Source organism: Podarcis pityusensis, assembly GCF_964106645.2.
Source record: "Podarcis pityusensis genome assembly, chromosome: 9".
Classification (NCBI taxonomy): domain Eukaryota; kingdom Metazoa; phylum Chordata; class Lepidosauria; order Squamata; family Lacertidae; genus Podarcis; species Podarcis pityusensis.
Window position 1 is genome coordinate 77,116,072 of NC_138034.1, and position 284,810 is coordinate 77,400,881.

The 284,810-nt window shown below is 50.9% G+C and overlaps 4 protein-coding genes and 1 long non-coding RNA gene across 7 annotated transcripts in view; 2 read left to right on the plus strand and 3 right to left on the minus strand.

The window, feature by feature from the left end:
- Window positions 1-20,942: 20,942 nt before the first annotated feature.
- EMX1 (empty spiracles homeobox 1) lies at window positions 20,943-38,583 on the plus strand. Its single transcript, XM_081021243.1, has 3 exons — window positions 20,943-21,441; window positions 29,492-29,676; window positions 37,867-38,583. The coding sequence occupies exons 1-3, from the start codon at window positions 21,057-21,059 to the stop codon at window positions 38,032-38,034; spliced, it is 738 nt and encodes a 245-aa protein (XP_080877369.1). The 5' UTR covers window positions 20,943-21,056; the 3' UTR covers window positions 38,035-38,583.
- A 5,987-nt stretch (window positions 38,584-44,570) lies between these two features.
- SFXN5 (sideroflexin 5) lies at window positions 44,571-140,465 on the minus strand. 3 transcript variants are annotated; one of them, XR_013990480.1, is made up of 15 exons: window positions 140,361-140,465; window positions 133,350-133,418; window positions 112,216-112,293; window positions 103,224-103,250; window positions 101,384-101,438; window positions 98,953-98,978; window positions 95,318-95,371; window positions 91,177-91,233; window positions 90,071-90,136; window positions 87,591-87,681; window positions 84,945-85,060; window positions 81,398-81,483; window positions 71,948-72,065; window positions 45,023-50,544; window positions 44,571-44,937 (listed from the first exon to the last, which is right to left on the minus strand). XR_013990480.1 is itself a non-coding variant. In XM_081021094.1 (14 exons), the coding sequence occupies exons 1-14, from the start codon at window positions 140,415-140,417 to the stop codon at window positions 50,467-50,469; spliced, it is 978 nt and encodes a 325-aa protein (XP_080877220.1). In that variant the 5' UTR covers window positions 140,418-140,465; the 3' UTR covers window positions 44,571-50,466. The 3 variants fall into 3 exon arrangements, 2 of the variants coding, with proteins under 2 accessions (XP_080877220.1, XP_080877221.1); XM_081021094.1 differs by having other exon boundaries at window positions 44,571-50,544; XM_081021095.1 differs by lacking the exon at window positions 103,224-103,250 and having other exon boundaries at window positions 44,571-50,544.
- LOC308485453 lies at window positions 95,673-98,946 on the plus strand. Its single transcript, XR_013990518.1, has 3 exons — window positions 95,673-95,765; window positions 96,040-96,265; window positions 98,677-98,946. It is a non-coding gene; the product is annotated as an uncharacterized lncRNA (long non-coding RNA).
- A 4,926-nt stretch (window positions 140,466-145,391) lies between the features above and the next one.
- On the minus strand, window positions 145,392-213,515 carry RAB11FIP5 (RAB11 family interacting protein 5). Its single transcript, XM_081020659.1, has 6 exons — window positions 213,014-213,515; window positions 185,545-185,987; window positions 182,035-182,767; window positions 164,087-166,096; window positions 149,049-149,241; window positions 145,392-148,300 (listed from the first exon to the last, which is right to left on the minus strand). Exons 1-6 carry the CDS (start codon window positions 213,394-213,396, stop codon window positions 148,085-148,087), a joined length of 3,978 nt encoding a protein of 1,325 aa, XP_080876785.1. The 5' UTR covers window positions 213,397-213,515; the 3' UTR covers window positions 145,392-148,084.
- A 69,509-nt stretch (window positions 213,516-283,024) lies between these two features.
- Window positions 283,025-284,810, minus strand: part of LOC308485388 (homeobox protein not2-like) — a gene marked incomplete at its 5' end in the record, with an annotated part of 6,353 nt that continues 4,567 nt past the window's right edge. Inside the window, one exon of the mRNA XM_081021251.1 lies at window positions 283,025-284,395. Coding sequence (XP_080877377.1) covers window positions 284,228-284,395 — 168 coding nt within the window. The 3' untranslated portion in view covers window positions 283,025-284,227. The remainder of the gene's footprint in view (window positions 284,396-284,810) is intronic.

Sequence of the window (284,810 nt, forward strand, 5' to 3'; positions counted from 1 at the left end):
GTTGCCGACGAGCCTTTCAGCTGTTTTTTCTCAGTCCTCCTCCTCCTCCTCCTCCCCCCTGTCTCATTCTCAATTCAGTCACTTGCTATAGGTATGTTTTAATCCCCAGCATGGTAGATTTTAATTAGTCTTTGTACAGATGGCCAATTAACATTCATTACTTTTGCCTTGAGCGATTAATTATGAGTTTGGATAGAAAAAGGAGAAGAAGATGGGGGAGGCGAGATGGGCAGGTGAAATTTTCTTTTTAAAAAAAGAGAGAGGATTTAAATCCGAGATGGTGATTGGCTTAGCTCGGGATTTCTGTGGGATACAGGGGGGGGGGTCTCCCCGCTCTCAACCCCAAGGACTCTTATTTGGGGATGTGGGGCGGGGGCTCTTCAAGGGAAGGCCAGCCAAACTTCCTCCGCTGCTGGGAAGGGGCTCCGGGATGTGCTTGCTGCTCTCCACCACTCCATGTTTTACAAAATAATCCCATTTAAATGCTAATTGTCTCCCTGAGTCTAGAGCACGAGGCTCACTCAGACCTGGGAGTGTGTGTGACAGACAGACAGACAGACAGACAGACAGACAAGGTAGCCTGTCCTCTTGCCTGGAGTGAAATGTTCCTTTCCGTTCTGCTTAAGAGGACCACAGCCCTTTCGCAGTGCCCTCAGCCCTCTCCGTCCTAGGAACATCCTAGGAAGCCACCTTACTGTAAACCCAACCCACTGGTCCAGGGGGCTCCAGGGCTCCAGGCCAGGGAGTCTCTCCCAGCCGTACCAGAAGATGCTGGTGGGGATCGAACCCAGGACCTTCAGCCTGCAAGGCAGCTGCTCTGCCACTGAGCCAAGGCCCTCCCGGGTCCAACTCGGCACCAGCTCAGCTCAGAATGGGGAGGCGGGAAATCCCAATCCAGAGAAACAATAAAATGAGCCCCCTCTACATATGGAATTGGGGGTGTGGGGTTTCCAGTCAAAATCACAAATGCATGATTGCCAGACAGACACATGAGGGACTGGCACGCACAGAGTTCCTGAATCAATATAGAAGGAACTGCATGAGGTCACTTTCTTAATGCTTTGGTGGGAATTTCTAACAAAAGAGACTTCCTGTCTGAGCTCTCTCTATCTCTCACTCTCCTTTCAAGCCAGTGGTGTGAGCAGACATACACGCCTGGGCTCTGCTCAGAGCCCAGACTCCATTTCAGAAGCTAATTTTGTATAAGAAGTGTTTTTACCTGCATACTACTTTGATGTATCTGCTGCCTGCATTGAAATGTAAGTAAACTGTTTTTAAAATTCCTAAAACATGTGGTTCATTCTTAGCCATGAGGATAAAGAAGGTCAGCAGACCACAAATAAACTGGGATAAAAAGGTGCAATTTCCTAATTCCTAGCTTCTAGCAAGCTGCAAAAGCACATAAGTGTTTTTATTTTGCTAAAAGAGATTCACAGCCTGTTCACTCTCAGGGGAGTGCAACAGGAGGTTTAAATTTACATTTACAGAGTTAATCCTCAATCCATCTCCATCATAAGGAGACAATGTGTACATCCCCCATGCATGAAAACAGCACATCTCTCATGCCACAGTGACCCAAGTTCAGAAAGCATGGTGCGTTGCAGCTTCCAAACATGTGTGACTTTGGCAAAAGAGAGGTAATCCATGGGGCAGCTGACTGCCCTGGCCAGCTGCAAAACACCCCAAAGTCTACACATTTCACTGTCTGATGCGCCCAGAGGAGCAAAGGCACTCAGGTTTGTTGCTATGTCCAGGACTCGGCTGCTCCTATTTCCTCTCACCCCACAACCTTTTATCCATCTCTGTTGATGATGCCTGCATTCTCCACTGACCAGCCTCAAAATTTCGACTTTAATTTTGTTTCTGTTGTTTTAAAGATTCTTTTATTCTTTTATCTCCTGTTGTTTGCAGCCCCAGGCTCCTTTGAGAGAAAGGGTGGGATATAAATTATAACAAGGACAATTCTTGTTCAGGGGCACTTCTAGTGCTTCTGCCATCTCATCCACTGCAGTCTGGAAGCAGGGACCTTTGTCTTCTACTAGTCTGTAAAACTGTGGTATATTTCACCCTTCTTATTACTAATACTGCAGCAGCAGAAGTTTGAATTCATGGCTGCAGAATTTTGGAATTCCTCTGGAAAGGGCTTTTTGCTACAAGATAAGACAGGGTCTTCAGAAACAGCATTGATAAAGAAGGTAAAGTCCGTTTGGCAGGTTTCCTCAGTGCCCCCTCCCCACCACTGCCTTTGCTTGGGTGCCATTAGCCAGGGCGGCTGGCCGCATTTGTGGCCCCCTGGACCAGAGGGAGGCCCTAGTCCCACATGTCCTACGACTGCACTTCCTACCTATGAAGTATAATGGCAGGATATGGCCCTCGGTGAGTCTCTGCCTTTCAAATGTGCACATTTCCTGAAAGCAATATGGAGTGTCTAAATATATGGAGCAAAAATCTGTTTACCCTAATCAGGGGCTGGGAGGCTGCCATCCATATGACTGCTAGGAATTGTAAATTCAACATAAATTAACTTGTGCGTGAGAGAGGGAGAGAAAGAAGAGAGAGAATTAACAGTGACATATTTTCTTGTATTTTCCACTCTGAGATGAGGATGCATGCAGGGAGCCAGCGAGGGATGGCGCTGGAGGTTCTTGACATTCCCCTGGCAGCCACATGCACAGGCAGGGACGCTTATGCGCACAGGCACACACACACCTGCGTCGGGGCAGGGAGGGACTTGATTGCTGCACAGATCTCTTCCGCTGCTCAATGGCTGGGCCGCTCCAAAGTCTCCATTCTTTGCTCATGGCCTGTGCATCCTGCCTCGGGCACTCCCAGGCTCAGGACAGGGAGATTACAACTCATTCGGTCCTGCAGGATGCAGATGCAGGACAGAAGCAGCTTTTATTGCATCAACTGGTTACCTTAAGATTTGCAAATACTGAAGGCATGGATATGAAGACCTGCCTGATCACTGTGGTCCATCAGCGGGAAACTTCAGGGCTGGATTACTGCAATGCGCTGTATGTGGGGCAGTCCTTGAACCTGGTTTGGAAGGTGCAACTGGTGCAGAATGAGGTGGCCAGAATGTTTATAGGGGTACATAACTGGCAATGTTTTATTTAGCAATTATTCTTCCTCTTTCTCACTTGTGTGAGAATTCAAATATCTATTTCAGCAGAGTTAAAAATGACCATCCATGAGCAGCTTATCTCTAGAAGCTATATGAGGGCAAGGTTGCATAACCTTCTAGAGCAATTATGATACCCAAAGATGCTTTAGGCAGACTTGGATTATCTTCTCCCATTTATGTTTCCCTCTTAACAAAGAAATCACTCTCAGACTGTTAAGTAAATAAGAAAATCCAGTGTTTACTCACATCACAATCTTGCCAGGATTCAACAGATACAGTGATGAAAAATCAGGCAGGCTATAATCCTTAAACAATACAAATATCCATAGTCCAGTTCAAAATGGAGATTACTCTCTGGAGGAGAGCAAAGGAACACCCCCCCCCACACACACAGGTAGGGGAAAGAGTGTGTAGTGACAGGAAGAAGTAGAGATTAAGTTTCTATTGTTCCCCTTCCCACAACAAAAGTTTAGAGGATATTGCATCATAGTCCCCTATTTGTGACTATCTGGCCATCATGCAATCTGTGATTTGGCTGCAGATCCTCCCACAGTTAAAACATCTGCCCAGCTACTAATGAGCCACATTCAAGTTCCTTGTATTCATTTACATTGCCCTCCGCTCCAGAGTACCTTAAAGGTAAAGGTAAAGGGACCCCTGACCATTAGGCCCAGTCGTGGTCGTCTCTGGGGTTGCGGCGCTCATCTCGCTTTACTGGCCGAGGGAGCCGGCGTACAGCTTCCGGGTCATGTGGCCAGCAGGACTAAGCCGCTTCTGGCGAACCAGAGCAGCGCACGGAAACGCCGTTTACCTTCCCGCCGGAGTGGTACCTATTTATCTACTTGCACTTTGACGTGCTTTTGAACTGCTAGGTTGGCAGGAGCAGGGACCGAGCAACAGGAGCTCACCCTGTCGCGAGGATTCGAACTGCCGACCTTCTGATTGGCAAGCCCTAGGCTCTGTGGTTCAACCCAAAGAGCCACCCACGTCCATCCAGAGTACCTTAGAGGTCACCTAAACCCTTCTATCCCAGCTCAGCTACTGAGGTCATCTGCAGGAGCATTGCTGGCGAGGATCACCTGACAGCAACATGAAACTGTGCCTTTAGTGCCACCGCCTCAGTCCTGTGCAATGCTCTGCCCATAGAGATTCAGCAGGCACCTCCTGCCACATCCACCTGAAACTCCAGCAGGTGAGGAGAGCTCTAGTGATTGCATTAGACACGGGAGCAGAAGGAGGATTGCCCTGAATTTTCCACTGTTGGGAGAGAGAGGGCAAAATAATGCTTTGCATTGGTCCAAAGAGTTGTTTTGAATTCTGCCAGCTTTCAACCCTTTGGATAGTTGTCTTCAGGAGCAGCTGAAGATAACTGTCCATATAGACAGCTCCCTCATGTGGACCAGACACTTGCCAAGGCTGGCCCGGAGTGCCCTGATGCCACATACTGTATGTTGCTGTGCGCAAGCCAATATTTCGGAGAATGCTGGAGTAAACTTCCAGGCTCATGTGCAGGACCCTGGGACATCTCTCAGAATGCACCTGCCCAGGGATTGATGGAAGAAGAAGAAGAAGAAGAAGAGGAGGAGGAGGAGGAGTTTGGATTTGATATCCCGCTTGATCACTACCCTAAGGAGTCTCCAAGTGGCTCACAATCTCCTTTCCCTTCCTCCCCCACAACAAACACTCTGTGAGGTGAGTGGGGCTGAGAGACTTCAGAGAAGTGTGACTGGCCCAAGGTCACCCAGCAGCTGCAGGTGGAGGAGCGGGGAAGCGAACCCGGTTCACCAAATTACGAGTCTACCGCTCTTAACCACTACACCACGCTGGCTCTCCTACACCACACTGAGTGGTGTGGGGGACCCTCCCTCCCCCAAAACTAGGAGGTCTGCCTGTATTAGAGAACAAAGGAAGAAGAAGAAGAAGAAGAAGAAGAAGAAGAAGAAGAAGAGGAGGAGGAGGAGGGGGAGGAAGAAGAGGAGTTTGGATTTGATATCCCGCTTTATCACTACCCAAAGGAGTCTCAAAGCAGCTAACATTCTCCTTTCCCTTCCTGCCCCACAACAAACACTCTGTGAGGTGAGTGGGGCTGAGAGACTTCGGAGAAGTGTGACTGGCCCAAGGTCACCCAGCAGCTGCATGTGGAGGAGCAGGGAATCAAACTCGGTTCACCAGATTACGAGTCCACCGCTCTTAACCACTACACCACACTGGCAGTTCCTTGACAGTTGGGCAGACCCTGAATCTTGCCACCACTGTGAATAACCAGCAGGATCAATAACTTATATAATTCAAGGTTTTCATTTTGGGGCAGGCTTGTTGTTTTTAAATTCCACGCAATTTGGAGCGTGCAGGATTTCTCCCTTCCTGGAAAAAAGAGGTGAAGTTGGTGTGCTCGCCCCCAGTCCTAAAATCAGGCTTCACCAACCTGGTGCCCTCCAAACGAACTGCACCTCCCACCAGCTCCAGCCTGTATAAATAAGGCTATTTTATCCAGCACCCTTTCCCAGCCTGCCTTTCAGGCCTAGTGGTTAGAGTTGGGCCAGTCACGGTCTCTCAGTCTAACCTACCCCATAGGGTTATTGTGAGGATACAATAGGGAGGGAGGGAGGGAGAGAACCTCGTATGCCACCCTGAGCTCCTTGTGGGAAATTAGCAACAGAGTTCTGTACTACGCAAAAGCTTGCTAAATTGGACTAGATGACTTTTGAGGTCCCTTCAAACTCAACAATTCTTTGGTTCTCCCTTTCTGACCAGGCAACCAGGAAAAAAGCCAACTCAGAATGAATCCCCCCAGCCTCAGAATCCAAACAGAAAAGCCACAGCTGGCCATTGCCCCGATTTCCCTGGGAAAGCTCACCATCTATCTCCAAAGGCCTATTTTCTACAAAACGTCTCATTTGTTTGATACAACCAGTGAAGGAGACCTGCGAAAGGAAAGAGATCCACGCTGGCTTGAGAGGCGGTGCCCCCAAAGTGGATAGGGGATGAGACCCCTTAAGGTGGCACAAGACGTGAGATAAGAGAAAGAGATGAGAAAGAGATAAATACGGGGGGGAGGGGGGGTCAGTCACCATTTTGGCAAGGCAGACTGTTAACTTGCTCGTGCGAAGGGATGGAAAAAGTTTCCCGGAATTGGCAGCTCCCTCCACATTCATCAAAAATGCTGCAAACTTGGCTCCTGCGCACCTCAGCAACATAATGTTAAATGGCATCAAGACAGTATATCAGCCATTTACATATGTTGCTTATAGACGCCAAACTTATTAACACAATAAAACTGCTGTGAAGATGCTTCCCTGCCTATTTCTCTCATTGTGAATGTCAGCGCTGTAAGCACCTAGCAGGCTCCAATGGAAACACGCCGGGTTTGCCTTTCTTACGGCAAGGCAAGAGCATCAATAGATGAATCACGCTTTTCCCCCGGGCTCCCCGGGCCATTCCCAGGAGATGCTGGAGGGGACGCGCTCCCCTCGGGGGCAGCAGGAAGGGGGCCAGGCGGGGCTCCCCGGCAGAGGAAGAAGCCCCTCCCCGCACCATGGCACTTGCAGCCTGAGTAGAGCCAAACGGGGTGGGGGGAGGGGGCGGCCCTCGGCACATACAGGCCACACCCTCTGAACACAAGCCCCGCCCCTAATTGCAAAGAGAAGGCACTTGGCATACGTTCAGAAACACTCTCTCCTGGGTCGTTGCTTTACATGTCCCAGGGCAGTCAAAATGGGGGGGGGTTGGGCGGGGGGCTTTAATTTTTAGTAAAAGCTGCCTTGGATTGATCCCTGCAAATGTCCACGTGCACAAACCCGTCTCGTTCTTCCTTGGCAGGGCCCTGGACTCTATGAGAGATGTTGTTTACTTTCCAGAAAGATGCCTTATCCCAAATTAGACTATCGGTCCATACAACCCAGTACTGTCTACACTAACTGGCAGCTGCTCTCCGGGGTTTCAGGCACGGATTGAACCCGGAGCCAATGCAGACGCCCTAACCTTGAGCTATGGCGCCCTCTTCCCCAGCCCGTGTGTGCGGTTGTTTTCCTGCTGCCGCATGGGGACTTGGGGGGCTGCCTCGGGCTGAGGTGAGACCAGCTGCCCATCTGGTCCAGGTTGGTCTACTCCGACTGGCAGCGCTTCTCCGGAGTCTCAGGTAGAGACGGGTCTCGCCCATCACTTGGACCCAGATACTTTTCCATGGGAGTCGCCTAAGAGCTTCCATGGTGCCTTTACTTGGTTATTCGCCTGGAGTGGCTCCACGTGGACTCCGAAAGGCTAGGAATCGAGGTCACCTTCGGAAGGGAGCCGCGCCTCCCCCTGAGCCAGTGGCCACGGAGACCTCGGGTCAGGTTCGGCCTGGCTTGGAAGCCCCAAACCCTTCGCCGCCAGCCGGCACCAGGGACAGCTCCACCCCGACACGACCCACAGGAACCAGAAGCTCGCCTGGGATGCTTGGACTTCCGGATCTCCTTCTCCAGCTCCACCGGCTGCTGGAAAAGAGGAAGACCTTCAAGGGAGAGGTCTCCAACTTGGAGCCTCGGACGCCCCGTCGGCTCTCTAGGTGCGCTGCATTTGCGTTGGGTTCCCGGGTCATGGTGTTGTTGAGTCGTTTAGTCGTGGCCGCCTCTTCGTGACCCCCTGGACCAGAGCACGCCAGGCGCTCCTGTCTTCCACTGCCTCCCACAGCTTGATCAAACTCATGCTGGTAGCTTTGAGAACACTGTCACACCATCTCATCCTCGGTGTCCCCTTCTCCTTGTGCCCTCCATCTTTCTCAACATCAGGGTCTTTTCCAGGGAGTCTTCTCTTCTCATGAGGTGGCCAAAGTCTTGGAGCCTCAGCTTCAGGATCTGTCCTTCCAGTGAGCACTCAGGGCTGATTTCCTTCAGAATGGAGAGGTTTGATCTTCTTGCAGTCCATGGGACTCTCAAGAGTCTCCTCCAGCACCAGAATTCAAAAGCATCCATTCTTTGGCGATCAGCCTTCTTGATGGTCCTGCTCTCACTTCCATACATCACTTCTCATGAGGTGGCCAAAATATTGGAGCCTCAGCTTCAGGATCTGTCCTTCCAGTGAATACTCGGGGCTGATTTCCTTCAGAATGGATAGGTTTGATCTTCTTGCAGTCCATGGGACTCTCAAGAGTCTCCTCCAGCACCAGAATTCAAAAGCATCCATTCTTCCGCGATCAGCCTTCCTTATGGTCCAGCTCTCACTTCGGAATCACAGCACTGTAGAGTTCCCAAGGGTCATCTAGTCCGACCCCATGTAAGGCAGGAAGAGAAAGCGTCATCCGAGCCACTCCGCCGCTATTAGAAGGGAACCGCCAGAGGCGTAAGGAGTGCGGTCAGGGGCTGAGAAGGGGCTTCCCAGTGGCGCACCTGGCTGGCCCAGGTGAGGGCAGGACACCAAACGAGCAGCTCTGCCTTCCTTCCTCGGCTTATACTCCGCCTTTCCAAGAGGCGGCGCTTCCCCTTCGGCGCGGGGCTCTGGCAACTCCAAGGCTGAGATTTCAATGGGACTTCAGTGGGGTGGGGGGAGCTTTCTGCGGCTGCGGCGAGCAAGAGAGAAGGCGCGCTGAGCAGCAGGAAGGACGGGCGGCTGTGCTGCCTGGAAAGCGCCGTCCTGCTGCGGAGAGATCCCCGACGGCCTCTGCTTTTCTTCCGAAGCGACGGAGCCGCGGGTCTCAGAGCGCCTGAAAGTAGGAGGACCGAGGAGGAGGCTCTTCTCCGGCGGGGGCTTCCGGCGGGGGCTGCGCCCCGCTTCTCCGCTCCGATGCGGTGCTCACCTCCGTGCTGGAACCGGCCTCCTGGGATCATTTCCTGTCTGGGAGGCGCCAGTCCGTCGGGGTTCCCCTGCCCGGGGGTGCGGCCAAAACCAGTGGGTGCATGGCAGGGCCCAGGAACAGCTCTCGACCCCGGGGGCTGAGATATCGCTCCCCGTTTTGCGTTTTTATCTCTCCCGCTTCTTATGGCCACCCTCCTGTTTTCCTTTGCGCCCCTGTTACGGAAGGGGGGGGGGCATGTCTTCTTCACTACAATATATTTGCTCAATTTCTCTAGGACTCCATCACCCCTCCCCTGTCCTCCATAATCTCTCAAGTAAGGTGTCAAGACCCTAATCTGGTCAAATCGCTCTGCCAAGCCCTTCCTCCGGGCAATGCCAGGTGACAGACTATGCGTACATGGACCATTGTCTTCTCAGGATGTGCTTATCTGCGCATATCTCCAGCTCTCTGCATATTCCCCCCTCCCTCCTCCATATGTTAATCCAGTGTAACCCAACCTTTTCCTAATGTATTCATGATGTAATCTGTGTAACCCAACCTCTTCCTAATGTATTCATGATGTAATCTGTGTAACCCAACCTCTTCTTAATGTATTCATGATGTAACTGGGATGTATTTTGCACTGTATTCTGGGATATGGAGGGAAATTTCAAAAGTTCATGTCACCCCTTTCTCGCTGTTCAATCTCGCCTTGAACCTGTTGCGCAATAAACTTGGATCTTCTGTAGTTTGCTCCTGCGTCCAGCTGAGCTCACTTTCTTCCGCAGGGACCCACGGACTTAGTCCGATGAGCTGGGTGGCAGAGTAACCCCGCACCCAGATTTTAGCCGTAACAGTTGGCAGCCCAACGTGGGGCTTGATGCGGTTCTCCCGCGTTGCTGACCGGGGGCCCCGAAATCTTCAGCCGGCACCGGGCCATTTTGCCTGGGAAGATCCTTTGGACCCCCGGCCATCTTCCGGGCGGTAATCGAAAGCCCCAGGAGTTCAGCCGGGGAGCAAAGAGGGATCCAGCCGGCTTATTCATCGATCCCGGGATCATCATAGAAGGCGCGTGAGTATAAGGAAAAGGAAAAATCCAGTGCACTGGTGGGAAGGGGGTGGAAGTCTCCTGGCAACTGAATTCTCTGCCCTCCTCTCTATCGCTCCTTCTCGCCTGTCTCTTGGTCCAAGTGGTGAGAGAGACCGTGGACCACCGCTCAGCCCGAAAGGGGGGCTCTGAGCTCTATCCCTTTCTCTAAACTCCCCAGCCAGCCGCACCAATTGGGAGTCCGAAGGTAAGACGGAGAGAGCCGACTTGAAAAACAGCCGACTCTCCGCAACGGACATCCTAGTTGAAAGCAAGGGGTTGGAGTTCTTTTCCGAACTTCTTTAGCGCCCGGCAAGGGGGCAGGAAGTGGTCTTGCTTTCTGTATCAATCCCAGCCGCACCGGTCGGATCTACGTACCACGTGTATCGTAAGCCCGCTTCCGAAAGCAAGGGGGATTTTCGATTCAAAATTCTATCCAGGGATCACCCGATCTGGCACCGCATGGCGCGGGCGTCCAGTAGGGCCCCTTTTCCTGAGATGTGACGATAGGTAGGAGGTTGCCAGGAGGGATAACCCATGAGGAATTGGGCAGGACCGGCAGAGTGGAAAGAGACCCCAGGTTAAAGGAAATAAGGAAATAAGGAAATAAGGAAATAGGAAATAAGGAAATAGGAAAGGGAACGCAAGGAACCGGATAGCTAGAGCTCTCTAAAACCCACTAAGGAAGTTGCCAGGCAACTAGAAGTCCCTTCTCTTCGTTACTATACGTCCCTGTACTAAGCATACCAAACCCCTAGACATACCAATCCTTACAGACCCCTTTCTTTCCCCCTTTTCTGTCTAGACACGCGTGAATCATAAAGGGGTACCCAGTCAACCAAGCGTTGTGAGCCCTGCCAGTTTGATTAACTGGTGGTGTGTTTGAAGAGGCAAGGAGGCTCATAAAACCATGTGGGACCTTCCTACTAATTTCACTTAAGGAAGCCAAAGGTAGTGGCCCAACTCCTTGCAATAACCAACTAAAGGATGAGAATATATATGTTTACATGTTGTCTGTTATGTGTGTTGTCTGTTAATACATATATGAGAATATGTATGTTTACATGTTGTCTGTTATGTGTGTTGTCTGTTCCTTCTGTCTCTGGCAGACTGCCTTTCTTAAGTGTGCATAGTTTAAACTGCAAGCTTGCTTCAAATTTCTAAATCTAAGGAAACCATGCTGGACCTTAGCAGTCCTAAATAAGACAAAAATTGAGAATGAAGTGTGCAAATGTTTGTTATTTGAGAGGGGCTCCAAAAGAGAGTTTTCCTCCCAAGTGGTAAAATCCTGTATACTTGTGTTCTGAAAGGAGGATTACCCCACCTCCTTCCTCTAGTTTAAGAGAGGAGGGTGATTTTAAGTCTAATGGTAAATGATGTTGTGTTGTAACTTTTGAGTTTGTGAGTACACCTGTGTTCCAGTCTATCTTGGAATGTGAAGTTAACCTAATGTTTCTGCTGCAAAAGCCTAGTTGAGCCAACTGCTCTCAAGCTAAAATGCAGTGTATGTATTTCATTAAGCATATGCCTATGAAAGTATGGTGTTCCTTCTAAGAAAATTATGTGAGTCCAGTTTTAACTTTGATTTGGTTATTGTGAGAGTTATTGTAAGGCTCCTGATATCAGTCTCTATAAGACGTCCTGGCCTCTTTTCTTAGAAAATGCCCCCCTTGTTTCATTCTGTCTCTTTCAGTTTTTTTTGTCTTGTTTTTTTTCCCTTCTCCTTATTCTGTGCCAGGTAAATTTACTCCCGAGTAAGCTTCCTTTAAAGGAAACTGCAAGGGGGGGGGCATAGATTAGGCTTAGTATTCCTCTGCAAGTTCAGAAAAATTGTTCACTTTTGTATTCCTTTTAAATCAAATCTATGGCTGTTTTAATTATGGGTACTTTTATTTTCCTCTTCCTTAGTACATGATAGGCGCATGGCTTGTGATAGGCGCATGGCTTGTGATCTCTTCCCCAGTTGTGCCTGTGTACATAAGTATGTGTGTGTCTCTCTGGTAGTACAAATCTTGCTATGAACCCTGTATTTTAGGGTTGGACTAGATGACCCCAGGGTCCCTTTCAACTCTCCCAATTTGTGGCTGTGTGGAAGGCCATGTGTCTGCAAGCATTGGAGGGTAATTCTTAAATTCTGGTGAGGTGATGTGTTGAAATTCAGCCCAGATTTGCTCTTTGTTTTTTAAAAGGTGTGAGGTGAAGCCATGATGTTTGAAGCAGAACTGGTGATATCAGGCATTTAAGTGATTACAGTGTTTATCGTTTTGTCTATTATTTACAAAAATCAGACTTAAAAGTCTACTCGAAGTTTAAGCACATACAAATGAATAATCAAGTAGAATTAGCCTTGACCAATCCTGTAAATAAAGGGCAGTAAAATTTGTCTGCAAATGGTAAGGCTGAAATGACTGAGAATGTTAAAAAAAAAAAAAAAAAAAAAAAATTCCTATGAATTCTAACTCTCTGGCCATTTTTACTCATAAATAAGAGAGCGGTTGATTGTTCCGCGAATGACCAGATAAAATGACCAATAATGATAGCCCTTTCCTGTACATAAAGGAAGCACTCCTTTTGCTTGGGCTGAAATTGCTAGCTTTGGTGAATACTTAAATTGCTGAGTTTCTCTTTTTGTTTTAAAATCTAACCCTATTTTTTAAATCTACTCCTTACCCTTCACTTATTCAAATGGTAATTTAGCCAAAAGATTCAAGATTTTCAATAGTATAAAAGGTTTGCTGAGACATGAACTCTGCACATGCACAGAGGCCAGATCAGTAAAAAAAAAAAAAAAAAAAAAAAAAAGAGGGGGGGAAGGGGGGAACTGTAAAGGGGAAAGGAAGCTTGGAGAGCGTGTGCGAGAAACCTATCCAAATTTCCTTATGTAAAACTTGGAACCATTGAGGGAAATCAACCTTAATGTGTCTTTGCTCCAGGGGCTACGTAAGACAAAAGGGTTAAAAAAACTAGCCCATCAAAAGTCAAGAGCTTTCCAGGTTCCAAATCTTAACATGCCAAATTCTTTTCACAGGTAAATATCAAAGCATTCCCCCCTCAATGGGAATTTTAGGAACAGCATTTCCTGACAGGCTTCTCACATGAAATAATTTTCCCTTTAAAACAGGATACGTGAACTCGGACCCACATAAGCAAAATGTTTAATAACTTGCCAATTGTGTTCAAATTAACAAAGGTTTTGTCCCTTCGTTTCTTCCACAGCCAAACTAAGTGAAGGAAAGCAAACAAACTGGGCAGATAATAACAGTAATTATATGAAAATGTGATGATAATAATATTGGAATGAATGAAATGCTTAATCCGCTAAGATTTTTATTATTTGCAGCTTCCCACGTAAATTGAAAGACATCCTTTTTGCCTTTTGCTCCTTACTTTTTCTAACTGTCTTTCAAGCCCCCAAAACCCTGTCCCTTACAGGATATCACTTCTACAGATGTGTTACTACAGATCCAATGAAAAGCTTCGCCACCACAAGACCTGCAACAACAGACACCAAAGTTTTCAAAGTAGCCACAGCTATCTCTTTCAAAGGATATAGACTAATGGGGGAGTGGGGCTGACAAAGGGGGGAGGAGTTGAATTGCAAGGACATTTTCTCACTTTTGAAACTCAAGCCATGTGCTCCAGGATTCAAAAGATACATACGTAAAAGATCACAATTGTGTCAAGAGATGCAACTGATATTTAATTAGTTTGTTTTGTATTATGTGTTATTATGTAAGAATGTTGAAATGTGTCTGACAGTGTGATTTCCACAAAGGGGGGGGGGCAATTTTTTTTGTGTGTAATTGTTTTTATGTTTAATGTCTTATTGCTTACACACCAATGGAGAATTCTCATGCATTTTATACTTTCTAATAGCTCACACTATTGTGTAGTCCAATGTTTAGCTCAATTTATAACCACATTTCATTGTTCCACCTGGCACTCTGCCAACTTTCCCTATCCATTTTAAAATGTGTTAAACCTCGTTTTGCCAAGGACAAGCTTCTGGATCCATAAAACACCAGGTACATGAAGGTGCATATGCTTTGGTTTAGCAGGAATGATCCCTTATAGAGTTAAATTGACTTATTTGGACAAAGTGCCCTTTTAAGAATGGTTTTCTTTTAACAGATTGGTTGGAAAAGTTGAGAACCATGGGGCAAGATAAATTCAAATTGGACTCTGCTGGAATTGGGCACGTGTATCCAGGCTGCAACTAGCTTTTGGTCCTTTAAGAGCAAGTGAGCAACTTTCCATGAGTGCAAGACCAGAGCCTGAAAAAAATAAAACCACCATAGAAAGGCCAAGGCGCAGACGTATCTCTCATGATATGCCCAAGCCTGTGCCAGCTATGGTGAGTGCCAGGCGACATGGTTAAATGAAAGCCCTGAGGGGATTCAACAGGATATGTTACTGTACCACTATGCCGGTGTGAGACCACAGAAGAGCTAGCTTGGCACCTGAGAACACAAAAACGGTGGGCCTAAAAAGCAGACTGCATTTTTTTCAGTCAGTAGTGGACCTTCCTGCTAAATGTAAAGCATACACCATTATTGAAAATGCTTCTCCCAAGAGCTAGAATGCCACAAGTAATTTAGTGACAAAATATAACAGATGTTCTTTTATATAATATCCTATATCCAGCTATACGGTAGATACCAAGTTGCATTGTATTCGTCAGTGTTGCTCCCTCTTTTGCTGCCCTGCTCAACCCACCTCCTTTTCCATTAGAGCCTATTCCCACTCACCAAGATTTAGGGTGCGGAGAAAAGATTTGCAAGTTCTTACAGAACTTTAATGCAAATCTATCTCCGAATGGGGGACTGTTACGGAAGGGGGGGGGGCATGTCTTCTTCACTACAATATATTTGCTCAATTTCTCTAGGACTCCATCACCCCTCCCCTGTCCTCCATAATCTCTCAAGTAAGGTGTCAAGACCCTAATCTGGTCAAATCGCTCTGCCAAGCCCTTCCTCCGGGCAATGCCAGGTGACAGACTATGCGTACATGGACCATTGTCTTCTCAGGATGTGCTTATCTGCGCATATCTCCAGCTCTCTGCATATTCCCCCCTCCCTCCTCCATATGTTAATCCAGTGTAACCCAACCTTTTCCTAATGTATTCATGATGTAATCTGTGTAACCCAACCTCTTCCTAATGTATTCATGATGTAATCTGTGTAACCCAACCTCTTCTTAATGTATTCATGATGTAACTGGGATGTATTTTGCACTGTATTCTGGGATATGGAGGGAAATTTCAAAAGTTCATGTCACCCCTTTCTCGCTGTTCAATCTCGCCTTGAACCTGTTGCGCAATAAACTTGGATCTTCTGTAGTTTGCTCCTGCGTCCAGCTGAGCTCACTTTCTTCCGCAGGGACCCACGGACTTAGTCCGATGAGCTGGGTGGCAGAGTAACCCCGCACCCAGATTTTAGCCGTAACAGCCCCCAAAAGAGGTGATGAAGGCAGCTGCAAGCGTCATTAAAATCCCAAACTTGGAGACATCCTGGAAATCCTTTTGTCTGAAGTCCAGGCCCCGGCCAGAGCCAGTCGCAACGACAGCAACACACGCAAGGCACACGCGGCAACACGTGTCTCCTGAAAGAACAAACGCGGGGGTGGGGGGGGGGTTCAGGGGCGCAGAAAAAATAAGCTCTGAAGCGCAAACTTCTGCAACGCTACTTACAAAGAAGTCCTACTTAGTTCAATAACACTTACGCCCAGGTAAAGCGTTCCTAGGAGCCGGACCTGCCTTCGCTTCCGGATACTCCGAGGCTTGGGCGCATCTTTGGGGTGGGGGTGGAGGCAATCTTCCCTCTTTGCAATTTCCGCCGGGAAAGCCTGGGGCGAAGGGCGAGGCGCCCAGTGCAACGCGCTGCCTCTGCCCCCCCCCCCCCCCGCACGGGGTCGGGGCTCCTCAGGGAGACGCTGCTCCCCAGAGCAAACTGGGCTCCGGAGCCGAGACTGCTCGGTGGTCTTTCCCAGAGCGGAGAAGCCGGCAGAGGCGGAGGGCTCCGAGGGGTGCCTGCTGCAAGCGTGGGGGACAGAGAGAGACCCCCAGAGCAGGCCCGAGTGTCTGTCTGTTTCTCTCAGTCTAGCCTACTTCACAGGTTGTTGCGAGGAGAAACGCAGCCACGCGCCAGTCCCTCATTTCATTTCCACACTTAAAAAATAATAATGTTCGGGTGAAAATTGTTTCTACGGCTGCGGTTGCTTATTTTCCTTTTCACCCGGCAGCGGCGGGTCTGTGCGGCTCCTTGTCGCGCAGTTCAGGGACGTTCTTGCACCGTTCGCGCTGGATTCCTCTTCTCTGAACAGCCCCTCTTCCAGATCCGCTTTGAACTTGTTTGGGAGAATCCGGGGCTAGTCTTGGAGCCAGCTAAAAATTTTTCAAAACGTTCTGCCACTGCGGCACCTTATTTTTCATAACTATTATTGTCGCTAATGCTGCTACTTTTAAAATCATTATCACATTATTTTGCAATTGCGCATTTACCACGGCGGTACGTTTTTTTAATAACGGTTGCTGCTGTTATTATTATTATTATTATTATTATTATTATTATAATATAATTATTATATAATAATAATATTCCATCCTCTTCCCAATTAAGCCTCCTGCGGGTTCCCTCAGATCATGATCCAGGAACCCCCGCCGAGACTCCCGCCACAGCTCGGGTACAAAAATATCCAAGATAATCTCTGCAGCAGCAAAACCGTTTGCTTCGAGTGACTGACAGTTTGGCAGTTTTTAAAGGAAAAGGCAGCCCCTCCCCAGGAAGAACTCACTGAGTCGCGCGTGGGTCAGCTCGGTGGGGCCAAGCTGGCCGCCTCCTGGGCGGGGACCTGAGACCAGCCGCGCGCGCGGCATTTCCACGCCACCCGCAATTGCATTTTGCTCTTCTTTATCCAGACAAGCAAAAAAAGAACGTTGGTTTTCCTTGGACACTAAAAAGATCACTTAAACTGGTTTGCACATTAGACATCAACTATAAGAGGGAAAAGCAGGGTTTTAAAATTAATGAAAAGCATCGCTCCCGTCAATATTTTTTTCGCAAAAAGCACCCTCCCAGATCATCAGCGTAATGGGGGCCAGTAAAAGAGGGAAGCCTCCTCAAAAGCCGGGTGTCGTCAGCACACTGAGAGCGGTACGTGTCAGGCAAGAGTGACGGGCATCGCAATCTTTAAGCCCCATTGAATTCACAAGACCTGTTGAATTTAGGCATTATAATATAGGTATTTCCCGAGTGGTGTAGCAGGAGATGAAGAGCACGCCTCTAATACTAAATAAATAATGGTTTGAAGTATTCGGGATCCCCTTGTCCGCAGAACACATCTCCGGGCGAAAAAGGGATCCTCTTCCGCGGGTTCAGCGCCCCAAATTCCCAAGGTGGATCTTGGCCCCCGAAGCAGCAGCTGGTGCCGGATCATGGCAAAAGCTGCAGAGAAGTCCAGGACTCCGTCCCAGGGCATAGGGGGTCCCCCCCGCCAGGCGCCGCAGAAGAAGGCCGAGCGTCCCCCTGGAGCGTGGAACCAGAAGCCAGGCGGAGCGGGGCCCGGAGACCCCCCCCATCCCTCCCCAAAAACCTCTCCCACCAGCCCGGTCGCCTTTTCTTCGGGATGGAATAGGAAAAGGTCTTGATTTTGCAAACAGATAATTCAGACACTGCACCCCAAATGCGTCGATGGCAACAGGATTTTTTAAAAAAATGTGTTGCCGTATTTTTCTCGAAAAGAATAAATCCGGATTAAATAATGGCGCGGGGTGGGGTGGGGGGGGAATAAGGCTGGTATTCTGACCACAACAACGTCCTGGGGAGGCTGACATAAGGACGCCGTGTGCGTAAAGGACACCAATCCCCGTCTGGAAGGGTCGCTCCTTCTGGACACTCGCCTCTTTCGCCCCCAGCTTCCATTCATTTGTCCTTGGTTTAAATAAAATTATTATTATTATTATTATTATTATTATTATTATTATTATTATTATTATTTCTCCTGTCATCTGTGCTTCCCCGCGGATTCCTGATTTCTCCTTCTCTCTCCGGATAAATTCAACTCTCCTTTGAATATTAAAAGGACCGTTTGCATCGGAGCAACCGCGGACCGCAAATTCGTCGGGCAGGCGGTGCCTGTCAGACCCGAAGCACAGGAGCGGCTCCCCCCGGTTGGGCGTCGCTTCCAGCCCCCAGACCCGTGAACTCCTTTGCGGGGGTTCCCCTTCCAGAAGGAGCCGCCCTGGGAACGTCTTTCCTCGGACTCACCGGGTTTAGACTTCTGGCCTCCCTCTTCGGATGTCCCGGATCCCGGCTGGAGATTTCCACTCCAACGCCGCCGCCCTTCGGGTGCCAACCAGCAGAGAGTCCGGGGCGGAGGGCTTCAAACTGCTCTTCCTCTCCTCTGTCGGCAGGAAGACGCAGCTCCTCTCCTTCTGCCAGAGAAAACCGGAGAAGCGAAACCGAGGAAGAGATTTCCGTCTCCTTTTTCCCGGGGCTGCTTCAGCCGCGCCGCGAAACGCCGAGGAAACCGGCTGCGGGCAAAGCCTGCCCGGCCAGCGCCCTGCCCGCCACCTCGAGGCGGCTGCTTGGCAGTCCTGAAAAGCGAAAGAGACTGGGAAGGACAGAAACGCGAATGGGCAGGATCCGGACGGAGGGGAGAAGTCCCGCTTGGAGAAACAGCTCCTTTAGATCACCTTGTTCATGGGCGCGGGGGGGGGGGTGGTCCCGCTTCCGCAATCCCAAGAGAGGAGCCGGAGGCCTGGATCCCTTCAGGAACAGTCCGAGGAAGGAAGCGGCCGAGACCCGACACAAAGAGAGGCCGGGTTCCCCGTGGGGCGCTTCCCTGCCTCTCCCTCTCCCCCTTCGATGTCTGAATCGGTTCTTGCCATCTAACACCCCCAAAGTGCCCTTCGCCAAGCACCTCGCGACGTTTCGCAAGCCAGACCCTCCCGGCCGCTTCGCTCCCGCTGCCCCTAACTCCCCCCCCCCCCCCAAATATAGCCAAGCTCTTTACTATCCTTCTCTGTGTGTGGCTGCTGGGGAGGGGCAGATATAGTGTCCCTTCCTATTCACCGTAAATGCCGCCGATTCGGTTTCCTTTCTCTCCAGGGGCGAGTCGAGGAGCACCGGACGGCGCCAGGAAGGCCCGGAGCTGGGAAAGAGATCCCCGTCGCGGAAAGAGCGTTTCGGCTGTGGAGAAGTGCCAGCCTGGGACCCCGCAAAAACATATTCCTCGGGGTGAAGGAGAGACCCACTCACACGCGCAAAGTGTCCCTTCCCGGCCCCCTCCGCCTTTGTTCCCGCTGGGCCCTCGCCTTCCCGCCCGGCGCGGATCTTGCCTCGGTCTCCCGAGACCAGCTTTGGGCTAACGGCTTCGGCCGCGTCCTCCACGGCTGGCCGGGCGCGGCTCTCCCGGCTCCGCTCTCCGCCTCGGCACTGCTTCCGCGGGCGTCGGGCGCCTCTCAATTCTGTCTAATAGTCCCCACCTCCGCGGCATCCCTTCGCAAAGGCTCCTTCTTTCTCTCCCCTTCAGAACCCAGAATTCGGGCTCGAGGGACGAAGCTGCCCCACGAATGTCAAGGCTGTCCAAAAGCGCAAGAGCCCGGAGCTGCCGGTCTCTCTCTTCCCGGTACCCCCCTTTCAGAAAAGCACCTGCGGGTCCCTAAAGGGACAGCTCAGCCCGAGGGGGACCCCGAGGGGGCGGGCCGGCCTCACCAATCTCGCGGCAGCCTCGGGATTCCGGGCAAAATGGTGGGGGGCGCGCACTCAGGAAGGGTCCCCACGCAGAGAACGGGATTCCATCGGGGATTCCATCCAACTCAGGGCGCGTCTGCTCCAGGACCAAAGGAGAGGCGTCGGGGGCCGGGAAAGGAAGAACGGCAGAGCCGCCCTGTAGGAGGGCCGCGGAAGGAACGCGTGTCTTCCGCGGGCCGCTGAGGCCCTTTGAGGGAAAGAAAGGGCCGTTCTCGGCATCGGAAAGGCAGGCAGCAGGTTGGTTCGCCGAGAACCCTAAAAAAAGCCACGACTGTGCGCGTAAGTCTGCGTAGGGACCCTCCCGGCTCTCCCGGCGCCCCTTTCAGCTTGGAGAGGAAACGATCCGCGGCGCCCTCCGGGGAAGCTTCCGGGGCTCCCCGGCAGATCCCGGGGAACTTTCCCCGAGCCTCGCAGCGGGAGAGAGGGGCACCAGGGAGCCCCGAAAGGGGACTGAGCAGCCTGAGCAAGGAAGGGGCGCCACACCAGACTTAGGCCCATGCCACCCCCAGCCAAAAATTAAGCCCCAAGCCCACCTGCTTCCTGCCCAACGGGCTTAAGGAAGGGAGAATCCGCGGGTGCCAGCGTCGTCGGGAGAAAGCGCAGGCCCGCGTTTCCAAGCCCCATTTTCGGCTCCCCCCTCCCTTCCTCTGGCGAGGGGGCACCGCCTACCTGCCGCCAGTTCCACGTCGAGAAAGGTTCCTTCCAGGTGCCGATCGGACGGAGGCGGGAAGACGGCGAAAGCGCTCCAGAGGCTTTCTTTCTGTCCCCCCCCTTCTTCTTCCGAGGGGGCTGAGGCAGCGGGGAGGGGGAGCTGAGGGCGGGTCCAGAGCGGCGGCGGCGCAGCCTCCCCGGCGCTCCATTCCGCCTTTTGGCGGCGACCCCGCTCCCTCCTCCCCTCCGCCCTCCCCTTCCCACGTGCCCTCCCCAACCCCGGGGCAGGTGAGGCTGGCCAATCAGAGGGGGCGGCCCGGCAGGTACTCGGCTTATCTGGACGGCTAGCCCAGGAGCGCGCCCACTGCGCACCGGGTGGATGGGGCGGGCGGAGGGAGCGGCGGGGGTGAGCGCGCGTCGTGGGGACAGGCGCGAGTGTCCGTGCCGCTGCCGCTGCCGCTGCCGCCTCCTCCTTCTCCCCGGAGCCGCCCCGCCTGGCCCAGCCCGCCTGGCTCTCGCTGGCAGCCGGGCCGTCGGGAGGCTCCCCCGCCGGCTGCTGCTGCTGCCGCCGCCGCCGCCGCCGCTGGATCCGCCCGTCCGCCCGGCGCGACCGTCGTGGCGCCCTCCTGCACCCGCGCCCGGGGCGCCCCGTGCACACGCGCGCTCGCGCTCGCCCCGTCGAGCGCCATGTTCCAGCCGGGGGCGACGGCGGCCAAGCGCTGCTTCACCATCGAGTCCCTGGTGGGCAAGGACAGCCACCCGCTGGGCGAAGAGCCCCTCCGGCCGGCCGCCGCTGCCTCCCTCGGCTACCCGGCCAGCGCCGCCGTCGAGGCCTTCGCGCACGGCTTCCAGGGCTCGGCAGCCGCCGCCGGGCGCTCTCTCTACAGCAGCCCGGAGCTGCTCTTCCCCGAGGCCGTGAGCCACCCGCCCGCCCTGGCCGTCCACCCGCCCCAGCTGGCCGCCTCGCACCTCCCGCCCTCGCCGCACCCCTTCTTCGGCGCCCAGCCCCGCGACCCGCTCAACTTCTACCCCTGGGTGCTGCGCAACCGCTTCTTCGGGCATCGCTTCCAAGGTAAGGGCCGGTGGGACTGGGAGGGAGGCGGAGGAGGAAGAAAGGGGGGGCGCTGAAGGAGAGGCCTAGGTCTGGGGGCGGCTGGTTCGGGCGTGTTGGGCGCTGGGCAGGAGCCCTCCGACCCCCGCCCCCGCCCACCGACTCTGACCCAATGGCGTCTCCAGGTATGGCTGGGAGAGTCCCAAACCCGAGTGTGAAACGCTGGGGAGCCGCTGCTGAAAGCCCGTGTAGACGTCCCTGAGCCAAACTGGCCAATGGGTTTAACTCCGGATCGGTCAGCTAAGCAGGCGCTCCTGGTCCCATAGGTCTTCGGCCGTGCTGGCGAGGATTCTTCCACGGCTAAGCCCCCTCCCCAAGTCACGGGCCGGTTTCCAGGGTCAGCAGTGTCCTCAAGTCCAGCTCTCCGGACAAGGATGGCCTTTGCTTAATGGGAAGGCAAGACAGACCCGCGGTGGGGGGGGGGGGAGAGAGCAGAAGGGCCTCACTGTGGGGCACAGCAGCAGCCAAGGGGGCTGAGACCAGCCAGGGCCCTTGTGGTCGAGAGGCCAGCCAGAGCGCTTCCAGGCAAGGCCGGCGTTCCCGCGGACGCTGCTGCTGCTGCCGGCGGCCCGTTTACCCAGAAAGTCTCCAGACCCGTAGCTTTCTTCCCGTGGGCTCGCCGTTCTTCCGCAGCCGCCTCGGGCTTCCCTCGATGGGCCTCTCGGCTGCCAGTCCAGCCCGGAAGGGTCCTCCGTCGGACGTGGCCCTGAACCTTCCGCCTCTGTCCGGCAAGGCGGCGTGGAAGTTCCAGAGGAGGTTCGAAGCTCAGGGTCTTTCGCGTCTTGGTTTTAAGAAGGATTTTTCCTCTTATAAACGAAAGTAAATTGAATGGAAAGACCCCCGGCCATTCAACCAGTCCCCCTTTTAGACATTTGCCGACGGGGCGCGGGGTCGGCGGCGCTTCCTCCGCAGCGGAGCCCCGTTCTCTGCCTCGGGCGCGGCTTGAATCTGCTCCGCGTCTCCCCGCTTCTTTCTAGGGGGGCAGAGGCAACACGAACAGAGGGGGGGAGAGTGGGAGCTGTTGCTCCTGCCCCCCACGACTGCACCCTTTGCCTGGATCGGGTAGCTCTAAGTCCTCCAAATATTCCGTCGAACACAATTAAATGCAAGGAAACGGCGAAAGGTGTCTTGGCCTTCGGGAACGGGGTGCGCATGAGTTGCGCGAGGTTGGGGGTGGGGGTCCTATTCCACGTACTTTCTCTCGGAAATAAATTGCTCTGAAAATCGCGCTTTCCCCTCCTTTCTCCAGGGAGTTCTGGATCTGTGTTTCCTGCTTGGCAGGGGGTTGGACTCGATGGCCCTTGTGGTCTCTTCCAACTCTATGATTCTATGATTCTATGGTTGTTAATAAATTATAAAGGCGCAGAAATAATTTCTTGACCCACCCTGAGAATGGCAGAATTCTCTTTTTTTGTTTCGCTATAATACGATTATATTTTCTTCTATTCTCCCCTGGGGTGGGGGACCCTTCTTCCAGGTAAGTGAGGGGAACCAGACCCTTTAATCTTGCGGACTGCCTGGGGGACCCCCCCCCCGTCCACGACCCGGCCTGGATTTCCCGCTCCCAGGGCTGGAGGAACCTATTCGCGGCGACAGGAGCCCCTTTTTGTGGGCGAGAGACTCTCGTGGATGGAGCGGGTGGCTGGGTGTGCGAGGGGGAAATTATACCTGGTTAAGGTGGAAAGAATAACAAAGGGAAAACAATCCGTTTGCCCCGGAATTTTTTCTGAAACCCACAACCCAGTTGGGAATTTTCTTGGCGGTCCCAGATGAAACCTGGAGCCCCGCCGTCGCCAGTTCGAAATTTGACGAAGGCGAAATGTTTGGCACCGAAATCCCCGCCGTCGGCGCAACTTAATTGCTAGATATTTTGTATTTCGGCCGACAATCGGCGATCCTGAAATCAAGGGGCGCTGATTTTTGAGTCTCGGGGCGATAAATTAAGTCCTTTTAAGCTTATCTCGTTTTAAACAGGCTCTGAAATCTCCTAAAGAAATAGACGAGATTCGAAAGTGCAGAATTGTGACGGGATTGTGTCCCCGGTTTTTAATTTTTTTGTGGGGGGAGGGAGGAGGTGGAAAGAGAAAGAAATATCGGAAACGAAGGATCCGCCTAAAGGCGAGCAGCGCGGGGCTTTTCTGCCAGGGAAATGCCCTTTCACGAAAGCCGCGGTTCCACCTCAGGTTCCCCGCAAAGAGGCGGGAGCCGTAGTTTTATTTTGTATCCTTTAAATATCGAAGCAGGAAAACGTGGGACCTCCGCGTCGTGACTCCGGAGTCATCCTGTCCTCGCAGGAAAAAACGATTCTGCAAATCCTTGTTTCTAATAATGAAACCAACGACGCTTGATTGCGGAGTCTCGCGGAAAGGGGCGCCCGACCCGAATCTTGCGCGGAAAGGCGAAGATGGTAGCGCAGGCCTCTCTGGGACCGGAATGGGAGGGGGGCCGATCTGGCCCCAAATCTGGGCAGGTTTCGCGGGGCACAGACAAGCTCCGACGCAGAAGGGCAGGGCTCAGCAAAAGAGGAGGTGGGCTTGAAAGGGTGCTCGCCCCTCCAAGGCGGGAGCAGCGATCCTGCCTCGCGCGGACCAGGCGCTGCGCAGCTTCTGCCTCGACGGCGCGTCCGCCTTCTCCTGGCCTCGCCTGGACGGCTCTTTGGTGCCGTGAGTCGCCCCTCCCTGCCCACGGCCCTTCCTTCGACGGAGAGCGTGAGGCTTTGGCTCTGGCCCGCCCGGGACGGGAGAGCAGCCCGTGCCCGCCCCCCGACGGGTCCTTCCTCAGGCCGACTCTCATTACCACGTTGGAAATGCAAATCCAGCCCGCGTCTCGCTCCCATCCCCGGCCGGCGCGTGAAAGGAGAGCGGCCCATCAAAGGGTCTTTGTTCCGCGCCCAGGAGGGGATTAAGCCCCCGCGGCGCCCCCTCGCACGCCAGCCAGGGAACGAGGCTGCAGCAGGGCCAACGGTTTTCCCTGGACGCGCTCCTGTGTCTCGGAGGGCGCAAATGCATCAGGATCGCGACTGGAAAGAACGCCGCCGCTGCAGGTTGCGTTCTCTCGCCAGCCCCGCAAAAGCATTGCTCGGTTCGCGAAATTGCCGCCGGCCAGACACGCTTCTGGTCCGGGGCGAATTTGGCTGACGGGGATCCGCGCGGGGCCTCCCGTCCCTTGGAAGCCCGGAGCCACTGGCCGGCCAGGCCTCCAGCAGACATGGACGGGGCTCTGAGCTCCCTGGAAGCCGCAGCGGCTCCTGGAGGCCGAGGTCCGATGGCTCCGCCCGGCTCCTATTCGGACCGGGTAGACCCGGGGAACCGAGAGCACCGAAAGTGCTTCCATCATCGGCCAGAAGGAGAAGGAGCCGCCTTGGCGAAGCAGCCCCGCGGCGCTGGACCAACATTTCAGTTTGTTTCATAAAATTTACACGCTGCTTGACAGGGAGAAAACCCTCGAAGCGGTTTACAAAGAGAATACAACAATTATCAGTAGAAACAACTCTTTAAAAGATAAAATCAGCAGTAAACTAAAAGCAGATTAAACCAGGCATCCACATTCATCTGCAGGGACAGCTTCGCGCTGGGTGTCTCTGCCCCCCCCCTTTCTTCCTGGGTTTCCTCAGCACCTGTTGAGCCCTATAAAACCTAGGAAGGTCTTACCAGTGGTTTTTTCCCCCCTCGAGAAAGCCTTCTGGGAATCTTAAAACGTGGGGGGAGGCAGGGGGCGTTGGCTTCCCCCCTCCATTCCTCTCAGCCTGGCAGGTGTGTTCTTCCTCCTCTACCCCCCCACCCCCCCACTCCTGGTCCCAAAATCAAGACCCCACGTTGCAGTGCCCTGTCGGAGGACCCCAGTTGTTTCAGCACATGCTGGCAAAGGGACTCTGACCCTGGGAGGAGGTCACCCCCCCTCACTGGGCAGCCCCTACCCCCCCCCCACAACTGCCCGCCTTGCTCTGTGCCTTCATCCACGTTGCCCTTGCAGCAAATGTTGGGTTTTCCTCCGCGAGCAGCCAGTCGCCAGTGATTAAATTGATCGTTATGCTGTTGGCTTTTTTTCCCTGCTATCGAGTATGGCCCTTGGGTTTCTCTCTTTGAAATTCCAGAAAGACCTGTGTGCGTGTCTGCCTCCGACATATTGGCCTTCATCACCACAGTTGTGTTTTTTTTATGCTTTCTGGGCAGAGACACCGCCCCCCCCTTCTGTCCTGCACTGTTGTTGTGTTGTAAACTATCATCATCCCTGTTAACTAACTATCCTGCAGAAATTAAGCCCGTTTTTAAGTCTCCTTGCTTTTATTAACTTGGGAGTTTAAGTGGACGCTTTAACTGTCCTCTCTGGCAAATGATACGGCTTAGCTTTGGCATGGGATCGATGTGCAAGGCAGTGGATGTGAAATGATGATGGAGCTGGTGGTTTGTCTTCACTTCATTGATTAGCACAAAACTTTTCTCCTGAAATAGGCCTGGAGTCTCTCCTCCCAGGGCTGGTGCAATCTACACTCTTGTTTGCTCCGGCATTGAAAGTGGGTCTTCCCTGAAAGAGACAAGGCATCAGTGGCTGGCAAAGCAGTGGGCATTGCCAGGCTGACTTCGCCATCCTGCCACAGTTTCCTAAAAGTGGCCTTTCCCCAAGCGAATCCCACCTAGTGTCCTCAGGTCTTTGGGGTGTGTGTCTTGGACTGACCAGCACCACCACCTTCGCTGTCGGAAGTGCAGCAGGTGCCTGTAAGATCTCCAACTTTTTCTGTGGCATCACACCAGGGTTGTGGGTTCCATGTCTACAAGACTTTGCTTGGTATTTAGGAAAGCCAGAAGAGACTCTTTTATTTCAGGGAGATTTTAAGATGCATTTTTTATGTTGCAAATTGCCCAATGGATCTTTGAATGAAGGGTGGTATAGAAATTTAATTATCGCTGCTATTATTATTATTATTATTATTATTATTATTACTATTACCAATTATTAATACTATTAAACTGAATAAATCAAGCCTGAGTTTGTGCCATGTGAAATGTTGGGTTTTATAATTGAAGTAATGGTGTTTTCTTCCTGTTTTTATTTTCTTTTTCACTGCGTGCTATTCAGAGACTTAGAGTGAGAGGTTCTGAATTTAGTAAGTGAATAAGAATAAATGAATCCATAGAAGGGTCTTTTTGGAGGTAGAAAATCCAGACTTGGAAATCTGAAAATGAAGTGCTTTAGCTAGTATGCCGCTCATCACGTTTAAGCTTGGGGGGGGGGGATAGCAAGAATTATGGTAACCTGGTTTATTTATTTTTATTTATGTGTTAAATCCGTATACCTCCTTTCATCCGTAGATCTCAGGGTGGTTCACAACATAAAATTACGATAGATTGTCATCATTACACTATGCTCTGTTGATGAGATGATCTCTTAATCTCTAGGGTATATTGGGGGGCAGGACACCCATTAAAACAATACTTGGCAGACTCTGGGGTGAATTCCCCCTCTGCCAGCCCCACCAAGCTGAACAGGGACCACTGCAAAGAGGAGAGGGGTCTTTATCTTCTCCCGCCATCCCCGGGGCCTGTAGAGGAAAGCTTCCCAGTGGACAAACTCTAATTGAGCAGCACTTGAACTGCTTATTCAGCCAAGATGTTCTAGCACCAAGCCTATTTTAAGTTGCTCCCAAAACAAATGCACTTTCAGAAGAAAAACTTGAGTCCTTCCCCCTCCCAGCCCAGCCCAGTGTATTCCCAGACACACAGCAACCATCCTTTCTCGAAACATGTTTTTTCTCCCCTTTAAATTAACCACTTGGGATGGTGGTCCCTGTTTGCACAAAAGGAGTGTGGATCTCAGTGTCGGCAAAGTGTCCTTCAGAAAGGAATGCTTCTATATTTGTTTGTCTGCTGTGAGGACATTTGAGGGTTCTGTGGGCGAAATCGGCAGAACCCTCCTTTTAGTTTCCTAAAGCAAAGCATTTTCTCCCCGATGAATTCACTCAAATTCCTGATGGGAAGTTCGGCTGGAATTCTAGTATATGGTGCTAGAGCATAATTTGTGTATTTGGAATTTATTGCTCTGTAGTGCATCAGGTCATTTCTCTATTATTCATTTAGTATTTAATCCCCCCTTTATTAATAAAACTGATCAACCCATTTTCTAAAGAAAGCAAAGAGGTTTATGAAGTGTAAAAATGGTCAGCAGCGTTCTGAAGAGCCCGTCCTGAGCAGCCACAGATTTTCTGTGCTTAATGGAATTTACGCGGCACCCGGACAATTTCAGGGAACGGGGAGCCACTCTGGGCAGAGGGAGCCCCCAAAGGAAGGCAGGGGCCTGCTCTCTCCCTTTTATTTCTGGAGATTAATGGCATGAGATTTTATTTTGAACGGAGACGCAGAAAGGCCCCTGGGTCACATAGAAACATGGTAGCTGCCTGTTCGTGTTATGATCGTTAATATTTATTAATAACACATGCTTCACCCCAAGGTCCCAGGGCAGGCTACAACATTAAAACACAATAATAAAAAGCAGTTTAAAACAAAAGGGCCAAAGCTGAATATGTTCAGACCCCATTAATTTATGCTGGATAAATAATAATGATCATTTTACAAATAATGAAAGTAAAAACAACTAAATGTGTGTATTTCATAGGGATTAACACAACTGAAATTAATAAAAATTGAAATCTAAATTTTAAAAAAATGTATACAACAGCGGTAGGAAAATGCCACCTCTCTCCCAGGCCACTCAGCCTCTAGATCAGCCGGGCAAAAATTATCTGCATCTCTAAGCAAGAAGACAAAGTAGGCGCCTCATTCTTCCACATGCAGCTTGCAGGGGGGGGGGCATGAACCGCTATCCTAAACCTGAACCAACAAATAATAGTCTTTAGATCCAGGTTGTTCCTTTCAAGCAGAGCAGAATCAACCCTGTGGATATTTGCTCTCTCTTTTGTCCTCTCTTTTACCTTAGGTACGGGAGGGTATTTTCCAGCTTTTCCGTCAACCGCTTTAAAAAGTAATTTGTAACTGGGACTCTGCCTTACTTTTGCATGTGTGCATTTTTGGAGGGTGCGTGTGGAAAGGTTATATTTCATGCCTGCACACAAATGGGCCCCCAGTAGCCCTCCCAGTTGCTGGGCTGTGCATTTGGGCTCCTGGTTTCCCCACTGGCTGAAGACCTGGGAGTTTTAGACTACAGGTGATTTTGGGATCTGGGTCCCATCCTGCCTTTTTTGTTTTCTCTTATATTTTGTTTTCTTGTATTTTATTCTGCTTATTTGATTATTAGTAGCATGAATTATTTTTGTTACATGAATTAATTTTATTTACACTTTTGTACCTTGCTCTGGAATCTGTTGACCAAGGGCAATCAACAAACATTTGAAATGAATTAACTGGATCTGGGCTTTGCGATAGCTTTCCACTCCAGTTGCAAAGAAACCCATCTCTGAATGCTGATTTAGGGGAGAGCACCTTCTCAGGTTCTGGTGAGCTAATTGCTTTGTCCAAAAAGTAGGCCAAAGGCAGGTCTGTGTGTCCACCCCCATTGACCCTCAAAGCGAGGATGACTCAAGCCGTTTTGTCTTTCCTAAAAGGTTTCTGTTGCAGAACTCCCTGCAGAGGCTATGCGGGTGCAACTCTAAGACCACAGCCTGCCTCATTCAAGCCCCACTCACAGAGCAATTGCCGCTGCAATTGAGTTAGAGCAGCTTCCTTTCTGGAAATAAAACAAGGAGGAAATTGGAGTTGATGAGGCCACAAAGGCAGCTCACGCAGGCCTGGTCCCGCCAAGCAGTGTTCTCTCCAATTTCTTCTGCCAGAGGACTACACATGCCAATGCTTATACTTGGGGCAGGAGTAGAAGTGTCTGGGAACGGGTGTCCTGGCCCATCCGGCGACCTCTCATCCACTTGGCCTTCCTCGTTTGTTCTTTGCATCTGTTGGTGGCTTGGCTCCTTGCACAGCTGAGCTCTTGCCTGGTGGAGGCAGGAGGTGGGAGATGGCTTTTGACACTGTGGAGTGGACCCTAATACCCAGCCTTCTCTCCTCAGGCGGCGAAGTGTCCCAGGAGAGCCTGCTCTTACACGGCCCCTTTGCCAGGAAGCCCAAGAGGATCCGCACGGCCTTCTCGCCCTCACAGCTCCTGCGACTGGAGCGGGCCTTTGAGAAGAACCACTATGTGGTGGGGGCAGAACGCAAGCAGCTGGCCAGCAGCCTCAGCCTCTCAGAGACCCAGGTGAGTGCCAGGCATCCCACTCAGCCTCCTGGGAGCGAAGAGGCTTTCTGCAAGAATGGGGCCTGTGCCCCCCCCTTCTCTCCAGGTCTAGGAAGCAGGCAAGCATCTCAAAAATTGCTTGGGATTTCATCAGTATTTTAAAAACCGCCCTGTGGCTTAAATAATGATAATCTACAATATGGTTGACCTTTCTATTAGTATTTTTTGTTTAAAACACTTTCTTTCTTTGCGATAATATTTGGGGATCCCATTTTCTACATTCCTTCTCTCACATATTAGAGGACCAGTCCTGTCCCGAGGCTCCCTTGCAGAACTTGGCTCTCCTCAGACAATGAAGGCTCGGAGGCCAGGAGTTAAAATGCTGCTGGTTTTAGGAAGCAAAGGGCTCCAGGTAAAACCACCTGCTTGCAACATTTTGCCTCCCTCGGACAGCTGTTCCCATCAGGATGGCAGTGGTGGGGATTCCCAGTATTGTAGAAATGCCGGGTGCAGCGGGATATTTATTTATTTACACTTATGCACCGCTTGATTGTTTAAAAAAACCCTCAGAGTGGTTTACATAGAGAACAAAGCAATAACATTCTGAGTAAAAGCAGCTCAAAAGATAATATCAGCAATAAGCTAAAAGCAGATTAAAACCTGCCTCGACATCTGGGTAGGCTTGCCTAACAAAAATGTTTTAAGCCGGTAACGAAAACAGTGCAGTGAGTTCCAAAGTGCCAGTGCTGCCTGCCTCACCCCTTAGTGAGTTAGGAAGAAGACGCTTGGCCTCTGCCCAATGTGGTTGCCGCACGGACCCCATTGGACCCATACTTCACTTTCTGGCTGCACTGGCTTTCCACTTGTGTGTGCACACGTGTCATCGAACCATAGACTTGTGGAGTTGGAAGGGACCCGAGGGCCCCTTCACCCAATTCCCTGGCCCCGCTCCTCTGCATACCTTCCAGCTGGAGCTGGGTGAGCGAGGGCTGTGCCTGCAGTGCAGCATCTCTGGGATTCTCTTTGGACGTGGGTCCTGCGCACGTGGCTGGTGGCGCATGTGCTTTGTACTGGCAGCCCCTCCTTGTCTCCTCTTTCAAACAGTTCCCTTGTCGTGTCCCAGAGGGCGAATGCCTGGCCTCTTGTAATATACGCGGACACCCTGCTGGAGCCCCTTACTCCTGCTGCTGCGGTTTTGTTTGACAGTGGAATCCTGCCCGGAGCATGTGGAATATGCACAGGGAGGGGTCTTGAGCCCCCTCTGAGCCCTGGGCTCACTGACTCGCTTCCAGCCTTGGTTCCTTTCCTGCAAAACGGGAACAATATTCTTCAGACTTGCAGGCCCATGAAGAGGAAATGCAAGAGAAAGTGTCTTTCAAAAAAAAAATCTTGCACAAAGACCGTACACTATTTCCATTATTTCTAGGAACTGTGCAAACTGCCTCTTTGTGATGGAGCTGTGGGATTTCTTTTCTCTTTTTAAAAACATCAATAATCGGAATCCATATTTTAATTCTAAGAAGTCTGGCCTACTGCACACACAACCATTTGTGACCCAACAACCTGCTATGTCAGTGATTCCCAAACTCCCCCCTCCCTCCCCCCGGTTACTTAAAGATCTCTGCGAGTCTGGATGGGCCCCTCAATGATTTTTCTGCCCCTTTAACAATTGCAATATGCTGGGCTAGATGCTCTGTGGTTTGTAATTTGCATTGCTTCTTCTGTTTGTTATATTTTGCATTGCAGTTTGAATTCCACTGAATACAATATAATGAGCAAAGGAAGCCATAACAAGATACAGTTCCAAACCAACAGGGTGCTGGTGATGGGCGAGTTGTCTCCGAGCCTCAGCCACAAATCCACAGACATGCAGGGACCCTGCAGACCCCCAGGGGTCCACGGACCACAGTTTGGGAGCCCCTGTTCTAGTTGATGAAGGCCATCAGTGGCTCCTGGCCATGCTAGCTATGCGCTGACTGTGGGCTTCCCGCCCAGATTTGGTTGAGTACTGCTGGATTCCCAAAGCAAGGGAGCTCTTTCTGTTAGCAATGCACCTCTGGGGCTTCTGGACAGTCAAGCTGTTTGTGCAAAGTGCCTTTCCTCCCCATGTGGCCCTAGTTGTGGTCTTCTGTGGCAGTGGCGTGTTCTGGTGAGAAAGTGCTGTGTTACACCATGTCTTATATGTTCTCATGGAAACGAGGGCAGGGCGCTTGGAGATGCAGTGGCAGCTATTTTCATTTATGCATTTATTTCATAAAATTTATATACAGTAGTACCTCGGGTTAAGTACTTAATTCGTTCCGGAGGTCCGTTCTTAAGCTGAAACTGTTCTTAACCTGAAGCACCACTTTAGCTAATGGGGCCTCCCGCTGCTGCCGGAGTACAATTTCTGTTCTCATCCTGAAGCAAAGTTCTTAACCCGAGGCACTATTTCTGGGTTAGCAGAGTCTGTAACCTGAAGCGTATGTAACCTGAAGTGTATGTAACCCGAGGTACCACTGTACCTCTTGATTGTAGAAAAACCTTCAAGCGGTTTAGCAAAAAGATAAAAAAATTAAAACCATCACTAACAATTTTACAACCGTAATTTGAAGCATGCAGGCAGTTAAAACATACAGAAAGCAATGGAATAGACTAAAACAAATTAAAGCTCATACTTTCTTTTCAAACGTCTGCGTAGGCTTGTCTCAATAAGAATGTTTTTGGCAGATGCTGGAAAGAGCACTGGGAAGGTGCCTGATTGCTATCAATAGGCAGGAGAGAGAGAGAGATAAAACTTTATTCGCATTAGCCAATGGCCATAGCAACAGTAACACATTACAGTATACGCAGAAAAGGAAATTTGATATAAAAGCACAATTTAAAGTCCTGAATCAGCAGTCAGTATCAATAGGTAGGGAGTTCCAACGTGTCTGTGCTGCCACACTAAAATACCAAGTTCTTCCAGATGTGGTGAGGGTATTCTGTGGCACCTGGAAAAGTGCCGAATCTGCAGATTGAAGCGGTCCACTTTTTAATTCCACCCCCTCCCATCAGAGTCAATGAGAGAAAAAATCCTTGCGCCAGAAATGGGGGCTGATGCAAATCTGTGCCAGACTTTTCACAAAGTGGCAAACGTGCTTACTCCTGCCCCGCTTGAAAGATAGATAGACTTAAGAAGGAAGTTGGAAAAAGGACGCTTCTTCCCACTTCCTCTCTCGGCTCTCTGTGCTTTCGGATTGACACTTGAGCAGCTGGACAGAAAGCAGAGAGACTGAGAGAGTCGGGCGGAGAAAGGGGAGCGATATGAAAAAGTGGAATGTGGGGTTGGAGAGAAGCAACAGGAGCAGGAGGGCTGCCCACAACACGATTCAAAATTCCAAATGGTGGTCTTGTTGGTGGACCCAACATGAGGTGAGAATGAGGCTTCCAAGTTTTACTGTTGTTTGGCACAAATGACCATGTGAATGAGGAAAATCATCTAGCAGTGGCTGGGTACTTCTTTCCTTTTATTTGGTAGGATTCCTGCTTCATGCTAGCAGTTTAAACGGCAACCTTTGCAAGATGGTTTACATTTCTAATTAACAGCTACTAAATGCTGCGTTTCAGCCAGGCAGCCAGTGATCTTTGGCTAAAGCTCAGCGTGTTTTACAGGTTGAACCTGTGTGAGGAAAATATGGGAGGACAGCAGTCGTGCTGAACCTACGGTACTCAATTGGCTATTATGTTATGTGCTGCCACGCTGCCTGCATTTTTGGACCCCCCTTGTGGGAGGGGGCTCTCGGGATGAGTTCTGTTGCTTCAAAATTTACTTCAACATCACTGGTTATATATGACATTTATTTCTCTAGATGTGATTGGGTTTGCTGAAGGCTGATGAGCAGGCTGTTTTGACTTGAGGAATTGTACCACTGCCCAAATAGGATGTAATCATGTCTGTAACTTGGAGGAAAACCTGACAACTTTTAGGAGGCAGAATTTATGGGGCCGTAGAGGGCTCTTGTTGAAAACGGCACCACGATCCTTCGGGTCAGTGCAATGCCCGGTGGCATCTCCTTCCATACAATGACGGATGGACCATCTGCACTCCCTGTCTGGGTCAGGATGCTGCCTGCTCAGGGCTGGCAAAGAAGAGAAAAAGAAGAACATTTGGCCAGCTTATCTTGCAGGGGGCTGGACTAGAGATGACCCTTTGGGTCCCTTCCAAGCCTACAATTCTGTGCTCATAAGCTGGCAGTCCAGTATATGTGCCTTAACATTTCATGTTGTCAGAATACCTTAATATGTGTCCTTTCCTGTCTTGACGTCACCTTTTTATTTAATTTAATGCTATTCTGCAAAACCTGTTGCTTTGAAAGCTGCACCACAGTTCGCAAGCACACTCACTCCGAAAATTTGCTCAAAGGTGAGCCAGGCGCGCCAAAGGCTGATCTGCCAGGAAGGGTGAGATAAGAAAAGTCTTTTGAAATGGTTGGTATCTGTGCTTTGAGTTAATGTGCTCAGGATGCAGAGAAGCAGAATGGATTTTATGCACCTGGTGGGTCGCTAAGAGACTTACACTTTGAGCCTGGAAGGATAAATGCTCAGTCTATTGTGCGGTGGAATGAAGACCATTTAAACGCACTTTCTATAAACATCGGCTTGGATACATATTCACTCATTTGGAAGGCATGTACTGATCTGTTTGTGTAAACTGAGATGGATGTGCTGATGCAAAAATGTATTGTTAATGTGAGCTTGGTTTTCTCCTTGCGTCCCCCCCCCCCCCGATTTTTCTTAATGAATTTGCAATTTTAAAACACCAGTAAAAAAGGACATAGGAGTTAAATTACAAAGTGAACTGGTGTCATTTGAAGGTTCTGCTCTGGAGGCTTTTCGGGTGGGGAAGAAACTCCTTTGGCTGCGCTGGCGAAGGAAAACGCATCCTCCATTGCTAGGCAGGTGGCTGGAACTTGGAATAGCAGAGGACAGACAGACTTTGTAGTAACTTGGAGGAAGGACACCACAGGAATTTGAAGTGTTGTGAATTTATATTTAAATATATATATATATATATATCTGCCATATAAGCTTTTTAAATATCAAAACAGCTTACAAAATCCAACTGATTTGCTATATGACTGACATTATTTTAGTCCTGCGTTGCTGAGCACTTGGGTTCTGTGGGGGAGAGTGAGGGCAACGGCCCAGGCCCCCTTCATGAGCCCCAAGCTCAGTTCCCAAACACTGGAAGAAGACTTCTCTGAGCGTGTGCAGAGTGCAGTTCCTGCACAGCCGGGCCACCCTCTCAGTATGTTCTGAGTGCAGGGCTTCCACCCAAATCAGGACTTAGGGCTGTTAGGACTTAGGGCTCATTCAGACCTCTTTATGTCCTGCTGTTTTCCCCCGGGGAAACTGCTCTTTCTCACAATCAGGTTTTCCGTGGATTGATGTTCACTCCAATTCAGCACTAAAGAGCAGGTTTTCCCAGGGGGAAAGCAGCAGGGGAAACAGAAAACCACTTGGACCTGTGCTTTGTAGGACAGGCAGAAGTGTGGGAGATTCCTGGGTGAGAGGGACTGAGGCCAAGAAGCCCCCCATTTCCCCATTGCCATGAACTCAGTAGCCCTTCTTAGGCAATTTGAGTGAATGACGTGTGCAACTGGTTGTGGCGGCAATAAGACTGGCTACTGGATGGGCCCCCTTTGGCCTGATCCAGCACGCTTTCCTTATGTTCTTCAAAGTGATATTAGGTATCTCAATCTGCAGCAAAATTATGAGAATTTGATTAAGCCGTCACGCACAGAATGCCTTGTTAATTTCTTTATTTTTAAAGACCGATAGAGGAAGTGCAATGACACTCTCCAAGATAATCCTGGGTGTAGATCTTGCAAAGTGAGTTGGCTTCTGAAATGTGGGTTCAGTGGGGAGCTTGCATCCTTTGGGCTGCTGGGAACAATATGGCTTGGGACTCTGTGAATGCGCTCAGGTGAGGAGCAAAAGGAAGTGGGGGCATGAGAGGGAACACCCCAGAAATGTCACCCCACATGTGACAAACTGACCATACAAAAACTTGGGTCTTCTTCTGCTAATGAGCTTCTACACCAGCAGTGACGGAGGCTGTACAATGGGTCGTTTTTACAGTTTTTTCCACAGCATGGGAAAACCTGGATTAAATGTAGCAAAAAGTACAGGCTGGCATTTCAGTGACGATGACACCATATTAAGCTTTCATACATGAGCTGCTGGGATGCACACAAAAAATCCCACCTGGAAGCACTCAGGGTTCCGTCTTTCAAAGGGTGCTCAGATTGTTCTCAACAGCAAAAGCAGAGCTGCTGTTTTCATTTATTCTAACATAGAGCATAGAATCATAAAATTGGAAGAGATCCCAAGGGTCATCTAGTCCAACCCCCTGCCATGCAGGAATCCCAGCTAAAGCAGCCATCATCATCATCATCAGACATATGTTTGTGTGTCCCTATTTCTGTATTACATCATTTTGACTGGCTGTCTCTTTGCTCTGTGTTCTCTGACAACCTCCACAATGCAATGGACCACTTTGCCCCCTGAGGGAGGTTTCCTTCTGACCTGGGGGGCTGCTTTCTCCCCAAAGTCAAGTTTTATAAGTTGCTCTGCAACCTTTCTGAGGACAGCTGTTTGCCCGTCCATCTGGCCACCCGCCCTCCATCCTTGTCCAAGCGGAAACAGCCTCTTCGATGCCACAAAATCTGTGCGGGTGGAGTTTTAGTTTGCAATACACAATAGCTGTAAGAAATCCATATTTTAGCATGGCAGCAGCTGCACTGTGGAACTCCCTGCCTCTTGATATGACACAGGCTCCTTCACTGTACTCTTTTCAGCGCCTACTAAAAACATGTCTGTTTGGACAAGCCCAACCAGATGTTTAATCCATCTTTAGCCGATTGCTGGTTTTAGATTCTGAATGTTTTAAAGAGTTGCCTTTACTGTTTTTACTGATAACTTTATTGTTTTCTTCTCATTGTAAATGACTTTCAGGTGATGGGTTCCCACCATCACCAACCAGACGGTGGATAATTTTAATGAAATGAATACATAAATATTCTTACTTGCTTTGATTGTCTAGGGTAGGTTGGAGTAAATATTTTGCATGAATAAATAGGCAGTCAACCGTCCAGCCTCTTGGGCTCAAGTTCAGAGGCAGTGAGGAGTTAAGTGTTTTAATTACTTAAATAAACTAGTAGAAACACTTCTAAAATGCATTGAGACCACCTGGCCTTAATTTCCAGGCTCCATGTCCACATCTTCCTTCCTTCCTTCCTTCCTTGCAGTTTTATCAGTTTTAAGAAATACAAAGATTCAGAAAAATTGTACAATGTAGCTTACAAATCTTAAGAACACACTAAATAATAATATGAATAGCAATATGAAAAGATATAATAAACAAAAGAGTGGTCAGGATCAGTGGGCATGGGGTGAAGAGTACTGTTAGGAGCACATTTAAACATTTCTTACCAACAAACAAAAAATAGAGAACAATGTTTGGGGCTTATATATTGGTGTATTTAGAGAGCCGTATAAGCAGAGAGAGGATTGTCACCTGTATTTCATTATGTCAATCAAAGATTTCTGAATGCTGGATGCAGGTTCAAATTGTGCGATTCCTCCTTTGCATGCTTAATAAAATCATACCATAATGCAAATAATAATAATAATAATAATAATAATAATAATAATAATAAAAGTTCATTTTGTTTTGTCCTCTTGCTACTCTTCATGAACAGGCCATGTTTTTCCAAAAGGGTGACTGCGCACACTTTGCTGTGCCATGCTCAGAGCATAGCCTCCAACTAAATCTTCCCAGTGACTGGCAATGACATACCTGGTGGCCGATAATAGACACCATCTCGCTGCAGTGCGTGGGGACAACTTCAGTTTCAAATAAGTGTACAGTGGTACCTCGGGTTAAGTACTTAATTCATTCTGGAGGTCCGTTCTTAACCTGAAACTGTTCTTAACCTGAAGCACCACTTTAGCTAATGGGGCCTCCCGCTGTTGCTGCATGATTTCTGTTCTCATCCTGAAGCAAAGTTCTTAACCTCAGGTACTATTTCTGGGTTAGCAGAGTCTGTAACCTGAAGCATCTGTAACCTGAAGCGTATGTAACCCGAGGTACCACTGTATAACTGGAGTCACTGTACGGTGAATAATTCTGCCTCTTTCTTGGAAAACTGAGCTCCTCAGCCTCTTCCGCTTTCGTGTCTCCCGCAGGTGAAGGTCTGGTTCCAGAACAGGAGGACCAAATACAAGAGGCAGAAGTTGGAAGAGGAAGGCCCAGAGTCGGACCAGAAGAAGAAAGGCTCCCACCACATCAACCGATGGCGGATCGCCACCAAGCAATCCAACGGAGAAGACATTGACGTCACGTCCAACGACTAGGAGGGAGGTGGGAGGAGGCTGCTGGCAAGACAGTTCGCGGACAGGACCGCGTGGGAAGGGGGGGAACCAACTCTGGAGACTGAGCCAGGACAGGGCAGCCTCCCACTGCCACGCATGGGCTGTCCTCTGTGGGGGAACGCGCTTTGTCTCGGAGCCCCCTCCTCCCTGGGGCTCCCGCCAGCCCTCCAGCCCATGGGGCCACCTGTGGGGATAGGGAATGCACTTGATGGCCGAGGACGGCCGAGGTGGGAGGCTGTATCGGCTCCAGGAAAAGGAAGGGCTTTGCCGCTTGCTCCAGCAAGGAAGTCCCCCGTCAGCCATATGAGCAAATAAACACATCCACCAAGACCCATGCCCTGCACACTCCTCCTGTCTTTGTTGGGCTTCGGTTGGGTTTACTATTATTTTTCTAATGGCAGCAAACCCATTTTCTCTTTAATTTATTCTTCAGTGTCTCTGCGTTTGGTGTGTGCATATCCCCTGTGTCGTAGATAGCAACAGATGTAGTGTGTGTTACTGTGCGGTAATAAAAACAACATGGGTTTGAAACATGTCGCCTTATCGTAGCCAGCTCCCGTGCAGGAGGGGAATCTGTTTGCAGGAACCGGTGGAATCGAGGCTTCGCAGACATCCCAGATGTGCTCCCAAGCCTTTAGGAAAGCGTGGCAAAGATAATTTCCTGAGATAATTTTCCAGGTGGGAATTAAACACTTCTGGTTCTGGGGTATACCGTACCTATAGAAAGGAAGAGCGCCAAGGGTCATTGATGCCAGAATCTGTGATGCCAGAATCACAACTCAAAAATCCCTGACAGGTGGCCATCTGGCCTCTGTTTCTAAACCTCCAAGGAAGGAGAAGCCACCACCTTCTGAGGGAGCCAGTTCAGCTGACAAACAGCTCTTGCACTCAGAAAGTTCTTCCTGACGCTGACCTCCAATCTCCTTTCTTGGCATTTGACTTTTGGTTTGCCAATCTAGAGAGGCTTCTAAGCCTCTCTTATTTTGCACCTCATTCTGGGTGCACAGAGGCTGAGATGGGCAGAACCAGGGTGCAGCAGCTGGGAGAGTCAGAGCTGCTGCAGGCCAGTTAGAGGGCTCTGCGGCTTCACACTGGGCGTCTCAGCTGCCTGCTGGCCAAATGCCCCTTTGAACACCCTCAGCCCTTGCTCAACACAGCTCCTATCAGACCAAGCACCTGCTACGGAGAAGGTGGCCTTGGCACGAGGGCCATTGCGTGGAAGGTGTATTGGCGCAAACTGCCTCTCCCCAGTTCAGCCGCTGGCCATTCATTCAGCCTAGTATTATCTACTCACCCGAGGTAGGCTGCCAGTTGACAGCTGCAGATTTTGGGGACCAAAGGTGGAGGTGGGACTTCTGCCGGCATATCTATCTATCATCTCTCTCTCTCTCTCTCTCTCTCTCTCTCTCTCTCTCTCTCTCTCTCTATCTATCATCTATCTATCATCTATCTATCTATCTATCTATCTATCTATCTATCTATCATCTATTTATCATCTATCTATCTATTTATCTATCTATCTATCTATCTATCTATCTATCTATCTATCTATCATCTATCTATCTATCTATCTCTATCCACTTTTGGGTTTCCTTAGACATCTGGTTGGCCAGGATGCTGGACTAGATAGGACACAAATCTCCTCTCTTCTCCTGCTCTTATATCCAGCTCCCTGGCTATTAAGGGCCAGATGAGCACCATGAATTAGGCTTGGAAGCAATCCTCTAAATTGGCCTTTACCAACCTGGTGCCCTCTAGATGTTCTGGACTACAAGTGGAATGGACAGTTCAGCAGTGGAATGGGCTCCCTTTGGAGGCGGTGGACTCTCCTCCTCAAAAGCTTTTAAGCAGAGGTTGGATGGCCATCTGTCTGGGATGCTTTAGCTGAGATTCCTCCATTGCGGGGGGGGGGGGGTTGGATTAAAGCACCCTCAGGGTATCTTCCAACTCTACTGTTCTACAATTCCTTCAGCCCCAGCCAGCACACTGTTGTAACCCAGAACACCTGGAGGGCACCTAGACCCAGCTGTCAGCATTTCTGAACCAGCGGCAATTCCCAGACTTCTTTCAAGACCAGTCCAAGAGAGCAAGTTGCAGTAGTCTACCCTGAACCATGGCAGCTGAACCATGTCCTTATATGGAAACGTCAAAAGGGAACTTGTTGGTTGTGGTTTTATGTGCCAGTAATGAACCTGACACTGATGGCGCCTGGTGGTGTTAAGAGAGGCAGCAGCCAGAGGAGGAAAGGGTTCGTCTTCATTCCCCTGGATCGTTATTTCCTGATTGCTTCAGCTTGTTGTGTTTCCTCCCTGCCGCAAAGGCTGCCTCTGATGATATTCATGCTTCTCCCAGATCACCCTTCCTCAGCCGGGTGCTCTGCAGATGTTTCGGAGAGCGCCACGTTCCAGCATCCCTACCCATCACGGCTCCGCAGGCTTTGGCTGATGGAGCTGCAGCCCCAAACACCTGGAGGGCTCCAGACTGAGGAAGGCTGTTCCAGAACGCTCAGCACGTCCACCACCAGCCTCCTTGTCTTCACTGGAGGCTGCGTTTTAATTGAGCAACACAGAACGGACTGAAATGCACTGCGTGATTAGTTCTCTGGTGGCCAGAAGGTGGCACTATTGCTTTTCTTGGCTCTGCTGTCAGAAAATGAAGCCCAGAGTGGGAGGGGGGCAGTGGAGGTGAGGAAAGGGGAGGCTGTGGGTATGCATTCCTATTCCTATTATTATTATTATTATTAATTTTATTAATTAACCTGCCCTTCACTCTAAGGTCCCAAGGTAGTTTACACCATTAAAGCACAATATTCAAAACAGTTTCAATCCCAGGAAAAAGGGGAGTCCTAAAAATATGGCAAGTCTTCAAACGTGGGTGGCCACTTTAGCTTCAAACTGCATTTGGGAGACCCTCTCCCTCTCTCCTTCCTTTTGTGCTGTTGAGAACCAGCAGGTGAAGACCCCCATGTCCAGGGGCGTGAGCAGAGCGAGCCTCTTTTCCTGGCAGAAAGGGACGTGTTCCTCTGGCCAGCCCGAGTTTCATGGGGAGGGACCTGGGCTCATGTCCTCCTGGAGGAGCTGAGAATGTGATCCAGGATGGCCTCAGGCCAGGGCAAGGGCCAAGCTCTGGAGAGACCCCAGTGAAGAGCCTGAGGCAGCTTTGGCACTAAGCCTCCCAGGCCAGAAGCCTTGCTTTTTGCAAGGGGCGCATGAAGCGCAGCAGCTTGCAAAGGAACCCCTTTAAACCTGGGTGTTTTTCCTTTTTGCAGGAAATGCCTGGAGACAGTAAATCTCTGGGAGGCGATAGGAGGAGCCGGGCTCCGGTTGCAGAATAAGGCAGCAGGTTCGTGCATCCAGGCCACCCCTGAGACAGCCCGGAGGTCTTGCCAAGGCCCTGGCAGTGGCGCTTGTGCATGAGGCGGCTTTAGGATCTGAGCTTGGGGAGGGGAATCAAAAGCCATCTTCTCTGCTCCCCTGCCAACCCCCCCTCCCTCAGTGAATCACCCCACCCAATTCAGGTGTGGGTGGGCAGAGGGAGCAGAGCCCCTTCCCTCGTGCCTTCTGCAAGGCAGCAGTGAGCTAGTTAAACCATGGAACTCCCTCCCACAGCAGGCCAGGATGGCATCCGTCTGTCTCTGGAGACATTGGAGGAGGGGGCCTTGGGGGGGGTGTGAAGTTGGCAGTTTGCAGCGCCTGCTGTGGCTGTAGAGACCAATACAGGAGAGACAGGTGTTGTTGCAGCCGGGGCAGAGGAAGGCGTCCAGTTGTGCTGCTGTAGATGCAACATGGCGTCTCTTCTCTCTGCGCTCCTCCCAGCGGCCATTTCTCCTCTTCTCACTGCTGTGGATGCAAAACCCGCCTACCTGTCTTCAGGGACTGCGGTCGACCCCAAGGGATTTCCACACGGTGGGGTCGATGTTGCCAGCCACCATGTCTCGTTTGCAGACATAGGCTCCAACCCCCTAGGGACCAAGCTCCCTTTGGCCTCCCAAAAAATATTTGAGGGGGCTAGGCCATTCAAATGGTGAGGGTGCACCCTGCCATGTGATTATGTGGGGCAGGACTTACCAGCCCCCCGTATTTTATTCAAGTTGGCGCCCCTGTTTGCAGACGTCTTTGTGACGCAGTTGGCTGGCCAATGGACCTGGTGGCTGAAGCCAGCTCCCTGTAGACCACACCCTTGGGGACCCTGCCATCTTCCATTCTGTGGACAAGACCAAGCCAGCTTGGTGGAACTGTGGAACTCCCTGCCACAAGAGGCAATGATGGCCACCAGCTTGGTTGGCTTTAAAAGAGGATTGGGCAAATTCATGGATGAGGACAAGAGGGCTATCGACGGCTACTGGCCATGGCGGCTCTGTTCTGCCTCCACAGCCAGAGGCAGCGATGCTTCTGAATACCAGTTGCTGGAAATTGCAGGAGGGGAGAATTGCTCTTGTGCTCGTGTCCTATTTGAGGGTTTCTCATTTGGGCAACTGCTTGGCCACTGTGGGAACGGGGGGCTGGGTTACGTTTCCGAGCACAATTCAAAGTGTTGATGCTGACTTTTAAAGCCCTAGACAGCCTCGGTCCTGTATACCTGAAGGAGCGTCTCCACCCCGGACACCGGGGTCCCTCTCCCAAGGGCCTTCTGGCAGTTCCCTCATTGTGAGAAGCCAAGTTACAGGGAAGCAGGCAGAGGGCCTTCTCGGTGGTGGCACCCGCCCTGTGGAACACCCTCCCACCAGATGTCAAAGAGATAAACTACCTGACGTTTAGAAGACATCTGAAGGCAGCCCTGTTCAGGGAAGTTTTTAATGACTGGTGTTTTAATGTATTTTGAATCTCTGTTGGAAGCCGCCCAGAGTGGCTGGGGCAACGCAGCCAGATGGGTGGGGTACAAATAATAAATATTACTACTACTACTATCAGATGAGCCTGATCCAGCAGGCTCTCCTCACCTTCTTACAAGCTGCAGCAAGCAAGACACTTGGGGAAGGCGCTGAGCTTGCACACCAGGCCCTGGCCCTCTCCTCCTGTTTGAGGCTGGAACTTTGAAGGCGAGGGATCCATTCCCAGAAGAGCGTCAGGGACCTGAGAGGACCCTCTGTGTCTTTCTCCAAAAGCAGGCCTCACACCGCTGAGTGGCAGGGCTCAAGAGGCGGAGGTAGTGGGTGCCACGCGCCCCCACCTCTGACCTCAGGGAAGACGAGCTCCTCCATGGCCCCTCCTCCATTGTGCCTGGACACAGATCCCCCATCATGGAGCAGGGATGACAGCTCTCCCTCCTCCGCTGCTCTGCCTCTTTTCAAGGCCAGGGGTCTAATGCTCCTGCCACTCATCAGGCAGAAGAGAGACCTCCCCCCCCCCACTGAATGCAGGAACAGCTGGCGCTCTGCAGGTATGGCAGGTATGCAGAGGGCTTTCTGGTTGAGGAGGGCTTCACACCTGCGCCAGGGATTGAATGTCCAGGCCGCCTCAAAACACATTTGCCTTCCGCCGTGCCTGGAAGTGCCCCTGGATGACTGATAAAAGGCAGGTGACACTCTGTGCGTGGGCTGGGAATCTGAGCAGAGCCGCTGAGGGGCAGGGACTGGCCTTCACCACAGCCTGAGAGGAGGGAGGGCCCTGCAGGTGAGGCTTGCAGAGGGAGCAGCAGGCCACAGGTGGTCCTGCCGGCAGGTGTGGTAAAATGAATCTCAGAGCATAAAGACAAACCTGCTGGATCAGGCCACGGGGCCCCCAAATCATCCAGCCTCCTCACAGTGGCCACCCAGATGCTTCTTATGAAAAGCCTGTAAGCAAATCTGAGCACCAGAGGCCTCTCCCTTTGGGTGGTTTCCAGCAACTGGCGCTAAGCATAGCCATTCTGCCTAGTGGGCATCGACAGCCGTCTCCTCAGTGAATTTCTCTCATTTGCCTCTTTGAAAAACCATCTAGGTCAGTGGCTGAAGGCATGGGGTGGGGTAGCAGCAATAATAATAATAATAATAATAATAATAATAATAATAATAATTTTTTATTATTTATACCCCGCCCATCTGGCTGGGTTTCACCAGCCACTCTGGGCGGCTCCCAACAGAATATTAAAAGCACAATAAAACTTCAAACATTAAAACCTTCCCTAAACAGGGCTGCCTTCAGATGTCTTCTGAAAGTCAGATAGTGGTTTATTTCCTTGACATCTAGTGGGAGGGCGTTCCAAAGGGCAGGTGCCACCACTGAGAAGGCCCTCTGCCTGGTTCCCTGTAGCTTTGCTTCTTGCAGTGAGGGAACTGCCAGAAGGCCCTCGGCGCTGGACCTCAGTGTCCAGGCTGAATGATGAGGGTGGAGACGCTCTTTCAGATATACTGGACCGAGGCTGCTTAGGGCTTTAAAGGTCAGCACCAACACTTTGAATTGTGCTCGGAAACATACTGGGAGCCAGTGTAGGCTCCACACCCTCCCAGAGGCATCTACCTGGCCACTTTGGCCCAGGTGGGCACATCACACACACAACCTGCGGGCAAAGAGCCACAGACCAACCAGGAGAGCAGCCACTTAGCTGTGTCATTTTTATTCCAGACATTTAGAAGTGTTACATAAAGTGTCACGGTCAATAAATCTATTGAGGAAGTTAAAAGGACACTGTGCACACTTCCAAGTGGATTGGCACTGACAGAGGTATCTGCGCTCAGACAGTCAGGTGATCGTAGTCACTGGAAGACGAAGTGAGTTCAGAGCAGGACAAGGAAGAGCCTTCTCACTCTCCTCCGAGTTACCATTTGCAGTTTGAGAGAGCAATAAGGTGCATTCAAATCTAGGTGCCGAGGACCACCTAAGGCCCCCCAGAAGGAAGCCGGGTGCCGAGGCCCAGGGAGGCTCAGGCCCTGGGCGCAAGTGCTGCCCTGAACTCTGACCACAGCCCCTGCCTGGCCAGCCAAGCCTCTTGGGGAGCTGCAGTCTGGAGCCCAGCCAGGCCCACGATTTGCCCCCTCTGACATAGGTGGGACCTGCCTGGCCACTCCGTTTGATGGCTGGGCTCCTGCAAGAGCCGTGGTCCTCTCCTGCACATGGGCTGCTCCCCAAGGGCTGCCAGCACCCATGCGCCATGTTCCTGAGAACATTGTGGCCAGGAATGGGCAATGCAGGAAAAGGACCACAAGCCAAGGGGGTGGGGGTGTTTGAGATGCCCCCACTCCCAAGCCCTCTGGCATACGGCTTTGTGATGAGCTCCAGGAAAAGAATTCAATGGGCGGGAAACAAAGGAAGAACCTGTCCCTCCCACCCCCCACCCCCAATTCTGGATCCGTGGCTCCTGCGTAACCCTGAGATTAGTGGCCCTTTGGGGGCAGTCAGAACTTACACAGGCATTCAGGGGCTGCCTCTTGGCTCCCCTTTTCAGGCAATCCCATGATAAATGGGTTTTTGTTTCTTTCTTTCAAACAAAAAGGTTACGTTTTGGTTCCGTGCCAAACGGTACCTGAATGGGTCAAGGAAAGGGATTCCTCCAGGAAGGAGGCGAGAGCCGCTGCGTCCAAGGCCCCAGGTGCATATTCACAAGGCGGTCCCCCCTCCGCTGCTGCCCAATACACTGCCATAGCAGAAGGGGCACACATGATGCTCAGCACCATTCCTGCAGGCTGGCCTCCACCCCACCCTTCGGCTCCCCCCAAGATGCCAGGAAGTCAGCTCTGGGGAGCCTGGCCTGGGCCTCGCCCCACGTGGAGGAAGGAGCCCTGGGCAAAGGACCCCCCCCCCCCAGGGGGCAGGCAGGCAGGCAGATATTCTGGCTGGGGAGGGGGCTGGCTTCTCCGCACACATCCTGCCCACGCACAGCCTCCGGAGAGAACTGGCTGAAGGTCAACCTCCCCCCCCCAGTGCCAATGGTGGGGGGCCTTCGTGGGAGGGAGGGTGGGCAAGAGGGGAAGCCTCTCCCCACAGATCTCCGACTGGACGTGGATAATAGAATCAAGGAGCAGTAGAGTTGTGGCGTGTTTGTCGCAAGGGCCATCTAGTCTCCACCGAAGGAGAGTCCACCATCTTCCAAGGCGGGTCTGCTCCACTGTTGAACAGGTTTTACCACCAGAAAGTTATTCCTACTGCTTAGTTGGACCCTCCTTTCATAGAAACATAAGAGTTGAGGGCACCTCAAGGGTCCTCTAGTCCAACTCCCTGCAATGAAGGAATCTCAGCAAAAGCAGCCCTGGCAGGAGGCCCCCCAACCTCTGCTTAAAGAGGCCACCTCCTTCTGAGGGAGTCTGTCCCCCAGTCAAAGAGCTCTTGCCCTCAGAAAGTTCTTCCTGGTGTTTAGTCGGAATCTCCTTCCTTGCAATTTGGCAAATCTAACTCACTTAAGCTGGAATGGCAAAGGTTTTTTGGGACACCCCTGGGACCCTCGCAGGCCTCTCCTCCTCCTCCTCCTCCTCCTTCACCCAACACCCAACCCTTTGCCGCCTTTTCCTGCTGCAATGCCGTCCTCATTATTTCTTAATTAACATACCCAAGAAATCAATTAGCTGCTCGGTTCTAATTAAAAGCTAAGAGGGATGATCATCTCATTATTACGGGCTGTGGAGGTGAGCAACCCACCCTGGCGGGGGCTCCTCCCCCTCCCACGTCTCCCCAATTATGGGAAATGATAAAACACCAAACGCCGCCGACGCCGTCCCAAGATCACAGGCTCCCCTTTGTACCTTTGGGGAGGCGGAAAAATTAATTAGCCTTTAGGCGGACGGCTGCGGGCTTTTGCTCAGGCTTCGCTTGGTGCCCCGGCTGAGGGAAGCGGACGTTTGCTTGCTCTCCAAGAGGGAAGGGGGAGTGAAACAGCCCTTGCTCCCGGCCCATGAACGCAGGCAGGGGGCCAGATGAGGCAGGATCAGGGCCTCCTCTGGCCAAGGGGGCCAGCAGGGGAAAGGGGGCTACTTGATAGCAGAAAACACTCATCAGGATCCCTTCCAACGAGAGCTGTGGAATTCACAGGTGCCCCTTTCAAGAAGCGCCTGAGACGTCACCATTTGGGTGGGTGGGAGACAGGAAGGGACCGCATAGCTCAGCGGCAGAGCCCCTGCCTGGCATGCAGAAGGCCCTGGGTTCAATCCCTCTGCCAGTCAGTGCAGAGCAGGCAACTCTGAGCTCAAGGGACCAACGGCCTCATTCAGTGGAAGGCAGATCCCTCTGATCCTAGGGGAGTTCAAGGCCTCCCTCCTGACAGCCCCCCATGGAGGCAGGCCGGGAGGGCAGGAGGGTTTGCATAGGACAAAAACCTATGTATCTGTGATGCCTGCACTGCAGGGGTTGGACTAGATGTCCCTTGGGGTCCCTTCCAACTCCACCGTTCTAGGACTTCCTGCATTTCAACCCCACGTTGGAACCATGTTGAGATTTCAAAGCATATTAACATCTGGCTCAGGCCTTCCAAAACGGGTGCTCCTACCTCCTGGGGCGCAGTGGGATGCCTGGGCAGGGGGGGGGGGTTGCTAAGAGGTAAGGGGGGGGCAGAATGGGGGCACTGGAGGTGTGAATGATTATGAGGCTTCGAAAAGCTGGCATCACTGGATCAAGTTCATCTGCTTTGCTGAATTAATTAAACTAAGTAGTTTTAATTAGATTTTGAATAAATGTGCAGCTAATTGCAATTGTTTTGACTTTTATGGTGTTACGAAGGAGCCTAAGGAGAACCTGCAGGATCAGGCCAAAGGCCTGCCTCGTCTAGTTCTCACAGTGGCCAAACCCAGAGGCAGGATTCTCAGCTGCCGCAGGCTCACTTCTAAAGTGCTTGGAGGTCTTCAGACCTGCAGACATACAGAGGAAAGGGGAGCTTACTCTCTGTAAAAGTGAGCTATTTTGAGGATCTGTGCGCCATCCTCTGCATGACTCACAGCCCACACCCCTGTTTTGGTCACCTGAGACTGAGGCTCCCTGAAATGGCTGGCATCTCTGACGAAAGGCGGCTGCTTCCCCAGCCCTCCCTGGAAGCCAAGCAATCGGACCCTCTTAATGATTTTGGAACAAGGAATCCAAAAGAGACCCCCGGATTCGTTCCACTCCCAGACTAGCGCCTCGTGGTGCGAGGCACATAGAGAGTCACAGGGTTGCAGAGGGATCCTCAGGGCCACCTGGCCCAACCCCACAGAGGGGCTGTGGGTGCCCCTTCTTCCTTCCTCCTAGGAAGCAGGCATGGGGTTCAAACTTCAAGGAATCTAGGAAGAGCGAGGGAATGGGCTGCACATCAGCAGAGGAGGTCCCTGGCAGGGGTTGGGTGACCTGGCCCCCTCTCCAGCGGTGGGGGGGAGCCCCCCATGCAACCGCTCAGCACACAGTGTGTGTGCACCCACTGAACTCCCATCTCAGGGTCTGTCTGGCTGTGTGCGCTGCCTCTTCCATGGTGCAAAATCTAATACAGTGGTACCTCGGGATGCAAACGGGATCCGTTCCGGAGCCACATTCGCATCCTGAATAGAACGTAAGACATGATGGCGCATCTGCGCGTGCGCGGGTCGCATTTTGCTGCTTCCGCGCATGCATGTAACACCATTTTGAGCATCTGCGCATGTGCAAGCAGCGAAACTGTTGCCGCAGAGTGCAACCCGAAAGCGCTCAACCTGAAGCACATTCAACCCGAGGTATGACTGTACAGTGGTACCTTGGGTTACAGACACTTCAGGTTACAGACTCCACTACCCCAGAAATAGTACCTCGGGTTAAGAACAGCTTCAGGTTAAGAACGGACCTCCAGAACGAATTAACCTCTGGTTAAGACCGGAGGTACCGCTGTATATTCCTCTTCCTCTAATGCAGAGTTCTGAAGGTGAGCAGCAAGAGCATCAGTCCTTCCTTCCTCCCACTTCCTTGCACACAAACGTTTCCTCCCTGCTTCCCAACCCTTTCCAGGGGTCAAAGCAGGCAGCACAGCAGACCCCTCCACCGCTTGCGGGCTGCTTTGGGCCAAACACTGCAGACTGGCACCCCTGTGCCTGGGGTCACAAGGTTCTCTCTGGTGGTGCAAATCTACGGAGCGCTGCCAATGGAAACCCTGGGCTTAGTTCCGCCATATTAGAATAATAGAATTGCAGAGTTGGGAGGGACCTCAAGGCTCATCTAGTCCAACCCCCTGCAACGCAGGAATCTCAGAACCCCTGCTTAAAAACCTCCAAGGAAGGAGCGTCCAAGGGAGTCTGTTCCACTGTTAAATGATGCTCACCTCCAGAAAGTTCTTCACTAGGGTTATTATTCCAGCTGAGTTTGTTTCCTTCTCCATCGGAGAACCGTTTGAAGTTTGCCTCCTCCTCTGGGCTACCCAGCGATCCTCCTTGCTGATGGCTGCTACCTACCCTTCCCACTTGCCTCTGGAAGAACATCTGCCCTGCCTTTCCCCCTGCCTGCCCTCCCTTTATGGCACTGCATGGGGCATCTGGGGCTGAAGCAGGAGGAGAAGCAGGGAGGCCCCCAAGCACCTCCACCGCTGCCAAGTGGGGAAGAAGGCTGGGAGAGCTCATTGTGTAGGCAGCACCCTGCAGGATGGCAGCGCATCAGGCACCCAAGAGGCCGGGCAGGGAGTCGGCAGCCAGCCGGAAAGCTCTCCCCATCCCATGATGCGGAGTGTGCAACCTGCAAACAGTGCTTTTTGCTACCTCCTGCCGGAGGGTGAGAAGAGGCCACGATCCGGAGACCCACCACAGGAGCTCCACACATTCCGACCAACCAAGTGACGGCTGCAATTAGAGCAGGGCAAATTTAACTTGTGAGCTCGCCCACTGGAGAGAGAGAGATATATATGTGGTGGAGTGTGGCAGCAGTCCTCAGGCCAGTGGGGGACGGGTGGGTGGGGGACGTGGGTGCTGCGCGTCGGCTACGACCTTGGCCGCGTTATTTGTTTAGAATCAAAGCGAGTGCTGCGGATCTAAGATTGATTCTGTGCACATCGACTGGTGCAAGAGTGACACTGAATCGAAAGAGTACGATTATCAAGACGCCCTACCTACCTAATTCTTCTAAGTCATGCGCCGGGGGCTGAATGCTGTGCAGAACCGAACGGAGCGGAGGAGGCTGAGCTCCTCAGGCTGGGAGGCGAAAGTGCCGTGGAGAAGAGAGGCCGACGTTCGCACGGGAGCCGAGCGGAGCCACAGAAAGGGGCCACGACAATCCCCTCCGCTGAGGATTCAGGATGTAGGCTCTCAGCTCCTTCCCTCCCTCCCTGGCGCTCCTTCCTTTGTGCTGTTACTGTCGCTAATTTAAAACTTTAAATATTAATCTTTTCGACCGACGTGAGACGCCGGGTCTCTGAAAGTGTTAATTTACGCTCGGCTCTTGGCGGTGGGAAGATGCTACGAGGTTCTCTAGCTCTTTCTTTCTATTGTCTTAGTCATCTTCCCTCCCTCCTCCCCTCCATCCGTAGTCTTCCTCGCTCTCCTTTCCACGCCTCTCCGTCTCCCAGGCCCGGCAGCTCCACTTCCGCTTACAACCCTTTGTTGTAGATCAGGGTCTCGCTGGTGGTGGCCCGGGCGATTTCGGGCTCCAGGCGCGACGTCTCAATCTGCCAAAGGGGGAGAGAGAGAAAACACAGGCAGGTCAGGAGGAGCAGATCAGCTCACAGGAACATGAAGAGAGAGGTTGCTGGATGAGGCCAAGGCCCTCCATCCAGCCCAGCATCCTGTTCGCACAGTGGCCAACAAGAATGCAGAATTGTAGAGTTGTAAGGGCCCCCGAGGGTCATCCAGTCCAACCCCCTGCAAGGCAGAAATCTCAAGTGAAGCATCCGTGACAGATGGACATCCGACCTCTGCTTAAAAACCTCCACGGAAGGAGACTCCCCCACCTCCCCCCCCACTGCTGAAAGGCTCTTAATGTCGGAAAGTTTTTCCTGATGTTGAGTCGGAATCTCCTTCCTTATAACTGGCCACAGGTGCCTATGGGGATCCTGCTGTCGGAATCTGCGTTCGACCAACCAACTCTTCCAGAATTGCCCTCTGACGATAATTAACAACCTGAGCCTTTGATGAGACTCCAAGCACGTTCCCCATTCCGCAGAGTATCCAGCACAGGGAAGAGACGAGAAGTTTGAGCTACATTGCTAGGTTTTATTGCTAACTACGCAGACAGAAAAGAAAATACATCCTCTCTCTGTGAGAGCAGAGAGCAACTGAAAAACAAAGGAACAGGAAACCAGTAACGTCACCTCCGTCTCCTGTCTTCTGTGAGACTTCCAACAGCCTGGAATCTCTGGAATGCAAAACAGAGTCTTGTGACTCCAGCGCTGCACAATGGCAACACACAGAAACCAACACCTGCAACAGGGACCTGATTGCAAGAGCCCTCTCCGTCCCATGGCTTCCAGAAATGGCATTTGGAAGCACACCTGCCTCCAGCCATGGGGCAGAGCAGAGCCACTGTGGAGGAGGGCTGCCAGATGTGGGGCATTTAGTGTTGCCAGTCCCCAGCAGAGACAAGGAAGGAGGGGAGCTGAATACAGTAGGGCTGCCCAGCAACTGTAAATCTGTTGCTGCCTCCACCTCCACCTCCTCCTTCTCAGTGCCTGCCCTGTGTCTGCAGTGCTTTCTGCCTCTTCTTCCTCTCTCTCACTCTAGCCTGTTGCTTGTTCAGCACCCAACCATTCTGCCCTGCTTCCTCCTCTGGCCTGTCCTCCGTGTCCCAGCACCAGCCCCCTGGCTCTGAGCCTTCCTCTTCTGAGGCTTCCCTCGCGGGTTCCCCGGCTGGAACCTCCCAGCATTCCTCCTCATCCGAGAGGCCAGCCCAACATTTAAATGAGTAGATGGAGACAGGCATTTGAGATGCGTGGAAGCCAGGATGTCAAGCAACCCTCAGCCCCTTGGCGAATTCAGGGCAAGCAAGGGAACAACAACTCTCACTCCAAGGTTGGCGGAGGAGACCAGAAGTGGGCACATTAACCCTCAAGCGAGGACCACGAGAGGCAAGCACAACTTAGACATCATTGACTCTGCAGTGAAAAAGGCCCCGCCAGTTGCAGGCAAACTAATTACCCAGTGACTGTCTAGGAGCAGATGGCCCATTTGAACCTCCCATCTGGGACTATCAGCAGGCTTTCCCCGAGACCCGGATTATAGCAGAGCCCCTTGCAAGACAGCAGCTCCTCAGCAAATAACACAAGGAGGCAGCTGCACATGGCTGGGCCTCCTCTGTCACCTCCCCGGATGCCAAAAGGACCCCTTCCCCTGGCCTGGCACCAAACACCACTCTGCACAGACCACTGTCTTGGTTTGGCTGAGTTCTGGGGGGTGACGCGAGAGGTTTGGACAGTGGTGTTTGTCTCAGAGACCCTCCAACAATGGAGCATCGGAAGGGCACAACAGAGGAGGAGGAGGAGCCAAGAGGAGATGATCAAGTGTAGGTAAAACTGGCAGCATTCCAGTTTTTTTTAAAAAAGATCTCCAAAAACAAGGTGTGGAGGGATCTGTAGAACCTCTCAGCTGAGAGCAGGTTGATAAACCACGGGATTAAATTACAAGAAGGTCAAAGCATCAGAGCAGATTAACAATGAATCATCCAGTCAGATAGAGTAGCATTCTTTGTTGAGAGGTGGAGAAAGAAAATTGGGAAAACAACCCCCCTCCAGTGCCTTGCATGGAAATATCTGTTTTTTAAAAATATGTGCATCTCACTCTCTCCACTTTTAAATTTGTCCCCCCACCCCTGGGTGGTGGACACGCCCCGGTTCTCCGTATCCTCCTTTCCAGTCTGTCAGCCATCTCGGCCAAGTCGTACCCAAATGAACCTCAGGGTTCCAAGAGTGCTCTTAATGCGCCTGGGATGCAGTGTATCTGCTAATTTGGTCCTTGGAGACTATGCCCACAGGTGTGTCAGCCAGGTGAAGAAGGGGCATCCCTTTCCTTCCCGTTCGGGTGGGAGGTGGTCTGCAAAAATACCCAGGAAAACAATGCCCTGTATTTGAACTTCTTGGAGAACCGTTCTCAAAAACTGCATCAATGCTGCCTCCACAGCAGGGCGAAGACATCGCAGGGGTCTCTTCCCCAACATGCTCTGAGCGCTCCCTCTCCCCCTCCCTCCCTCCTTCTCTCTCCATCTCTGCAAATTATTCTCTCTCTGTTTTCCAAGTGCTTCTCAAGGATCTATAAAAACGCCACACACCTCTTGTTATCTGGAGGAATCTCACCCTCCTGTCCTGCAGCACGTCACTCAAATAACGATTTGCTTGCACTTTTATCTTGCGACCACACATTTTATGCAGTTTATAAGTTCAATTTAATACATCGGAAGTCCTGTATGTTGGCTCCGGCGCCAAGCCTGACACAATACTAGGAACCTAACATGGGAAAACCTAAATGCTTTTGAAAATGTTTAACCTAGTTAGACAAATTAGCAAAAAATTGTGCAAAACAATTTAGGTATTTAAAATATTCAATGTTTTTAAAAACTGGAAAAACTGTTCTTAGCTTTCAGCTGCAGAAACCCAACAAAATATAACATCCAAGCAGTCTTAACATGAGGTGCAACATAACCCTTCAGCAAAGCTGTTAAACAGTTCCCGGTGCATCCTGGGAAATAGCACTTCATTTATTCAAATGCACATATGTCAGGTTTTTGCACCATATGTCATTCCAAGCTATTTACAGTAATAATTAAATCTTAATCAACGTTTAACCTCTGTAAAATGTTTGAAGGGATCTAATCACCCTTCAGTCTGCACTAATGAAGGAGAAATATATAAACATAAAAAGAAAATGATGCGCACCAGAAAGAAGAGTAATTGCAAAATTGTATTTCTTTTAAATATAATCAGCAAGTTATGTAAAGGAAGCCAACGGGTATTTTAAGTGAAGACATCTTGGGTGTCAGAGGTGTGAGTAGCTAATTTTGTACTGCTATCCATAACAGATGTAGCATGTTTTCTCTTAGAGCCATTATTAGCAACTTCACCATTTCATTTCTTACTGGAACACAAAGCAGAACATGGAAAGATCTTGAGAGGTACAGGGGAGGAACGAGGAGGCAGCTCCAGACGCCGCAGAGATCCCCTCTGCTGGCAGCTGGAAGGTGCAGCTCCTTCTCTAAGCAGCCAGGAAGAAGCTCAGAGGCCAAGTGGCTGGGCTGGGGCTTCTGTGACATTGCCCAGGGACTCTGGGGCGGAGACCTGGCATCCTGGCTGGAAAGACCCACGGGCAGGAGGGGCCAGGGCCAAGGTGGCAGGCAGAGGAAGAGACCCAACTGGCTCCCTTTGACCGGTATTGTCCACACTGACCGGAAGTAGTTCTCCAGGGTGGCCAGGGATGGTGGGAGTGCTTGTCCAAGGACTTCTGGACTCCTTAAGCCCCATCAGAAAGCGGGTTCATCTACCTGCGGGTGTTATCACACGGACACCATCTCCACATGGGTTCAGCAGGGGCCTCTGGGGATGTGGAGGCAAGCAGGGCAGGCTGCGGGAGGAGGAGAAAGAGGCTGTGTTTGGGGTGGCTGCTTTGCCGCGTGCACCCCACGCAAAGGTGGCTAGAGAGGCAGAGAGCGGGCGCTTTGTGCCTGGGCTTGATGCTCCACCTTTGGAGAAAGGCGCAGGTAGGCAGGCAGGTTCTCTGAAGGAGAAGGGACCAGGCTCCCGACCAGCAAGTGAAGGGGGGCAGCAATTCAACAGGGGTGGCTCTGGCTGCAGGGGCCAAGGAGAGAGCCAAGTTCAGGGGAAGTGGGGCGTGGGGAATCCCCCACACTTGTGGTCCAGGAAGGGCCCGACTTGACAGCGGCCGGTCTTCTAGACAAGCTGGCTTTGGGGTCTCTTTCAGCCTCGGCACTCTGTGATGTCTGGGGCTGCCGGAGTCCAGAAGCAACAGCGGGGAGGGAGACTCCACAAGGGGAGGCAGCAAAGCTTCTGAGCACCAGTTGCTGGAAACTGAGTTGCTCTTGTCCTTGAGTCCTGCTTCCGGGTTCCCCAGATGGGGCACTGCGAGAACAGGATGCTGGAAGAAATGGGCCATGCTCCTGTTTGCTCCCTCTCCTGCAACACCTGGCCTTCTGGTCACCATGGGAAAGGAGGCCAGTCGGAGAGGTCCCCCCCTCCTCATCTGCCAGGCTCAGAGATCTTTAAAGGGCAATTACCTGCTCCAGAGGGGACGGGGGCCCCTCATTTCTTCCTGCCTCGGCTTTGATCATCTCCCCGTGTTTGACATTTCGAAGCAGTGAATTTTGGAGGGATGAATGACGTTCCTTAGGAGCTTTCAGCCTCTCCACTTTCCCTCCACAGCATGGATGGCGGGAGCTTCCCCCGTCTCGGTTTGCACAGCTGAGCATGAAAGTCCCACAGGTGCAAGGTGTTAAAAGGAAGGCGCTGGAGGGCTTAGCGGAGAGCCTGCCCTGAGCCACACAGAGCCTCTGCAAAGGGCGCGGCGGGGGCTGCGTCAGCACAACAAAGGCCTCAGGAACCTGGTCCAGATGCCTCCGCGCATCAGCAAGGGCCAGCTGGGGCCGGGCTCACAGGACTTCTGCAAATCCCCAGAAGGGCGGTTTCACAGAACTGCAGAGTTGGAAGGGACTGTGAGGATCATCCAGCCCAAGCTGCTGCAATGCAGGAATCTTTTTGCCCAACCCTGAGATTAATAATAATAAAAATAAATTATTATTTATACCCCATCCATCTGGCTGGGTTTCCCCAGCCACTCTGAGCATCTCCCAACTGAATATTCAAAACACAGTACTGTACAGCATTAAACATTAAAAACTTCCCTAAACAGGGCTGCCTTCAGATGTCTTCTAAAAGTAAGATAGTTGCTTATTGCCTTGACATCTGGTGGGAGGGCGTTCCACAGGGCGGGCGCCACCACCGAGAAGGCCCTCTGCCTGGTTCCCTGTAACCTCACTTCTCACAGTGAGGGAACCCCCAGAAGGCCCTCAGAGCTGGACCTCAGTGTCTCATGACTTGGGATCACTCAAAGAACAGCTTGTGGAACCTCCTCTGTTGCGGATTTTCTGAGCCAAGGCATCTCTTGGTCCTGCTTTGGATAAGAACGTAGGGAAAGCAGGTGCCCAGGTAAAGCCTGGAAGCAGAACCGAGAGCAGGAGCAGAACTCTCCTCCCTTGGGATCCACAGCAACTGGTACCTTGACAGAGGAGGGAGAAAACTAGCCATCGCGACTAGTAGCCACTGATGGCCTGATCCGCCATGACTCTGCCTCATCCTCTTCTAAAGCCATCCAAGTTGGTGGCCACCCCTGTTTAACTCTGCGCTGCATGAAGAAGGACTTTCTTCTGTCTGTCTTGAACATGGGTAGGCAAACTAAGGCCCGGGGATCGGATCCTGCCCAATCACCTTCTCAATCTGGCCCGCCGACAGTCTGGGAATCAGCGTGTTTTTACATGAGTAGAATGTGTGCTTTTCTTTAAAATGCATCTCCGGGTTATTTGTGGGGCATAGGAATTCGTTCATATATTTTTTTCCAAAATATAGTCCGGCCCCCCACAAGGTCTGAGGGACAGTGGACCGGCCCCCTGCTGAAAAAGTTTGCTGACCCCGGTCTTGAACCTTTCAACATTCAGCCTCATTGAATGTCCACGAGTTCTAGTGCTATGAGAGAGGAAGAAAACCTTTTCTTTATCCACTTTTTCCAAACCACACATGATTTTCAATACACCTCTATCATGCTTCTCCTTATCCACCTTTTCTCTAAACGAAAAAGGCCCAAATGCCACAACCTTTCCTCACATGGGAGCTTCTCCACTCCCTCAATCATTTCGGTTGCCCTTTTCCGGACCTTTTCCAGATCTACAATATCCTTTTTGCAGTGAGGTACCCAGAACCGTACACGAAGTTGCACCAAGCGTTTCCATCATGGCATTTGAGCGTTTCTGTTGAGTTCAGGTCCTGCTTATGGGTTTATCATTGCAGCATCTGTTGGCCACTGTGAGAACAGGCTAGATGGGCTAGATGGGCCCCTTTGGCCTCATCCAGCAGAGTTCTTCTTAGGTTCTCAAATGTTTCCCATCTCTGGGGCAGAGGATTCCAAGCTCATGGGATGGCAAGCACTGCACCTGAGACCCCTTCAAGGTCCTTTCCAAAGAGTTTCGCTCAAAGTATCAAAACATAAAATAGTCAGTGGGCAGGTAAAGGGACCCCTGACCATTAGGTCCAGTCGTGGCCGACTCTGGGGTTGCGGCGCTCATCTCACTTTATTGGCCAAGGGAGCCAGCGTACAGCTTCCGGGTCATGTGGCCAGCATGACTAAGCCGCTTCTGGTGAACCAGAGCAGCGCACGGAAACGCCGTTTACCTTCCTGCCGGAGCGGTTCCTATTTATCTACTTGCACTTTGACGTGCTTTCGAACTGCTAGGTGGGCAGGAGCTGGGACTGAGCAACGGGAGCTCACCCCGTCATTGCAGGGATTCAAACCGTCGACCTTCTGATCAGGTTTAACCTACAGCGCCACCCGTGTCCCTTTCAGTGGACAGGTAAGGAAGGTCAAAAGGAATAAATATCTTCCCTTCTGCAGGATTTGGGAAGTGGAACAAATCACTCAAAACAAGCCAGTGCCCCAATGTGCCCACCATATTCTGGCCCAGAAAAAATAAACATTCGAAGGCTTGTCCAAGTACGAGACTGTGGTTACTTTACACACCTTAAGCCAGGCATGTTTACTGCAGCTCAGCGGACGGCTAAGAGGAGGACCAAGCAGATGTAACACTCATTTGCACGCCCCAGGCACAGACTGAATCAGGATGGCACTGCTAACCTCCCCTCGAAAGGTAATCTACTTTGCCAGAGCACTGCTAACAAACCTTAGCCAAGCACAACTCCTTTCCCATAAAGGCCTGGGGCATCCAAGGCTCCTGTGAAACAAGAATGGTTTTCGTTAGCCTCTCTCCACAAACCAGAGGCCCAGCTCCCAGGAAGTGATATCGGCTTGTGCTCCTTGCCATTCTTCCTATTTCCTTTCTCTTTTAAAAATACTGTATATATTTTTACTGACTTTCAAGATAAGAATTTCCCAGCTGCCATCAGAAATGCCATTCTCTTGGCCATCCAAGGCCCCCTCTGTGGCGTCCAGCAAAACGCAGGTATTCCCTCCGTCCTTAGGGAGGAATGTCAGTTTAACAGGGTTAATTACACAAGCGTAGCTGAAGCTTCCCTTGGAGACAAATGAATAACAGTGTTTTCAGAAAGTGCGGTTGTCTCCCAAAGTGTTGAAGGATGCAGGAGGTTGGGGAGGGGCAGAGAGAGTGGGGAGGAATAGCAACTTCCATCACTCACATTTTGCAGCATCACACACACACACACACACACACACACCGGTTGCTGTGGCAGCGAGTGCCACAACCAACCGCGTCTGCAACAGAAATAAGGCAAGTAGCCCCCCCACACACACACCTGGACAGCTCTTGGGAGGGGAATGACGGAAGCCAAGGTGGAGCTGCCTTTCTTAGTTCAAGTCCTCAACCCTCAGGGGCTGAGATGGAGCAAGACTCTCGCAGGCCAGTGAATAAAGAGATTCTCAGGTGAATGACTGGCCAATGCCATTTCAACGAATTGTTCTCCCTCCCCCCCCCTTAATAATAATAATAAATCCTGAATATTTGTCATCAGCATACATGGCCTTTTGCAGAGGAACACAGGCCAAGAAACCAAAAATCCGAGTCCCTGCCCAGAGGTAACTACATCAGGGCAAGAGGAAAGGGATGCTGCCTTGGGCACCTCGGGTGGGGTATAAATGCAAAAAACAAACTATCAGATAAACGAAGAGTGGCTGCTAGAGAGGAATAATAATAATAATAATAATAATAATAATAATAATAATAATAATAATTTCTTATTTATACCCCGCCCATCTCTCAGCGTTTCCCCAGGCACTCTGGGCGGCTTCCAACAAAGTATTAAAATACAGTGGTCTGTTAAACATTAAAAGCTTCCCTAAACAGGGCTGCCTTCAGATGTCTTCTAAAAGTCTGGTAGTTGTTTATCTCTTTGACATCTGGTGGTAGGGTGTTCCACAGGGCGGGCGCCACCACCGAGAAGGCCCTCTGCCTGGTTCCCTGTAACTTGGCTTCTCGCAATGAGGGAACTGCCAGAAGGCCCTCGGAGCTGGACCTCAGTGTTCGGGCGGAACGATGGGGGTGGAAATGCTCCTTTAGGTATACTGGGCCAAGGCCGTTTAAGGCTTTGAAGGTCAACACCAACACTTTGAATTGTGCTTGGAAACGTACTGGGAGCCAATGTAGGTCTTTCAGGACCATTGTTATGTGGTCTTGGCGGCCGCCCCCAGTCACCAGTCTAGCTGCCGCATTCTGGATTAGTTGTAGTTTCCTGGGGGCCAGGTGATGGCAGCCCCGTGGCAAGCTGCCTGTAGGGGACGCACCTACCATCCCTGCTTCTCCCTCCCTGCCTCTTAGGGGGCTCCTACATCCAGGGACCCTGCCAGCCCCACACGGAGCCCAGAAGCAACGACTCCTGCTTCAAGGCCTTACGGGGTGCGTGAAGGACAGGCAGGTCAGGCCCAGGGGTGGGCAAGACAGGGAGAGGCAGCCCCACAGAAGGAGGAGCAGGCCAGACCCAAGCGGCTCTGCGGCAGCAGCGGGTCTTGAGGAGGGAAGCGGCAGATGGGGCTGCCTGGTAGCCAGCCCCACTTCTCCTGCTTCCCCCACCGCCGCTCACTTGCCAAGCCAGCCTGCTGCTCCAACACTGGGCAGGAAGCCGTGTCGAGGAGCCCTGAGCCTCGGATGAGGAGCGAGATGGAGGCCCAGTCTGTGGAGGGTCTTAATTGCTCTGGCTGTCAGGAATCACAGAACCAGTGCTATTCTTCTGGAAAAAGAGGCGCCGGAACGTTCTCTTAGAATGGCAATGGTGCCCGCCTGAGAAGGGCTGGAATGGAGTTCTTGTGAGTTTTGGCTGGAAAAAAAAGCCCTGCACAGAAACACAGAATTCTAGAGTTCGAAGGGTCTTCCAGGGTCATCTAGTCCAACCCCCTGCAATGCAGGAATCTCAGCTGAAGCATCCCTGAGAGACGGCCACCCAACCTCAGCTTAAAAGCCTCCAGAGAAGGAGAGTCCACCACCTTCTGAGGGAGTCCATTCCACCATTGAAGAAGTCTTACCATCAGACAGCTCTCCCGGATGTTTAGTCCAAAATACATTTCTTGTAATCAGTTCAACCCATTGGTTTGAGTCCTACCCTCTGGAGCAGGGGAAAGCAAGCTTGCTCCCTCCTCCATGTGACAGCTCTTTAGATATCTGGTGTTGGTTCTCGTATCTCCTCTTTTCCAGGCTAAACATATCCAGCTCCTCCTAGCGTTCCACCTAAGGCCTGGTCCCCAGACCCTTCGTCCTCTTGGTCTCCCTCCTTTGCACACCTTCCAGCTTGTCAACATCCTTCTTAAATTGCGGTGCCCAGAACAGGACACATCCCTCCAGACGTGGTCTGACCAAGGCAGAGGAGATGTCCCATGACTTGATCTAGACAAACTATGCCTCTTTGATGCTGCCTAGAATTGCATTAGGGGTTTTTTGCTGCTCAGTCAAAGCATGTGCGCAAGGGACGTGGGTGGCGCTGTGGGTTAAACCACAGAGCCTAGGACTTGCCGATCAGAAGGTCGGCGGTTCGAATCCCTGTGACGGGGTGAGCTCCTGTTGCTCGGTCCCTGCTCCTGCCAACCTAGCAGTTCGAAAGCACGTCAAAGTGCAAGTAGATAAATAGGTTCTGCTCCGGCCCGTGCGCTGCTCTGGTTCGCCAGAAGCGGCTTAGTCATGCTGGCCACATGACCCGGAAGCTGTACGCCGGCTCCCTTGGCCAATAAAGCGAGATGAGCACCGCAACCCCAGAGTCGGCCACAACTGGACCTAACGGTCAGGGGTCCCTTTATCTTTTACAAAGCATGTGCAGAGCTCCAATATGCCTTTTGCTCTGGGCCGTGGACCAAGCACAGCACCCGGCAGCAGAGATGACTGCCCAGACCAGATGAGGTGATATTGCCCCTGCCCTTGGGACGTCACTCTGCACATGGGCAGAGGCACAGCCCGCCAACAGCAGTGGGAGAGAGCAAGTGTCTGAGATGGATCCCAGAGAAGTAAGACAATGACTAGGTCTTTTTTCTCTCAGCGGGGCAGGGAGCTGCAAGGCGGGTGGTGCATAAAACACCCACCCCTTGCTCCAAAGTGCCTCCCTCCTGAGAGCAGCTTTCAAGCCTCTACAAGGTTGTTTGTTTTTTGTAGGACTCTTAATGGCTTAGAGGCACTAGGAAGTGAAGGCTCTGTTAAAGAGGAATGTTTTGATGCCCACCAGCACCCCACACACCTGGGGGGCGGTAGGGGCTGGTTAGCAGGGGCTTGCAATGCAGATAGTTTACATACTTGAAGCAAGGAGCTGAGAGAACAGGAGGAGGAGGAAACCGGATCCTGCTCGGATCCGGCTGCTGAACCCTCCTGAGCCACACAAGAGGGTTCCCCCTCCCCTGTCGTGACCCCTTTGGCCTCCAGTTCCTCACCGGACGAGCCTCTCTCTGCTTCAGAAGGGACGCCAACCCTGGGACCAGGCTCAGCGCTTGGGGTGGGGGCTCGGCCTGGACTGAGCCTCTTGCAGAACCTGCTTGCCTTGTTTCAAAGGCCCGTCTCAAGGAGTCCAGAGGCACCGGGAGAAAGAGAGAGAGAGGGAAGTCTTCCCTTGCAGAGTCATAGTCTGGAGGCCATTGCAGGGTCTCCAGGGCTGGGAGGGGGGCTCTCGTTCCTCCCTCACCCCTTTCACTCCCGACTCCACAGATGGAAGGTTCCTTTGGCAACCCAGCGGGCTACAACACTTGCCCTGCCCCAGAGCTTCGCAGGTGGTGGCTGGCGCCTGCCATTCCCCCCTTCCCCTGCCGTGGCCCGTGCCCCACACCATCCTCTGTGGTTCAGGAGGGGCTGCTGCTGCTGGCCAGGGCTCCTCAGGATGGCTGCAGGCAGGCGTGGGATGGGCTGTAATGAGAATGTGATTCCTACATTGCAGCGGATTGCCCTAGATGACCTTTGGGGGTCCCTTCCAACCCTACAATCTTATGAGATGTGGCCACAAGGCTGGCAGAATGCACAGGTCCGAGGAGGGTCCCTGGGGAGACCGGGGGGGGGGGGTGTTGGTTGGTTGGTTGGTTGGGTTGGCTCAGGTCACCGCTAACGTGCAGAGTCCTTAAGATTATGACTCCATGGCACATTATAATAATATAATAATTTATTATTGATACCCCGCCCATCTGGCTGGGTTTCCCCAGCCACTCTGGGCAGCTTCCAACAGAACACGAAAATACAAAATTTCAGGCTGCATAAAGCAAAGGCAAAGGGGAGGTGCCCAAGGAGAGAGGCAGGTCACGCAAGAAGAGACTGCTGCTGGATGAGGCCCATGGCCCACCTAGTCCAGCATCCTGTTTGCACAGGGGCCAACCAGATGCCTGTTGTGGGAAACCCCTAAGCAGGATCCGAGCACAAGAGACCTCATGGAAAGTCACACTCTGAAATACAACATTAAAAACAGTTTTAACTTAATAAGAAACACAAGAATAGAGTGGGTCCATATATGTATATTCTTCTTGTTCCTCTGGGCATCCAGCTGTCTCGAGAGGCAACGGAGTGCGCCTCTGGGGGTGAAAGCAAACCGCTGCGTCAGCAGCACCAAAGTGACCTTCTCGGGGCACAAGCCTGGGCAGTGTGTCTGGAGGTCCTGGGCTGCCCAGACGACAAGACCCCCCTCTTGGCCTGGCTGATGGGGTCCAAAGGAAAGCAGAGCAAGACGTTGGGCACCAGCTTGGCTGCAGGAGTTGCCGAAAGGAGGCGTACGAGGCACCATCCAACTGCCTTAGGGACTCCACTCTGGATTTGTGGAGGGTTTACTCCTGAGCCTGTTGTCTTTGTCCATGGAGTTTTCTTGGCTTGCCGGTTCCTGCTCCAGGTGGATCACGTTTGGTCAAAATGCTCCACTATGACCTGTCCATCTTGGGTGGCCCTGCACAGCATAGCTCATAGCTTCTCTGAGTTATTCAAGCCCCTTCGCCACGGCAAGCCGGTGATCCATGGACTGCAAGAAGATCCAACCTCTCCATTCTTAGGGAAATCAGCCCTGAGTGCTCACTGGAAGGACAGATCCTGAAGCTGAGGCTCCAAGACTTTGGCCACCTCACGAGAAGAGAAGACTCCCTGGAAAAGACCCTGATGTTGGGAAAGATGGAGGGCACAAGGAGAAGGGGACGACCGAGGATGAGATGGTGGGACAGTGTTCTCCAAGCTACCAGAATGAGTTTGACCAAACTGCGGGAGGCAGAGGAAGACAGGAGTGCCTGGCGTGCTCTGGTCCAGGGGGTCACGAAGAGGCGGACACGACTAAACAACAACAACAACAACAACAACAACAACAATTACTCTTGAGCCTTTTATTTTCCCAAAGATGTCCCTCAAGTAGTTTCAGGGTCCAAGACAGAGGGAGTGTGGATGTTTCTCAAGTGTCCAAGACCAGGGCAAAAGCTACTTCAGGAACCCACCTGCTCCAGGAAGAGGGAGCAAGGGAGGGAGGCAGTTCCTGTTTCAGCAGACTTCCCTGCCCTCCGGTGGTCTTTGCAGCAAAGGTATTCTTCTGGATGCTAGGCGAAGGGGTGGTGGGAGCCGAGGGGAGCGTCAAGGCAAAGCCAAGGGGAAGGACAGAGGAAATCCGAAGTCCCCAGCTGGACCCATGAGCTTTGCCTGTGATACAGACAGGGCTGGCGTGCCAGCAGGGTGAGGGGCGAGAAGACTGGGCAGGGGGACTGGCAAGAGAGGGAGGGAGCAGGGTCTTGATTTTGCTTGCTGCTCCTTCCGCCTGTGAGGTGAGAGATTCAGAGATGCTTGCTGGCTTCCCACAGGCATCTGGGTGAGGACAGGATGCTGGCTGAACTCGATGGGCCACTGGCCTGATCCAGCTGAAGCCTCTTCTGATGCGGTTCACTCCTCCCATCAGTCCCAGCCAGCAAGTCTGTGCGCTGCTGACGCTGGCAGGAGTTGCAGCCCAAAGCCTTTGGAGGGCGCCCAGTTGGAGAAGGAGGCTGGCACAAAGCGCGGGCTGAGAAACTGCCTGGCCCAACCCCGGCAGCAACGAGCAGCCAAAGCCCCCCACACCCCTCACTGGATGCTCCCAAGTCAGATGGCGCAAGGCAGGAGAAGGCAATGAGGATGCCCTCCTCCCCAGGAGCGTAGCATGGGTTGCCGGTGCCTGGGGCCACACACAAGGGGTGGACAGGGGGAAACAAAGGGAGGACACATGCGCATTCAACTGCCTAATGGCATCTGCATCACCCAAGAGGTTGCAGCCACAGAGATAAGAAAAAAAGAGCCGTTAAGTTTTCTGGTTTGCATGGAGAAGCCATTATCCATGAAGCTCAGTGACGGAAGGGCGTAACTGTATTGAGGCTGCACTGGGTGTTGAAATTTTGCACCCCTAACAATTTTGTGCCCCGGTGTCCCCCGTCCCCCTGCTATGCCACTGCTCCCCCCCCCCCCCCGAGAAATGAGCCTGGAGCTGGGATGCGCTTCTTAGCTGGCCCAAGCTGGGCTCGTGTGGTTCTGCTGGACTTTGCTGACAAGGCTGGGAGTCTCGCAGCATTGTTCTTTTATTGTTCTCCTGTTCTCTGGCAGAGGCATCCCAGCAGGCGGCAGGAGGGGGGGGGAGAGAGGAGAGGGCAGCGCCTCTCCATCAGCTCTGAGGAAATTCTTGGCGGCTCATCTCCCATTCTTTCCCTTCCAGCTGGTCACTGCAAGAATGCTGTAACTCAGAACCGGTGCCTGGAGTTTGCTCTCTTCCTCCTCTCTCTTGGGCGTGCTTCCTTTTGTGTCATGCCTTTTAGCCTGTCAGCTTGAGAGTGGGGGCTTTGTGCTATTTCTACACCACCCCGGAAGCCTATTTTCAACTGAACAGCATGATTTAAAAATGCTTTGAATCAAAGGATGCTGTGGGTTGGGAGCATCGCTTTTCCTTTTTCATGGGACTGTGGCTCTCAGCCTGAGCAGGGCCAACTTCAGTTTCTTGGTTTTAGATGCGCCTTCAGTCACAGAATAGTAAGAACCGGAAGGGGCTGCCCATGGTCATCTAGTCCAACCCCCTGAAATGCAGGAATCACAGCCAGAGAATCCTTGACAGACGGCCACCCAACCTCTGCTAAGAAACTTCCAACGGGCTGCCCATTCCACTGTTGAACAGCTCTTGCCATCCTGAAGTTCTTCCCGATGTTGATTCGGAATCTCCTTCCTCACACTTTGAATCCCCTGGAGTCCTCAGCTGCCTGCCCCCTTCCCTTTTCGACAAACTGTGTAGCTCTTCTTCCTCCGCCCTCCGCCCCAGCACAAATTCCCCTCTTATTGCTGACTTTTGTCAGATGAATTCACAAACCATTGTTTCGTTGTATTTGTTTTTCCTTAGATTAAGTTGTTTGCCACTCTGGGAGTTGTTGTAGCGAAGGTCAGTTTATAAAGAAAGGTCACTAATTTTCTTTTTTCGCAAAGGGCACCGGCTACAGCACAGCCTTGAGGACCATCGGAAACAACTCCAGACTTCTCAAGCGCAGAGCACCATCGCAATGGGCACAAGGCCAGCGAACTCCAGGGCAGGCAGAGGGTGGCTCTTGAGGAGCCATGGCAGAGGCTGAGGCTTCTTCTGAGGCTTTCGAGAGCAAGACGTCTTCACTTTCCAAAGTGTTTCTGGACCTCATGGCCCCAGGGGCAAGACCGGAAATGTGGTGGCAAAATATTAAAAACAACGAAGATGTATCTATACACACACACAAATGCATGAGAAACAGCCAAAGGCCATCGTGTCCTCTTGAAATGTCCAAGAATTTTTCAGGGGAGTTTATCAAGTCTCCCCCCCCCCCCAACATTGCTAAATGACAGTCAGAGTAAGAACTCTGCAGAATAAAATGCCTGGACTCTAGTCGGGCATCTGACAGGCTTGTGGAACTGTGGTTTGAAAGACTGCTGGAAACAGAAGCATGGGAATTAGAGAACCCAGTTTTTGACACATGTGGCCTCTCTTTGGACACTGAGCTTGACAGACTTTGAGCTGACATCTGGCCACATGAACTCTCACATTTTAAAACATGGCTTTTGTGCCGATCACACTTCTGCCTCCAATGTTCCCCTTGGTATGCCAAACTACTCATTCAGACCCCTCAGCCCCACTGTGCGGCCAACACCACACGGGTCAAGAAGTCAGATCCACGAGAAAAGCCTTGGCAACGCTGCGGCTCCAGTCCACACGCTCTGCCACACTTGAAGGACTCCATCGCCCGGTCCCTTATGAAGAGTTTGCCCATGGGGAGGAGGCAAACTGCCTGAAGATTCACCCCACAACTTACTGGTTTGTCCAATCTACGAGGACTTAAGAGCAGCCTTGCTCAGTGAGTTAAATCCGCCAGCTGGGAGACTGAGTGGGTCTCTAACTTTTCATCAGGGGAGAGGTTCCCCCAACACTTCTGGAAGAGTGGCTTGCTTTGCTTTCGGAGGCAATTTTAAGAAGGAAGGCTTGTGGGGTGAAAAGTTAATCTGACAGAATGCTTGGTTTTAATAATTATTTTAACTGCGTAATGCATTTTATTCTGTTCTATGTATTTTGTTTTTCATAGCTTCAGCTACCCAAATAAATTTGTTGTTGTTGTTTAGTCATTTAGTCGTGTCCGACTCTTCGTGACCCCCTGGAGCAGAGCACCCCAGGCACTCCTGTCTTCCACTGCCTCCCGCAGTTTGGTCAAACTCATGCTGGTCGCTTCGAGAACACTGTCCCACCATCTCGTCCTCTGTCGTCCCCTTCTCCTTGTGCCCTCCATCTTTCCCAACATCAGGGTCTTTTCCAGGGAGTCTTCTCTTCTCATGAGACAGCCAAAGTCTTGGAGCCTCAGCTTCAGGATCTGTCCTTCCAGGGAGCACTCAGGGCTGATTTCCTCCAGAATGGAGAGGTCTGATCTTCTTGCAGTTCATGGGACTCTCAGGAGTCTCCTCCAGCACCAGAATTCAAAAGCATCAATGATTTGGTGATCAGCCTTCTTTCTGGTCCAGCTCTCACTTCCATACATCACTACTGATAAAAACTATATGGACAAGGTGATGTCTCTGCTTTTTAAGATGCTGTCTGGGTTTGTCATAGTATAGAATTGTAGAATTGGAAGGTACCCCAAGGGTCATCTAGTCCAACCCCCTGCAATGCAGACATCTTTTGCCAAGCATGGATTTCAAATCCATGACCCTGAGATTAAGAGTCTCATGCTCTGATTGAGCTACCCACCTACCAGTGGATAGATGCCCATTGTGGATAAATAACCTTTGTGGTCTATAGTCTATAGACCATTGCCTCCCCCCCCCCCCCACAGCTCAGTACTGCTCACTCTGGCCAGCAGCAGTGGCTCTCCAGGGTTTCCAGGAGGAAATCTCATTGGGGATGGAACCAGGGACCTTCAGAATGCAAAGCAGATTCTCCACCACAGAGTCCTCATCCACACACCCACGTGCAAGGATTCACCCTGGTCACTGCTCTCCTGCTCAATGGAAGTGAACTGAAGCTGCACAAGAGCGCCACCACCAGCAGAAGAGAGGCAGTGCAGTCCAGCGATGGGAGTGTTGGACTAGGACTGGGGAAAGGCGGGTTCCAGTCCCGGCTCAGCCATGAAGCTCACTGGGTGGCCTTGAGCCGGCCCGTCTGTCTCTCAACATAATCTCCCTTGCAGGGTTGTTGCGAGGAGAAACAGGGAGAGGGGGAAGACCCAGGCACACCACCCCGAGGTCCTTGAGAAAATGCCTACTCTGCCCTTGGGCAGCTCCAGCAAGGCCTGAGCCACAGATCCACGCCTGGCCTTGCATTCGCAGCCAAAGTCAGAAGAGACTGCTGGATCCGGCCAATGGCCCATCTATGAAATAGTTTTTATTTGATTTTACAAGTGTGGAATTATAACATTACCAAATACATATCCATATTTAGAGATTTCTCCAAATCCCTAGACTTCCCACCTTCCCCTCCGAGGGTCCTAATGTCAACTTTTTCAACTGCATATTATTTCATCATCCAAGTCTCTCCATTTAATGTTTAATAGGTTATTGTATTTTAGTGTTCTGTTGGAAGCCACCCAGTGTGGCTGGGGAAACCCAGCCAGATGGGCAGGGTATTAATAATAATAATAATAATAATAATAATAATAATAATAATAATTTCTACATCGCAAGTGTTATTGCAATCCTGCTAATGCTTTCATGTTTTTGGCCAATGGCCCATCTAGTCCAGCCTCCTGGCCTCACAGTGGCCAGCCAATGCCCCCATGGGAAACCAGCAAGCGAGATCCCAGCTCAAGAGCCCTCTCCCCTCCCGGCGATTCCAGCAACCGGCCTGCAGAAGCATCGCTGCTTGCAGACGTAGCTAGTGGACATCCATAGCCCTCTCCTCCCCCATCAGTGGGTCTCATCTGCCTTTAAAGCCATCCATTGGTGGCCGCTACTGCCTCCTGCAGGAAAGAGTTCCATAGTTTAACCAATGCCCCCCCTCTGGCTTCCTCTCCCACGGGGGCCATCTCTGCCACCCGCCCCAGACAGCGGCCGCTCCCAGAGGATCCTTATCTTCCTGCCTGATTGGGAGATCCTTTTCGGGGACCATGGCAGTGACCTCCGTGCGGCTCTTTTTATCGAGTCCCTTCCCCCCCCTTCCATTAAAAAGCAGCCTTTTAACTGTGGACACATTTCAGCCTCACCAGATCCGCTAATTATTGACAGTTGGTGAAGAGGAGATGTCACTTGCTCCTCCTGTTAAACTGCATCTAATTAGTAATTGCTGGTTCACTGTCATCCTCTCTCCCTGCCGCTGCGGCTGCTGCCACTGCTGCAATCCCACCCCCACTGCCGCAAATTATTAGCTCATTAACCTTTTGCTTTTCCAATGGCGCCCTGCCAGCAAGATGGCGGCTCCAACAGATTGGGGAAGAGGGAGCTATTCCCCCCTCCCTCCCTCCCTCCCTCCCCCCTCCTGGCCTGGAGATCCAGAAGGAAGCCTGTGCAGGGAACAGAATTTCAGCTGGGAGCAAACCCCCACCCGCAGAGACAGCTTGTCTCCCATCCAAACCAGGGGGAGGAGGAGGAGGAGGAGAGAGGCTCTCAGCCTTTCCAGAGCCTCACGCCATCCCTCAAGGCCTCCCTCTTCAGGCCAGAGCCTGACACGAGCCTGGCAGTCAAGGTGAGAGGGCTCTTTCAGCTGGGGCTCAGGACTCTGCTCCAGAATGGGCAGCCTCCAAGCCTTGGCCCCCAAAGGCAGGGGTCCTAGCAGTACGTGAGAATCCTTTCGCAGCCGCCAGCTTGGATGGCTTCCAAAGACGACTGGGGAGCTGCATGGAGGACAAGGCGATGTGTGGCTACAGGCCACAATGACCACTAGCCACAATGGCTCTGCTCCATGGCTGGAGGCAACAAAACTGCGGGAGGGGAGAGTCCTGCTCAGGTCTTGCTTGCTGGTTTCCCCTTGGGGCACCTGGTTAGTCACACCTGGTACCCGCACCTGCCAGGTGGTTCTTCTGAACAACCTCTCTCCCGTCTGCCCCACTGGCACACACTCTGGGCTCACGGTCTCAACTCCCCCTTTCATTTTTTTAGAATTATCATCATCATCATCACCATTTATGTTTGATTAAATCTGCATTCTGCCCATCCGCCCAAAGGTCCCCAGGGTGACCAAAAGCAACAGACGAGAGCTATTCAACGCAAGAACCCTAAAACCAACCATGTAAATCAAATACAGCATATTGTTGTTCCAGTAGGGTCACAGTCACACCAAGCCTTGACTCTGAAGGAGCCATCACCAAAAAGACCTTCATGTCTGCCTTCAGCCTCCTGGGTGGTCTCGCCAACCAGCATGGACCCCTTTCGTGGAACATTCTTCTCTCAAGACGGTCCTCACTGCTGCAGCAGCACAGAAGCCGGTGCGACTGGGCCCCCCCAGGCAGGACAGTGGAGGGGGGCTGCTATGGATCACCTGGACCACCAGGTAGGCAAAGTGACCAGAAACGACCCCGTTCATTACCGGAGAAGCAACCCATGAAGGACTCGCAAAGAGAGGTGGGAGAGAGCAGCCCTGACCCCTCCTGCGGAGAGCTTGGTGGGGATGGAGTTGGGGTTGGAGGACACACGCCCTGTGGGGAGCAGCATCGGGGCCTGATTCCTTCCCCACAGCCTTTCTAGATACTTTCTTCTTTCCAGCACGCCCAAGACCCAGCCTCAGCTTGCGCCTGCTGTGCATTGGAGGCTGGGTCCTGCAATGGTGAGGGAGGGCCTGCGCCACACTTCAGGGATAGGCAAGGAGACACCTTCTGCCATGTTTTTCTGCAAGGCTCCTTCCCACAGCCTCTCCCACATTCAGTCTGCACCTCGCAAACAGAGGAAATCACCACCATCATCCTCAGCATTCCCACATCACTGACTGGGTCTTCCGAGTGTTTCGCGCAGGTCCTTTTGGTAACCCTCTAAAACCCAACGGTCAACTAACATGATGCTCCTGGTTAAAAGAGGGCAGGGGGTCTCCCCAAATAATGGCATTTAGGAGAAGCATGTATCAAAGCTGCCATTGGGGTGGCAGGCACCCCTTCTGTGCCTCCCTTGTTTTGATCACCTATAAGCAAAGTTTGAGTCTGGGATGGGACCCACGAGGCACCCACATCACACAGGTGCAGAGAGGCAGTGGAACCGTGGCAGGAGAGGAAGAGAGAGCGAGAGTTGCCTGCCACACCTTAGGCATCCAAGAGTCCAAGGCCACCAACCTTCTCCGGCCCGTGGGCACATTTGGATTTTGGGGTGGGAGCCATTGGTGACCCCTGCTCTGGTCATTTCTCTCCCCCTTGCCCCAGATCACCCCTACACACAGAGGGAGAGATACAGAAGGAGAGAAAGTGTGTACACACACACACACACACACACACACACACACACCAAGTTGAATTTTCCAAAAGATCAGGGTGTGATGGCCTGGGAATCCGATTCAGAGGCTGAACCGGAGGAACCCCAGCCTGCACAAGAGTCCCCGCCTCCAGGGCCAGCTGAGCTGGGGGGGGGGGGGCTTGGATCTGAAGCGCCTGCACCTGTGCCGGATCCTCAGGAGCAGGCACCAGGTGATTCCACTCTAGCTCTGGAGGTGATTAAGGACACAGAGCCTACAGGTGCACCTCTCCCGGCCCTGCCAGAGGAAGGTGAGTCTCCCCCTGGGTCCAGTAATTCCCCAGCCTCTCCTGAACTGCAAAGGCTTAGGGCAGAGAGGCGGAGGGAACTGGTTTCTCCCAGGAGGAGTGCTCGCCTTAAGGCCAGGAGAGGCGGGTCTCCTGGGGGCCAGGACCGCCCCTGGCCTCAGAGAAGATAAAGGCCAGTCAGCCCGGTCCCAGGTTGTGGGAGCAACGTCGTTGAGTACCTGCTCTTGCCCGGACCCAGACCTGACCTACCAGTGATCCTGTCCCCGCCCGGCTTCCTGCTTCGGACCTCGCCTCGCTCCTTGTGAACTGTTTCCAGACCAGTGACCCAGGACCGGACTTTGACTACGCCAACGGTAACCTTCCCCCCCGGGACCAGCACACAGGGAAAATGTCAGATCCCAACAGTATTAATCTGAACTTTGAAAAGCACAAAGAGCTGAAAGGGGAAGAGGGAAAGGAGTGTCCTCCTTCAGTGCTTTGTGTTTGTCAAGGGAGGAAAAAGGTGGCAGCCATCAGCAACTTATGGCCAAGGGGGCAGGGAGCGGGGCACTCAGAAGTTTCCTGGGTGCCGGGGAAAACATCAAGGGCCCACGGCTGTCGTGCTGTCAACCCCTGCAACAGACCCTTGGCATAGGGCAATGGATCCAGGACACAAAATAATCAGAAAGCACAGGGTCCCCCGGAGCACATGCAGAGTGTCTCCACAGAGCACAGGTCCTTCCACCCCAGCCTGCTCCCTTCCGCCCATCCGTCCATCGCAAGGAGGGAGGCGGTTGTGACACTGACCTCAGACATCTGCGGGAAGAGGCTGATGGCCAGGGGCAGCGCCAGGCCGAAGGCAGCAAGGCACACAAGGCTCTGCACAGGGAGGGCCATCCGGGGCCGCGACCGCAGGAGAGCCGTTCTGCAAGAAGGAGGGGTGTTGTCGTGAGACCAGCAAGCGCAGCAGGGAGATCCCTCCTCGCCCCCCCCAACCACCGCCACCCCCGACTCAGCAACACCTGCCTGCAAAGTGGGATCGACGCAGCTGCACAGAATCTCAGGTATACATTGCAAGGCCTTGTTGGTGCGAAGAGAGGCATGGACTGAACATGAGGGTGCCGGGAGAGCCTTGCGGCTGCAGGTGGGTGGGGCCAAAGGTGGGGTGTGGAGGGCATCTCGTCCAACACCCTGTTCTCAAGGTGGCAGCCAGATGATCCCCAAGCCCACACCTGACCCCCAGCCAAGTGGGGCTCAGAGGCATCTACCTCCTCCAGCAGTGGAAGGAGAGGGTTGCCCTCGTGGCTGGAGGCCTCTGTCAGGCTTTCTTCCTACTGTGTGTCTCCCGGGACTCTGCGCACCTTGCTCCCTGCAATTCCTCCTCCCCAGCTCCCTGGGCCACTGAAGGGCATGTCAGCTGGCCCCACAGAGCTGGAGTCAGATGCAGGTCAGCAAGAAAGAAAGCAGATCTCCGCTGTCAGTGAAGTTAACTCTTGATTCAAGAAACCGAACAGACAACTCGGCCTTGTGGTCTCAGCATGCTTCCCAGCAGGTCTTGTCCCTAGGGAGCAGTTACCAGGACTGAAGGTCCCTGCCTTCCACCCTCTCTAAGGCTCCTCCTCTCCTGGATGTTTCCCAAGCAGTCTCAAACTGTGCCTGCGCACCTCTGGTCTCTCTTCTGCTCTTCTCATTACCCTGTGAGTTCTTGGAGACCAGAGGAGATGGGAGCTGTCAGAGAGGGAGACCCCTTGGATTCTACAGCAGTCTCTGGACCCAGCCTCGGCGTCTGAACCACTCCCTGTCACGGGCTCTTCCTTCTCACTAAACCCTGTTGCCCCTTCAGCATCCGGCACCTCCTCCCTATCTTCTCCCCCTGACCTCTCCTCTGTTTCCCACCAACAGTCCCCTGGCTCTGAGCCGTCTTCCTCCGGGAGTTCCCATGGGGGTTCCCCGGCTGGTGTGCCTTCCACCACTCCTCTTTGCCCAGCCAGTCTGTGACAGCATGTGGGGCTGGGCAGGCAGAGCGTGGCACCTGCTGAAGAGATCCCTGTGACAGCGTCTCTGCTTTGCAGCCCAACCTGCCATCTCCTGGTGGCTAGCTAAACCCAACTTGCATCCACAGTTTGCCTGTGCTTTGAAAAGAGAATCAATGTGGCTGTGTGAATGGCACCAAGCGGACTGGAGTTAACCCCTCTGTTCCTGTTGCACATCTAGAATTTGCCCATCTCCTTGCCCTCCCTGTTCGTTAAGTTAGCTAAGGTGCATCCCCCCCCCCCCCAATTTATAGACCACCTCTTCTCCAGGGAGCTCAAAATTACGTACATAGTTCTCCTCCTCCCCATTTAACCCCCACAACAACCTTGAACCTGACAAAGCCCCAGCTGTTGGTCTTGCCCTTGCCATGGATGACCTTGGCCTTCATAGTTTTGTGAGGGTTATATGAGGAGGAGGCTGGTCAGGCTGAGAGACAGCGACTGGTCCAAGGTTGTGCTTCGTGGCTGAGGGAGAGTTTGAACCCTGGTCTCTTCCAGGTCCTAGTCTGACACTCTAGCCACTAGGTCACACAGGCTCTCTGATAGTGTCCCCCTGAGCAACGTCAAGCATTCCCAAGCAGCACCACAGCAGCTGCGCATCTGGGCCTCCACAATGCGCCAGAGCTGGTGCTTAAAGAACCTAAGAGTTAGCAGGATCAGGCCAGCAGCCCCTCTAGGCCAGCATCCTCTTCCCACAGTGGCTGTGGGAAATCTGCAGCCAGGATTTGAACACAAGAGCCCTCTCCCCGCCAGCGGTTTCCAGCAACTGATAATCAGAAGCATGGCTGCCTGCGACTGTGGAAGCAGAGCATGGCCACTGTGGCTAGTAGCCATCGATGGCCCTCTCCTCCATGAATTTGTCTAATCCTCTTCTGAAGCCACCATTGCTTCCTGCGGCAGGGAGTTCCATAGTTCATGTGCTGTGCAAAGCAGGACTTCCTTGGGCTCAAAGCCTGAAGAAGCACTTTCCATGCGCTCAAGGCATGCTCTGGTGCTGAGAAACTGGCCCGTGCCACCTCGCTGGGAGCCATGGCAGCGCCCGTTCCTCGCTCAGCCCCCTCCTGCTCCCCCCCCAAAGGCTGCACCCTTCTAATTACGGCCCTGCTGGGCTCCTCATAATCACCGCCAGGGAACGAAACCAATTTAGAGTGTTCGCTGGCTGCAGCTCCCAGGTGCGACTTCCGCCATGGGTGTTTTTAAACTCAGACCAGTTCAAATTACAATGGCTATAGCCTCCTAATTAAGAGGAGTTGTGGCCTGATTTAAAGAAAAAGCCTTAATTAACACATGAAGTGCAATGTCTTAATTGGGAACTCAGATTCTACCATTTGTAAAGTTCAGCCTAAATGACTCACAATTAACCGCCAGGGCCGCCCGCTCCCGGCCTTCAGATCTCGGCTCTCCCGGCTGCAGCAAGCCCCAAACGGCCGCCCCAGAGGGGAAGCGGGGCAAGGCTGCGTCCTTCGGGGGAACAGCCTCCCCACACTTGTTGCCTCTGGGATGCGGCCGCTGCCTTGTTAGCAGAGGCACCCCCAGTGAATTTGATGCTTTAAGAGTTAGGTAAAGTCCGGCAGCATGGACGCAGAGCACAGATCTGGGGGCCGTGATTTCTCTGGTGGAAATGCAGGAGAAGTTGCAGAATTGCAAAGGCAGCAACATTCAGGATGGCAAATGGACCAGGTCAGCCTCCTTTGAGACACTGCCTAGATCTGGTAGCGGAGGAGGAGGAGGAGACCCCAGTGTGGCCACCTTGCCCCCAAGGTATGCCCCACATCTCTGTTTCCCCTTTTTTCTTTTTTGAGCCTGTGGCATATCTGACGCTTTGAAAAAGTGTTGTGGGCACTGCCACAAATATGGCTGCCATGGGGAAGCGGCAAGCCACAACTTGACACAAAGTCAAATCCAGTTAAAAAACAACAACAACTGGTCCTCTTGAATGTGCATGGTTTTTATATGGGATCCTCAAAGACTACCACTAAAGTAAAGTTTTAATTTTTCATTGGGTCAGTAAAATAACAGATTCTGAGTTTGGCACACACATAGCTCACCCGATGGCACAACCACATGGATCCAGCACAGATCCTCAAAGATTCCCTGGTTGTGACAATGGATTCCCCTGAAAACTGTAATCAAATCACAGGCCACCTCTGTGTTCACAAAGGCACACTGTGCTTTGTTGTTTTGTTGGCATGTCATTTAAAAACCACAAAGATCCACGAGGATCTTTGGAGCAGTGACAGTGCTGGCAGACCTGTGACTTTGACCATGCATAAAACAGGCACCAGTCTGGAGCTTCTACTCGGTGGAGGTTCCTGGGTGGGCGAATCATGCAGAATCAAGAGGGAGTATTCATGGGGGAGAGGGATGCTCTGCTCTGCCTGCACAGCCGAGAGGCAACAATGCTTCCGAATACCTGGGAAAGGATCCTGCCTGTGGGTTTTCCCATAGGGACATCTGGTTGGCCCCTGTGAGAAGAGGATGCTGGACTGGATGGGCCACTGGCCTGATCCAGAAGGCTATCCTTAGATTCTTAGTTTTCATAAACTCCATCAATGGGTAGAACAAAGAGATGCAATGCCTGGTTGTAAGAACAAAGCAGCAGTGTAAATAATGCTCTTCTTTCTTTTTGTAAATTCACATGGTTATGGTCATATGTCCACCATTGTTTGCGAAATATATGATGTGGGAAACTGGATTTAAATCTCCCCTTTTCCTTGGCTGATTTTAACTGCCTCAGATTAACTCAATCTACCCATCCAGAAACTCTTTGCTGGTGCCTGCGCTGTGCTGGGCACCTGTTTTCTTGCAAGTGCTCCCAGCGGCTAGTGATTCCCACTCTGATCCTCAGCACCGCTGCCTCGAAGGCTTGCTCCTGCCAGGCTTTGGCCCTTGCTGCAGGTCCTGACAAGACCTAAGACTGCTGTGGGTGGCAAGCGAGTCTAAAATCGGAAGGCCTCCTAGTCTCTGCTTCCTCTACGATGACACACATACAAAAAGTTATGCAGACAGTACACCTGCTCCGCAGACACAGCGCATCGCAGATCTTGCAAATACACCTTCATTCAACTTTCAGCACGTCGCCAATTGTGGTTCGCATTTTGCATAATGTGGCAGCTGGCTGCCGGCGTTTTCAGGGGGCTCTGCAAAGTCTTCCATATGGAAGTTGCTCTCGGAACTCCGAAGGAGTTATCGGGTTTCGTGCTCCAGAATGGCACTTGCCTCCGAGAAGGTGTGAGATGCTAAACTAAATATGACAGGAGCTAACCGAAGGCTCCCAAACTGACAGATTCGGGGCGGGGTGGGAAAGTGTCATGTTTATATTCAACAGAGCTGCCACCGATGCCTCGATTCCGAGGCGGGGAGAAGCTGGCAAAGGGGCAGGGTGGGCGAGAGGGCACAGGACACCAGGTGGACCTTCGCCCCAGACCGCTGGCTGGAGAGCCGGCAAAGACCCGTGTGGACAGAAGCAGCTGCTGCAGGGCTGGAATCACAGAATTACTGAGGTGGAAGAGACCCAAGGAGCCATCTAGCTAAAACCGACTGCAGTGCAGGAATCACAGGCTGCTAGCAAGGAGCACAGGAAGTTATCCAGAACACAGAAATGGCACAGGGGTCTAAACCCTGTGGCATCAGGAAGACGTTGGGGTACGCACACATACCCCAAACCACACAGGACTCCTTGGGATTAAATTCCTGGGAGGGGGGCAAGAGAGTTTTTGAGCCCACATTCCCTTCTGGACAACCTTGGGGATGGGTCCATGCCAGTGGTGGGTGGAACGAGAGGCAAAAGTGGGAGGAGCAATGAATTAGGCTTCACCTGCGAAGAATCAGGTAAGCTTCTGTCCTCCATCCTGAGGCCCAAGCAGTGTTCAGGGACACATTCCAGCCAGGCAGAAACACTTGGGGGGTGGCACGGGGAAGGATGTGGCCAGGGGAGAGTGCTGAGGGCCAGACAGAGGGGATGGCAGTCTGGTTTTGGCCTGAGGTTCCCCACCAGAAACTCCTCTTGAGATGGAGGACTGCAGCTAGTGAACAAGCATAGACTTCTTCAAGATGGAAATGCTTCATCTTATTCTTCATTTACTTGCAGTGGAACAGATTCCCTTGGAAGCAGATGGGCTCTCCTTCCTTGGAGGTTTTTAAATGGTGGTTGGGTGGCCAGGGATTCTTCAGCTGTGATCCCCGCCTTGCTGGGGGTTAGACTGGATGACCCTTGGGGTCCCTCTCAACTCTCCTATTCTTTGATCTTGGAACCATCCACAGGGAGATCCATGAGGCCGATTTCCCTGTTCTGGACCTGGACTCCCCACACGTGAAGTGGTGGCTTCCTCAAATAGGAGCCTCCTGATTTCTACACAAGCATCAACGGACGGGGCTTGCGGGGAAGGTTGTAGCCTTGCAGCTTGAGCATCGCCAGGCGCAGTCCTTGCGCCAAGCAGGCAGCTCGAAATAGACGTTGCCTGGCTGGGCTGGGAGCTTCCCTGGAGTGTCCGAACCACAGGAGAGAAGCCCGCCAGTGGGAACAACATGCAGGAGCCTGGAGAACAAGGAACAGCATCTCCGGGAGGAGGAGGGACGCCAAGAAGCCTGGGAGAGCCGGAGGAGGCCATGGGCGCCTCCAGATGGAGAGAGGTAAAGGGAGGGGGCCTGGAAGGAGGGAGGGGCTGCTGGGTCCAAGCAGAGACCCGCCCCCACCTTCACCACTGCAAGGATCATCAGGATCTGTGCTGATCTTAAATCCAGGAAGATCACAGCAACCCCCAACAGCTGAGAAATGGGAGCTGCTCCAGTTGCTGGAAACCCCAGGAGGCGAGAGTTGCTCTTGTGCTTCAGTCCTGCTTGCAGGTTTCCCACTGGGGCATCTGGTCAGCCACTGGGAGAACAGGATCCTGGACTAGACGGGCCATGGCCTGGTCCAGCAGACCCACTTGCAGCAGCTGTGCCTCACAGCAGATTCTCCAAAATTGTTTGTAAGAGTCTGGTTGATTTTCCTTGCATTTTCTTAGGAATGTTCTCTATTATTTATATAACCCACTTTGGGGGGTGGGTGTTTTTTGCAGGGGGTGGGGATTAGACATAAATTTTGTTAAATAACCAATAAAGCGAAACGTGCTTCTTTTTCAGGACAAATCCTAGGACGCCGGGTCTCAGCCCCTGTGCGCGTGAAGAGTACCTCTGGGCATTGTCAAGAGCGCACTTCTCTCTCACTCCACATCTGGAACGTGGGGGGGGGGGCATTTCCAGCTCATCCATTAGGTGTGGTTTCTGCACTGCCTGACTCCTTCCTTCAGAAGCCATCTCCTGGCTCTTTGCCCATTTCAGGTTTCAATCAGTCAGCTAATTAAGGAGGTTTAATTAATACTTGCTTCAAAATGATGGAACTATTTGTAATGATAATTTACTTTCAAAATGCATCACCTTCCAGGAATAGCGCAAGGGGACCTTGGGCCTTCCATGGCTGGCTGGCACAGGCTTGCCGGAGCAAGACGTGGTCGGGCAAAGGAGAGCCCAGAAAGACCCCACTCCAGGCAGAAAGACCCTGGGGAAAGAAGGGCTGGGAGGAGATGGAGCCCCCAGTTTCTGGAGGGCAGCAGGCTGGGAAAGGCCGCTGCAGGACCTAAAAGCTGCCGTGGTTCTGGGTTCACACCCCTTCCCAGTCATTTCCTTCTTGGGGGCCCAAGCGCTTGCTCAGCCTCGGCGGCAGGGAGGCAGGGAGCTTTGATGTCCCTCGGAAGGTGGCTGGGTCTCCATCCTGGGAGGTTCCCAAGAGGTTGGGTGGCCGTCTGTTGGGGCTGTCAAACTCTGATTCCTGCACTGCACGGGGGGTTGGACTAGATGATCCTGAGGGGTCCCTTCCACTTCTACAATTCAATGATCAAAATACTGAAAAGCAAGAACGAAATGGGCTGCTCTGTGGCAGTCTCTGGAAAGGGCTCTGTGGGGCAGCGGCTGCCGCCATCCCGGAGTAAGTTAGGAAAGTGGCAATTCCTGTATTGCAGGGGGTTGGACTAGATGCCCCTTGGGCGACACCAATGGAGAGAGAGAGGTTTCAGAATGAGACAGGTTTAACAGTGGTTAAGAAAGTTAAATACCTGGGGATTAACATGACACCAAAAAATGGGAACTTATTTAAAGATAACTATGAAAAATGTTGGTCCGAAGTGAAAAAAGATTTAGAAATTTGGTCAAATTTGAAGCTTTCACTGCTAGGCCGTATTGCTGCGATAAAAATGAATGTATTGCCTAGAATCTTGTTTTTGTTCCAAACTTTGCAGATTGTTGACAAAATTGATTGTTTCAAGAGGTGGCAGAAAGATATTTCTAAATTTGTCTGGCAGGGCAAGAAGCCCAGAATAAAATTTAAAATTTTAACGGATGCAAAGGAAAGAGGCGGATTTGCCCTGCCAGACCTCAAACTTTACTATGAATCAGCAGCTTTTTGCTGGTTGAAAGAATGGCTACTTCTTGAAAACACTGACATTTTGGATTTGGAAGGTTTCAATAATGTATTTGGATGGCATGCATATCTATGGTATGATAAGGTCAAAGCACATAAAGCATTTAGAAACCACATTGTCAGGAAAGCGCTGTTTAATGTTTGGATAAGATATAAGGATTTGCTAGAAAACAAAACCCCAAGGTGGCTGTCACCAATGGAAGCGAAAGCCTTGAAAAAGGTCAATATGGAGGTCAAATGGCCGAAATATTGGGAAATTTTGGAACAAGAAGGAGATAGACTGAAATTGCAGAGTTTTGAAAAACTAAAAAACAAAGTGCGAGACTGGCTTCATTATTATCAGATAATGGAGGCATTTAAATTGGACAGGAAAATTGGCTTCCAGGTGGAAAGATCAAAATTAGAAACTGAACTGTTAGAACCCAAAACTAAGAATTTGTCAAGAATGTATAACTTGCTGCTGAAATGGAATACTCAGGATGAAACGGTAAAATCGGCTATGATTAAATGGGCACAGGACATTGGACATAACATTATGTTTGCTGACTGGGAACAGTTGTGGACCACAGGTATGAAATTTACGGCATGTAATGCCTTAAGAGAGAATATTATGAAAATGATATACAGGTGGTACATAACCCCAGTCAAGCTTGCAAAAATTTATCACTTGCCCGATAACAAATGTTGGAAATGTAAAGAAACTGAAGGTACATTTTTTCACCTTTGGTGGACGTGCCCAAAGATTAAGGTTTTCTGGGAAATGATATATAATGAATTAAAAAAGGTATTTAAGTATACCTTCCCCAAGAAACCAGAGGCCTTTCTCCTGGGCATAGTGGGCCAAATGGTGTTAAAAAAGGACAGAACTTTCTTTATGTATGCAACAGCAGCAGCAAGAATACTCATCGCAAAGTATTGGAAGACACAAGAACTTCCCACGCTGGAGGAATGGCAGATGAAACTTATGGACTATATGGAACTGGCGGAAATGACTGGCAGAATCCGTGACCAGGGAGAAGAGTCGGTGGAGGAAGATTGGAAGAAATTCAAAGACTATCTTCAGAAACATTGCAAAATTAAAGAATGTTAGAGTGATGTTGGACTGAAAATAAGCGGTTTCCAGCTATACAGGTTAAAGTTAATGATAGACTAAGATTAAGATTAGGATTAAAGATGCTTAAAGAAATGGAAATTTGACAATTAAGAGGGAAAATTTTAAGGTTATATTATACTAAGATTAAAGATCAGGTTTGAAGAAATTGAAGTTATATATTACAATATTATATTAAAGTTAAAGATTGGGATTAAAAAAGTTGAAAAGAAATTGCTGGACAAACAATTTGGATTGGAATACAAAAGAGGGAGGTAAGAGGAAGTCCAGAAAATAAGTAAACTAAAAAAACAGAAATGGAAAAAAGATATTGTTTTTAATTGTTATGTTTTTTGTTTTTTATTGTTGAATTGTGTTTTTTTTTTATGTGTGTTCTTGTTATCTTTTTTTCTTTTTTTGAGATATGTATTGTGTATGTTTTTCTTTCCTTTCTTTGTTGTTTAAAATTTAAATAAAAATTATTTATAAAAAATAATAATAATAATAATAAAAATAGATGTCCCTTGGGCGTCCCTTCGCATGGTTCTAGAGTGCCCTTTGCCCTTAGGGGCAATGCCACCACTCCTCTGATCCCGGCCATGTAGGGGAGGGGAGTTCCTTCCCTCCTTCCTTTCTGAGCATCGCCCCTCGCCCCACCCCAGACGGCCGCCACTTACTTTTCCAGTAGAGACATGATGATGGGAGGTAGAACCAGTATAGGCATTGGCAGGACCACTCTGGTCAGGGCCGTCTCTAGCAGTGCCTGGGGGGGGGGGCGGGAGGGGAGCAGAAGAAAGAGAAACAGGCACTTTGAGCGCAGACTGAAGTAGAATAATAATAATAAAATAATAAAATTTTATTTATATCCCGCCCTCTCCAGCCAAAGCCAGGCTCAGAGCGGCTAACAACAGTAAAATAATACAGCATAATAATACAGAAACTCATCGCACACAATTCTGTATGCAATTCTACAGAACTTCCCAAAGACAAAACAGAAGAACAAGACATTTATATTCCACCAAGTGTTTGTTTCTTTAAATATAGTCTTTACATCATACATACAATACTAAAATCATGTTTTTTGGTTTTGGGCAAGAGACACACTGCCCTGGCGTGTGCTAACGGGGCAGTTTGACTTCACCCCAGGAGGCGAACTCCATTGTCTCTCGAGATAGACAGATGTCAACAGCAATATTATGTGGCACCTGTAACAGAGCCATTTCTGCCTACCAAACAAGACGCCACCAGTGTGGGCACTTGAGCATTGAACCTGCTCAGGCTGCAACCCAAACTCCGTAGAGCCTTTGCCCCAAAGCTTTTCAAGCTGCTACCCTTTGTGGGGGCTTGGCGTGTGTTTTATTGCTCCAGAGGCCAGGGCTGCCAATGGCCACCCTCAGCCCTGGTGGCAGTTCAGTCCTGGTCTCACGCTACAGAAACAGAAGGCTGGGTGAGTGAGGGGGACAGAGCATCCTATCCCGCTTCCACCCGGGTCCGCAGCAGGATTCCCCTCCCTCCTCGCCAAAGTTCAAGAAAGGCAGGACTGAGCAAAAGTGAAACCCACCATGGTGCCTGGCGAGCAGATGGCTTCAGGAAGCACCAGCGAGTGAGCAGTAAACTCCGCATCACACGCAGCAAAGCCCAGCGCTTATAAAAATAAAAAGCAGCCTTGGGAGGCTGCGGTTTGGGGCAAAGGAGCAGCAGGAGGCCTGCGTGGCAGTCATGTGACTTCCTCAAAGCCGGCTAATTGAAAGAGATTGCGTGGATCCTCATTGGACAGGTGTCAGTCCTCTGCTAAGGCAAAAGGGGCCAGAAGAGGATTACTTTGGGCTTGGACCCTGCACCCAACACAATGGCAAATATTATTATTATTATTATTATTATTATTATTATTATTATTATTATGCCACCCATCTGACTATTAATGAGTGGCATATAAATACAGTGGTACCTCTGGATGCGAACGGGATCCGTTCCAGAGCCCCGTTCGCATCCTGAACCGAACATAAGACGCAACTGCACGTCTGCGCATGCGTGGGTCACATCTCGCTGCTTCCATGCATGCACGTGACATCATTTTGAGCATCTGCGCATGCGCGAGGGGTGAAACCCAGAAGTAATGTGCTCCGTTACTGCCGGGTCGCCGCGGAGTGCAACCCGAAAATATTTAAGCTGAAGCGTATTCATCCCGAGGTATGACTGTATATTATTATTATTATTATTATTATTATTATTATTATTATCATCACCCTTGGCAAAGTCAGTCAAAAGCGCCTGTGCTTCCCGTGGGTTTTCTCAGGCACAAGCTTGGGATGCAGAAGCACCAAGGAAAAGAAGGCAGGGAAAGTCCCAGCGCAGTTGTGCGCAGATGGCGGAGTTCAGGAGGCTCCTAAGGAAACCAGCCAGGTGTTGGAGGCAGCCTGGAAACAGCTGGCGCATCTTTCCAGAGGCAGTTGCTAATGAATTTCAGGAAGGCGGGGGTTAAAAAGTCCTCCAGTTTCCTCCCACTCACTTTTTTAAAATTAAAAAAATTAAAAATAAAGCTGTGTGTTTTCTCTGCCAGCCTGGAGGTGTAGTTGAGGTTCTCCTGTTCTTCCTGGGCAACTACAGAGGGGAGCAAAAGGGGCATCTGGAAACACTGAGAGCGGCTGCTCTGCCTCTCCGGAGGCCCCGAATCGTGTTCCCTCTTCCTAAGCGCAGAGACAAGAGCGCTTTGCTCCTCCCTCGCTGCTCTGGCTGCACAGGCCCACCAGAGGGGGCTGCGGGGGCAACGGCGCATGGCTCAGAAAAGACGCTCTTCTTTCTGTCTGGCTAGAATGCGTGGGAATGCAAAAGGAAAGCTCCCGCAGGCTGCCCTTTCGACCTGCCGCCTGACACCCTCTGCAGGCAGGGGGAGCCTCACGTGTAAAAGCTGGCCAGGCCCGTTGGACAGCAACAAAGCATGGAGCCTTGGCCTGTGGAACTCCCTGCCACTAGAGACTCAGCTGGCACCTTCTTTGCAGACTTTTAAACACCAGCTGAAAACTTTCCCATTCTACTAGGCCTATGCAGGTCATGAATACATCCTTCCACAGTGGCTAATTGATGTCTGGTTTTAGTTTATTATGGTTTTTATTGTATGGCTTTATGCCTTACTGTAAATCACTTCAATCTTTATTTATTTATTTATTTATTTATTTATTTATGTAAGTAAGTAAGTAAGTAAGTAAGTAAACCACCCTCCATCTCAGGGCAGTTCACAGCATGAAAATACAAGGAACACCCACCCACCTCAAAATACATAATAAAAACAAGGAAAAAAGCAAACCAATAACCCCCCTCCCACTATGAAATAGTGGTATAGAAATATTTTTTAATAAAGAAATAGAAACCTCCAGCTGCTCGCAGGCCCCTTCTCTGGGAGCGACAGGACCTGCTGATGTTCCCTCACTCTCAGAGGGAATTGTACCAGGCGGCGGGTGGGCAAGAAACATGGCTGCCTGGAGAACGGGGTGTGTGTGTGTGGATTCAAATAAATAATAAATAAAAATAAAACCAGGTGACAGGAAGATTTGCATGCTAAACACTCCCAGGCAGAGAGGCTCGATGATTTTCGGATCCTTCTAAAAGTGTGTGTTGAGAGAGAAACAGTTTTAAGAAGGGCAGAGGCAGCGATTGAGCCCTTGGACCACTGCCTAATAAGTCAACGTCTAGTTCTGTTATTTCCATTGGACCAGAGTCCTCCTGGACAATGGATGTGCAGGGGTCTTTTAACGGACTGAACAGACTGATCGATTTTGAGCTATTGCGGGGGGGAGCGTGATTGTGTGTGCATGCATGTGAACATAATAGCGTTTAGCATATTTTAAAGCTGCTGTTTTGTAAATACTGTTTTATTATGTTTTATTGATTTGTTAATTATACATAATATGATTTATGTTGTACCTGTGATGCTCTATTATGCTATTGTTTTGTAAGCCGTGTTGGGATTTGTCTGACTGGAAAGCGGCATAGAAATCCAATCAATTCATCAATCAATCATGGACATGCAGGACTGCTGATTCTGAAGTGGGGTCCTGGTGTGGCTTGCCTGGATCAGATCAAGTGAGTCTGCTTTGGAATCTGCGTTCTGTGGATTCCTCCTCCTCCTCCATCCTTCTTGGCCTATCCCCCCCCCAACCCTCCCAGTGCATGAATCCATGGGCCAAAGCGATCCTGATTCACCCATGGGAATCCCACGGCACCTACATGTTTGGCAGCAATTCTGGAAGACCCGACCCTGTTCCCATCGCTGTCCAGGACGTCGATCCCCTCCTCAAGCTCCATGTGTCTCATCAGGACCACGTTGCAAATATTGGCACTGGCTGCGAGGGAAAGAAAAGGAGAGCGCAAGCAGCAGTCAGGATCAGGCCGTGCCATGAAGGGAACTCTTTATTCAAAGAAACCAAACAGCTCAGGCCTCGTGAGCACAGCAACTCTTCCCAGTAGACCTTGCCCTGATGAGGCAGACAGGAGGAGGAGGAGACTTAAGGAGCCTTCTCCTCCCCAAGCAATCGGAGACTCTGACACCTTGTCGGTCTTTGCTCCACCCTCTTCATACCGCTTCAGGATCTGGGAGACCAGGGTGGAGGAGAGCTAGTCGCACAGGAGGAGACCCCCCTGGCTTCTTCATCAGCCTGCCTCCACTCTGCCTCTTGACCCTTCTCTGCTTCTGCCTCTTATTCTGGGCTGCTCTCTGCCACAGCCTCTTCCTGCTCACTACCTGCATTTAGCAGCACCAGAATCTTAGAATAATAATAATAATAAAATTATTTATATCCTGCCCTCCCCAGCCGAAGCCAGGCTCAGAGCAGCTAACAACAGTAAAATAATACAGCCTTCTAAAATCAATTCATTATAGAGCATTGCATTGTAGGGTTGGAAGGGGCCCCCAAGGGTAATCCAGTCCAGCCTCCTGCAACACATGAATCTTAGTTGGAGAATTAGCTCTTAGCATCAGTCGGTTCTTCCGACTAAACGTTAGGGAGAACTTTCTGAGAGCGGACCAGACCAGTCCCTCTGACTACCTCTTGACTTGGCCTGGTTCCGCCTAGCCCAGCCTGACTGGCGGGCATTTCAAGCAAATCTTCAAAGCCGATCTTTTCATAACAGAAAGTTTAATTAACTGGTTTGCCCGGGATTCTGATGCAAGAGATTCCGGCCCCCAGAATAACAAAGCGGCAATTAGCAGGAAGATGGCCAGAGTCCTGGCACACAATTAAGCATGTCAGTACACAAATAAAAGAAGCAGAGAACTAATGAAGGGCTGAGCAAATTAAGTGTCGGCCCTCAATCAATTCTGACTCCAGTTTAAGCTCCTTCTCTTAACACCTTGGCATAATAATAGAACAACCTGACAGAGATCCCCCCTCGCTCCTTGCCCTAGCTGCTGGGGCCAGTGGGCTTAGTCCACAATCTGAAACATTTTCTTGTTGGTGCTGCTGATTTCTTGATGAACGGCTCAAAAGGGCACATCTGATCGAAAAATTCCCGCAACACAAGGAAGGTCGTTCCTCCTTTTCTTCTTCTTCCTTCTCCTCCTGCTCAAAGTGCCTTGCACAGAGAACAAAGAGGCCACCTTTTCCCATCCATCCCCCAGGTGCAAAGGGGTCCAGAGACACACCTGGTTCAGGTAAGCATCCCTCTCCACCTGCCTGCCTCCTGCATACAATTATGGAATCCTCACCAGCACCCCCATACCCCAACTGTCTGGGACATCCTGAGATGCAACAAGGATGACTCCTTCTTACGTAAGCGCATGCTAAAGAGCCCAGCTGCCGGTGGAGCCGGGCCCAAGGGGACCTACCTGGCGCCCAGCACCCTATTTCCACAGGGGACAACCAGATGCTCCAGCAGGAAGAGCCCATAAGTTGGGCCTGAGCCCAAAGCCACAACTCCCTCCCACTGGCGCTCTCCAGCCGCTGGCTGGCACTTAGAGGAAGGCTGCCTGTGACACAGCACAGCCTCATCCACCGTGAAGCGGTTCAATTCCCTTTCAAAGCCACCCAATTCAATTTGTTTTCCTTGCCATCAGGGCAGGCGGACAGCGCCCATGAAACCCCAGCCGCACACTGTATTTTTAAAATAGCTTTTTAAAATTTGTTTTTCGTAAAGCAAACCGATAACCAATACCGATAACCCAAGCAGAGGCATGGAAAAGTTCAAAAAAAGCTCTTCTTTTGCTATATTCATTTTTGTTAATTTGAGTGAGCCCTTTCCTATGGAGCTAGGAGTTCGGGCTCTTCTATCTTCTTAAGTCAACCAGAGGTAAATTAAGACCCGACAGCAAGATGAAGCCAGATTTTGCTTTTCCCTCTGAAAACGGGTAGAATTTGCACCTTTATGTGTAAATTAGCATATGCAAATTTGTACTCTGGGCCAAATAATTGGGTGCACTCTTCCCACCTTGGATCAAATCTATGCTTCCAGGTGCCATAAGAAAGCTGCAGAGATAGAGCAGGATTGTGCGCACCCTGGAAATGATCTCTTTCAGCTTCTGCCTTCTGGAAGAAGGTGCAGGGTTATAAAGACTAGGACTAGCTGCCTGAGAAACAGTTTCTATCCAAATGCGATTTTGGTTTTAAACGCAGTGTAAGGTAGTTTCTATGGAAGTATATTGTATTTAAAAATGGGGTATCTGAGTTTTTAGGGGGCTAACTAGGTTGGGATAGCAGGCTTGTTGGTTTTTGAATGTCTTATGCAGATTTTTTCAATTTCGTTGTTCTGTATGGGACAATGACAATAAAGATTATCGTATCGTAAATGGGACTTTGGGGGCAGCCCTCCCAAGTGCACTGTGGAAGCCTATTTTCTCTACGGAAGCAGAGAAAGAGGGGAAAGTATGCACCCCCTTACCTACAGCGGGGAATGGCACAAATCTCTGGATCAGGAGCCGGGTGGCCGGAGTAAACTGATTAGCTCTCTGGATCAGAACATTAAGGCCCACCTGCAGGAGAAGGAAAGAGGGGGGCAAAGAAGCATTGAGGAGAGCCGGGGGTGGCAGAGCAGCCACAGCCCAACCCCACAGGCCACCACCATCGGTAATATTCACAGACCGCTTAATATGCAAAATCCCTAAGCAGTTTACATAAAACACAATAAGGTCACTAAAAAGGGGGGCGGGGCAATGTACATACAACATTTAAAACCAAAAATACCAAGAAAAGCCATCATTAAAATATTCAGTAAAACAGCAATAGATAGCAAAACAAGCCCAGCAACTGCTGCTGGGGTAACTCGGATCACAACCACAGGTTTTACTTTCTGTGACCCTGCCAGCTCCTAACACTAATCATTCTAATCCATCAATGAACAACCTCCTCTGGGAGATCTGCACAGTTCAAACGACACGCAGTTAAAACAATCAAATGTTAAAACAATCTAATATGTTTCAAAAGGCAATCCGTATGTTGACAGGGGCTGAAATCCAGCCTCCCAGATCCTCAACTTGGGAGCAAGATTCAAGGAATGGAAATGATTTTACAAAAGTTCCTTGCGTTATCTTTGTGTGTTTATTCTCCCAGGCCAGAACCAGGGAAGTGGGGGGTGCCTACAAGGGTCTCCTCCCGCACAGGGGACTTTGAGGTGCTGGGGGGGGGAGAGGATTTAGGGCTTGAGGAGAGACCACTGTTTTGAGGTTCGCATCACAAAGGTGTAAAGGCCAGACCAAGGCCCTTGGGGCTGAAAGGACTGGCCCCCAGAGGCCACCCCACCCCAGGCGGGAGGGCTCCTTCCTAAGTGGCCGCAGGAGGGCCGAGGGCGGTGGGTGGCCTCCCTCTTCATCTCAACCTGATTATGGGCTATCGCAGCAAATTCGCAGGCTGTCAAGGCAGCCCCTGTGCGCTGCTCCTCCTCCTCCTCGCAAACAATTATCAAGGCGAAGGAGCAGGCATTAGGGAAAGCCACAGGGTGCCCTCACCTAGACAGGAGGGTGAAAAATGGTGTCGCTGTGGGGGTGTAATGGCCGGGGGTGGAGAGAGAAGGGGGCAGCGGATGAAGGGCAGCAGAAAAGGAGCCTAGAAGAGAACCTGGCAGTGAATTAACAGGGGCAGGGAAGGGGGGTGAGGAAGCAGGCAGCTGCACAGGCTGCCATTCCCCCCCCCCCTCCATGGGGCCCTTGGGTGCGTCATTGCTGCGGAGTTTGGGGCCACCTAGAAAAGCAGAAAAGAGGGGGAGGCTTTTGCCAGAGGTGCTCTGACTGCCTTCTCATTCCCTGAATCTGTATTTGCAGACTCAGAAACATGGCCTGCTAGGCTCTGAAGGAGAATTGCCAGAGGCCACAGGAAGCAGAGACACAGGGGCTAGGATTAAGAGATGGGGGTTTCCCCCATGCACCTGGCAGAGGTGGCCTGTCGGAAGGAAGTGCCCGTCCTGTGGGCCAGATCCAGTTCCCCATTCCTGCCCTACAGATTTGGCATATAGGCTACAGCAACTTTGGCCAAATAGGTGCTCTCCAGATGGACAATAGCTCCTATGCGTCCCAGACGTTGTCCAAAACATCTGGAGGGCACCAGGTTGGGGAAGGCTGTGCTACAGAATCCTCGCCTCCTTATCCAGCTGACTCACAAGCCCCCTATGCATGGATCTTGGACGCTTCTTGACTTTTCTAAACTGCTTATTGTTGTGAATGACGTTTGCAGCTGCCGCTGTTGACTTCTGCACAGGAACCATGACCTGGAAACCCTTCTCGGAGCTGCTCTTTGGCCCTCCAGGACCTCTTCTGACACCAGTGGCCCCCTGCAATCTGTCTGCCGCCCAGGGCAGGCTGTGCACTTGGGGGGGGGGGGAGACCTGGTTTTAATTAATACAAGATCTTTTGCAGACCACTGGGAGGTGGGGAATGGCACTTGTTTTCAGGTCATCTAGTCCTAATGGGATCACCCTAGGAGGTGATTTGCTGCTAATTGACATCAGAGTGCATTTAATGAGGCCTAAGGTCTCCGAATCTGGGGAAGAAAGAAGCAGGCCATTCTCTCTCTCTCTTCCAGCCCCCCCCCCACATCTTCTTTTTCCCCAACAAAAGGTGTGGCATAAACACCTGTTTGAGGAACATAATCACATACCCTGTTCTCCAGGGCAAGACTCTTCTCACCCATTGAGAACTAGCAGTGCAAAGGAACTGAATAATGACTAGCCCTGGCAATGGGGAGGCCTTGGCAAGCGACCAGGGCGCAGCCACGGCTGGCAGTGCCTCCTGCAAGGCGGCAGGTGCAAAGGCGCAGTGCGCCAGCCGGCAGAGGAGGCCATCCAGAGGGGCTGGGCCCAGAGCTAAGTCTTTGCCCAGGTGCCCAGCGGTCAGAACACACCGACAGAGAGAAGACCAAAGGGTTACCCACTGCGATCGAGACAGCACTTATGACAGCTCCCAAGTAGCCCTGGATGAACTTGGACGTTGGAGAAGGCTGCAGGAAGAAGAACAAAAGCAACGTTTCAGCCAGAACATGCCACCTCAAGCCCAGCTCACAGGGACTGCAAACAATAATAATAATCATAATAATTTTTTATTTATACCCCGCCCTTCCCGGTTCAAAAACCGGGCTCAGGGTGGCTAACAACAAATTTAAAACACTTACCGTATTTTTTGCTCTATAAGACTCACTTTTTCCCTCCTAAAAAGTAAGGGGAAATGTGTGTGCGTCTTATGGAGCGAATGCAGGCTGTGCAGCTATCCCAGAAGCCAGAACAGCAAGAGGGATTGCTGCTTTCACTGCGCAGCGATCCCTCTTGCTGTTCTGGCTTCTGAGATTCAGAATATTTTTTTTCTTGTTTTCCTCCTCCAAAAACTAGGTGCGTCTTGTGGTCTGGTGCGTCTTATAGAGCGAAAAATACGTTAGTTGTAAAAGCAGCATAAAATACAGTATAAAAACATGAATAACAATAAAATTCAAACAAGAGGAAGTATGTGGTGTCCTCCAGGCATGCTCTGGGCATGGCTGCATGTGTGCAGATTGAGGGAAGAGATGGGACTGTGCCAGTGCCAAGGGGAGTGCCCCTCTGCACTGGTGCCCCTGGAAACATGGGGAACTTGTGCCCCACCTGTTCTGACCTGTGCGCACGCTGCAGAAGCGCCAAGGAAGGGGTCCCGATAAGAGCACAAAAACCAATGGGGCGCACAAACAGGACAAGAGGAAATGAACAGACTTGAAAGATATAACAAGGCAATACATTGCAGGTCTCAGGGATGGCGTAAGTGGCTGGGCTCTGCCCTTGCGCCATCCCTGAGCTGTTTCATCCAATCCACGGCAACTGAGCCTACTGTCAATCACGACAGCCCAGGGCGGCAGAATCTTCCCGGGAAGATCTCTGAGAGCTGATGCTCAGATCCAGGAGCCTCTGGCCAGGGGGATCAGGTGGGGGCCAGAGGCGCAGGCCAAGCGCTTGCCAGGGGAGAAACTTACATCAGCTTCCTTGAAAATGGCGCACACATAAAACGACCGCTCACCTTTGTCGCATTTCGGTTTGCATAGTTGACACAGGCATTGTGGCTCTGATTCAACCACTAAAGGACAAAACAGAAAGAAAGAGGAACAAACAGCTGGTTAAAAGAGAGAAAGAACGAGAGAGCGGGCGGGCGGGTGGGCAGGCAACAGCAGCACCATTGCTGAAAAGAAGGAGTTATAGCAAACATGCAGGAAGGCAGCATTTCCAATTATGGCTACCGCTGGGAAGGGAAGTTTTTGTTATCAAATCCAGACAATGGTGTTATGTATCCGCGAAAGAACAAGCCCTGCAGAGAGGGGCACCTTTGGCAGATAGAGCACTCCCTCCCTTGTTCTCACGCACGCACACACACACACACACACACACACCCAAAGCGCACACTCCGGAACCTCTCTTGCTAACTTAGACCCCGCGAGCCCAGAGCTCCTCCAGCCCAGGGGCAGCAGTCTTTCCCAACTGAGTTCCTGTGCTGGGAAAATTGGGGGGGGGGGCTGCATGGCCACAGAGTAGCTTGGGGCTCCTGCAGTACAGTGGTACCTCAGGTTAAGTACTTAATTCATTCTGGAGGTCTGTTCTTAACCTGAAACTGTTCTTAACCTGAAGCACCACTTTAGCTAATGGGGCCTCCCGCGGCTGCCGCACCGCCAGAGCACAATTTCTGTTCTCATCCTGAAGCAAAGTTCTTAACCTGAAGCACTATTACTGGGTTAGCAGAGTCTGTAACCTGAAGCGTATGTAGCCTGAAGTGTATGTAACCCAAGGTACCACTGTACACAGATTTGCCCACTGTGGTTGTCGGGGGCTCCAATAAAGCCCCCTGCCCTCACATTCACCTGAAGAGGAAGCACTGCCATCTCAGAAGCTGCCTTCTCCCCCAGAGTCGGACCAGGGTCTCCTCCAGCTCAGCACGAACTCCTCCCTCACTGGCACACAGGAATCCCCGCCTGATACATCTTTTTTTTCTGGACAGGGACAATCTGGCCACTGCAGTTCATGCGCCTACAAACTCACAGCCGACGGCACAATGCGCATGATGTGTGGCTGCCCTCACGCTTGGCCCAGAAGGTGCGGCCAGCGCAGAACTCAGCAGGCTGCGGGGCTAAGCACCTATTTCGTCACGACTGGAGGAGCTGCGCTGGCAGCCAGTTAGATATGGGACCACGTTCAAGATGGTATTGAGGACATATAAGCCCCCAAACCACAAAGGGCCTGGATACCTAGCTGACCCCCTTCCCCCTGAGACTTCAGAGGAGACAGAGGACTGCTGTCTAATGATTTCTCAGAAGAGAGCCTTCTCTGAAGGTGGAACTAGCCCTTTAGGCCTCCATTGTCATGAGCTTCAAAATGACACCTGACGGCTCCTTTCTTCCTTTCCTGGGCTTTTAAGAAGTTCTCAAACTGGGCTGCTAAGTTCTTGCCTCCCCCACTGATTCAGGTGGTGCTGGTGTATTTGTGGTTTCAGACCTTGCTTGCTATTTCCTTTTGCCCTTCTTCTGCAGACTGCACTGCTTTTTGGTATTAAGTGTTATATAGAAGTATCTGGAATAAATAAACAGACGAGGCAGGCCTTCCCTCACCCCTGACATCCAGGAAAGATGTGCCGGAGGGTGTGTTTTGGGGGTGGGGGGTGTCCCTGAGCAGCCCAGCTTCTGCCGGTGCCAAGGCCTCAGGGGCTCCCTTCCACCCCCTGCAGAGCTGCTCTGGGTGGCGCTTACCTCCGTCGGGGTATGACCTGACATGACCTGGGCTGCAACCTGCACCCTAAAAACTGGCTCTGCACTGCTCTCTCTCTCTCTCTGTTCCTCTCCAGCTGCTGGGCAGAACCTGGGAAATGAGGCTGAGAGGAGAGAAGAGGGGGAGAAACAGAGAGGAGTCAGAGAGGAGGGAGGAAGAGGGTGGGGAGAAAACTGGAGGGATGGGAGGGAGGAAGAGGAAGGGCAATGACAGCAAAAGTGAAAAGGATGGGAGGGGAAAACTTTACAGAGTGGGGGCAGAACAAGAAGCTGTCCAAAGAGGAGGCCCTCACTGCGGAGGCCCCATTTCCTCCAGACTTCCTGCGAAAAGTTCAAAGGTATGTACGATGCTCCTTTTGCTACCTTTACTTGACTCTCAACGCCAAGCGCAGCAACTTCCAAGGCCAGGCACACTCTGCACCAAAGGTACTCCGGATTCTGAATCCGTTTGTCTGATTTCCTTGGCTCCTGGCTCTTCGTACCGAGAGGAAAAGGTCTTAAGACTTTCCCCACCTGACCAGGCACTGCCCACACACTCCCAAGCACATCTCCACCACCATGAAGACCAGGAACTTGCTGGTTGAAAGGAAAAGGAAGATCACCAGGACACTCGATCCAGTGCAAGGAAACACAGCGCTTCATGCTTACTATCTGCTATCCACAGGTGTCTGGAATACAGACCTGCTTGGGCCCTTTGAGGGTGTTGGGACACAGCCAGGCAGGTGCGCTAAGAAAGATCTTTTGCATTGAAAATCCAATGTTTTTTATTTCTGTGGTGGAAGGTCTCCCAAGGAACAACCTCCAGAGTTCCCAAGGCATCCCAAGAGATTTCCTGCCCCCATCAAGATGCTCACCCTTCCTTCATGATCCTCACATCTTTAGGCAGAAATGTAATTTATGCTGAGGGCTCTCCCATCTTGCATGCCATAACTATACAGAAATCTGGCACTAAGGGCACTAATCCGTGCTAAAAGGCCCAGACCATTCAGGAGAGCAAACACCAGGGGAAGGCAGGGAATAACCTTTGAGCAGCCTTGGTCAACCTCCCTGCTCTTTTGGACTCGGGTTCTCCTTAAGGATGCACTGCAGGCATGGGTCCATTTTGGCTGCATCAAAGGGGCTGATCTTTCCCTGGAGAGCGACCCATGGCTTCCTTCCTGTGTGCTATGCAGCTCATCCCCTGGGCAACCGTTCTGTGGCTGGTGCCCCTAGAAATCGTTCAGAATTCAAAATGTTCCAGTTATAACTGCTGCTAAGATTATAATAGCTAAAGAGCTTATTCCAGTGCAGACTCCCTGCCCCAAGCAGGGCTTGCTCTCAGAGATGAACAGCAGAGAAAGCAAGCGCTGGAGGCAGAAGGAACAGGCTCCAAACTGAAAAGGCACCAGATAGAGGTTGTGCTAGAAGAGGAACAAACAGGAGCCCACTCTCACAGAATCACAGAACTATACAGCTGGAAGGGAACCTGGGGGTCCTCTAGTCCACCCCCTGCAATGCAGGAATTTCAGCTAAAGCATCTTTGACATCCAGCCACTGCTTAAAAGCCTCCAAGGAAGGAGAGTCCACCCCCTTTGAGGTCAGCCATTCTGCGGTCAAATGGCTCTCACCATGAGAAAATTCTTCCTAACGTTTCGTCGGAATCTCCTTCCTTGGAACTTGAAGCCATTGGTTCGAGTCCTACCCTTCGGAGCAGGAGAAAGCAAGCTTGCTGCATCTTCCAGGGGATGGCCCTTAAGATATTTGAAGATGGTCATCATATCTCCTCTGGGTCTCCTCTTCTCCAGGCTAAACATACCCAACTCAACTGTACATAATCATAGACTTGTAGGGCTCCCTAGCCTTCCTTTGCAGCTGAAGGCTGTGCTGCCCCACAACTGACCTCAGGTGTGAGAGCAGGTGAGCCTGGCTGGGGAGGAAAGGGGAGGACTCCTAGGGAACCCCTCTGGGCCTGCGGGCTGAAGGTTCTCCATGCCTGGCCTAAAGGGATGCAAGTGACGTCTCCACTCTGCCTCCACGGTCAGAGGCAGCAACGCTTCTGAATACCAGTCGCTAGAAGCAGCCAGGAGGGGAAGATGCCCTTGTGCTTGGGTCCTGCTTGTGGGTTTCCTTTAATGGGCATCTTGTGGGCACTGTGAGAACAGGAGGCTGGACGAGACGGGCCATCGGTGTAATCCAGCAGGGCTCTCCTTATTCTCTCTTAAAAGGACCCCTCCCTGAAAGAGAGCCCACTGCTGAAGGGGCTGTTCCCCCATCACCCCACACAGAAAACGACGGCCTCCCTCCAGCCTCCGCATCCCACAAGCCAAAAGGAAGCTCAAAGACGGGATTCTGCTTGTGTTTTCGGCTGCAGCAAAGAACAGAAGCGAGGCTTTTCGAGCGCGGTGGTGACAGGCAGCAAGTCGTCATTACCTGCCAGAAGACGGTGGATGCCAGCGTCTGATTTGGCAGCAGGAGACCGACAACCTGCGAGAGAGAAAGAAGGGGGAGATTTCAGGGAAGACAGTGGGTGGGGTTGGGCATTTGGGGAGGGGTGGGACTACCTCTCCCAACAGCAACTGACAACGCCCCGCCTGCCCTTCTCCAAGGGTGGCCAAGAAGCTCCACCATGAGGCGTGAAGCCATAGAAAGCCATAGAAAGCCAAGCGTGCATTGAATCTCTGTTTGGGACAGGTGGATCCGGAAGGAGTCTGAGGGAAGCCAGGAAAGGCTGCAGAGGCTCCCCCCCCCCCCCCCAGTTCTCCAGAAAGGCCTGCACCAGGGGACAGTATGTTAATTCCTTTGCAGATGTAGACATGTTTGCTCATTAAGTTCCCGTTCTCACCTGCCCTGGAGATCAGGATGGGCCACAAACCTTAAGGTGATGCACACCCCCACGGAAGTCCGGCTGAAAATACAGACATAGATCTGGGAGAGGTGAGCCTAAGAGCCCTGGCCACTCCAAGCCAGGCATAGTCCTAAGGGAAAGGAGCCTGTCTCCCACACTTCTCTACCTGGCAGGTATTCAACAGGTGGGGCTTTTCCACATCGCTGCCTGTGTGTGTGGCTGGCCGGAATGCCAGATCCCTGCCGCCGTGCATGTGTGTAACCTTCCTCAACCGCAAGGTGATTGTATCAAACCGGTTCCCCAACAGGTCTATCAAATCCAGGGCAAAGAGCTCTGGCTCCCGAACGAGATGAGGACACAGCCAGGTCCTCTTCCCAGGCTGTTCCCAGACCCGCCTTCAGATGGCCTGGCCTGACTGCCAGCCAGTCTCGTTCCTCCCTACCAGGAGCTGCTTGATGCACCTTCCTGACCTCCCTCTGCTTGTGAGAAGAGACACAGCAGACGAGTCTAACACGATGCAGTGGAGAAAAGGGGTAGGACTAGAACTCAGGGCTATCCAGTGAAGATCCAGGAGAGATCCCAAAGGAAGAAGTGCTTCACACAGCGGCAGATTGTTCAACTATGGAATACATCACAAGAGCACAAGAAGAACCCTACTGGATCCAGCCAACCAGTCCAGCATCCTGTTCTCACAGCAGTCAACCAGCTGCCCATTGTGCGAAACCTCCAACCCGGATGCAAGCCCAGGAGCCCTCTCAAATCTTGAGGTTTCCAGCAATTGCCTCCGGCCTGTGTCCAGCCTGTGGGCTTCCTTCCTTTGGGGCGTCTAGTTGACCACTGTGAGGATGCTGGACCAGATGGGCCCCCCATGGCCTGATCCAGCTGCATGGTTGTCCTTGGGTTCTTCTGGCCCCAGGCCCCACACTCCAGGCACAAGCAGCCACCAGTTCTCTTGGCTTACAAACAAATGCAAGCCCCAGGTTTAGCACACCCTGAAGGGGAGGCAATGGAGACCCACACCGCCGTGGGGAGAGGGAAGGGGGTTCCCAGTTCCACTCCCTCCATCGCCACCCGCTTCTTCCCAGTATGCTCAGTTTGAGACTCAGACTGCGAGAGCAGACGGCCAATTATGTCACTACATTTCACAGATCAATTGGCATAATTGTTAAAATTAAAATGTAACATTTGAACATCGGTTTTTTCCCCCCTTTCCTTTTCTGCTTGATGAGAAGAGGTTCCAGTTTATCATTTGCAGCTCACAAAACTGAGCTCTGCTGACAGCTCTCAGCATCTCTGACAGGTCTGGATTCGGGCCGATTTTGGTGTCAACCTGATCGCTAACTCAAAATTTCTGTTTAACTTTTTGCAAAGTTAATTACAGATTACCACCCAAATGTTAAACATAAATAAGGACACCTTTCCCCTCTCTGTGCTGGGAGCCATGCCAGCCCCTCCCTCAAGATCTATCATTACAGGAAGGGCCATATGTCTCCGGCAATGTGGCCCAGAATGCATCCATGGGAGGAATTCAAGCCTCAGAATAACTGAGGGGGAGCTGAGGAAGAACGGAGCAGAAGGGCAGCGCAGCCAGGAGGCTCTCTGCCGGGAGCGAAGGCGAGGCAGCTGATTTCAGGTGGCATTAAGGGTAGGCACAGATGACTGAGCCGCAGGGGAAGTTCCTGCAAGGGACCTCCGGGAAAAAGATGCTTTAAACCGTGGCTGTCAATCCCACACCAGGCAGGGATGGCCGCCAACCCAGAAGGCTTTATAAAAGGACTGGGCAAATTCACGGAGGAGGAGAGAGCTATGGGTGGCTCCTAGCCAGGATCAGTCTGCTCTGCCCTTCACAGTCAGAGGCAGCAAGGCTTCTGAATGCAGGGGCTGCTGGAAAACACAGGAGGGCAGAGTGTGACTCCAGTTCTGCTCAGGTTCTGCTCCCTGGCTTCTCGCAGGCATTTGGTTGGCTGCTGTGAGAACAGGATGCTGGACAAGGTGAGTCTCATCCAGGGGTCAGCAAACTTTTTCAGCAGGGGGCCGGTCCACTGTCCCTCAGACCTTGTGGTGGACCGCGCTATATTATGAAAAAAAATATGAATGGATTCCTATGCCCCACAAATAACCCAGAGATGCAATTTAAATACAGTGGTACCTCTGGATGCGAACGGGATCCATTCCGGAGCCCCGTTCGCATCCTGAGCACAACGCAACTTGCGTCTGTGCAGGTCACGATTTGCCGCTTCTGCGCATTCGCATGACGTCATTTTGAGCATCTGCACATGCAGTAAAACCCGGAAGTAACCCGTTCCGTTACTTCCGGGTTGCCACAGAGCGCAAGCTGAAAACGCTCAACCTGAAGCAACTTTAACCCGAGGTATGACTGTAAAAGGACACATTCTACTCATGTAAAAACACCAGGCAGGCCCCACATATAACCCAGAGATGCATTTTAAATAAAAGGACACATTCTAATCATGTAAAAACATGCTGATTCCTGGACCATCCGTGGGCCGGATTTAGAAGGTGATTGGGCCGGATCCGGCCTTAGTTTGCCTGGCCATGTTCTGATCCAATAGGCTCTTCTTTATATTCTTAAGGGAACAAGACCAATCCGTCTTAGGACACTGGAGAGACCCCTCCTCATACCTCTGTTAGATGCTCCCTATTTACTTTACCATAAGAAATTATTCTCAGGCATTCAGGCTGGGTCTCAGGCCCAGGCAAGAAGGGCTTCTCATTAAGAAGAAATATTTCCGGATCAGACTGAGCCTCTTCCATCCCTAAGACAAAAGGCGCACCCTGATGTCCAGAAATGGCATCCACTTCTGAAACTCAAATTCTGCCATCCAGACTCCCCTTTTGCCCCACTTGCATCACCCCATTGACTTCAGCCAAGGGGAAAATGTCCCTTGTATTGTACTTCTAACAACTTTATTCATTCATTCAGTGCTTCAGGCAGATGGAGAAGCCTTTGCTGGGTGAGGAAAGGAACGAAAGTAGAGCATGGCAGAGAGAAAGGAAGTGGATTATTGCCAGGCTGAACCCAACCCAAGGTGGGCCGTTCCCTCTCCTTCCCCCCCACCCCACCCACCCCCCAGTGCCAGCAGAGGAGCATCATGTTGAGTGTCCCATGGAAAGGCTGCCCCTCCAAGGCCAACAGGGTACTTTGCACCAAACATGAAAGCCAAGCACCGTTGGAGCAAGAAGATGCTAAAATACTCACAATAGGTGTCCCAAAAGGAATGTAACCTACAGGAAGAAGGGGGGGGGAACATATTTTAGTATATACAGAGAGAGACTCCATCACCCCAAAATAGGTTTATAGTCCAGTGTAACTGATACCTCAGATGCAGAGCAGAGGAAAGAGACAAAAGACCTCACCCTTCCCCAGAACCAGTGTCGGATTTACGTATAAGCTCAACAAGCTCTAGCTTAGAGCCCCACTCTCTTGGGGGCCACCCAAAAATTAAAGGGGGAAAAACTGGATGTACATTTCCAAAATAAAGATAAAAAACAAATGAAATAAAACCTACACGCAGCGACAGTGTTTTGTGTTGTGTAGGTTCCTGTGATGTAAGTCATGGGCCCCGCCTGCTCCCTAAAATATCCCTGCTTTGCTCCTTTCTATATATAGGGTGCCGACATTCTGCATGGACTGGTAGCATGACAACATGTGCAAATGGCTTGAGATACCTATGAGGTCCGTAAATGACCATATAGCATATGTACAACACAAAAAACAGCGACAATTTGTTGTGGACAAAGGACATCTGGACACAGAAAGGGCCCCATTACCTTCAGGAGCTGAGGGCCACATCAAGCCTCAATCTGGCCCTGCTCAGAACTGTGTCTGTGTCTTTCCTGTGTCTCAGGTGACATTAGGATTCTTTCCACCATCCTTTGCTACTGAACTCTGACATTATTATTATTATTATTATTATTATTATTACCACTACTACTACAGACCCTCCAAGAGTCTCTATTTTCCAGGGACGTCCCTGATTTAGAGAAGCCGTCCCGGTTTATGATTTGATCCCAGAATGTCCCGCTTTTCCTTAGGACGTCCCTGTTTCCATGGGAGAAATGTTGGGAGGGTAGAAAGTTATGCAACCCCTGAGCCATCTGAAGGCAACCATGTATGTTGGAAGCTGCCCAGAGTGGCTGGGGCAACCCCGTAAGATGTGTGGGGTATAAATAGGAAAATTATCATTATGGAATGGGATGTCCCTGTTTTCACTGGAGAAATGTTGGAGGGTATGCTACTACTACTACTTGTACGCCACTCTTCACCCGTAGATCTCAGGGCAGTTCACAACATAAAATGGCAAAATAAAAATCTTAAAATACGTAAGGTACTCAGGCCACAGGCAGTGATACCACAGGTCTCATCACACTTGCAGAGGAGTTAAATCTGACGTGCCATGAGCAAAACTATGTTCCTCCCTGAGGGATGCAATGGCAGTGGGAGGCGAGAGTCTGAATCGAGGGAGCTGCTATTTGCGGTGGCTCTTGCAAGCCAATCCCAGCTGGTCACGCACTCAAGGCAGCGCTTGGCTCTGGGGGAGAAAGAAAACTGCCAGGGCTCAGCCACGAGGCTGCAGGGCAGCTAAGGGTCACCCAAACACTTTTGGGGAAGCTTTGTCTCAGTTATTCCTTTAAGTAGGGCTGCAATATTTAACCAATTAACTTGTCAAATCAATCAATTAAAAAAAAACAACCCTCTGGTGAGCACCCCCAGCCTATCAGGCAGCAATTTTGAAAAGAAAAGAAAAATAATTCGTTTTAATGCAAGTCCTTTAAAAGGAAAGATGGCCAGTACCATCTTAAAAGACAACAAAGTGACTCGCGGCATCTTAAAGACCAACAAATTTATTGCAGCATAAGGTTTTGTGGGCTGAAGTCCACTTCATCACTTTTGCGTCTGACAAAGTGGGCTTGAGTCCACGAGAGCTTAGGCCAAAATGAATTTCCTAGTCTTCAAAGTGCCGCAAGAATCATAGAATTGTCAAGTTGGAAGGGATCCTGAGGATCATCCAGTCCAACCCCCTGCAATGAAAGAAGAGGCATCTGCCCCACACGGGGATCAAACCTGCAACCTTGGCGTTATCAACACCACGCTCTAACCAACTGGGCCCCTTGTTGTTTTTGCTGCTCCCCCTGGATCTTCCTAAGAGAGACCTTCCTGTTGCCTTTCCTCTCATAAAGCAGAGGCTCCCTCTTCTTCCTAAGGCAATGCATCTGGAGGGGTCTCAGGGGCCACAAAAGCCAGTGGAAATTGCACAAGCACAGCAGGGGGCCTCCAGGAATGCTCAGCACAAAGAGTTTTTTTTAATGTTTAATTTAAATTGGCAAATTCTGGTAGAACAGCATCACAGTAGGGTAGCTATAGGAGCAGTCGGTAGGTGTATACACACACACACACACACACACACAAAGAGAGAGAGAGAGTACATATATAATTTTAAAAGTTTTTATTTTAATTGTGAGGGGCTTGCAGGTCCACAAAAGCCTTTCTGGCACCCTAAAATAACAGTGGGGGAATCCAAAGAGCAGTACAAAATATTTTTGTTTAAAGGATTCCTTGGGGGGTTTTTTGGGGGGGGAGGGGGGAACATAATGCATCCAAGCAGCTTCTTTACGAGGTTGGGCCATACCTGACATTCTGAAAGGCATGAAAATCGTCTCGTTAGTGTCCGGATGGATGATGGCCTACAAGAAATCAGACACAGTGAAGGTAGAGGGGAAGGGGGGGGTGCCACCCCCAATCCTGCCCTCCCAGCCGTGGTGCAAGTGAGTTGCCTACAACCCCAGGGATGATGGGGGCACTTTAACAGAGGATTTTTGCCCTGTGAGAGAGAGGTGGTCCTTGGGGACATATTCACTGCTCTACTTTTTCTCCTGCCTCCATGACCTCCTTTACAACCCCCCCCAACCGCCACCCCCCATATACATTCAAAAGGCACAAACCGCAAGCGGGTCTGGCTAGCACTGCAAAGTTGCCCCCCATGCACCTCTCCCCGCCCCCCAGCTAAACGCTCTCAAGCCACGAGAGGAGGTGGTATTTGAAAAACTAAAAACCAATAAAGAATTTTGAATTTTATTGTTATTCATGTTTTTATACTGGAATTTATGCTGTGTTTTAAATTTGTTGTCAGCCACCCTGAGCCCGGTTTTTGAACCGGGAAGGGCAGGGTATAAATAAAAAATTATTATTATTATTATTTATTATTATTATTATTATTTATTTATTTTATTATTATTATCCCAGGCTGACATTCCCCCAATTCAGTCGGACTATGTAAGTGCAACAGAGGGTCTTTTATGTGAGAAAAAGGCCTTTGCTGAAGTTTTGACTATGATTGCACTCCACAGTTACCAAGGATTCCCTTCCAACTGTGGGGTTTTTTTCCCCTCCATCCCTGGAATATATGGCATATTTATGAAAAAAGGAAGGCTTTTGAGCATGCACAGAATGTCCTTCCTTTGCCACTAAGCAACCACTGCCGGTCCCAAAGGGTGAGAGGGAATGGGTCAAAGGAAGGCAAGGACCCCTCACTGCCTGCTCCCCCCCCAGCACCTCACACCAGCCTCTCCTTTTAGAAATTAAGAACCAATCTCCTTTGGCTTAAAATGGGACAAGCAGAAATTATGCAGGAATGAAGGACTTTTAGAAGGCAGAAACTCCATCTGGGGAGGTCCACACTTGTTTGATTTGCAGGCAAAGCGGTTGTAAATGAGAAGACGAGTAACAGATCCACACCTTGGGGTGCCTAAAGAGTGGGTAAAGGTAAAGGGACTCCTGACCATTAGGTCCAGTCGTGGCCAACTCTGGGGTTGCGGCGCTCATCTCGCTTTACTGGCCGAGGGAGCCGGCGTTTGTCCGCAGACAGCTTCCGGGTCACGTGGCCAGCATGACTAAGCCGTTTCTGGCGAACCAGAGCAGCGCATGGAAATGCCGTTTACCTTCCCAACAGTCTTACCTATTGATCTACTTGCACTCTGACATGCTTTCAAACTGCTAGGTGGGCAGGAGCTGGGACCGAGCAACGGGAGCTCACCCCGTTGCGGGGATTCGATCCGCCAACCTTCTGATCGGCAAGTCCTAGGCTCTGTGGTTTAACCCGCAGTGCCACCCGCATCCCAAAGACGGGGTGCACCTGGAGAATCCTCTAGGCTGCTTTACCCTTTGTTGGATTTAGCAGGAGCGTCACGCCTACCTGCAACTGGGTCTATTCCACCCCCCTCCAGCATCCCCATGAGCTTGGAAACCATGCATTGCCTCTCTCTTGGTCTGGGGGCCCTGCAGCGACTCCTCCTTGACCCTAATGGAAAAGTGAAGCCAAGGGCAGCTCCCAGGGCAAGGAAAGGCCAGGCATCCCGTTGGGCAAACAGAGCAGTCAGCCAAACAGACAAGGACAACCAGCACTCGCCACTTTTGCAGGAAGGCAAAAAGGCAGCAGCAGCACGATAAAAGAGAAGCAAAGAGTGGGTTACCTGTTTAATTTTTTGTGCTTTCCAAAGCTAGAAATACAAAAGAACATAATTAATGTTGCTTGTTAGGGGGGGAATCAGTCAGGTGAGCCCAGGAGCCTGCAGAGTCGGTGCACATGCAAAACAAATGTCACAGGATGCAAGGCCAAGAATCCACAACCCAGTTTGCCTCTGAACAAATTCACTGTGGAAACCGAAGCACGAGTTTCCTGAACATCCCACCATTTTCCAAAACACGAGATGGGTGGTGGTCCCTGACCCTTGCCGGAGAGGTGTCTGTAGTTGTGCCTTCCCACTGCCCGTGGCTGGCAAGATGGGGGCCACCTGAGCAGCGCTTGCAACCCCACCCAGCAACCAAGAGCTTATCCACGCTTAGGTTTTGCCCTGCCCTTTGCAGGCACAGGTCCACACTTAAAAGTTCCGTGTTCAAGCATTGTTGTGTTTTGCCCAGAGCTTTCCCCACGAAAACCCACCCTTTGACGCTCAATCGAACAGATTATAGTTTAATTAAAACAAGAGAAATGTGGGACAGGCTGCCCATGGGCATAGCCAGGATTTGGGGGGGGGGCAGAACCGAGCGATGCATCCACCCCTCCCGCCAGGTGAGGAAAAAACACATTCCAGGTGAGTACCGTAGATTCAGGCATATTAGGCGGCTGGGCGTATAAGACGACCCCCCAAATTGGCAGCTGCCAATTTGGGGGGTCGACTTATACGGCCAGTCATACGCGGCAGCTTCACTGGGCAGCGGCAGTGGGCGACGGGCTCTGCGCTGGGAGGAAGCTGCCCAGCGATGCTAAGCCGGCTTCGCTGGGCGGCTTCCTCCTGGTGCGGAGTGGAGCCTGCTGCCCACTACTGCTGCCCAGCAAACCCATACCCAGCGTATAAGACGACCCCCGACTTTTTAGAGGATTTTCCGTAAAAAGTCATCATATACGCCAGAATCTACGGTACTTTGCATCAATGGATGTATAAAGTGCAAGGGCACCCTGGCACCTGCCAGCTCAAATAGCAGAGCATGAGACTCCTAATCTCAGGGTTGTGGGTTTGAGCCCCACGCTGGGCAAAAGATTCCTGCCTTGCAGGGAGTGAAACCAGATGGCCCTCGTGGTCCTTTCCAACTGTACGATTCTACGATTGTATTATTTTGTATTCAGATAACAGAGAATACAATCACATCACTCCAAATGGCACAACACTTTTCAAGAATGACCCACTGCACTCTTCCAAAAAGTCCTCTGAGCAGTGGAATCCTAGGCATGTCTACTCAGAAGTAAGTCCCACTGAGCGTACCTGACTGCAGTTAAATTGGCCTCTGGGTGACTGCTTTAGCACCCTAAATTTTAGCACCCTAAACCAGCAATTCAGCAGATTTGGACAAGTGTAGCTGACTCAAGAGACATCGGGACTTGGAATACCCGGGGTGGGAACTGCAACATCGCACCCAGCCCCCACCTCCCCTGCAGCATGGCAAAACAAGTATCTGACTCTCTTGTAGTCCCACGGAGAAGAGCCCTGCCGGAACCAATGGGTTTACTCCAATGTAAAATAGCATGCAACCTAATGGAGTCAAGTTCTGAAAGTGACAAGATAATAAAAATGCACTCAAACAACACTTTACTGACGTGAATTAATTAGTCCTCACATCATCCCCCTAGGAAGCAAGGAAGGATTCAGGCAAGGGTCACTAAAGGGAGCCAGACCCCCAAGACACCTCCCAAGAGGGGCTGCTTCTCACATGATCCTCATGTAATGGTGCAGGCAGAAGGGGGGAGAAAGCAGGTGAGAAAAGGGTCTTCCTAAGGTTAATTCCAGTAGTGATGTATGGAAGTGAGAGCTGGACCATCAAGAAGGCTGATTGCTGAAGAATGGATGCTTTTGAATTCTGGTGCTGGAGGAGACTCTTGAGAGTCCCATGGACTGCAAGAAGATCAAACCTCTCCATTCTGAAGGAAATCAGCCCTGAGTGCTCACTGGAAGGACAGATCATGAAGCTGAGGCTCCAAGACTTTGGCCACCTCATGAGAAGAGAAGACTTCCTGGAAAAGACCCTGATGTTGGGAAAGATGGAGGGCACAAGGAGGAGGGGACGACAGAGGAAGAGATGGTGGGATGGTGTTCTCGAAGCTACCAGCATGAGGGAGGCAGTGGAAGACAGGAGGGCCTGGTGTGCTCAGGTCCAGGGGGTCACGAAGAGTCGGACACGACTAAACGACTCAACAACAACAAAGCTTAATTAGAAAAGAAGGGCAGGGAGAGAGATGCCCACCTTGCCTGGCCTGCCGATCTCTGGGGCGTGGAAGAGGCAGCCAGAGAGAAAGGCTTCCCAAGGAGCTTCTCAAGGAGCAATACAGTTTGAAGAAACCCAAAAGTGGCAGGACCCCGATTCCTCCAAATCCACAGCCAATGGGGACAGCCAAAGGTCTGTGGCACAGCAGCTCTACCTGAACGAGGAAGGCAGAAACTCACATCTCCCCCTTCTCTTTGCCACGGGCGCAGACATCTGGGTCTCAGGAAAGCCGAGTGCTCTCTTCCCCACTCCCCACAGCCTCACTCAGACCCACAGTCAAGTCCCCAATTGCTCAGGAGGTGGATCTGCTGAAGGCGAGAGTGTGCCAAGTCGCCCCTCGCCCTGCCATGGAGGCTGGTCCATTAGGAGGCACGCAGGGGGCACTGCCCCACCAGCCTCAAGCTACCCTGTCTGCCAGCCTCCTCCTCTGTGTTGCCCCTCGTGGAATTTAGCAGAGAAGAAGAGGGGGACAAAGCTGGAATAAGGTGGCCCCGCCTGGCACCACCTATGGCAGGTCTCCCCGTCTTCTGCCCTACCATCCCCAAGGGGCACCCGCTGCCACCGCACACCAGCTGGTGAAACAGGCTCTGCCCTGGCCACCTCCATCAGGCACCTTGTGGGAAACTGGGGCAAACTGGGGGGCCTTTAATGGGGGACCCTTCCTCCCGCTAAGGGCTGTTAAAGGGCTTCTCAGACTGCAGGCCCCAGCATCCTGCAATCTGTATCTTGTGCAGGGCTGAGTAATACTTAGGCGCCAGGCGAGGCGGGAGGAAGTGCAAAGTGCCATTTTACTGCAAACAGACCTCTTCGCTCTTCATCAACAGTGTAAAAGAAAAGCCATTTATCCCCGCAAAGGGATGCTGTTTGGCCTACGGCAGACTCACTGTCCTCTGCTGTGCCTGAGCCAGCGGGAGGGGTCCTTCCCGCTGCTAGCCTGATTGAAGGGGGAGCCCGGCAATAAATACCTGCCCATTAGGGTGGCAGAGTCTCTTTGCACTTCAGCCACAAAGGGAGATGAATCCGTCTCCAGGCAGAGAGAGCTGCGGAGGAGGCTGCGTTCGGCAAGGGCGAGGAGGGGTGCGAAGTCAAGGAAGGCAGGCAGAAGCAGGCTGGAGATTGGGAAGGGGAGAGCAAGTTCACCTTCCCAGGAGCAGGCCAGCGGAGGGCGGTGCCTAGCCATCCCGTTTCACAGGGGGGCATGCTTGTGTTAAATGGGTGGCGATTTCCGTTTAGCTCTTCCGCAGCAGCTGGTGGGAGCAGTAATTAAAAGGACTTAAAGGTGAGGGAAGCGGCAGCTGGGTGAGATACCTTGCCGCCAGGAGGCTGTGGTCAGAGGCATGGCCAGCGGAGGAGAGCGAGGCAGAAAGCAGGACGGGCTGGAGATCGTCTACACCAGAGAACATCGGAAGAGCCTGCTGGATCAGGCCCATGGCCCATCTGGCCCAGCATCCTGTTCTCATAGTTGCAAACAGGTGTGCCCAAGGGAAACCTGCAGGCAGGATCCAAGCAGGATTCTCAAGCTGTGGAGGCAGAGCTTGGGGGTAATGGCCCTCTCCTCAATGAGGAAGGACATTTGTCTGCATGCCTCATCTGACAACTGTGAGCCAAAAGCTGTGAAGTTTCCTGCACCTACATAGACTGGAGTGTTGCAACAGAAGAGGCAGGAAGGGGCCCTCTAAATCAGGGGTCAGCAACCTAAGGCCCATGGGCCACAAGTGGCCCACAGGGGTCGTTAAACCGGCCCACGAGCCGCCCCCAAACCGAGCCGACCGCTCAGCAAGTCCCCGCTCGCTGCACTAAACTGGCACAGCGCGGTGTGGGAACTCGCTTCCGCGGCACCAGAAATTGCATCTGCACTTGCGCAGACGTCGGAAATTCCGGGCGCACACGCAGATGGGATCTCTGCTGGAGTGAACCGGCCCAGGTGAGGTAAACCTTACTGACCCCTGCTCTAAGTGACCAGCCTAGGCTAATCACCAGGAAAATATATGGGGAAGTCCCCTGGCTGCAGTGTTAATATGATAAGAAGGTGAATAGAGCCTGGATCGGGCCAAAGAGGGCTCCTCAAGCCCAGCCTCCTGTTTGCACAGTGGCCAACCAAATGCCTCTTCTTGGAAAACCCCAAGCAGGATTCCAGCACAAGAGCAACTCCTGGGGGAGGGAGTTCCATAGTTTAACAATGCACTGCATGAAGAAGTCGTTTCTTTTATCTGCCCTGAAGCTTCCGACATTCAGCTTCACTGGCTGTCCCTGAGTTCTAGTCTTATGGGAGAGGGATAAAAGCTTTCTATCATGTCGCCTCTTCCTTGTCTTTCAAAAGGAAGAGGAGAATACCCCCAAAATTATTACTGGGGGAAGAAGGGACCCTGTTCCCAGCCTCACAGGCATCTCCACAGAGCCAAGAAGCTGAGCTGCAAGCCAGAGAGCCCTAGAAACTTAGCCCTAGGCAGCTAGTGCCATCCAGACACAGACTTCTCTATCAGAATGTCTCAACATGCCATGCTTGGTGGCTCCTCTGATCTTGCGGGTCCTTTGGGCAGGCTGGAAAACAAGCTCCAAACTTCCTCCACAAAAGGGGGAAACTCCTAGGAGGGGACCGTGGAGGTTTGGTAGGAGGTTTGAAAGTCTGCTGTCATTATTTTCTGCTCACTCTCTCTTTAAACAAGAGCGACATCTATTCAGCGCTTCCTCTGAGTTCTCAAGCTTCACAAACAAATTAACTTAGTAGGTAACCTGTGCTCCCAAGCTGGGGCTCCGTACACCAGGTCCAGCAGATTGGCAGCCTGTGCAATCCTTCCAGCAGAGGCGTAGTGGAGTCTGCTCCAGGGAGCAGCCAAGAGAGGGATTTTGCTCTAGCCACGCCACCCGGGTCAACCTCAGGGGCAGCCCTACAAACAGAACACTACAGTAGTCCAACCTGGAGGTTACCCATCAGTTGACAAAACTGATCAGGCTACCTGGGTTCAGAAATGGCCACCTGACACTCCAAGCGATGGGAGATTCAGCCCCCAAAACCTGGAAGGGGCCAGGTTAGTGGAGGCTGCAGCGTCACGTTTTCTGTATGCTCTGCTAAGCAGGGATCACGACAAGCTGGAACTGAGCAGGAGAGCCAAGAAGTTGCCCCCGCAGCCACGAAGGCAGCCCAGGCCCTGCCGACTTCCTCCTCCCCACGGCAGCCCACGCAGTGCTGGGAAACCTTGGCGATGGCCGCCGACAGCCTGTTACCATCATTAGCGGCACACAAGGACGAGCTCCGATGAGCAGCCTTCAGCGGAGGAATTGGGTAACACCTCTTCCTCAGCAAGCTGTTCGCTGGACACTCATCACTGGTTCCACGGCAGAGGAGCCTCGTGCGTTTCCCCCCATTCATTTCTGTCATTAATGAGCTGTGGGGCCTGTCCTACAGCTCCACATCCCAACCTGGCCTCGCTGAAGAGGGCTGCCCAAGCATGCTCAAGCCCTCCATAGCAGCCAGGAACCAGCATACAAGGAGGGAAGTCAGATATCTTCTGCCAGGTCAGACCAAGGGCCCCTCTGTTTGAGAACTGTGTCTCCAGCAGATGCGTCCTGGAAGCCCCCGCAAGCAGGATGCAAAGACAGTAGCGCTGCCCAGCCCAGAATAGTCTCTCCTTGCCCCCAGCATCACATCCCAGGTGGCTTGGGTAAGACATGGGGGAGCAATGCCATCAAATCAAAGAATTGTAGATTCCAACCCAGGAATCACAGCTAAAGAATCCCTGACAAATGGCCGGTCAGCCACTCTTTAAAAACTTTTTAGGCTAATTCCAGGCAGCTGATGACAGAGCTGCTGACACATACTTTGAGAAACGGGAAGACTCAGAAACGCTGCCTGCTGCCCCTTCTATCCCTCCGCCTCATCATCAGGCATTTCAGCACAGAGGTGGCAACCATGTGAACTGCTGAGATGGGAACAGACAGAACCAAGCGTCCCTAGTTAAGAACAAATCAAATACACTTAACTACAGTGCACTTTTGCGACACAAACAATCCCTTCTAAGCACTTCGGATCATCTTTTCCAGTAGCAGTGACTAACTAGCTGGAGAAACGACTGTGGCAGGTTTGCCACAGTTGCTTCCACGCTGTTGCTGAGTTGCCCGCCGCCGCTAAGTTTTGATCTGTTTTGTGGATGGATTACTTCATTTATTTATTTAACACTGCCACTGTGCATCACATTATACGGAGCCACAAGAAGAATGCAACAGATCCTTGCTCTGCACATTAGTAGTGTGCTGCCTAAGCTTCCTGTGGTTCTGTTTTTGCATAGTGTAAAAACATTTTAATGCATGGTAGCTTTTGTATGATTTTTTTAAAAATAGTACACTATGTCTATGCTTATGTTTTTACAGGTGCTGCAAGTCTCTTAGAGACCTTTGGGTAACAAAGTGACTATCAAGTCATTGTCATCATCATCATGGACTAAAGAGTTGAAGGAGCCCAGCGTTCTTCTGCTCAGTTACATCCCCATAATAGCTCATCTGGTAGAGGAAGGGCCAGAGAAGAGCTCAATGGCTGCCTCATTTGGAGGCGGTCGCTCTCCAACCAAGGGAGCAGAGTCGAGGGCAGGCGCTCAAAGGTCTCTGGGCACTCCCAACGCTTGTGGGAACAAACTGCTCACGGTGCGCTAACTGTGGTGCTGTGGCTCACCTGGCCCCATGCACACCTTCACGGGACCAGGAGAGGCCAGATGGGTCATCTGGCGGTATTGGGGGGGGGAGATGCAAGTGGAAGAAAGGGACCAATGCCCGCTAGCAGCAGACCCCTCCTGCAATGGGGCCTTCCCCAAACACCAGCTGCTCTGCGCTTTTGACACATGCCAGACACTTATTAGCCCATCTGCCGGCAAGGCACTTTCCCTCACAGCCTACTGGCTCACAGCCGCCACCCAGCACCATTCCTGGCGGTGCTCCTTGACACTCGCCAAGCGCAGAGCTGGCGTCGCGTAACTGCCACCCGCATCCCACGGGCAAAGTCTCCATTTCCCACCCACCCCACTTCTTCCTTGCTCCTGTAGCCCTTGTTTCTGGGACAAAGAGGCCTCTTCCCAACATCCAGGTAGGTTAGGCTGAACAAGGGCAAACCTGCTGCCTCTACACAGCCGATTCAGTGGTGATGCCCACCCAGGAGGGTGCAGAGGGTTTTCGTGCAAACGTTTTCTATCCCAGTTGTCCAAAAGTTGTCTGAACGAGGCCTTCCTGGCCACAGTAGTGAAGAACCCTGAACTGGCTGAACCATGAATTGGGGAGTGATGAGGTCAATCTTTGGGCTTGAGCCTCTCCTGTAGAGGAAAATAACTTTGCTCCAAAACATCTGTGGTCACAGCCAATGGGGGGGTCACTGGACAAAGCGTTGGTTGTGGACACAAGAAACCCAAGTTCAAATCCCAGCCCAGCCATGGCAAAGTGAAAGGATGTGTCTCCCCTCCCAGATGCTCTCTGCAACAACTTGTCATGTCCAGACTTCCCATGGATGGAAATCCAAACCATGCACCCCTGGCGCCATAGGGATGGGCACAGGGGGCAGGCAGTACACAGTGGAAAAAATTATAGACCCTTCCGATTGTGAAGTTGTGTTTGCGCCAGGTTTGCTCACACCCCTGGACACAACTATGCCATGGTTCTCTGCCACAAGAGATGAGGGTGAGCACTGGTTTCAAGAGGATTAAGCAGAGCAATGGAGGAAAGGCTTACGAAGGCCGGCCGTCTTGAGAGCTAAAAACGGAGCCTCCAAATTCAGAGGCAGCACACTGCTATTTCCCAGGTGTTGGGGACTGTCAAGCTCCTAAGGGCATTGGGCTACATGTGAGGGTGCTGAAACAAAATCTGGCAGAAACTTGGGATCCCCAGAAATGTCCAATGCTCGAATCAAATTTTGAATCTGGTTTTCTTTACCTCAGAACTCAGAACTCGAATGCTTTATAGACTTCTTGGCATCTTTTGATTGTTTGGATTCTGGCAGCTGTCAAAAATGAAACTTCATAACCTGACAAACACTGTCAAAACATTAAATACCACTGCATGTCAGCTGTCAAATAAAGTGTGAAATTTCAAACACTAAAGTCCAGCATCAATGAACATCACATATTAAAACACCCAATTAATATCTGGCAAATATTCAGAGGCTGGATGCGTACACAGATAGTGCCGTTTTAACCAGGGTTTCTTCCCCAAGCCACATGTTGTCTCACGGACGATTCTTCTATGTTTTGCCTTGCACCTTTGTGGCTTGGTGAGCATCTGGGGTAGCCAAACAAACCATGGTTAAGCAAGGTTGCTTGCTTCAGATACAATGCTAAGCAGTAGTGAAAACAAGCCATGGTCCAGAAATCAACAAACCATGGCTTCACAATGTGGTTTTTGTCGGGAAACAAACCATGGTTGGCCTTCTAGGCTGGGTTAAACATACCACAGGGCTTAGAGTGATGTGTGAAGCAGGATACAGAAACTATTCAATATCAGAACGCACAGAGGAGAATATTTGGCTCTAGGCTAGATGCATCTTTGTCTTGATCTAAATTATGGGTTTCCGATGCAGAAGGGAGCACATCCGATGTGCCCCTGACCCTCGAAGATGCAGACGCGCCTGTAGAGCGCAGACCACATTTTGGCCATGGAACTTATAGCAGCAGATCAGTAGGTTCTTATGCTTACGCAAAGCTTGTACAAAGATTCATGCACATCGGTTACCTCTTTGTTGGTGACTCCTGGGGGCAGAGTCCCATGTTTATAATCCTCCAGCAACTGCACAGCTTCTTTAAGACGACTCTGCACACAAACAACAAGCAGAGGGGAGAGTTAGCAGCAACTATTCCACAAAGGGGGGGGGGGAACTACAGCTCACACCAGGTGTCAAGAAACTACCCCGGGGCACCAAATGGCCAAGACAGCATAGTCACTTAGCTGAATTTTAAAACTGCGAATTGTCTGTCCTCAAGGTCTAGTTGTGCCTTTGGCCGTCTCACAGGCAGTATGTTCTCTGCAACCAGGTGGACTAGGAAAGGGGACCCTGGAAATGCCAGCTCATCCTGCAGGTGCAAAAGAGCTGGACTGGCCGCACAGGAAGCCCTTTGGGGGAAAGCATGGGAGTGGAGGGAGCCAGTTTAAGAGACTGAAATCACCCCCAGGCCCAAGGAAGACCTCAGTTACACAGTTCCTGAAAAATCTCCCTCAGGTCAAAGAAAATTAGATATATGTTTTACAGCAATAAAAGTTCTGTTATTGGAAGAAATTACGCAAGTTGTGCAAAACTACCCAAGTATTCTCATTTGTCTGTCTGTTAGTTTAGAAGAATCTTAATAAACCAACTCATTAAAAAAATCAAGGTGAAATGCAGTAAAATCATTAAAACATCATAAAATAAAGTCTTAAAATTCTAGAATCATAACATATGGAAGAAACGACCAACACTGAATCAAATTAATGAGCTAAAAATGCTTGGCAAAACCAATCCATTTTCAGCAAGTGAAGCAACTTCAGGCCTGTCAGGTGCCTGTCTGGTTTCCGTGGGGGAAATGTCACGCGGTCATATACAATTATCAAGAGGCCCGTCTGCCCTGACAGCCTCAAGGGTAGCAGGTGGGCAACGTGATCTCCTGAGAAGTCCTTCTGTCCCCTCCTCTCCTTCATCCAGCCAGATTCAAAGTGGTTCTTCTTGAATTAAATAGAGTAAGAATGCATTCCTGGCCTCAGTCAGCACTTGGGGCAGCTCGCAGCAATGGATTTATAACTGAACAATTCCCACTGAAGAATTATGCTAAATGTAAAAAAATGATGCAACACAAAAGCTCAAGTTTGAACACTGCTGTCACTTTATCAAAGTTTACGGCAAGTTTTGAAGAAAAGGCCTTTTAGGAAAAAGAATCCAGTTGGCTCCAAAGGTTTTGGCTACTGGAGCCCCACAGGAGGAGGAGGAGGAGGAGGAGGAGGAGGAGGAGGAGGAGGAGGAGACCTTCTCTTCGTGTTTTGCCACCCAGCTTGCTCCTTCCTCAGGCTCCCAATAATTGCACGGAGATCTCTTTCTTCCTTTTTCATTGCAGCATCAAAGGCAGCTTTGCAGTTTGCTTGGGAAACTGCAGGAAAGGGCGCCAACCTGAGAGCTGGAGGTGCAGCAGAGAGGGGGCTTTTTAGAGAGCTAATGAACTCCCCACCCAGCCAACGCGCTGCCCGCCTGGGCGCTCACTAACCTAAGACATTCGCTGCTGGCTTTTCATCAGACCAAAACGATAAAATGCAATGCATCTAGTGCTACCACGTCCTCCTGAAAGCTAGTTATAGAAAAATTGAGATTCTGAACACAGGACGTTAGTTTACACCAAGTCAGAGCAATGGTCCCTCGGTACCCTGCGCCTGTGGTCTGCCACTGTGCTTTGGCCCTTTGGTGGACTTTCAAATGAAAGAACATAGGAAGAGCTGGCCATGATCCAGGGTGATGGGAGTCGTAGGAAAGCTTCCCTTGGTCTACGCTGACCGGCTCACCTGGACACCCAAAGCGTGCCTTGGAAGAGCAAAGAGGTGGCAGCCAGGAGACCACAGGTCATTCCGTCCCATGAAAAGGGCCAGTGTCCTTATGGCACCTTGCTCACTGCGTACGGGCGCCATTAAGCGTTAGCCCAGAATCCAAGCCTTGCTGGACCTTTGAGCAAGGCAGAGTTTTCATGCCAAGAGCCAGAGCATTCCAGGGAAGCTGGCAACAACAACAACAACAACATTTATTTATGTTTATACCCCGCCCATCTAGCTGGGTTTCCCCAGCCACTCTGGGCAGCTGACAGAATATCTAAAATATCACAGCCTAGGACCCTCGTACCCACGGGACCACCTCTCCCTGTATGCCCCACAGAGGACCTTAAGGTCCATACATAGCAACACCCTAGAGGTCCCCTAAGGAAGTCAGACTAGCCTCAACCAGAGGCAGGGCCTTTTCAACACTGGACCCGGCCTGGTGGAACGCTCTGCCCCATGAGACCAGGGCCCTGCAGGATCTGATTTCTTTCCGCAGAGCCTGTAAGACAGAGTTGTTCTGCCTGGCCTTTGGCTTGGAATCCACTTGATCCCCTTCCCCTCTTTCCTTTCTCCTTCTGTGATGGAACTCCTATTTGGGGACTTCCCTGGCTTTTTCTGGCCCACGTAGGACCAGTCTGGATAGTTGGCCTTGGTGAAGACTTGACGTTTTCATTCCCCAAAAAGTTTTTTATTTGAGTTTCTACCGAACTGAGGCTGCATTTTAATGTTGTACTTAATCTTGTTTTTAAGTTGCATTTTAATCAATTGTTTTATATCTGGTTCCAGTTACAGATGGGTAGCCGTGTTGGTCTGCCATAGTCGAAATAAAAAAATTCCTTTCTGTAGCACCTTAAAGACCAACTAAGTTAGTTCTTGGTATGAGCTTTCGTGTGCAAGCACACTTCTTCAGATACACTGAAACAGAAGTTACCAGATCCTTCTATATATTGAGAAGGTGGGGAGGGGTATTACTTAGAAGGGTGGTGGGAATCGGAGATTGGCAGATAGCTGAGATGAGCCTGTTGACGACTCTTAACGACTGTAATAGGTCTTACAGGAAAAGGCAAGGGGTGAGAAGGTGAGAAATGGCTTAGTCATGTATAATGAGATAAGAATCCGATGTCTCTGTTCAGACCAGGTTTCTCCATTGTTTTAAGTTTGGTAATGAGTTGTAATTCAGCAGCTTCTCTTTCCAGTCTATTTCTGAAATTCCTTTGTAGTAAAACAGCTACTTTGAGATCTTGTATAGAATGTCCTGGGAGATTGAAGTGTTCTCCTACTGGTTTCTCTGTTTTGTGATTCTTGATGTCAGATTTATGTCCGTTTATTCTTTGGCGTAAGGTTTGGCCTGTTTGTCCAATATAGAGAGCTGAAGGACACTGTTGGCATTTGATGGCATACACAATGTTAGACGATGAGCAATTAAATAGTCCCGAGATGGTATGTGTGATGTTGTTGGGGCCAGTAATGGTGTTGTCCGGGTGTATGTGGCAGCAAAGTTGGCATCTGGGTTTATTGCAGGCTCTGGTGCCAGTGTCCGTGTTAAGTCTGGTTGTAGTATTATTGTGGGTTAGGAGTTGTTTAAGATTGGGTGGCTGTCTGTAGGCAATGAAAGGTCTTCCTCCCAGAGCTTGAGAAAGAGAACTGTCATTGTCCAGGAGAGGTTGTAGATCTCTGATGATGCGTTGAACTGTTTTAACTTGGGAGCTGTATGTGATGACTAGTGGAGTTCTGTTATTTTCTTTTTTGGGTCTGTCTTGCAGCAAGTTCTCTCTGGGTATCAGTCTGGCTCTGTTGATCTGTTGTCTAACTTCATCTGCTGGGTATTTTAGTTCTGAGAAGGTTTGCTGTAGATCTCTTAGGTGAGAGTCTCTGTCTGTAGAATTGGAACAGATGCGGCTGTAACGTAGTGCCTGGCTATATACAATGGACTGTTTGGTATGTTTGGGATGGTAGCTAGAGGCATGTAGATATGTTTGTCGGTCAGTTGGTTTACGGTATAAGGTGGTGTCTATGTGTCCATCCTGTATTTTTATAGTAGTGTCCAAAAAATGTATTTCTTGCATAGATTGATTCATTGTAAGGTTGATTGTGGGGTGAAAATCATTGAATTTCTGGTGAAAGGTGTCCAGGGTCTGTTGACCATGTGTCCAGATGATAAAAATATCGTCAATGTATCGTAGGTACAAGAGAGGTTTGAGTGGGTAGGAGTTTAGGAAACGTTGTTCTAAATCTGCCATGAAGATGTTGGCATACTGTGGGGCCATGCGGGTGCCCATTGCTGTGCCGCTGATCTGAAGGTCCTTTCACGTGGACTGTCATTCTGCCCTGCCAAATCCCCACACATGATCCAGTTCTACGGGGACTTGGAAGCATTTTTCCGCCGTTTACGCCTGAAGGAGTATTTTCAACACACACAACAACAAGACAAATCAGAACAAACAACAACTTCACAACACAACACCTCTCAACCCACTGGAGAACAACAACCACCCTCCCAACAGAACACTGACCACCAACTACCACTGAAAAAGTGTTACACAAAAAGGGACTCCACATGGACCCCTCCTGATGGACGCAATACCACACTGGACTTGTACATTGACTGCTTCCGCCACAGAATCCAAACAGATGTAACCAGAAAACACCATCGCTTACAACAAAATCTAAACCATGCTGAAAGGAGAGCCATAGATAATCTCAGAAACAACCCAAACATTATAATTAAAGAAGCAGACAAAGGGGGAGCTGTCGTCATCATGAACAAAACTGACTACATTCAGGAGGCTCGCAGACAACTTTCCAATACCGCCTTTTACACAAAATTGGACTCAGACCCCACACAAGAATACAAGAAAGAACTGAACAAGATTGTTAAGGAGCTACCCCCACACATCCAAGAACAGATCCTCACCAACACACCAACAGAACCTCGACCAGGAACTTTCTATCTTCTACCAAAAATACACAAACCAGGAAATCCAGGACGCCCCATCATTTCAGGTATTGGCACTATTACAGTGGGTGTCTCCGGTTATATGGACTCTGTTCTGAAACCATATGCCATCAGTGCTCCCAGCTATGTACGTGACACCACAGATTTTCTGAGGAAAATACAATCTTTAAATAATCTTCCCAACAATACTATACTAGCTACTATGGACGTGGAATCTCTGTATACCAACATCCCACACAACGATGGTTTACAAGCTATAAGGAACACCATTTCAGATAAAACCACAGCGGACCTTGCCACCAAACTCTGCCAATTTGTCCTTACCCACAACAACTTCAAATTCGGTAATGACCTGTTCCTTCAGATCAGCGGCACAGCAATGGGCACCCGCATGGCCCCACAGTATGCCAACATCTTCATGGCAGATTTAGAACAACGTTTCCTAAACTCCTACCCACTCAAACCTCTCTTGTACCTACGATACATTGACGATATTTTTATCATCTGGACACATGGTCAACAGACCCTGGACACCTTTCACCAGAAATTCAATGATTTTCACCCCACAATCAACCTTACAATGAATCAATCTATGCAAGAAATACATTTTTTGGACACTACTATAAAAATACAGGATGGACACATAGACACCACCTTATACCGTAAACCAACTGACCGACAAACATATCTACATGCCTCTAGCTACCATCCCAAACATACCAAACAGTCCATTGTATATAGCCAGGCACTACGTTACAGCCGCATCTGTTCCAATTCTACAGACAGAGACTCTCACCTAAGAGATCTACAGCAAACCTTCTCAGAACTAAAATACCCAGCAGATGAAGTTAGACAACAGATCAACAGAGCCAGACTGATACCCAGAGAGAACTTGCTGCAAGACAGACCCAAAAAAGAAAATAACAGAACTCCACTAGTCATCACATACAGCTCCCAAGTTAAAACAGTTCAACGCATCATCAGAGATCTACAACCTCTCCTGGACAATGACAGTTCTCTTTCTCAAGCTCTGGGAGGAAGACCTTTCATTGCCTACAGACAGCCACCCAATCTTAAACAACTCCTAACCCACAATAATACTACAACCAGACTTAACACGGACACTGGCACCAGAGCCTGCAATAAACCCAGATGCCAACTTTGCTGCCACATACACCCGGACAACACCATTACTGGCCCCAACAACATCACACATACCATCTCGGGACTATTTAATTGCTCATCGTCTAACATTGTGTATGCCATCAAATGCCAACAGTGTCCTTCAGCTCTCTATATTGGACAAACAGGCCAAACCTTACGCCAAAGAATAAACGGACATAAATCTGACATCAAGAATCACAAAACAGAGAAACCAGTAGGAGAACACTTCAATCTCCCAGGACATTCTATACAAGATCTCAAAGTAGCTGTTTTACTACAAAGGAATTTCAGAAATAGACTGGAAAGAGAAGCTGCTGAATTACAACTCATTACCAAACTTAAAACAATGGAGAAACCTGGTCTGAACAGAGACATCGGATTCTTATCTCATTATACATGACTAAGCCATTTCTCACCTTCTCACCCCTTGCCTTTTCCTGTAAGACCTATTACAGTCGTTAAGAGTCGTCAACAGGCTCATCTCAGCTATCTGCCAATCTCCGATTCCCACCACCCTTCTAAGTAATACCCCTCCCCACCTTCTCAATATATAGAAGGATCTGGTAACTTCTGTTTCAGTGTATCTGAAGAAGTGTGCTTGCACACGAAAGCTCATACCAAGAACTAACTTAGTTGGTCTTTAAGGTGCTACAGAAAGGATTTTTTTTATATCTGGTGTTAGCCGCCCTGAGCCCAGTCTTGGCTGGGGAGGGCGGGGTATAAATAAAAATTTATTATTATTTTTATTAAAACAGAATAAAGCATCAAACATTAAAAACTTCCTGATACAGGGCTGCCTTCAGATGTCTTCTACAAGTTGTATAGTTCTTCTGGCAAGAGCCAGAAGCCACACGCTGGTTGCCATTTCCGCCTCCCTCTGGCGCCTCCTAAGTGAACCTTTGGTCCTGTGCGATGTCACTCTGCCCACAAGAAGCACAGAATCATAGAGTTGGAAGGGACTCCCGGGGTCATCTACTCCAACCCCCTGCAATGCAACGCTCGCTAGCCTCCAGAACGGGGTTCCCACACCAAAGCAAGTCTGGGGTGAGGGGCTAGGGCAAGAAGGGCACGTGGGCATCAGGAACCCGTTCCACCCTGTTTGCGGCAAAGACAGACCCTTCCGAGAGTCCTCTTGCCTTCCGAGGCCAGCACATCCTTGGGGGCAAATCCTGCAGAGATTAGCACCGCAAGCTGTTGAGCCTTTCTTTGAAGGAAGACTAATCGAAGACTAATCCGCAGAAGTGACATGCCAAGCACATTGTACCCAGACATACAGCAATATTCCAGTTCCGTGCCGGCCGGGGAGATCAGCTTCCTAGAAGGAATGCAGGAGGGAATTAAGCAATGCTTCTTCGGCACTCCAAATAACAGGCTCTGCCTCTGCAGACAAGTTCCTGAAAGGCAGCCACAACAGTCAAGAGCAAGAAGGGCAGAGGGGGCACTATTGGGACCCCCTGGATGCAGCAGTGATCTGGGCACTGAGTTGGAGGTTGCAGGCTCCCAGTTGGGAGCTGGATCAGGTTCAGGGCTTGGAACTGACTGCTGAGCATGGGGAGAGCATCACCTCCAAGGCCGCTGGACAGCAGTCGCCAGAGAAACCTCCAATTTGCACCCAAGCACACGCAGAGAGGAGGGTCAGGCAATGAGGCTGCCTGGGCACACCGCTAGCGTCCTCCACACCCGCTCAGAAAGGGAGGCTCCTCCCTGCCCCATGCTTGTTGTGGACCCAGCCTGTTTAACCAAGATAAACTACAGTGTGGTTGCTTCCTTCCAGGAGAAACGTCAGTAGCAAATCTGCATTTTAATTTTCGCAAGGAGGGAGGGTTGGGATGGAGCTGAAAACCTTGCTGGCCCTTTCCTTCCCTGCCACGAAAATGAGATTATTTTCCTCCCATTTAAACCAGATGCAGCTCCCGAGACAAAATACCTTTAAAAAAAAGGCATGGAAAAGTTTGCAATAAAATAAAAGGGCGTGAAAGAGACCAGTTGACCCACGATCTAGAGGAGGAAAGCCAGAAGCCTGCCCCAACACACACCTAGATTTTGAAGGACTGACAATCCTTCTGGCGCCGTTTGTGCCCGTGCAGAGAGAGAGGCAAGTGAGTGGACGGTAACTAAGGAGCCGAGGGAAGTGACCCAGTTCCACACAAAAAGCAAAGCAAACAAGAATGGTCTACTTAGCATTCGAGGAGCTCTTTGCACTTGCTGCTGGTATGTTTTCAATGCTGGGATTACCTAGCAGGAGTTGTTCTTCTTTGCAAGGGATCTACATGGCACACTGTGCTCCTCTGAATGGAATCATGGGGGGGGGGGGTTTACAAATAAATGAATGGCCCTGTCCTCTGTCCCCCCTCCCCATCCACCTTAACTGAGGAATCCTTTGTCGTCGCTGTTAACAACAACCCTGGCCAAAGCCAATAGTTCTGAATAGGACAAATGGCACATGCAAACCATGTCCAATCTCTGCTTCAAACGTTTGTACGTTACCTTATCCCTTCTTTGGCACCAGAGAGTCAAAAATAAAACCCGAATGGACAAAAAGGACCAGTCCAGACCAGAGAAGGTTCAGCAGAGGACGGAGCTGAAAAGAAGCAGCGGGGGCTCCCACTTCCGGGGGCTGCTTTTGGCATGGGGTCCAGGTTCTGGCAGTGCCAGCAGCCGCGAGGACGCGATGTTCGCCAGCAGCAGGGCTCCCCCTTCAATGGAAAGGAGGTGCTGGGCTTTCTTCACCCTCTTCTCTCCCCGCAGGTGGCCTGGGGGCTGCATCAGAGCTGCCAGGCCCCTCCGGGAGCCTCCCAGGCCTCTGCTGCGGACGACTCTTTCTCCACAGCCAAGCACCTCGCCTCCTTTCACCGATGGAAAGGAGAAGCTGCCAGCATCCCCATAACCAGGCTCCTTTGTGGAACTGTGTGTGTCTTCACCACATTATTTATTTACTTATTTATTGCATAAAATTCATATACCGCTAGATTGTAAGAAAACCAAAAAACCCAACCCTCAAAGCAGTTTACGAGAAGATAAAACAACAAAATCAATTAAAAATTACAGCAAACATAAAAAAGTTAAAATACTTGTTGTTTAGTCATTTAGTTGTGTCCGACTCTTTGTGACCCCCTGGACCAGAGCACGCCAGGCACTCCTGTCTTCCATTGCCTCCCGCAGTTTGGTCAAACTCATGCTGGCAGCTTCGAGAACACTGTCCCACCATCTCGTCCTCTGTCGTCCCCTTCTCCTTGTGCCCTCCATCTTTCCCAACATCAGGGTCTTTTCCAGGGAGTCTTCTCATCTCATGAGGTGGCCAAAGTCTTGGAGCCTCAGCTTCCTTCCAGTGAGCACTTAGGGCTGATTTCCTTCAGAATGGAGAGGTTGGATCTTCTTGCAGTCCATGGGACTCTCAAGAGTCTCCTCCAACACCAGAATTCAAAAAGTTAAAATACTAAAACAGGTTAAAATTCACACCAGATTACTAAGCATCCGGAAAGCCTTGTCTAAACAAGAATGTTTTAGCAGGCACCGTAAAGAGTAGAGCATATCAAGTGGCAGGGAGTTCCAAAGTGCAGGTGGCCCCTCCCAAAGCGACCAGCTTCTTACAAATACAGAACGGGTATTTTAACAAGTCTTATTTTGTATGTGTTTTAAAAACACAGGGCACCAAATGTTATCAGTTGAAATCTTCTACCTTAAAATTGTCTGGGCTCTTGTACTTCCTAACTAGGTTCCAGGATAAATTCAACTTTAGCTAGATTCCCAAAGGTCAGTATTTCTGAAATGCTTTAATTGATTGTCTTATTCTGTTTTATTTTAGTGAATGACAGCTCTACGCTCGGCTAACTTGTACCGTAATAGCATTGTGGGTTTTTTTACTACATACCCAACTTTTGTACATTGAGAGACTTTAAGCAGTCGGCTTAGGCTGCAATCCTACACCTGGGGAGAGACTCATTGAACTAAGTGGGACTTAGTAGAAATTCATAGGATTGCACTGAAGTAGCCTTTCTCTTAATAAATTTAGGGACTATGAGTAACTGTGTAGTGTAGGACCTGTGAACCACCCTGAGACCTGCGGGTATAGGGCAGTATATAAATTCAATAAATACCGTATTTTTTGCTCCATAAGACGTACCTGACCATAAGACACACCTAGTTTTTAGAGGAGGAAAGGGGGAAAGCCCCGTTTTGGGGAGATCAGCTCACAGTTGTGCAGCTTCTTTTGCAAAGGGGAAAAGCCCCTTTTTTGAGGATCAGCTCAAAGTTGTTGAGCTTACTTTGCAAAGGGAAAAAACCCTGTTTTTATGGGGTTCAACTCACTGTTCTGCAGCTTCTATTAGGAAAGGAAAGGGAGCAGTTTCTACAGTTTCCAGACAGATAATCTAATCAGCCAGTCACATATCGCTGGGGAAACAAACAGCCTCCGTCTGCAGAACATTCAACAATGGAGGCCTGGGCCAGAAAGGGAGCCAGTGATTGACCACACATTCACTCCATAAGACGCACAGACATCTCCCCTTACTTTTTAGGAGGAAAAAAGTGTGTCTTATGGAGCGAAAAATACAGTAAATAAAAGTACCGTATTTTTTGCTCTATAAGACTCACTTTTTCCCTCCTAAAAAGGGGAAATGTGTGTGCGTCTTATGGAGCGAATGCAGGCTTGCGCAGCTATCCCAGAAGCCAGAACAGCAAGAGAGATTGCTGCTTTCACTGCACAGCGATCCCTCTTGCTGTTCTGGCTTCTGAGATTCAGAATATTTTTTTCTTGTTTTCCTCCTCCCAAAACTAGGTGTGTCTTGTGGTCTGGTGCGTCTTATAGAGCGAAAAATACGGTAAGTGCGCCACTGGAGGGCCCCTGCGAAATAAGCACCTCCAGGGGCCCTGAGAGAGAGAGGGAGCCAGAGGCCAGCATCCAGGGGAGGCAAAGGGAACCCACTTGAGGCCATGATCCTACGAGGCCCACACGCAGCAGGCAAGAGGCTCCCCTGTGCAAACGGCATCAGACTTCTCCAGTGCCTGCCATGCTCAGGCCAGTGGTCTAGAGGGATTGTCTGAGAAGACCAAGCGAAGACACATCCTGTTCCCTTCTGCTCTCGGCTGGCTCAGCCGCCACAGTCCCTGCTGTGCGTTAGCAGCAATCTGTCCAAGGAAATGTCACATGGACCAAATTAGCTTCGCAAAAATATCCGCTGATCTCCTCAGCTACCCCAACAGAGTTTCATTACAAGCAATTAAAGGCCTAATTTTAAGCCCTGCAGTCTCACACCTGCCAGGACGTGGGCACGGCTTCCGCCTGCGCCAGGGAACTTGATCAGTTCAGAAAGTTGGAAGTTTTGCACTGCCAGGGCGATAAGGGAGAAAGAGGGCAGTTGCAGATTCATTTATGCATCTGTCAGGGATTCCATAGCTGAGAGGGAGGGGAAGGAGGACTTAGCCCCCAGGAGAAGGTCGCAGGGGCAGGCAGACCAAGCCAGGAATCTGGTACCTCTAGTCCAGAATCCCCTCTGGCGGCACAACCCCAAACAGCTCCCACACAGAGCTGCTCCTTGGGAGATCTTTGGAATTAAATGTTTGGTGTATGAAAGGGCATCTCCATCCAACTACCGTTGGACCGATTGCTTGATGGCTCTGAGATGGATGCTCTGGTTGAGATTCCTGCATTGCAGGGGTTTTTACTAAATAGGCCTTGGGGTTCTTCCCAAATCTACGATTCTCTGATTCTTTGAAATTGCACGCACAGCCCAATTCATCCAGATAAACACCCTGCTCAAAGCAATACAATGTGGGTAGATGATGCGTGCCTTCAGATCTGGGTCCAATCTGCATGCAGCTCCAGCAAATGTGCCTGGGTGCAGAGACCTGCTTCTTTGTCTGGTACATGAACGCTCCCCAAACCCTTCCATTTACTTAAGAAAAAACCCACCACGGGCCGCAAAAGAGAACAACTTTCAGTGAGATTTGCATCCCATTCTGATTCACATTTGCTCAAAAGTCCTGCCAAGCCAATGTGCAGAAAAGGCTGCCACATGAACAGCGCACTTTCCCCCGATGGAAGCTGGTGCTTTTTCAGGTATGGAATTGGTTTAATTGTTGGACGTTTTAACAATCTGGTCGGCTTCCAAACTTGATTGCAAGTTCCGCGGGGAATTGCCCCGTGTCAGGTAAACTACAAAATAAATAAGCACATTTGTTTCTAAGCAAACAAATCCTTCGCTGGTGCTTCTTTATCTTTCTTCAGCAGCCCTTCAAACCTCTTCACATCCCACTTACGACCTTGCAAAGGAGCCATTCGCCCACAAAAGCCTAGTCAGCGCACAAGTATCTCTGGTCACCTGAGCTGAATCGTGACTCCAGGCTCACTTTGCATGCAGTCAAGCTTTGATGTAGTCCAGCCTGGGCTCCTTATTTTTTGCTCTGCGTTTTCACCTGACCTTCCATGATTTCTCTCTCTGCACCGACGTGGGTACACAGAACTGCCAAATGAGCCACCCCACGAAGGGGGCTCTGGTCCCTGGAGGTCTTGTGCTGTAAGAAATGTGCTTGACCCCAAACAAGAGTCTCGTGGCCAGATCAGAAAACTGACAACGGCCAACGCTGTTGCTGCTGCTGCAAGAATCTGCTTCATCAGAAGCCTGGCGTGACGTGAGACAGAGATGGGTTCCAGTCTGGAAACCCTTACACCATTGCCAACGTGTCTCCTGGGTGCCACAGGGCTCTTTGTGGTTTTTCCAGCCTACACGACATCAGGGGTAGGGAACCGGTGGGGTGGGCCCCATACATTGCTAGACTACATTTCCCATCCTTGCTTTGTTGTTGTTGAGTCGTTTAGTCGTGTTCGACTCTTCGTGACCCCCTGGACCAGAGCACGCCAGGCACTCCTGTCTTCCACTGCCTCCCGCAGTTTGGTCAAACTCATGCTGGTAGCTTCGAGAACACTGTCCAACCATCTCATCCTCTGTCGTCCCCTTCTCCTTGTGCCCTCAATCTTTCCCAGCATCAGGGTCTTTTCCAGTGAGTCTTCTCTTCTCATGAGGTGGCCAAAGTCTTGGAGCCTCAGCTTCAGGATCTGTCCTTCCAGTGAGCACTCAGGGCTGATTTCCTTCAGAATGGAGAGGTTGGATCTTCTTGCAGTCCATGGGACTCTCAAGAGTCTCCTCCAGCACCAGAATTCAAAAGCATCAATTCTTCAGCGATCAGCCTTCTTAATGGTCCAGCTCTCACTTCCATACATCACTACATCCTTGCTTACTTACCACTGGCCATACTGGCTGCTGGCCTGTTGGGATTTGGAGTCCAAGAACCCCTGCAGCGTCTCCATTCCCCCACCCTACATGGAAGAAGGAGAACTGCAATCTGCTTTCCACATGTAATGTGCAATGGAGACCACCAGCCATTTCTCCCTGGTTCCTGGCTTTCTTCTCCTGGCCATTATTTCCTTTACTCGTTGTAGAACAAGCCCTCCAGAACGGGAACGCCTGCACAGCCACAGAGTACCAGGAAGGAGAAAGCGGCTGAGAGCGAGGGGGAATCCTCTCCTTCCAGCTCTGCAGTCGCTGCCGCCTCAGTTCTTGGGTGAGGCACTTCTCCTTAATTTTTGTCAGTTTACTCACTGCAAAGTGCAATTATAACATAATGTAATACTTAGTGCCTACCTCACAGTGAGGATTAATTAAGCAGCACCTTGGAGATGTAAAGTGCTAGTTAAGTGCTAAAGCTCTTAAGTCACGTTAACACCAGGATGGGGGAAATGTCAAAGCAGCAGAAAGGATCGGCCCCTTTGTCTTGGCACGGGTGCAGAGCAGAGCAGCACGCAGGCCCACCTTGGGAGGGAGGTGGATGGTCAATGTCCTGCCTCCCAGCTGCACGTGCCCCCTGAACTCCCACCCCCCTGAACCGCATGGGACACACAAACCTCCCAAAAGCATATGGCAAAAATGCATAAAAGCACAGCATTCTCCAGTCACAGAGGCAGATCCGTCTTAGAAGGCAGAGTGGCCCACTCTCTCCCAACGGGAGGAAGCAACTCTGCAAGGGAGCTGTCTTGAAGGCAAACCCAAACCCCAGTGCAGCGCTCTTCTAATGAAAGGAGAGTGGGCAAGGGCCTCTTGCTGCCTGGCCAGATGTCACCAGTTTGCAAAGAGTGCAAAGAAACCTAGGCTGCCTTCTGGTGGGGTCATCTAGCTTAGCCATACCATGTAAGAACACAAGAAGAGCCTGCTGGGTCAGGCCAACAGCCCATCTAGGCCAGCATTCTGTCCTCCGAGGGACCAACCAGAGGCCTTTTCTGCAAAGCCCACAAGCAGGATTCGAGCGCCACTACTGTCTCTTCCGACCAACAGTGGCTCTCGGGCTGGCCTGGCACTTTAAGGTGTGTAATGAAGGCAACTGCCGCATTTCCTGGGGAGAGCGGTCCACAAGCAGGGAGCCACTGCAGAAAAGGCCCTGTTCTCGTGTTGCCACCCTCTGGACCTCTCACAGAAGAGTCTCTTGAAGATGGGCCTGAGAAAACGATCACGGGACCCAGGCAGGTTCATACGGAGAGAGGCAGTCCTTAGGTTATTGCAGTCCTGAGCCATGTAAGGCTTTATAGTTCAAAACCAGCACTTTGAATTGGACCCGGAAACTAATTGGCAGCCGGTGCAGTCAGACTGCCCCAGGGAGCAACCTGGCTGCTCAATTCTGCACCAGTGAAATTTTCCGAACCGTCCTCAGAGGCAGCCCTACATATAAAACGTTGCCACACAAGGGGCTCACCCCAAACGGATCCGTGTGGGGTTTGGAGCTGCATTTGCCTTGGCTGGGAGAGGATCCCTTCCCCTGCTCCCATTCACCTTCCTGAAGGCTCATGCAGTTCTCAGGCCAAGCCAAGGCGTCCCTGCTACAGCACGTCTCGCCTTCCGCGCGCATCCCTGAAAATTGATTACAGATTTCACTGCAGCTTGTGTTTCATAAACGAAGCTATCATCGCCAGTATTAAACCCTCCGAACAGCAGTTTTCTCCGCTGCAGTTCTCTCGGGCGGGTGCCCAAAGAGGCTCGCAGGAACCCATCCTATCCATCTTAGCTGCCTGCTCTCAAATTAAGCCAATCAATTGTGGAAGAAGCACAAATAAAATCCCTGCCGGGGATGTTCTCAACCTGGCGCGCAGAGAATTGGACTCTAATACGCTCATAAAGTAAATGGTCAGTTCAGGAGCCAAATTGTCTGTGCGAGAAAAGGCTCTGGGATGCTTGCTTCAAAGGGGCAGCTGCTCAGGCAGCCACAGGCAGAAGAGGGGCAGATAGAGCTGCAAAATACTGAATCTGAGCAGGAGGGCGACTTGCACGAGAGCCAGAGTGGGGTAGTGGTTAAGAGCATTGGGGGAGGACCAGGGTTCAAGCCCCACTCCAGCCCTGAAGCTCAGTTGGTGGCATGGCTGGTGTCGCTCAGTCTAACCTTCACAGGCTGGTTAATATGTGGAGGGGACTCCTCAGAGAGCCAAACATTGAGAAAACTCTGTTAAGAAGTGTGTCCACAAATACTGAAACATTTCTCCCAAAGCTTGCCATAGAAGGAAGAAACCAGGGTGGGGAGAGAGACAGCTATTGTGAGCGGCAGGTCTAGCTTCTAATCGGGGGGATGATTTTGCCAGGGCTCTGCAGTCACAGAGCTTGGAGGAAGGGATGTTGCAGTGACGTATCGCAGAATCATAGAAAGTTGGAAGGGACTCCATGGGTCATCTAGTCCAACCCCTTCAGCTAAAGCATTCCAGACAGATGGCCACCCAACCTCTGCTTAAAAGGCTCCAAGGAAGAATAGTCCATAACCCCCCAAGGGAGGCAGTTTCACTGTTGAACAGCTGTCAGTAAGTTCTACCTGATGTTGAGTCAGAATCTCCTTCCTTGCAGGTTCTGAGTCCTGCCATCCAGAGCAGGAGAAAACAAGTGTGTTCCTTCTTCCATCTGCCCTCTAAGTATCCTCTCTCCTCTCAGTCTCCTCTTCTCCAGGCTAAGCATACCCAGCCCCTTCAAGCGCTCCTCATAAGGCTTGCCTTTTGGACCCTTGGTTCTCTTGGCTGCCCTCCTCTGCACACATTCCTGCTTGTGGCACCCAGAACTGGACACGGGACTCCAGGCGTGGTCTGACCAAGGCAGAATAGACTAGCATGATGACTTCCCTTGATGGGGACGCTGGGCTTCTGTACCGCCTTGCTCTTGTCTGTCCTCCTACTTCTTCTTGCGGCTCTTCCCTGGAAAGCGCAGGCCACTCAGGTCATTCTGCCTCCGTGTCGCCTACCTACACAGCCATGCCTGTCAAGTCAGCTTTGCACCTGGTCTCTGCAACATTTCGTGCCAACTGAGCACAACACAGGCCTGAAGCTTCTTATTTCATTCACCGTAACTTATTTGCCCTTGCCCGCATACTTCTGAAATGTTGCAGGCTCTTTCTTTCTTTCTTTCTTGTTTGCATTTTCTTTTGTTGCCCACAAAAGGGAGGGAAGCAAGTCCCTTTAAGTCCCGTCCCCCCCGCCCACTCTCCTTTTAAAGGCACCCAGCAAAAAAGGCACCTATATGTCTGTAACTTGGCAAGTTTCTCACCCAGGAAGGCCTCTATGATTTATGCTATCTCCCAACACGAAGTGCACACTCCTAGTAAGAACTTTCGCTGGAGAAGATGCAACACAGTCCCTGGAGGCTCAGGGGGTTCGGAGTGGCCTTTTTCCTGCTCCAACTGGTTTGCCCACTTTTAGACAGAGATGCTTCCTCGCCCACTGTACTACTACTACTACTACTAATAATAATACTTTATTATTTATACCCCGCCCATCTGGCTGGGTTTCCCCAGCCACTCTGGGCAGCTTCCAACTGAATATTAAAAACAATACAGCATCAAACATTAAAAACTTCCCTAAACAGGGCTGCTTTCAGATGTCTTCTAAAAGTCTGGTAGTTGTTCTTCTCTTTGACATCTGGTGGGTGCCACCACCAGAGAAGGCCCTCTGCCTGGTTCCCTGTAACTTGGCTTCTCGCAATGAGGGAACCGCCAGAAGGCCCTCGGAGCTGGACCTCAGTGTCCGGGCAGAACGATGGGGGTGGAGACACTCCGTCAGGTATACTGGACCGAGGCCATTTAGGGCTTTAAAGGTCAGCACTAACACTTTGAATTGTGCTCGGAAACGTACATGATCTGGTAACTTCCTGACTGGAATACCGCAACACATTCTACGTGGTGCTGCCCTTGAAGACGACTCAAAAACTTCCACCTTGTCCCAAATGCAGCGGACAGATGACTGGCGGAGCTTCCATTTAGATCTCACGTCACCCCTTGCTTTAAAACAGCTGCCTGGGCTGCCTGCTTATACCCGAGACCAATTCAAGGTACTCATGTTGGTGTTCAAAGCCCTAAATGGCTCAGGCCCCAAATACCTGGAAGACCGCCTCCTTCCCTACAGACCCTCTCAGGTGCTTAGATCAGCACCTTTTGGTTGTTCCTCTGCCTTCAGAGGTTGGGGAGGGTGACCAGGGAGGAGAGGGCCTTCTCTGTGGTGGCCCCTGAACTGTGGGACTGCCTCCCCACAGAGGTGTCCCTGGTACTGTACCTTCATTGCACAGCTTCCAAAGGATGCTGAATATGGGACTTCCGGGGGAGGCGCCTCCAGCAATGGCAGAATTCCTCTGACCGGGAGGAATCTGCTCCGTGGAAATCTGGGTCTGGCCGCCACGGCGAAGGCGGAGACCCGTTAAAATCACAGGCGGAAGAAGCCTGTGAACGTGGGATTCGGCGGGCACCTTTTGCGCCTCCCCCACTCGCGGGGAACCCCGGTTTTTGGGGCTCCGGAGCGACGTGGGGTGAGCGGCGCGGTGCATCGAATCGTCTGCTTCTTCCACGGAGCGAAGCCACATAGCTGTTGCCGGAGAGCGCTGACCTTTTCCTGTGGACAATTTGACTTTAAAGGAATTACCCGTGAGTAGAGCTGAAACGGAAGAATTGGATCTCTAAAAGCTTAATTTGGTATTGTAACGGGGAGGTTCAAAACAGGAAGTCCGCCTTCCCTTTTTGTAAATAGACTGAGGCAATGAAGTTGCAAGCTGGAGTCCTGGAAGGTCTTTTGTAAAAGATCAAATTTCCAATGGTAAAGAACATTAAACCCCCTCTTGGAGGCAGGAGAAGAGAGGGGGAAGTTGCGGATTGAGTATGCCTGCGGGAGAGAGCGAAGAGGCTTAAAACACTTAAAACGCTCTGACCCTGGAAACGGGCTGCTAGTAAGACTGACTTTTTTTTTCTTTTTTTTTTGAATGTTCATTGACAGCGTTTAGAACGTCCATTGACAGCTAGTTAAATAAGAGAAATACATTGTTTCTACTGTCTCCGGTTGTTTTTTAAAAAGGAGGAAAGTAACTGAAAATTTAAACTAACCGGATTATTGAAACTGTGTTTAAAAGAGGACATACTGACCGATACAAATACAATCTGTTCTCCCCTAGTGGAAGCTTTTGAAATTGGTTACTTTATAGGAGCTGGCCTAGGGGAATTTCCAATTTCCAGCTGCACAATAAAAAAAGTGTGAGACTTTGGAATTGACCTTGAATCTCTTAAGTGTTATGGCAAACGGAAAGGAAAAAACAGACGGGATGTCGACAGAGGAGGCCTTAGTGGCTGCATTATTGAAAATAAACGATTCGCTGGAACAACTCCATAAGAAAACAGATGCAATAAATGTGAAATTGGATGTTGCAAATATTGAAACTGATTTAATTGTAGAAAGTTTAAATAACTTGGGACAAAAGGTGAATACCAATTCAGAAACCACCCAGAAACTGATACAGGAATCTACTCTGAAACGGCAAACTGCAGATGAAACCAGGGAAAAAACCCTTGCTGCTGAATTTAAAGTAATACAACTGGAGAGGAGAGTCCCATCCATACGAAGACAACTTGATGAACATAAACTGACATTCGTTATGATTGAACTTAAAGAAGAACGGATGAATTTGAGGACCAGAGTCCTATCTGAATTGGAAAAGGAAAGCCTGACAGAGTTTCAGGAGGCAACAGGACTAACATCGGTTGAGAAAGAGAGGTATTTGGGGGTTAGTATGACCGCCAAAAATGTGAATCTGCTTAAGGACAACTGTGAAGGATGTTGGTTTGAAGAGAAGGGGGATTTGGAAATATGGACAAATCAGAAGTTGTTACTGTTGGGCCGAGTTATTGTGGTGGGGATGAGGGCTGCTGTGTTGCTGGGGATGTTGCTTTTGTTCCAAACATTGCAAGTTCTGGATGGGATGGAGGGTCTCAGGAGGTGGCAGAGGGTTGCTCCTAGAGCTGTTTGGCAGGGCAGGAAGCCTTGAGTTAAGCTTAAGAAATTGATGGATGCTAAAGAAGGAGGTGGACCTGCCCTGCCAGACCTTTAAACTTCGTTATGAACCATCTGCCTTTTGCTGGTTGAGAGAATGGTTGCTTCTTGAAAACACCGAAGTGTTGGACAATGGCAGACGAAGTTGATGGACTATTGGTGGAAATGACTGGCAAGATCCGAGACCAGGGTGAAGAGTCGGTGGAAGAAGATTGGAAAAAGTTTAAAGACTATTTATAGAAATATTGTAAAATTAAGGAATGTTAGAAAAATGTTGGAATGAAATTACATGGCTCTAGTAGAAATGTTATAAGGAATTAAGTATAAATAGAGTAATAGAAAATTAAAGGGAAAGTATGGCAAGAATATGTTAAGATAATTATAGAACAGAAAACAGAGTAAGATGGAAAGGAATTGCTGAAACAAATAATAGAAGTAGAATACAAAAAGGGAGGTGGGAGGAAGTCGCTGGAAATAAGTAAATGAAATATAAGATATTGAATGAAATTTGATTTATTTTATTGTTGTTGCATTGTTTTGTTAGTTTAACGTATTGTATTGTATGTGTTTTTTCTTTTCTTTTAGTGTTTAAATTTTTTTGGAAAAGTAATAAATATTTTTAAAAAAAAACAAAGGATGCTGAATATGCATCTCTTCACCCTCTTCAATATATACTTGAGGTGTATATTTTTAGGACTCACATTATTTTGGTGTATTTATGTCATATTGTTTTTTATATTGTGTAATATTGTGTCTCAGATGACCACAACACCTGAAGCCAGTCAGATCCTGCATCCACAGCAGTGACCAGAAGAGAAATGACCGCTGGGAGGAGCCCAGAGAGAAGAAACTGCAGCAGCCCAAGCGGTTGCCTTCCTCTGCCCCAGATGCAACAAAACATGTCTGTCCCATAGCGGTCTCTACAGCCACAGCAAGGGCTGCAACCTGCAATGGTTTGACCTCACCCCCAAAGACGGACTCCTCCATTGTATCCCGAGACAGCTGGATGCCAACAATATTAATGTTGGGTTTCAATTGTTATAACCCGCCCTGGGTCCTTAAGGTGAAGGGCAGGTAATAAAATGTAAGAACAACAAGAGCAACAAGCGTTACCATGTGGTGGAGTCGCTCCTGCTCAAGGTTCCAGACAACAATGGACTCTTCCAGGATTCACACACACACACACACACACACACCCTGTTCCCCTTCCAGCCTGGTTTCTCCTCAAACAGCTGGCATAAGCGTGCCCAGTTCTTACTGGCACCCTTTTGGGGTTTCCCAGGTTTTTGTTTAGTTTAGTTTAGTTCTTCTGCACATCTTGGAGTGTCTCCCCACACACCTCCTGGCACCTGCACAGAGCTCCCTCCATGTTGATTCTGCAAGGCCAGGCATCAGAGCTCATAGTTAAAACATATGATTTCCTAGGAACATGGTAGCATCATGTTCCGTGCTTCAGAACATATTTGATTCTCTTGCTAATTATGCTGTTTTAAATGTGCATTTTATGTTTGAATTCCTACAGCAATGTTCTCCCTTGAAATGTTTAAGATTTATCTTTTATTAATTTTGCTACGTTAAACATGCATTCTATAGTTGATTTCCTTCGTAAAGTGTCATTTTGAAATCTTTAAGATAAAGTTTTAGTTTCTTGTTAAATACGTTGCTTTGAATGCATACCTTATATGTGACTTTCTTCAGTAACATTTTGTGCTAGATTGTTTTATTTCATGTTTTAATATGGGTTGTAAACTGCTTTGGGATTTTTTAAATTAAAAATATAAAGTAGTACAGAAATGAAATGAATCACCATCATCGTTTTGAAGACAAGGCCAGAGAACTACCCAGCAAACTCACGCATGCACGCTCACACATTACCTCAGTGACAAAGAGGGTGCGGGGGTCAATGATGTCCAAGAAGTGTCTAAACCTTCCGTAAAACGAAGTCTGCAAAGACAGAAAGGCACAGAGCTCAGACGTGGCGGGAACACAAGGCATTCTTAACCCCCTCTCTCACTGCTGGAAACGCAGGAAGGGGCAGCTGCTTCCCATCACTTCATGCTGAGGATAAGAACGTAAGAGCCTTCAGGATCTGGCCAAAGGCCCATCCAGTCCAGCACCTTGTTCTCAGCGTGGTTGAACACTTAGTTGCCTGTGGGAAAACAGAAAGTAGGATCTGAGTGCACGAGCCGTCTCCCCTCCTTTGGTCCCCAGAAACGGGGAGTCCGAAGCCTCGCTGCCTCTCAGCCATCGTGGTCAGAAGCCATCGATAGCCTTCCCTTCCATGATGAGACCATTGGGAAAGCTGTCAGCATATGGCATGTCCCCAGGCAGGAGGGACAACGACATTCTGCCTTGGTCAGACCACACCTGGAGTCCAGTGTCCAGTTCTGGACACCACAATTTAGGAAGGATGTTGACAAGCGGGGTGGTGTGCAGAGGAGGGCAACCAAGATGGTCAAGCCTGATGAGGAGCGCTTGAAGGAGCTGGGTATGTTTGGGCTGGAAAAGAGGAGACGGAGAGGAGATATGATAATAATAATAATAATAATAATAATAATAATAATAATAATTATTATTATTATTATTATTATTATTATTATTATTATTATTATTTGTACCCCGTCCATCTGACTGGGTTTCCCCAGCCACTCTGGGCAGCTTCCAACAAAGATTAAAAATACATTAAAATGTCACACATTAAAAACTTCCCTGAACAGGGCTGCCTTCAGATGTCTTCTAACTGTCAGGTAGTTGTTTATCTCTTTGACATCTGATGGGAGGGCGTTCCCCACGGCGGGCTTCACTACTGAGAAGGCCCTCTGCCTGGTTCCCTGTAGCTTTGCTTCTCGCAGTGAGGGAACTGCCAGAAGGCCCTCAGTGCTGGACCTCAGCGTCTGGGCAAAACGATATGAGAGCCATCTTCAAATAACTCAAGGGCTACCCCATGGAAGAGGGAGAAAGCTTGTTTTCTGCTGCTCTGGAAGCTGGGACCCAAACCAGCAGATTCAAGTTACAAGTAAGGAAATTCCGACTAAGCATTAGGAAGAACTTTCTGAGGGCAAGAGCTATTGGACAGTGGAACAGACTCCCTCAGAAGGTGGTGGACTCTCCTTCCTTGGAGGTTTTTAAGCAGAGGCTGAAAGGCCACTTGTCAGGGATTATTTACCTGTGATTCCTGCATTACAGGGGACTGGACTAGATGACTCTTGGGGTCCTTTCCAACTCCCCAATTCTATGATTCTGAGGCAGGATGCTCCTACTAGCTGCCAGGCACTGGGAAGAGCACAAAAGTGGTACAGCCCTCACCCACCCAACCCCAAACAAGCACCACAGTCCCCCTCTGCGTGAGCCACTTGGGAGCGTTCTGACTCCGGGGTTCCTGCACGTCTCTTCACACAAAGAACCGCAGTGACATTCGTTCCCTCCCACGCCCAGACCAAGCATGGAGAGTTTAGAAGGAAAACTCTGTTAAAAAAACAACCACCACCATTATAATTGGTGTGGAACACCTCCGGCTTCTCTCCCCCTCACACGAACAGCTTTGGCTCGCTTACAAACAACAAAACTAATTTTAAAAAATCTTTTTATAAAATAAATTAGTTTTGAGCAGAGACGCAGCAGAAGACAAAACAGTGCCTGATGCCTGTCAGGATGAAGCCGACTCTGATGGCTGGTACAGCTCCCTGTCCTACGCAGCATGGAGGCTGCGCCTGCCACCTGTGCCCTTCGCCCCCAAGCGCACCCTTGCCATCCCAGCCCCAGCCCAAAAGGAAAGGCATTCCTCACACTTTGAAGGGTGCCCATGGGTGCGTTTCACTCGGCTGTTTCGTGAGATACCTCTGATCAGGAAATGACCCAAAGTAACTGGCATCCCCAGCTGGCACCAAAGCCCTGCTCCTGGGCATGGCCCAAGGGCAGGGGGAGACCCCTGGATTTCACCCCCAGACTCAGCCACAGGTTTAGAGGGTGGGAAAGCAGCACTGGGCTGCCCACTCCCACACAGCCTGCGGAGGGTCTCCTGATCGATGCATCACAAAGGAGTCCCTCCCGTTTCATGTCCTGCTTTGAGAATGAGCGAAATAAGCAAGGCTGGCTCCACCTTGAGCCTTACCTGGCCACAGCCCTGCCACCAGGCTGTCTCAATGGGAAAGGGGAGAGGCAGGGCTCGCCCCACCATGCTTTGCCCAAAGGCCTGCTCCAGCAGGCGCCTTCTGCCCATGAGCTCTTTCTGTGCCAGCTGGTCTTGGTAAGGACTGTTCTTTAATAACTGACAAGTGAGTTTGCTTTCCCTCCTTGTCCTTCTCCCTTGCGGGCCATGACTAATTTGCCAAGTCTCTCCAGCGCAGCATAAGCACTCTTGAATCTCAACCAGAAGAGTCTTCAAAGAATAGCATTGGGTGCTAAATCTGCCCAAGGTGGTTCTCCGTCCACAACGGACCTCCTGACCCTAACCAGCGGGCTTTTTGCAAGTACAACCTTGGGTTACAGAAGCTTCAGGTTACAGACGCTTCAGGTTACAGACTCCGCTAACCCAGAAATAGTACCTCGGGTTAAGAACTTTGCTTCAGGATGAGAACAGAAATCGTGCAGCGGCAGCAGCAGGAGGCCCCATTAGCTAAAGTGGTGCTTCAGGTTAAGAACAGTTTCAGGTTAAGAACGGACCTCCGGAACGAATGAAGTTCTTAACCCGAGGTACCACTGTATTCAAGCCTGGAGGCAGGCCAATGCAGTGCACAAGCCAGTCACCATAGTTTTCTGCGCATTTTCCCCCTCACCAAAGGTCTGTCTGTAACCTTTTCAGGGATATCTGCAAGGGCCTGGTGGGGCAGGAAAACCTCTTAAACTTTGCTGCTCCTGGGCAGTCTAACCAAAGCTAAGTGGCGTTGATCAGGTACACTTCTAATCTGCATCAAGGGCTTTACATTTCATATTGCAGTGTGTTGTTTCTGGGGCACAATGGAGCTCCCAGGAGCAGGGAAGCCCAACTGTGGCTTCCAAAAGATTTAGCCTCCTCGTAGATTTCCCAACCAGCTGCACGGCACGGCTGCTTCTCCTGGGCGCTGCCTCCTTTCGCCTCTCAAGTACAAGCTTCCGCAGGCAAGAAAGTAGGTCTCCTCGCCCCAAGAGGCCAAATATCCTTGTTTTTGGAGATGGCGGGGAGAGCGGAATCGACGCAGAAGCTCTGCGCTGCCAGGGCTGCTTGCGATCTCAGCAGACACTCAGGTGGATGCTGAGAGGGGTAAGAAAAAGCACTTTCCATTTGTGCATTTGTTGCCCAGAGAAGAAGCCGCTTCCACAAAATGTGAGGGCGAGTCCTTCCAGGACTCGTTTTAGGGATGCAATTGTACTACTGATTCCAGGCTGTTCACTACCATGATATTTCTTCCTAAAGTTGGCAGTATGGAGCGTTTTGCAAATAGTAATAAAGATCCCACAGCTGCCAGGAATGTGAGAGCTGGTGAAGGACAGGGGTAGCCTGACTCCAGCCTCACGTTCTGCCTTTGCTTTGTTCTAGAATCCTCATGGGTCCCAAACACATTTTGAGGTCCCAGATCAAGAATGGACACTTGGCTCTTTTCACACTGAAAGCATAACTCACCAGCACCCAGAGATTCTGATATGAGAAGCACCTTGCAGGATCAGGCCAAGGCTGCCTCTTTGCAAAAATCCAAGGTACCAGCGAGTCCTAGGCGAATCTGCCAGAAATGGGCCAGTGGTCCTCAGCAGCAGCACGCCCTGGCGTAATGGGTCTATGTGCCCAGCTGTTAATCAGAAGGCTGGTGGTTCGAGCCCACTCAGGGACACATGCAGGCAAGATTCCTGCACTGTGGGGGGTTGGACTAGATGACCCCCAAGGTCCCTTCCAAGTCTACAATTCTATCTATGAGCCCTGTTGAGCCTGTATCTCACCCCCTAGGTGGTCATAGGCAAGCCCATAATTCTCCCAGCTCCACCTCATACAGGGATAACAACACTGACCTAACTTTTATTTTAAGGATTATTGCAATGATGTACATGATGCGTTATGCACACACTCAGAATGCACTCCACCCACGGGAAGGGCTAGTGTTCTCCCTGCACCAGAACCCCTGAGGTTAATGGAACTGGGACCAGCGCACTGGACTTGGGCTCACAGCCCTAAGAGGCAGGAAGAAGCCAAGACTTAACTGACCCTCCCAGACTGCAGAAGAGGGCTAACCTCTCTTCCAAGAAATAAGCAACTTGCAGCCTTTCCACAGCAGCAGGAACACTAAGGGAGCTTGCCGGTACATTAAAACCTCAGCGATGCTACAACGTCCTCTCCCCACCTTATTTATCAGAAGGAGGGTCAGTGTTGCCCAGGCATAGGCAAACTCAGCCCTCCAGATGTTTTGGGACTACAATTCCCATCATCCCTGACCACTGGTCCTGTTAGCTAGGGCTCATGGGAGTTGTAGTCCCAAAACATCTGGAGGGCCAAGTTTGCCTATGCCTGGTGTTGCCCAATGACCAGAGAGCTGAACACAGAGGCATCGGCATTGCCCCCAGACTAGGAAGCTGGGCAAGCAATGAGTCTCATGTTCAGTTCCCCATCTGTAAAATGGGAATAATGATGGCCTACGTCCCTTGCACTTCTCACAAATATGAACTTTCTCCAGTTAAATCTATGATATCTAAGAGCCACATCCAAGCAAGTTTTGTCTCATTCAACCCACCACCACCCATGCGATTTGCTCACTGTCCTGGTTCCACCTATTCAGAAATCCAAAACCTGGAAGTGAAAATCCTTCACAGCCATGGCCGGTCTACGTGCAAGGAAGGCTTTCAGCTGCCCTCCAGAAAAGTCGGGCAAAGGACCAAAAGAAGCCCAGAGCGAGAAGCAAATAGTCCCGTGTGACGAAATGAGGGTTGTCTAAAGGAAATTCAACAGGTCTTTTCAGACATTCCAAGGTCAGGAGGAAATGCCATGATGTTCTGAGTGATCCACTTATTGCATTGGGACTTTGACCCTACCAGGGCAACACAGCATTTATGAGCATATACTAACTGAACGTAAGGCACGGTTTGCCGGAAATGTCCCCTAAAAAACCCTCCTTGCTGTGAATAAGGCAATGGCCAGAGCAGTGGAGGCAGCATGGAGGCTCAGATGCTGAACCCCAATTCTGCAGCTCCTAAAACGGAACAGAACTCAGCAAAAATCTGTGTATTATGAAGAACCACAGGGGGACTTGTTCAAAGTGCTCTGGGTGCAGTTATGGGCATGGATCCCAGGGTAGCTCCCTGCCCCCCACCTGGAAAATACTAAATAATGAGAGAGAAATTAGAAATTCACCAGCAGCAGAATGCAATCTCTGCCTGGAAGGCACCCCTTAACCCTTTGGTGCCCTGCGCTGATTTGACAGGGGCAGGCTGGGATCTTTTGCAAGGTTGCAGATGATGTTGGGGTACGACTCTTCCACATAAACTGCATTTAAACCCACGTCCTTCTGCAACCTTGCAAAGCATGGGGGGGGGGGGGGCGCTACAGTTTGAACATCTACTTGGGGCTGCTCCATGGGCACATCAAATGCCTCCGTGCCATTTTGGTTGACTAAATAAAAGCATTGCCCTATACGGATGTATAAACGATGCCACTAAAGGGACTGCCAAGGTTTCTCAGCTACCCTTTGACAGAATAATAATAATAATAATAATTTTTTATTTATACCCCGCCCTCCCCAGCCAAGGCCGGGCTCAGAGCGGCTTACAAGCAATAATAAAAACAAGAAGAATGATTACAACTTAAAAACAAAAATAAAATACAACATTAAAATAATGGAACATTAAATATTAAAATGTAGCCTCATTGCAGGAGGAGAAGGAAAAGAAAAAAGAAAGAGAGGGAGGGAGGGAATCAGAAGATAGAGGGGTGGGCAGGAGATCCATGCTCTCTACCTGCTACAGTAACCGCTGCCTTTTTCTTCCCCAAGTACCTTAGAATCATAGAATCATTGAAGGGTTGAAAGGGACCCTGAGGGTCATCCAGCCCAACCCCCTGCTATGCAGGAATCTCAGCTCAAGCATCCCTGACAGATGGCCGCCCAACCTCCAAGGAAGGAGAGACCACCACCACCACCTTTTCAGGGAGTCCATTCCTCTGTCTTCCCATCAGGAAGTTATTCCTAATGTTTAGGCAAAATCCCCTTTCTTGAAATAAAAATAAATTAAAAAATGTCTAGTAGCACCTTACAGACCAACTAAGCTTGTTCTGGTACGAGCTTCCGTGCGCATGCCCCCTTCTTCAGAGACTGCAGGTCTCCTTTCTTGGATAAGGATGGATGAGACAACAGCGCTGGCATCGAAGTTTCAAGGGCGAGGGTTTCAGAGAGTGGAAAGTGCCCTGGGAGCAACGGAACAGCACCCACCCTCCGCGAGCCCCCGGCCGGATCCGACCATGTCCGGGCTCGAGACCCCCATTTCCCACCCAGGCTCCAGAGACGCCTCTGGCCGCTCACAAGCTGCCTTCGCCCCCTCCACTTCGCTGTCGCGGGATGAGACCCGCTTAATGCCAGAGAGCCCCCACCCCCCGCTCCGGGGTCCGCCCTTTGGCGTCGCATCTTGTGGCGGGGAGTCCCGCCGGCCGCCGCCGCTCTCCCCAGGCGAGAGCCCAGCAGAAGCCCCGCCTCCAGCCCGCACCGAGCCAGGCGAGCGCCAATCAGCGGGCGGCGTTCGGAGCCAGCGAAAAAGGGCGGGAATTCAAGCGGGCGAGTGGCGTGGCCGAGGCCCAATCAGCGCCGGCGTTGAGCCGCCGAGGGGCGGGGCTTGCTGAGGCAGGCGCTTCTTCCCCGGCGACCCCCCCCCCAGAGACGCCCCCCCTCCCCGTTCCCCTCCCTCGGCCCTTCGCGACGCGGCGGCGGCGGCGCCCACCTGCTCGAAGCGAGGCCTCCCCAGCTGGAAGGGCGGGAAGCCCGCGCTCTCCGCCATCCCCTCACGGCGCCACTGGCAGCCAGCGAGTCTCCTGCGCCGCCTGGCCCCGCCCCCTCCGCCAGCACCGCCTCCCATTGGACGAGGCCCACCGCAGCCCCCGCGAGGCATGCTGGGGCGGGTAGTCCTTCGCCGCCCAGAGGGGAAAGCGGCCTCAGGTACGGGAGGAGCATGACGGGAAATGTAGTCCCTCCGGCCGACGTCGCTCCGCCCCGGGCTGCGCGAAAGGAATGGTGGGAAATGTAGTTTCAAGTTAGGAAGCCGGGCATCGCGCAGCTGGCCGGGCGAGGAAGAGGCAGCAGCGGGGGGCCAAGGGGCTGCATCAGCCGGAGGAGGAGGGAGGCCGGGCTGCCTGCCGGAATGGGGGGGCCTGGAGTGGGAAGGGACCCCCAGAGGTCATCCAGCCCAACCCCCGCAATGCAGGGATGGCAGCTCCATCATCCCTGGCCAGCAGCCACTGCTTGGAAACCTCCCCAAATCTCTTTTCTGATGAGAGCAGCTTTTGCATCTCATTTGGAAACCAAGGACCCAGAGTCTGGAGGAAGAATGGGGAGGCACACAATGCCAGATGCTGGAAGTCCACTGTGAAGTTTCCACAGTCTGTGTTGATTTGGGGAGCCATGTCATCAGCTGGTGTTGGTCCACTGTGCTTCATTAAGTCCAGGGTCAACACAGTTGTCCACCAGGAGATTTTGGAGCACTTCATGCTTCCTTCCACAGATGCTGACTTCATTTTCCAGCAGGACTTTGGCAGCTGCCCACACTGCCAAAAGTACCAAAACCTGGTTCTATGCCCATGGGATTACTGTGCTTGATTGGCCAGCAAACTCACCTGACCTGAACCCCATAGAGAATCTATGGGGCATTGCCAAGAGAAAGATGAGAGACATGAGACTGAGCAATGCAGAAGAGCTGAAGGCTGCTATTGAAGCTTCCTGGTCTTCCATAACACCTCAGCAGTGCCACAGGCTGATAGCATCCATGTCACTCCGCATGGATTTCCACCACTGCTTGGAAACCTCTGAGGAAGGAGAGCCCACCCTCCAGAATGTGGAATGGTCTCTTTAAATTTGAAGGTTCATTATTGGTCCACAAGATGTGTATTTCTTTAAGGGCCAGAGCAAATAACGTGACCTAGTTTTACAGCTGTGAAGCAGTATAGCAGGTGCTGTTAAGTCGTGGTAATTACTTACCCTGGTGGCTGGGTCATGCTTATTGATATATTATAATTAATGTAAAAGGAGTTTTTGTTATTAAAACGTAGCTAAAAATGAAGATGAGGGTGAAAGAAGGGAGCGCAAAGTATGGTCTGAAGCTCAACATCAAAAAAACGAAGATCATGGCCACTGGGCCCATCACCTCCTGGCAAATAGAAGGGGAAGAAATGGAGGCAGTGAGAGATTTTACTTTCTTGGGCTCCATGATCACTGCAGATGGTGACAGCAGCCACGAAATTAAAAGACGCCTGCTTCTTGGGAGAAAAGCAATGACAAACTTAGACAGCATCTTAAAAAGCACAGACATCACCTTGCCAACAAAGGTCCGGATAGTTAAAGCCATGGTTTTCCCAGTAGTGATGTATGGAAGTGAGAGCTGGACCATAAAGAAGGCTGATCGCCGAAGAATGGATGCTTTTGAATTCTGGTGCTGGAGAAGACTCTTGAGAGTCCCATGGACTGCAAGAAGATCAAACCTCTCCATTCTGAAGGAAATCAGCCCTGAGTGCTCACTGGAAGGACAGATCGTGAAGCTGAGGCTCCAAGACTTTGGCCACCTCATGAGAAGAGAAGACTCCCTGGAAAAGACCCTGATGTTGGGAAAGATGGAGGGCACAAGGAGAAGGGGACGACGGAGGACGAGATGGTGGGACAGTGTTCTCGAAGCTACCAGCATGAGTCTGACCAAACTGCGAGAGGCAGTGGAAGACAGGAGTGCCTGGCGTGCTCTGGTCCATGGGGTCACGAAGAGGCGGACACGACTAAGCGACTCAACAACAACAACAAGTTTTACAGCTGGGAAGCAGGTGCTGTTAAGTTGTGGTAATTAAGCTGTTTGGTATAGTATATAAAGAGCAGCACCTAGCTCTCTCAGTACCCTGGTGGATGGGTCGTTCTTATTGATGTATTATAATTAATGTAAAAAGAGTTTTTGTTATTAAACCGTAGCTAAAGTTATTTTGCGTTCCTTGTAATGTGTGGTCTCCCCAGCATGCCTTCTGCAGTGCAACTAATCTTCAAATAGCCAACACGGAATAGCGGAAAACACGCTCCCTCCATCTCCTGTGCGCCCAATTCTCTTCATTGATTTATTTAACCATCTTTTTATTTGGTTTTCGAAAGAAAGAGAAATAAAAAAATAATATCTACATCAAAAAGCGGTACAAAAGGAGCCACAGGAGCGGCAAGGATCCCAACTGCTGAAAACTGGAAAAAAGAAACTCTGCCAACGAAAAAGGAATGGCAAGATAAATGAACTTTGCCACGATATTCTAATTTTTCAAGTTTCACCTGTACTTGTGGTTTTTAGGATGGGGGGCATTTTATGTTTTGATGTCCCCACTTGAAGGCTCCCGCTGCCCTTCCTCTCAGCCACCAGCCCTTGCAGAAAAGGGCTGGAGAGAGAAATGGGAGGAAAGCAGGAGTCAGCAAAGGGATTTTCCCCTTTATGCAGGGGGGGAAATAGGAGGGGAGAGAACGGTGTGCTCAGATCCTGCTTCTGGGCTTCCTATTATGGACCTCTTGGTGGAGTACAGGGTCAGGTTCAAGGTGCTGGTCTTGACCTTTAAAGCCCTTTGTGGCTTAGGGCCCTCGTATTTACAGACCTTCTCTCCTGGTCTGCCCCACAGAGGACCTTAAGGTCCATGAATAACCATAGTTTAGAGGTCCCAGGCCCTAAGGAAGCCAGACTATCCTCCACCAGGGCCAGGGCCTTTTCAGTGATGGCTCCAACCTGGTGGAATGCTCTGTCCTATGAGACAGAGGGCCCTGCAGGATTTAACCTCCTTCCATTGGGGCCTGTAAGACAGAGCTATTCCGCCAGGCCTTTATTTGAATTCAGCCTGATCTTTTATTTCCCTTCTCTTCCCCCCCTCCCCTTTTATGAAGATCACCCCCTCTGAGACCCCACAGCTAATTCTCCCCTGGCCTCCTCGCTGGCCCAAGTAGGACCAATTCAGCCAGCTAGCCCTGGAGATTATCTAATTGATTTTTGATTTTTATTGTTATTCATGTTTTTATACTGTATTTTATGTTGCTTTTATAATTGTTTTAAATTTGTTGTTAGCTGCCCTGAGCCCGGTTTTTAAACCAGGAAGGGCGGGGTATAAATAAAAAAATATTATTGTTATTATTATTGGTGGCCACTGTGAGCCCAGGAGGCTGGGCAACGTGGGCATTGGCCTTTTCCAAAAGGCTGACCCCAAGGTCTTCTGTGGGTGCTTGCGGGTGCCTTGCCAGAGGAGCAGCTCTTTGCAGAGAGGGCAGCAGGGCCAGCCTGCCAGTCTTGGGTGGGAAGGGGCACTGTGCCCCCCCCCAAGAAGCCGAGCCCTCTGGAAAGCCCATGTTGGGAGGTGGGTGCTAACACTGTCGGCGGGCACCCTTTGGGGAAGAGATGGGTTGGGGTTCAGCGTCAAGAGGGATCTCTGTGCACCTGGGAAAACAGAGCGATTGGAGGGGGGGTCCACTGCCCTTTCCCAGACAAAAGGGTGAAGCAGGCTGGGTGGGGGCGCTGGGCTCGGCCCAGGCGTGTTCAGGCATCCCGGATCCGAGCACCTGCTTCTCTCGCAGGTCACCCCCTGATCTTGACCACCTGCTCGCATTGTTCAGCCGCGATTTGGCCTGTCAGTTTTAAAACTCTGGGCGGGGGCTTTTTCCTCCCTCTCAGCCCTTCATCCCCCTGGATTAGCTGCAGCCCAGTGGGGCACCTGCTGAAAGCCATCACAGTGGGAACCTCCCCCCCCCCAATCCAGCTGGGAAGAATTAGGCAACCTGTCACAAAGACGACACGCCAATCATTGGGAGTGGGCTGCTTCCTGTTGGGACAAGCGAGGAGCAGGATGTTAGGTCCCCCCCCCCCCCAATTCTGCAAAGACAACAGCAGAGGCTGGGCCTGGCCTGCCCCCTCCTCACTCTGCCACCCCCTCCAAGGTGTGGGGTGGGACCCATGGCATCTTTAGCTTAAGAACCTCTTTTAAAGCCATCCAAGTTGGCAGCCATCCCTGCCTCCTGTGGCAGGGAGTTCCGTAGTTTAACTCTTATACTCACAGCAGAGGTTATATTTTCTGAGAATCCTCCGGAAAAACAATCTCTCCAAGGACCTGTTGATGGCATTTTACCATTGTACTGTGGAGAATGTATTAACTTATGGTCTGCGTGTGTGGTTTGGGAGCTGCACGGTCAGGGGAAAAACAATGCTGTCCAGGGTTGTAAAAACAGCGGAGAGAATAATTGGGTGCCCTCTTCCCACCTTGGATCAAATCTACACTTCCAGGTACCATAAGAAAGCTGCAGAGATAGCGCAGGATAGTGTGCACCCCGGAAATGATCTCTTTCCGCTTCTGCCTTCTGGAAGAAGGTACAGGGTTATAAAGACTCGGACTAGCCGCCTGAGAAACAGTTTCTATCCAAATGCAATTCTGGTTTTAAACGCAGTGTAAGGTAGTCTCTATGGGAGTGTATTGTATTCAATTATGGGGTATTTTTAGGGGGTTAACCAGGCTGGGATAGCAGGCTTGTGGGTTTTTGAATGTCTTATGTAGATTTTTTCAATTTCGTTGTTCTGTATGGGACAATGACAATAAAGATTATCGTACTGCGTAATTTCTTTTAGCTGTCTTGAAACTTACAACATTCTGCTCCACTGTATGTCTCTGAGTTCTAGCGTAACAACTTTGGAGCTCCCCATTTACGTGTGGGGCTTGTGAGGCCACTGCAACCTTTGGATTTGGGGCATGGGAATAAAAAGGCAAGCCAGGAATTTCTAAGCAACAAATCCAACCGTTTTATTTTATTTTTCCTTTAAAGTGCTTAAAACAGAACAAGCTTTCCCCCCTCTTTTTAAACAAACATCACCCAATGAGATTCTTAATACAAGTGAGCACCTCAGCATGAACCCCATGACTGGGAGTAAAATTCCCCCGTGGGGTGGGGTGGAGGGGGGCAGAGGTGCTCCCAAACTTGCTCAAAGGGAAGGAAGACGTTAACTAACACTGCTCTCCTTGGGACACGGTTTGCTTGGCGCTGCCCGGTGGCCCTTTGGGCCAGGAGAGGAACACAAACGAACAATTAAACGAAACCAACCGGCCCCACGCAGAACACTGCAAGGAAACTCTTGCCAGGAGGTAAGAACCCCCAGGAAATACTGAATGGTACATTTCTCCTTTCCCAACCCGGTGCCCACAAAAGCCTTAGGGGGGCTGCAGTCCGTGACTTTGGAAGGGCACCGGGTTGAAAGAAACCTGCGGTGGGTCGTGAGGCTTATTTGGCAGAACGTGAGAAACGTGGAGGCAAACTGTTGATGAGAACCACCCTCAAAAGCGAAGACCCTGCAAATCCAGAAATATGCCCCCGCCCTCTCAAAACGCGCCCCTGAAAATCCTTCCCAACAACTACCGTCTTGGGATGGGGGCAGCCGGCTCTCCTCCCCTTTTAAAGCTTCCAGACAAGGATGTGGGGGGCAGCAGCACCCCAATTCCAGGAGGGGGACAAGGAGCAAGGCAGCTGCGCATTTTTGGCACCGGGATCCGGGGAGTCGATGGGTGAACCTTGCAGCCCCAGCTCCCTGGGGAGAGAAAGGAGGCTGGGCAGCTTGGGGGGGGGGGGGTCAGAGGACCTCAGGGGCCGGAGCTCAGCGCCAACGACCTTCCTGCAGCGAGTGGGCCATGGAGGCCTCCACACAGGCAGGCAACCAACAGGCTTGCCCCTCTCTTGGCAAAGGCAAACGGAGAACGCCCTGGCTCAGCCCACCTCATGGGTCCCTGGCGCTCCTTCCTCCTTGCCCAAAGGCTCCTCTCCAAGCCATGCCAAGGCCAGAAGGGCCTACAACCTTTCTGCTGAGCTCCTCCATCGCCCGCGGGCAGCTGAACCAAGGGGCAACGCAAAGGCCGGACAGAGTTCCTCCACCGTTAGCTGGCCCGGATAGAGAGCGGCCGAAGGGGGAGGGAAGGAGGCTGTGGCTGGCAGGCGAGCTGACCGGGAGGCTGTAGGTGGGGGGGCAAGGGGGAAAGCGCCCCCCTGCAGCCATTGCGGGGGGGGTGGGGGGGGAGAAGGATATAGCACTCCCCAGGTGGGCAGAGTAAGAAAAGAATCAGTGGTCCACTATCACAACCCTGGGAGAAGCGGACAGGATTCTCCGCAGCCTGCCAGCCCCTTTCTGGACCAGGAAAAATCCACAGCCCACCGTTAAGGGCAGAGAGATGCGCAAGGGATGATGTGCAAGGGATGCGTGAGGGATGGAACCGAGGGCTGAAGCTCCCCCTGAAGGCATCGCCATTCCCCAAGGGCCAGGTGTGTGTTGGGGGGGGTGCAGGCTGCACAGGTCTCCTCCTGGGGCAGGAAAGGGCCAGGGCACCCCAAGGCAAAGCAGAGACATTGCAAGGCCTGAGTGCACCCCCAGGTCTGAGAAGGAAACCCAGAAGAGGAAGCCACCTTGAAGGAACCACACACTTTGGTCCCGTGCCGTTTGGTCACCCGCTAAGAAGCAGGGTCCTCCTTCCTCTGGGCACCCAGAGACTTTTGCCCAGGGCTTCTGGCGATGACGCCAAGCCCCCCTGCCCTGCCTGAGGACATTTCCCCGTGTGCTTCCGCTGGTCTGCAGCGCACGAGTTGCCACGATCGACGCAGCGCACAAGCCTGGAGATGCTCCGGCGCATTTGTCCTCCCCGCGAAAGAAAAGGCACACTGTTTTTGTTCTGATTATCGCAGCAGGTGGGGGGGGGTGCAAAAAGGACGAGGTGCCACTGCGGTGCCCTCCTGCCAAGTCCCTGCCGCCACCCCAAGCAGAGAAAGAGAAGGAAGAGGGCAGGCAGGCAGAGGCAGAGACGGGTTGCAACTTATTCCAGCATGCAATGAAAAGAGTGCCAGGCGCTGGGCCAGGACAGCACCCCAAGTCCTAGGCAGCCCCCTCTCTTGCCCCCAGGGGGCAGGTGAACCTGGCGAGGTGCTGAGTGGTTGGCGCAGGCTGGGCGATGCTAGCCCTCAAGGAGAACAGTGGTGGGGTCTGCACGCCGTGCCCTCGGCCCACCAGGAGGTCTTTCCTGCACAATCCATCTCCCTGGTTTCGCAGTCCATCCTTCGGCCATGTCGGCTGGCTCCCCCCCAAAGGAACACCCACCACCCCCACCGACAGGGAGCCAACAGCCAGCCAGAGTCACCATCCCAGGGGACGGGGAGCGGATCCGAGCCCTGGGCGTAACTGCGGGTGCTGCGATGGACCGCGAAGCTTGCAGGACAGGAGGCGAGCGACTCTCCAGAGAACGGCGTCTTGCTCAAAACCGGCTGCATCCCACAAACACTGGCGTCCGGTTGCCCGTGGCCCAGAGGTCCGGAAGCAAAGGGTCCTTTCCGCAGGGCCTCTCCTTCCTGGGGGGCCACCTTGAGCCAGGAGAGGGGGCCGGGAACTCAAGAGTGGGGAGGGCAGAGGCGTGGCAGGTGGAAAGGGGGGTGGGGGCGTTATTTGGCTGCCTTGGGCTCCCCCTCCAGGGGGATCTGCAGCAGCCGGGGAGACTGCTCCATGATGCGCACCAGGAGGAGGTCGATGTAGTTCTCCAGCTCGCGGACCTGATCCTGCGTCTGGCTCAGCTCCGCCTCTCGCTTCAGCAGCAGCTGGATCAGCTCGTCGTGCGTCAGGTGGTAATACTTGGCGGACGGATCCAGCGCGGAAGAGTCCTGGGGGGGGGACAGAGGGAGGGGCCTGCGGTCAGCGGAGAAGCAAGACCTTTCTCTCCATCAGGACAAAGACCAGCAAGCAATAGTAATAATAATAATAATAATAATAATAATAATAATAATAATAATAATAATAATGTCGCACAGGGGGCAGAAATTCACAGAGGAGAATTTTAGGAACACCAGGAGAGACTGCTGGATGAGGCCAAAGGGGCCCATTTCAGACCCCCCCACCCCCAGGAAGGCCAAGCCAGGCTGCTCTGCCTCCAGCGGGGCACTCTGGTGGGGCAGCAGGAGGCAGCCAGGGGGCTTCCAGGAACTGGGCCTGGGAAAAGCGAGCGCTATGGGATCTGTCGGAGCAGGGTCTTCTTTTGAGGCAGAATGGCCCCCGTGGCGGAGGGGGAAACAGGGGGGAATCCCAAGGGGGCACAAAAATAATCTACCAGCCCAAGAGGACAGATGCAGGGAAGTCCCTTCTTCCCGCAGCACAGGGTTAAACTATGGAGCTCCCTGCCACAGGAACCTTGCTTCTGGGTCTCCCCTGTGGCTGGCCCCTGTGCAAAGAGGGTGCTGGACTGGGTGGGCCCCTTCAGCCTGGTCCTGCGCGCTCTTCTTATGAACACACTTCAAATTAAAGGTTCTTCTTCAAGGACACTGGAAGCCCCCCCCCAGGAAAGAGCCCCCACCTCTGCCGCCCTTGGTGCATTTTCTCCCACATCCCCCAACCCTCCCGCCCATCCCCTTTTACCCTTTTGGGCTCCGGTTTCTCCAGCTGGGAGGTGGGCGCTCCCCCCGCAGTGACGCTGACGGCGCTGCCCGGCTCGCGCTCCCGGCCGCCGCTCCGGACAGGGGTCAGGCTGTCTGCTGGCCTCTGCTTCTCCTCCTCCTCCTGAGGGGGGGCTGGCCCCGGAGAGCTGCTGATGGGCTTGACGGGGTGGGGGCTGCAAGAGACAAGCGGCAGGAGCAGCAGAGTCAGGCTCACAGAACAGCATCTCCCCCTCCCCAAGGAGTTTGCACAGCAAGAGCCCCCCAAAACACACACACGGCCGAAGGGGGGACACACACCCAAAAGCCACTGGGGGGAAACTCCTAGAACAGGGGTAGGCAACCTAAGGCCCGGGGGCCAGATCCGGCCCAATCGCCTTCTAAATCCAACCCATGGACGGTCCGGAAATCAGTGTGTTTTTATATAAGTAGAATGTGTGCTTTTATTTAAAATGCATCTCTGGGTTATTTGTGGGGTGTAGGAATTCGTTCATTTTTATTTTTTCCAAAATATAGTCCGGCCCCCCACAAGGTCGGAGGGACAGTGGACCGGCCCCCTGCTGAAAAAGTTTGCGGACCCCTGGACTAGATGGCTCTTGTCTTTGAATCAGCTCCCCTTCCTGTCCTTGTCCATTAGCCTGTAAACTGTGAGCAAGGGCCTGCAGTTAATTTTAGGCAATGCTTTGTTCTGAAAGTGTTCTAGAAATAATAGAGAAAATTGGGGATGGGGACAACCAGTAAAAGTGTTCTGGATCCCCACTGCGATTCTTTCAGGAACGGGGAGCAGCCTGGTGTCCCCCCAATACAGAGACACCTGAGAGCCCCAATTTCTGCTCACGGGGTTGTTATAGGAATTTAAAGATCTTGTATATAAAATAAATGTTCCTAACTGTACAAGGCAAACAAATACATCAATATATGGCTGTCACCGATGGAAGCGAAAGCTCAGAAAAAGCTCAATATGGAGGTCAAATGGCCGAAATATTGGGAAATTTTGGAACAAGATGGAGATAGACTGAAACGGCAGAGTTTTGAGAAACTAAAAAATAAAGTGCGAGACTGACTTCATTATTATCAGATAATGGAGGCATATAATTTGGACAAGAAAATTGGCTTCCAGGTGGAAAAATCAAAATTGGAAACAGAACTGTTAGAACCCAAAACCAAGATTTTGTCAAAGATGTATAACTTGCTGTTGAAATGGAATACTCAGGATGAAACGGTGAAATCTGGTATGATTAAATGGGCACAAGATGTTGGACATAACATAATGATGGCTGACTGGGAACAGTTATGGACCACAGGTATGAAGTTTACAGCATGTTATGCCTTAAGAGAGAATATTATGAAAATGATATACAGGTGGTACATGACACCAGTCAAGCTTGCAAAAATCTATCATTCGCCCGATAATAAATGCTGGAAATGTAAAGAAACCGAAGGTACATTCTTTCACCTTTGGTGGACGTGCCCAAGGATTAAGGCTTTCTGGGAGATGATTTACAATGAAATGAAAAGGGTATTTAAATATACCTTTCTGAAGAAACCAGAGGCCTTTCTCCTGGGTATAGTCGGCCAAATGGTGCCAAAGAAGGACAGAACTTTCTTCATGTATGCCACAACAGCAGCAAGAATACTTATTGCAAAGTATTGGAAGACACAAGATTTACCCACCCAGGAAGAATGGCAGATGAAGGTGATAGACTATATGGAACTGGCGGAAATGACTGGCAGAATCCGAGACCAGGGAGAAGAGTTGGTGGAAGAAGATTGGAAGAAATTTAAAGATTATTTACAGAAATATTGCAAAATTAATGAATGTTAGAATGATGTTGGAATGAAGTTAGGTGGTTTAAGCAGTAATGCTATAAAGGTGTATGTAAAAAAGGATTGTTAATAGATGAAAATTTATAGTATATTAAGTTAAAGGATGATGAGAAAATAAAGAGGGAAAGAAATTGCTGACTTAACTAATTGAACTGGAATACAAAAAAGGGAGGTATGAGGAGGTCAGGGAAACAAGGATATGAATGTAAGCTATGGAAAGATTGACCCATTTTTCTTTTTTCTCTTTTTAAGTGTCTTTTATTCTTTTATTCTGTATTTTGTATTTTTCTTGTATTTTTACTTTTTGTTTTTCTGTAATTCTTTTTTTCTCTGAAATTTTAATAAATATCATTAAAAAAAACAACAACAAATACATCAATATATAAACCACGTGTCTGGAAAAAGTACAGGAAAACAGTCCTAAAGCCATTTTGACGCTTTCAGTCGCCTTAAATATTTCTCTGCAAGGAGGAAGGGAATGGAAAAGCCTCCCCATTGTCTCTTTGCTCACAAATCCTGTCTTAAGGCAGGGGTAGGCAACCTAAGGGCCGTGGGCCGGATCCAGCCCAATCACCTTCTCAATCCGGCCCACGGACGGTCCAGGAATCAGCGTGTGTTTACATGAGTAGAACGTGTCCTTTTATTTGCTCCTGTGCTCAAGACATCAATTCCATAAAACATATTTTGCTGCACTGTGTGAAATATGAGCAAACCGGGGCTGAACTGATATTACCTTTGCTGGTCCCTTTCCCGGGAAAATCAGAGGCTCACTATGTCAGGTTCCTATTGGAAGACTGGACAAACGCTAGAACATTAGCAGGGGCGAAGTTTTTATCGGTGGTTGCAAGAACCAATGATCCCTATCTTTTGAACAAAATGCTTGTTTAACCTGGAGGTAGGCTGTCTGAATTGTGCATTGCTTTGTAACGATTTGTTGGGTCTCTGGACCGTAATAAAGATTGATTTGATATTTAATATGCATCTCTGGGTTATTTGTGGGACATAGGAATTTGTTCACATTTTTTTCCAAAAATATAGTCCGGCCCCCCACAAAGTCTGAGGGACAGTGGACCAGCCCCCTGCTGAAAAAGGTTGCTGACCCCTGGTCTAGAAGATAGAAGTACTGAAAATGTCAAATGAAAAGGAAAAGGAAAAGGAAAGGGAAGAGGAAGAGGAAGAGGAAGAGGAAGAGGAAGAGGAAGAGGAAGAGGAAGAGGAAGAGGAAGGAAGGCAACTATGGCTCTTCCTTGTCCAGCCTCCCCTCCTCCCAACCCCCCCCCCCCATCTTTGTTTCGTCCACTGAAGGAAACTTCCACAAATTCCTTGCGAAGACAGGAATACAAAGCTCTGTTTCCAAGCAAACCTGACCCTCCCCCACAGCCAAAATCCTCTGCACTCCCCCCCAAAAAACTCTTTAGCCAGCTCTGCAAGACGGCCACCCTCCTTTTTAAGGAAGCCCCCTCACCACCGCTCCCAAAGTAATTCTGTTCAGGGCCTGTGGGACAGCTCAGCTGGTAGAGCACGAAACTTCTAACCTCCGGGTTGAGCGTTCGAGTTCCACACTGGGCGGAAGATTCCTGCATTGCGGGGGGTCAGACTAGACAACCCTCGTGGTCCCTTCCACTTCTACAGTTCTATGCTTGGGAGAGAGCTGCCGGCTTGCCTCTGTCTCCTCTGGTCCCCCTGGGGTGGGTGACGCCCCCATAAGCTTCCCCTTCTAGCAGCCAACTCTGTGGGGCAGGGAAGGGGGCTGTTTCCCCACAACCACAAGGGACCCACCCTGAGCTTTGCTGGCAAAGCCAAGGAGAGTGGGCACAGAGTGCCAGCTGCCAGGGAACTCCGACCCCCCACCCCAAATAAAAAGACCCCATGGCAGAGGCAAGAAGAGGGAGTGCAAAAAAGCATATTGGGAAATGATTTCTAATGAGCTGGAAAAAATGTTAAAAATAACTTTTGTAAAAAACAACAACCCTGAAGCTTTTTGATTAGGAATTTTAGGTACAGAAATACCTAAGGATCAGAAGAAACTATTTATGTAGGCTACAGCAGCTGCTACTTGCCCAAAGTGTCAGGAAAAAGCACCAAGGCAAAAGCCAGCTCCAGATGGCTGGAATGCAAAACAGTGCAGATGTACTGTTGGGGAAAAGGTGGAGCCTATTCTCTGTTCTGAGCACCGGATGTTAGCTCAGAGTGTCATATGACCTGTGCTGGAAGTACAGGGGAGGAGTGTGTGACTCTTCTGATGGAGTCTGAAGGGAACAGTCACATTTCTATGGACTGTTGAATGACAGGAATAAAACATGTATAGAGGACTCCTGTCTGTCTCATTTCCCCTCCCTGGGAGAATGCAGGGAGGGAGGAAGGAGGAGGGTGTGTCCTGCTCACGTTTGAGGAGGATCGCCGGTTTGTTTACCTAGCCTGCCGGAGGTCGCAGACGGACGGTAAACACACAGTATCTCGCTCAATTGCCTCGGGGGAGGCCAGGTACCTCTGCCTGTGGGCTGATGATACTGACATATGGTAGCAGAGGATGGTTTCGATCCATCGACCTCTGCATGAGAGGCTGGTGGATTGTCCTCCTCTGCTCCAAGGAGGAAGAAAAGCGTCTGAGAAAAGCCAGAGGCTCCACAGACAGCTGGTGGAAAGAAGAGGTGTTTTCCAGAGCAACAAAGTTCAAGGTATGCTGCATTTCGGGCTAAAAGTGTGAACGCAGTCTGATTAATTCACTGGTTCACGGGGAGCTGCGTTTTGGAAAAATACAGCTCCGGGAGAAGAGGCCTGCAGCTTGAAGGCAGAGGCCTGCATTCCACAAATTCTTGTGGTTTAGATAAGAAGTCCTATTGAAATGCATTGTTGCTAAGTAACGGAAAGTTGGAAAGTTACTGGCAAAGGGGCTGGAGTGTGAGCCTGGGAAAGCGAAACAAAACCAGAGAGTGTTTTGGCTACAAAGTTTACGTGCTCTTGGAAGGGACTTTCAATAGCAGCCTGAGTTTAGCTGCCAGGTGCAAAAAGCGTAAACAAATTGCAGTTTGCCTGCGTGAGAAAGGGAAAAACAACTGTTGGATTTTACAGTTTGTTTGACAGTGTGAGCTGGAGGCTTGGCTTCAAGATGGATGCCAAGAAGGGGGAGACTTGCCTAACTCATCTCCCCTGACCAGAGACAGTTATTCATCAGGGTCTGGATGGATAACTACCCCAGAAGGGGTGAGCCAAGATGAGGCTGACCAAGTTCCTAAGAGCTCAACGAAAGCTGAGGATAGCTTTGACCCCAGAGGGGAGAGTGCAGGAACTGTGGCTGTTGGAACTGTTGGTGTTCCTGAACAAGGTGCAATGGGTGTTGCTGACGGGGGGAGGGAAGAACAGAGTTCAAATCTCCCCACTGATGATGCTACTAGGGAGCATGGAGTAGCATTGAGTGCTGTCCGATGCTACAATTGTGGACAGACTGGGCATCTACAGCGAAACTGTAAGAAGCCACGACAGTCAAGAAGAGCAAAGAGCAGCTCTACGAAGCCTGAGGCGTCAGGCAAAAGCCGTACCAAGTACCAGGTGAAACCTGCAAAGGCTATGATGGCGAAAGGAACCACGCCAGATGTTGGGAACTCGTTCATAATCGACACGGGCTGTACAAAACATTTGTGCCTGCACAGAGGACTATTTTCGACGTTGAAGAAGCAAAGCTTCACTGTGAAACAGCCCAACGGTCAGGAGTTGGAAGCGACTGGAATTGGGACTGTGTATCTTGAGAGTCTGAACTTGACTATAAGTAATGTTTACCTGGTTCCAGAACTGAGATTTAATCTGCTGAGCGTGTCGCAGATTGCAAAGAAAGGACTGAAACTGTCCTATGATGCTAAAAGCTGCAAGATCTACAAAGATGGAGAACTGTTTCTTACTGCCAAAGAGAAAGATGGACTGTATTTGTTGACTTTTGATCAAAGTGATTACATGAAATGTAATTCTTCTGTTTCTAACGAAATCTCTCTTGCAGCTGTGACCAGTGTGAGCACCAGGAAGGTGACGAAGAAGGTCGACAGAGCTTTTCAGCGGGTGTATGCTGATGTGATTGGTCCTCTAGAACCATCTAGAGGCGGTGCACGATTTTACCTTGTGTGTGTGGATTGTTTCACTAATTATTCTTGGGTTTATATGATGGAGAAACCGCAAGAAACTTTAGAAAAGTTTCAGGAGTTTTGTGACAAGGTTAAAAGTATGCATGATGCTAACATTGATTGTCTTTTCACAGATGACAAGCAAGTTTTTCTGTTACAGAAGTTTCAGAAGTTCCTGGATGGAAAAGGGATAGACCACAAAGTGGCTGTCTCGACCGAAGCGTGGAACAGGGGGGTCTGTGTTAGAGTGAACAAAGAATTGCAAAAGGGGATGAATGCGCAATTGCTGAGTTCACATTTGCCACATGAATATTGGGCCGAATCGCTAGCGTCCTATCTTCATGTGTGGTTGAGAAAAGTCTCAACAGAGTTGGGATGTTCTCCTTTTGAGAAGCTGTTCAATAGAAAACCTTCTGTTGCCTACTTTAAGGTTTTCGGGTCTCATGTGAGAACAGAAGCTCCAGGTGGAGTAAAGAATGCCAGAGGCATTTTTGTGGGTTATGAAAAGGGTCTCTACAGAGTAATTTTGTCTGAATCTGGTCAGGTGATTCTCACAAAGTTCCTAGAGAGTGCTCCAGAGCAAGAGCGGGTTGTAGAACAAACATTTCCCACAGGTGGCAATTCAGATGATGTTGATGATTTTTCTGATGTCACAGATTACAGTGGTACTGACGATGACAGTGATAGCTCAGAGAGTTCAGTTGTAACAGTCATTGAGAGGAAATCTCACACAATGGATAGACCTTCACAGATGAAGGAAGAACCACTGATTGCTACTGGTTCTCAACAGAGTCCAAAGGTTGAACCAGTGAGCACAGAGGATCAGAACCTCATGCGCAGGTCTGAGAGAGTTACAAAGGGTGTACCACCAAAGAGGTACCCAAAAGAGTTTGCTAACTTAGCTGTTGCATGTGTTGCTATTGTTAACAGGTTAAAGCAGTGTCTAAGTCAGAGACAAAGACACAACAGAGAGTAGCTAGCCAAGGTAATGCAGAAGCACTCATTCCTTAGAAGCCAGACAACCAGAGAGGTACACTGGTGAAACCAGTGGTGGGGAGTTCCAAGGGTGGAACTGAAACAACAGGGGACTGTTATATGTATAACAACTGTTTGTTCTCTTCTCTGGATCATGTTTTGCCAATTGATGCTTTTGGGGGAGGATGTCAGGAAAAAGCACCAAGGCAAAAGCCAGCTCCAGATGGCTGGAATGCAAAACAGTGCAGATGTACTGTTGGAGAAAAGGTGGAGCCTATTCTCTGTTCTGAGCACCGGATGTTAGCTCAGAGTGTCATATGACCTGTGCTGGAAGTACAGGGGAGGAGTGTGTGACTCTTCTGATGGAGTCTGAAGGGAACAGTCACATTTCTATGGACTGTTGAATGACAGGAATAAAACATGTAGAGAGGACTCCTGTCTGTCTCATTTCCCCTCCCTGGGAGAATGCAGGGAGGGAGGAAGGAGGAGGGTGTGTCCTGCTCACGTTTGAGGAGGATCGCCGGTTTGTTTACCTAGCCTGCCGGAGGTCGCAGACGGACGGTAAACACACAGTATCTCGCTCAATTGCCTCGGGGGAGGCCAGGTACCTCTGCCTGTGGGCTGATGATGGAAGGAAAATTTACAAAAGAAGAACAGCTGATAAAGGTGATGGACTCTGCCGAATTGGTGAAAATGACTGGGAAGAGCAGAGATTAAGAGGACGGTTTTAATTTAATAAAGAATGGGGGAATTTTGTAAGTTACTTGAAAGAACATTACAAACAACTGAAAACACTGGCAGGATTTTAAAAACACTTGCAATGAAGCAAGAATTAGGATAAAAACATGAGATTTAAGAAAATATGGAGAACATTGTAAGATGCCGTTTGAAAAGAATATCTGGGGAAACCACGGAGGGTGGAGGGAATCCGGGGATTCCGCAAACCCTATTAGCAAAGTGATTTAAGATTTGTGTATGATGATAAATGTTAAAAGAAAAATGAATTTTAAAAAATTATTTTTAAAAAAAGAGGGAGCAGGGAGTGCAAGACAGGAAGCCAACATGGTTGCTTCCTTGGAGCTAAAAGCAGATAAACCCAGGAAGAAGGCTGGATGGAGCCCCTCTGGAGAGGCCCCGCGTGCCCAGGGGGCGGGTGCCCATGCGGACGGGCACTGAATCGGGCAGCCATGGGAGCAGGGCAGCCCAGGAGGACCTCCTGACACGCTGCCCAGTCCTCCTGCACGCCGGCCGGGGAGGGCACAAAACCATTTAGCGTCATCCCCGGAGGAGCAGTCCATTGATGGACACCGACAACAAATCAATGTCACCCGCCTTCGTCTCTGAGGGGATCATTTATCTGCAGGGATCACCCAGATCACCTGCAGGGACATAGCTGGTCATTCCCCAAGTTGGCAAGGCTCCATTGACAACAGCAAGTAAACTAAGCCTTTTGTGTCATTGACCCAGTCCTTTGGAACTCTCTGCCACCAGAGATTCAGCAGGCGCCTTCTGGGCCAACTTTTAAACGCCTGCCACAAACTTTTCTATGCAGGCAATCAAGAGTGAATCTTTCCTTTCCAAAGGGCTGGAGCAAATTGATATCTTATTTGAAAGAAAACTGTAAATGTTTGAAAATGTTTGTAGGTCTGACTTGAAATGTTTGGTAATGCGAAAATAAGGAGCTGATTTACATATAAGAGGGTGAATGTTAAAAGAAGATATAAGGTAAAAAAGTGGTTATAGAAATGCGATGAATCTGTTAAAGATATGTGGAAGTCAGAAAGAGGGAAGGAAGGAGGTCAATGCTCTTTTTGAGCAATACTTTAAGTTATGGATTTGTGTAATGAAAATGAAATGAAATATGGAAAACTCAATAAAAATTATGTTAAAAAAAAAAAAGAGTGCATCTTTCCACAAGGGTTAACTGGTACCTGTTTTTAACTTTTTTATATCGTTTTTACTGCATGCTTTTATGTATCCTTATTGCAAAGTTAACATTTTTATAAGTAGATCAGTGCATCTATAAGGCTGCAGTAACCACAGGCAAAGGACGGTTTAGAGATGTGGAACCCCAGGACGCTCCTCGACATGGGCTGCTACCTCTCTTGTCAACAGCAACTGAACGTTTGTTCCCTGTGCTGCAATTTGCAAGGCTCTGCGCTCGAGCTCCTTGCGTTTCTGACCACATGCCAGGCTCACCTGCTAATTATACACAAGGGCCTTGGCAAATGCCAACTCAGGTTCCCCTCCAGAGGCCAGCCATCTCTCTCTCCCTCTCTCCTTCCCTCGCATGCATCCTGGGGCCTGAGCATCCCTCCTTCAGAAGCACCAGGCGGACCAGGTGATGGCTTTACCTTCAGCACTGCAACCTGCCGGCTGCTCCTGCCTGTGCAGAGGAAACGCCCACAAGAGCCAAAGGACTCTGTGTCAGGAGTGTGTGCAGGAGCCAGGCCCCGTGACCAATAGGACTTTGCAGGACTGGGGCCTTCCTAAGTTTGTTCTGAAGAGGCAAGGTGTGGCCACACAGGTGAGGCTGACTGGTAACTCGCTGCACCTGGTGGCAAGAGCTGGGAAGGGTCATAAGGTCAGCATTTCCCTTCGGCTCTTGGCCACAAGCAACACCTTCCCTGCCTTGCTTCCTGACCCTTGGACCCTTGACTTCTTGACTCCTTGCTTCCTGACCCTCGGACCCTTGGCTTCTTGACTCCTGGCTCTCTGACCCTCTGACTCTTGGCTTTCTGACTCCTGACTTCTGGACTCCCGTTCCTGCTCCCACCCCGCCATCTTGCCCCCGGTCCCGACGTCCCCAGCCGGGACTTTGATCGTCCGTGAACTGGACTGTGACACTCTGGGACTTGTAGTTCTCAGGGGGACAGGACAGGCCAGAGTCTAAGCCTGGCGCAAAGCAGCTATCACATGGCTCCACCTAACGCAAGATGGAATCACAGATCGAGTTAGAAGAGACCCCAGGGGTCATTTAGCCCAACCCTTTGCAATGCAGGAAGGATCTGCTATGGTTGACAGTGACTTTCCAGGAGGTCAAGCGGAGGAGAGCTTCGCTTCCCCTGGAACTGGCCTGCTTGCACCGCCATCAAGAAGCAAACGGGCTCTCCTCTTCCCCTCTCTCAGACCCGGAGTTTCAAAGAGCTGTAGAGTGGGAAGGTGCCCCCAAAGGCCATCCAGCCTGACCCCCTGCAATGCGGGGATCACAGCTGAAGCATCCCTGGCAAATGACCATTCCCGAACAAGCTCCCTAGTGCTGCGAATTTTACAAGACCTGAGGACCGTGGATGTGGTGCCGCCTGTGTAAGAACCCGAGGAGGAGCTGGCGGATCAGTCCAGCCTCCTGCCCTCACTGTGGCCAACCAGAAGCCCCAAGGGAAGTGTGATAAGAATTTTAAAGTCTTAGATATATAATAAATGTTCATAAATGTACCAACCAAGCACCTACATAGATCAGCACAGGAAGACCGACCTGAAACCGTTTTTTATTCCCAAACTGACCAAATGTTTTCTCTGCAAGGTCAAAGGAAAATGGAAAAGCCTCCCCATTGTCTTTTCCTTCACAAATCCTGCCTTAAGGGCACATTTAAGATATGAACAGGGTCTGAGGCTATGACCTGGCTTGGGAACTAAGTATTTATCATTACAAAAGACTGGCCAGGCTCCCCAGGGTATCCATTCAAGTGAGCATTAACAGGTAACCTGTCAGACTAGATAAACAACGCACTCAGATTTCTGCTGTAGACCGCCTTTTCTGTGATGTAGGTATGATGTACCTGGGGGGTGGTCTTGGGTTACACCCCTTCTCCTCCAGTACAATCTACAACTGATCCTGAATACCACCTCCCTGCAGGGCAGGCCTAGCCTTCCCCACCACCACCACATCTGTCCACCTGCTTCTTTGCATCCGGGCACAGCTGCAAAACAACACCTAGACAGAGGCCCCCTGGCAAGGCGCTTGTGGGTCACGGACCTCAGAAGAGTTTTCCTGCAGGAGGGGCTCTTTACTCTGTGCCGATGGCGGACACCCCCCCCCCCCAAAAAATTCCAACTCGCAACTTTGAAAGGGAGCCCCACAAGGCTGCAGGGCCCCACCTCCAACAAGCCCAGACCAACAGTGGGGAGAGTCTTAAAAGGAGGAGTCCAGACCCCAACCTTAAACTGCTCAGGGGTCTCCCCCAGCCAATGCAGCAGGTCTGGGGGGGCTTATTCCAGGGACCCTCACAGAGATCTCTGCAGCAACAGCACCACCTGCTGGCAATGGAGGCAAACACCTCGGCAAACTTCACTGAGAAATCCTAATAAAGTCAGTTTTTGCGCTGCTCTTTGTAGCCCTGCGTTTGGACACGGGTGGAAAACGAACACATTGCGGGCTGAAATCTAAAGCTATGAGCCGCTTTTCAACTCTTTTGTAGGATGAAAACAACTCCACGTCCCTCCCGTTGCTCCCTGTGAGGAAGCAGAAGGACTCTGGTGCATGAATGGCTCCCAGCAGAAGCCATCAGGAAGACAAAAGGATCAGGCGAAAGGCTTTCCTAGCCCAGGTTCCTGGAACGTCATACACTGACAGCATCTCTGGTGGATTATTTCAACACCTGGAATATGGCTCAGCTGCCTTTGGGAACCAAAAGTTAGCCAGTGTCACCCGCTGCATTTTGCACTAACTGGACGCAAAAGTGTCGCACATAACTGGCCAGCCTCTGAAAAGCTATACAGTGACTTCCAGCCAGTATCCCTGAAGGAGCGTCTCCACTCCCATCGTTCTGCCTGGACACTGAGGTCCAGCTCTGAGAGCTTTCTGGCGGTTCCCTCCCTGCGAGAAACTATAGAACCAGGCAGAGGGCCTTCTCGGTGGTGGCTGCCGCACTGTGGAACGCCCTCCCATCAGATGTCAAGGAAATAAAGAACTATCCGACTTTTAGAAGACATCTGAAGGCAGCCCTGTTTAGGGAAGTCTTAATGTCCGATGTTTTATGGTGCTTTTAATATTCTGTTAGGAGCCGCCCAGAGTAGCTGGGGAAACCCCGCCATATAGGCGGGGTATAAATAGTAAATTGTTGTTGTTGTTTTGTTGTTGTTGTTATGCCTGGCAGGGAGGATTACCCAGAAGAGGTCTGAAAAACACTTTGGGACACTAAAACACCAAATATTCTTTTTCTGCACATCTTTCCCAGAAATGTTTTGTTAAACTGCAAATGCACCTGTTCCCCCCCCACGCTTCCCAAAAGTGTAAGATCTCTGGAATGTGGAAGCACACCCCAAAAGGGCACAAACAGCGGCTCCACGCAGGAGGCAGTGATTTTGGGGTCCCCCAGAATTTAATCCTCTTGGATCTCCAGAGATCTTTCCCACGAAGTTCATTCGGATCATTTAAGACAGATTACTACAGCTGAATGGATAAAGAATAGGAGTGAAACCAAAGCAGACCTCTCTGCCCAGAAGGCGTTTTCAGAGCTGGCCATGGTGTTAATATTCTTCATTTCACTTGCTAGTTGCCTGACACCAAGCGGTCTCTGGGCGACTTGCAACAGATTGAAAGAGAGATAATTTTCTAAAAACAAGAATCGTAAGCCAGCCTCTGAAGAAATGATCAGCAGCTCAGAGCAGCCCCAACCGCTAAAGCAAAAGGACAGGCATAGGCAAACTCGGCCCTCCAGATGTTTTGGGACTACAACTCCCATGATCCCTAGCTAACAGGACCAGTGGTCAGGGATGATGGGAATTGCAGTCTCAAAACATCTGGAGGGCTGAGTTTGCCTATGGCTGCATAAGGACATCTTGTGCCAGCAAATGGTTGGGAGGAGAGGGCCGTTTTCACCTGGCACCAAAAATAGGTTTAAGCAGGCACCAGGCAGTCTTCAATGGGGAAGGGGGAGATTCTAAACCAGGCATCCCCCAAACTCGGCCCGCCAGCTGTTTGGGGACTACAACTCCCATCATCCCTGACCACTGGTCCTGTTAGCTAGGGATGATGGGAGTTGTAGTCCCAAAACAGCTGGAGGGCCGAGTTTGGGGATGCCTGTTCTAAACTTCTCTTAAAGGTAAAAGCAAAGGGATCCCTGACCATTAGGTCCAGTTGTGGCCGGCTCTGGGGTTGCGGCGCTCATCTCGCTTTACTGGCCGAGGGAGCCAGCGTACAGCTTTTGGGTCATGTGGCCAGCATGACTAAGCCGCTTCTGGCGAACCAGAGCAGTGCACAGAAATGCCATTTACCTTCCTGCCAGAGCGGTACCTATTTATCTACTTGCACTTTGATGTGCTTTCCAACTGCTAGGTTGGCAGGAGCAGGGACTGAGCAACGGGAGCTCACCCCGTCGTGGGGATTTGAACCGCCGACTTTCGGATCAGCAAGCCCTAGGCTCTGTGGTTTAACCCACAGCGCCACCCGCGTCCCTTTCTTGGAGAGGGGCATTTAGAGATGGGCTTCAGGCAGACATCTAAAAGTCCGGACACAGCACCTCTCTCGATGCGAACCTTAACTGGACAAGGTTTTATAGAGAAAAACAAGCACTTTGAATTGAGCTCAGAAACGAACTGAGCTCAGCTGACTTAAGACAAGTTTTACGAGGTCAGACCACCAACACACCCACCCCTGCCAGCAATTTGACTGCAGCATTCTGCAGTTTCTGAACCACCTCCAAAGGCAGCCCCACATATAACACACAGCAGTAATCTAACCTAGAGGTTACTGAAGCCAAGCTGTCTGTCTGGACAGGGGCATAGCTAGACCCCCACGAAAAACTGGCAGAAGGTTCTCTGTGCCAGGAGACCACGGGCATCTCTCATGATACACTCGTCACTAACTACCAGACTGGGTGGCGATGGGTGCAAGGGGCCCCATCCGTTTTTATCCAGCCTTTTTCCTCTAAAGCTGATCTGCAGAGATCCAAGTTTTCCCACGTCCAGGAACGCCTTCAAAAACAAAATCGTTATTTTGGAGTGTGTTAAGTCTCCAACCTTGACACGCGATGGGGAGGGCATGTCATGCGAAGGGGTGAAGGGAATCGCTGCTCCAAAAGAGAAAAGGAGATTGCTCAAAGTCACATTGCTCTTTTAACGCATGCATCATTTTGCAAGATGTCTGGATCACTTCTTGTGAAAAAAAGAAACTGATAAATGCAATTAATAATCGCAATAATAATAGGCTGTGCCTGCCCCCTTCCTAGTCGGAATTAAAGCTACATCTTGGGGGAAGCTTGTGCACTGACCATTTTTACAGGAAATGCTGCCACAGGGGAGCATAAAAAAAAATTCTTCCCCGGTTCCTTGTTCATGCACAAATATCCTCCCCCCTTGAGACAAAGCTGAAAGATGGAACAGAACCATCAAAAACCATCATGGCCAGCAAATGAGTTCACATTTAAAGATCCGCTATAAACCTACGACAGTTTGGGTGTGAATAGCTCAATTGTTTAGGGCGTGGTGCTGGTAACGCCACGGTTGCAGGTTCGATCCCCAGATGGGGCAGCTTCGCATTCCTGCATTGTGGGGGTTGGACTGGATGACCCTCAGGGTTCCCTTCCAGCTGTATGATTCTTTGATTAAATGGCATGCAAATTTTGCTTAAACAATGAATAAAACCATGGGAGGAGATCTTAACACTCAGGTGGGTGGGGGGTACAGAGTAGGAACGTACACCCCCCCTCCCTGCAGGCTTCCCCTGCCAAGGCCAAGTGGTAGAATTGGGGCGACTGTCCCACCTCAAAGAGCCACTTCCCCTCTGCCCCCCCCATGACCCTTTGCTTCCAGCATGCCGGGGGGGGGGGGCAGGAGCTGCCGCTGCTCTAAGGGGCCCCCCTTCTGCAGAGCTAGGAGAGAAGAGAGGGATTTAGTCACAGCCCTTAAAAGAGGGGGAAAAGGGTAAACCAAAGATAAAAGTCATGGAGGGGGCATGAAAAGATGCCATGCAGAGGTTTTGGGGTGGGGGGTAGGAGTGTGCTGTGGGGAGGGCTGCAGCCAGTTAGACACCCCCATGGGCAGAGGGAGGGCCAACCCAGGGCTTTGGGGGGTTTCCTGGGAGAGACACCCCAAAACCACAGGTAAGGGGGGGGTCACCTGGTGCGCGCACACACACACACACACACACAAGCCTTGCCCAGCTCACCTGGCCGTCCACTGGAGAGGAGGCGCTTCTTCCGCCTGCGGCGCCCCCACGGGCGAAACCGAAGAGGCCACTGAGGCGGCTCTGGGCCGCGGGAGAGCCAGGGAGGGGGCCGCCACAGCGGAGCCCCCGCCCAGGTCAGGATGCAGGACGGGAGACGGGAAGAGGAAGTCGCTGGGCTGGGCAGTCCCCTCCAGCGAAGGCGTGGAGAAAGTCAAGGGGGCGGGGGGTTGGTCCTCGGAGGGGTGGGCAAGGAAGAAGCCGCGAGGGGCCGCCTCCGGGCCACCCAGACCCTCCCCCCAGGAGACCGGCAGGACGGCCGCCTCCGAGGAGGCCTGGTCAGCAGGCCTCTCCACAAAGGGGTTGTTCTGCGGGGAAGGCGGGGGCGGCGTCCCGGCCCAGGGGGCAAAGGGGTTGCCCGGTGCCAGGGCGGTGTCCGTCCAGCTGCCCTGAGGCTCCTCTCTGCCCGCCTGCCAAAAGTCGGCCTTCTTGAAGTCCACCACCCGGTCGTCCGACCAGCTGGACGACAGCTCCGACTCGCTCAGAGAGCTGCCGGCCCGAGCCTGCCTGAGCTGCCCGCCCGCCAAGACCGCTGGGAAGGGGGGCGACGTGGCGGGCAGGCTCTGGCTGAGGGGGCTTCGCGCAGGGTCCCCCTCGGGGAAGGAGAGAGCCCCTCTTTCTCCTGGTGGCAAATCTTCCTCCGGACCCCCAAGTCCTGGCCGCCGTCCTTCGGGCCACGAGTCCTGCGACGGCGGCTGCTCCTCCTCCACGGCCGTCCAGAACAGGACCGAGGGGCTGGGCCGGGGGTCCTGGGAGGTCTCTTTGCGTGCGGGGAGCTCCTTGGCGGTCTGCAGCGAGCCCAGCTCCGAGAGCCCCTGCGGCCAGGGAGCGCCCGCCTGCCACACGGAGGAGTCAGACAGGCCTGACGCGCCCAAGGAGAGATCGGTAGGGCAAGTTTCAAACTGCTCAGCCCCCGGGGTCCCCCCCGAAGGGAGGACTCGGCCCCTCAGCTCATTATCTGCTGCAGGTTCGGCGCCGTCGCCTGCCAGCCCGAGGCTCCCTGTGGCATGGACGCCAGCTGCTCCCATTATCACCAGTGGCGCCAGGGAGGAGGCGGCGGCAGCGGCCACTGGGGGAGGCTTCCCTTCACCCATGGAGGGGGCTCCCTCTGCGGGCACTTCCAGCTCCTCGGGCGCAGCTGCCTCGTCTTTCCGCCTCTCCTGGACGCCCCACGCCTCCTCTAGGCCGAGGGGCACGAACCTCCTTGGGGGTTTCCGGGGGGGTCCCTCGGCCTGCTCCTGAGCCCCCCAGCCGGGCATCTCTCTGGCCTCCTCTATATTCAGGCTGGCATCCGGCGCCTCGTCTGGTGCCAAGCAGAGGGCGGTTTCCTCTCGCCCCACGGCGTCCCAGTGAGGCGAGGCGGCCGCCGAGGCCTCCCCAGTTTCGGCTTGGGGGGCCCGGCCGCTTCCGCGCAGGGGGCTTTCTGCGGTCGCGCTCTGAGGCGGAGGGGGCCTCTCCTCCAAGAAGACCTCGTCCGTGGTGGGCCAGGGGCTCCCGCTGTCCTCCGGGGCCTGCTCTGCTGTCGCGTCGCTTCCCAAAGCGGGGCCTTCCTCGCAGGAGCTGCTCTCCGAGGGCTGGCCCAAGGCTTGGCCCCCCAAGCTCTCTCTTCTCGCTCCTCCCAGCCCCTGCGCTGGGGGGCAGCTCAGCGGATCTGGGCTCCCTGGGCTGGCGTCCTCCTGTCCCCCGGCTTGGGGTTCCAGGGTCTTGGCTAGGCGGGGGTCCGGGTGGGAACTGCCTTCCAGCCCCTTCCCTGCAGGCGGAGGCTCCCTGGGAGCGTCCGGCCGGAGCCTGCTGGTGGCGAAGGCGTCAAAGCTGTCGTCCCACTCCGGGGGGGCCCTGGCAGAGGCGGGCGGAGACGGGGTCCTGGTGCTCTGGGCCTCGGGCGGCAGGTCTCCAGCCGTGGCGAAGGGAGAGGGGTCCTGATCCTCAGAGAGACAAGGGTGGTCCGGGGAACTAGAGAGAAAGTGAGCAGGGGAAGCAGGTTTAGTATCTGGTCAGCCAGGATCGGGTCCTCGCAGGAAAGGCGGCTGCCTCTGCAGGGCTGGGGGGCCGCTGCTATGGGGCAGAACTAGCAATTGGGGCTGGGGGCAAGGGCAGGGCCCGTCTCGGAGCTTGAGGGCTGTCTATACCTTAGCAGGCACTTTCAGGCTGTGGAGAGAGACAGAACAGACCCCCCCAGCGCCCCCCACCCCAGTTAACGCTCCATGGGGTAATCTGGACTCACCAAAACACACACACACACAGAGCGGCAAAAGTCAGGGCACATTCTGGGGGAAGAACGAGGCTTTGCTGAAGCAGGGCAAGGAGGATGGCAAAAATCAAACCAAAGCATGGAGGAACAAGCAGAGGCAGGGGAAATAAACAGCGATGGCACAGGCTGCCCCCCCCAAAGACACCCCAACTGAATGCACATGGCCCCCCCATGCCGTACAATGCACTGCAGACACTTGACACTCATTTGTGGCTGGCAGGGGAGAGAAACACCTCTGGCACAAACCAAGAATTGGGCCCCGTCCTCTCTCCAGGGAACTGAGGTGCCCCCCCCAACTCACCACCCTGCTCCCAGTCTTGGGGTGCGCTTCGCAGAGAGGGGTCCCTCCAGTTCCACTCCTGCCCCTCCCTTCGTCTATCCCAGTCCTGGTTGGCAGAACGGGACTCCAGGAAGGCCAGAAACGGGGATAAGGACCGCCAAGCAACATGCCATGACGTAGGACCCAATCCGAAAGGAGGCTCCTTTCCTCAAGTTTGCACAGAAGAACAGCCTGCTGGCTGGGTTGTGTTTTGCGGGTCGGGCGCAGCTCCTGCAGCTGCCGCCAGTGGCATCCAAAGACGCCTGTCTCCTTTGCTTCCCTGGAGCCCAGTGGGTGCCCGCGACGGGTGACGGGGAAGGTTGCAGCAGGTGGTCCCCATTCAGGCGCAGAGGAGACCCCCAGACCGTCAGCAAAGGGGCTGGACTCCCAGGCCTTCATCCTGGGAACTGGGCAGCTTCGTGGCACAGACACCCCAAACCCCTTCAGTCGCAGAATGGGCCGCCCAGGCAAGAAACAGAGAGCCACCGAGACTTGGAGGGCAGCAATTCAGACCTGGGAGCGCAGACTACCCCCCCAAGCCTCTCCCCTAATCCCCACAAGCTGGTTTCCTGGCCTCTCCCCCAAAGCCACCACGGCTGCTGCTCTTTGCCCGCCTGACGCCAGAGGGAGAAGGGAGGCACGCAGCAAAAGCTGTTCAGTCAGCAGCTTCAGGGAAGTTTTTAATGTGCAACATTTTAATGTATTTTTAAACTTTGTTGGAAGCCGCCCAGAGTGGCTGGGGAGAAATAATATGTTGTTGTTGTTGTTGTCGTTATTCAGGGAGGCAGCAGCCCTGTGGAACTGCAATCCAGGGGCCTCCCATGCCTTAATAATAATAATAATAATAATAATAATAATAATAATACAGTGGTACCTCGAATTAAGTACTTAATTCATTCTGGAGGTCCGTTCTTAACCTGAAACTGTTCTTAACCTGAAGCACCACTTTAGCTAATGGGGCCTCCTGCTGCTGCCGTGTCACCAGGGCACAATTTCTGTTCTCATCCTGAAGCAAAGTTCTTAACCCGAGGTACTATTTCTGGGTTAGCAGAGTCTGTAACCTGAAGAGTATGTAACTTGAAGCGTATGTAACCCGAAGCACCACTGTAATTATTATTATTATTATTATTATTATTATTATTATTAATTTCTACCCCTCCCATCTGGCTGAGTTTCCCCAGCCACTTTGGGCAGCTTCCAACCAGATATTAAAAACAACACAGCATCAAACATTAAAATCTTCCCTAAACAGGGCTGCCTTCAGATGTCTTCTAAAAGTCAGATAGTTGTTTATTTCCTTGACATCTGATGGAAAGGTGTTCCACAGGGCGGGCGCCACTACCGAGAAGGCCCTCTGCCTGGTTCCCTGTAACTTGGCTTCTCGCAGGGAGGGAACAGCCGGAAGGCCCTCGGAGCTGGACCTCCGTGTCCAGACTGAATGATGGGGTTGGAGACGCTCCTTCAGGTATACTGGACCGAGGCCATTTAGGGTTTTCAAGGTCAGCACCAACACTTTGAATTGTGCCCAGAAACGTACTGGGAGCCAATGTAGGTCTTTCAAGACCGGTGTTATATGGTCTCGGCGGCCGCTCCCAGTCACCAGTCTGGCTGCTGCATTCTGGATTAGTTGTAGTTTCCGGGTCACCTTCAAAGGTAGCCCCACATAGAGCGCATTGCAGTAGTCCTGGGAAGAGATAACCAGAGCATGCACCACTCTGGCCAGACAGTCCACGGGCAGGGAGGGTCTCATCCTGCTTATTAATCCCTTGATTGCTCCCCCCTTTTTCTCCCAGGGGCTCAAGGAGGTCTTCAGAGGCATCTTGGAGAGGCCACGCTCCAGATCATCAGCCATGGAGCTCACTGGGTGACCAGGGCCTGCCAGGGCCTCTCAGCCCAGCCTACCTCACAGGGTCGTTGTGGGGATTTCAATGAATGGAGGAGGACTGTGCACAAGGCACCTTGGCCTCCGGGGAGAAAGAGGCAAAGTACAAACGCAAGACTCTCAGGAGGAGAAGGACTCTCCTTGGAGGTTTCTAAGCAGAGGTTGGGTGGCCACCTGTCAGGGATGCTTGAGCTGAGATTCCTGCATTGCTGGGGTTGGGCTGGATGACCCCTGGGGTCCCCTCAACTCTACCATTCTGTGATTCTATGAAAATGAATAAAGGGTCGGAGGCAGGCAGGCAGGCGGCTGGAGGGCTCAGTGGGTAGAGCATGAGACCCTTCATCTTAAGGTCGTGGGTTCAAGTTTCGCACTGGGCAACAGGTTCCTGCATTGTGGGGTTGGACTAGATGACCGTGGGGACCCCTTCCAATTCTATGATGAGTTGTAATCTAGGATTAGCCTTGCCTCCACGGGGACCTCTCACGAGAGACACCCAAATGTCAGCCGGCCTTACTCCTCAGTGGAGGGGGTCCCTTGGTCCGGGGGGGCCCCTTGGACTCACGTGGCCAGGAGAACCCACAGACCCTCTTCTTTCTCCTCAGTGCAGTTGCAACCCTCAAAGGGGCACATTGACGGATCATAGCCCAGGGAGCAAAGGAACCCAGGCGTCCGGCTGACCAGTGCCTTCTGGGTCCAGCAGCCCAGGATGAGGCCAGTCAGAGTTGCCTTCCAGGCATACCTGGCCAGCCCTCCTCCTGGTCATGGGACTCAGGGCAGGCAGGAGAGGAAAAATTCCAGGCATCTTTTGGCAGGAAAAAGCAGAGGGCGTTCCATCTCCTTCGCATCCTTAAAAACAACCTGAGATTCCTCCTCCTCCAGAGCAGCCCCACGGCTGCCCCACCTGCTCTGCCCCAGTGTTCTCACCCAAGTCCTGCCGCTTTAAGCCTCTCCCCAAAACTCCGCCTGCTGTTCCCAGATCATAGCTGTCAACGTTTCCCTTTTTTTAAGGGAAATTCCCTTATTCCGAATAGGATTCCTCGCAAGAAAAGGGAAATGTTGACAGCTATGTCCCAGATTCCAACACGGCTCTGTTGCTCCAGAACAGCAGGCCACGCTCCGAAGACGCACCCAGAAATGCAGCTGCGGGGAGGGGAGGTGGAACTGGGCCCCAATCCTAGAATCGGAGCATAAGAGGGGACCCCCCAAGAGAAGGAATCTCAGCTCAAGAATCCCTGACGAGAGCCTGACTTCCCGCTGTTGAACTGCTCTTGTCCTCATATTCCTGATGTTGAGCAGGAATCTCCCTTCTTGCACTCTGAAGCTCCAGGTTCGAGTCCTACCCTCCAAGAGCAGGAGAAAACAAGTTGGCTCCCTCTTCCAGGTATTTGAAGACGGCTCTCCTAATCTCCTCGCAGTCTCCTTGGCGTCCACACAAGACTTTTAGAAGACATCTGAAGGCAGCCCTGTTTAGGGAAGTTTCTAATCTTTGATGCTTTATGGTGTTTTTAATATTCTGTTGGGAGCTGCCCAGAGTAGCTGGGGAAACCCTGCCAGATGGGTGGGGTATAAATTATTATTATTATTATTATTATTATTATTATTATTATTTAGGGTGGCAGGGAGGGTTGCAATTTGCGCAGTGCATCCATCCACCGAGTCTCTGCACCGAACCCCCAAATCTTCTCCTCTGCCTCCCTGAATCCCCATTCAGCTCTCAGCATACAATGCCCTACTCGGGGGAAAAACACGTCCATTTGACCAGACACCCCCTTTGCTGACCTCAGATACGGATTGTGGCTTCACATTGGTGAGAGGACATTCTGCACGCGCCCAGGGGCACTCTTCACACTTGCACAGCGGATCACAAAGAGAGTGAGGGACGCCACTGCAGTGCAAACCTGGGAGTGGGGCTGTTCAAGAGGGACCACTTCACAGGACCTTCGTGGTCACAGAGAGTCAAAATATTTTCATAGAACCGCGGAACTGTAGACTTGGAAGGGGTTCCTGAGGGTCATCCAGTCCACCCCCTGCAACGCAGGAATCTCAACTGAGGGATCCAAGGCAGATGGCCATGAAAACCCTGCCTAAAAACCTCCAAGGAAGGAGAGACCACCACCTTTTGACCTTTTGAGGGAGACCGTTTCACTGTCTAATAATAATAATAATAATAATAGTAATAATAATAATATTTCTACCCTGCCCTGGGTTTCCCCAGCCACTCTGGGTGGCTTTCAACAGAACATTAAAAATAGAATAAAACTTCAAACATTAAAAGCTTTCCTAAAAACTATCCCTAAGTCAGATCAAGAAGAGGTGGCAAGAATACACAGAGGAACTATACCAGAAAGAAATGGATGTCTCGTACACCCCAGGTAGTGTGGTTGCTGACCTTGAGCCAGACATCCTGGAGAGTGAAGTCAAATGGGCCTTAGAAAGCACTGCTAATAACAAGGCCAGTGGAAGTGATGATATTCCAGCTGAACTATTTAAAATTTTAAAAGATGATGCTGTCAAGGTACTACACTCAATATGCCAGCAAATTTGGAAAACTCAGCAGCGGCCAGAGGATTGGAGAAGATCAGTCTACATCCCAATCCCAAAGAAGGGCAGTGCCAAAGAATGCTCCAACTACCGCACAATTGCACTCATTTCACACGCTAGCAAGGTTATGCTTAAAATTCTACAAGGCAGGCTCAAGCAGTATGTGGACCGAGAACTCCCAGGAGTGCAAGCTGGATTTCGAAGGGGCAGAGGAACCAGAGACCAAATTGCAAACATGCGCTGGATTATGGAGAAAGCTAGAGAGTTCCAGAAAGACATCTACTTCTGCTTCATTGACTATGCAAAAGCCTTTGACTGTGTCGACCACAGCAAACTATGGCAAGTTCTTAAAGAAATGGGAGTGCCTGATCACCTCATCTGTCTCCTGAGAAATCTCTATGTGGGACAAGAAGCAACAGTTAGAACTGGATATGGAACAACTGATTGGTTCAAAATTGGGAAAGGAGTACGGCAAGGCTGTATATTGTCTCCCTGCTTATTTAACTTATATGCAGAATTCATCATGCGAAAGGCTGGGCTGGATGAATCCCAAGCTGGAATTAAGATTGCCGGAAGAAATATCAACAACCTCAGATATGCAGATGACACAACCTTGATGGCGGAAAGTGAGGAGGAATTAAAGAACCTTTTAATGAGGGTGAAAGAGGAGAGCGCAAAATATGGGCTGAAGCTCAACATCAAAAAAACGAAGATCATGGCCACTGGGCCCATCACCTCCTGGCAAATAGAAGGGGAAGAAATGGAGGCAGTGAGAGATTTTACTTTCTTGGGCTCCATGATCACTGCAGATGGTGACAGCAGCCACGAAATTAAAAGACGCCTGCTTCTTGGGAGAAAGGCGATGGCAAACCTAGACAACATCTTCAAAAGCAGAGACATCACCTTGTCAACAAAGGCCCATATAGTTCAAGCTCTGGTATCCCCAGTAGTGATGTATGGAAGTGAGAGCTGGACCATAAAGAAGGCTGATCGCCGAAGAATTGATGCTTTTGAATTCTGGTGCTGGAGGAGACTCTTGAGAGTCCCATGGACTGCAAGAAGATCAAACGCATCCATTCTTAAGGAAATTAGCCCTGAGTGCTCCCTGGAAGGACAGATCCTGAAGCTGAGGCTCCAAGACTTTGGCCACCTCATGAGAAGAGAAGACTCCCTGGAAAAGACCCTGATGTTGGGAAAGATGGAGGGCGCAAGGAGAAGGGGGCGACAGAGGACGAGATGGTTGGACAGTGTTCTCGAAGCGACAAACATGAGTCTGATCAAGCTGCGGGACGCAGTGGAAGACAGAAGTGCCTGGCATGCTCTGGTCCAGGGGGTCACGAAGAGGCCGACACCACTAAACGACTAAACAACAACAAGTCAGATAGTTGTTTATTTCCTTGATATTTGATGGGAGAGTGTTCCACAAGGAGGGCGCTGTCGAAGAGCTCTTACTGTCAGAAAGTACTTCCTGATGTTCAGTTGGAGTCTACTTTCTTGTAACTTGAAGCCATGGGTTCGAGTCCTACCCTCCAGAGTAGGAGAAATCAAGCTTGCTCCCTCTTCTGTGGTTCAGCCCTTGAGCTACTTGAAGATAGCTCTCATATCTCCCCTTTTCCAGGCTAAACACACCCAGCTCCTTCGACCGTTCCTCATCAGGCTTGGCTTCCAGACCCTTGATTGTCTTGGTCTCCCTCCTCTGCACACCTTCCAGCTTGTCGACACCCTTCTTAAATTGTGGTGCCCAGAACTGGACACGGGACTCCAAGTGGGGTCTCCAGAGCGGGACCCTGGACGTTGATACAGCCTAGAATTGCATCGGCTTTTTCTTCGGTTGCATAATGCAAACTCTCTTTTACGTGCGCAAGGTTTGCCTTGCACAGAGATGACCCCTCTCACCTCTCGGCCTGTGGACACCAGGACAGGGTGCAATTGCAATGAACTCGCACCACCTGGTTTTAGTTATTATTTGCAAAATTTATAAGGGCCGTTTACCAGGCAGCTTTGCAGCGTCGCAGTCACAAGACCAGGCCTGCGTTTCTGCTACAGCAGCCTTTTCGCCTCCTCTGGGATGCGGCAGGCGGATGCCATCACTGCAGGGGGAACATGAGCTGGTACCAAAATCTGAGACGCAGCCGGGAGCCACCGCTTCTGACCAATGCAGCATCAAACTTTTCACTTGGGGGGCTCGGGGGGGGGCATGGGAAGGAAGTCATAGAATCATAGAATCATAGAGTTGGAGGAGACCACAAGGGCCATCGAGTCCAACCCCCTGCCAAGCAGGAAACACCATCAGAGCACTCCTGACATATGGTTGTCCACCCTCTGCTTAAAGACCTCCAAAGAAGGAGACTCCACCACACTCCTTGGCAGCAAATTCCACTGTCGAACAGCTCTTACTGTCAGGAAGTTCTTCCTCATGTTTAGGTGGAATCTTCTTTCTTGTAGTTTGGATCCATTGCTCCGTGTCCGCTTCTCTGGAGCAGCAGAAAACAACCTTTCTCCCTCCTCTAGGTGACATCCTTTTATATATTTGAACATGACTATCATATCACCCCTTAACCTCCTCTTCTCCAGGCTAAACATGCCCAGCTCCCTTAGCCGTTCCTCATAAGGCATCGTTTCCAGGCCTTTGACCATTTTGGTTGCCCTCCTCTGGACACGTTCCAGTTTGTCAGTGTCCTTCTTGAACTGTGGTGCCCAGAACTGGACACAGTACTCCAGGTGAGGTCTGACCAGAGCAGAATACAGTGGCACTATTACTTCCCTTGATCTAGATGCTATACTCCTATTGATGCAGCCCAGAATTGCATTGGCTTTTTTAGCTGCCGCGTCACACTGTTGGCTCATGTCAAGTTTGTGGTCAACCAAGACTCCTAGATCCTTTTCACATGTACTGCTCTCAAGCCAGGTGTCCCCCATCTTGTATTTGTGCCTCTCATTTTTTTTGCCCAAGTGCAATACTTTACATTTCTCCCTGTTAAAATTCATCTTGTTTGTTTTGCGGAACTCCCTCCCATCAGATGTCAAGGAAATAAACAATGACCTGACTTTTAGAAGACATCTAAAGGCAACCCTGTATTGGGAATTATTTTATGTTTCACAAATTTTTATGTGCTGTAAGCCGCCCAGAGTGGCTGGGGAAACCCAGTATGATGGGTGGGGTATTATTATTATTATTATTATTATTATTAGTGGGCGGTCACCCTCCTTGAATCCCAAGCAAAACAGCTCTGGGTAGCTCTTCTTTAGCCTGTGTGCAAATTCTGCCTCCACAAGGTGGGCACACAGGGAAAACCGAATTAAGCCGAGCATCTGTGTCTATTTTTCTGAGCACACAACTAACTTCCATTGACCCATATAAATAAGCAACTGGTTCGAGAGCTCTCTCCAGAGGGCTACATGTATAACTATGGAACTCCCTGCCACAAGACAGTGATGACTGCCAATCTAGGTGGCTTTAAAAGAGGGTGAGACAAGGATGCAGTCTAACATTGCCTCACCCTCTTTTAAGCCACCTAGACACCTTTCCAGAGATGGGAAGAAGAAAAAGTCCAGACCAGAGAAGAATGGCAGATTAAGTTGATGGACTATGCTGAAATGGCAAAAATGACCAGAAGAATCAGAAATCAGGAAGACCAGAATTTTAATAAGGAATGGAAAAAATATATAATTTATCTTAAAAACCATTGTAAAGAATTCAAATCGTTGGTAGGATTGGAATAACACTTGTAGTTTAATGGTGGATTTCGGATATACAGTCATACCTCGGTTTGAAGTAGCTTCGGGTTGTGCTCTGCAGCGACCCGGAAGTAATGGAATGTGTTACTTCCAGGTTTCGCCGCTCACGCATGCGCAGATGCTCAAAATGACGTGACACGCATGCACAGAAGCGGCGAATCGCAACCCGCACAGTTCGCTTCAGGATAAGAACGGGGCTCCGGAACGGATCCCCTTCGCATCCAGAGGTACCACTGTAATGGAGATGTAAAAGATCTGGATTATTCTAAAAGATGAAGCAGGAAAGGACCCACAAAGGGGAGGAGGGAAGAAGTCCAGGAGATTCCGTGGGATCTTGTTTTTATGTTGAATGTTGAATGTTGGACATGTGATTGTAAAACTTTAATTTGAAAAACCAAATGAATAAATTTATAAAAAAGAGGTTTTCATGGAGGCGGGAGAGAGCCAAGAGCCAGCACAGCTGATTTCTGATTTCTGGTCATTTTTTATGTGCTGTAAGCTGCACAGAGTGGTTGGGGAAACCCAGCCTGATGGGTGGGGTATAATTATTTATTTTTATTATTATTATTATTATTGGGCAGACTCCTTCGGCCACCCTCCTTGAATCCCAAGCCAGACAGCTCTGGGTGGCTCTCCTTTAGCTTGTGTGCAAATTCTGCCTCCACAAGGCAGGCACACAGGGAAAACCAAATTAAGCTGAGCATCTGCACCCTTGGAATCCCAGTTGATGGAAACCGCAGGAGGGGAGATTTGCTCTTGTGCCCGAATCCTGCTTGCTGCTTCCCCCTGGGGCATCTGGCTGGCCACTGGGAGAACAGGATGCTGGACTGGAGGGGCCCCTTTGGCCTCATCCTGCAGGCTCTTTTGATATTCTTATGTCTTTAAGGTGTCAAACCACAGCTGCATATTCCTGTATTGCCGGGCGTCGGACTAGATCCGCCTTTCTCCACCTGCGGGTCCCCAGGTGCTGTTGAACTACAACTCCCATCACCCCTAGCTAGCAAGGCCAGAGCTTAGGGATGATGGGAGTTTTAGTCCAACAACATCTGGGGACCCACAGGTTGATTCTCAGGGTCCCTTCCGACTCTACAATTCTACGATTCTTTGCTGCTTTTCCCGTACAGTGGTGCCCCGCAAGACGAATGCCTCGCAAGACGAAAAACTCGCTAGACGAAAGGGTTTTGCGTTTTTTTAGCTGCTTCGCAAGACGAATTTCCATATGGGCTTGCTTCGCAAGACGAAAAACGAAAACGTCTTGCAAGTTTGTTTCCTTTTTCTTAACACCGTTAATACAGTTGCGACTTGACTTCGAGGAGCAACTCACAGAACGTGGTGTGGTAGCCTTTTTTGAGGTTTTTGAAGACTTTGGTGATTTTTGAAGCTTTTCCCAAACTTCTTTTGCAGCCATTTGGTAAGTTAAACTTTTTAAACTTTTTTGGGGGGTTTTGGATTTTGGGTTGGGGTGTTTGGAATTCAAGGACTTGGAGTTGGGGAGGGGTTTGCAAGAATCTGGAAGCTTGTGTGGTTTTTTCTGCATTTTTATGATTTTCTGTGACCATTGGGCCACTCTGCTGTTTTTTAAAAAAAATTCTGGATTTGAATTTCTGTGTGGTGGGTGGCTGGGGGAACAGTTGAGGAGGGGGTTCTTCAGCAAGAAGCAAAGAGTGGAAGAGGAACCTTCTTCGAGTTGTCCCCCAGAGTCTTAGAAAATGTACTGTACACTTTGTTGATTTTTAAATGTTTTTCTGTCATGTTTAGAAACTTAATTTATTGTTCCTTCAATTTTTGAAATGCTCTTTACAGTATGTGTGACTTTAAAGAGCACTTAATAAACTCTTGTTGTACCAAATTTGGCTTTGTTTGGACTTTTTTTGACCATAGGAACGCATTAATTGAATTTCAATGCATTCCTATGGGATTTCGTGCTTCGCAAGACAAAAAATTCGCTAGACGAAAAAACTCGCGGAACGAATTAATTTCGTCTTGCGAGGCACCACTGTATCAGACTAAACCAACCAGGTTTGAGGTTCTTTTATTATTAAAAAGCCCCAAACAACTTTGGTCCAGGGCACCTCAGAGGTTACCCGAATCCTTATATCCCAGCTTGATCACTGAGATCATCTGCAGGAGCACTGCTGGTTGGTGAAGCTCATTTGAAAACAATGAGAAACTGAGCCTTTAGTGTCATGGCCCCAGTCCAGCGGAACTCCCTGCTACTGGAGATTCAGCAGATGCCTTTTGTGTGCAAACTTTTAAACACCTGACAAAAACATTTCTATTCTGCCAGGGCCTATGCACACTATTAAGAACACATCCTTCTACAGTGACTAACCGGTGTCTGCTTTTAACTTTTTTATCTAGTTTTTATCGTGCAGTTTTATGTTCTATTGCTGTAAACAGCTTTGATCTATTTTTGAAATGACATAGCAGTATATAATAAGAAATAAATTATGGCATATGCTTTTTACAGACTAGAAAGATTCAATGCCTTTGTCTGCTGGTCTTTAGTGGGCCACAAGATTCGCTCTTGTTCTTGGTAAATGATCAGGAAGCAGAGCAGGAAGTAATTTGCGGGGTGGGGGGCAGACTTCCAGGTCTTTATCTCCCCCTCCCCACAGGCCAACTATGACAGGGAGGGAGGGACACCCACCTGTCAATCACCTGGTGGGTATGACCAGCCAGGAAGAGAACCATCTTCAAACATGTGAAGGGCTGCCCCACGGAAGATGGAGCAAGCTGAGACCACATAACACCGGTCCTGAAAGACCCACATTGGCTCCCAGTACGTTCCTGAGCACAATTCAAAGTGTTGGTGCTGAACTTTAAAGCCCTCAACGGCCTCAAAGGCCCAGGAGACCTGAAGGAGCGTCTCCACCTCCATCGTTCAGCCCGGACACTGAGGTCCAGCTCCGAGGGCCTTCTGGCGGTTCCCTCACTGTGAGAAGCCAAGTTACCGGGAACCAGGCGGAGGGCCTTCTCGGTAGTGGCACCCATCCTGTGCAACACCCTCCCACCAGATGTCAAAGAGAACAACAACTACCAGTCTTTTAGAAGACATCTGAAGGCAGCCCTCTTCAAGGAAGCTTTTAATGTTTGATGGATTAAGGTAAAGGGACCCCGACTCTGGGGTTGCGGCGTTCATCTCACTTTATTGGCCGAGGAAGCCAGCATACAACTTCCGGGTCATGTGGCCAGCAGGACTAAGCCGCTTCTGGAGAACCAGAGAAGCGCACGGAAACGCCGTTTACCTTCCCGCCACAGTGGTACCTATTTATCTACTTGTGCTGGTGTGCTTTCGAACTGCTAGGTGGGCAGGAGCAGGGACCGAGCATCAGGAGCTCACTCCATCGCGGGGATTCGAACCACCAACCTTCTGATCAGCAAGTCCTAGGCTCTGTGGTTTAACCCACAGTGCCATCCGCGTCCCTGTTTGATGGATTACTGTATTTTAATATTTTGTTGGAAGCTGCCCAGAGTGGCTGGGGAAGTTCAGCCAGATGGGCAGGGTATAAATAATAAATATTATTATTATTATTATTATTATTATTATTATTATTATTCCGGATAAATATTAGGAAGAATTTCCTGGTGGTAAGAGCTGTTTAACAGCGTAACAGATTGCAGACTCCGTGGAGGCTTTTAAGCAGAGGCTGGACGGCCGTCTGTCACGGATGCTTTTGTTGAGATTCCTGAATTGCTGGGGCTTGGACTGGATAGCCTTTAGGGGTCCCTCCGAACTCAACAGTACTGAAATTCCTTTGCATCGCCAGACACTGGAGAAGAAAGGGCACCTCCGTGTCTCCCCCAGGGACCCCCAATCCTCAGCTGAAGGGGATCCCAAGAGCCACGACAGCCCCCCCCCTCTGCTTCTGCAGGAGAAGCAGGCGCAGCCCCACTCGCCCCCCCCCCCAGGAAGGGGAACGTCAAAAGAACCACGGCAGGAAAAAGCTGAAAGCCTGAGTGAGCCAAGCCCTGTTTGCGCGTCGCATGCTCCAGTCAGCATCTCATCATGCGCCAGAACAACACATGCTCCAAAAATAACTTCCCTGGTGCCCAGCTCAGGTTTATCGCTATTTGGCTTGGGGGGAGACCAACAGCCCAGCTGCCCCCCAGGCCTGGATCTCACTGGTGGACGGGACTGCAGAACCGGCACCAAGACAAAGAGCAACTTCTCTCTCTCTCCCTTCTCTCTGCGCCCTTCAGGACGCTCTTCGTCAGACACGGCTTCTCAGAAACGCACCTGGAAAAAGGCAGCTCACGACCCAGCAGAGGGTGGCTCTCAAACCGTCGACACGCACACACAACCCGAGGGGTCCGCAGCGCACTTCTGCAGGGTCCACAGGCCCACAACCGAAGGGGAAGGTGGGAGATCAAGGCGCCCTCCAAGGCCAGAAACAATGAAAGACTCCCTTCTGCACTCCAGTGCAGCTGTACCGATTGAAGACGCTGGAGGCGGAAAGGGCCTCTGCACGCATGCCCAACTCCAGATATTTAGGGCAGGTGACAACACCCTGCCTGAGCCACCAGGGAGCAGCGCTCGGCCATTTCCCCCCAGCATGCTGGGTACAGCTGCATCGGACTGTAGAAGGAAGATTCCGCTTAGCAACTTCCCCATGTGGTGGCTGCAGTGGAAGAGAGCCAACCGGAAGGATCTCTGCCTCGGGACAGAGAAGGAAAGCGTAAAATCAGGGCAGCGGGGCTGACGCCATCACCCAAAACAAAACCTGAGATTTGGCACCAGGAAAAGACCCCACTCTTCTCAGTATCCGGGGACAGGACTCTGCCCTCAAGGCGGCACGGAAGCTGCCCATGGACTTGGCCAAACACTTCCGCCTTGAACCCCCCCCCAAAAAAAAGATGTGGTCATTAAACGAGTTTCAACTTGACAGCAGCACAGCATTCAAAGCCAAACCCCAACATCTGACCACCTGCAGCAACACTGCATTCAGTACTGCCATTCCAGAGCCCAGTTGGGGGACTGAGGAGAATCTGCAGTGCTCAGAACCTAGATAGGACCCTCAGAATGACCCCCCCAAGCCCCCTTGACATCTGAAACACCCTGGGGGGGTCTCAGGGAGGAGGCGCCAAGGAAAGGGGGCGGTGCAGAGGTTTGGCCCAAGCTGGCAACCCGCCTCTGAAGCCCCTCCTGCCGAGCCTTGAATAAGACGATGGCAACACAGAGCCAAGCGCCCACTTGGAGACCAATGGCCCAGAGTGTCCTGGGACGCCCCCAAGCCGGCAGGACCTAGAGAGCGCCAAATCTCACGTAGCCACAGGTTACACCAGCAACTCCCCAAAGCCCCAAACTGCCCCGTCTGCTCTTCGCGACCTTGCTCACCTTTGCCTTTAGATCCTCAGGGAGGCCACTCTAGCCCACGGGCACACCACACCCAGGGGTCATGATCCAAACTTGCCACATCCCTAGGCACAGGTCAGCCAGAGCAACCAAGCAGAGCCTATCTGCCCTCGCAGATTTCCAGTGGTACCTCGTTTTGCGTCCGCCCCGTTTAGGGTCCATTTAGTCCAACGTCCACAGCAAGCCCAGAAGTACCGGAATGGGTTACTTCAGGGTTTGCTGCTCGTGCACGTGCAAAAGCGCTAAATCGTGCTTCGCGCATGCGCAGAGAGGCGCTTTGTCGAGTGTCCGGGGCTCCAGAATGGATCCTGGACGCAAAAGGAGGTACGACTGTACTGCCAAGTTACGCCCCACACAACCCACCCCAGACCTTTGCAATGGCTCCAAAGAGGTCTGTGAGCTTCGCAGGCAGGAGCCCCCCCAGGGACACCTGGAAACGAAAGCTGGATTTCTGCTCTGAGGATGGCTAAGCCTCCCCCCACCGCACTTGCTCTCGGTGGGATACGGAGCGATGCAACTCCCCAGAAGTTTAGGAAGCTGATGCAGGTCTCAAATTAGTTTTCAGTTCATTGCTGATTTTTTTTAATGTTTTAAATTGTTGTTTTTCACCAGTTTTGCTTTTGCCAATAATTTTTTTTCTGTTTTACTCTCGATGCAAACCACGTGGAGGTCATTGTTGGTTTTTGCAACCAATTAGTGTATAAAGGTAAAGGGACCCCTGACCGTTAGGTCCAGTTGCGGACGACTCTGGGGTTGCGGCGCTCATCTCACTTTACTGCCAGAGGGAGCACCGCAGTGTACAGCTTCTGGGTCATGTGACTAAGCCGCTTCTGGCGAACCAGAGCAGCGCACGGAAAACACCATTTACCTTCCCGCCGGAGTGGTACCTATTTATCTACTTGCACTTGACGTGCTCTCGAACTGCTAGGTTGGCAGGAGCAGGGACCGAGCAACAGGAGCTCACCCCGTCGCGGGGATTCGAACCGCCGACCTTCTGATCGGCAAGCCCTAGGCTCAGTGGTTTAACCCACAGCGCCACCCGCGTCCCTAATTAGTGTATACATTTTATAAAATAATCATCAATTAAGAGGAGCGGCGTGGAAAGTGACAAGGAGGACGTTGTTCATGTCATGCTCAAAACCAGGTTTTTGAGCATAGCAGAGCCGCTTCCTAGGACGGCTCCGTTGCCGCCTGGCTCCGCTTCCGACTCTGCAAGCTGCTCCAGCCCTGCCAAAAAAGAAACCTGGCAAATCTGAGCCTGGCAGGGAGGAGGGCAGGAGGGCAGAATCCGACCGAAAGGAAGCAGCCAGATACCCCACTTCCTCCTTGCAGCTCCACGCAGGACCCTCCAGCAGCAGAGGCGCCCTGGGGAGATCTGCGGATCCTGGCCCTGTTTCTCCCCGTTCACCCGAGTCCTCCTTGGCCCCTTCGCCCTGGGGGAGCTGCCTGCCTGTCTCCTCTCTCCAGATCCCCCTCAAGACCTGCTTCAGCAAAGCCTTTCTCCACCGCAAGCCCAACTGCTCCAGCACAGCCTCCTCACCCCAGTTCTCCCCCACCAGACCCACTTAACGTGGGCAGGAGGCCCGTTCCACAGGCTCCGCGCCCCCTGCTTCTTCCAAGTCCTGCCCGGAGCCCAGCAGGCACAACACAGCGGGCCAAGAGGCAGCAGCACACAGACCGGGGGCCACGACCTGCCGCTCCCAGCGCCACCCTCCTCCCTGGCAGACACGGGCAACACCAGCAGAGGGACAGAAGCTCTCTCCCACCCTCCCCCAAAAGCCGCGCTCCCCGGCCAGCCTCTCACCTGGGCTTGGGGGGCATCTCCTTGGCATCCTGGAGGCTGAACCAGCTGCTGCTGCTGTTCCTGCTCCTGCCCCTCTCTTCTCCGGCCGCCACCACCACCCGGGGGGACGGCTCCCCGCTCTTCCCGCCGCCCTCTTTGCTGCTCCCCCGGCGGAAGAAGCCCGTCTTGGAGAACCTCTTCTCCTCCTCCGCTTCCTCCTCCTGCTGGGGCCGGACCCTCCGGACCTCCCCGGAGAAGACCATGGGCGTGGCGATCTGGATGGGCTTGCTCTCGGCGTGCAGGGCGGCTGCCGCAGCCGCTGCCGCCTCCTCCTCCTCCCTCCTGGCCCTGACGCGGTGCTTGTTGAGGGCGATGGTCTTGACGGACAGCTTGTCCTCCTCCTGGGCCGCCAGGATGGGAGGGGAGGGGATGAAGCGGGGAGGGTCTTTGGGGGGCGCCTTCGGCAAGATGCCGCTGGACCAGGGCGGCAGGTCCGGCTCGGGGGCAGCCGGGGGCTCAGATCCAAAGGCCTCCTCCTGCGGCTTGCTGGCGGCGACGGCAGGAGGAGCAGGCGCTGCGGAGAGGAAGGAAGGCTTTGGCGTGGGCTCCTCGCAGTAGATGTGGCTCCCGTTGATGCACAGGGAGGACCGGGAGACGGGGTCGTTTTGGGGCTTCAGGCTCTGGGTCGACTGGGAGGCCTCGTCGCTGAAGGCCCTCTTGTGGGTCAGCTTGGGGGAAGGCAGGAAGTCTCTGACTGGAGAGGAAGACAGAGGAGGGGAAGGGTGATTGGTGAGGCCAGCCGTCCGCATCGCCCACAAGGCCCCCCAACCCCTTGGGTCTGCCCCCTTCCAGCTCTTGAGCCACAACAGATCCCGGAAGAGGAAAATGCATTAGTCATACCTCGGGTTGAAGGAGCTTCGGGATAAGTATTTTCGTTGCGCGCGGTGACCTGGAAGTAACAGAGCGCGTTACTTCTGGGTTTTGCTGCTCGCGCAGGAACAGACGGTCAAAATGACGTCATGCGCATGTGCAGAAGCGGCAAATTGCGACCCGCAGACGAGGGTTGCGTTCACTTCTGGATGCGAACAGGGCTCCGGAACGGATCCTGTTCGCATCCAGAGGTACCACTGTACTGTATTTTAATATTTTGTTGGAAGCCCAGCCAGATGGGCGGGGTATAAATAATAAATCAAATCAAATCAATCTAATTCAAGAAAAAAACACAAAACAAAAAAACACGCACAAAAAAAGACCAAATTACAATCGTTACAATTAGTGTTGTGTCAGCTACCCTTTGGAATTACTATTATTATTATTATTATTTGCCAGCCAGGAGGCTCGAGGCACCGACTGCCAAACCCCTAAGCAGACCCGCTTCCAGGCCCTGTTCAAAGTGCTGGGAGAGGGTCTCATGGAACATTGGGATAAGAACCTACAAAAAGCCCTTTGGCAGCAGGATCCGGCCAAAGGGGGCCCATTTCATCCAGCATCTCGTTCCCACAGGGGCCGAGCCCAGTGCCACAGAAGCCCAGGAACCTCAGGAGAGCATCTGCTGCTGGATCAGGACCACGGCACATCAAGGGCGCATCCTGCTCTCACGTTGGCTGACTCGATGCCCAAATGGCAAGCACCAAAGCTGGGCTCTCCCCACTTGTGATTCCCAGAAGCTGGGGCCTGATCCAGCTCTCCTTATGCCCCCTACAAAGTCACATTGCGTGTTTACTTCCGAGGTGACCAAGGGTCTGGAAACCGAGCCCTATGAGGAACCGCTGAGGGACTTGAAGATGCTTAGCCTGTAAGACCAGGAGGAGAGATGAGGTAAAGGTAAAGGTACCCTGCCCGTATGGGCCAGTCTTGCCAGACTCTAGGGTTGTGCGCCCATCTCACTTAAGAGGCCGGGGGCCAGCGCTGTCCGGAGACACTTCCGGGTCACGTAGCCAGCATGACAAAGCTGCTCTGGCGAGCCAGCACCAGCGCAGCACACGGAAATGCCGTTTACCTTCCCGCTATAAAGCGGTACCTATTTATCTACTTGCACCCGGGGGTGCTTTCGAACTGCTAGGTGGGCAGGCGCTGGGACTGAACGACGAGAGCGCACCCCGTCGCGGGGATTCGAACCGCCGACCATGTGATCGGCAAGTCCTAGGCGCTGAGGTTTTACCCACAGCGCCACCCGCGTGGGAGAGATGAGAGACCTCTTCAAATATCTGAAGGAGGAAGGAGCCAGCTTGCTTTCTCCTTCTCCGGAGGGCAGGACCTGAACCCATGGCTTCAAGTCACAACAAAGGAGATTCCGTCTAAACAGGAAGAACTTTCAGACTGTATGAGCTGTTCGACAGATAATGGCTCGCTCAGAAAGTGGTGGGCTCTCCTTCCTTGGAGGTTCTTAAGCAGAGGTTGGGTGGCCCTCTGTCCCGAATTTTAAAGCTGTGTTTCCTGTGTTTCCGGGATTGGACTGGAGGTCCCTTCCTACTCTAGGATCTCTCAAATATTAAGTGCCTCTCCACACCTGACCTGACATCATCACCAGAGGCCCTTCTCCCTTTCCCTCCACACAGAGAGGTCTGGAGGGGGAGCACGCAAGAACAGGCCTTTTCAGTGGTGGCTCCCTGCTTGGGTGATGCTCTCCCCAGGGAGGCTCACCTGGAGCCTACACTAAATATCTTTAGGCGCCAGGTGAAAACATTTCCATTCAATCTATGGCCTTTTTCATGTGCCTGGGAGGTGGGATTATTGCTTTTTAAATATTATATTATGCATTTTGCGTTTTTATGTTGAAAACCGCCCCATGATTTTGGAAGAAGGGCAGTATATCAATTTTTTATTTTTTTTAATGTGACTTTTAACTACAGTCGTACCTCCGCTTACGGGACGCGGGCACCACATAGCCTAGGACTTGCCGATCAGAAGCTCGGTGGTTCGAATCCCTGCAACGGGGTGAGCTCCCGTTGCTCGGTCCCTGCTCCTGCCAACCTAGCAGTTTGAAAGCACGTCAAAGTGCAAGTAGAGAAGTAGGTACTGCTCCGGCGGGAAGGTAAACGGCGTTTCCGTGCGCTGCTCTGGTTCGCCAGAAGCGGCTTAGTCATGCTGGCCACATGACCCGGAAGCTGCACACTGGCTCCCTCGGCCAGTAAAGCGAGATGAGCGCCGCAACCCCAGAGTCGGCCACAGCTGGACCTAATGTTCAGGGGTCCCTTTACCTTTACCTCCGCTTACCCTCTGGATACGGAAACTTTGGGGTGCGAATGCGGCAAACCCAGAAGTATTTTTCCGAGTTCCACTGCATGCGTAGAAGCGGTCCTCCAGTTGCAAATTCCTCGGGATGCAGCCAGACCTCCAGAACGGATCCCGTTTGCAACTTGAGGTACCCCTGTAACTGTATTTCCTCAGCAAAACACCGCACCTTTCTAGGCTCTACTCAATCACAGAATCGCAGAGTCAAAAGGGGCCCCCAGGGATCATCCATCCCAACCCGCCGCAATGCCGGAATCGCCCTCGACCAGCTATTCCCCCCGCCCTCCTCCCTCTTACCAGAGCGCTCAGTGGAGAAGCTGCTGTGGCGGCTGGGTGAGGGCACCATGCCCACCTCGGAGGGTCCGATGCCCACCAGGCTGCCGGCCGAGGAGAGGGTGCTGTCGGAGCCCAGGGAGGTGTTGGACTGGGTGAGGGAGGACTTGCGCAGCTTGTTCTTGAAGAAGAAGCTGCCCTTGGCCTTGGCCTTCTTGCCCGCCAGCCCAAATTCCTCGTCGAGGGCCCCGCTGCTGCTGGGCACGATGGCCGAGGCCGACTCCAGGTCGTACTTCTGCCGGCCCTTCAGCTTGTCCTTCAGCTTCCCAAAGGGCGACCGGGGCTTGTCCTTGATGGACAGGTCAAACATGCTGGCCGTCAGGCTGTGGCGCGTGAACTGGATGCTCAGCTGGATCTCTCCACGCTCCTTCTCCTTCTTGCCAGGCTTGGAGTGCAGCTTGTACCACCTGAGGGGGAAGAAGGGGCAAGAAACGCATGAGAAATGTGCCAGGGCAGGCCCCCGGCTAGTGCCCCATCCCCTTCTCACACAGGCCTGTTATCCCCTCCAGGATCCGTCCCTCCTGTGCAAGAACTCAAATCTCTGAGCGTGAACATGCCCTCTGGAACTCCCTGCCTCTTGACACCAGGAACCTCAACTGTCCTCTTTTCAGAGCCTGCTTAAAACACCCTTGTATCATTAAGCCTGCCCTGTGGATAGCAGATGTCAAGGCAATAAACAAGTATTTTACTTTTAAAAGACAACCGAAGGCAGCCCTGTTTAGGGACGTTTTTAATGTCTGATGATGCTGTTTTTAATATTCACTTGGAAGCCGCCCAGAGTGGCTGGGGAAACCTAGCCAGATGGGTGGGTATATATAAGTGAGTGTGTGGAGGCGGTTGGAGGATGGATGGCGGCTAACAGATTGAGGTGGAATCCTGACAAGACAGAAGGACTGTTTTGGGGGGACAGGAGGCGGGCTGGTGTGGAGGACTCCCTGGTCCTGAATGGGGTCACTGTGCCCCTGAAGGACCAGGTGCGCAGCCTGGGAGTCATTCTGGACTCACAGCTGTCCATGGAGGGGCAGGTCAATTCTGTGTCCAGGGCAGCTGTTTATCAGCTCCATCTGGTACGCAGGATGAGACCCTCCCTGCCCACAGACTGTCTCGCCAGAGTGGTGCATGCTCTGGTTATCTCCCGCTTGGACTGCTGCAATGCGCTCTACGTGGGGCTACCTTTGAAGGTGACCCGGAAACTGCAACTAATCCAGAATGCGGCAGATAGACTGGTGACTGGCAGTGCCCGCCGGGACCACATAACACCCGTCTTGAAAGATCTACATTGGCTCCCAGTACATTTCCTAGCACAATTCAAAGTGTTGGTGCTGACCTTTAAAGCCCTAAACGGCCTCGGTCCTGTATACCTGAAGGAGCGTCTCCACCTCCATTGTTCAGCCCGGACATTGAGATCCAGCACCGAGGGCCTTTTGGAGGTTCCCTCATTGCGAGAAGTAAGGTTACAGCGAACCAGGCAGAGGGCCTTCTCGGTGGTGGCTCCCGCCCTGTGGAACGCCCTCCCATCAATGTTTGATGTATTACAATATTTTAATATTTGGTTGGAAGCTGCCCAGAGTGGCTGGGGAAGCCCAACCAGATGGTCGGGGTATAAATAATAAATTATTATTTATTATTATTATTATTATTATTATTATTATTACTACTACTACTAACAACTCCCTGCCTCTTGACACCAGGAGCCTCAACTGTCCTCTTTTCAGAGCCTGCTCAAAACACCCTTGTTTTGTCAAGCCCACCCAGGGCGTTTAGGAAGCTTCCACCTTCTTTTAGTCTATTGTTACTTTAGCTTTTTAAAAAAGTCTTAAATCGTTATTAATTCCTCTCCTTGAAAAAATTATTGTTTTACCTTTTTGGCAAACTGAGGTTGTTGTTGTTGTTGTTTTACAATCAAGCAGGGTATTGATTTTATGAAATAACTAAACAAGCGAAATCTGCAAGCGGCAGGGGGGAAATCTTCACGCGGCGCCACATCCCAAAAGGCAGAAAGACACTCTGGCCCCCACCTGACTTCAGCCCCGCCCTGGGAACCCAAACCGGCTATTTGGGAGCCCAAATAAAAATAACAACTTGATTTCTTACCCACCCTTTACCCGAAGGTCCCAGGGCGGGTCACAACCATTTAAAGCTCAATATTAAAAGCATATTAGAAGCAGTATTCTTTGGCAAGGTAAGATTGTAAAAGTGCAAGGAATGTGGTAAACACAACCAAGCAATGAAAACTGCAACACATGCAGAAAACAAAACAAAACTTGCTCTCTCTCTGTGTGTAACTGTTATTAAAATTTTCAAATATTTTCAAAGGAACCCTCAAGTCAAACAATTACATTATTTCATAAGCTGACTTCCTCCCCTCCCCACGGTGTTTTTACTCAGACCTTTTCTCCTGCGTTACATCTTAATCCATTGCAAAACGTTTCTCTATTGCAATTATTTTGTCATTTTTCTTCCGCTGCTGAATTACTGGACTGCTGTCGCTTAGTGGACAGCAGTTCCCGTTTCAGATTTCTCATGGCATTGCAGCCCCCCTTCCTGCTCTCGCGCGTCCCATTTCCAAATCCTCCCCCCAGCACCCCCACCCCCAGGTTCTCCTCTGGGTCGTGCCTGAGACAACAACCCCACGTCCTTCACAACCCTATAACACCACAAGCCCCAGCGCAGCCTCTTGCTCCTCCCATGGCGCAAGGCAAGCTGTTTTCGCCCCAAAAATTCCCGGAACAAAATATGCTGAAGCAGCACCTCCAAAACACAGGAAGCGGGGGTTTTGGGGGGGGTGTAGAGGGGAAGAGGGACACAGCTGCTGCGTGAGCCCTTGCATGGTTTGCTCAAAGGCAGGATGCGCTCCACAACTGGTTGGCAGCTGATCTGGGAGGACTGAAGGCGTTTGATTATTTGTAGAAATCAATTCTTTGTTCCTTGCCACAAACACCATTGTTGTCTCATTGGCAGCACGTCAGATTTAGTTGGAAGCCTGGAGGTTTTGGCCCCCCAGAGTACAAATTGGCCAGGCGTCTACTGAAGCCCACAGAGGTTTGGGACCAGCTCCAGGAAGTCCCCTTCCCCTGGCAGGCCAAGTCCTGCTACACAAGCTGTGCAGCTGGGACACACCCGTGCCAACCTGGGTGCCCAAGACCCACAACTACGCCAACCTCACAAGACCCCAGAGGTCCTGGCAGCTGCTTGCCCCCATCGCCCTCCCACCTTGGTTGCCTGCAGGCAGCTCTCTGAAACCCTCTGTAGCAGGACCCCCCAAACTGGGGACGCCAGCTGTTGTGGGACTACAACTCCCATCGGCCCTAGCTAGCAGGACAAGGGGACAGGGATGATGGGAATTGTAGTGCAGCTGGAGACCCAAGGTTGGGAGTTGGGAGACACAAGGCTCTACATTCTTCTCCTCCCCCCTGCAAGTGTTTGAAATTCCCTGGGCATCAGTGTTGTAAACAAAAATCTGCCCCTTTTCCCCTTATGGGGTACCCAAGAGCCCACATAGAGTCCTTACGTAGGTTCCCTATTGGTAGGAGAAAAGAACAGAGGCCAACCAGAGAATATTGAGAAGCAAAGCAGCTTGTAAGCCTGATCTTTAGTAGACTGTTGCAACAGGGTGCCCCCCTCACACGCAGGAAAGGAGAAGGAACCCAGAACAATGGCACGCAAGGCCTTATATAGACATTTTAAATTCCCTGCCCTGGAGCTCCAGACCACCCCTCCATACATCATACATACATCACAGAAGGGGTGTAACCTAAGACCACCCACCAGATACATCATACCTACATCACAGAAAGGGCGGTCTACAGCAGAAATCTGAGTGCTTTGTTTACCTCCTGTCTGCCAGGTTACCTGTTTAATGGTCACTTGATTGAATTGCCTGGGGAGCCTGGCCAGTCTTTTGTAATAATAAATACTTAGTTCCTGAGCCAGGTCAGCCTCACACCCTATTCATCTCTTAAATGTGCCCTTAAGACAGGATTTGTGAAGGAAAAGACAATGGGGAGGCTTTTCCATTTTCCTTTGACCTTGCAGAGCAAACATTTGGTCAGTTTGGGAATCAAAAATGGTTTCAGGTCGGTCTTCCTGTGCTGATCTATGTACGTGCTTGGTTGGTACACTTATGAACATTTAACATATATCTAAGACCAGGAGCAGCTCTGACACCTGCAGTTCCCACCTGCAACTGATCTTCAGAAGCATCGCTGCCTCCGATTGCGGAGACCCAGCATAGCAATTGTGGCTGGGAGCCCCCAATAGCCCCCTCCCCGCTTCCATGACTCCTCTTTTATTTTTATTACTTATTATATTTATATTGTTATATTGTTATATTTATATTGTTATATTACTATGGTTTTCCCAGTAGTGATGTATGGAAGTGAGACCATAAAGAAGGCTGATCGCCGAAGAATGGATGCTTTTGAATTCTGGTGCTGGAGGAGACTCTTGAGAGTCCCATGGACTGCAAGAAGATCAAACCTCTCCATTCTGAAGGAAATCAGCCCTGAGTGCTCACTGGAAGGACAGATCCTGAAGCTGAGGCTCCAATACTTTGGCCACCTCATGAGAAGAGAAGACTCCCTGGAAAAGACCCTGATGTTGGGAAAGATGGAGGGCGCAAGGAGAAGGGGACGACAGAGGACGAGATGGTGGGACAGTGTTCTCCAAGCTACCAGCATGAGTTTGACCAAACTGCAGGAGGCAGTGGAAGACAGGAGGGCCTGGCGTGCTCTGGTCCCGGGGGTCACAAAGAGGCGGACACGACTAAACAACAACAATATTTATATTCCAAGTGGCTTTTGCTTTCCCCAAAGGACAGGGAGCCCCATTGCAGAAATCTGTGGCAGCCCAGGATTGGGGGGGGGGGGGCAGGGATCCAGGAGAGGGAAAACAGGGCAGCAGCTGCCCAGAGGAACCTCCCCGATGGAAAGGCCTGCCAGGAACAGGGGCAGCGGGTGAGTCAGGGAAAGTCTTTCCACTCAGAGGAGGGTGGAGACTCAGAACCGCCAAAACAAACATGTTGTCCGGATCAGCCAGGCTGCGTATCTTGACCAGCAGAAACATAGCTCTCTCCAAAAGCAGCTACACCAGATCCCCCCCCCCCTTTTCTTCTTCTTTCATTACAGACAGATCTCAGGTCTTTCCAGGTGCAAAACACACACTAGATCCAGGTTCCGTCCCTTCGAGAAAACAAGCACACCCACCAGGCACCGGCAGTAGGAACGCAAAGTCAGGCAGGTATTTGATTTACCGTATTTTTCGCTCTATAAGACGCACCAGACCACAAGACGCACCTAGTTTTGGGAGGAGGAAAACAAGAAAAAAAATATTCTGAATCTCAGAAGCCAGAACAGCAAGAGGGATTGCTACGCAATGAAAGCAGCAATCCTTGCTCTTGCTGTTCTGGCTTCTGGGATAGCTGCGCAGCCTGCATTCGCTCCATAAGACGCACATACATTCCCCCTTACTTTTTAGGAGGGGAAAAGTGAGTCTAATAGAGCAAAAAATACAGTAGTTGTTTAAGACAGGGGGCAGCAACCTTTTTCAGCAGGGGGCCGGTCCACTGTCCCTCAGACCTTGTGGGGGACCGGACAGTATTTTGAAGGGGGGAAAATGAACAAATTCCTATGCCCCACAAATAACCCAGAGATGCATTTTAAATAAAAGCACACATTCTACAGTCATACCTCAAGTCACAGACGCTTCAGGTTGCGTTTTTTCAGTTGACGGACCACTGAAACCCGGAAGTATCAGAACAGGTTACTTCCGGGTTTCGGCGGTCGCACATGCGCAGAAGCGCTAAACTGTGCTCTGCGCATCCACAGAAGCGACAAATCGCAACCCACGCATGCACATCCCGCACGGATCACGTTCGCGACCGAGCGTCCACTGTACTCATGTAAAACACACTGATTCCTGGACCGTCTGTGGGCTGGATTTAGAAGGCGATTGGGCCAGATCCGGCCCCCGGGCTGTAGTTTGCCTACCCATGGTTTAAGAAAACTGCCATCCCTCTGGACCTTTAGCCCCCCCCCAAAGGATGGAGCCTTGGCCTGCTGCCCCCAGGGACTTCGGCCCGGCTCAGACGCCCCAACAAGGCAAACACCCTCTTGAAAGGGAATCGACCCCCACAAACAAACCATAAACCCCTGCAAATAAATAATAAAACCCTGCAAACGAATTGCTTTCCGTATGTGACAGTTTGGCTGCATTGCCTGCAAAAGCCAAAGGGGGTGGGAGGGATGAGGGGCGGTTTTGCAGTGCTTGGAACAGGGTCTCCTCCAGGCCTGGAGGCAACAACTGTCTGGCAGGGGGGGGCTCTTTCTCTTCTCTCCCCCCACGGCACCTGCTGCCTCCCCTTCGGCTCTGGCAGGATGGGTGCTTCTGGGAACAGACCAGGGTGGGGGGAAAGCAATGGGGTTTTTTTTATTTAAATCAGATTTTTAAAATACAGTAAAATGCTTTTGCACGAAAAATCTTTCTAAAGATCATTTTCTATTTAAGTTACATTATGGTCCAAAGGCTGGTCATCAGGAAATAAGGGTTTGTTTTAAGTTTTTCATGTGTGCTAAAACTCAGTCTAAGTTGTTGTTTTTTAATTGTTTAACCACATCAGTTAACAAACATGGCTACTTATGCTGTAATGTTATTGTTTCAGTTAAATAAATTGTTATAAAGGAAATGATTATTTTTCTCGTTCTAATAAAGTATAGCAGAAAAGCCGTCCAAATATAGCTAGCTTATTAAACCCCACGATAATTTCATAATTATCTGTCTATGTATTTCTAATACCAAATCAGTAACTTTTGATATAACTGTAAAAACTACGCTGAACATTTATTATTCCAAAAATAATAAACCTTCATCTGTTTGTCAATATTAAGATTCTACCAGCAAGAATGAGTCTTTCTGTAAGAAAAAAAAAAAGCCTTCTGACTCGTGATTTAAACCGATTTGAATCGAATCCACCCTGGAACAGATCCCAGTTTGCAGAGCTCTGGGGGGAGGCAGAAACAGGTGTCCCTCTACGGATTCCCTCTGCCCCAGGAGCAGCACTGCGGGGGTCTTCCCTGCCCCCTCCCTGTGCCCGCTTCTCTGCTTGGCATAAACACCTAGAGCTCCTTTTCGCTCGGAGGTCCCTGGGACGTCTTGGCCCCCTGCCTGGGCAAAGGACAGGACAGGGCCAGGCAGCCAGGGAAGACAGGCAGGTTTGTGATCCCACAACCGACTCTCAAGTCCGCCCTCTGCCCCCCCCCCACTTCGCCTATGAAGGCAGAACTTGCAGGGGGTGGGCAAGCAGGCAGGGGAAGGCAGCCAGACGGACAGACAGACGGACAGACAGATAAGGCAGCCCTGGCCACGTAATGACGGCACCTTGCAGAACTTCCCGTCCCGAAAGAGAAGAAAAAAACTGTTTATGTATGCTGCAACCGCGGCGAGGACATTGCTAGCACAAAGACGGAAAAGTACTGAAATACCAACTAAAGAAGAACGGCAAGGAAAACCGATGGAATACGACGAAATGGCAAAATTAACGGGAAGACTTCGAGATAAATACAATAGAGCAGGCATGTCCAAAGTCCGTTTCAGGGGACTAATCTGACCTCCGGAACGAATTAAGTTCTTAACCTGAGGTACCACTGTATCTGACTTTTAGAAGACATCTGAAGGCAGCCCTGTTTGGGGAAGTTTTTAATGTTTGATGTTTTATTGTGTTTTTAATATTCTGTTGGGAGCCGCCCAGAGTGGCTGGGGAAACCCAGTCAGATGGGTGGAGTATATAATAATAATAATAATAATAATAATAATAATAATAATAAAAATAATTTTCTCCAATTGCTCACAGGCCAATGTTTCCCAATTGTTGTTTATACTACTTTTTCTTAGATTTGCTTTGAGAGAGTCTTTAAACCTCTTTTGTTGACCACCAGCATCATGCTTTCCATTTTTAAGTTTGGAATAGAGTAGTTGCTTGAAAGACGATCATCAGGCATCCGTACACCACGACCAGTCCAACGAAGTTGATGTTGAAGAATCATCGCTTCGACACGGGTGATCTTTGCTTCTTCAAGTTACCCCCTGCGGGACTGAGCAACCCCCTGCGATGAACCGTGCTTTAGCCTGACATCTGAACACAGCCAGAGTTCGGAAACAAACCCTGGGTCCTCAAAAAACAACCACCCAAAAAACCTTCTCCTGTGCCCTCAAACAGTGGGAGAAGTCTGAAACTGAAGGGGCAGCTCCGCCGGACTGCTCTGAAGGCAGACTGGGGTGGGGTGGGGGCTGGAGGAGAGTTTCCAGCGGCAGGGGGAAGCCCCGCTTGCTGGCCCACCCCCCTCCCTCCTTGCCGAAATATGCTGCTCTCAGCAAAAAAACCCAACCGCTGACCTCAGAGCAAAGTGCGCAGGCTCCTTACGCCAGTGAGCAGAACTTAGTCCAAGCAGAAAGGGGGGGCAGGAAGGGAGGGGCGCTTGCAGCACACCCAGCCGGCAGCTGCTGGTGGGCGAAGGGAGGCAGCAGACCGGCCTCTAGGGCATTCCAGGGAGTCTTTCTGCAAACTCCCACACGCTCTTGGAGAGCCCAGCAGAAGGCTGGATGGAGCCTCTCTCCCTTCTTTTCTCTTTTTTAAACACAAATATTTTACTATTAAAATAATTCAACATTAATACATACATATTACAAATATACATTTCATACAATCCTTAAAAATATTCAGACATACCCCCCTCAATCCCACAGGTACTTCCTACTTGTGTTAGACTTCCAATCTACTCAATTACAATTTCTTTCACTTCTATTACTTTCTTTCACACACTTTTAAACCAATTTTCTACTTCTTTTTCTGTTACACATTGTTATCCATCTTATTTAGCATTTCAGTACTTATAACGGAACTTGTTTATTCTAATAGGAGTTCTGATTTTTCAATATGATTTTGCAAGTATCCTTTAAACACCTTCCACTCCTTATCTATCTTCTCTTTTGAGATCCTTCCGATTTCTCCCATTGTTTTGGATATATTGTAATACTCCAATAATTTGGCAAGCCACTCTGTTTTTGTCGGTATAGTACCACTTTTCCAATTTTTCACAATCAATAGCCTTGCGGCTACTGTTGCGTATAAATATAATGTCTTGTCTTCTTCCTTTAGACTTCGGGGTACTATTCCCAATAGAAAACCTTCTGATGTTTTCCTAAATGAATATCTAAACATTTTTTTTCATTTCATTATATATTGTTTCCCAAAACTGTTTGATGTTTAAACAATTCCACCATATATGCATCATAGCACCTTTTTCAGTCTTGCAAGCCTCACAGGAAGAAGACCCTTCCTCTGCAGTCGCAGCCCCCTGGTGCCCCCTCCTCCTCCTCCTTCCAAGAGGCCTGCCTCTTTCCTACAGTTTGCAAACCTTCTCCTGCCATCAGCAGAAATCACATCTAGAGCAGCAACAGCAGCAGCAGCCCACACAGCAAGAACACAGACTCCCACAGAGACACACAGGCACACTCTTCTCCCACGGGTGAAGACAGGGTCCAATTGCCCCCCCCCCAAGGCCATTGCGGCAATGTCCAGGGGCTCACAGCCTCCAAGCCACACACACATCATCTGAGCACAGGCGAGGGGCTTCCCCCTTCTGAGTCTGGGGGGGGCCCCTCCCCGCCTCCCCCCGGAGCCGACGCACAAGTGCCTTAAGCCCTGAACAGCCGCCCATTGTCTGCTCACATGCCTGGGCTTTGGAGCTTAGCACCAAACATGACGGGGAGGAGAGGCGCCGTGGGAAAGTGGCGCTTTGCATGAACCCCCCGAGGAGGAGTGAGGGGGGCACAGCGGGAAGCGGGACGCACCTGCGGAATAAGGTGCTGCACCGGCGTCAGAAGGTGACACGGCAGGCGGCCCTGAGCGCCCAAAGGAAATGCCAGGAAGGGGGAGAAGCAGAGTCCGGCCTGGTGGGCCTGGAATGCCCTGAAGAGGATGCCAAGCATTGGCAGCCGATGATTTCACAGGCTTCAAGTTACAAACACACACACAAGGCAAAGAGGAGAGGCCTGGAAGAATTGCAGAGAGAGAGAGAGAGAGAGAGAGAGAGAGAGAGAGGGAGAGAGATGTGTGCAGCCCCTCTGGTCCAGCATCTGGTTCTGACAACAGCGGACTAGATGCCCATCGTGGGAAACTCACAAGAGAGACATCAGCACAAGAATCCTCTCCGCACTTGCAATTCCCCGGCATTCAGAGAAAACTACGGCGTCCACTTGCCTCTGAACATTCCCTATCAGCCCCTGCAGAGAGGGGGGCTGCTCTTCAGGACCCCTCACCCACCAGAAGAGGACTTGCTAAAGGTTGGCCCTGCAGGTGGAGGTCATCATCCCCCCCCCCAGTCCCTGCACAACAGGCCTTTGTCCACCTTAGTGGGGGGCTTCGTGTGTTCAAGGAAGTCAACATCCCATGAGATAAGAGGAAAATACAGTCATACCTTGGGTTAAATACCGTATTTTTCACTCCATAGGATGCACTTTTTCCCTCTTAAAAACTAAGGGGAAAAGTCTGTGCATCCTATGGAGCGAATGCAGGGGGGAGGCAGGCAGGAAAAGCCCCCAAGAGCCGCACACAAGCTTCACGCGGCTCTTGCGGGCTTTTCCCCAGGAGGGAGAAGGGACCGCCGCTCCCTGACCTGTTCTGGGGGCTTGGGTCGGCGGAAGCTCGGGCTTCCCCCGCCCCAGCCCCGCGGCTAAAGAGGAAGCCAAGACAGCGAGCGGGATCCATCCCACTAGCTGTCTTGGCTTCTGTGCTCTTTGGGGTTTGGGGGGGGTATTCCCAGGCTTCCTCTGACAGCCCCAGAAGCTCTGGGAGAAGCGGATTCCCCCCCCCTAAAAACTAGGTAGGCCCTATGGTCCGGTGCGCCTTATGGAGCAAAAAATACGGTATGCTTCAAGTTGAGCACTTTCAGGATGTGCTCCGCAGCAACCTGGAAGTAACAGAATGTGTTATTTCCGGGTTTCGCCACTCGCGCATGCACAAACGGTCAAAATGACGTCATGCGCGGGAGTGGGAGCAGCGAATCATGACCTGCGCAGACACGGGTTGTGTTTGCTTCTGGATGCGAACGGGGCTCCGGAACAGATTCCGTTCATATCCAGAGGTACCACTATATCCAAGGATTCTTAAACTGAGATCTACCCAGTGCCACAGCAGGGAGGCAGGACACGAATCGAGAGTAGAGAATAATTATAATTTGGACTCTAATTTTTTATTTTAATTTTTTATTTTTACTGGAGTATTACGATTGGATATATTAATTGGATGTTTTTTATTTGAAAATCAATAAAAATGATTTAAAAAAAAAGAGAGCAGAGAATCATAAAATTTCAAAGGTGGGGTGGACCCCAGGGATCATCTACTCCAGCCCCCTGAAATGCGGAAGTCTCAGCCGCAGATTCCCCAGAGACGCTGGTGCAGGTCTGTGCCATCACCAGCTGGTGGCGACATCAAGCGACGACTTGCCGCCTATGAGAAGGGAGCGTGGGGGGAGCAGCCCCAACTACACCTCCTAGGCGTCACTGTCATGCCCAGGGGGAGAGAGGGGGGTCTCCCTCTTCACCCACTAGCCACGGGGTAGGGCTCCAAAGGTTTGGGTAATACGGGGGTTTTGTGGAACCCACGGAACTGAACCCCCGTGCAAGAAAATGCCACCTGCACCTAGTCAGTGTGCTTTCCACTCCAGGGAGCCAGCAAATGAGGATGGGGTAATAATAATAATAATAATAATAATAATAATAATAATAATAATTTTATTTATACCCTGCCTACGCAGCCAAGACTGGGCTCAGGGCAGCTAACACCAATATAAAAACAATTGATTGAAATACAGATTAAAAAACAAGATTAAAATACAACATAAAAACATTAAAATGCAGCCTTATTTCAGTGGAAACTCAAAAACTTTTTTGGGGATGAAAACGTCAAGTTTTCACCAAGGCCAACTATCCAGACTGGTCCTACGTGGGCCAGAAAAAAAGCCAGGAAGTCCCCAAATAGGAGTTCCATCACAGAAGGAGAAAGGAAAGAGGGGAGGGGGATCAAGTTGATTCTAAGCCAAAGGCCAGGCGGAACAATTCTGTCTTACAAGCCCTGCAGAAAGAAATCAGATCCTGCAGGGCCCTGGTCTCATGAGGCAGAGCGTTCCACCAGGCCGGGGCCAGTGTTGAAAAGGCCCTGCCTCTGGTTGAGGCTAATCTGACTTCCTTAGGGCCCGGGACCTCTAGGGTGTTGCTATGTATGGACCTTAAGGTCCTCTGTGGGGCATACCGGGAGGGAATTAGAATTGTAGCTCCAAAGGGCTCCAAGGGTCATCTAGTCCAACCCAGGAACGTGCAGGTCTCCTAGAACGCCAGCTCTGTCTGGAGCTCTGGTGCTGACACAGGTGCCCCTGGGCTCAAGTTAACCCTTCAGCTCTTTTGCAAAAAACTGAATTAAAAGCTTCTCTTTTTTTAAGTAAAAATAAACAGAAAGTTTCCCCACCACAAGGGGAGGAGAGGGTTAACCCTTCAGCAAGGATGCCCACCCTAGCTGAGGCATCAGCTAAGGAAAATGCCCCCATTTGGAAGATCTCAAGACCCTCCTGGCAGCAGCAATCCCAGGAGCCCTCCTGGGACGGAAAGTGGCTCAAAGGCTTCCCAGCGCCGATTCCCTCCCTCGCCCCAAGATCTCGCTGGGTGGTTGTGGGTTTCGACAGCGCCAGGAAACCTCTCTGCCCACAGAGTCGGAAAGGAGGTCTTGCAGCAGCCTCCGTCCCCGTGCAAAGATTGCACCACAGCCGCCCAGGCGGGGCAAGGAAGAGGGCGATTGCGACACCCACAGGGTCCTCCTGCAGGGACCCCAGGAGGAAGGAAAGTGGGGGGGCAGCCTGCCTTTGAACAGCAGGAGGAAAGAGGAACAGGAGGGGCCACGGAGGGCGCCCCCCCAGGCAGGGCTGAGGGGAGCAAGCCAGACTCCCTGGCCCCAGACGCAGGGAGGGCTGCCCTCCATCTCCCCCAGAGGCAGGAAGGGCCTGAAATGGGAACAGGGAGAGATGAGGAGCCCAGTGTTTGGCGGGGGGGGGGTCTTTGATGCAGCTGTTCAGATCATGGGGGTGAAAAGGAGCGAAGGCTGGGGGACTTGGGGATAAGAACATAAGGAATCAGAAACAAATGTTGAAAAGTACTTTTCCAAATGGGACGTGGGTGGTGCTGTGGGTTAAACCACAGAGCCTAGGACTTGTCGATCAGAAGGTCGGTGGTTCGAATCCCTGTGACGGGGTGAGCTCCCGTTGCTCGGTCCCTGCTCCTGCCAACCTGGCAGTTCGAAAGCACGTCAAAGTGCAAGTAGAAAAATAGATACTGCTCTGGCGGGAAGGTAAACGGCGTTTCCGTGCGCTGCTCTGGTTCGCCAGAAGCGGCTCAGTCCTGCTGGCCACATGACCCGGAAGCTGTACGCCAACTCCCTCGGCCAGTAAAGCGAGATGAGCGCTGCAACCCCAGAGTCGTCCGAGACTGGACCTAATGGTCAAGGGTCTCTTTATCTTTACCTTTACCTTACTTTTCCAAAAAAAAAAACCAGAGTCCTTTTTGCTGGGGAAAATTCAGACTTTGGTGCAGAGAATTACCATATTTTTTCCTCCATAAGACACACCTTTTTCTTCCTAAAAAGTAAGGGGAAATGTCTGTGCATCTTATGGAGTGAATGTGTGGTCCCTGGAGCCGAATTGCCCAGGGGCAAAAAGCAGATCGTGCTTTCTTTTTTAGAAAGAGGGAAGGGGGTGTTGAAACAAAGCAGCTGATCAGCAAGCGATCAGGAGGGGAGATAAGGGACTCTAGCGATAAAGGAGGCCGCCTGGAAGGGGGGAGGTAAAAGCACATAGATCCTCAGGATTTTTGCACTGGGTCACCCCAAATTCTCCATCAGATCACATAGCCTGCACCAAAAAAACCAGACATCCACTGTTTCGTGGGGCCGCAATGGTGCAAAAACGTGGTTACAAAGCACGGATCCACATGGATCCTCAGGATTTTTGCATTGGGCTACCCCAAACTCACCGTCAAATCACATATCATGTCTGTGGCCAGAGCATGATCCACAAAAACCATACATCCACTGTTTCGCTCAGAATATTTTTTTCTTGTTTTCCTCCTCTAAAAACTAGGTGCGTCTTATGGAGTGAAAAATACGGTAGGCAGGGTGAGGAAGCAACAAGCGGCTTCTTCAGGGCCGAGTCCAAACGCATCCCAGACCCTGCAAGGATCAGCTGCTCCTGCCAACACAGAAGTAAGAGCAAGGTGCAAATTGGGGCCCACCCACCCCACACTCCATGTGGTCCTCGTTGCCAGAGGACTATTGCGTTCATCGAATGTCAACTGATGTGCTTGGCTGCGGTCCCTGCATCCCTCTCTCCAAGTCTGGGCCCCTAAGGGAGGAGGGAAGCATCGCTGGTCTTGATGCGCCTGGACCCTCGGATTCTGAAGGGACCCCGATGCTCATGAGAAGCCCTGGCCCTTCGGAAACCTCCCAAGGAGGCGGCAAAGGCTGCTTCTCCTGCCTCCAAAGTGCTCCTAGGGAGCTCTCCCTAACGCGGAGACTCAATCCATCTTCTTGACAGTTCAGACAAAGCCCTTCGCCACGCGAGGGGAATAAGCGAGTTGGGCTTCGGCTGCTTCTCCGGCTCTGCCAGCCAGACTCATTTTGCAAGATGAGAAACAGGAAGTGCATTAGTCTGCCCAACAGCCCCATTAGGAGGAGGAGGAGATGGAAAGCCAGAACCGTCCTCCTCTCTGCAGACACAGCTGGGCTCTGCCTGCCAAGCTCCAGTCGGGCAGCCTGTTTGCAGATCTTTCATGCTGGGTCAAAACAAGGAGGCAGCCGGGCCAGTGCCAGCAGCAGCAGCAGCAGCAGCAGTCAAGGCCAGAGACCAGGCCGACTTATCTGCAGCACACAGCAGAGGGATCACTCCGAAGAATGACATTTCCATTCCCAGGCGAGGGGCAGCTGTGCCACTCGGAACAATCCCCTTTGATGACTGACCGAAGCAGCGGGAGAGTTTGCTTTGCTCCTCCTCCTCCAACACGGACAGATGGACAGGGAGGGAGGGAAAACATCCAGGGGCGCCCCTGTTCAATTCACTGAATTGAATGGAGAGGGTGTGATCCACCCGGCAGTGCTAGCTGGGTTCGGCTCATTTCTGGGTGTTTTGCAGAGAGGAAACTTGCATGTTGACCAGAATCTCTGTCCTGGGCATCCCCCGTGGCTCCACCAGCACATTCTGTAGGCAGGTAAGCTCCCTGCTGCAGGACCAGGATAAGATCAGAGCCCCAAGGAAGGAGAAAATTAACAAATATGCAGCAAAAGTCAGGCGCATCTGGAAGGCCACAGAGTGCTGGGTTGGGAAGTCTGTAGAGAAATTTTGTATCATGGAAATCGTACGATGTGTAAACAGAAAAATGGACAATGCATTTTTTGGGTAAAAAGCCAGATCAGACCCAGCAAGCAGATGCACTCAATAGGATTTCTGGAAGCATTATTTATGGTTAATTTTTAATCCCACCTTCTCATTTCATAAGAAATGCTCAGGTTTCAGGTATTAGATAACAAGGTAAAAGAAAGGCAAAGGACCCCTGGACGGTTAAGTCCAGTCAAAGGCGACTATAGGGTTGCAGCGCTCATCTCACTTCAGGTTAAGGGAGCTGGCGTTTCTCCACAGACAGTTTTCCGGATCATGTGGACAGCAGGATTAAACTGCTTCTGGCACAACGAGACACTGTGACGAGTGGCAGAGCGCACGGAAACGCCATTTAGCTTCCCGCCACAGCAGTACCTATTTATCTACTTGCGCTGGTGTACTTTCACAGGCAGGAGCTGGGACAAAGCAATGGGAGCTCGCCCCGTTATTGATTAGATAACACAACCACAAAAGACATGTCTTTAAAAACACAGACACACAACCTATGGAGAAGCAGCAATGACTCAGGAGGGGGTACAAAATGCATCTTAGCTCAGGGGCAGCCAACGTGGTGCCCCCTGGAAGCTGCTGGACTAAAGCTTCCCCCCTCAAACCCCCATCCACCAGCCAGGCTACCTGGGATGAAGGGAGTCTCGGCACACCTGCAGAGACCACATGCGCTAGTCCTGTCTTGGCTGAATGCACAACCTGATTCAGTTGCAACAAGTCAGTTCAGCTCAGCTACGCGTAACATTATGCAGCAGGTGTTTACATCACCCATCAAATTAAGCATCCCTGACTGATCTCATCCACACCAAGCGAAACTGGGCTCATAGCTGCAGCAGCCTGAAGGGCAATGGGTGGGAATGAAGGGCGGTGGCACCCAACTGTGGAATGCCCTCCCATCCCCTCTTCAAGCGTCAGTGGCCTTTAAGAAGGAATTTAGGGTGGAATCATTATTACTCCTCTGCCCAACCCGCCAGCTTTCCTTTAGTGCTAGCAGCATTTTGCTGTTACTTAGGTTTGATTATGACATCAAGAAAAAGGTGTAAGACACACCTTTTAATAACACATAAAAATTAAAATTGAAAAATTATCCAGTAGCACCTTGAGGCCAACTAAGTTTGTTCTGGGTATAAGCTTTCGTGCGCATGCACACTTCTTCAGATGCCATAAATATTAATTAAATATTAATTCTTCAGCCCATAGGAAGGGGTTAACTTTATTTCACTTATACGCAACTCATCACTCCTAAAAGAGCAACCTCAGGGGGCTTCCTCTCCAGCTTACAAGTTGCCCCATGGCCTCTGGCCAGAAAGGCCTCCCGGCTGCCGGTCCAGGAAGCTGCAAGGGCAGTTTCTTTCTGCTCACAAATGATTGCAAGTGGCCTTCACTGTCTTTACAGTCGCCTGCAAGGCTGCACACTCAGATCTGGTGGCCCCCACAGGTCGGTTGCAAGGAGCGCATGTGCGCACATCCCAGCCTAGCAAGATGAAGGCCAGAGAGCCAGCCTCTGCCCGAAGACTCTCGGGATCCCCCAGACTCAAACAAGCTGCAGATCTGGTGGACTTTGCCATCAACTGCAGCAGTCAAGGCACATCAATACTTGGCTTACGATGCTTGCGCATGGGGGGGCAAGGAACTGCAAGGAAGCAAGCAGAGACCAGCCACATTTGGGGAGGGGGCTACTTCAGCCATCATCCCCCAGCTCAAGGTAGCAACCGCCCTCCACTTTCCACGGGAGCCTTGCCGGTCAGGAGACTTAAAGCGCAAGGGGTTCCCCCGGGGGCAAATCCTGCCAAGAAAATATTCCGCATTGCATTGCATGTGTGCCAAGGAAAATCGATGGCTGGCGAGAGCCGGGAGGTGCATGTCCCACTTTCCCGGCACAGAGGCTGGGGAAAGATGTGGACCAGATCCATTAGCCCACTGAGGAAGTCAGGAGAATCACAGCCACACCAAACGCAGAGTCCCTGGCAGGCCTTGAGGGACCCGGGAATGGGTCACAGCAGAAGCTTCCCTAGACCAGAGTCATCTGGTGGAATGGATTGTGGCCACACACAAACACACGAGCACCTTTTTGTAGGCCGCCTTTCCAGGGTCCAAGCCGTGCTCCAGGAGACTAACAAAAACACATGACAAAAGTAGTCATAAACAAGAAATAAAACAAAGTACATAACCAAACTGAAGGTTTCTTTTTTTTTTTAATGATATTTATTAAAGTTTCAAAGAATACAAAAACAAAAAATAAAAATACAAGAAAATACAAAATACAGAAAAAAGAATAAAGTTTTTAAAATATAACAAAAAAATGAAGAATAAAAAGAAACATACAAAATAAAAACAATTAAAAAACACGTTAATTTTCCAAAACATATCTTCCTTACACTTATTTCCCCCGACCTCCTCGTACCTCCCTTTTTTGTATTCCAGTTGTTTGTTAGTTCAGCAAATCCCTACCATTAAGCTTTTACCCATTTGTAAACCTTTTTTTTTCGTATCTCTTAAAGCATTACAGCTGGAAACCACTTAGTTTCTATCCAACATCCTTCTAAGATTCCTTAATTTTACAATATTTCTGTAGTCTTCTTTCACCGACTCTTCTCCCTGGTCTCGGATTCTGCCAGTCATTACTGCCAGTTCCATATAGTCCATCAACTTCATCTGCCATTCTTCCAAAGTGGGTAGATCTTGTGTCTTCCAATACTTTGCAATGAGTATTCTTGCTGCTGTTGTAGCATACATAAAAAAAGTTCTGTCCTTCTTTGGCACCAATTGGCCGACAATGCCCAGAAGAAAGGCCTCTGGTTTCTTCAGAAAGGTATATTTAAATACCCTTTTCATTTCATTATAAATCATCTCCCAGAAAGCCTTAATCCTTGGGCACGTCCACCAAAGGTGAAAGAATGTACCTTCAGTTTCTTTACATTTCCAACATTTATTATCGGGCAAATGATAGATTTTTGCAAGCTTGACTGGCGTCATGTACCACCTGTATATCATTTTCATAATATTCAAACTGAAGGTTTCCACATAAATCATGATATAAAACAAAGGCACAAAAATTAATAATAGCAACCACCCCTCAACAGAACCCCCTAAACAATATCCCAGCCCCAACAATACCTACTACAGGGTCAAAGAGTTGGAAGTGATTCCCAAGGGTCACCACTTTCTCAACCATTCAGGCCAGCGTATTAGCTCATCGGTCGGTGGCTGGGAAGCCGGGGGTCTCCAGGAACAGCTCAGTGCACAAAACTCTGCGCCAGGACCCCCCTGCATCTGTTAGCCTTCAAGGCGACACCAAGACCCTCCTGTGGTTTTGACTGCAAAAATGCCAGCCCAGCGATCCCTGCGGAAGCTGCTGAGCCAGACAGGAGCTGCAGACCTTGAAGGCACATTGGGCGTGCAACATTATCATCGCCTTGTACATCTCCCCTGCTCCTCCACCCCGCAGGGGCAGAACGGAAGGACTTTTGAGCGTCACGGCTCTGAAGCTTCATTCTGACCCGCAAGCAGGCCTGGCCAGAGTCCTCCCACTGAGGAGCCCCCAGCAGCAGCACAGCTGGAAGAGACGCCAAGGAGCCAGCCAGCCAGCCAGCAGCCTGCTTTGCCCAAATGCCAAGGCCTCGGCCTCCTGGCCAAACACACCCGAGTCTCCACAATCACCCCACACGCAGCCCCAAAGCTCGGGCCTTTTGTCAGAGCAGAAGCCCCCTCAAGCCCCTCCAAGGAATGGGATACACACATGAGAAGAGCCTGCGGAATCAGGGCCAGCATCCTGCTCCCTCAGTGGCCAACCAGATATCTGCATTAGAACCTCATATATATCAGCCGGGCACCAAATAGTGCCTTAAGCCAGGGTGGCAGTCGCCAAAGTAGAGTGCCTAGTTGCCATTTTTGGGACAGACGGCTAGAAAGTCGTATTTTCCAAGATGACTGTTTGGTTCCTGAAGTTCATTCTGATTGTGCAGGTAAAACACAAAGGATAGAATTCTACAGGACGGGGTGTTGGGTGTGTGGAAACAGTTAGAATCCAATGATCCCCAGGTGTGCGCCTCCAGGTGAGGGAGACGCCGGGCGCCCGGGCATCTTCGCTTGCTCACAAGTGGCCGATGGCCAGGTGCAAAATGCACCTGGCGAATTTGGAAGCTGGATACCTGTGTGGGAAACACGACAGCAGGACCAGGGCACAAGAGCTCTCTCCGCCAACCTAGCATTGCTGTCGCTGAACGGAAGCGCTTCCTAGAACAAGGCCCCCATCCTGCCATCCCTTGACGTGCCAACACCAGCTCAAAGCCTTTTTACTCACTCAGGCTTTTGGCCGCTGCAGGAGGGTGGGGGCCACACGCAGGAGTTGGGGACACTTTCTGCAGCATATGATGTTTTTGGTATATGGGTTTCAAATTCCATGTTATGGGGCCTTTGCATTTTATGAGATTATGTGCTGTGAGACGCTCTGCGGTCTTAACAGACAAAAGGCAGAATTAAAAACCAAAGCAATACATTCCTGGTGCCCTCCAGCTACTGGGCTGATGGGAACTGGAGGCCAACAACTTGAGACCAACCACAGCCCCATACGAGAGTTAAATGCCTCAAGGTTCAGAGAATTGCAGATCTGGCAGGAACCCATGTGGTCATCCAGTCTAACCCCCTGCAATGCTTCCACCTGCTGAAAGCCATTTATTTCATCCCAAGGCAGCTCACAGGCACAAACTCTGTAAGCCCACATTTTTGTGTCCAGACACAGATGCGCTCCCCGAGTGGCACTGCTGCTCCCACCACCAGCCCCTTCTTCACGCGCAGGTGGGCAAGAGGCAGAGGCTGCGCACCAGGCCCACGTCAGCTGGGGAGCCACACGCCAGGGGTGCAGGGAGGGCGCTGGGCCCACGCCAAGGACACCCAGCGGAGCAAGCAGGACCCAAGACAAACTCCTGCGCTACCAAGGCAGGAAAGGAACAGGTTGTATGCTAGGAAAACACATGCAGGGTAGGTTTTGAGCGAGAGAACGCAAAACGGAACCAGGCAGATGCGCTGGGGGAAACCTGCTTGCAAAGGACGAAGGCGATTATCTGGTCGCATGGAAACATTGGCTGGTTTGCAGGAAGGCCAACCCGACAGGAAAGCTGTTTTTGTTGAGTCAGGAGAGAACGGAGGAGCAGGGCTGGGTTGCAAGGACACCCGTGCCTACTTCCACCCCAGTCTGCTGACAAAGCAGCCAGGAGTTCTACAAACTTGTGGGTGAGGGCATGGGGGGTGCATTTTGCAGGGCCCCTCTGCCCAACCCAGGCTCCTCAAGCCCCACCCTGCAAAATGCAGACACTCCCCTCCCTAAAAGCCCAGGCCAAAGCCGGGATATGCATGACATTACAAACAGAAGCTCGTGTTTTTAATCTGTCACTGGGCTGGTGCTTACGGGTTTTGCCTTGTCAAGTATGGCTTTTGCCCGTATGTTTTTGTCTGCATTCCTCCAATTAATAGCTGCCATGAGAAAATTGCTGGCGGTGGGGAGGCAGGAAGTGAGTTTAAAGCCTTTTGAAGGAATAAAGACAATTTGAAAGTTTCTCCCTCCGGATGCAAGGCAGGGAAGAGCGATCAACTGGCTGCTTGCTCAGCAGGGCACTGGCTCTGACGCACGCTTCTTGCTGACTGCTGGACACAGAATCATAGAATTTTAAGAGTTGGAAGGGACCCCCAAAGGTCATCCAGTCCAGCCCCCCACCCCAATGCAGGAAACTCCAACCAACCTCTGCTTGGAAACCTCCAAGGAAGGAGAGATTTGGGGGGCCTGGATCAGGCCACTGAATAATGGCTTCCAGGATTAAGCCCTTCCTCCAGCTGAAGCCTAGGCCAGAGAGGAATTGCATGAGCTCGGGGCAAGGACCACGGCTAGCCCATCAACACAAGGCCCCCCAACTCTGGTGAGGGAGACAGCACAGACACTATGCTCACTGCAAGCACAAGGCGGCAGCTCTCTTGGAGAGGGGCTGGTGGGCTCCAGGACTTGTCCTGGAACAAACAACATGGACATTGAGGGTCCCAAGAGGAAGCCCTCAAATCTACTCTCACAGGCACACAGGGCTGAGGCACCTGGGATCCCACAATGGCAGAGGAAACACAACTGACTCTGAACATACAATGCTGCCTATACAGAGTCAGGCCACTGGCACACCTAGTAGTAGTAGTAGTAGGAGTAATTTATTATTTATACCCCGCCCATCTGGCTGGGTTTCCCTAGCTTCCAACAGAATTAATGATAATCATCATCATCATCATCATCATCATCAGGCGATAAAGCATCAGACATTAAAAGCTTCCCTAAACTGGGCTGCCTTCAGATGTCTTCTAAAAGTCAGACAGTTGTTTGTCTCTTTGACATCTGCTGGGAGGGCGTTCCACAAGGAGGGCGCCACCACCGAGAAGGCCCTCTGCCTGGTTCCCTGTAACTTGGCTTCTCTCAATGAGGGAACCGCCAGAAGGCCCTCGGTGCTGGACCTCAGCGTCCGGGCAAAACGATGGAGGTGGAGACGCTCCTTCAGGTATACTGGACCAAGGCCGTTTAGGGTTTTAAAGGTCAGCACCAACACTTTGAATTGTGCTCGGAAACATACTGGGAGCCAATGTAAGTCTTTCAGGACATGTGTTATGTGGTCTCGGCAGCTGCTCCCAGTCACCAGTCTGGCTGCCGCATTCTGGATTAGTTGTAGTTCCAGGTCACCTTCAAAGGTAGCCCCACGGAGAGCGCATTGCAGTAGTCCAAGCGGGAGATAACTAGAGCATGCACCGCTCGGGCCAGACAATCCGCGGGCAAGGAGGGTCTCATCCTGCGTACCAGATGGAGCTGATAAACAGCCACCCTGGACGCAGAATTGACCTGCGCCTCCGTGGACAGCTGTGAGTCCAAAATGACCCCCAGGTTGCACACCTGGTCCTTCAGGGGCATAGTTACCCCATTAAGGACTAGGGAGTCCTCCACACCTGCCCGCCTCCTGTCCCCCCAAAACAGAACTTCTGTCTTGTCAGGATTCAACCTCAATCCGTTAGCTGCCATCCAACTGCCTCCAGACACTGACTGGCAGAGGCTGTCTGGGGTTTCAGACAGGTGACGTTCCCATCCTGCCTGGAGAAGATGCTGCCACTGGGGACTGAAGCTGGGTGCTCTGCCAAGGAGCCCCCAAACAGTTGAATGCAGGGTGGGCCTTGCAGACTCCTAAACCTTCCCACGGGGGTCCCACCAACAGGCCTTTCCACATCTCTGGGGGGAACGAAAGAGGACCCTGGAAGCCCCTGACCCTTAAGATATTATGAAGACACAAGGGACACACAGAGACCCAAAGAGGTTGTGTGTTGCAGTTTGCTAACCAAACTGACAACGTTCCTGCAGTGAGGTGTGCAGGGCTAAAGCAGGTTCAACTTCCTTTGGCTACTTGAGCTCCAAAAGCATCTCCTAGTCCAGCGGTTCTCCACCTGTGGGTCCCCAGATGTTGTTGGACTACAACTCCCATCCTCCCTGAGCTCTGGCCTTGCTAGCTAGGGGTGATGGGAGTCGTAGTTCAACAACATCTAGGGACCCACAGGTTGAGAAAGGCTGTCCCAGACTATGTTGGGACTCATGTGCCTCTCAACAGCTTCAACATTTGGCACCAGGCACAGAACTCAGCGTTATTTTTTTCTAAGATGAAATTGCTGCGTAGAATTTCTATCAGCCTTGGGGCAGAGCTGTGCGAGTGAAGCAAACCTGCACAAAGTATTTGGGTCATGAGAACGTCTTCCTTTGAGCTGCGCCGGGTCTTTGAGCAGCTCCCCAAAGGGATGTCAGAGCTGCCGTCTCCTGTCGCCCACGATCCGTTTTGCACATCAAACGCCCCTTCGGATCAAGGCGGCTCCTCAGGTGGGAGAGGGAGCGGAACGGATCTCCCTTGCAAAACACAGGTGCTCCCAATACAGAGGGCCTTCTCGGTGTTGGCACCCACCCTGTGGAATGCCCTCCCGTCAGATGTCAAGGAAATAAACAACTATCTGACTTTTAGGAGACATCTGAAGGCAGCCCTGTTTAGGGAAGTCTTTAAGGTTTGATGTTTTAGCGTGTTTTTAGTACAGTGGTACCTCGGGTTACATATGCTTCAGGTTACATACGCTTCAGGTAACAGACTCTGCTAACCCAGAAATATTACCTTGGGTTAAGAACTTTGCTTCAAGATGAGAACAGAAATCGTGCTCCGGCGGTGCAGCGGCAGCCGGAGGCCCCATTAGCTAAAGTGGTGCTTCAGGTTAAGAACAGTTTCAGGTTAAGAACGGACCTCCAGAACGAATTAAGTTCTTAACCCGAGGTACCACTGTATTCTGTTGGGAGCCGCCCAGAGTGGCTGGGGAAACCCTGCCAGATGGGTGGGGTATAAATAAATTATTATTATTATTATTATTATTATTATTATTATTATTAGACAGCTGACAGGCAAGCGAGAGGAAGCTTCTTCACCTCCCAAAACTCAGCTAGTCACCAGCAAAGGCTATTTCAACAGCCCCCATTGCAGGAAGGCTACAGGCGGGTGAGGGGTGCCCCAGAGTGGGGAAGGGCCGCAGCCTCAGGGGCAGCAAGCAGAGGGTCCCTCTCCCATCCCCACTGGCAGCATCTCCAGGCAGGGCTGGGAAAGGAGCCTGCCGGAAACCCTGAAGAGCCGCTGCTGCCAGCCAGAGTAGGCAGCCCTGAACTAGATGGAGCCAGGGGCCTGACTCAGGAGAAGGTCGCTCCCGGTGGTCCTATCCGGGCCCCGCAGGCAGCCCCACCCTGGGCCTTTCTCAGGCTACCTCAAAGGGCTCTTCCACACCAGGGCTGGAAAGGAGCTAATCACCAAGGGCCCATTAAGCGCAGGTTATCATTGGAATAAACATTCACACATTTATTAGTTGAACATATGATAGACGAAGAAAGGATATGTACAATTTTATAGCATGCAGAAAACAAGATAGGTAAAAAAATCAGGGATGGGAGGCGAGGGAAGTCTTTGGGGGGGGAGAGGGAGGGTTGAGGGAGAGGAATAAAGGGGGGAAATAATGTAATTGATTACGAGGATTGACAAATTGTTATGTTGAAATTGGTTAATAAAAATACTTTTTTTAAAAAAGTAGGTTATCATTGTGGCCACAACGGAATGTCTAGGCACCTTTTCCCCTGCGAAATTTGCAGTTGGGGTTGTTATTAATTTCATTTCTATGCTGCTTTATATTTTAATGGGGGGGGGAATTTCCAAACGGTTTGCAACACATTAAAACCAGGGTTAGAAACTCAGATATAGAAGCCAGTCGCCAAATGGCACCGTAAACCGAGGTTACGGTTGCCACAACAGCAAGTCTAGAGTCCATTCCTCCCCCCCCCCAGCAGATGCCATGCAAGGATCCTGGCCTGGGGGGCACACCAGGAGCCCCACTTGGCTGACACGCTGAGCCCCCTAAGCTCAGGCCTCAATGCCCCCCTTTCCCCCCGAAAAGCTGGATTCTCCCCTAAGGGCTGGATCCCGCTTGCTCTCGGCTTTGCGATCAACCGGAAGTCCCCCAGGCCCCCCAGCAGGAAGAGGGGGCTGGAGGGGGAGGCTGAGCTTTGCCTCCCCAGGACAGGAGGGGGAGACGCGCTCACCGCCTGCCTTCCTTCCCCAAAATGAGCCTTTCCACGGCTGCAGGAAGCCTTTCTCACCCCAGGAAACCGGGACTGGCTGGACCTTCAGTGCTGCTTTGGTCTGTTGCATAGTTAGAGCACACAGTTTGACTATGGAACTCCCTCCCACAAGAAGCAGCGATGGCCTGGGTGGCTTTAAAAGAGGACTGGCCAAATTCCTGGAGGAGGAGAGGGCTATGAATGGCTCCTAGCCAGAACGGCTTTGCTTGGCCTCCACCGTCAGAGACAGCCAGGCTTCTGAATCCCCGTTTCTGGAAACCCCAGGAGGACGGGATAGTTGCTCTTGTGTTCGAATCCCGCTTGCAGGTTTCCCTCTGGGGCAGGCATCCCCAACCTGCAGCCCTCCAGATGTTTTGGCCTACAACTCCCATGATCCCAACTAACAGAACCAGTGGTCAGGGGTGATGGGAATTGTAGTCCAAAACATCTGGAGGGCCGAAGTTGGGGGCACCTGCTTTTGGGGCATCTGGTGAGAACAGGGAGCTGGGCTGGCCAGGGCCACAGGCCTAATCCAGCAGGGTCTTCCAAGGTGGTTATGTTCTCATGATGTTAACGCCATGTTCCCTCATCCCTCTGAAGACCTGAAGAACCACAAGTGAGGACGGGGCTGCTGCGCTTGCCAGGGAGAGAACAAAACTGGGCAAGCTGGACCACCGCGGTGCCAAACCCAGCACTTGGGCTCCTGAAATGCAGGAAAGTTCAGTCCCGTTCTCAGCACCCCTTGGGAAAAGATTGGACGATGCCAATGGCCCCTCTGGTCCAGCATCCTGGACTCCCTGGGCCACCCAGTTGCCGGCAGGAATAATAATAATAATAATAATAATAATAATAATAATAATAATAATTTATTTATACCCCGCCCATCTGGCTGGGCTTCCCCAGCCACTCTGGGCAGCTTCCAACAAAATATTAAAATGCTGTAATGCATCAAACATTAAAAGCTTCCCTAAACAGGGCTGCCTTCAGATGTCTTCTAAAAGTTTGGTAGTTATTTTTCTCTTTGACACCTGGTGGGAGGGTGTTCCACAGGGCGGGTGCCACCACCGAGAAGGTCCTCTGCCTGGTTCCCTGTAACTTGGCTTCTCTCAGCGAGGGAACCGCCAGAAGGCCCTTGGAGCTGGACCTCAGCGTCCCGGCAGAATGATGGGGGTGGAGACGCTCCTTCAGGTATACTGGGCCGAGGCCGTTTAGGGCTTTGAAGGTCAGCACCAACACTTTGAATTCTGCTCGGAAACGTCCTGGGAGCACACCGGCCAAACAGCACTCTGCCCATGCAAATCCCAGCCACTGGTGTTTGGAGGCATCACTGCCTCTGGCTGTGGATGTTCTACACCTGTGGCTAGTTGTGCTGGCAAGCCCTCTCTCCTCCTCCATTAATTGTCTAATCTTCTTTTTCAAGCCATCTAGGTTGCTGGCCTCCAGTGGGAGGGAGTTCCACAGCTCAACCAGGACTTTCTTCTCTCTGTTGGGAATCTTCCAACACTGGACCCCCAAAACTAAGGCCTGCCGAGAGTTTCAGCCAAAAGAGCATTTGGGTTGGGTCCAGCCGCCTTGTGCGTCCCAGAGAACCCCTCTGGCAGACTGCGCCCCCCCTTATGTGCTTGCAGGGGCTGATGGGAGTTGCAGTCCAAAAGTTGCATCCGGAGGGTCCCGGGAGGGCGGGCGGGGGGGGGGGGAGAGCAGGCCCTGAGGCTTCGCGGCTGCGAGGTGCAAGGAGCAATCCTTGCAGGAACCGGACGCAAAGAGAGTGACGCTGCAATTCTCCTCCGCCGGGAAGCGCAAAGGCAGCAACCCGGGCGGACGCCTCTCCCGCTGGGGCAGCTGCTGTCGACTTCGCCCGGCTTGGCCTTGGAGACCCGGGGCGTCCATGCAACGCGCCCCCCCCCCAACCTGGCCTTCCCGACCCACTGCAGGAGCTGCCGCCCCCTTGCCTCCGCCCCATTTGCACACCCGGCGCGCAACCCCGCAGTGCGCTCTGCAGAACGGAAAACTCGACGGCGGCTGCGGAGCGGCGCTCCTGCCTCGCCCTCGGCTCCCGCGGCGCTCTGCCCATGCTCGGGTACTGCAGACCCACAGGCAAAAACCCCCCAGGGCGTCGGAGGCGCGCTCTGCACGGGCTCAGAGGCGCTCTTGCCGCCCCAAAGAAAAGCACCCCGCCCCAGTCCTGGTCCTTGGTGAGCCATTCCCCGTCCCCGGGCGAGAGAGGCGCCCTCTGCGCGGGCTCAGGGGCACCCTCGCCAAGTCGCCTTACCCCCCCATCCCAGCCCCAGGCCCCAATCCCAGCCCCACTTACTGGTCCGGGTGGGATCCGCCTCGCTGGAGCAGCTGGCGCAGCGGGACGGCGGCGTGCCCGAGGAAGCGGTCGGTGCCGACGAGGGCGCGCTGCCAGACGGTGATCTGCAGCAGGAGCGCCGGGTCGTCGTCGGCGTCGTCGGGGCCGGGCGTGGGCGGCAGCTGGAGCGCGCACTCGTCGGCCCAGCGCGGCCCGCTCCGCTGCGGCGCCACCGGCGTGCGGTACTTCTGGCCGCCCAGCTGCAGAGCCACGAAGGCGTCGCCCGACGGGCCGCCCTTGGCGCGCAGAGCCCGCGCCTGCACCACCGTCACCTGGACGTGGCTGGGCAGCCACGACGGCGGCGAGGACGGCGCCCCGCCCGCCACCGACGACACCCGGCTCATCCTCGCCGGAGAAGGCGCGCAAGGTCGGGCCTCTGCAGCGGCGGCGGCGGCGGCGGCTCCGCGTACCTCCGTCTGTCCGGGCGCCCGGCCGGCCTCCTCGGCTCGCTGCTGGCCAAGACGCGCCCTCCCTCCTCTCCTCTCCTCCCTCCTTCTTCCCTCCCTCTTTCTCTCCTTCCCTCCTTCCTCCCCTCCCTCTTTCCCTCCTTCCTCCGCAGGCTCCTCCTCGCGCCCCGTCGCACGCGCGGACAGCTCGGCAGCTGCAGACGCTGCGCTTGCAAGCCGGGGGGGGCTGCTGGCACCGCCTCTCGCTCTTTCTCTCCCCTCCACCTTCCAGCAGCCCGGGGCAGGATCCAAGCGCCGCCCCCGCCCCGGGGGGAGATGCAAAGGACGGGTTGCCCCCATCGCCTTTGCAACCCGTGGAATGCAACGCGGACCGCCGCTGGTGCGCCTTGGCAGAATCCGGGCTTGGAGCCCCGATGGGCCCCTGGCAGGCGGCCGGCTCTTCCCCCCTCCCCAATCCCGGCGGGGTTGGCCCAGGGCCTGTCGTGGGAGGGGGTGGGGGGCGCAGGAGGGACACGATCCCCAGCCAAGCTCTCCCGGGCAGCCCCCTTGGCACTGCGGAGCGCTCCTTCGGCTCGCCTGGTGAATGGCAGCTTGGGCTAGACTCGGTTGGGCAGGGCACATGCCAAACTTTCTGTGGGATGGCCGCCCCCGGAGCCCTTTCCAGTGACTGCCACAGAGAAGCCCGTTTATTTATTTCTGGGAGTATTTTAATCATAGTATCATAGAACTGGATGGTTGGAAGGGACCCCTGAGGGTCATCTAGACCAACCCCCTCAAGTGCGTGAATCACAGCTCAAACATCTCTCGCAAATGGCAACCTCTGTGGGAAAACCTCCAAGGAAGGAGAGGCCACCACCTCCCGAGGAAGCCCATTCCACTTTTGAATGGCTGGCTCATACAGTCAGAAAGTTCTTCCCTTTTCTTGTAACTTGAATCCATTAGTTCGTGTCTTCCCAGCACCAGAAAACAAGTTTGCTCCCTCTTCCCTGTGAACAGCCCTTCAGCTATAACAGAATAACAGAACCATTCACAGATTTGGAAGGGAACCACCAGGGTCATCTAGTCCAACCCCCTGCAAGGCAGGAATCTTTTGCCAACATGGTTCTTGGAACCACAACCCTGAGATTAAGAGAGTCGTGCTCTGCTGACTGAGCCATCTCCTTTCTCGTATCTCCTATCCGTCGCCTCCAGGCTCAACATACCCAGCTCCTTCAACCGTTCCTCATCAGGCTTGGTTTCCAGGCCCTGGATCAGCTTGTTGCACACCTTCCAGCTTATCAATATCTGTTCCTCCCTGCCTTTGGTTGTAAGTTGCTTTGGGCAATATAATAATAATAATAATAATAATAATAATAATAATTTTTTTTAAAAAAAACTGCAGCCCTAGTACTACATGCCACACACCACAGCAGCAAAAATTTGGCCCCTCATATGCAGGGTCTTGTGAGTTGAAGCTGAAATTTCCTCTACAGTTACACTATTCCCCTTTTATGCTAGTTCTTGTCCAAGGTGGGGGATTTATTGGAGAAATTGCTTGTGGGGAAATATTTTAATGGTAGATCTGTGACGTGACTCCCCAGCTTATAGCCCAGTGCCCCTCTGAAGCAAGAGGGGTCTGGAGACAGTGAACTGACTTCAGCCCAGAGGAGGATCTTTCAGTGGGAAGGCAGAAGCCATTGGGCAATGCTCCCTCTCGGGTGAGTACGTTCATGGCAGCAGAGAAATGCCCCAAGCTCCAATGCCAGGTCGCAGAAAACACATGCATGTTGCACTTCTCAAACGGGCTACGCATTCCTGGGTGTGTCACAAGCCTTCTCCCTTTTTCGTATTTGCAGAGCCAGCGGCAGACTTAAAACTGTTGCCGCAGCCCCTTTAAGAGACCAGCTCCCTCCTTGCCTCCTGAGATGTGTGGCAGCCAAATCCTGTTCAAATACATGTTGCCTATTTATCAGCATTGCAAGAGAAAAACAGAAGGCAAACTGATTCCCTGTGTTGCAGTGGGCTGGAATAGATGAGCCTTGGGTATCCCTTCCAACTGTACTGTGATTCTATGACTGTTAACCACTGACGTGGCAGCCTTGAATTTTCAGGTGCACTGCATCTAATATTGTTATTGTTATTATTAGTATTTCCAAAGGGTAGCTGACACAACACTAATTGTAACTGGATTGTAATTTGGTCTTTTTTGTGCATTTTGTTTTGTTTTGTGTTTTCTTCTGGAATTGGATTATGATTTGATTTGTTATTGATTGGATGCTTTTAATGGAAAATTAATTAAAATTATTATAAATAAAATAAAGGCCTAATTTCTGCATTGTGCAAAGCTGACCTCTGAGAAGGCAGTACCTGCAGAAGGCCCTCCTCACCTGCAGAGCAGCGGGGAGACAGCCTTCCAGGTGTCCTGGTCCTGAGCTGCGTAGGGCTTTTATGCACCCAAAATGGCACCTTGAACTTAGCCCAGGAGCTCATTAGAAGCCGGGCAACTCTTCCCAGTGGGGAGACGTGTTGGCAATAGTTTGCCCCAGTGCAGGGCCATCTAAAGCATATCTGGCACGGTGGTGCAAAGATCCCTCCAGTGCCCCCCTTTCCCAGAGTCTTTGACCTTTTTTAGGGCTGCAGAAGGTGGGCAGCGGCGGGAGGGCGGCTCCTCCAGTGGAGAAGAAGCGGAGGCTGGACGCGGTGCCTCCCGGCTCAGCTGAACGCTTCATGCCGCGGTGGCCACAGCAGGCAGCACACCGAGCGAGCGAGCCTGTGCCTAGCGAACGAGGGTGCGTCCCTCGCTCACTCAGCGCACTCGTTCGGTGTTCCCCGGACTCTCGCCTGGCACCCTCCTGAACTTAGCACCGTGGCACCCTGCACCGCTAGCCTCTATGGGTAAGACGGGCCTGCCCCAGGGAGCAGATGAGCAGCTGCATTTTGCAACGGCTGCCGCTTCTGGACCAACCCCAAAGGCAGACCCCGAATCGAGCAATGGCAGCAATCTGTCCTGGAGGTGACCAGCGCCTGACAGGACTGGCCTGCCATTGACGAAGGAAGGCATAATCCAGGATGGGCTGTGGATCCTCGATTCTGCATCTGAGGAAACTCGTGGCCAGAAGTGAGCTCTCATTTTCCGCCCACCCACCCCAGGTCTGTCTTGTGATGCCTGCCAGGCTTAGCTGATCTCCCTCGCACACACAAAACACTTTGCTTTGTTGCAGCTGCAGAAGTGCCTGGTGCAAATTCTGGAGCCGTGAGTCTTGGTCCTAGGAGTGTGGCTCGAGCCAAGGACAAATGTAGATAAGCTGGGTGGGAGAATGAGGGATCCATTTGCCCCTGGATGCCCCTGCCAAGCTCCGAAGCCCTGGGTCCAACAACCCCCCCGCCTCTCCCACAGAGAGCCCCCCCCCCCCGTGGGCCAGCTGAAAGGAATTTGGGCAAATCCCACACAGGACCATCTCTGCAGCAGCTGCATCTCTCTGGCAAGGACACGTCCAGCTCCCCTGCGTCAGCTGAGGGGCACCTGCCACAGGGATCGGATGTCCGCGGCCTCCGTCTCTTCCTCCTCCAAACAGCCAGCGGGTTCAGGAGAACAAGAGGCATTTTGAGCCACCCACAAGCGCTTTGGGGCCTGCTCACCATCGAGGGTCAAAGAGCCAGTGTGGTGTAGTGGTTAAGAGTGGTGGACTCGTAATCTGGTGACCTCGGGCCAGTCACACTTCTCTGAAGTCTCTCAGCCCCACTCACCTCACAGAGTATTTGTTGGTGGGGAGGAAGGGAAAGGAGAATGTTAGCCGCTTTGAGACTCCTTCGGGTAGTGATAAAGCGGGATATCAAATCCAAACTCCTCCTCCTCCTCTTCTCCTTCTCCTTCTTCCTCTTCCTCCTCCTCCAAGCCAGCCCTCCATCTCTCTTGCTTGGTGGTTAAACCTGCCTCGAAAAGGAGGGGCAGGGGCTCCCCACCCACGGGCAAGGAGCTGTATTGGCAGGGAGAGGCACCATTTTTGTGTTGCCCTGGGCCTGCGCCCTTGGTGGGGGTTTTATAAACAAAAATCTTCCCTTTTTTCCCTATGGGGTACCCAAAAGCCCATATAGAGTCCTTATGTAGGTTCCCTATTGGTAGGAGAAAATAACAGAGGCCAACCAGAGAATATTGAGAAGCAGAGCAGCTCGTAAGCCTGATCTTTATTGAACTGTTGCAACAGGAAAGGAGGAGGAACCAGAAACCAGGTGTGCCCGCCCTTATATAGACAATTTAAATTGCATTCCCTGGAGCTCAAGACCCCTCCATACATCATACATACATCACAGAAGGGGTGTAACCTATACCACCCCCCAGATACATCATACCTACATCACAGAAAAGGCGGACTACAACAGAAGTCTGAGTGCGTTATTTATCTCGTCTGACAGGTTACCTGTTAGTGCTCACTTGATTGGATACCCTGGGGAGCCTGGCCAGTCTTTTGTAATGATAAATACTTAGTTCCTGAGCCAGGTCACAGGCTCACCCTATTGATACACAGACATACCCTTAAGACAGGAATTGTGAAGGAAAAGACAATGGGGAGGCTCCCCCACCTCCCTCCTTGCAGAGAAAACATTTGCTCAGTTTGGGAATCAAAAATGGTTCCAGGTCGGTCTTCCTGTGCTGATCCATGTACGTGCTTGGTTGGTACATTTATTATATATCTAAGACCTTAAAATTCTTATCACAGAGGCCAGTCTGGATGACCCCTAGGTACGCCTCTGTCTCCTCACAACCAGCTCCTGACTCTGAACTCTTGGATCAATGGCCCATCTAGTCCAGCATCCTGTTCTCACAGGGACCCCTCAGATGCCCCAGGGAGAAACCCACAATCAGGATTCGAACACAGGAGCCTCCCCACCCCCGCCTGGTATTCAGAAGGGAGGAGGGGTTGTGGGTCTCCACAGCAGCAAGGCTGCCTTATAGGTGATGCCGGATTCTAGCTTGGAATTCAAAGGCCTCCCCCATAAAATAAGGCTCCCCTCTCCAAACTAACAAGAGCAAAGCCCCCTTTTTAAAAGCAAGCCCTTTCACTTGCAGGAAGTTCTAGCTGAGGCTGGATGGCTCCCCCAGCAAATAATCCAGGGAACTCACTGCCTCATGGCGCCCGTCTGGGAAACTGAGACTCCTCCCTCCTTTGCTGGCTACCTTCATTTGAACTGTGAGGTGTTTTCTTCAGGAGCTGAGGACCCCCCCCCAGCTGGCAAAAGCCCGCTCAGAAACATGTTTGGCTCCTAGCTGTGCAAAGCAAACTGGCTCTGTGCCATCGCTTTGGGGCTGCTGTGGACCTGGAATAAATCTGGGGTGCTTTTAAATCTGGGGAAATTCCAGGCTGGGGGTGGGGGGCAGGAATACCTCCTTGCTTAAGCGCTGCTTCCTTCGCATTTCTGAAGCGGGGAGGACTTGAGATGGCGCTGCCTCTGCAATGGGCAGGTCTGACTGCCTGGCGCTTGGCCTGCAGGCTTCCTCTTTGAAATTCTTCCACATTCCCGTCTCTCCCAATGCAGTGGCTTTCGAGGAGGGGGCATTGCAGCTTCTGAACCCCTGCACCAATTCTGCACGCCCGCTTTTGCAGGGATCTCGCCAAACGCAGCTCTGCATTATTCCGTGAGTGCCCTGCGACGCTCAGCTTGGGAAAAAGAGGTGGCAGGTGTAAAGGACCCGGGAGCAGAATGCTGCTCACAGCTCCAACCACTAGGCAGTGCCTGTTAGGATATAGTTCCGTTCCGCCTTAAAAGGGAACAGGCATGACTGTTGTGTGTTTACTTCCAGCACAGGCTTGCTGGGAACTTCCGTTTGTATATTGCTTTTGCTGTTTGCTGGACACGAAGGGAAGCAGACATGTTTTTTCTTTGTTCCTGAGCTATGCTGAATAAATGCCTGTAAATAATGCTTACACATGTCTCTGTCCGCCTCTTCTGTTGTGAGAAGATTTAGAGCATGCACAGTTTCTAAATGGCCTCGGTCCACTATACCTGAAGGAGCGTCTCCACCCCCATCATTCTGCCTGGACACTGAGGTCCAGCACCGAGGGCCTTCTGGCGGTTCCGTCGCTGCGAGAAGCCAAATTACAGGGAACCAGGCAGAGGGTCTTCTCGGTGGTGGCACCCGCCCTGTGGAACGCCCTCCCACCAGATGTCAAAGAGAACAACTACCAGACTTTTAGAAAACATCTGAAGGCAGCCCTCTTTAGGGAAGCTTTTAATGTTTAATAGATTATTGTATTTTAGTGTTTTGTTGAAAGCCGCCCAGAATGACTGGGGAAACCCAGCAAGATGGGCGGGGTGTAAATAATAAATTATTATTATTATTATTATCTGAGGCTCGTGTCGCTGTTTGATGCTGTTCCAAGGGAGACCAGTGATCGCCCGGCTGCCGGCCGGTGGCTGGAGCCAGCTGGGGGCCTGCCTGATGCCCCCATCTCCCTGGCACTACCCCAACAGTGCCATCCTCCTCCTCGTCTCACCTTAGCCAGGAGTGGGCCCTTTAGGCTGCTGTTAGGTGGGGAGCAGCCAGCAACTGCCCCTCCCTCTACCGGCAGCAGAGCAGCCTCAATTGCTTGGAGATTATTCACAGGTGGAAGGCAGCACCTGGGAAGGAAGGAAGCAGTCCTGAAGTCAGTGGGAAGACGGAGGATTCAAAAGGAGCTTTGAGAGAGTCAAGAGGGCAGAAGAGTGGGAACTTTTTACAAACGACTTAAAAAACAAAACAAAATGAACTGGACTCCTTGGCAGGTTTTGAAGAAACATACACCAATTTATTGACTGTTAATATAATAGATAGACAATTAAAGGATCTTTACAATTTTACAATATGCAGAGAACAACACGTGCTGAAAAATCAGAGAGAGGAACTGAGGGAAGTCTGGGGGTGAAGCCTTATTTACCTAGGGATCCATCAGCCACGCCATCCCCGGACCTTGGAGGGAACAAAAGTACCAGGAAAGCAAAATCTTCTTTGGAGAAAAAGTTTATTGAAATCTGTGCACAGAGACAATATCTGTACACAGAGACAACCAGCTGGATAGCTCCTGAAAATATACTGGCTGTAAAGCAAGACACTTCAGCAAACTTTCTTATACTCTCTGAGCACTCTTCCCCCCTCCCATACCTTCTCAAATTATTCCCTTACGTGGCACATCTATATTGCTTGCTAAACACATTTTATTGCTTGCTAAACATTCTTTCCCCTCTCCTTCGTACACGTGTCTTTTCTCATCTTTGCATTAGTAAGCATAAGACAGGAAAAGGGGCCTCTTTAGCAGGCCTGGTTAAATCTGCACTTTTGACCCGCCAGCCAAATTTAGCAGGTCTGGTTAGTTATTGCTAACAGCAGCGGTTTCTTGCTAGCTGGCTAGGCAGGAAACGAACTTTTGACCTGTCAGCCAAATTTTGCAAGCAGTCACTGGCGGTGTGCTAACTGTCTGGCCAAAATTTGCAGAAGTAAGATTAGCACAGGATTAGCACAGGAATTTACTGCAGATAGTATTTGAGAGCAACCTTTCTTAGGTACAGAGTTCTAAGCACAGAAAATATTGAGAGAAACCTTTTCCCATCTCCCTTTACTCCCTCCTCTTCTTTTGAACAATCTATTACTTAGATTCGTTCTGGGGTAGGGGTCTATATTCTCTCATTACAGCAATCACGCGAGGTCCCATCATGCGAGACATCATCTTTCCCATCATATTCTGCAAGCATTGCATCAAGCAGGGAATACAAAAGCAAAAAAGCAATAGAAGCATTATTGGGCCTATCACCATACTAACCCTGTTGGGTGGATTGAACTCTCGTGCTGCCTCCCTACTGACCAGAGCATATGGAAGCTGAAATCTTGGGGTGGCAATTCTTACTGGCACTTGTTTAGCAATTTCAATGCACACCTGGTTAAGGCTCCCACCCCTGCAATACTTGCATTAAGATAGGTTCCGTCCCATCTAACGCCTGGATTAAGATTAGAACCTGGTCCATCAGATGAGGTTGGTATAGTAACCTCATCAAACCCCTGTTTCCAGTAGTCAATGAGCACGCCATCTCTTACCACCGGCAAGACGAACCAGTCGTAGCAGAGGCCAGCAGGCCAGTAAGGGCGGTATGGCTCGGTAGGGTCAGGGCTGTGGGGCATAGAGCAAATCAATACAGAATATAACAGAAAAAAAGGAAAAGAGAAAGTCCTTATGAAAGTATTAAATGTCCTGGTGGACTTCCTGGATCAGTCCCGGCACGGGTTTTCACGTTGGGGACGCTGCCCGCGGGCGTCCCTCCCATCCATTTCTTCAGCTGTGCGTTGAGATATCAGCTTCCGGTGTGATATCAGCAGAGCGGTCATCAGCGGAGGGTCTGGAGATGGTCAGCCGAAGGGGTTAATCAGGATTTAACTGCACAGTTCAATCTATAGTGGTCACTCTGGTGTGGTGGACCCAAGGGGTGATGCCGGCGAATTTCACGGCGGTGGGTGTGGAGAGCAGGACGGTATAAGGTTCCAGCACGGTTGTAGCTGCGTCCGTGCCCAATCGTTTACCCACACTTCATCACCTGGCTCGAACTGATGCAGCCAACACACAGGGGTTGCGAGCCTGGGTCCACCTGTCGAGACAAAAGAAAACTCGGAAGAATATCTGGACTTAATTATTCAATTGCATATCCTGACCAGCATGTGGGGACAACATTCTGACATATGGGACCGGTCTCCCAAGCACAATTTCAAAGGGTGACAGGTGGGTTCGCTTTGACGGGAGACTGCGGACCCTGAGTAATGCCAAGGGCAACATGGTCACCCAATTAGACCCGGTTTCCTGTGTCAGCTTGGACAGCTGATTCTTTAGAGTCCTGTTCATTCTCTCTACCTTTCCAGAACTCTGGGGTCTATAAGCAGTATGCAGCTTCCAGTTGATCTGGAGCGCTTTTGCCAGTCCCTGTAGGACTGCATGAACAAATGCTGGTCCATTGTCAGATCCTATGGACCTTGGCAATCCATAGCGAGGGATGATTTCCCTAAGCAGGCACCTGGTTACTTCAAATGCCTTTTCAGTCTTTGTTGGCCATGCTTCGGCCCATCCGGTGTAGGTGCACACTGCCACCAGCAGGTAGCGGTGTAGTCCACAACGGGGTAATTCAGTAAAGTCCACGACAAGATCTTCCATAGGTGCAGTTCCACTATGCTGAATTCCTGGGGGAGCTAGTGGTCCGGTTCTGGGGTTATTCTTTTGACACAGCAGGCATTTCCTGGAAATCTGGGCTGCCAGTTGGTAGAGGTGGGCTATATAGAAGCATTTCTCCAGCTGCTTGGTTGTAGCATCTGGTCCTATGTGGGTTGAATCATGGTATCTCTGAGTAACCTGCCGAGAAAGGGACTCTGGAATCCATATCCTGTCATCAGGGGTAAGGTACCATCCTTCTTTGGACAATGTCAGCTCCTGAGCGTCTGCAGTGTCCCTTTCCTGCTTCGTATAAGCTGGCTTGTCAGTGGTGCTTAAAATCTCTTCTGGGACCAGTGCTCCAATAATCGGGGCGGGGGCCAGTTCTTGGGCTGCTTCCTTGGCCACTCTGTCTGCCAATCGGTTTCCTCTGGCCACTTCTCCTGGTCCAGTCTTGTGTCCATAACAATGGATAACTGCCACTGCCTCGGGCTCCCATACAGCATCCAGAAGGTTCAACAAGGCTTGTGGGTGGGCCACCTGGCTTCCTCTGGAGGTAAGCAAACCTCTTTCTTTCCATAAGGCTCCATGGGCATGTAAAGTCAGGAATGCATACTTAGAATCTGTATAAATGTTTATCTTCTGTCCCTTTGCCAGGCTCAGGGCTCTGGTAAGCGCAGTTAGCTCTGCCAGCTGGGCCGATGTTCCAGGCGGGAGTGACTTTGCTTCGATCACCTGGTCTTCCAGGGCTACCACTGCATAACCTGCCTTCCGGTGTCCAGCCTCAATGAAGCTGCTTCCATCCATAAACCATGATGGCCACTGGGGGTCTGCTTCATCTTTAAGGTCAGGCCTGCTAGAATACACCTCATCCATTACTTCAATGCAATCATGCGTGGGCTCCTCACCTACTCCTACCGGTAATAGGGCAGCTGGGTTGAGGGTTGTGGTGACTTGGAATTTCTAACGCGGATGTAGTAGCATCTGACATTTCCTCATTTTAGCCTGGGAGAGGAAATAGGTGCCTTTCGGCAGATGGCACGCTGACTCTTTCCTAAGCGGCCTCGCCCTCCTCTTCTTCTTCTAACGGTGGACCTCCCGTCTTCAGGGCCATCAACTTCTTTGCCTGGTACTTCTCCTTTTTTCTTCTGGGCCTCTTCCTCTCTCTGATTATAAGTGGTTTGGGCTATTTTCTAACATCCATTTCAGGGTGTGGCCCATCTGGATTTTTCGGCAAATATCGGGCGCTGCTTGGGCTACAAAGGCAGTTTTTATGATAGGGGCATGGATATACTGGCGGTAGGCTTCCTTCAGCTTTTTTAAGTAGGCTCCAGGGGCCTCCTCTGTTCCTTGCACTATTTCTCTGGCCTTCACAAAGTTGGTGAGTTTTCTGGCTGCCCTCCTCATGCCATTTAAGACATTCTGGCGATAAGTGGTGAGGGTATTTTGCCCTTCAATGGTCTGATAATCCCAATTCAGTGTAGTTTCAGGATATCCTGTTGCAACAGCTTGATCTCCTGCCCCCTGCGCTCTCATGTGTGCTCGGGCTTCAGCATGAATTCGCCTATCCTCCTCTGTAGCTAGCAGGGCATCCATCAAATATTGCACATCATAAAAAGTGGGGTTGTATGTTTTAAAAAAAATTCCCTCAAACAGCTTAATGATTTTGGCAGGGTTTTCTTCAAATGAAGGGTTTTGGTTCTTCCAATTACAAACATCTGCACTAGAGGAGGGGACATGTTGAACTGTATAAGTTCTATTGGGCACCACCCCGTTAGGTCCCGTGGGGGCTGGAGGGTCATACACTCTATGGAGAGGCATCACTCTGGCCGCGCCCTCCTCCTGTGTTTTATGTGCCCTATGGAGGGTCACTCTTTTCACTGCCTTCCCCACTCTTTCTGCCACTTTCTTCTCTGTTCCCCTACACATCCCGCTGTTTTTAACATATGGGGACTGACGTCCACTTCTCCTGCATAAGGTTCCACATACTTTCTCAAACGTTCTGCCTGTTCTTATTATCACCTATCAACTTAACTAATCTTTTTACAAATTCATCATCCTCACCATCCTCTTCTCGTTCCTCCCTTTCTCCATCCTCGCCCAGGTCTACCAATGCATTGTCCACGGGATTGGGGGCTGGGCCATCTGTTCCCTGTGGCGGGGGTGGTGCCAGGGCTGTTGCCGGGGCATGAGGTGGTGGGGCATCAAAACTTTTATCTTCTTCCCTCTCTGAATCCTGGAGGACTGGGGGGTTGTCCTCCTGTCTTCCTGACTGAGCAGATACGGCTGCCTGAGACTTTTTGGCAGCATGACTTCAGCCAGGGGGGGGGGGGGTTCTGTTCCACATTGGTCTTCCATGTGGAAATGTAGGGGATTTGATCAGGGTGGACATTCAAAATGTTCTGATATAATGGATTAATGAGTTGCAAATCAAGGGTCCTGATGGACGGCCAATTTGTTATTTTGGGGTGGGCCAATCTAATTTACACAATGTCCTCATCCTCCCCTCTCATCAGCTTGAATCCCCAAAAGCATTTCAAAGGGGTACTTTTACTTTGGCCAGAACCCATTTCTTCCAGATACTTCACACACAACAGACCTACAATCGCTCGGCCAAGGGGACACTAAGCCCTGGCCCACACTTGACAATTCAGCCACTAGAGTATCTTGACATGCAACATACAACATACAAAACACACCAATATAATTTCAACATGTAACACACTAAACACACCAAAATAATTTCAGCATGCAATACTCAAAACACACCAAAATAATTTTCCCTCCTTCTTCTGTTCCAAATTTTTGCTGGTGGCACTCTCCTGCACAACCAATCCCCTTATTCCTGGTGGCTGGCACTCTACTGCGCAACCAATCCCCTTATTCCTGGTGGCTGGCACTCTACTGCCCAACCAGGTGAGGCTGATCAGACCTCGCCCCCCTTTTCCTTGGGGGCCCACGCCCTTTCCCTTGGGCTTACCTTTTTCCGCTGCGGACCTGTCCCCTCGGCGCCGTCCTCTTTGTTTTTCTCCCTCAACAAGATGTCTCCACTGCAGGACAGTGTGGCTGGCTCCCCCCACGAAACAGGTGGGGTGCGCACGGGAGCCTGCAAACGCTGCTGAGCTGTTCACCTTGGTTGAGCCTGGCCCTCCGGTCCGTATTGGGGAGAGGGCTTATCCCGGACGAGCCCCCAAAGAAATGAAGCCTTATTTACCTAGGGATCCATCAGCCACGCCATCCCCGGACCTTGGAGGGAACAAAAGTACCAGGAAAGCAAAATCTTCTTTGGAGAAAAAGTTTATTGAAATCTGTGCACAGAGACAATATCTGTACACAGAGACAACCAGCTGGATAGCTCCTGAAAATATACTGGCTGTAAAGCAAGACACTTCAGCAAACTTTCTTATACTCTCTGAGCACTCTTCCCCCCTCCCATACCTTCTCAAATTATTCCCTTACGTGGCACATCTATATTGCTTGCTAAACACATTTTATTGCTTGCTAAACATTCTTTCCCCTCTCCTTCGTACACGTGTCTTTTCTCATCTTTGCATTAGTAAGCATAAGACAGGAAAAGGGGCCTCTTTAGCAGGCCTGGTTAAATCTGCACTTTTGACCCGCCAGCCAAATTTAGCAGGTCTGGTTAGTTATTGCTAACAGCAGCGGTTTCTTGCTAGCTGGCTAGGCAGGAAACGAACTTTTGACCTGTCAGCCAAATTTTGCAAGCAGTCACTGGCGGTGTGCTAACTGTCTGGCCAAAATTTGCAGAAGTAAGATTAGCACAGGATTAGCACAGGAATTTACTGCAGATAGTATTTGAGAGCAACCTTTCTTAGGTACAGAGTTCTAAGCACAGAAAATATTGAGAGAAACCTTTTCCCATCTCCCTTTAGGGGGGAGAGTTCTTTTTTGGGGAGGGGGGAAATGGGGGGGGATGATGAAGAGGATATGTTATGATAATTTGTTATATTGAATTTATTAATAAAAAATATTTTTTTAAAAGAAGAGAGAGTAGAGGTTGTGTGGCACTTGAGGAAAATGCCAGAAGCCTTCAAGGAAACAAGGGAATTTGAGGGACAAATAGCATCCAAAAACTTATTAAAAAAATATCAATGACTTCCTTTCTTCTCTTTCATGGTTCATTTGGCATGCCGCAAATCCCTGCATATTTTACATAAACTAAACCATTCAGTATTCCATCATTACGTCCATCAAAACTTATTTACGCCGTTGAATTTATCTTTTTTAAAAAATAGTTTTTATTGATTTTTGCATTTTTATCTTGATCACAAGAACAGCATCTCAGATATAAACCCAAACCCAAATGTCCCCCTCCCCCCTACGACTTCCCTCAACTTCCTCTTCTGGTTTGTTGCATAATAATTTTCCTGCTTTTTGGTTATAACTTAATACTGTATTCTCTAAATTAGGTCCTTTCTTAATTCTGCTTGGTAATTGTAAGTGTTTAGTCAAATCCTGCGAATGAGTTCATTTCTTTACAATATTTCTGTAAATATGGTTTCCACTCCTTTTCAAAGTCTCTGTTGTCTTTGTCTCTTAATCTCTCAATCAATTCAGCCATTTCTGCGTAATCCATAAGTTTGTCTTGCCATTCTTCTTTAGTTGGTATCTCCTCACTTTTCCACTTTGGGGCTGGCGGTTTCCTAGCCGCCGTTGTAGCGTACATGAAAATTTTCTTCTTCTCTTTTGGGCAGGTCTTGACCTGTAATGCCTAATAAAAATGCTTCTGGACTTTTGACAAAGGTTATCTTAAACATCTTTTTCATTTCGTTATATATCATTTCCCAACATTTCTTGATTATTTTACAATTCCACCACATATGAAAAAACGTACCCTCTTTTTCTTTACACTTCCAACATTTTTTAGAGCCTGTTCTATACATACACCGTTGAATTTATCTTAATGCTCCCCACGTTTACAAGTGTACACAATTCCCCCCCATATTTTCAATAAACATTTTCCAATATTCTCTAAATGCATGTTCTTCTTCTTATCTTATTCTATATGTTAAGTCCGCAAGCTGCACGTATTCCTTCATTCTTCTTTAGCTGGGACCAAAACGTCTTTATCTGGTGGGATCTATGGGATGCTTCTCATCTGTCCCTGAGGGGAAGACTGGAACTAATGGATACCAATGACAAGAAATATGATTCTCACTTAACTTTCAGAATAACTTTCTGACAGTAAGAGCTGCTTGACAGTGGAACTGACTCCCTCTGGAAGTGATGGACTCTTCTTCCTTGGAGATTTTTAAATAATAATAATGATATCACTTTTATTGTTTAAACAATAAATGCCCCAGCCACTCTGGGCAGCTTCCAGCAAAATATAAAAAAAGAATAAAACGTCAGACATTAGAAACTTCCCTGCCTTCAGATGTTTTCTAAAAGTTGTGTAATTCTTTATCTCCCTGACATCTGATGGGAGGGCGTTCCACAGGGAGGGCGCCACCACCGAGAAGGCCCTCTGCCTGGTTCCCTGTAACTTTGCTTCGAACAAATGTTGGCAGTGTGGGGTATCTGAAGGAAACATGTTCCACATGTGGTGGGCATGTCAATAGATTACAGAGTTTTGGAATGTTATATACGATCAACTGGAAACAATCTTAAAAGTAACATTTCCAAAAAACCCAGAGGCCTTCCTGATCGGAAGGGTAGGCAGAGAGATACCAAAAAAATTAAAAGAATTTTTATTGTATGCAACTGCGGACGCAAGAATTCCAATTGCTCAGAACTGGAAAGGCGAAAGGGTTATGTCAGGGAACTGCCATCGGAGCTAGAGGCGGAGGGAAGGCTCCAGAGGGATGCCGGAGAGGGTCCCAGTAGGGAGAGAGGCAGCCCATCTGCTGGGGAAGGAAATCAGCGTAACACCAGTGGAGAAGGGGGGCAGATGGGGGAATCGGAGAGGAGGCTCCAAGACTCCTCGCCGGAGACCAGCGGAGAGAGTACGGATCCTCCGCTGCCCACACCCTCCCTGTGCAGAAGGCTTCCGCGCAGGGAGACTAGGCGGAGACTAGGCGTCAAGGAATTTTTGTTCTGGAAGAAGTTCAAGAAACGCCCACTGACGGATTCTGCCAGCGACTGAGACAGTCACGATGCTAGAGGCTGTTCAGTCAGAAAGGGTTCAACCAGGTAACCTAGCCAGGAGTGGCGGCAACTTACACACGAGCAACCCCTAAACCCATTACAGCAATCCGTCAGTCCCCGACGTTGCTTGTGCGCAGCTCCAGAGAGGCAGCAAGATGAGCCAGACCAGAGGAGCCGGAGAGACGGAGCAAGCAGCTGGAGTGCAAAGTCTGGTAGAGAGAAACCGAGACTTGGAACAGCATGTAGCTCTCCTGACGGCGCGGCTGGACGAAAGACGAGCTCAGGATGCACAGGTCAGACCCACCCCCATCGCAAGGAAGGTACCGGGGCTGGTACACAAGTTTGGGGGGAAATCCCAGGACTACAGTGCGTTCCGAACGGAAATAGAATACGCTTTGGAACTGCAGCATAAGGATTTTGCGGACGATGGGCAGAGGGTAGCCTACATTGTGGGGCATCTGGAGGATGGGGCACGGGAATGGATCAGGCCCCTTATGGCGACGCAAAATCATGCCTTGAAGGACCTTAGGAAATTCTTCCAGGCAATGGATGCGGTGTATTCCAGTGAAGTCCAGCAAAGTGTGACTCGGCGAGAACTGATGGGCTGCAAGCAGGGGAGCCAGTCAGTTAGAGACTACTGGTTGCGCTTTGCAATGTTGATCCACCGGCTCAGGTGGGATCTGGACTCTGAACCTATTCAAATGTTGTTTGAGGAGGGGTTGTCCCCAGCAGTGAAGGACGAGCTGTCCCGCGCGCCCCGCCCACAGTCGATGGATCAGCTGACCAAGGCTGTGCTTGCGATTGGAGTGTGGCAGGAAGCGCGGGCTCAGGAGAAACGCGAAGTGAGAGGGGAACGTTGCCATGACTACCGCATTCCTGAAATACCGAAACAGCTTTCCCAGGCGGCTGAGCCAATGGAAATAGATGGCGCGCGTGCGCGCGAGGTTTCAAACTCTAGTGAAGGTCGCAAGAGGGAGGGAAAGGATTGGAAAACCACCAAGAAGTGTTTTCTCTGCCAACGGCCGGGACATTTTCCCAGGGTCTGCCCTCAAAGAAAGGCCTGGCAAGGGATGGTGGGGGCTGCTGGCTGTGAGGAGAAGGGGGAGGAAGGGCAGGCGCAGGGAAACGACAACGCCTGGCTGCCAACCAGCGGGGCCAGCAGCCAGGCCAGCAACCAATAGAAGTGCCTCAGCCGGACCCCCCAGGGCAGCTATAGCCATAGAAGTGGTGCTAGAGCTCCCGAATGGGCACCCAGTCAAGGTTGAGGGGCTGCTGGATTCGGGCAGCTCCTGCAATTTCTTCAGCAGGGACTTCGCTCTGGAGCACCAACTACACCTGCTGCCACTGGATTTTCCCTTGCAAGTGACCACCATCGATGGCAGGGAGCTCCTGGGAGGGGAAGTGACACACCAGACCCCGCCAATGCGAATGAGGGTTTCCAGGCACACGGAGACCATTGCCTTTCACGTGGCCACACTGGCAGGACCCCCAATAATACTGGGGATGAGCTGGCTAGCACTACATGATCCAGTAGTGGCATGGCATCAGCGGACAGTCACCTTTGGGTCAGCTTACTGCTTGGAACACTGTCGGGGGGGGGGACCCCAAGAATGACAGTGGCCAGGGTGGCTGGGCTGGCGGTGGAAACAAAGGGGGAGGTGCCACCACAATATGCTGACCTGAAGGAAGTCTTCAGCGAGAAGGAGGCGGATAGACTACCCCCCCATAGGCCCTTTGACTGCCAAATCAACTTACTACCAGGGGCTCAGCTGCCGGTGGGTAAGCTGTATGCCATGTCTGACCGGGAGATGCAGGAGTTGCGGCAGTTTATTGACAAGAACCTGAAGAGGGGGTTCATAAGGGAATCAAAGGCGGTGGGGGGCAGTCCGGTGTTCTTTGTGGACAAAAAAGAGACTAATCAGCCTAGATTAGTTGTAGATTACCGGGCGTTAAATCTGGTATCAGAACCCGTGACCTTCCCTTTTTTAAAAAAATAATAATATGATATTTATTGAAAGTTTTTTAGAATTACAAAAGAGAACAAAGCAGAAAAAGAGAAAGAAAAAACAAAGAAAAAACAAACCACATCAAACAATACAAATTCAAAAAACAAAAATACACCACAAACACTCAAAAACAAATCCATCATTCTCAAATCCTCAACTGTCATTACCTTCTTTCTTTGACCTCCTCCTCCTCCCTTTTTTTGTATCCTAGTTGTTAATTGTCGCAGCAAATCCTTTCCATATTTCATAATATTCTGTCATTACATTACCTTAATCTATTTTAATCTTATCTTACTATAAAGAACCTTAAAACTTAAAACTTGAATCTTATTTTTACCAACTTCTCATAACCATAATATTCTTACATAATTCTTTAAACATCAATTTTATAAAACAATCCTAATAGTAAAAAAAAGAAATAAAAACAATCCAATCTTCATCCAGTGTCCCTTCCTCCTGGTCCCGGGTTTTGTCAGTCCTTATTATCCCATCGATCTAGCGCATTAACCTGGTAACCTTGTATCCGAGGCCCTTAAGTCTCTTCCATGTCCCTTCCGCAGCTCTTCTTCATATTTATAACTGTATTTTCCTTTGTCTCCTGCTCCTTTCACTCGTGGGAACTCCAGCTTAACAATGTTTTTAACCCTTCTCGACAAATCAGCCCCTTTTCCATAGTCCACACTAAACTCCATGTGGTATTTAAGAACATGTTTCAAAAACCCTCCAAAATTAAGAGCCCCCACAACCCCAAAGATCTCACGGCCCATTGCCAGACTTGAAAAGTCCAAACATCCCTGCATAGGGGGGGGGGTCTATCCAACCCCCCATTTCCAAACCAAACCAAACTTATCTTTCCAAATCTGGCTTTTTCCAAGTTCATTTGTCAAATCCAAAAGCTCATGTTCCTGCTGGGCCACAACTCCCTCCGTCTCTGGCGCCCAAGATTCAGCAACATCCTCTTCCCTCATCTGTTCCATCAGGGCACACTCCTGATTTAATTCCTGGGTGGGCTCCATATAATTTCCCACTGCCTGTTCAAAATTTCTAATCGCATCAGTCATCAAATCCGTCTTCTCATGTAGCTGTTCCAGTAGGGCATTTGTTTTGGAGAAAGCACACAACAGAGCTTCTGAATACATTGTCCTGCAAGGTCAGAAGTCTATTCCCACGATTGTAATCTGTAACAGCTGCAAGCTCCCCGGAGTTGCTTACAGTTTCACAGTCTCCCTCTAGGGGGAAAACTTCTATTTGTTCTTTCTTTTAAAGACAAGTCTAACAACAAAGTTTCCTTTTTCAGATATTTTGTCAATATTTGTTCCTTTAAAAAGCGAAGGGGAACAATGGAATCAATGTTTCTCTTCTTATAGCTATCTGTCAAAAGCGTTTGTCTCTGGTCAATGAGCTTCAAAAAAACGTCAGTCCTGACACCCCGCTCCAGGATCAGGACGGTGGAAAGTTACTTTACTTTACACTCACTTCTGCAGGTTTAAACAGTCCGAAAAAATCCCTCCTCTTCCCCTGCTTCCGAAGGGGGTTCAACAATTTTAAATGGTGAAAGTTAATCTTTTACAAGCGATTTTCTGCGCTCTAGTTTGCCATGTCTTTGCTTTAATCTATCTACAAAGAAACGGAATGCTGACTTCCTGTTTAGACCTTCCCGTTTCAGTGCCAAATTGAGGTAAACTTTTAAGTCCAATTTTCCTTTCTGCTCACAAGTCCTTATTTAAAGTCCAATTGTCCGAGTTTAAGTACTCACGGGTGATTATTTTAGAAGCCAAATTGTCCCAGGAAAAAGGCAGCGCTCTCCGGCAACGGCTGTGCGGCTTCGCTCCACGGAAGAAGCAGTTAACTCTCAGCACCGCGCCACTTCCCCCTCTTCGCTCCGGAGCCCGTTAGTGGGTAGAACCCGTGACCTTCCCAATGCCCAGGATTGACGACATTTTAACACGGGTAAGGCAGGGGAAAATTTTTTACCAAGCTGGACCTCAGGGGAGCATACAATTTGATTAGAATAAGGGAGGGGGACGAATGGAAAACCACCATGTTCACCCCCCTGGGGGCTTTTGAGTACTTAGTCATGCCATTTGGATTACAATCGGGCTCTGCCTGCTTTCAAGCATTCATGCACCACGTGTTGGGGCCCCTGCTGTACAAGAACTGCGTAGCCTTCTTGGACGATGTCTTAATCTATTCGGACAATGAGAAGCAACATGTCAAAGACGTCAGGGAAGTGCTGAAGAGACTGCAGAAGCACCAGTTGTGGGTCAAGCTGGAAAAATGCCAATTTCACGCCAGAGAGGTCGAGTTTCTGGGGTACAAGTTGTCAGACAAGGGCCTAGCTATGGACCCAAGCAAGGTGCAGGCAGTGCTGGAATGGAAGGCCCCCAAAACCCGGAAGGATGTGCAGAGGTTCCTAGGGTTCAGCAACTTCTACAGGAAGTTCATCAAGAACTTCGCCCACTTGACAGCGCCCATCACAGATTGTCTCAGTAGCAAAAAGAGGTTCGCCTGGACAGAAAGTGCCCAGCAATCCTTTGAAAGACTGAAGAAGGCGTTCGCTTCGGAGGAGCAGCTCCTGCATGTTGATCTCGAGAAGCCCATGAGGCTGGAGACCGACGTGTCCGACCGAGCCATTGGGGCGGTACTTTTGCAGCAAGGGGCCAAGCAGGGCTGGAGGCCGTGTGCCTTTTTCTCGAGGAAGCTGAGCAAGTCGGAGCAAAACTATACGGTGTATGACCGCGAACTGCTTGCGATCTATGCGGCGTTTCACCGATGGAGACATCTGTTAATAGGGTCGCAGCACAAGATCCAGGTTTGTACTGATCACAAGAACTTGGAATACTGGAGGACCGTGCGAGTACTCAACCAGAGACAGATTCGGTGGGCACAGGAGTTCTCCAAGTTTTCCTTCGAGATCTGATACGTGCCGGGAGAGGAAAACGTAAGGGCAGATGCTCTCTCCCGGAAGCCGGAGTACATGGAAGGGGAGGGACCGCCGGAGATCTGACACGTGATCCCCGAGGATCGATGGGTGTGGGGGGGAGCGTCGGTTGGGAAACGAGAACTGGCCGGGCTTACTAGAAACGACGTGTTCACTCAAACTAAAATCAGGGAACTCCGAGACAGAAGGGAAAACCATGGAGGGTTTGAGGAAAAGGAAGGGCTGCTGTACTATAAGGGGGCGCTGTATGTACCGGGGGAGACCTTGAGGAGGAAAGTACTCAAACAACTCCACGACAACCCAACAGCTGGGCACTTTGGACAGCACAAAACCATGCTGCTCGTCACCAGGCAGTTCTGGTGGCCAAGGGTGAGGGAGGATGTACGGGAGTATGTACGGGGGTGCGACCGCTGCCAAAGGGCAAAGGGGGAGAGGGCTGCCCCCGCAGGGTTACTGGAACCCTTACCCACACCGGGAAGACCCTGGGAGGTGGTGTCCATTGATTTTATGACAGATTTCCCCAAGTCAAGGGGGAAGACAGCAGTCATGGTAGTAGTCGATCTCCTGACGAAGATGTGCCATTTCATAGCTTGCTCACATGCGGTGACGGCAGAGGAGACAGCCAGGTTGTTTGTGGATCACATCTTCAGGCTGCATGGGGCTCCCTCGAGGGTCATCTCAGATCGCGGGAAACAATTTACTTCCCGGTTCTGGAGGAAGCTCATGAGCTTGTTGCAGGTCGAGGTGGGCTTCTCGACGGCGCGCCACCCGGAAACCAACGGGCAAGCAGAAAGAGCGAACAGTATACTCCAGCAATACCTACGCTGCTACGTCAGCGAGAGACAGAACGATTGGGTAGAGAAACTAGCGCTGGCTGAATTTGCGTACAATAACGCTGAACATGTGTCCACGGGCATGAGCCCGTTCATGGCCAATTATGGGTGTCACCCCAGGGCCTTCCCGGGGAGGGGGGAGGAAGGATGGAGTGTACCTGCGGCAGAGCAGTTTGTGGAAGAAATGGAGGCCTTGCACCAGCAACTTAAGATGAACTTGGAGCGGGCCAAGGAAGTTTACAAGAGGCAGGCAGACAAGCACCGTCGGGAGGGGGAGGCCATACGGGTGGGAGACCGAGTGTGGTTGTCAACCCAAGGGTTACCCCTAAAGGGAGGGTGCAAGAAGTTGCAGCCAAGGCAGCTGGGACCGTTTGAGGTAACACAGCAAGTGAACCCGGTGCCATTCAAGCTCAAGTTGCCTGACAGCATGAAGATACATCCGGTGTTCCATAGGTCCTTACTCTCACCGTACAGGGAGGGGCGGGAATTTCCGGGGCGGGAGGGAGGAGTCATCACCCACCCGAGGGTAGAGGAGAGGGAACACCACAACCAAGCCACGGAAATACTTGATTCAGGGTGGCGAGGGTGCCAGGTGGAGTACTTGGTAGCTTGGGAAGGAGAACCCGGGTCAGAAAACACGTGGGTCCCTGCTGAGGCGATCAATGACGGCTATCTAGTGGAAGAATTCCACAGCCTGTTCCCAGATAAACCGAAACCACTAGCGAGATTCTGGGAGGAAGAATTTGGAACCACAGACGACGAAGAGGACTTTGTGGGTTTTCCTGCCTCCGAAGAGGACGGAGGGGAGGTGTCAGAGAGAGAAGAATCAGACTGGGAGGCCCACCCCGCGGGAAGAGTTCGGAGCGGGTGGGAAGCGGGTTTTGAATCCTCAGAGGATGGCGACAGCTCCTTCAGGGGATTCCCCGCATCGTCGGCCAAGGAAAGGGATGAGGTTGGATCAGAAGGTCGGACCGGGGGTGGAGGGGGTCCTGGGGGGGAGATGGATGTCAGGGAACTGCCATCGGAGCTAGAGGCGGACGGAAGGCTCCAGAGGGATGCCGGAGAGGGTCCCAGTAGGGAGAGGGGCAGCCCATTTGCTGGGGAAGGAAATCAGCGTAACACCAGTGGAGAAGGGGGGCAGATGGGGGAATCGGAGAGGAGGCTCCAAGACTCCTCGCCGGAGACCAGCGGAGAGAGTACGGATCCTCCGCTGCCCACACCCTCCCTGCGCAGAAGGCTTCCGCGCAGGGAGACTAGGCGGAGACTAGGCGTCAAGGAATTTTTGTGCTGGAAGAAGTTCAAGAAACGCCCACTGACGGATTCTGCCAGCGACTGAGACAGTCACGATGCTAGAGGCTGTTCAGTCAGAAAGGGTTCAACCAGGTAACCTAGCCAGGAGTGGCGGCAACGTACGCACGAGCAACCCCTAAACCCATTACAGGTTATTAGAAAAATAGAGTGGCAGAATAAATTGGTAGAATTTGCAAAAATGGCACAAATGACAAACAGGCTGAGAGGCAATATAAATCAAAGCTTTATTAAAAAATAGGGCATGTTTAAGAAATATATAATGAAATACAATAGCGGTGTGGCATCTATGACAGCGTTTGAATGATTTCTGTATATATGAGTTATAAAATCAATGTTTAAGATTCCAAGAGTAGTAAGAAACTACAATACATTTTTTATGGGGGCTGTGGAATAAAAGTTATTTGTATAATTGGATAACAGAAAAGGTAAATACATTGGGGGGTGGCAGGAAGTCTTACGTATTTTTGTAAGAATGTATGGTGAATTGTATAGGAACAAAATGATCTCTATCTGTAACCTTCCTTTTTCTTTTTCTGTAATACCATATGCAAGAATGTTTTGTTTTCAATTAACTTCAATTTAAAAAACAACAACTTTGCTTCTCACAGTGAGGGAACTGCCAGAAGACTCTCAGAAATGGACCTCAGTGTCCGGGCTGAACGATGGTGGTGGAGACGCTCCTTCAGGTATAAGCAGAGGTTGGATGACCACCTGTCAGGGATGCTTTAGCTGAGATTCCTGCATTGCAGGGGGTTGGACTAGATGACCCCTGGGGGTCCCTTTCAACCCTTCAATGATTCTATGAATTCAAGGAAGAGCCAAAGTTCCAGCAGAGACACTTTAAAGGAGGTTCCATTTGCTCTTGAGAAAAGAAGATTAGGGCAGAAGTTAATATTCAGCTACTTCCAAGATACGCCCAGAAGAAAGCTGGAAGAAGCTATTTCTCCCCCCCCCCCTTGCTGCTGCTGACATGAGAAGAAGAGCCTAAATTAGCATTTTCAGCTAGAAAAACATTCCTTTTTGCTGACAGCGGCTGAACTGGAAGGAGCTGCAGGAATGTTTTCCCTGGAGAGGAGCAGAGGCCCAGGGAGGGCACCGCTACCCCACAGCGACCTTGCGCATCAGGTGTCGAGTCGTGCTTTGTGGGGGGGGGAGCAGGACCCCTCAAATGTTGCAGGGGGTGGACTAGAGGACCCTTGGGTGTCCCTTCCAGCTCTCTGATTCTCTGTTCCAAGGAACTCTGCACAGCAGGTCTTTTTGGCCACTGCCTCTTGCTTGGTCCTCACCTCCTGAAGGAGGCAAGGGAGGTGTCCTTAAAGGTGCAGGCATATCCATCCTCATTGGTCTAACCTGCAGTGCTCAGGTGAGAACCAGCAGTTGCAGGTACGCTGAGCAGGGCGGTGTTCCTTTGCTCCTGGGTTGCTGGCCCAGAGGCCTAGAAACTTGCAAGGCTGCTGTGTTCTGCAGTGTGGGGATCGCACAAACACAAACACACAGCACTGGTGTTGCACAAAGGAGCTCAGCCAAGTGACCTGCCTTAACGAAGGCTAAAATAACCAAGTATATACCTAGTGCCAAATAAATTAGCAAAAATGCATACGACAGAATCAGGTAAATGTTGAAAGTGAGCCAGTGTGGTGTAGTGGTTAAGAGCGGTAGACTCGTAATCTGGAGAACCGGGTTCGCGTCTCCGCTCCTCCACATGCAGCTGCTGGGTGACCTTGGGCCAGTCACACTTCTCTGAAGTCTCTCAGCCCCACTCACCTCACAGAGGGTTTGTTGTGGGGGAGGAAGGGAAAGGAGAATGTGAGCCGCTTTGAGACTCCTTTGGGTAGTGATAAAGCGGGATATCAAATCCAAAGTGTAAAGCTATGGATGAAACTTTTTCCCATATGTGGTGGACCTGTGGAGTATTATTATTATTATTATTATTATTAGTTTTACATATAATCACATTAAAGGTAAAGGGACCCCTGACCATTAGGTCCAGCCGTGACCGACTCTGGGGTTGTGCCTTATTGGCCAAGGGAGCCGGCGTACAGCTTCCAGGTCATGTGGCCAGCATGACTAAGCCGCTTCTGGCAAACCAGAGCAGCACACGGAAACGCTGTTTACCTTCCCGCCGGAGTGGTACCTCTTTATCTACTTGCACTTTGACATGCTTTCGAATTGCTAGGTTGGCAGGAACAGGGACTGAGCCAGTGTTATATGGTCTCGGCGGCCGCTCCCAGTCACCAGTTTAGCTGCCGCATTCTGGATTAGTTGCAGCTTCCGAGTCACCTTCAAAGGTAGCCCCACATAGAGCGCATTCCAGTAGTCCAAGCGAGAGATAACCAGAGCATGCACCACTCTGGCCAGACAGTCCGCAGGCAGCAAATGGAGCGCAGCCATGCTCTGAGCCTGCAAAACCGGGCGCCTGAAAGCCTCCTCTATAAATACTCCCCCCTTGGCCCCCATGCAAAAGGAGTCTGGAGAGGCACATTCAGCACAGCAGCAGCAGCAGCAGAGTGATAATTAGCAGCCGTTAATTGCGCAATTAGCTGACAGAGCTCAGCCAAGGAAGGAGGCGGACTGGGCTACACCGGTGGCACTGGGTGGGTTTTCTGTGGGGGCCTGGCTGGCCCCTCGCCCCTGGCTGAAAGGCAAAGCAAAAGGCAGGAGGAGGCAGGCAGGGCCAGGATGCTGACACAGCAGGAGTGCGCCTTGCCCTTCGCTCCAGAGTGCGCTGCGCTCAGCTCTTTGGCTCTGCCGGAGCAGCCCTGACCTTGGGCAAGGCGGTGCTTGCTCCCTGTGCAACCGGGATGCTGCCTCTGGCTGGCGGGAGCACATTCCTCCCCCCTCAAAGGATTCTGGGCCCTCCAGCTCATCCTTCCCACAGCTGCAACTCCCAAGCAAGTGAAAGGGCCCAGAGCTCTTTGCGTATCTGAAATCTTTGCTTATGTATGGACACACCGGCAGAAAAGGCTCAGCTTCTCTTGAGTGACGCGAATAGCTTTGCAACACACAAAGCGGCGCTTCATGCATTGGCTGCAAAAAAAAAACCCAAGAAAGAGAGAAACTTGTAGGTTTCATCCGAAGTTGAGCCACGTCTGAGCTAGCGGGTGCTCTCTCCAATTTCGCTCTCTCCCTATTACTGCTGTTTGCTTTATATTATGGCTGTATGTTTTAAATTAGGGACGCGGGTGGCGCTGTGGGTTAAACCACAGAGCCTAGGACTTACCAATCAGAAGGTCGGCGGTTCGAATCCCCGCAATGACGGGGTGAGCTCCTGTTGCCCGGCCCCAGCTCCTGCCCACCTAGCAGTTTGAAAGCACGTCTAAGTGCAAGTCGATAAATAGGTACAGCTCCGGCGGGAAGGTAAACGACGTTTCCGTGCGCTGCTCTGGTTCGCCAGAAGCGGCTTAGTCCTGCTGGCCACATGACCCGGAAGCTGTACGCCGGCTCCCTCGGCCAATAAAGCAAGATGAGCGCTGCAACCCCAGAGTCGGCCACGACTGGGCCTAATGGTCAGGGGTCCCTTTACCTTTACCTATGTTTTAAATTATGGTTTGCAGACTGGCAAATTGTCGTCTGGTTGTGGTGCTAAAAATGCCCAGGTTGTGGGTTCGATCCCCGTATGGGGCAGCTGCCTATTCCTGCATTGCTGGGGGGCGATGATCTTTGTGGTCCCTTCCGACTTTAGGATACTATGAAATTGTTGTGGCATTTGGCAAGTACAATAAACTTATTGATCAGGGGTCAGCAGACTTTTTCAGCCGGGGGCCGGTCCACTGTCCCTCAGACCTTGTGGGGGGCCGGACTTTTTTTTGGGGGGGTGAAGAACGAATTCCTATGCCCCACAAATAACCCAGAGATGCATTTTATATAAAAGCACACATTCTACTCATGTAAAAACACGCTAATTCCTGGACCATCCGCGGGCCGGATTTAGAAGGCGATTGGCCGGATCTGGCCCCCAGGCCTTAGGTTGCCTACCCATGTTTTTGATGATCATGATGATGAAGAAGAATTATTCTTGGAGGGGGGCAGAGCGTGCTTCAAGTGTACTTTGAAATCGTGGTTCCCAGAGTGGGTGGTGGAATTGGGGGGGTGCTAAGAGGTGGGGGGGCAGGGAGTCACTGCAAGTGCAAATGATGATCAGACCTTGGGGATCACTAGATCAGGTTCATCCAGTTTGTTGAATTAATTCATTAAAGTACAGTACATAGTTTTAACTGGGTTTTGAATTCATTGCAATTAATTGTTACTGTTTTGAATTGTACTGCGTTATCATCTTCCTTAGTGGGTCATGCAAACCGCTGGTCTGAATAGGGATTTTGGAAGTGGGGACACTGGGGAGAAGTTAATCGAACCAAGGGAGCAATTGCCCCCCAAAATTTGGGAACCATTTTTTGTTCCTCTATTATTATTTTTCCCCAGTAGTGATGTATGGAATTGAGAGCTGGACCATCAAGAAGGCTGATCGCTGAAGAATTGATGCTTTTGAATTCTGGTGCTGGAGGAGACTCTTGAGAGTCCCATGGACTGCAAGAAGATCAAACCTCTCCATTCTGAAGGAAATCAGCCCTGAGTGCTCCCTGGAAGGACAGATCCTGAAGCTGAGGCTCCAAGACTTTGGCCACCTCATGAGAAGAGAAGACTCCCTGGAAAAGACCCTGTTGTTGGGAAAGATGGAGGGCACAAGGAGAAGGGGACGACAGAGGACGAGATGGTGGGACAGTGTTCTTGAAGCTACAAACATGAGTTTGACCAAACTGCGGGAGGCAGTGGAAGACAGGAGTGCCTGGCGTGCTCTGGTCCAGGGGGTCACGAAGAGGCGGACACCGCTAAACAACAACAACAATTATTATTTTTACTGTATTGCTTTGACTTACTCTATCCCCCCCCCCCAAAGAAAACCACATGATGCAGCTGCTTTCAGGGTGTGTTGTGTGCCCACAGCTTAGCCTGTTGGGGCTGTGCAAGGAAAATGCTCCCACTTCATACAGGAACAGGTCTTGCGCTTCTGCTGAGCGGCTGCCCCCACAAAGGGCAGCTGGAGAAATCCCCCCAGGCATTGGGTGGGAATCAGAGGACAGCTGGACTCAGAGGTCTTTGCCTGCTGAAATTCTTGAGCAGCCCAGTTTCCTTCAATCCTGTGAGCTCTGTCCAAGCCGCATTCAGGCGGGAAGTCCAACAGCGCCCTCTGCTGCCAGCCCCTCATTCCCTTGCAAGCCACAATATTCCCTTCCCTGAAGCCGCAAATGGGGGTCTCCTCACCAAGCCCTTTTTGGCTCCATCTGGCCCCTTGGCCCATGGGGAGGGGGCAACCTCCAACTCACCTTTTGGGCTGCTGGCACCAAACTCTGCTCCCGTCCTGCCCCCACGTCATGGGACCCCCTCTGCCCATACAGCCATCCCTTCTCTCCTCTTCCTGTCCCCAAATTATACCTCAATAGGGGTGGGTGCCACAGACAACGCAGCTGACCAGCTTGTAGGCGAGGCTTGCATGCCATCCCCCCAAACCTGCGCTGGGACCCCCTGCAATGAAATCAAACTGTCAATCAAAGGCAGCCAGATCCGCACCCGTCAGTTGGGCCCTTGTCACTCAGCAGATGTTGTTCTACCAACTAACTAGTGAAATAAATGATGATGATGATGATGATGATAATTTATTATTTATACCCCACCCATCTGGCTGGGTTTCCCCAGCCACTCTGGGTGGCTTCCAACCAAATATCAAAAACAATACAGCGTCAGACATTAAAAACTTCCCTAAACAGAGCCGCCTTCAGGTGTCTTTTAAAAGTAAAATAGTTGCTTATTGACATCTGCTGGGAGGGCGTTCCACAGGGCAGGCACCACCACCGAGAAGGCCCTCTGCCTGGTTCCCTGTAACTTGGCTTCTCACAGGGAGGGAACCGCCAGAAGGCCCTTGGAGCTGGACCTCAGTGTCCGGGCAGAACGATGGGGTGGAGACACTCCTTCAGGTATTCTGGACTGAGGCCATTTAGGGCTTTCAAGTTCAGCACCAATACTTTGAATTGTGCTCCAAAACATACTGGGAGCCAATGAAGATCTTTCAGGAACAGTGTTATATGGTCTCGGCGGCCGCTCCCAGTCACCAGTCTGGCTGCCGCATTCTGGATTAATTGAAGTTTCCAAGACACCTTCAAAGGTAGCCCCACATAGAGCGCATTGCAGTAGTCCAAGCGAGAGATAAATAGAGCATGCACCACTCTGGCCAGACAGTCCGCGGGCAGGGAGGGTCTCATCCTGCATCCCAGATGGAGCTGATAAACAGCTGCCCTGGACACAGAATTGACCTGCACCTCCATGGACAGCTGTGAGTCCAGAATGACTCCCAGGCTGCGCACCTGGTCCTTCAGGGGCACAGTTGCCCCATTCAGGACCAGGGAATCCCCCACACCCGCCCGCCCCCTGTCCCCCAAGAACAGTACTTCTGTCTTGTCAGGATTCAACCTCAATACATCAGCTGCCATTAGCCATTAGCAGGTGATCATTCCAGCCAAGATCCCACAAGCACCGCACAGCCCATGACAGGTGGGATTTCTGTAAAGGGGGGGGGAGGCCTGGTTTGAAAGCACCTTCCCCCACTTTTAAATATTTATTTTATTTAATTAAATTTATATACTGCCCTTCATCAAAAGATCTCAGGGTGGTTCACAAGATAAAAAGACAAGATAAAAACACCACCTGAAACTAAAACATTGGTTTCTTCTCCTACATTGTTTCCAACAATGACTGAATAAATTCTGTTGATTCACAGAAGTGAATTTGATAAAAAGGCAGATCTGCCCCAATCCTGCTCCATTCTCTCTCTTTCTCTCTCATTCCAGTTCTAGCTCAGAAGACACTGTTGCTGCCGCTTCCCTGCAGAAGCCAGCGGTTGGCAGTGCCAATGGGCTGGGCATCCATGGCATCGCAAAGACCCCTCTCCTCTCTCACACCCCCCCCCAATCCCTAAAGCAGTTTTACCACTATTTATAAAGCGAGTCCAAATTTCCTTTTAGGAAAGGTTAAGTTTATAAGTGAATAAAACATACCCACAAGTGGGGATGGAAGGATCTGCTCAGCTTTTGCCCTCTAGGTTTCTTAATTTCAGTTCTCCGTGTTTCTGCTGCAATTTGCAACAACAACAATAATTAATAATGATGAATCCTAGGAAGGGAGCAAGCACCGAGGCAACTGCCCTTCTTGCAAGCAGGCAGGTTGTGTCCCAGAGGAGAAAATGGCCCAGTGGGAACCCCAGTTGTGGCTGAGAGGCCAGGGGCCGCCTGCCTCTCCCTCCCCACACTGGGATTGTAACTGAGCCCTCCATCTCCGCTCCCCCCTCGCTTCAATTACATCAGAGAATTAGTTGGCCAGAAAAAGGTTAATAGAGGTGACTCCCTGCACCCACCCACCCACATGGTGGCACCTGCTGGGGGGGGGTCTCCTGCCCCTGAGGGCCTGGCGGGGAGGAGGGCTTGTTGTATAATTGCGCCAGGCGGCTGGGCTTAGTTATCACAACATCAGCAGTTGACCTGTCAGTCAACGAGGCGGGGTGGGGAGAGGAGGGGAGGGGGGTCCCAGGGATGCTCCTGGCTTGCTGGAAGGAGGCCAGGGGGTCTCACGGAAGGGAGGCAAGGAGGGGAGACCCCCCCATGGCCGTGACAGGGTCCAGCTAGCCGAGGCAAACCCACAAGGCCCTGCAGATAAATTCCCACCACTCTCCCAGTTTTGGGGGGAGATGAGGGTCTCTAAAAAGAATGGGGGGGGTCCAGGCTGGGGTCATTCAACTGCTTTCATAAGAGCATAGGCTGGATCAGGCCAAGGAAAGTGATGGGGAGATGCAGTGGGTGATTATACCATTTGATGCACCGTCATCCTGGCAAACAAATAATGATAATATCTCTCTGGGCAGGACTGTATGAAGTATCATTGAGTGGACACGGCACTATGCCAAGATTGTTTCCTTTGTATAGCCAGGGAGCTGTTTGCTGCCCTATATTGGCCCAAGATATCCAACGGTACATATATTAATTTATTCATATTTTCACCAATCAGTACAAGCAGATGAAAACCACTGGGTAAGACAGCTTTTAATGTTTGATGCATTACTGCATTTTAATATTTTGTTGGAAGCCGCCCAGAGTGGCTGGGGAAACCCAGCCAGATGGGCGGGGTATAAATAAATTAGTAGTAGTAGTAGTAGTAGTAGTAGTAGTGCTTTTATTGCAAAAAGTCTGGTTTGGGCAGGGAAGGGGTGTATTGTGCAAGACACACACACAAATTGTATGAAGGCCATCTGATTCCTTATGTTCCTCCTGTTACCAAGATCCTCTGATGGGGCACTTCTGGTGGTTCCCCATCCTCCAGAGATCTCCTCTTCCTTCTTGTTGTTATTATTAATTTATTATTATTACATTTACCTGTATGGGTATTCTATCTAAAACTATTTGCTGACAAAGATTCTTATTCGAAACAGTTGATTCAATCCGGATATACTGTCCTGGACATCATCCATCGAAAGGCGTCCTGGCGTTCCCTGCCAGCTCTTCATTTTGTTGACTACTTCTTGGTTATGGACTGACATATATATTATTTTGAAGTTGATGTAAATTTTGGATGACATTCCACTACTAATAATAACACATTTACTATATTCACTAGCCATGTGTTGCGGCTGTATATGAGCAGATTCTTCTGTACTGCAACACAGGGGTTGTTTCTGTCACAACTGAATACAAGGCAGCTTCCTGGAAGGAGGCGATGCCTGAGTGGGGCTTTCCCTGGCGGCTGGTCTTCAAAGAGCGTGAAGGACCTCTAGTGGGTGAGACTGACAAGGGAAGGGAAGTCGCAGCCGCCCAGCTGGGCCAGATCCACCCCATCCTCCCTCCAAGGCGCTCAAGGGGCTGGACGGAATTACACTTTGGATCCCGTCCGACAGCTCCGCAAGTCTGTGATTCTGTATCCAAAGTCACTTTGTAGGTTTCATTCCCCTTTAGCACCTTCGTACACCTCACCCCTCCCCGTACATCTTTAACTAAAAGGGTAGAATATCTGCCTTTCCATGCTTGCATATCAGAGAAATGGGAATTTGGGAGGGAGTTACTCCAGATCAAGGAACACAAAGTGGAGAGCCAGTTAACCTTTTGCACTGTGGCAAATTCTGGAGAAGATAGACAGACAGACAGACAGACAGAGTGTGTGGTGTGAGATAGATAGATAGATGATAGATAGATAGATAGATAGATAGATGATAGATAGATAGATAGATAGAGATAGATAATTTTCTGTTTTACAATTTAGAATATTCATTTATACAACCTTAAAATACCAATGACTTCCCTTCTTCTCTTTCCATGGTTCATTTTACATAGCATATCCCTGCATTTTATTTAATATAAACTGAACCATTCAGTATTCCATTATTACATCCCTCAAAACTTATTTACACTGTTGAATTGATCTTAATGCTACCAGCATTTTCAAGTGTACACAATTTCCCCCCATATATTCAATAAACATTTTCCAATCTTCTTTAAATGAATGTTCTTTCTGTTCTCTTATTCCATACGCTAGATCCGCAAGCTGTGCATATTCCATCAGCTTAAGTTGCCATTCTTCAGACAGAGGAGTGTGTTTTGGCTCCTTTAGGCCACAATCCAAACCCGCTTCCCTGGGAGTAAGCTATTGGGGGGGGGCTAGCTGGGGTTTTTTGCCCTGGGCAAAGCCTCCAAAGGGGCCCCATTGAGGCTCCCAGCCTGTGTGTGTCTCTGCAAATGTGGGGGTGCCGAACAGGGTCTCTGACCCGGTGAGTGACATATAGCCTAGTTTTGCCCCCGAGTAAGCCCAGCTGAGCTCAGTGGGGCTTTCTCCCCACTGGCCATGTATGGATTGTGCTATAAACTGTCCCGTTGCCCTCACAAGAGAAGAGGGGCCAGATTCTCCTCCACAGTTTCTCCTGATGGCAATCGGGGGCTTTTAATCCGCATCAGTGACGGTGATAATGCAGTTGGTCAGGAGGAAAAGGATGCCGCCACAACCGCGTATTCCTTGTGCAGGCGACAAAGTGACGTTACAAAGAGAAAGACCTTGAGGAGCTTACAATCACAATTTAACTGAGAAGCCAAGGAAATGATCATTGCAGTGGGTGTGCAGGACACAGGGAGTGGGGCAGGGTAGTGGAGCAGCCCTTTCTTTTTTGCCTCCAGCAGCAACACATCCAGGGTGGCTGGCAGCCCTCACAGCATTAATAATAATAATAATAATAATAATAATAATAATAATAATTTATTATGTATACTCCGCCCATCTGGCTGGGCTTCCCCAGCCACTCTGGGCGGCTTCCAACAAAAATATTAAAATACCATAATACATCAAACATTAAAAGTTTCCCTAAACAGGGCTGCCTTCAGATGTCTTCTGAAAGTCAGATAGTTGTTTATTTCCTTGACATCTGGTGGGAGGGCGTTCCACAGGGCGGGCGCCACTACCGAGAAGGCCCTTTGCCTGGTTCCCTGTAACTTGGCTTCTCGCAGGGAGGGAACCGCCTGAAGGGCCTCAGAGCTGGACCTCAGTGTCCGGGCAGAATGATGGGGGTGGAGACGCTCCTTCAGGGATACAGGACTGAGGCCGTTTAGGGCTTTCAAGGTCAGCACCAACACTTTGAATTGTGCGCGGAAACGTACCATGAATTTGCCCCATCCTCCTTCAAAGCCCTCCAAGCCGGTGGGTGTCACTGTGTCCTGTGGCAGGGAGTTCCGCAGCTGAACCGTGCGCCATTGAGCAAGGAAGGGCTTTCTCTTCGCCTGTCTTGCCCTTGAGATGCCGCTAGCCTTCGTCCCAAGGGGGTGGCCCCCCCAGCAGCTGCTGCACTATAAAGGACACGGCTGAAGGTCGGGGGGGGGGAGGCCTCGCCTCTGGGCCAGCGGCACTCCTCGGCCCCCAGCCCCACAGAAGGAGCAGCCACGCCTAACCCAGGAGAGGCTGATTAAGGAATGTTAACCTTCCCCAATGAGGCTCATAAAGCAAATAATGGAATCCTTTAGAACAGGACATTGGCACGTCCAAGGCTAGATGCCCCTGCTGCTGGCACACACACCCCTGCAAGGTCACTGGAGAAGGCAGGCCGGGCTCAGCGCCCCCTCCCCAGGAGCACGGGCAGGGTGGGGGTCCCGCTCATTAGAGGTCATTCTCTGGCTAAATGCGCACGGAGGACTCCTGCCCTTATCCGACCTTCATCTCTGCTCCATGGAAAGAACGGGCTGCCGCCCAGGGGAGAGGCCTGATGCCAGCGCGATAGGCCGGGGCTTGGGAGCGATTTCCTGGGCTGCGGCTAATGGGAGAGCCTGCCCTATCTCGGCCATCTCCCTCGGCTGAGCCATTGGGGGCCTAATGTCCCCTGCTGCCCTTTCCTGCAGCTCCTGGGGCGGCGGGACGTTTGTTCCACTCGGGAGCCCCGGAAAAAGGGGCCTGGGGGTTGCGTGGGGGGGCGCAGCAGCCAGGTTGAGGCCTCCCTCCCCCCTCACATGGATAGAATCCGGGCTGCGGCTTAGACTTCTGCGGCTGAACATCAGGAAAGCCTGCAGGATCAAGCCCATGGCCCATCTAACCAAGCATTCTGTTCTCACGGTGGCCAAACAGATGCCCACAGGCAGGATTCGAATACAAGAGTAACTCTCCCCTCCTGCCGTTTCCAGCAACTGGCATTCAGAAGCATTGCTGGATCCATCACTGCTGGGACCAGTGCCATTGCCCCCGATGCAAACCCTCCCCAGGTGCCAAAAGCTTCTGTATCCATTTGCGCCCTTTTATACTTGTCAAAGTGCAAGTAGATAAATAGGTACCACTCCGACAGGAAGGTAAACGGCGTTTCCATGCGCTGCTCTGGTTCGCCAGAAGCGGCTTAGTCATGCTGGCCACATGACCCGGAAGCCGTACTCCAGCTCCCTCAGCCAGTAAAGCGAGATGAGCGCCGCAACCACAGAGTCGGTCACGACTGGACCTAATAATCAGGAATCCCTTTACCTTTACCTATACTTTCTTGGGCTCCATGATCACTGCAGGTGGTGACAGCAGCCACGAAATTAAAAGACGCCTGCTTCTTGGGAGAAAAGCAATGACAAACCTAGACAGCATCTTAAAAAGCAGAGACGTCACCTTGCCAACAAAGGTCCGTATAGTTAAAGCTATGGTTTTCCCAGTAGTGATGTATGGAAGTGAGAGCTGGACCATCAAGAAGGCTGATGGCCGAAGAATGGATGCTTTTGAGTTCTGGTGCTGGAGGAGACTCTTGAGAGTCCCATGGACAGCAAGAAGACCAAACCAATCCATTCTGAAGGAAACCAGCCCAGAGTGCTCACTGGAAGGACAGATCCTGAAGCTGAGGCTCCAAGACTTTGGCCACCTCATGAGAAGAGAAGACTCCCTGGAAAAGACCCTGATGTTGGGAAAGATGGAGGGCACAAGGAGAAGGGGGTGACAGAGGACGAGATGGTAGGACAGTGTTCTGGAAGCTACCAGCATGAGTTTGACCAAACTGCGGGAGGCAGTGGAAGACAGGAGTGCCTGGCCTGCTGTGGTCCATGGGATCACGAAGAGTCGGACACAACTAAACAACAAAATTTGAGCGGTGAGAGGGGCCCCGATGGCAAGCCCCCAAAGGCAAATGCTGAAGACAACCACCAGGCTCCTCCTGCCTCTTTGCTGGGAGCAGAAGCTCCCCCCCCCCCCAAAAAATACTGCACTCTTTTTGCATCGTCGCAAGAGGCTCCTCCATCAGGTCAACACCCCGGGAGCCAGATAGGGCGTCTTTAGGGTCCAGACTCGTCCTGCTTGGCAGTGCAATCTGATGGTGGCGGGGGGGGGGGAAGCACCTGTGCAAACCACCTACACCTGTTTCCTCTAACCGCCCCCCCCAGCCAGAAAGGGGAGACTGGAGCAGTTGCACCTGTTTCTGCTAAGACCACTCGTTGACATTTGGGTGCCCCAGAGCTGTTCTGCAGACACAAATGAATTGTGGTGATGCTCTCTGGCTGCTACCTAAGCTGAGCCAATACCTGCAAGGTGCTTCTTGTTCTGCTCTCACCTCCTCTGCCTCCCCCCTCCCCTTTTGCTGATGGTCAGTTCCCTCTTCTCTCTCCTGCCCCCCCCCCCAGCAAAGACACCCAAGGAGGGTGTCAGATGGACGGCTGCTGCCACCTGCTGGCTTCCCTGTGCAAAAAAGAAAGGCTTCCGATGAGCCAGCTTTGGGCGGCGGGGGTGGGGGGGTCGTCTCCCAAGAGGCTTCTGTTGAGGACTAGCACCCACCTTGTCACACACAGAGATCTTCAGCGACTGCAAAGGACAGACACCCACGTTTTAGGTACCTGGTGGCCCCAGCTGGAACCAAACTCAAGCACCGAAAGATCAATTGCAATATTTTCCTCTGCAAGCTTCATCTAGGTAAAGGTAAAGGGACCCCTGACCATTAGGTCCAGTCGTGGCCGACTCTGGGGTTGCGGCACTCATCTCGCTTTATTGGCCGAGGGAGCCGGCGTACAGCTTCCGGGTCATGTGGCCAGCAGAACTAAGCCGCTTCTGGCGAACCAGAGCAGTGCACAGAAATGCCATTTACCTTCCTGCCAGAGCGGTACCTATTTATCTACTTGCACTTTGACGTGCTTTCGAACTGCTAGGTTGGTAGGAGCAGGGACCGAGCAACGGGAGCTCACCCCATCGCGGGGATTCGAACCGCCGACCTTCTGATTGGCAAGCCCAAGGCTCTGTGGTTTAATCCACAGCGCCACCCGCGTCCCCTAAGCTTCATCTAGTCCTATCCTATCCTAGTCCTGCAATGCAGGACAGGATAGGACAGGTCACTCCTTGGAGCAAACAGCAAAGGAACTTCGTGACTCTGAGGAGACAGAGCAGCTGCTGCAGCTTTTGGGCCCTGGCTGGGCCTTCCCCCAAAATGCTTCCATGCCTGCAAACACCAGCAGAACTCCCCGGTTTCTGCTCAGAACCACTATCATGACACAAAGCTTCATGGACTTCTTCATGCGGTGCGTCGTTAAACTATGGAACTCACTGCCACAGGAGGCAGCGATGGTCACGGGCCCAGGTGGCTTTAAAAGACAAATTCACGGACAATTGGAAATTGCAGAGTTTGGAGAAAATGAAAGACAAAGTGCGAGATTGGTTACATTACGCTCAGATTAAAGAAGTTTTTAAAAATGATAAGAAACTAGGGTTCCAGGTGGAGAAATCGAAATTAGAAACAGAATTGTTAGAACCAAAGATTAAGGTACTTTCAAGGATGTATAACTTGCTGTTGAAATGGAATACACAAGATGAAACGGTTAAATCGGCTATGATAAGGTGGGCACAGGATATTGGGCATAATATCATGTTTGAGGACTGGGAGAGGTTGTGGAGCAATGGATTGAAATTTACTGCATGTAACGCTCTGAAAGAAAATGTAATGAAAATGATTTATAGATGGTATATGACCCCAGTCAAACTTGCCAAAATTTACCACCTGTCTGATAATAAGTGTTGGAAATGCAAAGAGTGTGAGGGAACGTTCTTCCACCTCTGGTGGACTTGCCCTAAAGTGAAGGCGTTCTGGGAAATGATTTATAATGAACTGAAAAAGGTATTTAAATATACCTTCACTAAGAAACCAGAGGCTTTCCTTTTGGGTATTGTCGGCCAAGGGGTGGCAAAGAAGGACCAGACATTCTTTATGTATGCAACAACAGCAGCAAGGATACTACTCGCAAAACATTGGAAAACTCAAGATCTACCCACACTGGAAGAATGGCAGATACAACTGATAGACTACATGGAACTGGCTGAAATGACCGGCAGAATCCGTGACCTGGGAGAAGAGAGGATTGAGGAGGACTGGAAGAAATTTAAGAACTATTTACAAAAGTACTGTAATTTGAGTGAATGCTAAACAAGATGCTAGATCAAAATAACTGAGCACCACTAAATTTAGAAGTTTTTAAGAAAATAAGTAAGACTGTGAAATTTAGCTCCTTTTGAGAATTATAAGATTATGAAATATAAGGGATATAAGAATTTAAATAAGATGATAAATTGCTGACAAAACGTTACAACGATGAAAATGGGAGCGGGAGATGCGAGGAAGTCCAAAGAAAATGTGAAAATATGTTAAGATCAATGTTACATTGCTTATTATGTTTATTTTTATTGTAAAACCTAATAAATTGCTTTTAAAAAAAAATAAAAGACAAATTCACGGAGAAAAGGGCTCTCAGTGGCTAACAGCCATGGTGTCCAAGTTCACGGGGGGGGGGGGGGCAGTAAATTCTTCTACCCTATTTGCATTGACCCCAAAGCATGTACAGGATGAGCACCCTCTCTTTCCCTCCACCCCCCTTCCCAGAGCAAAACAGTGGTCGCAAGAGAGGCTGAGATGACCCTGTGTTTGCAAGGGGGGGCATCTTGAACCGCTGGGAGGAGTGCTGAGAGAAGAGACGCCCTGGCGCATCTGCAGCAGCACAACAGGGCGTCTTCAGCTGCCCCGGCTGCAACACAACATGTCTCTCCCACATCGGTCTCTGCAGCCACAGCAGGCGCTGCAACTTCCCAGCAGTTTGACTTCACCCCCAAAGACACCCTCCTCCTCTGTCTCCCGAGATAGAAGGATGCCGACCGGCTGCAATCCATGAGGGCCTTGTGGCAAAGGGACACACAGAGAGTTTATGGGACAAATGGATGGAGGAGTGATGACTGAGCTCTGCCTCCACTGTCTGGGGCAGCAAATGCCTCTGAATATGGGGAGAGTTGCTCTAGTGCTCAAATCCTGCTTGCCACTTTCCCATAATAGGCATCTGCCTGGCCACTGTGAGAACAGGACACTGGACTGGATGGGCCCCTGGCCTGATTCGGCCGGGTCTTCTTAGGTTCTTATGTCCTACTTGTGGGATGTGACACGTATGTAGCAGTCAAGTACAACATTCCTTGTTTTCCTAGAGTGGACATGCAGGGGGATGTTTGGTCCAGCCAGTCAAAAACTTCCTGTTTCCTCCTGGCCTGGAGCATCCTTCCTCTTGCATGTGACTAGAGGTGGGCGTGACCTCACCTGTCCAGGTAACACAAAAGGACAAGGCATGAAGCACACTTCCTCTCTCTTTGACTTCTTCCTTTTTCCATCTTCCTTTTGTTATGTGAACTGCAGTGACTGCCAGTCTGCAGTCACTGGGATTATTCCCCCACGTGGGGTAGATCCACATGTACATATTTGTAATTAAGTCTGCCTTCAGGAATCCAACTGTGAACAGATGATGTGAGTAAACTTCTTTTATATACTTTGCTCAAGGCTGTGGCATGTTTACTCTTTTAAGAGGGATATAAGGGAACTTACCAGGAATCTGATATTGAGAGGCTTAAACAAGCCTGCAACCAGCTACCTGCTGTGCTTTTAAAAGGGGAATGTAAAACTCTGCTAAGTAAAGGAACTTGCTAGCGCAAGTTAGGAATAATAATAATAATAATAATAATAATAAATTTTTATTTATACCCTGCCCTTCCCAGTTCAGAAGACCAGGCTCAGGTTAACAACAAATTTAAAACACTTAATTGATGCAACAAAAAACAGCATAAAATACAGTATAAAACGTAAATAACAATAAATTCAGAATTCAAAAATCAATTTAGGGGGGAAATCCATCCAATAAACATTAGATGATCACCAAGGCTAGCTGGCTAAATTAGTCCTATTTGGGCCAGTGAGGAGACCAGGGGAGAATTAGCTGTGGGATCCCAGAGCGGGGAATCTTCATAGAAAGGGGAGGAAGGGGAACTAAAGATCAGATTAAGTTCAGATTGATAGCCAGGCAGAATAGCTCTGTCTTACAGGCCCTGCAGAAGGAGGTTAAATCCTGAAGGGCCCTCGTCTCCTGGGACAGAGCATTCCACCAGGTCGGAGCCATCACTGAGAAGGCCCTGACCCTGGTGGAGAATATTAATAAACAATATATCCTCTCCTGTCTCCCCGAACATTCCCACACTACTTGTGGACGTCACACTGGCTGGGGAATATCAGAAGCTGCCTCGCAGCAAAGCTCAGACCCGCTGGTCTATCTAGGTTAGTATTGTCCGCTCTGACTGGCAGCAGCGGCTCTCCAGGGCTTCAGAGGGAGCCTGGGGCAGGTGTTCGGCCACTGAGCCCCATGGGCCTTTCCCCATACGCAGCCTCCACTGGTCAGTGCAGGATGCTGGCCTTGAGGGAGCCGCCTGGGCCAGGGCCAGCAGCAGCCGGGCTCTTCTTGAACACTTCAGCTGTGCTCAGCTGGCAGCAGCAACGCAGTCGAGTCTGGGAGTGGGCGATGGAGAGCCTTGGAGGAGGCTGAGAGGAGCCTGGGCTTGGCACAGAGCAACCGTCTCCATCACCATCATCACTGGAAGGATGCTCAGCTCACGGCCGGCCACCTTCCCCGGGTGACCGAGGGAGGCTTAGGGAGAGTGAGCGACATGCCTTCAAGGACACAGGTGACTCCCCTGAAAGTTAAGCAGCCCCCCCCCCCAGGATTAGCACACGTCGCCGCCGCTAAGACAAAGGCGGGTGGACACGCCATGTTTTATTCAGCGCGCTGGCCCAGGTCTCCTGCCTCCTGTTTGCATTCGTAATCTATAATCCCCTCCATAATGCCAGATGAACCTCCACCGACAGAATTCAAATGCCAGCGCCGGGCTGAGCTCTCGGGCTGCAGCAGAGGCTGTGTCCTTGGCACCCCATGGCAGGGAGGGGGGGGAGAAGCTGGGGGGGGTCTGCGCCCGGCCTGTGTAAGGGGAGGGGGGCTGCCCTCTAGGGTGGCTCACGCTGCGAGGGTCACGGAGGGGGAGACCTGCCCAGCTTGCGGAAGGCACCCTGTCCAATGCCCAAGGGCACCTCCAGGCCCCTGTCTGGAATCACAGAATTGCAGAGTTGGAAGGGACCTCAAGGGTCATCTAGTCCAACCCCCGCAATGCAGGAATCTTTTGCCCAACGTGGGGCTTGAACCCACATCCCTCAGAGAATTAGCTTCACCAACTGAGCTCTCCAGGACGGTGGGTCAGCTGGGCAATATCTGTTTTTTTTTTCTTTTTTGGATGAAAAAATTCTTTATTGAAATTCATTAATGTCATTACAGATTTAACTTCACACATACACATACATTATACACACACACACACACACACACACATACATACATATATACAGTGGTACCTTGGGTTATATACGCTTCAGGTTACATATGCTTCAGGTTACATACTCCGCTAACCCAGAAATAGTACCTCGGGTTAAGAACTTTGCTTCAGGATGAGAACAGAAATTGTGCTCCGGCGGCGCGGCAGCAGCAGGAGGCCCCATTAGCTAAAGTGGTGCTTCAGGTTAAGAGCAGGTTCAGGTTAAGTACGGACCTCCGGAACGAATTAAGTACTTAACCCAAGGTACCACTATATATATATTCTAAAATTAGCTTAACTTAGAATGTTAATTTGACCTTCTAATTCCACTTAGAGATCAGCTAAGCTAAAATCATATAATGGTACATAAAATAAAACAACAATAAACTGAAGTAAAATAAATATAGACTTCCCATCATTTCCCGATATAGTTGACATTTGTGATTTTGAACGTACTTATAATTATTCCCTTACATTTAATATACTTTCTAATACTTTCTTACAACCTAGCGTACCGATTTTCCTTTATTTCTTAATATTTTATGTACACAAGGGTCATTCAAACACTACCATAGATAAAATGTCGCTGTTATTTTTTTGTAAGTACCTCTTAAACATTTCCCATTTTTGAGAAAATAATATCTCAGGGAACCCACATCCCTGAGATAAAGAGTCTCACACTTCACCAGCTGAGCTATCCAGGACGGTGGGTCAGCAGTAGCGCTGGGCAATATCTGGTTTTCAGCTTCGTGATAAACATCGGAATATAGTGATAAACGTATCACAATGTCCGAAATAAGAATGGAGCTAAGCAGAGGCCAATATTGGCTGGCTCCACAGTTTCCCCCATATTGTGACGTTTGCATAGCAGAGACACACACAACATAATCTGCAATATATTGCCAGGTCAAAAATTATGAAACCAATATCACAATATGGACTTCAAGCCAGTTTTGGGGTGATGTATCGATTTACCGCCCAGCCCTAGAAGGCAGCACCTGAGAAGATGGAGGAATTATGGTCTGGCTCTGGCAAGGCAGCTCCCCCTCCCCCTCTGGTCCAATCCCCAATGCAAAACTTTTATTTTATTGGATTTGTTTCATGAAATTTATCTACTGCTTGCTTGCCAAAACCCTCAAAGCAGTTCACAAAGAACAAAGCAATGAAATCATTACACACACATACACCATGGTACCTTGGTTTAAGAACAGCTTAGTTTATGAACAACTTGGATTAAGAACGCTGCAAACCCGGAAGTAGGTGTTTTAGTTTGTGAACTTTGCCTCGGAAGCAGAACATGTTGAGTGTCTTCCATTTGTAAACTGAGTCCCCCGCTGCTATGGGAAAGCATGCCTTGGTTTAAGAATGCTTTGGTTTAAGAACGGATTTCCGGAACAGAGTAAGTTCGCAAACCAAGGTACCACTGTATTGTTACCACACCAACCTCTAAGCGTTGCGAAATTCCAGGGCTTCCAGGCGCTTAGGAAGGGCTCAGTTTCCTTGGAATGGGGGACAGGAGAGAGTGGTGCCTTAGGCTTTGTGCTTTATCTACGCATATAGACAACCTGAGCCTATGATGGAGGGGTGTTGGTTTCTGTTTGTGCCACTGTGCAGTGTTTGGAGTCACAAGACTCTGTTTTGCATTCCAGAGATTCAAGGCTGTCGGAAGTCTCACGGAAGACAGGAGATGGAGGTGACGTTACTGGTTTCCTGTTCCTTTGTTTTTCAGTTGCTCTCTGCTCTCACAGAGAGAGCATGTATATTTCTTTTCTGTCTGCATAGTTAGAAATAAAACCTAGCAATGTAGCTCAAACTTCTCGTCTCTTCTGCTGCGTTGATACTCTGCTGAATGGGGAACGTGCCTGGAGCCTTATCAAAGGCTCAGGTCGTTAATCATCGTCGGGGGAGATTCCGAAGGCTCGACCGGAGGAGCAGCTCGGTCATAGCAGAGGCTCCGACAAGGGGCTCCCAGCATCAGCACCCCAAAAATGTCTTACTTCTCCTTTAGTCACAGCCATGGCAGTGTGGTGTAGTGGTTAAGAGCGGTAGACTTGTAATCTGGGGAACTGGGTTTGCGTCTCCGCTCCTCCACCTGCAGCTGCTGGGTGACCTTGGGCCAGTCACACTTCTCTGAAGTCTCTCAGCCCCACTCACCTCACAGAGTGTTTGTTGTGGGGGAGGAAGGGAAAAAGGAGATTGTTAGCCGCCTCTTACACAAACTTCTTGGCTTTTTTCCTTTTTGACTACCAGCCAGGTGAGGCGGGGGGGGGGGCAGGCCCATCCATTTGCCTTCCAGCTCAGAGCAACTTCTTTTGTGATGCTAATGGTGATAAGTGGCCACTGAGAAAACTGCAATAGACTCCTCCGTTAGATTTCAACCCTTGCTGAATCCAACATTGCGGAAATTGCAAGGGACGCAGAGCGTCCTGCAGACTGACCATCCCCAAACTCATAGCACCCCCTCCCCACACACCAGATTTTCTGCGGGAGGAGTAAATCTGGATTAAATGGGGGCAGGAGAATGGGCTGACATTTTGGTGCAGACCTCATTGTGTAGATACCGCAAACCACTTGCATGAATGAGGAGCACCCACGCTGCAGTAAACACCCACCTCGAAGGACCACCCTGTCTTAAAACTCAGATGTCAGTGCATGGAATGCCCCCCCCCCCCCGCAAAGCCTTGCTGCAACTTTATATGCCTCCTGCCAATTAATGATAGCCTGGGCATGATCCAGGCATGCCCTACTCCATCTATGATTCTCTGGCCCCAGTGGGAGAGCTCCTAGTCTCTCTTTATCTTCAGAAAGTATTGGAGCAGAGAGCTATCCTTTGGCTGGATTGCGACCTCCCCCCCCCCCCGCCTGCCCGGTTTCAAGGCATTTTAATTAGTCCTATTTTACGCCTTGTTAGTGGTTTCAAGCACACCGACAGCTTTCGCTGCATTGTGTTCTCTCGGTGGCACGAGAGATTTAACATATATTTTCGGTATGTCACCCTGAGCTCAAAGTGAAAAGGCGACTGACACGTTTTTTGCGGAGAAACCAAGAAACAGAATCCTTTGCAGGGGGTGTGCAAATGGTTGATGCCCCCCCGGGGGAGAGAATGACAGGCGGAGGCAGGAAAGCAGGTGGCCCAGGAATCATAGGACAGTAGAGTTGGAAGGGACCTCAGGAGTCATCTAGTCTAGTTTAGGGGGCCCAGGACAGGTCATGTGATGCCCTGCCAGCATATTGCCAACTCTTCTGCCCCCTGCCCCCTGCCACGTGTGGTCTGACCAGGGCAGAATAGAGTGGTACTATTACTTCCCTTTGTGATGGCCTGGGAATCTGATTCAGAGGCTGAACCTGAGGAATCTCAGCCTGCACAGGAGTCCCCGCCTCCAGGGCCAGCTGAGCCGGGGCTGGGGCATGAGCCTGAAGGGCCCTCACCTGCGCTGGATCCTCAGGAGCAGAACCAGATGCATCCGCTCTGGCTCCGGAGGTGATTGAGGACCCATTGCCTGCAGGTGCACCTCTCCCAGCCCTGTCAGGGGAAGGGGAAGCTGCTCCTGGGTCCAGTAACCCTCCAGCCTCTCCTGAGCTGCAGAGGCTCAGGGCAGAGAGGCGGAGGGAACTGAGTTCTCGCAGGAGGAGTGCTCGCCTTAAGGCCAGGAGAGGCGAGTCACTTGTGGGCCGGGACCGCCCTAGGCCTCAGAGGAGATAAAGGTCAGTCAGCCCGGTCCCAGGTTGTGGGAGCAACATCGCTGGAAACCTGTTCCTGCCAACACCCTGACCTGCTCTTCTGGAGTTCCTGTCCATGCCCGGCTCCTTGCCTTGAACCCCGCTTTGCCCTTGACAGACTGCCTCCAGACCCTCGACCCAGGACCGGACTCAGACCACGCCGCACGGTAACCCCCCCGGGACCAGCACACCCTTGAACTGAACACAATACTTCTGTTGATGCAGCCTATAGAATAGCATTAGATTCCGCCCCCCCCCCCACACACCACTGCATCACCCTGTTGACTCACCTTAAGCTTGTGGTCCACCAAGACCCCTAGTTCCTTTCTACATGTCCTGCTGGTAAGCCAGGTGTCCCCCATCCTATATTTACGCATCTGGTTCTTCCTGCCTAAGTGCAGAGTCTGACATTTGTCCCGCTTGAAATTCGTTTTGTTATCTTGTGCCCGGTTCTCCAATCTGTTAAGGTCATTTTGAATCCCGATTCTGTCTTCTGTGCCACTAGCTACCCCTCCCAGTTTGGTGTCATCTGCCAATTGGATGAGCATCCCCTCAATTCCTTCATCCAAGTCATTTATAAAGGCATTGAATGACAACGGGCCCAGGACAGAACCCTGTGGCACCATCACTTTTTTCCAGGATGATGAGGAACCGTTAGTGAGTCCTCTTTGGGTTCGGTCAGTCAACCAGCCACAAATCCACCTAACAGTCACCTCACTCAGCCCACATTTTACCAGCTTCCTCGCGAGAATATCATGGGGGACTTTGTCAAAAGCCTTTCTGAAATCAAGATGTGTTATGTCCACAGCTTGAGCGGGCGCATGGGGGGGGTAATATCTTCCACTGCACTTGAGGGCAGCAGGTATGGGGTCATGGCATTGGTCCTAGAACAAGCTTACAGGGCAGCAGTTGAAGAAGGAGCAAAAAGGGTTTTCGTGTGTGTGTGTGTGTGTGTGTGTGTGTGTGTGTGTTCTTTGTGGCTGATTGGCTGCTCTCCCTGTGCAAAGGTCAGAGGGGGCAGGGTTCCTGTTGAGGCAGGTGATTAGCTGTGGGAGGAGCTTATCAGAGCTTGCAGGGCAGCGGCGCGCGCCTAGTGGCGCGTGCAGTTTGATCCATCTTTTAGATTTAGGGGAGTTAGTCTCAAACGTTTGTTGGGGGAGACCTAGGTTTTTTTGTGGGGGGAGTTATTTGTCCTGTCTTCACACTTTTTTTGATGGAGGACCGCTGTAGCCACCCCCAACGACACGTTCTCAAGATGGAGGGGGAGGGAACAGCTGCAGTTGCCTGCGGTTCCTGCGTAATGTTTGCCATCTTGCCAAAGGTTGCAGGCAGCTTTACCTGCAGCAATTGCATGTTGATTGCCCTCTTAAAAGACAAAGTCCAGCAACTGGAGGAACGTGTAGCTACGCTCCAAAGAATTAGAGAGCTGGAGCTCTTCTTGGAAGCAACAGAGCACACCGTCTCCACCAAGGAGGAGACAGGGGACTCCCCTGAGAAGGAGGCTAGTTCACCAACACAGGAGCCAGATATATGGAGAAACGTGACTCAAAGAAGTAGGAGGCCCAGGGTTCGCTCTGATTGTTTAGAAATACACAATCGCTTTGAGGTCCTCTCCCCTAGCATGGAAGACGAAGAACAGACTCCATTTGAGGATCTCTCCCTCATTACAGTCGATCAGGTATATGAAGACGAGCAGCAAAGTCAGTCCTCAGGGAATGTGCAGGCGACCTTGGAACGGACAGCTCATGGAAGAACCCCGACCAAACCTAAGAGGAGGCGTGTAGTGGTGATAGGGGATTCCCTACTGAGGGGAACAGAAGCAGTGATCTGTGGGCCTGACAAGATGTCTCGGGAAGTGTGCTGTCTCCCCGGGGCTAAGATCCAAGATGTAACTGAACGACTGCAAGGAATCATAAAACCCACTGACAAATACCCCTTCCTCTTGGTTCATGTGGGAACCAATGACACTGCAAGCAATAGCCTCCAGAAGATCAAAAGAGACTACGAGGCTCTGGGCAGGAAATTGAAGCAATTAAATGCACAAATTGTCATCTCATCTGTCCTCCCAGTTGAACGACGTGGCCCAGGGAGAGAGGGAAAAATAGTGGAAGTGAACAGCTGGCTTCGCAAATGGTGTAAACAGGAACGGTTTGGTTTCTTAGATCACGGACTGCAGTTTCTTGAAGATGGACTTCTGGCAAGCGATGGGCTGTACCTCACAACGGTTGAGAGAAATGTTTTTGCCAAAAATCTCAGAAACCTCATCAGGAGGGCTTTAAACTGACTAATGTGGGGGAGGGAGACAGTGCTCCTGAAGGTAGGAGTCTATCAATTGATGAAGATGATCATCCAAATGTCATAGACCAAATGGAGCAAACAGCACGCAGACCTAGTGGTGGGAGGAAAAAATCCTTAAATAAGAGACACGGGGGAATGATAAATGGACTTCAATGTCTGTACACTAATGCGCAAAGCATGGGAAATAAACAAGATGATCTTGAGCTCTTGGTACAGCAAACTAAATATGACATAATAGGCATCACTGAAACCTGGTGGGATAAGTCCCACGATTGGAATGTAATAATGGGGGGATACAATCTATTTCAGAGAAGCAGACCAGACAAGAAAGGAGGAGGAGTGGCGTTATATGTCAGGGATGTGTATACCTGTGAAGAGATCCAAGATTTAGAACCTCAAAGCCAAAGTGAGAGCATTTGGGTCAAAATTAAGGGAGAGAAGAATAACAGGGACCTCATTGTGGGAGTTTACTATAGATCCCCAAGCCAAACGGAGGACATAGATGATGCCTTCCTGGAACAGATGGCCAAGCATGCAAAAGGAAGGGAGATAGTAGTAATGGGGGACTTCAATTACCCGGATATTTGTTGGATGTCAAACTCAGCCAAGAGCATAAGGTCAAACAGATTCCTCACTGGCCTTGCAGACAACTTCATTGTCCAGAAAGCGGGAGAAGCAACAAGAGGAACAGCCATTTTAGATCTGGTCCTAACCAATGTTGATGACCTGGTTAGTGGGGTAGAAGTGGAAGGATCATTAGGCGCGAGTGATCATGCTCTTCTGAAGTTTACTATACAGCGGAAAGGAGCAGCCAAGCATACTAGGACTCAGTTTCTTGACTTTAAGAAAGCCGACTTCATAAAACTTAGAGAAGTGCTGGGTGAGATCCCATGGACAGTAATACTAAAAGGAAAGGGAGTTCATGATGGCTGGCAGTTTGTTAAGAGGGAGATAGTAAAAGCACAACGTCAGGCAATACCAATGAGACGGAAACATGGAAGGTGCCTAAAGAAGCCAGGGTGGCTATCTAAAGAACTCTTAACTGAGTTAAGATTAAAAAAGGATGTGTACAAAAAATGGAAAAGGGGGGAACCACCAAAGAGGAATTCAAACAAATAGTCAGCACGTGTAGACACAAAGTCAGAAAAGCTAAAGCACAGAATGAACTCAGGCTTGCTAGAGAGGTTAAAAGCAACAGAAAAGGCTTTTATGGGTATGTTCGTAGCAAAAGGAAGAACAAAGAAACAGTGGGGTCACTCAGAGGAGAAGATGGTGAAATGCAAACAGGGGACACAGAAAGAGCTGAACTCCTCAATGCCTTCTTTGCCTCAGTCTTCTCCGATAAAGAAAACAATGCCCGACCTGAAGAATTTGGAGCAAATGATTCAGCAAAGGAAACACAGCCCAGAATAACTAAGGAGATAGTACAAGAATACTTGGCTAGTTTAGATGTATTCAAGTCTCCAGGGCCAGATGAACTGCATCCAAGAGTATTAAAAGAACTGGCAGATGTGATCTCAGAACCACTGGCAGTCATCTTTGAGAATTCCTGGAGAACAGGCGAAGTCCCGGCAGACTGGAGGAGGGCAAATGTTGTCCCTATTTTCAAAAAGGGGAAAAGAGAGGACCCAAATAATTACCGCCCAGTCAGTCTGACATCAATACCAGGGAAGATTCTGGAGCAGATCATTAAGCAAACAGTCTGTGAGCACCTAGAAAGGAATGCTGTGATCACCAATAGTCAGCATGGATTTCTGAAAAATAAGTCATGTCAGACTAACCTGATCTCGTTTTTTGACAGAATTACAAGCCTGGTAGATGAAGGGAACGCAGTGGATGTAGCCTACCTTGATTTCAGCAAGGCATTTGACAAGGTGCCCCATGATATTCTTGTCAAGAAGCTGGTAAAATGCGGTCTTGACTATGCTACCACTCAGTGGATTTGTAACTGGCTGACTGACCGAACCCAAAGGGTGCCCATCAATGGTTCCTCTTCATCCTGGAGAAGAGTGACTAGTGGGGTGCCACAGGGTTCTGTCTTGGGCCCGGTCTTATTCAACATCTTTATCAACGACTTGGATGATGGACTCAAGGGCATCCTGATCAAATTTGCAGATGACACCAAACTGGGAGGGGTGGCTAACACCCCAGAGGACAGGATCACACTTCAAAATGACCTTGACAGATTAGAGAACTGGGCCAAAACAAACAAGATGAATTTTAACAGGGAGAAATGTAAAGTATTGCACTTGGGCAAAAAAAATGAGAGGCACAAATACAAGATGGGGGACACCTGGCTTGAGAGCAGTACATGTGAAAAGGATCTAGGAGTCTTGGTTGACCACAAACTTGACATGAGCCAACAGTGTGACGTGGCAGCTAAAAAAGCCAATGCAATTCTGGGCTGCATCAATAGGAGTATAGCATCTAGATCAAGGGAAGTAATAGTGCCACTGTATTCTGCTCTGGTCAGACCTCACCTGGAGTACTGTGTCCAGTTCTGGGCACCACAGTTCAAGAAGGACATTGACAAACTGGAACGTGTCCAGAGGAGGGCAACCAAAATGGTCAAAGGCCTGGAAACGATGCCTTATGAGGAATGGCTAAGAGAGCTGGGCATGTTTAGCCTGGAGAAGAGGAGGTTAAGGGGTGATATGATAGCCATGTTCAAATATAGAAAAGGATGTCACATAGAGGAGGGAGAAAGGTTGTTTTCTGCTGCTCCAGAGAAGCGGACACGGAGCAATGGCTCCAAACTACAAGAAAGAAGATTCCACCTCAACATTAGGAAGAACTTCCTGACAGTAAGAGCTGTTTGACAGTGGAATTTGCTGCCAAGGAGTGTGGTGGAGTCTCCTTCTTTGGAGGTCTTTAAGCAGAGGCTTGACAACCATATGTCAGGAGTGCTCTGATGGTGTTTCCTGCTTGGCAGGGGGTTGGACTCGATGGCCCTTGTGGTCTCTTCCAACTCTATGATTCTATGATTCTATGAACAATAGGATTCAGAATGCAGCAGTCTGATTGGTCCTAGAACAATAGGATCCAGAATGCAGCAGTCTGATTGGTCCTAGAACAATAGGATCCAGAATGCAGCAGTCTGATTGGTCCACAGGAGCCACCCAATTCAGCTCCAGGTGGAAGTGAATCCGCAACCTGATTGGCTTACAGGAGAATCCCAGAATTAGCCAATCACATGGGGCCCATTGTGTAAATAATGTATATAAAGCAGACATTCTGGGGGAACTTCCATTCCTCCTCACCACTATGAGCTGAATAAAGAGCCTGAAATCCACTCTCGACTCCAAGTATATTTCAGCAGGCCACATAGGGCTCCCTTTGCCAGCTGTCAGCATCTGCCGCCTGAGGCAGTTGCCTCACTCTGCTTCATCCTAGGACCACTCACCACTGTCAGCTGGGGGGGGGCAGAGGAGGAGGCGGTGGTGATGGGGGGCACCATTTTCTGTTTTTCCTCAAGCGTCAAAATGTCCTGGACCTGTCCTAGCAGAGGCTTTGTCCTGTATCTCCCCCCCCCCCCCCGGAAGCAGCCTGTGAGCCCTGAGGAGTAACTGCTTAGGGCTCTGGTGGGAAACTGAGTTCCTGGGCCTTGGAATCCTAGGACTAGAAGTTTGGAAGGTGTGGGATGGAACATCACCATAACAGTCAAGTACACCACTTCCTGTTTGCCCAGAATAGACACACAGGGGGGTGTTACTCCAGCCAGGAGGACTTCCTGTCACACCTGGTCTGGAGCATCCTCCCCCGCCGTGGACCAGGTAGATGGGCGTGACCCTGGCAGACCCCATAAAAGGGCTGGTCACGCAGCCATCTTCCCTTCTTCTTTTTATTCCATCTTGATGCTTTTGCTGTCTGCTGGCACTTAGCCAGCAGCACATGGGCTCATTCCCATCTGGGATGAACCCACACTCTCTTCTGTAACTGCCTTCAGGATCATACTGTGAACTGAATGTAAGTAAACTTCTTATCATTACTTTTGAACGAAGACTGTTGTGTCTTTATTCTTTTTGAGAGGGAACAAAGGGGATTTACCAGGAACGATCCAAGCTGGGCAAGCCAGACTGACTTGCTTAACTCAAGAGATTCAAACAAATCTTCCAACTAGCCCTCTGCAATATACAGGGGAATGCACTCTGCTACTAACGCGGGTGGCGCTGTGGGTTAAACCACAGAGCTTAGGGCTTGCCGATCAGAGGGTCGGCGGTTCGAATCCCTGCGACGGGGTGAGCTCCCGTTGCTCGGTCCCTGCTCCTGCCAACCTAGCAGTTCAAAAGCACATCAAAGTGCAAGTAGATAAATAGGTACCGCTCTGGCAGGAAGGTAAACGGTGTTTCCGTGCGCTGCTCTGGTTCACAAGAAGCGGCTTCGTCATGCTGGCCACATGACCCGGAAGCTGTACGCCGGCTCCCTTGGCCAATAAAGTGAGATGAGCGCTGCAACCCCAGAGTCGGCCGCAACTGGACCTAATGGTCAAGGGTCCCTTTACCTTTACTAACACAGTAGCATGAGTGAGAAAGGATAATATTTAATCAATATATCGTCTCCTAGGATCCACAACATTCCCACAGAAGGGATGCCAAGGGGCATCTATTTTTTGTTTGCAAATCCCTCGCTGGCCTCTTCTCCCTTTTGCAGAGGATGGCATTGCCTGCCCAGAGAGAGATCCTACCAGGAACCAGATGCGGCCTGAGCAGGAGAGAGAGAGAGAGAGAGAAAAGTGCCTGGGTTCAAGCAGGCATGGCAGGGTGGCATGAAAAGACTTCTCCACCCCCCCGAGCTCCTCCTCTTCCCCCATTGCCTGGCCAGCGCCAGGGACGGGGACCAGTCCCAGAAAACGTGGGCACCGATTGTTCTCGGAAGAGGCCTCCTCGAAAGAGTTAAGGCGAAGCTTCCGCGGAGAATATAAAAAGACAATGAGGAGGCAGGCGCAGGCGCCGCGCCACAACCCTCCGCCATCTGGTGCAAAGAAAGCCAGGAAAGGAAAATGATCCAATTAGCACTTGGAGCTGCCACTTTGCAGACTACAAATCAGTTGAGCAACAGCCTCAGGTAAGAAGCTCTCGCCAAGGAAGTAGCAACATCGCGGGAGCAAGGAACACTCTCCCAGCAGCCGAGGAGACTGGCATGGGCGGGCGAGGGCTGAGCATGCCCAGGAGCACTGCAGGGCCTATTGCACCAATGCTCTCTGGCCACCATCCAGAGGAAGCCGCCTCAAGCCTCATGAGGCCGCTGGTCCAGCTCACCTCAGTGATGCCTACACTGACAGACGGCAGCTGCCCAGGGTTCAAGGACTGAACCCGGGGCCTTCTGCATGCCAGGCAGGTGCCCTACCCCTCGGCCACAGCCCTCCCAGCCCGTCTCTCTCTCACGGATGCCTCAGCTGAGATCCCTGCATTGCAGGGGGTTGGAATGGATGACCCTTGGGGGTCCCTCCTATGATCCTATGGCTGAGCCCTGCCAGAAGCAAAGGCCTTTGGGGGGGCCCAGTGGGAATGTGCCCCCTCCCTGCTGCACTCAGGTCCTGCTGGTGGGCTTCTTCCCATGGAGGGAACAAGATGCTGGACTAGACAGGCTCCTTGGGCCTGATCCAGCAGCAGCCACAGGGATGGTCTTATTTTCTTGGGAGCTCAGTGCTGCCTTACAAGTTGCCTCGTTCATTGTGGCCGGTTTTGCCTGTTTTTGAGGAGGTAGGTTGTTGTTCATTTTTAAAAATAATTTTTATTGGCTTTTGTATAATAGAGAGCAAGTGTAGTGTAAGAATTAGAGTGTCGCAGGGACCTGGGAGACCAGGGTTTGAATCCTCCGCTCTGTAAGGAAGCTCGCTGGGTGTGACCCGGGGGCCCAGTCGCTCCTCTCAGAGCAACCCTACTCACAAGATTGTTGTGGACATTAAATGAGGACCAGGACCCAGGAGAGCAGGGTTCGAATCCTCCAGGCAACCTTGGGGGCTAGTCACTGCCTCTCAGGCTGACCTACCTCGCAGGATTGTTGCGGGGAGAGGGAGAACCACGTGCACCACCTTGAGATGGGTCGCTGGCCTGATTCAATGGGGCTCCTCTGAGCTGTGAAATTCTGCTTGCCGAGAAGTATTGATCCAGAAATATCCCCAAATAAATCTTGCCACAGCCTCCAACTTGCTGACCTTGGACACAGCCCCAGACCCTCTGCTGCCCGCAGGCTGTGCCCACACCGGTCACCCCTCCTTGGGCATTTCAGAGGTGTCGGAGACCATGTCTACAGGTGCCACACAACCCCCTTTCTGCGTTGGTAAGGACCCGGTGGTTTAGTGTGGCAGCCTCTACCCTGTGGAACTCCCCGCCTATTGAGATCAAGCAGGCGCCTTCACTGCCCTCTTTTCTTCACCTGCGAAAAACATGGAGGTAATTTTTAATCTGTTTTGGTATTTGAACTTTTGCATGTTTTTAAAGTGTTTTGTTGTGATTTTAAGTTTTGTTTTCTCGCAGCATCTTTCCGCAAACAGCTTTAAGGTGAGTAAATTGTATGAGACAAGGAAACATATAAGTCCCTGGCGTGAGCAAACAGTTCCTTGGCTGCTGGGGTCCATTTCTCAGGGGATTTTGGGGGGTTTTGTTTGTTTGTTTGCGGTGGAAAGTGGAAAGCGAAAAGGCGCCTGTTAGAGAGCAAAGGAGGAGGAAGGGGGACAGAGAAGCTGCCTTGGTGGGGGGAGACGGCGCCTGGCAAGGGGCAGGTCGAGGCGGGGAGGGGGAAGAGAGAGAGACAATACAATTACCGGGAGAAGAGCAGAAAGCAACAGAGAGCTTGAGATACGGGAAGGAGAAAGATAATCGGAAGAAAGTGGGGAGAGAGAAGAAGGCGCAATTGGAGGAAGGAGAAATCAAAGGGAGATCATGAATAAAGATAGAACAGGCCGGCAGAGGCGGAATGCATAATGGGATTTCGGCGCAAACGGGACTCTAAGGGCCACTTTGGGAGAGTCTCCAAAGGGAGAAGAGAGCCCCCCCCCCCATGGCTTCACCACCGTAGCCCCTCACCCACCTGTGGGTCTGGCGCAAAAGCCAAGCTTTTGGGAGGAAGGTGTCAAGTGTCGCCTTCCTGGAGGCAGAGGGGGGCACACTCCTGAGCCCAAGGGATCAGGGCCTTCCGTGCGCAGTGGGTGCCAAGTGGGTAGCAGCAGGGGCGGAGGAAGGGGGTGCAGTGGGGGTGGATCGCCCCGGGTGTCACCACTGAGGGGGGTGACAAAATGCCGGGCGGCACTCGTCGCAGGACTTGCAGCGTGCCCGAGCCACACATCTCTCCTGGGAGTGACACGGGGGCTTGGGCGCATGCAGGCTCCGCGCTGCCCACACGGTCTGCCCACACTCATCAGGAAGCAAAACATGTTCTGGTTCCGAGGCAAAGTTCACAAACCAAAACACCTACTTCCGGGTTTGCAGCGCTCTTAATCCAAGTTGTTTATAAACCAAGCTGTTCTTAAACCAAGGTACCACTGTATATGGTATTAAGCAACCAGTAGCATCTGTGTCCCAACCTATTTGCGTCATTTATCCATTTTCAACGCTTCTGAAAAGAAACCGCAGGAGGCGAGGAGAGACTTCTGCTCCAATCCTGCTGGCACCTGGTTGGCCACGGGGAGAACAGGCTGCTGGTCTAAATGGGCTGCTGGCCTGATCCTGCAGGCACTGACTACGTTCTTATGACTTGGGGAGGGAAGGACATCGACTCAGGCCCCAAAGTGTCTTTGGCTACCTGTGGGACCTCTCTCCACCTCCCCTCCCCTTCCTCCTTCCCTGGCATCTGGGTAAAAAAATCCCTCCATTGGGGAAGAACGCCAATCCTTTTTTGCAGTCTGCAGCTGCTGCTCTCTTGACAGGAGTCCAGAATGGTGGGTGGGACCCCCCACCCCCCCGGGACACCCCCCCCCCACCCAGCAGCTCCTCCCAAAGTCAGGACGGTATCATCCAGGGTTGCTTTTGACGCTGTCTGAATTGATCCCACTTTGTTTGCTGAGAGAGAGGGGAGCGTGGCAGGGACGCAGGTCTCCTTGGTGATGATGTTACCGCCACTTAATGCCTTGCCCCCGGGGCCACCAGCTCAGCGTCAGGGTCAGGGCAGGGCCAGCATCAAGGTAGAGGTCCTGAACCTGCCTCTGCCCCCCCCCCCCAGCCCTGCCGAAACCCTCGCCTTCTGCCTGCCCTTGCATGCTGTCAGTTGCCCGCCAGAGCGGCATGCGTCTGCAAGAATTATATTTGCAAGTCTAATTTACCAGGCTGCGTGCGGAAGATGGAGACCTGTTAAGTCGGAGGCAGCTTCTGCATCAAAATGTTTAGCCTGGAGAGGAGGAGGTGGAGAGGTCATCCTAGAATGGCAGAGCTGGAAGCAGGGGAGAACGAAGGCGTTGTGACACCCAGGGCGGCAAACCACTATGTACAGCGCATGTGCAGCAGCGTTACGTACAGCGCATGCGTGTGACGCTGCACATGCGCTGTACATAGCCGTTTGCCGCCAGCGCCAGGATCCTCTGCTTGCGGCTACAGCCGCAAACGGAGGATCCTCCACATGTAGCGGCGGAGGCGCGATGGCTGCTCATGCTGCCACGAGCCCTTGCGGGTGCCTTTTTGTCACCCCCCAGTTGTGAGGCCACTGCTCTCGGGCTTGCCAATCAAAAGGTCAGCAGTTCGAATCCCTGAAATGGAGTGAGCTCCCATTGCTCTGTCCCAGCTCCTGCCAACCTAGCAGTTCGAAAGCACACCAGTGCAAGTAGATAAATAGTTACCGCTGTGGCGGGAAGGTAAATGGTGTTTCTGTGCGCTCTGGTTTCCATCACGGTGTCCCGTTGCGCCAGAAGCAGTTTAGTCCTGCTGGCAACATGACCTGGAAAGCTGTCTGTGGACAAACGCCGGCTCCCTCGGCCTGAAAGCGAGATGAGCGCCATACCCCATAGTTGCCTTTGACTGGACTTAACCATCCAGGGGTCTTTTAAAAGGTAAAGGTAAAGGGACCCCTGACCATTAGGTCCAGTCGTGGCCGACTCTGGGGTTGCGGCGCTCATCTCGCTTTACTGGCCGAGGGAGTCGGCATACAGCTCCCAGGTCATGTGGTCAGCATGACTAAGCCGCTTCTGGCGAACCAGAGCAGCGCACAGAAACGCCGTTTACCTTCCCGCTGGAGCGGTACCTATTTATCTGCTTGCACTTTGACATGCTTTCGAACTGCTAGGTTGGCAGGAGCTGGGACCGAGCAGCGGGAGCTCACCCCGTCGCGGGGATTCAAACTGCCGACCTTCTGATCAGCAAGTCCTAGCCTCTGTGGTTTAACCCACAGCGCCACCTGCGTCCCCTTTACCTATACCTTTTTACTATACTCTTGTTGATGCAGTCTAGAATCGCATTAGCTTTTTTTGCCGCTGCATCACACTGTGGTCGTCGGTTGTTGCAACATCACTTTGGTCATTTGTGGTTGAATATTAACCCTGGCTTGATGAGATTGAGGGGGGGCTGCCTTTGACCGCAGGACCAAGGAAGGCCTGGGGGGGGCAGGAGACGCCCCTTGGTGCCCAGGCTTCGCCAAGGAGAACAGGCCTCCTCCCTATTAGCACATCAAAGGGATGGCAGGCTCTGGAGAGATAAGGAGGAATGCAGTGTGCAGACAGCCCTTTCCCAGCCTGGCTGAGAACATCGGAACCTCCGAAGAGCTGCTGGATCAGGCCTGCGGGGGCCCATCCAGACCTGCCACCTCTTCTCACAGTGGCCAAACACTGGGGAAACCAGGAAGCAGGATTCGAACACAAGGGCAGTGCTCTCCCCTCCGGAGGTTTCCAGCAGCAGATATTAAAATACTGGCACATCCCTGACAGGTCATCAGAGCACAGCTGGGGCCAGCCATGGCATGTCCCTCGCAGGGGGGGGCTGCCCTTGATGGGGGCTCTTCTCTCGCCAGGGGAATGAGGTCTTCAACACAGAGCAATGGAAGGGCAGAAAAGAAGCTGGGAGGAGGGCAGTTTGGATGTTGCCGGGCGGAGTGAACCCTTCGGCCTCTTTCTCTGCCCCAGATTCCATTCATCCTGCAAAGGCCTGCGACGCTCCTCCAGGGCAGCTTCAAATAAAGCAATCCAAAGGCACAGGAGGACATTGCGGGGCCTGTTTGGGAGGGGTTGGCATCAGCCTGTACAGAACGTCCTCAGGAGCCGGACACCTGGCTGCTTCTACCTGCAAGCATCTCTCGGCAGGCAACTGTCTGGCCTCCATGCCAACAGGCACCTTCCTTGGCCGGACTTCTCCGACAGCCAGGAAGGAGTCCTTGTTCCTCTGACGCCATGTCTAGACCTGTCTTTGCTGTGCCCTTTCAACTCGTGCTTCCTCTTTGTTTATTTACTTATATATTGCATTTACATCCCCCAGGATGCTGGGCTAGAGGGGCCCCTGGCCTGACCCTGCAGGGGTCTCCTTAGGTCCTTACACCGTCTTCCCTGGCCCAAGATGCCACCCAGGTCGTCGCGAGTGGCCCTTCCTCCTGGGTCACACGCACAGACTCCCCCTGGTTCGTGGGCCGGCCAGGGTCTGCTCTGCGCCTGGGCAGGGTGCTCTGCAGCTCAGGGGTGCCTTGTGGTGGGGGTCTCTCACTTCCCAAGGGCACCTGTGTGAAGAAGCTCCAGGCAGGTGGGCGTTGGGTACCAAGAGGCGAGGAGAGAAGCTGAGATGGAGAGGATTTCTACGGGGTCGGGTTCAGGGGGGAATCCAAGTTGCCGAGAGAGGGAGACGGAGAAAAATGATGGGTGAAAAGTTATCTGCTCCCAGTGAGCGATGATCAGAGTGCCAAGGGGTCTGGTGGGCGTAGGGAGGGGGGAGGACAGAAGGGGGGGCCTCAATCTCCATTCCTGGCCGGAAGGGTCCTTCTGTAGCAATTTCCCCATGCAAAATACCTGCGCTGGAGCAAACCCCCAGCTTCCTCCGTTCACAAAGGGACAGGGTGGGGGCAGGACGGTGGCGGGGGGGAGAGTCGGAGAACAAATGAAGAGTTCAAAATGTGAAACGATTAAAAATAAACTAACCTAAATCGAAGGCGGGCGAGATAAGGCGTCAGAGCCCCGTCTCCCTATTTAACATTCATTGGATTGAATAATCAGGCCTCATTATCTCAAATTGGCTGCCTATTTGCCCTCAAAATGCTAATTTGGAAGTTGGCTGCAAGCGCCGTCCTGCCTATTTTGACTAAAATATGATTTTGCTTTATTGTGCCCCTGCTGCCAGTAGCTCCGGGGGCATTCCAGTTTAAAACAAAATAATAATAATATGAAAAAACACAGAGAGAAAATTCTATCAAAGTCTTGCCTGGGAAGAAGAAGGGGGGGGGAGGCGCTCTGTTCATTGTGGCAGTTTTGTCGCCCCCCCTTCCCACCCGCCAGACCTGCTTTGCGTAGAAATGGCATTTCCTAGCCTTGAAGTAAAATTAGAAGTGTTATCTGCGTTTTCTTTTAGGGGATGGACAGTTTATCATTAATCTCGCAAAGGGAAATGGAGGAAATATTTTTATTAGTATTATTGTTTCACCAGGGGACAAACGCCGCCTCGGCCCCCTCCTCCCGCTGAAGCTGCCTGCCTGGCTTCTGACCTCGAAAGAGATGGAGACAGCTGACTCTCCCTTCTAAACGGCTCTTTAGGGCTTCATGAGGCCTCATTGCCCGGATCATGAGAGTCTAATGGGGAGCGAAGAGGAAAGAGCTGGGAAGGTGGGCAGAGATCTCTGCCAGGTGAGGGCTGGCATGGACCGCTGGGCAGGTGGGCATCTGTGGCAGGGGGACAGGGAGATTGCCAGGCCAGAGGCGGTGGGGAGGGTGGCCTTGAGCTGCCTGCCCCTGGGGCAGCAAAAATGCCTGTGGGGTTCCTGGTCCTCACCACCAATGACCTTCCAAGCGTCCCTGTTTCCCAGGGACAGTCCCAGATCTACAGAAGCCGTCCCAGTTTCTGATTTGATTCCAGAATGCCCCCCTTTTCTTTAAGGTGTCCCTATTTTCATGGGAGAAATGTTGGAGGGGGTGTCATGCGTTCCCAGAGTTCAGACCCAGTCAAGACGGCATATGGCAAGAAAAGATTTTTATCATTGCAAAAATATAACAAAAGCAGTCCTAAGCAAGAAATTTTAAAAATGTATAAGGTAAAGGTAAAGGGACCCCTGACCATTAGGTCCAGTCGTGGCCAACTCTGGGGTTGCGGCACTCATCTCGCTTTACTGGCTGAGGGAGCCGGCGTACAGCTTCCGGGTCATGTGGCCAGCAGGACTAAGCCACTTCTGGCGAACCAGAGCAGCACACAGAAACGCCGTTTACCTTCCCACCGGAGCGGTACCTATTTATCTACTTGCACTTTGACGTGCTTTCAAACTGCTAGGTTGGCAGGAGCAGGGACCGAGCAACAGGAGCTCACCCTGTCGCGGGGATTCGAACCGCCGACCTTCTGATCGGCAAGTCCTAGGCTCTGTGGTTTAACCCACAGTGCCACCCGCGTCCCCTAATGTATATGATATGATAATCTTTATTGTCATTGTCCCATACAGAACAACGGCCCCCGGCTGAAAAAGTTTGCTGACCCCTGCTCTAAGCCTCCCCAGGGATGCAAAGGCAGGTCTGAGGGGGCCCTTTCTGCCTCCAGGGTCAGATCACACTGCGGAGAGGAGACCGGCAGGGAGGGCTGGCAGGTAGAATCATAGAATGGGGAGGGAACCCCAGGTTCATCCAGTCCAACCCCCTGCGAGGCATGAATCACAGTTGAAGCATCCCTGACAGACGGCCATCCCATCTCTGCTTCGAAACCTCCGAGGGAGGAGAGGCCGCCGCCTTCCAAGGGAGTCTTTCAGAATTCATGGAGGACAGGTGAGTCCCTGCAGACCAGAGGCAGGCAAAGGTGGTCCCCATCTTCAAAAAGGGGGGGAAGGAAGACCCAGGTAACTCCCATCCGATTCACATTGTCAGAAAGTTCTTCCGGATGTTTAGCCGGAATCTCCTTGCTATTTGACTCTGTCCGCTCGGGTCCTGCCCTCTGGAGCAGCAGGAAACAAGCCTGCCTTGCAGGGGGCTGGACTACTTGACCCCTGGGGTTCCCTTCCAACTCTATTAAAAGGCACATTGATCAAAAGTGGAGGCATCTCCAGCGAAGGATGGACTTGCGGAAACCAGACCAGTGTTTCCGTTTCCTCTTGCAATCAGGCCAGCCACCTCCCAGGCCAAGGCTCCTGAACCTACCCCACTTCCTTTATTTTTATAAATATGTTTTATTGGTTTTTACAAATAATTTCCAAAAAGCATATAACATGCTTTCTTATCTTATACAATGACTTCCATCATGTGCCTCTGAAGACTTTCCAGTCTTTACCACTTGACCCTGCCCCACTTCCATGGCACTGGGCGGACTGAAGCCCCCTTGGCCTGGCATGGGAGAGCTGGGCAGGGAGTGGCACTGGCCCCCTCTGTGGTTTTCCGGCCCCAGCTGGCCTGGCCAGACTGACAGGAGCCGCGGACCCTCGGAGGAAAGCAATCAGGCCGGGCGATTCTCCTGCACACAACTCTTATTTACATTCTGACCCTTCCTAACAGTCAATCAATAGAGAATAACGCTGGAATAATATAGAGAGTTAAGGACCCCATTCAGCGCCCAGGATTAGGGATATTGAAGGGCAATTGCTCCGAAAATCGCCTCAATCCTGCTTTAGTGATGCCATGATTCACTCACCGAATTACCCGGCATTCCTCTGGGCGGCTTTAAGTGACCTCTTTCGGATGCTGCGCCAAGATCTGTTTGCACAGCAAACTGCAATTGTAGCCAAGATTAAGAGGGGCTGCGGCAATGGGGGGGGGCAGCTGTTGACAAATAAGCCTGGAAATCCCCAGCTCTCGATTCCGAGGGCGTCTCCTCGCCACGTTTGGCAATGACTTTCCAGACCGGACAGATGGACCAGGCGCCCCCTCCATGTCCGGCCGGCCCAGCTGGTGTCCCGGGAGCCGTGGGGAGGCCCAGGAGCCCTGGTTAGGGGCAGGGGGGCTCCTGCAGGAGGACAAAGGTGAGACCCCCCCCCCATAACCCCTTCCAGGCCTGGGCAAAGCAAACTCGTTGAAAGCAATGGCAAGACTGGAGGGTTTTGAGCGCAAAGAGGATCACAGAATAAATTATTATTATTATTATTATTAATTATTATTATTATTTTATTTATACCCCACCCATGTGGCTGGGGAAACCATGTGGCTGGGAGGCTTCCAACAAAGTATTAAAATACAGTGGCCTGTTAAACATCAAAAGCTTCCCTAAACAGGGCTGCCTTCAGATGTCTTCTAAAAGTCTGGTAGTTGTTCTTCTCTTTGACATCTGGTGGGAGGGCCTTCCACAAAGCAGGTGCCACCACCGAGAAGACCCTCTGCCTGCCAATCATACAATTGGAAGGAATCCCCAGGGTCATCGAGTCCAACCCCCTGCAATGCAGGAATCTCAACTAGAGCATCCAGGGGCCCCACAGGAAAGTAAGAAGAGCTCTGCAGAATCAGGCCCCTGGCCCACCTAGTCCAGGATCCTGTTCTCACAGGGGCCAAGTAGATGCCCCAAGGGGAATTCCCCGAGCCCCAGAGCTGCCTCTCCAGCAACTGCTGTTCAGAAGCCTTGCTCCCTCCAGCCGCACAGCACAGCCATTCCTGGCCCTCTCCTCCACCAGGACTTTGTCCGGTCCTCTTTCCAAGCCACCCAGGTGGGAGGGAGTTCCACAGGCTAACTCTGCCCTGCCTGGAGAAGGTCTTTCTTGTATCTGCCCTGGATTTTCCAACATTCTGCTTCATTCGATGTTCATTACTACTTCTTCTTCTATTATTTTCAGTTACAGTGGTACCTCGGGTTACAGACACTTCAGGTTACAGACTCCGCTAACCTAGAAATAGTGCTTCAGGTTAAGAACTTTGCTTCAGGATGAGAACAGAAATCGTGCTCCGGCGGCGCGGCGGCAGCAGGAGGCCCCATTAGCTAAAGTGGTGCTTCAGGTTAAGAACAGTTTCAGGTTAAGAACAGACCTCCGGAACGAATTAAGTACTTAACCCGAGGTACCACTGTATATATATTTCGATAGTTTTACCGTCATTTTAACGTTTCAAACCTTGGCTTCCTTCCTCCTTTCTGCAGTTCCTTCAATTTGTATTTATCATTTCCTGCATATTCTGAATTAACCTATTCCTTTATTCATCTCCTTTCATTATTTACTCTTCTGAAGCTGCAGGTTGTTACAATGATCCTGCTAATGTCAGTTTACAATTTATTTGTACATACTGTATTCAATAAACCATTTCCATTTTTTTAATAAAAAGTTTGTTGTTTGTTGATTTCTTATTTTCCCGGTAAGTTCCACCATTTCTGCATAGTCCATGAGTTTTTGCATCCCATCTTCTTTTGTCGACGCTCCTTCTTCTAGATGTTCGTGACTTTTAACGTTATGAGAGAGGGAGGAAAACTTCTCTATGGCCACTTTCTGCAGCCCACGCACAACTTTATAAACCTCGGTCATGTTGCTTCTGCCTCGCCTTTTCTGCAAACTGTTGTTGTTGTTTAGTCGTGTCCGACTCTTCATGACCCCCTGGACCAGAGCACACCAGGCACTCCTGTCTTCCACTGCCTCCCGCAGTTTGGTCAAACTCATGCTGGTAGCTTCCAGAACACTCTCCAACCATCTCGTCCTCTGTCGTCCCCTTCTCCTTCTGCCCTCCATCTTTCCAGCATCAGGGTCTTTTCCAGGGAGTCTTCTCTTCTCATGAGGTGGCCAAAGTCTTGGAGCCTCAGCTTCAGGATCTGTCCTTCCAGTGAGCACTCAGGGCTGATTTCCTTCAGAATGGAGAGATTGGATCTTCTTGCAGTCCATGGGACTCTCAAGAGTCTCCTCCAGCACCAGAATTCAAAAGCATCAATTCTTCAACAATCAGCCTTCTTGATGGTCCAGCTCTCACTTCCATACATCACTACTGGGGAAACCATAGTTTAACTATATGGACCTTTTTTTGGCAAGGTGATAGAATCATAGAATCATAGAGTTGGAAGAGACCACAAGGGCCATCGAGTCCAACCCCCTGCCAAGCAGGAAACACCATCAGAGCACTCCTGACATATGGTTGTCAAGCCTCTGCTTAAAGACCTCCAAAGAAGGAGACTCCACCACACTCCTTGGCAGCAAATTCCACTGTCGAACACCTCTTACTGTCAGGAAGTTCTTCCTAATGTTTAGGTGGAATCTTCTTTCTTGTAGTTTGGATCCATTGCTCCGTGTCCGCTTCTCTGGAGCAGCAGAAAACAACCTTTCTCCCTCCTCTAGGTGACATCCTTTTATATATTTGAACATGGCTATCATATCACCCCTTAACCTCCTCTTCTCCAGGCTAAACATGCCCAGCTCCCTTAGCCGTTCCTCATAAGGCATCGTTTCCAGGCCTTTGACCATTTTGGTTGCCCTCCTCTGGACACGTTCCAGTTTGTCTGTGTCCTTCTTGAACTGTGGTGCCCAGAACTGGACACAGTACTCCAGGTGAGGTCTGACCAGAGCAGAATACAGTGGCACTATTACTTCCCTTGATCTAGATGCTATACTCCTATTGATGAGGCCCAGAATTGCATTGGCTTTTTTAGCTGCCGCGTCACACTGTTGGCTCATGTCAAGTTTGTGGTCAACCAAGACTCCTAGATCCTTTTCACATGTACTGCTCTCAAGCCAGGTGTCACCCATCTTGTATTTGTGCCTCTCATTTTTTTTGCCCAAGTGCAATACTTTACATTTCTCCCTGTTGAAATTCATCTTGTTTGTTTTGGCCCAGTTCTCTAATCTGTCAAGGTCGTTTTGAAGTGTGATCCTGTCCTCTGGGGTGTTAGCCACCCCTCCCAGTTTGGTGTCATCTGCAAATTTGATCAGGATGCCCTTGAGTCCATCATCCAAGTCGTTGACAAAGATGTTGAATAAGACCGGGCCCAAGACAGAACCCTGTGGCACCCCACTAGTCACTCTTCTCCAGGATGAAGAGGAACCATTGATGGGCACCCTTTGGGTTCGGTCAGTCAGCCAGTTACAAATCCACTGAGTGGTAGCATAGTCAAGACCGCATTTTACCAGCTTCTTGACAAGAATATCATGGGGCACCTTGTCAAATGCCTTGCTGAAATCAAGGTAGGCTACATCCACTGCGTTCCCTTCATCTACCAGGCTTGTAATTCTGTCAAAAAACGAGATCAGGTTAGTCTGACATGACTTATTTTTCAGAAATCCATGCTGACTATTGGTGATCACAGCATTCCTTTCTAGGTGCTCACAGACTGTTTGCTTAATGATCTGCTCCAGAATCTTCCCTGGTATTGATGTCAGACTGACTGGGCGGTAATTATTTGGGTCCTCTCTTTTCCCCTTTTTGAAAATAGGGACAACATTTGCCCTCCTCCAGTCTGCCGGGACTTCGCCTGTTCTCCAGGAATTCTCAAAGATGACTGCCAGTGGTTCTGAGATCACATCTGCCAGTTCTTTTAATACTCTTGGATGCAGTTCATCTGGCCCTGGAGACTTGAATACATCTAAACTAGCCAAGTATTCTTGTACTATCTCCTTAGTTATTCTGGGCTGTGTTTCCTTTGCTGAATCATTTGCTCCAAATTCTTCAGGTCGGGCATTGTTTTCTTTATCGGAGAAGACTGAGGCAAAGAAGGCATTGAGGAGTTCAGCTCTTTCTGTGTCCCCTGTTTGCATTTCACCATCTTCTCCTCTGAGTGACCCCACTGTTTCTTTGTTCTTCCTTTTGCTACGGACATACCCATAAAAGCCTTTTTTGTTGCTTTTAACCTCTCTAGCAAGCCTGAGTTCATTCTGTGCTTTAGCTTTTCTGACTTGTGTCTACACATGCTGGCTATTTGTTTGAATTCCTCTTTGGTGGTTCCCCCCTTTTCCATTTTTTGTACACATCCTTTTTTAATCTTAACTCAGTTAAAAGTTCTTTAGATAGCCACCCTGGCTTCTTTAGGCACCTTCCATGTTTCCGTCTCACTGGTATTGCCTGACGTTGTGCTTTTACTATCTCCCTCTTAACAAACTCCCAGCCATCATGAACTCCCTTTCCTTTTAGTATTACTGTCCATGGGATCTCACCCAGCACTTCCCTAAGTTTTATGAAGTCGGCTTTCTTAAAGTCAAGAAATTGAGTCCTAGTATGCTTGGCTGCTCCTTTCCGCTGTATAGTAAACTTCAGAAGAGCATGATCACTCGCGCCTAATGATCCTTCCACTTCTACCCCACTAACCAGGTCATCAACATTGGTTAGGACCAGATCTAAAATGGCTGTTCCTCTTGTTGCTTCTCCCGCTTTCTGGACAATGAAGTTGTCTGCAAGGCCAGTGAGGAATCTGTTTGACCTTATGCTCTTGGCTGAGTTTGACATCCAACAAATATCCGGGTAATTGAAGTCCCCCATTACTACTATCTCCCTTCCTTTTGCATGCTTGGCCATCTGTTCCAGGAAGGCATCATCTATGTCCTCCGTTTGGCTTGGGGATCTATAGTAAACTCCCACAATGAGGTCACTGTTATTCTTCTCTCCCTTGATTTTGACCCAAATGCTCTCACTTTGGCTTTGAGGTTCTAAATCTTGGATCTCTTCACAGATGTCTCTGCTTACTAAAAAAGACCCAAATGCTTCTGCCTTTTGCGTGTGGCTCAGAGGACAGGAGCCTCCAAACCCCCAGCCCCCCCCCCAGAAGCCCAGCCCTCGTCTCCTCCCACTTGGCACCATGTCCCTTGAATCGCGCCAACCTCAACCAGGCGCCCTCGGGATGCTATGAACTACAACTCCCATCAGCCCCAGCGTCATATGGCTGCGCTGTCCGGGGAATGTGATAATTGTCGTCATCCAAAACATCTGAAGGTCACCAGATTGGGGGAGGCTGCTTTCATGTGTGTAGCAAATGTTCTGAATTATTATTAATAATAATAATAATCATATACCTCCCTATACCCAGAGGACTTGGGGCGGTTCACAGAATAAAATCAGAATATAAAACCACAAAGCCATAATCAAAATAAAAACGACAACCCGATAACCTCCCCGTGGAACGCCCTCCCATCATATCTCAAGGAAATAAACGACTATTCGCCTTTCAGAAGACATCTGAAGGCAGCCCTGTATCGGGAAGTTTTTAATGCTTGATGTTTTTGTGATGTTTTTAGATATGTTGTGAGCTACCCAGAGTGGCTGGGGAAACCCAGCCAGATGGACGGGGTATAAATAATAATAATAATAATAATAATAATAATAATAATAATTTTATCATAATAAACAACAAACAACACCCCACATTTTAAAAGGGCATAGGATGTCAATCAAATCAGCCAAAGGCCTGGTTAAAAAGGATAAATCAGCCAAGGGCCTGGTTAAAAAGGCGCCTAATGTATAATGAACGTGCCAGGCGAACTTCCCTGGGGAGAGCATTCCACAGACAGGGAGCCACTGTAGAGAAGGCCCCGTTCTCGTCTTGCCACCCTCCTGACCTCTCAAGGAGGCGGCACACGAAGAAGGGTCTCAGAAGATGATCTCAGGGTCCAGGTAGGTCATCTGGGGAGAGGTAGGCCTTGAGATATTGCGGGTGGTTAGAAAGCCCCCCCAGTGTCAAACACATTTGCCTGCCAGTTCCTAGCTGTGTTTTCCCCCGTTCCAGGATCGTGGCATCTGTCCTGGTGGAAGCTTGTGGGAGAGGCTTTCCAGCTGCAAAGGCCACTTGCACATCTGGGATGCATTTGCAGGTAAAGAGAGCCCTCTGCTGGTGCCATCGTGGAACAGAAACCTGCCTCCTCTTTGCCAGGAAAGGACGATCCCCAGCCCAGAGAATTGCAATTTCACTTTTAAAAACAGCTGGCTATACTTTACCCACAAGAAAGTATTGCTAAAGAACAGAGGGCAGGGAATTAACGCCACCTCTCTTAACCGCCGTCATGATTTTGTGAAAAGTGGGGGGGAAACAGAACACCATCCGTGAGGTGGGTAACTGAAATCAGGGACATTGTGTGCTTACCTACAGGGTGAGAAGCAGAGAGGGCAGACAAGACGACAGTGGATTTATTGAGAAATGGATAATGTACTGGAGTAATAAGTTACAGCAGAGTGTAAACCTATTTGGGTTACTTAGAACCTTGACATATTAATTATTGTGTTTGATTCCCCCCCCCCCTGCATTTGGCATCTGTTAATTACATTTGTTGCATTCTAAATTAATATATATGTGTAAGGGAGGGGGGAGAGAGAGAGAGAGAGAGAGAGAGAGAGAGAGAGAGAGAAGGAAGGAAGGAAGGAAGGAAGGAAAGAGAGAGGGAGGGAGGGAGGGAAAGGGAGGGAGGATCAATGGAATGTAACTGTCAAGTTATCACATGATTTCTTTGCCATCAAAGCAGAGCAACCAGGGCAGACTGTGCCTCCTCCACCCAGTTTGTGTTTGTTGTAGCTCCTGCCACATAGCCTGTGCCATCCCTCCTCAACAGTGCCCCTACATCTGCCTCCTCATTGGAAAAGTGTGAATCCTGCCCTATTTTGTCCCAGGGCACAGAATGGCACTGTTCTCAGAGACGCCTGAAGAGCCTGCACTTTCTCCTCCTGGGCCCTCGCTCACAGAATCACAGAACCGTGATTGGAAGGCACCCCCAAAGGCCATCTAGTCCAACCCCCTGCAACACAGGTGAAGAATCCCTGGCAGGTGGGCATCCACTTGGTCCAAACGGCAATCCCACAGCTCCCGAACCTCTCCCAGCGGGCTCCCCCCGTCCCTGCCCAGCTCTGGGGCTGCCATTTAGGGAGGGCCAGGCTGGCTCCTGGGACACGGGTGGCACTGTGGTCTAAACCTAGGACTTGCCGATCAGAAGGTCGGTGGTTCGAATCCCGGAGGTGGAATGAGCTCCCGTTTCTCGGTCCCTGCTCCGGCGGAAAGGTAAACGGCATTTCCGTGGGCTGCTCTGGTTCGCCAGAAGTGACTTAGTCATGCTGGCCACATGACCCGGAAGCTGTACACCAGCTCCCTCGGCCAGTAAAGTGAGACGAGCGCCGCAACCCGAGAGTCGGCCATGACTGGACCTAATGGTCAGGGGTCCCTTTAGGCTGGCTCCTATCACCATCACCCCACCTCTGCCTTCAGACTAAAGTTCTCCTTCTTCAGGTGAACTCCCATTTCTGTTCCAGCCAGCGCAAGGGAGCCACGCTCAGATAGAATTGTCAGATGGGCCCGAGCGTTAAAGATGGAAGTCCAAAGGCACACATCCCTGCGGCTTTTTTAAAAAAATAAATGCACGATCTGTGATAACACCGCTCTGGTTATTATGATGCATAAATAAACCCCACAGACGCAGTTTTTTAAAAATTGCAATTTCTCTTGGACACCTGAGGGAGGAGATGCAGATAACAGAAGCAGGTGTCTCTCGCAGCGCGGCCCTCAGACCACCTCCTCCTTGCATGCTGGCTCTGCTGTCAGTCTGCAGGTGAGCTCACCTGAATATTCTGGCAGGAGGAAGGAAATACACCTTGCAAAAGGCACAGGGTGGGAATGAGTTCCTCGGCCTCATTTTAGGTGGCCTCAATATGAAAGATAATTTTATCACGGTTTTTAGTTTTTGGTTTGTAATGTGTGTTGCAAGCTGCCTTGCATGCCATTCCGGAAAAAGGCAGGGTAAAAACAAACATAAGAATAGCAGCATAAGAACACAGGATTATTATGACCATAAACATCCCAAGAGAAAGCAAACGAGTATTTCTATACGCAACAACAGTGGCTAGAGTGTTAATTGCCAAATATTGGAAAGGGGATTCGATACGAAGGAAGAGTGTGTGAATATGCAGAGCTAGCCAAAACGACAGAAGCAACAAGAAATCACTTGAACTTAAGGGTTAAAAAAGAAAGGGATTGTTTCAAAAATTATGTGCAAACATGCTTCCCAAATCAAAACTTGGATGTGCCTAGAGTAAATTTCACAAAATAAAAGACAATTAGAGGAGGTATCCTATATATAAAGAGAAGATTGAAAGCATACTAGAACACAGAAAATGAAATAAAGAGAGATGATGAAGCTGTGAAGAGGCAGGGGAAAGTAATTTATTATATTAAGGATATGAACATGTACAGAAGAATAAATAGACTTGTGTACGTAAATGTAGAAGAAAAGATGTTTATCTGTAAATTTTAAAATGCAACTGGGACATACTTGAACAAGACACATGCAGCATGAAAAGTGGAAATAGAGCCACAATTCAAAATACAAGACACCGTAATAATCGGCATGATTTATTATTACACATTTCTATCCCACGGTGCCTTCAAGGCACTCAAAGTGGCAAACATGCCTTCTCCCCCAGGTCTACTTGACCTTGACAACAACCCTGCGAGGCGGCCTGGCCTGAGAGATCGTGTGTGGCTGAGCCAAAGTCACCCAGTGGCCAGAGCAGCACATGGAAACGCCGTTTACCTTCCCGCCACAGTGGTACCTATTTATCTACTTGCACTTTGATGTGCTTTCGAACTGCTAGGTTGGCGGGAGCAGGGACTGAGCAACGGGAGCTCACCCCGTCACGGGGATTCAAACCGCCGACCTTCTGATCAGCAAGTCCTAGGCTCTGTGGTTTAACCCACAGCGCCACCTGCATCCCGGTATGTGTCTGGTGAGAGATATAACCTCCATTCGTGTTCACATGTTCCGGAGGCTTTGATGCAGCCCATAAGTCGCACAGAAACCGATGCTAACTGTGACTTTGGCCCACAGCGGAGAAAGAGCCCTGAGCAACATGGGCAGTCAGGTCTCGCACCTGGAACTCAGGTCTTGCTGCCGGCGTGCGCAGGATTGCTGCCGCGCATCGTAGCCATGAGCGCTGCTTGGCGCAGCAGACTCCCGCGACAGTTGCCTCTGGGACAGAACAGGATTTGCATATAGAGTTTTTATTTTTCTGCTTTCCTACAAAACCAGATTTTATCGATGGCACAAACACAAGAGGAAAAAATAAATTAAATTATATCTTTTTCTACTTTAAAAAGTGCAGCTACTGCTATATAAATAAATATCGCGATTCGTGACTGGCCATTTTGCAATGTCCTGCTTTTTTAAGAAAGGAACAGGCACAACCAGTTATACCCTGAGATTGCCAAGAGGCTCTGAATCACCAGTCCGAGTTGGTGGCAAACTTAGCAAGGAAGGGAACGTTTAGGGTTGAGGCTCAGTGGCAGAACATCTGCTAGCATGAAAAGGTCACGGGTTCAACTCCTGGCATTTCCAGGTACTGCTGGGAACCTTCCCCATCTCAAATCCTGGAAAGCTGTTGGCGGTCTGTGCAGACAAACCTGAGCTACATAAGGAAAATGGTTTGACCTGGTGTAATGTTAACGGCTACAATTAAACTTTGAGATATTAGATTCAGATTTCAAACATTCACCAAGGTCTGCATTAAGCTCCAGGGCCAGATCTACAATTTTTGCCCTGAAGGGCAAAGGTCAGCCCTGTTGCCCTCTGCCCTGGCACCGGATTCAGGAGGCTTGGCATAGAACTCAAAAGCTTTGGGCGAGCAAACCAAATCCAACAGCAAGGGCTGCCCATTCACAATACCAAACTAAGCTGTCGCGGAGAAAGAACAGCAATATGTAACTGACCTATGGGACTCACTGCCACAGGATTAATGTATACATCATTTCATGGATTCATGGAAGATAATCCTGAGACTGGATATGGGCTGGCTAGTTCAACAGAGCCTCCTTGCTCCAGTGTGTCCTGCTGACCAGCTCCCTGGCGCCACATTAGTGCCCAGAAGCAGAGGCAGCGAGCAGAACGCAATGCAGCCAAGAGAGTCCACTAGCGCAAGGACTTCTGGCTGCGCAATGCAAAATCCCCTGCCTCTCTTCTCCCTGCTGCCCCCACCCAGCTCTGGTCCACGGGGTCTGGGGAATCCCCAGAACAGATTTAGGGGTGCACAGAGACAGAGAAAGTTCTGTCGCACAGCCCAAAGTCCTAGCGGAAGCCCTTCGCTGAATGCCGCCCGATGGAGCCAGGCAATGAGTGTGCACGCAAAGAAAGACCAAGACTGGCATCCAAAGGCCCAGACCACCCACCTCAGTCCTCAGGTGGACCAGGCAAGGCTCTGGGGGTGTTCACAGGGGCGCCATCAAGTCCTGGCCTCCCCAGGAGGCAGATGCCAACTCTGCTAAAACAAAACGAAAGTGGTGTCCTTGGCTGGGGCAGCAACCGCTAGACTTCGATGTCCACGTCCCCCTCCTCGTTCTCGCCACTGTCCTCCTCGTCTGGCAGCCCCCGGGGCACGGGCTGCGGACCCCCAAACTGCGAGAGCTTGGCTGCCTTCTGTTCCAGGCTCTGCTTCCGCCATTTGATCCTCCTGTTCTGGAACCAGACTTTCACCTGCAAGGCAGAAGGGCAGAAAGTGGAAGGAGGCCGAGCAAGGAAGCGATCCTGTCCCAATCCCGACAGCATCAGCGCGCAAGGATGCCCCCTGCCCGTCTGATTTGGGCTCCCTTCCAACTCTACTACGAGTCTATGGTTCTAACTCCCTCAACCGTTCCTCATCAGGCCTGGCTTCCAGGTCCTTGGCCACCTGGGTCTCTCCTTGATGCAAGATGCCGCTTCTTAAGAGAGTCTAACAATAAAACAAGGAACAGGCTGGTGAGACAATGACTGTTGCAATCGACACAAGATCCTATCACCAAGGCAACTATCTGTAAACAAACACTAAACATCCATCAAAATGGCAAAAGTAGTTTCCAAAATAGGTTTTATCTCAAACAATAGCAAACCCAGTAAATAAAGTGTTCACTTG

Bases quoted from the DNA above. Each gene is read 5' to 3' on its own strand.
- SFXN5 (XM_081021094.1), bottom strand. From the start codon at position 140,417: ATGGCGGAGAGCGCGGGCTTCCCGCCCTTCCAGCTGGGGAGGCCTCGC. The intron at 95,372-98,952 runs GTGAGTATTTTA...TCTCTCTCGCAG, and splicing joins TTCCTTTTGGGACACCTATT to GTTGTCGGTCTCCTGCTGCC. The intron at 90,137-91,176 runs GTGAGCGGTCGT...TTCTTCCTGCAG, and splicing joins CAAACCGAAATGCGACAAAG to CCTTCTCCAACGTCCAAGTT.
- RAB11FIP5 (XM_081020659.1), bottom strand. From the start codon at position 213,396: ATGAGCCGGGTGTCGTCGGTGGCGGGCGGGGCGCCGTCCTCGCCGCCG. The intron at 149,242-164,086 runs GTGAGCTGGGCA...TGTCTCTTGCAG, and splicing joins CCTCTCCAGTGGACGGCCAG to CCCCCACCCCGTCAAGCCCA. The intron at 148,301-149,048 runs GTAAAAGGGGAT...TCCCCCCCCCAG, and splicing joins AGAAACCGGAGCCCAAAAGG to GACTCTTCCGCGCTGGATCC.
- EMX1 (XM_081021243.1), top strand. From the start codon at position 21,057: ATGTTCCAGCCGGGGGCGACGGCGGCCAAGCGCTGCTTCACCATCGAG. The intron at 21,442-29,491 runs GTAAGGGCCGGT...TTCTCTCCTCAG, and splicing joins CTTCGGGCATCGCTTCCAAG to GCGGCGAAGTGTCCCAGGAG. The intron at 29,677-37,866 runs GTGAGTGCCAGG...TGTCTCCCGCAG, and splicing joins TCAGCCTCTCAGAGACCCAG to GTGAAGGTCTGGTTCCAGAA.